This window comes from Ranitomeya imitator, chromosome 8, assembly GCF_032444005.1.
Source record: "Ranitomeya imitator isolate aRanImi1 chromosome 8, aRanImi1.pri, whole genome shotgun sequence".
Classification (NCBI taxonomy): domain Eukaryota; kingdom Metazoa; phylum Chordata; class Amphibia; order Anura; family Dendrobatidae; genus Ranitomeya; species Ranitomeya imitator.
Genome location: NC_091289.1, coordinates 46,771,788 through 47,060,145, shown reverse-complemented (window position 1 = coordinate 47,060,145; position 288,358 = coordinate 46,771,788). Strand labels below are relative to the sequence as shown.

Genomic DNA, 288,358 nt, shown 5'->3' with positions numbered 1-288,358 from the left:
ATAAACATATACTCACCTTTCCGAAGGCCCCTTGTAGTCCACGGCAGCTTCCGGTCCCAGCGTTGGTATGGGCACAGGACATGTGATGACGTCGTGGTCACATGACCGTGACATCATGGCAGGTCCTTGTCGTGCAGGCGCGCAGGGCCTGTGATGACGTCGCGGTCACATGACCGTGACGTCATGGCAGGTCCTTCTGCCATACCATCTTTGCCACCGGAAACTGCAGCGGAAGATGGCGGCTGGTGGGAGCGGCTCAGCGGACTACAGAGGGTGAGTATAGCAGGTTTATTTTTTTAAAATTATTTTTAACATTACATTTTTTACTATTGATGCCGCATAGGCAGCGTCAATAGTAAAAAGTTGGGGACACACAGGGTTAATAGCGGCGGTAACGGAGTGAGTTACCCGCGGCATAACGCGGTCCGTTACCGCCGGCATTAACCCTGTGTTAGCGGTGACTGGAGGGGAGTATGCGGGCGACAGGCACTGACTGCGGGGAGTAGGGGGCTGCCATTTTTTTCCGGACTGTACCCGTCACTGATTGGTCCCGGCAGCCATGACAGGCAGCTGGCGAGACCAATCAGCAAATGAATAACCGTGACAGAAGGAAAGACAGACAGACGGAAGTGACCCTTATATAGTAGATATTTCATACAGCGCTAGATAGGAGAAAAGCCGGTAATTCTCCTTCACAAACCCGACATGATATGAGACATGGTTTACATACAGTAAACCATCTCATATCCCTTTTTTTAGTATTCCACACTACTAATGTTAGTAGTGTGTATGTGCACAATTTGGGCGCTCTAGCTATTAAATTAAAGGGTTAAATCACGGAAAAAATTGGCGTGGGCTCCTGCGCAATTTTCTCCACCAGAGTGGTAAAGCCAGTGACTGAGGGCAGATATTAATAGCCTTGAGAGGGTCCATGGTTATTGGCCGCCCTGGCTAAAAACATCTGCCCCCAGCCACCCCAGAAAAGGCACATCTGGAAGATGCGCCTATTCTGGCACTTGGCCACTCTTTTCCCACTCCCATGTAGTGCTGGGATATGGGGTAATGAAGGATTAATGTCACCTTGCTATTGTAATTGTACCAATTTACATTTTGCTTGATATAGGTTTATGTTACTGTATATTTGGGGATTACTATATCTGTTAACCCCCAAACTCATGTGGTGTGAGTGACTTAGGCTGATTGTACCCTCTCCTGCTTATATATATTTACCATTTTTGATCTTGTATATACCCTATAGTCACAGCATTTTATACTATACAGAATTACAGGCCCTCTGGCCCTCTGTTTCTGACTATCTGCTTCATAGGGTTATAACAGGAGATAGGATCAGCCATCGCACAATCAGGGGCACCATTCTCGAATTTTCTTAAGGTGCCAACCAGGGCCGGCTCCAGGTTTTTGAGGTCCCCGGGTGAAAGAGTCTCAGTGGGCCCCCACTTTAACACATACCACGATTCATGATCGCATATAAACACAGCCATGTAGTATATAACACAGCCCACGTAGTATATAGCACAGCCATGTAGCATATAACACAGCCATGTAGTATATAACAGCCCACATAGCATATAACACAGTCACATAGTATATAGCACAGCCCACGTATCATATAACAGCCCATATAGTATATAGTATATATTGGTTTTCTCCATATAGTATATAGCACAGCCACATAGTATATAACACGGCCCACGTAGTTTATAGAACAGCCATGTAGTATACAGCACAGCAAACATAGTAGTATACAGCACTGCCCACACAGTAGTATACAGCACAGCCCGCACAGTAGTATATAGCACAGCCCACACAGTAGTATATAGCACAGCCCACACAATAATATATAGCACAGCCCACACAGTAGTATATAGCACAGCCCACACAGTAGTATACAGCACTGCCCACATAGTAGTATACAGCACTGCCCACATAGTAGTATATAGCACAGCCACACAGTAGTATACAGCACTGCCCACATAGTAGTATACAGCACTGCCCACGTAGTATATAACACAGCCCACGTAGTATATAGCAGCCCACGTAGTATATAGCAGCCCATGTAGTATATAGCAGCCCATGTAGTATATAGCAGCCCACGTAGTATATAGCAGCCCACATAGTATATAGCAGCCCACGTAGTATATAGCAGCCCAGCCCACGTAGTATATAGCAGCCCATGTAGTATATAGCAGACCAGCCCACATAGTATATAGCAGCCCATTTAGTATACAGCAGCCCATGTAGTATATAGCAGCCCACGTAGTATATAGCAGCCCACGTAGTATATAGCAGCCCAGCCCACATAGTATATAGCAGCCCATGTAGTACAGTATATAGCAGCCAACGTAGTATATAGCAGCCCAGCCCATGTAATATATTGCAGCCCATGTAGTATATAGCAGCCCATGTAGTATATAACAGCCCACGTAGTATATAGCAGCCCACATAGTATATAGCAGCCCAACCCACGTAATATATAGCAGCCCATGTAGTATATAGCAGCCAAAGTAGTATATAGCAGCCAACATAGTATATAGCAGCCCACGTAGTATATAGCAGCCCATGTAGTATATAGCAGCCTGCGTAGTATCTAGCAGCCCACGTAGTATATAGCAGCCCAGCCCACGTAGTATATAGCAGCCCATGTAGTATATAGCAGCCAACGTAGTATATAGCAGCCAACGTAGCATATAGCAGCCCACGTAGCATATAGCAGCCCACGTAGTATATAGCACAGCCCACGTAGTATATGGCACCCCACGTAGTATATAGCAGCCCAGCCCACGTAGTATATAGCAGCGCAGCCCATGTAGTATATTGCAGCCAACGTAGTATATAGCAGCCCACATAGCATATAGCAGCCCACGTAGTATATAACACAGCCCAACCAGTATATAAGAGCCCATACCTTGTCCTCAAAGCCAGGCTCTGCATCCCCCCGCAATCCTTTGTTCCAGGTGGCAGGTGCTGCACACTTCCTGCTTGGCGACGCTCGGCTCATTCTCCGGGCACTGGACGGTCGGAAGTCACTCTGCTCTGCGTATCCATGGCGACGGATTGTGGACAGCTCTCCAGCAGCTGCAAAAGTCCCAGAGCTCCATGCTGCCTCCTCTTTTCTATCGTGCACCTCGGACCGCAGATGCCTGCCTCAGGGGCCGCATGCGGGCAGCCTGCCCCTAACGCCGGCCCTGAATGGGCCCCCCTGTCTCGCCAGGGCCCCGGCACTTGCCCGGGTACGCCGGGTGCTGACGCCGGCCCTGGTGCCAACCTCCACACCTAGGTAGGTGTCCAGACAGTATTTACACCTAGGCTAGGTCACTCTTTTCTGCACATTGGTTGTGAGTGTGTTTATCCACCCAAGAGTATTTTCACTATTACTTCTATACCAAAGGTACTGTCAATAGTTTTGAGGTATTTTTCTGGGCATACCCCTGTTTACCCTTATTATGGCAGGGGTCTTTTTAGTATTCCAATGTTTTGGCTACTAATTATGTAGATAGCTGAGCTTCAATCTATTATTCTCAGCATCACTTGTCATTTTTTGGGCCCAGGTTATCAGGCGATTTTTTCAATAAGGAACGATCCCCTTTTTAGGTTTTTTTTTTTAGCATTGGTATATTTAATAAAGAAATTTACGTTTTAGGTGTTTTTTTTATAATTATGGAGCAATTGCAAAATATTGTGTGATAATGACGACTTCCAACCTCAGTAATTGTGCTTTGCACAGCCTTTATGCTATCAAATTATGTTTTTTCTATCCTGATTTAATTCATTCTTGTTTGCTTCTTTCATCGTGTTATTGCCATGTTGAATAAACTGATATATTAGAGCTTCACTCTCTAATCTTCTTAGTATTTAATACTTTGAAATTACTGTTATTACCTGCAACTTTTACTATTCACGGATGATGTTTCTGCTGCCACAGTACAACGGTATTATTCCTATCATCAATCCATAAAGCATATGCTAATAATATATGTAACCTAGAAAAATAGGAAGCATATACCAAAAATAATAAAAAATATATTTTTATTTAGAGTACATAAATAAAATGCATAAAAATAGACAGGGACATAGTAGCAAAACTAAACACCTACAGATGAATGCTCACAGAATATTAGCTAGTGCTCTATAGTCCACCATATTTCAAAGTAAGTAACTGACATAGTGTCAGGCCAAATAAGTCAGTTACAAAGAGTAGCACTAACAAATATTAGCATACATATAAATAGGCAGAAAGCCCTACTCACAGTACCAAGTGCAAAACAGATATATTATACTAACACAATATTCTTGAGGAACTCCCCTGGATCCAGCAAAAATGAAGGAAGACTCTCTACAAGAGGCTGTAACTTGGAGTCAATCCTGTATCCAGCAAAAATGAAGGAAGACCCCCTACAAGAGGCTGTAACTTGGAGTCAATCCAACAATTTACCTTTTCTAAATAATTTCCTGAGCCGGAGATGATTGGACGTCCTGGGGGAGCCTCTATGTTTTCATGTATCTTAGGCAAAAGATACATATTAGAGATGGTAGGTTCCTGTACTTGTAGTGCTGAAGCCAGTTCTTTTGTAATTACACCATTTTGGACAGCGAAGATTTTAAGTAACTGGCCCATAAAAGATGTCAAAGGATTAAATGTAAGACGTTTGTAGCATGTTTTATTGTTCAATTGTCTAGAAGCCTCTTTTTCATAGAGGGACTTCAGCCATATTACAATGTTGCCCCCTTTATCAGCTGGCTTCAGCACCACGTCAGGAAGCTCCCGCAAGACCTCCAACCTATCACGCTCTACTTTTGTCAGATTATCTCTAACCACACCCCTAGGGATGTTCATAAAATCCTTTATGACAACCTGTACAAACAAACCGATCGGTGTACACGTGGAGAGTGGAGGGAATTTTTTTTATTTCACTCTTATGGACGCAGGGATCTTACCTCCCTCACCAAATCTGTGCTCCATGGACAGGTCCTCCAAATCTCGCCTCGCGCTTGACGCCGGCACCTTCTCGTGTCCTGGGTTGCCGCGGTGATGCTTGCGTCATCAGAGGCGGACCCGGCGTTACATGATTACGTGACCAGGGAGGTCGTTTGACTTGCTCACGGACTCATGAAGCCAGCTAAGAGGGTGAATGTTGAAGGGAACAGATTTATGCAAGTATAATTGTATTGGTGCAGGTAACCACATGAACATAATGTTGAAGGTGATTGGTGGATGGGGTCTTTTAATACCCGCACTTCCTCTATCCCATGACCCCTTGAAAAAGGCCATCATGCCGAAACGCGCGTCGGGGTGGGTGCACTCCGTGGGTGTTGAACTTTACAGCCTGCTCAGGTAATTATGCAATTTAATTGTGATTTTGATATGGATTGATCTGTCTGAGATCGGATGCCTGTCATTTAATATAGCTAGGCTGTATTTTGATATTATGCTGTATGTTTGGATTCACGTTACTTTATCCATGGATGTGCACCTTGGCATTTCCCATATGCGCAACGCGGCTTGAATCCGTTTCCCCCTTGTTTTTTCAAATAGCCTGGAATATTTTTTATAATTTTCTAAAAATGCTAATTTGCTTGGGTGTCATTGTGATCGTGTTTTTCTGTAGTGTTGTTTATGTCCACAGAATAGCAAGTGCTAAAATGGTGGAACTAACCTTATGAGCAGACTTTAGGCGGCACAGTTGGACCCTGACGCACGTTTTGCATTAGCTTTCTCTCAGGGAAGAGTCTGCCTTAATGTCCTTATGTACCTCATGGTTTAATCAGTGGTGGCAGCGGTTGTATTGCGGCCCTTCCGCCCGCAGGATCTGCGCGACGCTACCGCCCATCGGCGTCACACGACCCCAAACCACGCCCCCATCCGAAGCATCAGGATGGGAGAGAGGAGAGAGGCCCGGATAGACGCATTACCATGGCAACGCCAGGCAGGGAGCAGAAAGAAGCGCTCACCGCTACCGATTGTATCCCCTGCATTTGCCGGCTCAGACCAAAGCAATGAAGTTAAAAATATATAGCATATTGAATTGCTGCATAGTTTAGAATAGTATAAACACATTTCCACATGGTGGGTACCAGGAGAAAAAAAGAAGTGAAAATGAAAGTACTATTAAAACTTAATAAATTTATTTAGAAAATCTTCTTAAAAAGTGTATAACACATACAATAAAATAGACATAAAGGGGGGAAACGGAAACCTCCGAATACCTAGGAGGCACACCACAGCACAAAGGTATGAGCTAGGGATCCAAAGCAGCTAAATCAATCACACATGTGTATCAGATAATAGAAAGCAAGCCTAAAGGGATCCCAGAAAAAGTACTAATACAAAGCAGCGCACAGAGATATATGTGCAGTATTAGTGTGCAGAACTGGAGGAAGGGTGTATGGTATATAAAAAGGCAAAGGAAGGCCCCTAGAAAGTTAGCCTGTGAATCCGCTATAGCAGTAAATCTGGGGCGTGAGAATTTCACTATGTATGCCGGGAGATTATACCATATTATATATATATTATTTCTGTTTCCCCCCTTTATGTCTATTTTATTGTATGTGTTATACACTTTTTAAGAAGATTTTCTAAATAAATTTATTAAGTTTTAATAGTACTTTCATTTTCACTTCTTTTTTTCTCCTGGTACCCACCATGTGGAAATGTGTTTATATTGTATGTTGAAGTGACTCTAGCCGTTGCTATATACAGGACCATGGGAATAATAGTTTAGAATAGGTTTATACAATTAATAATACCGCCAGTGCATTACAAATCATTAAATAACAAAAAAGGAATTATATCTATCTATAAGTATGTGAATACAGATATTTTTACATGACAAAGTGAACATATACAGTCAAAAATCTAGAGGAATTGTGCAATTTACAATATTAAAATATTGAATAAATAAGATTGCCTTGTTCAAAAGGTAAGTGGTTTGTGATGAGAATAAAACAATCAAGTTAAGTGTATTGTGTTATTAAAATTAAATAAATAAATATGAAAATATATACAAAAAAAATAATAAGGAAGTGAAAAAATGAAAATAAAACATGCCAAAAGAAAATTACCCCCCCCCCCAAAAAAAAATATATATATACAAATATTTAGTATTATGACACATAAATGGTGTGCTATCAAAGATTGATGTCAGTAGTGAAAAAATGTTACAAAATTATCCCAAAAATAACCTCAGTGCTGTGTTAGAACTGAATTATTTGATGTATACAAGCATAGATATACACTTATTGCAATACATAAATATCATTCACAAAAGTACACCCGAAAGTTTTCATCCATATCCAGAAAGGCTTTGGTCGCTGAAGCATCTTATAGAGGTAAGTTCTTATAAAGCGGTGAAGGTCTATAATGACTCAGGCATGCCACACGAGGAGCAAAATAAGATGCTGAGAACTATAAGAATAATAAAGAAGAAGTTAAAATAGGATTAAAAACCTAAAAAATAATAAACACTATACTCAATTAAAGAAAGGGGCCAAAACTGGCTTGCGCCAGGTGGTGACCACAGCCCTGTGGGGGGAGTCAGCCCATTTAGGGAGGTATAAAAATGGCCTATGGTGGACATTCAGCAGCTGCAAATGGAGGAATTGAAGAAGTCAGTAAGAGGAGGCCAAAAGCAAGACATTTTTCAGGCAAGCTACGTGTCAGCAGGGAAAGGTGGGGTAAAATAATTTTGATAATGTGGGGGTCCCTTTTTAGGATACGCAAGGCATACTCTGCCATGTGGGCCAATGTTCCAGGTGTCAATTCACTGCTTGTGCTGGGTTGAGGAGCACTTTCTTGCAAATCAACATCACTTGTGTCCCACAAAATCCCTGTACCTGACCTTGCAACGCCACCAGTTTCTATTGCCCCCTGAGAAGCATCCTCCTCCTATAAATATTCATCCCCATCATCCTCTTCCTCCTCTTCATCCGCCACCTCCTCCAGGAGAGTTCCCTGAGCAGACAATGGCTGACTGTCATCATGGCTTCCCTCGTCCTCGGCTGCAGATGCCTGCTCCTTAATGTGCGTCAAACTTTCCATCAGCAGACGCATTAGTGGGATGCTCATACTTATGATGGCGTCGTCTGCACTTACCAGCCGTGTGCATTCCTCAAAACACTGAAGGACTTGACAGAGGTCTTGTAGCTTCGACCACTGCACACCAGACAACTCCATGTCTGCCATCAAAGTGCCTGCCCGTGTATGTGTATCCTCAGGGCCGCCATCAGGGCATTACAGCCGTGACTGGCGTAAGGGGCCCGGTGAGCAGAGGGGGCCCGCATCGGGCCCCCTCTTACCTGCTCACCGGGCCCCTACCGGCAGCCGCAGGCTGAACCGGGCCCTTAGCGGCGGCCGGCGCTGCAGCTGTACGCTATTGACATGCGGGCCCGCGCCCGCACGTCAATAGTTAACAGCCGCCAGCCGCAGCGTGCAGGTCGCCGGCGTCTGACGTCATTGTCAGTCGCCGGCGAGTGCACAGTGCAGCTGCGTGGAGAGATCAGGAGCGCGGCAGGTAAGTAGAACTTTTTTTTTTTCTATTAAGAGCGGAGAGCGGAGAGCGGCGATCGGGGGGGGGGGGTTTGGGCAGAAGGCTGGACACAGAGGGGGCAGAAGGCAGCTGGACACAGGGGGGCAGTAAAGCTGGACACAGAGGGGGCATAAGGCAGCTGGACACAGGGGGGCAGTAAAGCTGGACACAGAGGGGGCAGAAGGCAGCTGGACACAGGGGGGCAGAAGGCAGCTGGACACAGAGGGGGCAGAAGGCAGCTGGACACAGGGGGGCAGAAGGCAGCTGGACACAGAGGGGGCAGAAGGCAGCTGGACACAGGGGGGCAGTAAAGCTGGACACAGGGGGGCAGAAGGCAGCTGGACACAGAGGGGGCAGAAGGCAGCTGGACACAGAGGGGCAGAAGGCAGCTGGACACAGAGGGGGCAGAAGGCAGCTGGACACAGGGGGGCAGTAAAGCTGGACACAGGGGGGCAGAAGGCAGCTGGACACAGAGGGGGCAGAAGGCAGCTGGACACGGGGGCAGAAGGCAGCTGGACACAGGGGGGCAGAAGGCAGCTGGACACAGAGGGGGCAGAAGGCAGCTGGACACAGGGGGGCAGTAAAGCTGGACACAGGGGGCAGAAGGCAGCTGGACACAGAGGGGGCAGAAGGCAGCTGGACACAGGGGGGCAGAAGGCAGCTGGACACAGAGGGGGCAGAAGGCAGCTGGACACAGGGGGGCAGTAAAGCTGGACACAGGGGGGCAGAAGGCAGCTGGACACAGAGGGGGCAGAAGGCAGCTGGACACAGAGGGGCAGAAGGCAGCTGGACACAGAGGGGGCAGAAGGCAGCTGGACACAGGGGGCAGTAAAGCTGGACACAGGGGGGCAGAAGGCAGCTGGACACAGAGGGGGCAGAAGGCAGCTGGACACGGGGGGGCAGTAAAGCTGGACACAGGGGGGCAGAAGGCAGCTGGACACAGAGGGGGCAGAAGGCAGCTGGACACAGGGGGGCAGTAAAGCTGGACACAGGGGGGCAGAAGGCAGCTGGACACAGAGGGGGCAGAAGGCAGCTGGACACAGGGGGGCAGAAGGCAGCTGGACACAGAGGGGGCAGAAGGCAGCTGGACACAGGGGGGCAGAAGGCAGCTGGACACAGATGGGGCAGAAGGCAGCTGGACACAGAGGGGGCAGAAGGCAGCTGGACACAGGGGGGCAGAAGGCAGCTGGACACAGGGGGGCAGAAGGCAGCTGGACACAGAGGGGGCAGAAGGCAGCTGGACACAGGGGGGCAGTAAAGCTGGGCACAGGGGGGCAGAAGGCAGCTGGACACAGAGGGGGCAGAAGGCAGCTGGACACAGGGGGGCAGAAGGCAGCTGGACACAGGGGGGCAGAAGGCAGCTGGACACAGAGGGGGCAGAAGGCAGCTGGACACAGGGGGGCAGTAAAGCTGGACACGGGGGCAGAAGGCAGCTGGACACAGAGGGGGCAGAAGGCAGCTGGACACAGGGGGGCAGAAGGCAGCTGGACACAGAGGGGGCAGAAGGCAGCTGGACACAGGGGGGCAGAAGGCAGCTGGACACAGAGGGGGCAGAAGGCAGCTGGACACAGAGGGGGCAGAAGGCAGCTGGACACAGGGGGGCAGAAGGCAGCTGGACACAGAGGGGGCAGAAGGCCTCTGGACACAGGGGGGCAGAAGGCCGCTGGACACAGGGGGGCAGTAAAGCTGGACACAGAGGGGGCAGAAGGCAGCTGGACACAGAGGGGGCACAAGGCAGCTGGACACGGGGGCAGAAGGCCGCTGGACACGGGGGGGCAGTAAAGCTGGACACAGAGGGGGCAGAAGGCAGCTGGACACAGGGGGGCAGAAGGCAGCTGGACACAGAGGGGGCAGAAGGCAGCTGGACACAGGGGGGCAGAAGGCAGCTGGACACAGAGGGGGCAGAAGGCAGCTGGACACAGGGGGGCAGAAGGCAGCTGGACACAGAGGGGGCAGAAGGCAGCTGGACACAGAGGGGGCAGAAGGCAGCTGGACACAGAGGGGGCAGAAGGCAGCTGGACACAGAGGGGGCAGAAGGCAGCTGGACATGGGGGCAGAAGGCAGCTGGACACAGAGGGGGCAGAAGGCAGCTGGACACGGGGGGGCAGTAAAGCTGGACACAGGGGGGCAGAAGGCAGCTGGACACAGAGGGGGCAGAAGGCAGCTGGACACAGGGGGGCAGTAAAGCTGGACACAGGGGGGCAGAAGGCAGCTGGACACAGAGGGGGCAGAAGGCAGCTGGACACAGGGGGGCAGAAGGCAGCTGGACACAGAGGGGGCAGAAGGCAGCTGGACACAGGGGGGCAGAAGGCAGCTGGACACAGATGGGGCAGAAGGCAGCTGGACACAGAGGGGGCAGAAGGCAGCTGGACACAGGGGGGCAGAAGGCAGCTGGACACAGGGGGGCAGAAGGCAGCTGGACACAGAGGGGGCAGAAGGCAGCTGGACACAGGGGGGCAGTAAAGCTGGACACAGGGGGGCAGAAGGCAGCTGGACACAGAGGGGGCAGAAGGCAGCTGGACACAGGGGGGCAGAAGGCAGCTGGACACAGGGGGACAGAAGGCAGCTGGACACAGAGGGGGCAGAAGGCAGCTGGACACAGGGGGGCAGTAAAGCTGGACACGGGGGCAGAAGGCAGCTGGACACAGAGGGGGCAGAAGGCAGCTGGACACAGGGGGGCAGAAGGCAGCTGGACACAGAGGGGGCAGAAGGCAGCTGGACACAGGGGGGCAGAAGGCAGCTGGACACAGAGGGGGCAGAAGGCAGCTGGACACAGAGGGGGCAGAAGGCAGCTGGACACGGGGGCAGAAGGCCGCTGGACACGGGGGCAGAAGGCCTCTGGACACAGGGGGGCAGAAGGCCGCTGGACACAGGGGGGCAGTAAAGCTGGACACAGAGGGGGCAGAAGGCAGCTGGACACAGAGGGGGCACAAGGCAGCTGGACACGGGGGCAGAAGGCCGCTGGACACGGGGGGGCAGTAAAGCTGGACACAGAGGGGGCAGAAGGCAGCTGGACACAGGGGGGCAGAAGGCAGCTGGACACAGAGGGGGCAGAAGGCAGCTGGACACAGGGGGGCAGAAGGCAGCTGGACACAGAGGGGGCAGAAGGCAGCTGGACACAGGGGGGCAGAAGGCAGCTGGACACAGAGGGGGCAGAAGGCAGCTGGACACAGAGGGGGCAGAAGGCAGCTGGACACAGAGGGGGCAGAAGGCAGCTGGACACAGAGGGGACAGAAGGCAGCTGGACATGGGGGCAGAAGGCAGCTGGACACAGAGGGGGCAGAAGGCAGCTGGACACAGAAGGGGCAGAAGGCCGCTGGACACGGGGGCCTTAAAGCTGGACACGGGGGGGGGGGCAGAAGGCCGCTGGACACAGAAGGGCAGTAAAGCTGGACACGGGGGGCAGAAGGCTGGACACAGGGGGGCAGTAAAGCTGGACACAGGGGGGGCAGAAGGCTGGACACAGAGGGGGCAGTAAAGCTGGACACAGGGGGCAGTAAAGCTGGACACGGGGCAGTAAATCTGGACACAGAGGGGGCAGTAAATCTGGACACAGAGGGGGCAGTAAATCTGGACACAGAGGGGGCAGTAAATCTGGACACAGAGGGGGCAGTAAATCTGGACACAGAGGGGGCAGTAAAGCTGGACACAGAGGGGGCAGTAAAGCTGGACACGGGGGGGGCAGAAAGCTGGACACGGGGGGGGCAGAAAGCTGGACACAGGGGGGGCAGAAAGCTGGACACGGGGGGGGGGGGCAGAAAGCTGGACAGGGGGGGCGGGGCAGAAAGCTGGACACGGGGGGGCAGAAAGCTGGACACATGGGGGGCAGAAAGCTGGACACATGGGGGGCAGAAAGCTGGACACGGGGCAGAGTGCTGGACAGAGATGGGGCAGAATGCTGGACAGAGATGGGGCAGAGTGCTGGACAGAGATGGGGCAGAGTGCTGGACAGAGATGGGGCAGAGTGCTGGGCAGAGTGCTGGACAGAGATGGGGCAGAGTGCTGGACAGAGATGGGGCAGAGTGCTGGACAGAGATGGGACAGAGTGCTGGACAGAGATGGGGCAGAGTGCTGGACAGAGATGGGGCAGAGTGCTGGACAGAGATGGGGCAGAGTGCTGGACAGAGATGGGGCAGAGTGCTGGACAGAGATGGGACAGAGTGCTGGACAGAGATGGGGCAGAGTGCTGGACAGAGATGGGGCAGAGTGCTGGACAGAGATGGGGCAGAGTGCTGGACAGAGATGGGGCAGAGTGCTGGACAGAGATGGTGCAGGATTGCACACAACTGAAGAACCGATATCAAATCTTTGTAGAGGATGAAGATGGCACACCTAAGAATGAAGCAATACCAGCAAGCAAAAAAGAAAAGGGCACACAGCAACAAGTGACAGCAAAAAGTACAGCCAAGAAGCAACGAAGAGTGGTGGTGGTGGGAGACTCACTACTGAGAGGCACAGAAGCAGCCATCTGCAGACCGGACATAACTGCAAGAGAAGTATGCTGCCTTCCAGGTGCGATGATCAAGGATGTGACCGATAGGATACCAAAGCTCTTCAACTCCAAGGACGTCCACCCATTTCTTCTGATACATGTTGGCACTAATGACACGGCAAGGAAGGACCTACCGACAATCTGCAAGGACTTTGAAGAGTTGGGGAAGAAAGTAAAGGAACTGGATGCACAGGTAGTTTTTTCTTCTATCCTTCCAGTAGACGGGCATGGCACCAGGAGATGGAACAGGATCCTTGATGCAAACAACTGGCTAAGACGATGGTGCAGACAACAAGGATTTGGATTCCTGGACCACGGTGTGAATTACTGGTATGATGGACTCCTCGCCAGAGACGGACTACACCTCAACAAACCTGGGAAACACACATTCGCCAGAAGACTCGCTACACTCATCAGGAGGGCGTTAAACTAGAAGAAGAGGGGACGGGAAGAAAAACATTAGACTCGAACAAAGACGACCCAGGAAAACATACTCAGAAGGGAGGTAAGAACATTTCTAAAACAATCCACAGTGAGGAGATTGGAACAAAACAAAATCCTCTGAACTGCATGCTCGCAAACGCCAGAAGCCTGACAAACAAGATGGAAGAACTAGAAGCAGAAATATCTACAGGTAACTTTGACATAGTGGGAATAACCGAGACATGGTTAGATGAAAGCTATGACTGGGCAATTAACTTACAGGGTTACAGTCTGTTTAGAAAGGATCGTAAAAATCGGAGAGGAGGAGGGGTTTGTCTCTATGTAAAGTCTTGTCTAAAGTCCACTTTAAGGGAGGATATTAGCGAAGGGAATGAGGATGTCGAGTCCATATGGGTTGAAATTCATGGAGGGAAAAATGGTAACAAAATTCTCATTGGGGTCTGTTACAAACCCCCAAATATAACAGAAAGCATGGAAAGTCTACTTCTAAAGCAGATAGATGAAGCTGCAACCCATAATGAGGTCCTGGTTATGGGGGACTTTAACTACCCGGATATTAACTGGGAAACAGAAACCTGTGAAACCCATAAAGGCAACAGGTTTCTGCTAATAACCAAGAAAAATTATCTTTCACAATTGGTGCAGAATCCAACCAGAGGAGCAGCACTTTTAGACCTAATACTATCTAATAGACCTGACAGAATAACAAATCTGCAGGTGGTTGGGCATTTAGGAAATAGCGACCACAATATTGTGCAGTTTCACCTGTCTTTCACTAGGGGGACTTGTCAGGGAGTCACAAAAACACTGAACTTTAGGAAGGCAAAGTTTGACCAGCTTAGAGATGCCCTTAATCTGATAGACTGGGACAATATCCTCAGAAATAAGAATACAGATAATAAATGGAAAATGTTTAAGACCATCCTAAATAGGCAGTGTAAGCGGTTTATACCTTGTGGGAATAAAAGGACTAGAAATAGGAAAAACCCAATGTGGCTAAACAAAGAAGTAAGACAGGCAATTAACAGTAAAAAGAAAGCATTTGCACTACTAAAGCAGGATGGCACCATTGAAGCTCTAAAAAACTATAGGGAGAAAAATACTTTATCTAAAAAACTAATTAAAGCTGCCAAAAAGGAAACAGAGAAGCACATTGCTAAGGAGAGTAAAACTAATCCCAAACTGTTCTTCAACTATATCAATAGTAAAAGAATAAAAACTGAAAATGTAGGCCCCTTAAAAAATAGTGAGGAAAGAATGGTTGTAGATGACGAGGAAAAAGCTAACATATTAAACACCTTCTTCTCCACGGTATTCACGGTGGAAAATGAAATGCTAGGTGAAATCCCAAGAAACAATGAAAACCCTATATTAAGGGTCACCAATCTAACCCAAGAAGAGGTGCGAAACCGGCTAAATAAGATTAAAATAGATAAATCTCCGGGTCCGGATGGCATACACCCACGAGTACTAAGAGAACTAAGTAATGTAATAGATAAACCATTATTTCTTATTTTTAGTGACTCTATAGCGACAGGGTCTGTTCCGCAGGACTGGCGAATAGCAAATGTGGTGCCAATATTCAAAAAGGGCTCTAAAAGTGACCCTGGAAATTATAGGCCAGTAAGTCTCACCTCTATTGTTGGTAAAATATTTGAAGGGTTTCTGAGGGATGTTATTCTGGATTATCTCAATGAGAATAACTGTTTAACTCCATATCAGCATGGGTTTATGAGAAATCGCTCCTGTCAAACCAATCTAATCAGTTTTTATGAAGAGGTAAGCTATAGGCTGGACCACGGTGAGTCATTGGACGTGGTATATCTCGATTTTTCCAAAGCGTTTGATACCGTGCCGCACAAGAGGTTGGTACACAAAATGAGAATGCTTGGTCTGGGGGAAAATGTGTGTAAATGGGTTAGTAACTGGCTTAGTGATAGAAAGCAGAGGGTGGTTATAAATGGTATAGTCTCTAACTGGGTCGCTGTGACCAGTGGGGTACCGCAGGGGTCAGTATTGGGACCTGTTCTCTTCAACATATTCATTAATGATCTGGTAGAAGGTTTACACAGTAAAATATCGATATTTGCAGATGATACAAAACTATGTAAAGCAGTTAATACAAGAGAAGATAGTATTCTGCTACAGATGGATCTGGATAAGTTGGAAACTTGGGCTGAAAGGTGGCAGATGAGGTTTAACAATGATAAATGTAAGGTTATACACATGGGAAGAAGGAATCAATGTCACCATTACACACTGAATGGGAAACCACTGGGTAAATCTGACAGGGAGAAGGACTTGGGGATCCTAGTTAATGATAAACTTACCTGGAGCAGCCAGTGCCAGGCAGCAGCTGCCAAGGCAAACAGGATCATGGGGTGCATTAAAAGAGGTCTGGATACACATGATGAGAGCATTATACTGCCTCTGTACAAATCCCTAGTTAGACCGCACATGGAGTACTGTGTCCAGTTTTGGGCACCGGTGCTCAGGAAGGATATAATGGAACTAGAGAGAGTACAAAGGAGGGCAACAAAATTAATAAAGGGGATGGGAGAACTACAATACCCAGATAGATTAGCGAAATTAGGATTATTTAGTCTAGAAAAAAGACGACTGAGGGGCGATCTAATAACCATGTATAAGTATATAAGGGGACAATACAAATATCTCGCTGAGGATCTGTTTATACCAAGGAAGGTGACGGGCACAAGGGGGCATTCTTTGCGTCTGGAGGAGAGAAGGTTTTTCCACCAACATAGAAGAGGATTCTTTACTGTTAGGGCAGTGAGAATCTGGAATTGCTTGCCTGAGGAGGTGGTGATGGCGAACTCAGTCGAGGGGTTCAAGAGAGGCCTGGATGTCTTCCTGGAGCAGAACAATATTGTATCATACAATTATTAGGTTCTGTAGAAGGACGTAGATCTGGGTATTTATTATAATGGAATATAGGCTGAACTGGATGGACAAATGTCTTTTTTCGGCCTTACTAACTATGTTACTATGTTACTATGATTGGAAACAGATGGGGCAGGATGGATACGATGGAGACAGATGGGGCAGGATGGGGAGATCATATGGGGTAGAATGGATACTCATGAGGGCAGGATGAGAGAACATATGGCTGGAGCCTGAAATGAGACACACGGTGGCCAGGATGGCGAATATTACCATAGGGGCTAATTAAGGGATATTATTATTGCAGTGATGTATTTATTTTATTTTTTGAGTATACTGTTTTAAATGGGGGGGCGGTCCTGTTACTGTGTAGAGTGATACTATGTTGCCTTCTTCATGTGGTGTAATGTAGAAGTTGGGAAAATTAAGTAATGTGTTCTACAAGCGGAACTCGAGATAACTGTTTTATTTCCTGCAGAGACGAGTCCTGGCTGGATAAAGTGATGGCGGTCTGTGCTGGATGAAAGATGAAGGACTTCACCTAGAGACGTCACTGGTGAGTCAGTGTTACCTATACACTTACACTATACACTGTATACTATATACAGAGGTCCTGTGTACAATGTCACCAGTGATCACTGTATTATCTATACATTATATACAGAGCTCCTGTGTGTAATGTCACCAGTGATCACTGTATTACCTGTACACAGACACTGCTTACTAATTACAGATCTCCTGTGCATAATGGCACTGATGGTGATAGTATTGTGGGTTTTTTTTGTATTACTGATCAGTATTGTAGTATTCAGTCATTGTTGGTAATATGTGGTCTGGTCATGGTGTAGCGGTATTTGTTCCTTGTATTTTATATTATTCGATCACTGTGGTGGTAATATGTCATCTGGTCATAGTGTTGTGGTATTTGTTCCTTGTATGTAGTATTATAGGTCATTTTAAAAATTGAAAAATAAATAAAAATATACCTAAATTGTATTGCATATTTTAACAAATATTTAGTAGGTTACAGTAGAGTAGGGCCCGGCCAAAAGTGTCTACCTTGTTGTGGTGGCGGCTTAAAAAATCTTTTGGCCAAAACAAAAGCTGCCGGCTATATGTGTGATCTGGTGATGGGAACTGTTAATGTGTGATAGGTGAGAAGTGGAGATTTTCCAAGAGAGAGTGGTGGGACTGTGGACAGTTCGTGGGGTGGAGCCTGGAGGCGGGGCTGGGGTGGAGCCTGGGCGGAGTTTCAAGGGGGCCCCGAAAATTTTGCCAGTATGGGGCCCCGAAATTTCTAGTGGCAGCCCTGTGTATCCTCCCACAAATTAATTACAGCACGCCTCTGTTCGCACAGCCTCTGATCCATGTGCAGTGTGGAGTTCCACCTTGTTGCAACGTTGATTATTAGGTGGTGCTGGGAATGATTCAGCGATCGCTGATGGTTCAGCATACCGCTGGAGTGTACGGGCGACCGGCGGATGTGCGAGCAAAGTCTTCGCCCCTTCAGGAGCATAGCTGGTAACTCCGGATAATTTTTGAGGAAGCACTGCACCACCAGGTTCAAAGTGTGAGCCAGGCAAGGTATGTGTTTAAGTTCTGAAAGGGCTATGGCAGCCATAAAATTCCTTCCGTTATCACTGACTACCTTGCCTGCCTCAAGATGTACACTGCCCAGCCATGACTGAGTTTGTTGCTGCAAGTACTTGGCCAGTACTTCTGCGGTGTGTCTGTTGTCGCTTCATTTCTAACACAGCCTGCTGACGCTTACCGCTAGCTGTTCGATAATGGGTCACCTCGTGTGCAACACTGGCAGCTGTGGATGGAGTGGTCGTGCGACTGTGCTCTGTGAACAAGCTTTCTCTTCTGGTGGAGGAGGAGGAGGTGTGGCGAATGCCTACAGTCAACTGTTTCCTAGACCGTGGGCTAGACAGAACTGTCCCACTATGGTTGTACCCTGTGGACCCTGCATCCACCACATTAACCCAGTGCGCTGTGATGGACACGTAACGTCCCTGGCCATGCCTACTGGTCCATGCATCTGTTGTGAGGTGCACCATTCCACTGACTGATTGCCTCAGTGCATGGACAATGCGGTCTTTGACAAGCTGGTGGAGGGCTGGGATGGCTTTTCTCGCAAAGAAGTGCCGACTGGGTAGGTCATAGCGTGGTACTGCGTAGGCCATCAGGTCTTTGAAAGCTTCACTTTCAACCAACCGGTAGGGCATCATCTTTAACGAGATTAGTATACCAATGTGGGAGTTCAAGCCCTGTGTACGCAGATGAGAGGATGAGTACTTTCTTTTCCTAACGAGAGTCTGTTTTAGGGTGAGCTGGACTGGAGAGCTGCATATGGCGGAACTAGCGGTGGTGGTGGTAGATATGGCGGATTGAGAGAGGGTTGGTGATGGTATTCTTGATGTTGGCCTACATACAGTGTTTCCTACCAATAACCTTGTGATTCCCTGACTGCTTTGGCCTTGCGACGATACCTCCACATTTGCTGCTGGTGGTGTTCTAACCGGTGGGCTTACAGTGAGGGAAGCAATGTAGCGTTGCTGACTACCTTTATTCTGAGCCGGTGCACCAACGGTACGGGACGTTTGGTAGTTAATCCAGGCTTGCAAGCGCATGCTGGTTAAATGTCTAAACATGCATGTTGTATTTAAATTTTGAAGATTCTTCTCTCTGCTAAAGGTCTTTGAGCATTTTTTACAGATAACTTTTGACTGATCATTCGGATCTTGGATAAAAAATTGCCACACTACACTCTTCCTACTATGGAATACCTTTTCAGGCATTGCTCGCTGTGCTACTTTCACCCGGATGGCCACGTTGTCCTAAAACTGTTTTTGTTTTTGACAAATGTTTTTGGCCTGATACGGGCCTGCCAGATGACAGCTGTTGCGATGCAGATGGCTGCTGCGGATCATCCTCCTCTGCTTCAGAGCTACTGGCAGCGGCACCCTCTTCCCCCAATGGCTGCCAATCTGGATCAACAACTGGGTCATCTATCACCTCCTCTTCAATGTCATGTGCGCCTTCCTCTGTGTCACCGTGTAAGGTGCTATAGCGTTCGTGATGGGGCACCATAGTCTCATCAGGGTCAGATTCTGGCTCAGTACACTGCGAGGGCAATGTAGTGATCTGAGTCAATGGAACTGCATAATTATTTAGCTGTGGCTGTGCATCTGTGCACTCCATGTCCGATTCATCTTGTAATGGGCAGTTAACAATTTCCCTTTCTAACCCAGGCACGGTATGTGTAAAGAGCTCCATGGAGTAAACTGTAGTTTCGCCTGACGCATCCTTTACTTTTGGTTTGGGTGAAGGACACAAGGAAACGTCTTGTTCCTGACCGGGAGCATCCACTGACGACTCGCTGCTTTTATATTTGGAACTTTCTGAAGAGGAGGCGAAAGAGCTAGAGGCTGAGTCAGCAAGGAAAGGAAAAACTTTTTCCTGCTGCTCCGGATTTAAAAGCTATTTTCCTACTCCCAGATAAGGGAGCCTTCGAGGCCTTGTGTAGCCAGACGATGACGCTGGCTCAACACCTCCAGCCTTAGGTGCTATTGTGCTTTTGCCACTACCACCAGATGCACCACCACCACCATCAGTACCAGCTGGCAACCACCGCTCACGGGCTCTTTCACCAGACTTCCTCATTTTTTGGAAAATCTAACCAAAATAACAACCGTTATATGGTACTGTAAAACAAGGTAGAAGGTGTATATAAACTTGTTGAGAATTTAAATCTCCCTTTTTTTTGGGGGGGAGACTGAACCAAAACTCAGGCCCTGTGCATAAAACAACACAATGTAAGTGGCAGAAAGTGGCTGGCTGATTTACGACAAACTAACAGGACTAAAGTATATCCACTTTGTGAGAATTTGAATCTCACTTTTTTTTGGGGAGACTGAACCAAAACTCAGGCCCACTGTATAAAACAACACAATGTAAGTGGCAGAAAGTGGCTGGAAGATATATGAAAAAATACAAGGACTTTAGTACAATTTCAGTCTCCCTATAATGATCTCAGGAAAAGTATGGCAGCAATAAAAAGGACTGCTGCACACAAAAGTGTGGACAAATAAACAAAAGCAGTTGGTTTGCACAGCGGCGTGCAAACAGCAATGCAGCTATCAGGGAGCCTTATAGGGCAGCCTTATAAGCTACAGCGCTGATGCACAAAAAAATAGCCTCCAGTGTCCCTGCAAACAAATGGTGGTGTTGGACAGTGGAAATCGCTACAGCACAAGCAGTTTCGGGGCTTAATCTTCCCTCCCTAACTATATCCCTTCTTCTGATGAAGCTGCAGCAACCTCTCCCTATGCTAAAATCGGCTGAAGTAAGATGGCAGTTGGCGTGCACACCCCTTTATAGCCCCTGTGACGCCGCAGAAAGCAAGCCAATCACTGTCATGCCCTTCTTTAAGATGGTGGGGACCGAGACCTATGTCATCACGCTGCCCACACTCTGCGTCCTCCTTCATTGGCTGAAAAATGGCGCTAAAAGCGTCATATGAAACGCGACTTTTGCACGCAGATCGGCGACCTCTTGGCCGATCCCACACTAGGATTGGGTCGGATTTCATGAAACCCGACTTTGCCGAAAGTTGGTGTTTTTTGAATTTGTCCGATCTGTTTCGCTGAACCCTAATTTTAACTATTTCCTAGTGATGGAATACCCTTTATTCATTCTTAAGAACCCTTCTGAATAGAATGAGAACAGGGCTGGCTCCAGGTTTTTATGGGCCCTGGTCGAAAGAGTCCCGGTGGGCCCCTTTAACACATACCACAATTCATAATGCACGGATACAGCAGAGAAATATAGGTATAGTACAATGCCAAAGATTTCACATACTTCTTACATTACATAAGTGATATCTATTGTGCATTCTACATTAGCTCAGAAACAGGACAGTATAGTCCTCTATACAGAATAATGAGCCCCATATATTGCTCCAAACAGAATAATGAGCGCCATATATTGCCCCATACAGTATAATGGCCCCATATAGTGCTCAATACAGTATAATTGGCACCACATAGTCCTCTATACAGAATAATGAGCCCCATATATTGCTCCAAACAGAATAATGAGCCCAATATTACGCTCCATGCAGAATACTGAGCTTCATATAATGCTCCATACAGTATAATGCGCACCACAGAGTGCTCCATACAGAATGAGCCGCATAAATTGCTACATACAGAATTTACCCCATATAATGCTCCATACAGTATAGTGAGCCACGTATAATTCTCCATACAGTATATGATGGGCCAAATCTATTGTTCCATATATAATGGGCCTCATATAATGCTCCATACAGTATATGATTGGCCCCCCATACAGTATACTGAGTCCCATATATTGCTCCATACAGAATTGACCCCATATAATACTCCTTACAGAATGGGTCCCATACAATACTCCTTACAGAATGGGTCCCATATAATGTTCCAAAAATAATTGGCCCCATAAGATGCTCTATGTATAATGGGCCCCATATAATGCTCAATATATAATTGGCCATATAAAATGCTCCATATATAATTAGTCTCATAAGATGCTTCATATATTTTTGGCCCCATATACTGCTCCATAGGTAATTGGCCCCATATACTGCTCCATATTGAATTGGCCCCATAAGATGCTCCATATTAAATTGGCCCCATATAATGCTCCTTATAGAATTGGCTTCATAAGATGCTCCCTATATTATTGGCCCCATAAGATGCTCCATATAGAATTAGCCCCGTATAATGCTCCATATATGGGCCCCTTCTGATGGTCCCCATATATTGCTCCAAATATTAAAAAAAATGAAATACTCATCTCTCGTTGCTTGCTGCTGCTCTGCTCTGGACTCCTCACCGTCGGCGTCTTCCTGCTCTCTGTGCTGTGACTGCTCAGGCAGAGGGCACGCACTGGTGACGTCATCGTGCCCTCTGACCTGAACGTCACAGTCAGAGGATGGAAGACGCTGCAGCGCTGGAACCGGGAGAGGTAAGTATCGCAAGTGCTGGGGCCCGGAGCAGGCGGGGGGTTAACTTACGGGGCCGACACTGTTATGTAGGCAATCCAGTAACACAGTGTGCCAGCAATCAGAGCACATACAGTGATCTGACAATAACCCAAAAACAATAGAACGAGCTCTGAGACGTGGAATCTCTGTAGACCGCAATACCTGAACCTAACCTAAACACAACTAAAGGCAGCTGTGGATTGCGCCTGACACTACCTATGCAACTCGGCACAGCCTGAGGAGCTGACTAGCCTGAAGATAGAAAAACAAGCCTGATTTGCCTCAGAGAAATACCCCAAAGGAAAAGGCAGCCCCCCACATATAATGACTGTTAGCAAGATGAAAAGACAAACGTAGGGATGAAATAGATTCAGCAAAGTGAGGCCCGATATTCTAGATAGAGCGAGGATAGCAAAGAGAACTTTGCAGTCTACAAAAAACCCTAAAGCAAAAAACCACGCAAAGGGGGCAAAAAGACCCACCGTGCCGAACTAACGGCACGGCGGTACACCCTTTGCGTCTCAGAGCTTCCAGCAAAACGAAATGACAAGCTGGACAGAAAAAGTAGCAACAAAAGCAAAAAGCACTTATCTAAGCAGCGCAGCAGGCCACAGGAAGATCCAGAAGCTCAGATCCAACACTGGAACATTGACAAGGAGCAAGGAAGACAGAATAAGGTGGAGTTAAATAACAAAGCAGCCAACGAGCTCACCAGAACACCTGAGGGAGGAAGCTCATAAGCTGCAGTACCACTTGTGACCACAGGAGTGAATTCAGCCACAAAATTCACAACAGTACCCCCCCCCTTGAGGAGGGGTCACCGAACCCTCACCAGAGCCCCCAGGCCGACCAGGATGAGCCACATGAAAGGCACGAACAAGATCTGGAGCATGGACATCAGAGGCAAAAACCCAGGAATTATCTTCCTGAGCATAACCCTTCCATTTAACCAGATACTGGAGTTTCCGTCTAGAAACACGAGAATCCAAAATTTTCTCCACAATATACTCCAATTCCCCCTCCACCAAAACCGGGGCAGGAGGCTCAACAGATGGAACCATAGGTGCCACGTATCTCCGCAACAACGACCTATGGAATACATTATGTATGGAAAAGGAGTCTGGGAGGGTCAGACGAAAAGACACAGGATTGAGAATCTCAGAAATCCTATACGGACCAATAAAACGAGGTTTAAATTTAGGAGAGGAAACCTTCATAGGAATATGACGAGAAGATAACCAAACCAGATCCCCAACACGAAGTCGGGGACCCACACGGCGTCTGCGATTAGCGAAAAGTTGAGCCTTCTCCTGGGACAAGGTCAAATTGTCCACTACCTGAGTCCAGATCTGCTGCAACCTGTCCACCACAGAATCCACACCAGGACAGTCCAAAGACTCAACCTGTCCTGAAGAGAAACGAGGATGGAACCCAGAATTGCAGAAAAATGGAGAGACCAAGGTAGCCGAGCTGGCCCGATTATTAAGGGCGAACTCAGCCAACGGCAAAAAGGACACCCAATCATCCTGGTCTGCAGAAACAAAACATCTTAGATATGTTTCCAAGGTCTGATTGGTTCGTTCGGTCTGGCCATTAGTCTGAGGATGGAAAGCCGAGGAAAAAGATAGGTCAATGCCCATCCTACCACAAAAGGCTCGCCAAAACCTTGAAACAAACTGGGAACCTCTGTCAGAAACAATATTCTCAGGAATGCCATGCAAACGAACCACATGCTGGAAGAACAAAGGCACCAAATCAGAGGAGGAAGGCAATTTAACCAAGGGCACCAGATGGACCATTTTAGAAAAGCGATCACAGACCACCCAAATGACTGACATCTTTTGAGAAACGGGAAGGTCAGAAATGAAATCCATCAAAATATGTGTCCAAGGCCTCTTTGGGACTGGCAAGGGCAAAAGCAACCCACTGGCACGTGAACAGCAGGGCTTAGCCCTAGCACAAATCCCACAGGACTGCACAAAAGTACGTACATCCCGTGACAGAGATGGCCACCAGAAGGATCTAGCCACTAACTCTCTGGTACCAAAGATTCCAGGATGACCAGCCAACACCGAACAATGAAGTTCAGAGATAACTTTACTAGTCCACCTATCAGGGACGAACAGTTTCTCCGCCGGACAACGATCAGGTTTATTAGCCTGAAATTTTTGCAACACTCGCCGCAAATCAGGGGAGATGGCAGACACAATGACTCCTTCCTTGAGGATACTCGCCGGCTCAGATGAACCCGGAGAGTCGGGCACAAAACTCCTAGACAGAGCATCCGCCTTCACATTTTTAGAGCCCGGAAGGTACGAAATCACAAAATCGAAGCGGGCAAAAAATAACGACCAACGGGCCTGTCTAGGATTCAAGCGCTTGGCAGACTCGAGATAAGTAAGGTTCTTATGATCAGTCAATACCACCACGCGATGCTTGGCTCCTTCAAGCCAATGACGCCATTCCTCGAATGCCCACTTCATGGCCAGCAACTCTCGGTTGCCCACATCATAATTACGCTCAGCAGCCGAAAACTTCCTGGAAAAGAAAGCACATGGTTTCAACACTGAGCAACCAGAACCTCTCTGTGACAAAACCGCCCCTGCTCCAATCTCAGAAGCATCAACCTCGACCTGGAACGGAAGAGAAACATCTGGTTGACACAACACAGGGGCAGAACAAAAACGATGCTTCAACTCCTGAAAAGCTTCCACAGCAGCAGAAGACCAATTAACCAAATCAGCACCCTTCTTGGTCAAATCGGTGAATGGTTTGGCAATGCTAGAAAAATTACAGATGAAGCGATGATAAAAATTAGCAAAGCCCAGGAATTTTTGCAGACTTTTCAGAGATGTCGGCTGAGTCCAATCCTGGATGGCTTGGACCTTAACCGGATCCATCTCGATAGTAGAAGGGGAAAAGATGAACCCCAAAAATGAAACTTTCTGCACACCGAAGAGACACTTTGATCCCTTCACAAACAAAGAATTAGCATGCAGGACCTGGAAAACCATTCTGACCTGCTTCACATGAGAGTCCCAATCATTAGAGAAGATCAAAATGTCATCCAAGTAAACAATCAGGAATTTATCCAGATACTCACGGAAGATGTCATGCATAAAAGACTGAAACACAGATGGAGCATTGGCAAGTCCGAACGGCATCACTAGATACTCAAAATGACCCTCGGGCGTATTAAATGCAGTTTTCCATTCATCTCCTTGCCTGATTCTCACCAGATTATACGCACCACGAAGATCTATCTTAGTGAACCAACTAGCCCCCTTAATCCGAGCAAACAAGTCAGATAACAATGGCAAGGGATACTGAAATTTCACAGTGATCTTATTAAGAAGGCGGTAATCAATACACGGTCTCAGCGAACCATCCTTCTTGGCTACAAAAAAGAACCCTGCTCCCAGTGGTGATGACGATGGGCGAATATGTCCCTTCTCCAGGGATTCCTTCACATAACTGCGCATAGCGGCGTGTTCAGGCACGGATAAATTAAATAATCGACCTTTAGGGAATTTACTACCAGGAATCAAATTGATAGCACAATGACACTCCCTATGCGGAGGTAGGGCATCAGACTTGGGCTCTTCAAATACATCCTGATAATCAGACAAGAACTCTGGGACCTCAGAAGGAGTGGATGACGAAATAGACAAAAATGGAACATCACCATGTACCCCCTGACAACCCCAGCTGGAAACCGACATAGAGTTCCAATCCAATACTGGATTATGGGTTTGCAGCCATGGCAACCCCAACACGACCACATCATGCAGATTATGTAGCACCAGAAAGCGAATAACCTCCTGATGTGCAGGAGCCATGCACATGGTCAGCTGGGTCCAGTACTGAGGTTTATTCTTGGCCAAAGGTGTAGCATCAATTCCTCTCAACGGAATAGGACACCGCAAAGGCTCCAAGAAAAACCCACAACGTTTAGCATAATCCAAATCCATCAGATTCAGGGCAGCGCCTGAATCCACAAACGCCATGACAGAATACGATGACAAAGAGCATATCAAGGTAATGGACAGAAGGAATTTGGATTGTACAGTACCAATGACGGCAGACCTATCGAACCGCTTAGTGCGCTTAGGACAATCAGAAATAGCATGAGTGGAATCACCACAGTAGAAACACAGACCATTCAGACGTCTGTGTTCTTGCCGTTCAACTCTGGTCATAGTCCTATCGCACTGCATAGGCTCAGATTTAATCTTAGACAATACCGCCAAATGGTGCACAGATTTACGCTCGCGCAAGCGTCGACCGATCCGAATGGCCAAAGACATAGACTCATTCAAACCAGCAGGCATAGGAAAACCCACCATGACATCCTTAAGAGCCTCAGAGAGACCCTTTCTGAACAAAGCTGCCAGCGCAGATTCATTCCACAGAGTGAGTACTGACCACTTCCTAAATTTCTGACAATATACTTCTATATCATCCTGACCCTGGCACAAAGCCAGCAAATTTTTCTCAGCCTGATCCACTGAATTAGGCTCATCGTAAAGTAATCCGAGCGCCAGGAAAAACGCATTGACATTACTCAATGCAGGGTCTCCTGGCGCAAGAGAAAATGCCCAGTCCTGAGGGTCGCCGCGCAAAAAAGAAATAATAATCAAAACCTGTTGAATAGGATTACCAGAAGAATGAGGTTTCAAGGCCAGAAATAGCTTACAATTATTTTTGAAATTAAGAAACTTAGTTCTATCACCAAAAAACAAATCAGGAATAGGAATTCTTGGTTCTAACATAGATTTCTGATCAATAGTATCTTGAATCCTTTGTACATGTGTAACGAGATTATCCATTGAAGAGCACAGACCCTGAATATCCGTGTCCACACCTGTGTCCTGAAACACCCAAATGTCTAGGGGAAAAAAAAGACTGAACACAGAGCTGAGAAAAAAAAATGATGTCAGAACTTCTTTTTTCCCTCTATTGAGAATCATTAGGCGGGCTCCTTGTACTGTTATGTAGGCAATCCAGTAACACAGTGTGCCAGCAATCAGAGCACATACAGTGATCTGACAATAACCCAAAAACAATAGAACGAGCTCTGAGACGTGGAATCTCTGTAGACCGCAATACCTGAACCTAACCTAAACACAACTAAAGGCAGCTGTGGATTGCGCCTGACACTACCTATGCAACTCGGCACAGCCTGAGGAGCTGACTAGCCTGAAGATAGAAAAACAAGCCTGACTTGCCTCAGAGAAATACCCCAAAGGAAAAGGCAGCCCCCCACATATAATGACTGTTAGCAAGATGAAAAGACAAACGTAGGGATGAAATAGATTCAGCAAAGTGATGCCCGATATTCTAGATAGAGCGAGGATAGCAAAGAGAACTTTGCAGTCTACAAAAAACCCTAAAGCAAAAAACCACGCAAAGGGGGCAAAAAGACCCACCGTGCCGAACTAACGGCACGGCGGTACACCCTTTGCGTCTCAGAGCTTCCAGCAAAACGAAATGAGAAGCTGGACAGAAAAAGTAGCAACAAAAGCAAAAAGCACTTATCTAAGCAGCGCAGCAGGCCACAGGAAGATCCAGAAGCTAAGATCCAACACTGGAACATTGACAAGGAGCAAGGAAGACAGAATCAGGTGGAGTTAAATAACAAAGCAGCCAACGAGCTCACCAGAACACCTGAGGGAGGAAGCTCAGAAGCTGCAGTACCACTTGTGACTACAGGAGTGAATTCAGCCACAGAATTCACAACACGACACTATAGCGTGCCAGTGTCCCCAACGGCGAGTTGGCCCCCTGCCTGCTCAGGGCCCCAGCACTTGCCCATGTGCGCCAGGTGCTGACACCGGCCCTGAATGAGAAGACCTATAAAGCTTCTGAAAAAATAGGCAATTTTCCAAGCTTGAGAAAAGTTCTAATTTTTTAACCAATATGTCATCATCATGGGCTATTAAATAGCACTTGTTTTTACCTTTATAAGTTGATGCGCTGCCTCCAACATTTTGATTATATTGAAGGTTTGACATTTTCACGGCCCTTGATGATAGATTATTATCTATATATATAATTGTCTAAGGGTTTTTCCGTCTGTCTGTCTGTCTGTCTGTCTTTCTGTCTGTCTGTCTATCCTGGAAATCCCACGTCCCTGATTGGTCGATGCCGCCAGGCCTCGACCAATCAGCGACGGGCACAGTATCGACGTAGAAATCCCGCATCTCTGATTGGTCGAGACCGCTAGGCCTCGACCAATCAGCAACGGGCACAGCGATGATGATGTCATAAAGGATGTAGAAATCCCACGTTTCTGATTCAGCGACGGGCACAGTATCGACGTAGATGTCATAATGGTTGCCATGGCGACGATGATGTCATAAAGGTTGCCTCGACCAATCAGCGACGGGCACATTCTGCCGCGAATTCTGGAATTATCATTGTCCATATACTACGGGGACATGCATATTCTAGAATACCCGATGCGTTAGAATCGGGCCACAATCTAGTTATTTATAATTACTATTATACATTTTTATAGTGCCATTTATTCCATAGCGCTTTACATGTGAAAAGGGGCAGATATAGACAAATACATTAAACATGAGCAAAAAACAAGGCACACAGGTACATAAGGAGTGAGGACCCTGCCCACGAGGGCTCACAGTCTACAGGGGATGAGTGAGGATACACTAGGAAAGGGTAGAGCTGGTTGTGTGGCGGTTGAGTAGGTTGAGGATCATTGCAGGCTGTATGCTTGTCGGAAGAGGTGAGTCTTCAGGCTCATTTTGAAGGTTTCTATGGTAGGAAAGAGTCTGATGTGTTGTGGTAGAGAGTTCCAGAGTATGGGGGAAGCACGGGAGAAGTCTTGGATGCGGTTGTGGAAAGAAGAGATGAGAGGGGAGTAGAGAAGGAGATCTTGAGAGGATCTGAGGTTGCGTATAGCTAAGTCCCGGGAGACGAGGTCACAGATGTACAGTATGGAGGAGACTGATTGTGGATGGCTTTGCATGACGTTGTAAGGCTTTTGAACTCGAGTCTCTGGGCGATGGGAAGCCAATGAAGGACTTGGCATAGAGGAGAGGCTGGGGAATAGCGGGGAGACAGGTAGATTAGTCGGGCAGCAGAGTGTAGGATGGATTGGAGTGGTGCCAGAGTGCTAGAGGGGAGGCCAGAGAGTAGGAGGTTGCAGTAGTCAAGGCGGGAGATGATAAGGGCATGCACTAGTGTTTTTGTGGTGTCGCGGTCAAGGAATGCGCGGATCCGTGAAATATTTTTGAGTTTGAGACGGCAGGAGGAGGCAAGGGCTTGGATATGTGGCTTGAAAGAGAGATGATATATATAGATGATTGATGATAGATAATAGATAGATAGATGCAGATAGATAAATGGATAGATAGATATATAAAAACAAAAAAGCAGAGCAGCACAATAAGCAGATAAGGAGTCCGGGTGCAAAAAAGCTCCCACAAGCAAACCTTGAATGCAGAAATCCAAAAAACAGCACACTGTTATTTGTGAAAAACGAGCTGTTTTATTTAGCCCATGATATAGATAAATACATAGATAGATATGGGATAGAGATAGATAGATAGATAGATAGATAGATAGATAGATAGATAGATAGATAGATAGATAGATAGATAGATAGATACAGATATATAGATAGAAGGATAGATGTAAAAGATAGATGGATAGATAGATAGATAAATAGATAGATAGAAGATTGTTTTATGTTTTTAAAATCAGCTAAGAGGAAGTAAATGAGACTCTGTCTGTTAAGAGGAAGTACAGCATATTTTTAGTGATTTTATGCCAGCTGTAGAATAATGCCATAGTGCAAAAAGTCCCTTCATTTAAGCAGATGAACGCTATGGGGCTTTTTTTTGTTAGTACCAAAATATTACAAGAAAAGATAAAAGGGGTTTTTCCCACCAATTACATTTCGCACCTGTTTACAAAATGTGTAAGAAGCGTTTATCATGAGGGATTCCACCGATAGTTAGGATAGGTGACCAGGGTTCGGTCATACTGGCTGGGTCAGTTTCTATGGGATCACTTTTTTTTTTCTTTAATGATCACTTCTTTTTCCTGTAACTAGGTGTGACGCTAGTTACTACTCACAGATAGATCGTGAGGCAGAAGAGTGAGACGTTCTGGGGTCAATACCAAGAGAGTACGTAGGTAACAAGGGCAAAGACGTAAGTCAGGTTACAGTCTAGGATCAATAACAAGAGACAGCGGATCAAAAGCAAGAGGACAAGACAAAGGGCTAGTCAGAACACAGTCCAAAAGGTCATGCAGCAGAAGATCAGAACTCAGAGCAACAGAATTAGGCTAACACTCACCAAGAAGCACAAATTACGTCTGGCAGGGATCAGGGGCAGACAGCTCAGTTACATTGTTACATACTTCTTCTACATTACAGAAGCTAGGCACTTATTGTGAGCTGCCGCAATAGTACGACGAATGGACAGCACAGACACAGAAACCAATGCTGACCATGGCAATTATATACCGTAGTTAAAGAGAAGAGAATTCTCATGTCACCTTATAGGCCATCCTGTTTTGTAGTTTCAAGATACTGATGGATTGCCTTATTAAGGTCCCCTGGTGTGCATTGGAGATAAGCCTAAAGGCCTTGACAAACATAATACACCAGGCCATTTATTTTCATTTCATTATGTTTTCTCTGTCTTCCAATAGCCATGATGGTTTTTCTCGTTGACAAATTTTTTTAAAATACTGTAAATGTAAACTATTTTTCATTTTTTTTTTTTTACGTTTCTTGGAGCTAGTACCTGCCCGGGCTTAATAGGAGCACTAACGTGGCAGGAATAGAAACCTTCATTAGGAACCTCATAACAAATTGATACCCTGCAATCCTGTCATGTGGGGCAGATCAAGTGAGAGAGAAGCCACCGCTCTGTCTAATGGCCAGTGCCGGCGTTTGTGGCAGTCAGACCAGGCAGCTGCCTAGGGCCCCCGCTCCTCCAGGAGCCCCCACTCTGTCTAATGGCTTAGATGCCACTACTGTTAAGCTGCAGTGACTAGAGTTACAGTATATCACAGTAGTGAGTACACCCCTCACATTTTTGCAAATATTTTATGATGTCTTTTTATGGGACAACGCTAAGGACATGACACTTAGATACAAAAGTAGTCAGTGTACAGCTTGTATAACAGTGTTCATTTGGTGTGCCCTCTAAATAACTCAACATACAGCCATTAATGTCTAAACCGCTGGCAATAAAAGTGAGTACGCCCCTTAGTAAAAATGGCCACATTGTTCCCAAATATCCATTTTCTTCCCCCCCGGTGTCATGTGACTCATTAGTATTACAAGGTCTGAACTGTGAATGGGGAGCAGGTGTGGTAAATTTGGTATGATCGCTCTCACACGCTCTCATACTGGTCACTGGAAGTTCAACATGGCTCCTCATGGCAAAGAACTCGCTGAGGATCTGAAAAAAAATATTGGTGCTCTATATAAAGATCCTCCAAATAAGCTCAAACATGGTGGGTTCCCTGTCCTGACCGTGCTGTGGCCGCTGTTTTTCTTGCATCTATTCCTCAGTTGTGGGTTTCACAACCCCAAGAGGTGAGCAGTTAGTTACCTGTTCCTTCACCTGTACTTACCTATCGGTTAAGACCCTAATGCGCTTGTTGTCTCCCCTTTTTATCCAATAGAGTCATTAACTCTCAGGGAAGATTTAATAATAAAATAAAAATGCCTACAATCTAAAAAAGAACAAACATTATTTTTATCATACAGAGTAACATCTAAAGGGAAAATGTCAGTAGGATCCAGCCCCCTAAGCCATCTATATGGGCATGTAGGTCGTGAAGAGTTGAGTAAAGGGATACCTTTATATCTGCAATTTGATGACTTTTCCAGAGGAACCCTTGGTTATATATATATATATATATATATATATATATATATATATATAAGTGAGCTGTTGAGATCTATGGGCCAGACATAGATCTCCCAGAGTATCTGCCTCCAGAGCTTAATTTACATAAAAGGGGGCATTACCAGTGTGAGACACGTAATGACAGACACTTTAGTTTTATGCTAAGGCTACTTTCACACTAGCGTTTTTGTGGAAACGTCAAAATGCGTCGTTTTGTGCAAAAAACGGATGCATCAAAAATAGTGAAAAACGGATGCAACGCATACACTATTTCGACGGATCCGTCGCGAATCCGACAAACGGTTCCGTCGAAATGCTGTATGCGTTGCATCCGTTGCGTCCGTTTTACCATCCGTTGCATCCGTTTTTATGACGGATCCGTTTTTTTAAAATGGGAGTCTCCCAAATGTGATTGGCTACTGGAAAATAAGGAAAACTATATAGTGACTGTATTTACAGCCCATCTTTGAGGGTTTTAGTTTAGTGGCAAGGATGGATGGTGTAATTGGGAGGATTGCAAGTTTGGTAACTGATGTTATTTTCGAGACAAATGAAAACACATGCTGCACAGACCACTAAAATACATCTGATTGACAATAAAAAAAACTATTTTAAACTTTAAAAAAAAACACAAACACACGCTCACATTCAGCACAGACCACTACAATGCAACAAAACCAACAATTTAAAACTGAAAAAAAAAAAAAAAATCACACAATGAAAACGCATGCTGCACAGACCACTAAAATAAATCTGATTGACAATAAAATAACCATTTTTAACTTTAAAAAAAAAACACACACAACACACGCTCACACATGGAAACCACATGCAGCAGCACAGACCACTTTTAAATGCATCAGATTTAACATTTAAAAAACCAGCAATTGTAAATTTTACAAAAAAAAAAAATATATACGCTCACACAATGAAACCACATGCTGCACGGACGCATGCACAAGCATTCAAACACACGCACACACATGCATAACAGCACACAGGTTGCACATACACAAACGCACATTCATGCAAACACACAGGCACATAGGCAGACCCAAACTGAATACACACAGAGACACGCACACATACAAAAGGCACATCACACTGTTTGGGATGCTGGCAGGCCTACTGCTGGAGATGGATCTATTCACTGGCAGGCTGTTGCAGGACGATGGCAGGCCTCTGGCTGTATTTTGGTTTTTAGCTCTTGCTGAAGTCAGTACATCATATGCACACGCACACATGGACATGCAGACACATGCACACAGACTCACACAAAAAGGGCAATACTCACACTGGCTCTATGGTGGCTGTAGTCTCACTGTCAGGCTGGGGTCTCGCTGTCAGGCCGGGGTCTCACTGTCAGGCTGGCTGGGTCTTGCAGGCAGGCTGGCGGGGTCTCGCTGTCAGGCTGGCTGGGTCTTGCAGGCAGGCTGGGTCTTGCTGGGCAGGCTGGAGTCTTCCTGGTGTCTTCTTCTCTGTAGGCTTCTTGCTGGCATATGTGGGGTTGAAGGCCCAGGCCTGGTTTATATAGATTTTGGGATGTCTGGCCAATTAGATAAAAAAATCCTGGTTCTGAGCATGCTCAGTGCAAAAAAACGTATTGCAGCTCTGCATTGCGTCGTACGACGTGTCTCGACGCATCCGTCGCTCATAGGCTTCAATTGTAGCCAAAGACGCATGCCGCAGGATGCGCCGCGACACGTTTTTTATGCGGAGCCAAAAAACGTTACAATCTACGTTTTTCCAGACGACGTGTCGCCTAATTTCGACGCATCCGTCGTACGACAAATACCGACGTATGGCAATCCGTCGAAATGTGTCGTCAATGCAAGTCTATGTGCAAAAAACGCATCCGTTGGGAGATTTTGCAGGATGCGTTTTTTGCACAAAACAACGGATTTCGATGTCTGGAGAAAAACGCTGGTGTGAAAGTAGCCTAACACACAGCTCTGCAGTAAGATCAGAGCTAACACAGTAGCTTTTCACTGTTCTTAATAGTCCTCTTATGGCAGATGAATCTGCCATCGTCTGATCGCTTGTACAATAGTGTTGCTACACATAGTTAACATCATGGTTTCTGGCCATAGGCTGGGTTTCAATGGAGCTCTGTGATGGCAATCATGGAGGTCTTCAACAAGCCACCGGCTGTCATGGCAATCCATCGGGGTTGCATCACGGGAGTGTCGATGGGCGCATGGAATGACGCGCTCCAATGCCGGCACGTTGGTAATACCGCTATCAGAGTTTGACAGCAGTATTTAACTTTCTGTAGAATTATGTCTTCAGCTCCAATTTAAATTCTACGATTGCCTATTTTTGCGAGGTGAGGTGTTCTTGTTTTCATGAAAATGGATTCCTAAAACTTGATGAAAACCAGAAATATGTTTATTCTTTAAAAGATATTTTATTTGGAGAACATCTTAGTTTTAATCTTTGCATTACAAAATCATCCACATGATTATCAAAATAGAGTTACCTGAAAAACAAACTGATTCTGCGACTGGAAAGTACACAGCAAGTACATGACCCTGGTATGTAATTCTTTCGTATTTTATTCTCTTCAAGCAAGAAAATAACCTTTATCTAATGGCATTAGCAACAGGAATACATAAGAAAATCTACATCATTGTTCCTCTGTTCTGAAAGGGTTGTCCAAGGTCATGGATAAGAATTTACAATGGCATGGCAACTATGTCGTAAGTAAAACAAATTTTCTATAGATACTTCCTCCAAACTACTTGGAAAGTGCAGCTGGAAATTTCTGCTGAAGTACAGAAGTCATTCAATGGCATTTTCTAATGGTAATGAAATGTTATTTATTGGACAAATGTATATATACACAGTATAAAAGAACAGCCCAAAAGGAAAAACAAAGAGGTGGTTACAAAATCTTAGGTCAAGTGCACATGTTGAATAATTGCAGTAGATTTTTCTGCAGCAAAAAACAGAATGCTTGTATGAAAAAATATGCTAATTGTTTTATTGTGTTGTTTTTATTATTATTATTTCAATGGGTGACAAACGTTGCCATAAACACTGATAGAATAGACATGCTGCAGATTTGAAAAAATACTTTGATGGTTCAAATCTGCATGGGAAAGTAAGCCGCATGGGTATGAGATTTCAGAAATCTCTTAATTGTAAAAACATTTAGTTTTTTTTCTGGGGCAAAAATGCACTCTGTGAACAAACCCTTATATTCGAGGACCAGGATGGGGGGACCACTAATTCTGAAATCAAGGCCTCAGGCATTGTCCCAGGACAGGATTTTCCTGGTGAAGTTCCTGAAACCACAAAGGAAGAGCCAAAAATGGTGCAAAGTATCTCGTGGTGCTCCAGAACATGCTCGAGTCCCCACCCTGCACGTTTCAGGGCTGGATTTCAGCCACTAAACATGCGGGAATTGCCTGTCAATCACAGTAATGATGTAGCTCTGTCTGCTGCTCCTCATTGCTGGCGACATATCCCCAAATCCTGGCCCTCCTCATCACATCCCCACACTCATTTCTAATCCCCTGCCACGATCCTCTACACGTCCTCGCAACCACAGTAACCTCATACCCATTCATCCAGCCCCCACTCCCCCAATTTCCCTATCTGGAGCACTATGGAACGCACGCTCTGTCTGCAATAAACTTCCATTTATCCATGACCTCTTTATCAATAACAAACTCTCCTTCCTCGGCATCACTGAAACCTGGCTCACCCCTTCTGACACAGCCTCCCCTGCGGCACTCTCTTACGGTGGCTTCCACCTTTCTCACACACCCCGCCCCAGCAGCAAGCATGGCGGAGGAGTTGGTTTTCTCCTGTCAGATAACTGCTCCTTCACCCCAATCCCACTGCCACCCTCTGTTATCCTCCCTTCCTTTGAGGTGCACTCTGTGCGCATCTACTCCCCCTCCAACCTCCAACTGGCTGTCATCTACCGTCCCCCAGGGCCAGCCACCACCTTCTTCGACCACTTCACCACCTGGCTACTCCACTTCCTCGCCGCTGACATCCCCACTATCATCATGGGCGACTTCAACATCCCCATTGACACTTCCCTCTCAGCTGCCACTAAACTTCTATCTCTCACTTCCTCCTTTGGCCTCACTCAATGGTCTTCTACAGCCACCCACAAAGATGGTCACACACTGGACCTCATTCTCACCCGCCTCTGCTCCCTATCTAACCTCTCAAACTCACCTCTTCCTCTTTCTGACCACAACCTACTTACATTCTCTTCCCTTTCCACTCCTTGTCTACAACCCCCACCCCACAAACTCTCACACCCTCGCAGAAATCTTAAACACCTTGATCTTCACTCACTCTCTGAATCCCTCCTCCCTCTCACAGACATAAGCTCCCTACACAATGCGGATGATGCTGCCACTCTATATAACACCACAATAGCTGCAGCTTTGGAATCTCTTGCCCCTCTCACACATACCAAAGCTCGCAAAATCAACAGACAACCCTGGCACACCAGCATGACAAAAGAACTGAGGCGAGCTTCCAGAGCTGCTGAGCGCAGATGGAAAAGATCCCACTCCATCGAGCACTTCATCGCATTCAAACAGTCCCTCACTGCTTTCAAAACCATGCTCGCCACAGCAAAACAAACCTACTTCTCATCTCTCATATCCTCCCTGTCTCACAACCCCAAACAGTTATTCAACACCTTCAACTCTCTCCTCCGTCCCCCAGCACCTCCTCCCTCCCCACTCATCTCAGCTGAAGACTTCGCCTCATTTTTCAAGCAGAAAATTGAGAACATCAGAGACAATTTTAGTAAACAACCCCCAGAACCCTTCCTCCCAACTACCCAGCCCTCCACCTCCAAAACCAACTTCTCCACCATTACAGAAGACGGACTCTCCACTCTACTCTCAAGATCGCATCTCACCACCTGTGCACTTGACCCACTCCCATCCCACTTCATCCCAAACCTCACCACAGTCTTCATCCCAACCCTAACCCATCTCTTTAACCTATCACTAACAACTGGCATTTTCCCCTCAAGCTTTAAACATGCCACAATCACACCTATCCTCAAAAAGCCCTCTCTTGACCCATCCTCTGTATCTAGCTATCGCCCTATATCACTTCTCCCCTTTGCCTCAAAACTACTGGAACAACATGTCCATATTGAACTGTCCTCCCATCTATCTTCCTGCTCCTTCTTCGACCGCTTTCAATCAGGCTTCCGGTCACACCACTCCACTGAAACTGCCCTAACTAAGGTCACCAATGACCTATTAACCGCCAAGAGCAAGCGACACTACTCTGTCCTCCTCCTCCTGGACCTGTCCTCTGCCTTTGACACAGTGGACCATTCCCTGCTGCTGCAGACCCTCTCATCCCTTGGCATCACAAAATTGGCCCTATCCTGGATCTCATCATACCTAACTGACCGTACATTCAGCGTCTCCCACTCACACACCACCTCCTCACCTCGCCCCCTATCTGTCGGAGTCCCGCAAGGTTCAGTTCTAGGACCCCTGCTCTTCTCCATCTACACCTTTGGCCTGGGACAGCTCATAGAATCTCACGGCTTTCAGTATCATCTCTATGCTGACGACACACAGATCTACATCTCTGGACCAGATATCACCTCCCTACTAACCAGAATCCCTCAATGTCTGTCCGCTATTTCATCCTTCTTCTCCACTAGATTTCTAAAACTTAACATGGACAAAACAGAATTCATCATCTTTCCCCCATCTCACGCGATCTCCCCAACGAACCTATCCATTACAGTAAACGGCTGCCCACTCTCCCCAGTCCCACAAGCCCGCTGTCTTGGGGTAATCCTTGACACTGATCTCTCCTTTAAACCACATATCCAAACCCTTTCCACTTCCTGCCGCCTCCAACTCAAAAATATTTCACGGATCCGCACATTCCTAAACCAAGAATCTGCAAAAACCCTAGTCCATGCCCTCATCATCTCCCGCCTTGACTACTGTAACCTCCTGCTCTGTGGCCTCCCCTCTAACACTCTTGCACCCCTCCAATCTATTCTAAACTCTGCTGCCCGACTAATCCACCTGTCCCCCCGCTATTCCCCGGCCTCTCCCCTCTGTCAATCCCTGCACTGGCTCCCCATCACCCAGAGACTCCAGTACAAAAGCCTAACCATGACATATAAAGCCATCCACAACCTGTCTCCTCCATACATCTGTGACCTCGTCTCCCGGTACTTTCCTGCACGCAACCTCCGATCCTCACAAGATCTCCTTCTCTACTCCCCTATTATCTCCTCTTCCCACAATCGCATACAAGATTTCTCTCGTGCATCCCCCCTACTCTGGAATGCTCTACCACAACATATCAGACTCTCGCCTACCATCGAAACCTTCAAAAAGAACCTGAAGACCCACCTCTTCCGACAAGCCTACAACCTGCAGTAACCACCGATTGACCAAACCGCTGCACGGCCAGCTCTACCCTCACCTACTGTATCCTCACCCATCCCTTGTAGATTGTGAGCCCTCGCGGGCAGGGTCCTCTCTCCTCCTGTACCAGTTGTGACTTGTATTTTTCAAGATTATTGTACTTGTTTTATTATGTATACCCCTCCTCACATGTAAAGCGCCATGGAATAAATGGCGCTATAATAATAAATAATAATAATAATAATAATAATAATAATAATAATGTAGCTATGTTGGCTACTGGCATTCTGATGACTGGCTGGCTGCATCACATCATCGGGTCTACAGAAGATCCGGTGATGCAATGCTCACCACACTGTACCCTGGAAACAGAGTAAGGATAGTTGATGGAGAACGGACAGTTTGCATTTGAGGTATCTGGGGGGGTTATATTGCTTTATAGTCCTTACTGCTGAAACCTCTAACCAAAAATCCTTTTCAGGGCTACATCAATTGTTTTTAACATAAATACCACTTTTAACTGTATTCAGTGTAAGGATAGCTGCTGGAGAGGGGATACTAGTGCATTACAGGCCTATAGGCATGGTTTCTAGCATTATAGTCCTTGCTGATGAACCTTATAACTAAAAGTCCTTTTCAGGGCTGCATCTATTCTATTCAATATGAATTCCACTGTTAGTTGTATTTAGTGTAGGAATAACTGCTGGAGAAGGGGTAGTAGTGCATTGCAGGCCAATAGCCAGGGTTTATAGCCTTACAGTCCTTGCTGCAGAAACTGAAAACCAACAGTCCTTATTATTTATTATTACAGCGCCATTTATTCCATGGCGCTTTACATGTGGGGAGGGGTGTACATAATAAAAACAAGTGCAATAATCTTGAACAATACAAGTCACAAATGGGAAAGGAGGAGAGAGGACCCTGCCCGCGATGGCTCACAATCTACAAGGGATGGGTGAGGATACAGTAGGTGAGGGTAGAGCTGGTCGTGCAGTGGTTTGGTCGATCGGTGGTTACTGCAGGTTGTAGGCTTGTCGGAAGAGGTGGGTCTTCAGGTTCTTTTTGAAAGTTTCGATGGTAGGCGAGAGTCTGATGTGTTGTGGTAGAGAGTTCCAGAGTAGGGGTGATGCGAGAGAGAAATCTTGTATGCGATTGTGGGAAGATGAGATAAGAGGGGAGTAGAGAAGGAGATCTTGTGAGGATCGGAGGTTGTGTGCAGGAAAGTACCGGGAGACGAGGTCACAGATGTATGGAGGAGACAGGTTGTGGATGGCTTTGTATGTCATGGTTAGGCTTTTGTACTGGAGTCTCTGGGTAATGGGGAGCCAGTGCAGGGATTGAAAGAGGGGAGAGGCAGGGGAATAGTGGGGGGACGGGTGGATTAGTCGGGCAGCAGAGTTTAGAATAGATTGGAGGGGTGTGAGAGTGTTAGAAGGGAGGCCACAGAGCAAGAGGTTACAGTAGTTGAGGCGGGAGATGATGAGGGCATGGACTAGGGTTTTTGCAGATTCTCGGTTTAGGAATGTACGGATCCGTGAAATATTTTTGAGTTGAAGGCGGCAGGAAGTGGAAAGGGCTTGGATATGTGGTTTGAAGGAGAGATCAGTGTCAAGGATTACCCTGAGACAGCGAGCTTGTGGTACTGGGGAGAGTGGGCAGCCGTTTACTGTAATGGATAGGTTCATTGGGGAGGTCGCATGAGATGGGGGAAAGACGATGAATTCTGTTTTGTTCATGTTAAGTTTTAGAAATCTAGCTGAGAAGAAGGATGAAATAGCGGACAGACATTTAGGGATTCTGGTTAGTAGGGTGGTGATATCTGGTCCAGAGATATAAATCTGTGTGTCGTCAGCATAGAGATGATACTGAAAACCGTGAGATTCTATGAGCTGTCCCAGGCCAAAGGTGTAGATGGAGAAGAGCAGGGGCCCTTGAACTGAACCTTGTGGGACTCCGACAGATAGGGGGCAAGGTGAGGAGGTGGTGTGTGAGTGGGAGACGCTGAGTGTCCAGTCAGTTAGGTATGACGAGATCCAGGATAGGGCCAAGTCTGTGATGCCAAGGGATGAGAGGGTCTGCAGCAACAGGGAATGGTCCACTGTGTCAAAGGCAGAGGACAGATCCAGGAGGAGGAGGACAGAGTAGTGTCGCTTGCTCTTAGCGGTTAATAGGTCATTGGTGACTTTAGATAAGGCATTTTCAGTGGAGTGGTCTGACTGGAAGCCTGATTGTAAGCAGTAGAAGAGGGAGCAGGAAGATAAATGGGAGGACAGTTCAAGATGGACGTGTTGTTCCAGTAGTTTTGAGGCATAGGGGAGAAGTGATATAGGGCGATAGCTAGATATAGAGGATGGGTCAAGAGAGGGCTTTTTGAGGATAGGTGTGATTGAGGTATGTTTAAAGCATGAGGGGAAAACACCAGTTGTTAGTGATAGGTTGAAGAGATGGGTTAGAGTTGGGATGAAGACTGTGGCGAGGTTTGGGATGAAGTGGGATGGGATCGGGTCAAGTGCACAGGTGGTGAGATGCGATCTTGAGAGTAGAGTGGAGTGGAGAGTCGATCTTCTGTAATGGTGGAGAAGTTGGTTTTGGAGGTGGAGGGCTGGGTAGTTGGGAGGAAGGGCTCTGGGGGTTGTTGACTAAAACTGTCTCTGATGTTCTCAATCTTCTGCTTGAAAAATGAGGCAAAGTCTTCAGCTGAGATGAGTGGGGAGGGAGGAGGTGCTGGGGGACGAAGGAGAGAATTGAAGGTGTTGAATAACTGTTTAGGGTTGTAAGACAGGGAGGATATGAGAGATGAGAAGTAGGTTTGTTTTGCTGTGGAGAGTGTGGTCTTGAAAGTAGTGAGGGACTGTTGATGAAGTGTTTGTTGGAGTGGGATCTTTTCCATCTGCGCTCAGCAGCCCTGGAAGCTCGCCTCAGTTCTTTGGTCAGGCTGGAGTGCCAGGGCTGTCTGTTGATTTTGCAAGCTTTGGTATGTGTAAGAGCGGCAAGAGATTCCAAAGCTACAGCTATTGTGGTGTTATATAGAGTGGCGGCCGCATCCGCATTGTGTAGGGAACTTATATCTGTGAGAGGGAGGAAGGATTCAGAGAGTGAGTGTAGATAAAGGTGTTTAACATTTCTGGGAGGGTGTGGAAGTTTGTGGGGTGGGGATTGTAGACATGAAGTGGAGAGGGAAGAGAATGTGAGTAGATTGTGCTCAGAAAGAGGAAGAGGTGAGTTAGAGAGGTTAGATAGTGAGCAGAGGCGGGTGAAGATGAGGTCCCGTGTGTGACCATCTTTGTGAATGGCTGCAGAAGACCATTGAGTGAGGCCGAAGGAGGAAGTGAGAGATAGAAGTTTAGTGGCAGCTGAGAGGGAAGTATCAATGGGGATGTTGAAGTCACCCATGATGATAGTGGGGATGTCCGCAGAAAGGAAATGAAGTAGCCAGGTGGTGAAGTGGTCAAAGAAGGTGGTGGCTGGCCCTGGGGGGCGGTAAATGACAGCCAGTTGGAGGTTGGAGGGGGAGTAGATGCGCACAGAGTGCACCTCAAAGGAAGGGAGGGTAACAGAGGGTGGAAGTGGGATTGGGTTGAAGGAGCAGTTATCTGACAGGAGAAAACCAACTCCTCCACCATGCTTGCTGCTGGGACGGGGTGTGTGAGAAAGGTGGAAGCCACCATACGAAAGCACAGCAGGAGAGGCTGTGTCAGAAGGGGTGAGCCAGGATTCTGTGATGGCGAGGAAGGAAAGTTTGATAGTAATAAAAAGATCATGGATGTAGGAAAGTTTGTTGTAGACAGAACGAGTGCTCCATAGAGCTCCTGTTAGTGGGACTGGGGAAGTGGGGGTCGGGCAAATGGGTATAAGGTTAGAGAGGTTGCGGAAATTTGTGATAGAGCGTGGAAGGGAGGAAGAACTGACTGTGGGAATGTGGTGAGGAGGACCAGGATTTGGAGAGATATCACCAGCAGTGAGAAGAAGCAGAGAAAGTGTTAGCAGGTGGGAGCAGGAGAAGGCATGAGGTGGCAGTTTGTGCTTGGAGATGGAGGATTGTATGTTGAGGAACAGTTCTGAGGAAGAGGTGAGATGGATGCGGAGGATTGAGGAAGAGATGAACATTTCCATATCAGGGCTACATGTATTTTATTCTATTACCTATTAATACAGCTCTTAGCTGTATTTATTGTAGAGAGAGTTGCTGGAAAAGGGCTAGTTTTGCTTTAGAGACCTTTAGGCAGGTGTTACTGTCTTACAGTCCATGCTGCTGCAACCTAAAAACAATACTCCTTTTCAGGCCGACATCCCTTCTACTTTATTACCTATTAATATAGCTCTTACCTCCATGCCTAACTTAATATCCGCAAGGCATGCAGTAAGGGATCGGGAAATGGACGTGCTGCTGATGGTGCACGCAGAGGCCCAGGTCGTGGTCCAGGTGAAAATGTGCCTGCTGTCGGAGCCCAAGAAACATGCTCATCCATGTGATGTAGCTTCCTGTCCCACTTAGCAGGGAGGCACAGGATACCACTCTTGAAGCAAGAACACTGCAAACAGGTGGTCAATTGGATGGCAGATAACGCTTCCAGTCTGTTTTCCAGAACCACCCTGTCTTCCACATGGTTCAGTGTCACTAGGCAAGAGTCTAGACCACATAATCCTCATCCTTATCCTCCTCCCTCCCACCATGGCAGATCCCATGAGACAAGTGATCCCACACCAGATACTCCGAGGAGCTCTTTACATTTCCATTTATTTTTTTCTGTCCTCTTACCCTGCACATTTCAAGAGAGACATGAGGAGCTCGTGTACAGGGATGCCCAAATATTTGAGCAGCCACTGTCAGTAGAAGAGGATGGTGGGGAATGGCAATTAATGTCTGAAAAGGTAAATGTATAAACATAAGGATGAATGACCTCGGGGAGATCAAAACATCCAACACCGTGGAGACACCATCACGTATTTCTCAACGCAGTGATCCAGAACACTGCTCCCATCCCTTATGGGAAATATGAAAATGCATGTAGAAAAGCAGCGGAGACACCATCACGTGTTTCTCAACGCAAGCAATAAATAGCCAGGTCTTTCACCGGGAAGGAACAATCACGGGAAGGGCAGCATCCAAAAAGGAAAACCACCTATGCCAAAACATGGTATCCATCCACAGACAGCTGTTTTGGGGTATTAGCACCTCATCAGTGTGGAGTAGGAAACTGGCTATAAGTAGCCTAGTAAAAGGACTATAAACATAAGGAAGGAACAACCACGGGAAGGGAAGCATCCAAAGAGGAAAACCACCTATGCCAAAACATGGTATCCATCCACAGACAGCTGTTTTGGGGTATTAGCTCCTCATCAGTGTGGAGTAGGAAACTGGCTATTAGGGGCAGTGCCTAGTAAAAGGACTATAAACATAAGGATGAATGACCTCGGGGAGGTCACGCAGTGATCCAGAACACTGCTTCCATCCCTTATGGGAAATATGCAAATGCATGTAGAAAAGTCGCGGAGAAAACCACCTATGCCAAAACATGGTATCCATCCACAGACAGCTGTTTCGGGGTATTAGCCCCTCATCAGTGTAGAGTAGGAAACTGGAAAGGAACAACCACGGGAAGGGCAGCATCCAAAAAGGAAAACCACCTATGGCATAGGTGGTTTTCCTTTTTGGATGCTGCCCTTCCCGTGGTTGTTCCTTCCCGGTGAAAGACATGGCTATTTATTGCTTGCGTTGAGAAACACGTGATGGTGTATCCGTGGCTTTTCTACATGAAAAGGTAGATGATGATGAGACACGGTTGCCAACAAGCTTTGTTGTTAAGTCAACAAGTCAGGAGGACCAGAGTGTCCTCTGGGTAAGTGACATGCAAAGTGAGGCCAGCAGCGCAGAGGGGAAGGGATCCACAACACCACAACAGGCAGGAAGAGGCTGTTGGGTAACAGGAGGGAGAAGGTAGGCTTCTGTTCACCAGAGAACCAAGTCGGACCCTGGGATGGCACATGTGCTACTACTGACGCCTAAAATTGTGTGATAAAGTTCCATCAGGGTTTCCCCCACCTACTACTCCAGTTCCCGCACCCCATTGTCCTGCTCATTTTCCATCTTCAAATTCTCATCCACATCAGTAACAAGCAGGAAACACTGCAGCATTGTCTTGGTGCAGTGACAACAGGCTCTGCTGAAACTCATTTCTTTATGTGACAAACAGCAACCCGATGCAGAATTGTTGAAAGGTATAAGAAATCAAACAGCTCTCGTCGCTGAACCTACAACCAGGTATGGTCGTGTGTGATAATGGCCTTAAACTGGTGGTGGCTCTGATGCTTGGCAACCTTGCACAAGTACCATGCCTGGTCCATGTGCTCAGATTAGTGGTTCAGCTCTTTCTGAAAACCTATCCAGATGTGCCAGAGCTACTTGTGAAGGTATGGCGTGTGTTTGCACATTTCCTCAAGTCACCTACAGCTTCCGCCGGTCTGGCAGTGCTGCCGCAGCGCTTGCAAGTGCCCCTCACCAACTGGTTTGTGATCTGACCATGTGCTGGAACTCAACGTTGCATATGTTGGCAAGGCTTAGATAGCAGCAGAGGGTAGTAGTTGACTAGCAGCTAAAACATGCCCGTTGTTATTCCGGCCAGCCTCCACACATAAGAACCGTCAAGTGGGCATGGATGTCTGATATCTATGAGGTTCTGCAAAACTTTGAGGAATCAACCAAGATGATGAGTGGCAATGACACCATAATCTGAGTAACCATCCTGTTTCTGTGTCTACTCAAATGCCCACTGCTAACAATTAAAGAAGAATCTTTGCATGCGGACCAGGTGGAGATGGAGGAAGACAGTAGACAAAATGATGCTACCAAGCCTCATCTCATCTTCTCTGCGTGGATTGGATGATAATGAGGAGGAGGCTGAGGAGGAGGTACAGGTGATGGTTGCCTGCGCTACAGAGGGTACTAGCCACACCAGCTTCATCCCATCTGTTCAGCATGGGTGAGCTGAAGGGGAGGAGGAAGAGGAGGAGATGGATAGTTGTCCTCCTGATGAGGACAGGGAAGTCTTGCTTGTTGGGAGTCTGGCACACCTGGCTGACTTTATGTCCCGCTAATTTCTCGTGACCCTTACGCTATGCGCTTTATGGCCAACACTGAATACTGGTTATTCACCCTTCTCAACCCATGCTACAAAGAAAGCTTTCAGTCTCTCTTTCCAGCAGTGGTGAAGGCTAGTAAAACTGTACAATACCAGAAGACCTTTGTTGAACAATTAGTAAACAAATTTGCATCTGACAACGCTGGCAGCAGAAGTCATAGTTCCTTGGCCAACCAAGGAGTAGAAATGAGGGAGACACACACCAGGTCCAACAGAGGAAGGAAATGCTATGAAAGTTATGGACAGTTTCATTAGACCCTCCCAGCTCCCAGGCCCTGATACGCAAGGTACTCTGACAAGGAAGGAAACGTTTTTGAAGATGGTGAAGGAGTACATAGCCGACCATACCAGCATTTTTCAGGATTCCTCTGTGCAGTAAAACTATTGGGTATCCAAGAAGAACACGTGGCATGAACTATCCCTCTATGCCTTGGAGGTGCTGGCCTGCTCTGCCGCTAACATTTTGTAAGAGTGGGTTTTAAGTGCTGTCAGGGGCATAATAATTGAAAATCGCATCTGCTATCAACTGAAAATGCTGATAGGCTGACATTTATCAAAATGAATAAGGGCTAGATTGGTCCAGACTTTTCAACCCCACCGCTTTACAACAATCAATTAAAATGTTCCTTTTTTCTGGTGTATTCACATGCACTCCTTCCCACCCAAACAAGGGTATACGGTTCACGGTTTATTTCTCCTCATCATCCACCATATCAACAAGGTAAACATGATACCCTTGTTCTTAATTTTTACAGGGCGTATATGATGCCCTCCTCCATCATTTTTAGAGGCCTTCCTCTAAAAATCTCTTACATATACAGTATTTATGTATGTATACCCTCCAGGGGTAAATGTTTTCAACTCCTTGCACTTACATGAGCTTTACCAGTCTCGGAGTCCCACTCCTTCCAAACAATAAAAAATGTTTACTGTTATGTTTTATTGTCAGTCCGTAAAAGTGTTGTAATACTCTAACAACATTGTTCCCATCAGAGACCTGAGAGTTAAAGATGCACCCAGGCTTCTTCCCTTTACTTTTCCATTTCAATTTGCATGCTGTTTCCATCCATTTCAGTGATTTTCCTATTCCCATTGCCTTCTTGTTAGGGTCTGCCAGAAAAAAAGCTTTAGTTTCCTATTGGCTTCCATTATGCTCGTTACTCAAATCAAGCCATCCGATTGTTCGACCTGCTCGGTTCGAGTACAGAGCACTTGAACATTTTAGTGCACCCTCATCACTATTAAAGATGAGCAAAGATAGAGATAGTTAGATATGAGGTAGATAGATATCTGTGAGATATATAATCAGTGCCTTGCGTGTGTAGCTTACTGTAGATGTATTACCTAATAAATAAATTAAAAAAACAACATGGAGTCCCACTTCTTGCAACCAGCAAAGGTAAAGCAGATAGCTGTGAGCTGATTATATGAGGCTGGGAAGGTCCAAGGTTATTGGGCCCTTCCCAGCCTAAAAATACCAGTCCGCAGCCGCCCTAGAAGTGGAGCATCACAAGAGATGCTCCAATTCTGGTGCTTTGCCTTCACTTCTCCCGATTGCACTGGTGCATTGGCAATTGGGGTAATGATAGTTGGGGTTGATGTCAGCTGTGAATTGTCCAAAAACACAAGTGACATCAAGCCCTTGTGTTAGTAAGGGAAAGGTGCCTATCAGACCATTACTAACCCAATACTAAAAAGAAAAAAACACACAAAAATACTTTATTTAAAAAAAACTCGGCCCAACTCTTTCCTTAATTTACCAATTTATAAAAATAAATCCCACTCAGGTTCAACATAGTCCAGGAAATCTGACATAGTCGATATATGGAAACCTGAAAAAAAACATAAAAAAGAGTGAAATAAAAACAAGACACTGTCTTTTGTTCACCAATTTATTATAAAAATGTTACCATTCAGGTCCGACATAGTCCAGCGCTTCCCACGACCCCCAGATCCATCGTCTGAGACTTACAGTGCTTGTTCTGAGGCTCCATAGGCCTTATAACTAGGGTTGAGCGACTTTTCTTTTTATAGGATCGGGTCGGGTTTCACGAAACCCCACTTTTTCAAAAGTCGGGTCGAGTGAAATCGGCCGATCCTATGGAAAAGTCAGGGTCGGGGTCGACCGAAACACGAAACCCAATGCAGTGCATTGGGTTTCTAATGGTTCCCAGGGTCTGAAGGAGAGGAAACTCTCCTTCAGGCCCTGGGATCCATATTTAAGTGTAAAATAAAGAATCAAAATAAAAAATATTGATATACTTACCCTCGGTTCTCACCGGCAGCCTTCCTTCCTAAGAATGAGCGCCTGAAGGACCTTCGATGATGTCACGGCTTGTGATTGGTCGCGTGAGTGGTCACATGGGCGTCACGCGACCCAATCACAAGCCGCGACGACATCTAAGGTCCTTCAGGCGCTGATTCTTAGGAAGGAAGGCTGCGGGTTAGAAGCAGGGCGCGTCCGAGGGTGAGTATATACCTATTAGGAATATACTCACCCTCGGACGCGCCCTCGGATTCTTCCTTCCTAAGAATTAGCACCTGAAGGACCTTAGATGACGTCGCGGCTTGTGATTGGTCGCGTGACGCCCATGTGACCGCTCACGCGACCAATCACAAGCCGCGACGTCATCGAAGGCCCTTCAGGCGCTCATTCTTAGGAAGGAAGGCTGCCGGTGAGAACCATGGCGCGTCCGAGGGTGAGTATATCAATATTTTTTTATTTTTATTCTTTATTTTACACTTAAATATGAATTCCGATACCGATTCCCGATATCTTAAACATATCGGAACTCGGTATCGGAATTCCGATTCCAGATCAGAAGATCGCCGACCTCATGGCCGACCCCACACAGGGGTCGGGTCGGGTTTCATGAAACCCAACTTTGCCAAAAGTCGGCGACTTCTGAATCTGGCCGACCCGTTTCGCTCAACCCTACTTATCACAGCTGACATCAACCTCAACTACCATTACCTCAGTTGCTAATGCACCAGGGCATCGGGTAGAGCCAAGGAAAAGCACCAGATTTGGAGCATCCAATGTGATGCGCCATTTCTGGGGTGGCTGTGAGCTGGTATTTTTAGACTGAGAAGGGCCCAATAACCATGGACCTTTCCAGCCTGATAATATCAGCTCGCAGCTATTTGCTTTACCTTTGCTGGTTATAAAAAATGAGGGGGGGACCCCTGTATTATTTTTTTTTGGTTAATAAATGTAACATTAGATCAACATATCAGGCACTAAAGGGTGCTATATTTTAGAATGTGTTCAGGTGTTGCAAAATTAGTAGTGATGAGCGAGTGTACTTTTTGCTCGGGTTTTCCCGAGCATGCTCGGGTGGTCTCTGAGTATTTGTAACTGCTCGGAGATTAAGTTTTCATCGCCTCAGCAGCATGATTTACAGCTAGTAGCCAGCCTGAGTACATGTGGGGGTTGCCTTATAAACAAGATGTCTAGTAGCTGTAAATCATTCAGCTGCAGCTATGAAAACTAAATCTCCAAACACGAACAAATACTCGGAGACCACCCGAGCGTGCTTGAGAAAATCAGAGCAACGAGTATACTCGATCATCACTAGAAACTAGATGTTTATCTATCTAACTATATATCTATCTGTCTATCTATCTATAAAGGGTCTTTACAACATTTGCAAACCTTAAACACATAAAAATCATAATTTTCTACACAGCATTTTATCATGGTAAGTGTCACAGGGACAGCACACGGACGGCACATGTGACATACACAAGAATGTCACACTGATACGCATTACTGATTTTCCAGTACCGGTATCATCAGGATGTGTGAACTGGGCCTTAGGCTAGGTTCACATTGCGTTAATGGGTTAACGCTAGCGGACTCCGTTACATGGCGAAATTGTCGCAATTAACGCCATGCAACGGATCCGTTAGCGCACCCATTGATGGCAATGTGCTAACGGATCTCTAGCGCATGCCATTTTCAGCACGTGCTAGCGATGTTCCGTTAGTTTCGGACGGACCGCGGACGCTGCTTGCAGCGTCCGAGGTCCGTTCCTCGCTAGCGCAGATCGGGTGTCTGCACTAGCGGGATCGCCAAACGCGATCCCTTTTGGGACATTGCGTTAGCGCAGTCCGTAGCGCTAAGCGCTAAATGGACTGCCCTAACACAATGTGAACCTAGCCTTAGCTGCAGAACTATGCTGAGCATGGTGAGGGCAGCTCTGTAGCTCAGTGGTTAGCACTGCAGCCTTGCATCACTGGGGTCCTGGATTCAAAACCATCCAAGGACAATATCTACATGGAGTTTCTATGTTCTCCCTGTGTTTACCAGGGTTTCCTCCCACACTCCAAAGATATACTGATAGGGAATTTAGATTGCGAGCCCCAATTGCGACAGTGCCAATAATGTCTGTAAACCGCACTGGAATTAATGGCGCGATATACAGTTAGGGCCAGAAATATTTGGACAGTGACACAAGTTTTGTTATTTTAGCTGTTTACAAAAACATGTTCAGAAATACAATTATATATATAATATGGGCTGAAAGTGCACACTCCCAGCTGCAATATGATAGTTTCCACATCCAAATCGGAGAAAGGGTTTAGGAATCATAGCTCTGTAATGCATAGCGTCCTCTTTTTCAAGGGACCAAAAGTAATTGGACAATGGACTCTAAGGGCTGCAATTAACTCTGAAGGCGTCTCCCTCGTTAACCTGTAATCAATGAAGTAGTTAAAAGGTCAGGGGTGGATTCCAGGTGTGTGGTTTTGCATTTGGAAGCTGTTGCTGTGAGCAGACAACATGCGGTCAAAGGAACTCTCAATTGAGGTGAAGCAGAACATCCTGAGGCTGAAAAAAAAGAAAAAATCCATCAGAGAGATAGCAGACATGCTTGGAGTAGCAAAATCAACAGTTGGGTACATTCTGAGAAAAAAGGAATTGACTGGTGAGCTTGGGAACTCAAAAAGGCCTGGGCGTCCACGGATGACAACAGTGGTGGATGATCGCCGCATACTTAATTTGGTGAAGAAGAACCCGTTCACAACATCAACTGAAGTCCAGAACACTCTCAGTGAAGTAGGTGTATCTGTCTCTAAGTCAACAGTAAAGAGAAGACTCCATGACAGTAAATACAAAGCGTTCACATCTAGATGCAAACCATTCATCAATACCAAAAATAGACAGGCCAGAGTTAAATTTGCAGAAAAACACCTCAAGAAGCCAGCTCAGTTCTGGAAAAGTATTCTATGGACAGATGAGACAAAGATCAACCTGTACCAGAATGATGGGAAGAAAAAAGTTTGGAGAAGAAAGGGAACGGCACATGATCCAAAGCACACCACATCCTCTGTAAAACATGGTGGAGGCAACGTGATGGCATGGGCATGCATGGCTTTCAATGGCACTGGGTCACTTGTGTTTATTGATGACATAAGAGCAGACAAGAGTAGCCGGATGAATTCTGAAGTGTACCGGGATATACTTTCAGCCCAGATTCAGCCAAATGCTGCAAAGTTGATTGGACGGCGCTTCATAGTACAGATGGGCAATGACCCCAAGCATACAGCCAAAGCTACCCAGGAGTTCATGAGTGCCAAAAAGTGGAACATTCTGCAATGGCCAAGTCAATCTCCAGATCTATACCCAATTGAGCATGCATTTCACTTGCTCAAATCCAGACTTAAGACGGAAAGACCCACAAACAAGCAAGACCTGAAGGCTGCGGCTGTAAAGGCCTGGCAAAGCATTAAGAAGGAGGAAACCCAGCGTTTGGTGATGTCCATGGGTTCTAGACTTAAGGCAGTAATTGCCTCCAAAGGATTTGCAACAAAATATTGAAAATAAAAATATTTTGTTTGGGTTATGTTTATTTGTCCAATTACTTTTGACCTCCTAAAATGTGGAGTGTTTGTAAAGAAATGTGTACAATTCCTACATTTTCTATCAGATATTTTTGTTCAACCCTTCAAATTAAACGTTACAATCTGCACTTGAATTCTGTTGTAGAGGTTTCATTTCAAATCCAATGTGGTGGCATGCAGAGCCCAACTCGTGAAAATTGTGTCACTGTCCAAATATTTCTGGCCCTAACTGTAAGTGAGTAAAATAAATAAATAACTAAAAGCTTCAAATGTAAAAGTCTCATGTTACTGGTGATCATTTATGGAAAAAATGTCTCCATCCTTTACATATTCCTCTCTGTGCGAGCTCTATGGTTCTATGGGGATATATTCACATGCAGGAGTCTGCTATAGACTCAGTCTGCTGCAAATCATCTTTTAACTTCCATCTTTTAAATTACATCTTTTTAATTATGATTCTGAATTAGACTGAATTCTAGAATGCATTTGGCTACTCAGCACTACTACAATATTATCATCATCTGCACCATCTAATCGAGCTGTTCTCCTCTTCCCACAGGTATGCACTGACTTTACCCAGCTCTCCCTGGCTCCAGAATATCTCTGTATACTGCATTGATTTTCCATGGTATGCACTGACTTTACCCAGCTCTCCCTGGCTCCAGAATATCTCTGTATACTGCATTGATTTTCCATGGTATGCACTGACTTTACCCAGCTCTCCCTGGCTCCAGAATATCTCTGTATACTGCATTGATTTTCCATGGTATGCACTGACTTTACCCAGCTCTCCCTGGCTCCAGAATATCTCTGTATACTGCATTGATTTTCCATGGTATGCACTGACTTTACCCAGCTCTCCCTGGCTCCAGAATATCTCTGTATACTGCATTGATTTTCCATGGTATGCACTGACTTTACCCAGCTCTCCCTGGCTCCAGAATATCTCTGTATACTGCATTGATTTTCCATGGTATGCACTGACTTTACCCAGCTCTCCCTGGCTCCAGAATATCTCTGTATACTGCATTGATTTTCCATGGTATGCACTGACTTTACCCAGCTCTCCCTGGCTCCAGAATATCTCTGTATACTGCATTGATTTTCCATGGTATGCACTGACTTTACCCAGCTCTCCCTGGCTTCTGAATGTCTCTGTATATTGCACTGGCTTTTCTATGCTTCCCCTGGATCTGAGTGTCTTGGTGCAGCACATATAATCCTTTTAGTATGCTTTCTCACCTATGAGCTTGTTTCCACGACCTGTTTTCATGTCTCTCATTGTGTGATCCTGGCATCTCTTTGAGTGGTCAGTCTTACCCCTCCCTCACTTTATGACCTTTGCTTAACTCTCTACATCTGGTCTCCCATACCCAGCCACCCCCTCATTCACACCTGATTGCCCTTAACTGGGGATATATTCACATGCAGGAGTCTGCTATAGACTCAGTCTGCTGCTAATCATCTTTTAACTTCCATCTTTTAAATTACATCTTTTTAATTATGATTCTGAATTAGACTGAATTGGACTGGAATTGACTGGAAGGTAACAGAACACCAACCACTACAATGTTTCGGTTTCTTTTCTCTTTCACCCCCATACTACTTTCCTTCTTACAATCTCCTGCAATCCCTCCTCCTAGTAAGGAACTAGTCATTTCTTCCTCCATACTCCCCAGCCATCTCACCTTCCCCTCAGAACTGTTCCTCCACATACAATCCTTTTTATCCAGACACACACGGCCACATCATGTCCTATCCTGCTCCCACCTTCTAATGATCTGTCTGTTACTCCTCATTGCTGGTGACTAGTGTTGAGCATTCCGATACCGCAAGTATCGGGTATCGGCCGATACTTGCGGTATCGGAATTCCGATACCGAGATCCGATATTTTTGTGATATCGGGTATCGGTATCGGAAGTGTAAAATAAAGAATTAAAATAAAAAATATTGTTATATTCACCTCTCCGGCGGCCCCTGGACATCAGCGGGAGGATCCGGCGTCCGGCACGGCTTCTTTCTTCAAAATGCGCGCCTTCAGGACCTGTGGAATGACGTCCCGGCTTCTGATTGGTCGCGTGCCGCCCATGTGACCGCCACGCGACCAATCAGAAGCCGCGACGTCATTCCTCAGCTAAAGTCCTAGAATGAGCGCCTTCTAGGACCTGAGGAATGACGTCGCGGCTTCTGATTGGTCGCGTGGCGGTCACATGGGCGGCACGCGACCAATCAGAAGCCGGGACGTCATTCCACAGGTCCTGAAGGCGCGCATTTTGAAGAAAGAAGCCGTGCCGGACGCCGGATCCTCCCGCTGATGTCCAGGGGCCGCCGGAGAGGTGAATATAACAATATTTTTTATTTTAATTCTTTATTTTACACTTTAATATGGATCCCAGGGCCTGAAGGAGAGTTTCCTCTCCTTCAGACCCTGGGATCCATGAGGATACATTCCGATACTTGATGTCCCATTGACTTGTATTGGTATCGGATATCGGTATCGGCGATATCCGATATTTTTCGGGTATCGGCCGATACTATCCGATACCGATACTTTCAAGTATCGGACGGTATCGCTCAACACTACTGGTGACATATCCCCAAATCCCGGCCCTCCCCAATTCATCCCCACACTCGTTTCTATCCCCCTGCCACGATCCTCCGCACGTTTTCCCAACCACGACAACCTCATACCCATTCATCCAGCCCCCATTCCCCCGCTCTCCCTACTTGGAGCACTATGGAACGCACGCTCCATCTGCAACAAACTGCCATTTATCCATGACCTCTTCATCACCAACAAACTCTCCTTCCTCGGCCTCACTGAAACCTGGCTCACCCCCTCTGACTCGGCCTCTCCAGCTGCGCTCTCCTATGGCGGATTCCACCTCTCTCACACCCCTCGCCCCAGCAACAAACGCGGTGGAGGAGTTGGCTTGCTCCTGTCCGACACCTGCTCCTTTACTCCAATCCCGCTACCACCCTCCGCTACTCTTCCCTCGTTTGAGGTGCACTCTGTCCGCATCTATTCCCCCTCCAACCTCCAGCTGGCTGTCATCTACCGCCCCCCAGAACTAGCCATCTCCACCTTTCTCGACCACTTCACCACCTGGCTACTTCATTTCCTCTCTGTTGACATCCCCACTATCATCATGGGTGATTTCAATGTCCCCATTGACACTTTCACCTCAGCTACCTCTAAACTTTTATCACTGACTGCCTCCTTTGGCCTCACTCAATGGTCCTCTGAGGCCACTCACAAAGATGGCCACACGCTGGACCTCATCTTCACCCGCCTCTGCTCCCTTACTAACCTCACTAACACACCCCTCCCCCTGTCTGACCACAACCTACTGACATTCTCGTCCCTCTCCTCTCCTAGTGTGCAACCCCCACTCCACAAACTCACTCACCCTCGCAGAAATCTCAAACATCTCAACTTACAATCACTCTCTGAGTCCCTTCTCCCTCTCACAGACATAGCCTCCCTTCATGACACAGATGCTGCTGCCACTTTTTATAACACCACAATAACAACAACACTCGATTCGGCCGCCCCACTCATGCATAGTAAAACTCGTACAATTAACAGGCAGCCCTGGCTGACCAGCCTGACCAAAGAATTGAGACGGGCTTCCAGGATTGCTGAGCGGAGATGGAAGCGATCCCACTCTGCCGACCACTTCACTGCATACAAGCAGTCTCTCGCCAGCTTCAAGTCTGCGCTCACTGCCGCAAAACAAACTTACTTCTCATCCCTCATATGCTCCCTGTCCCACAACCCTAAACAGCTTTTCAACACTTTCAATTCTCTACTCCGTCCCCCCGCAACTCCTCCCTCCCCCCTCATTTCTGCTGATGACTTCGCCTCTTTCTTTAAACAGAAGATCGATACGATCAGAGAAAGCTTTGGCCCACAGCGCCCACTGCCCCTCTTAGCTGCTCAACCCTGCTCCTCCAAAACCAGCTTCTCCACCATGACAGAAGATCAGCTCTCCACCCTCCTGTCAAGATCACACCTCACCACCTGCACGCTTGACCCGATCCCATCCCACCTCATCCCTAACCTTTCCACGGTCTTCATCCCAACCCTAACACACCTCTTCAACCTCTCACTCACAACAGGTGTCTTTCCCTCATCCTTCAAGCATGCCAAGATCACACCCATCCTCAAAAAGCCCTCCCTCGACCCATCCTCTGTGTCTAGCTATCGCCCAATATCTCTTCTCCCTTATGCCTCCAAATTGCTGGAGCAACATGTCCATCTTGAACTGTCCTCCCACTTCTCCTCCTGCTCCCTCTTTGATCGGTTACAATCAGGCTTCCGTTCCCATCACTCAACTGAAACTGCCCTAACTAAAGTCACCAATGACCTACTAACTGCCAGGAGCAAGCGACACTACTCTGTCCTCCTTCTCCTGGACTTGTCTTCTGCCTTTGACACTGTAGACCACTCCCTTTTGCTACAAATCCTCTCATCCCTTGGCATCACAGACTTGGCCCTTTCCTGGATCTCGTCATATCTGACAGACCGAACATTCAGTGTCTCCCTCCCCCACACCACCTCCTCACTTCGCCCCTTGTCAGTCGGTGTTCCTCAAGGCTCTGTTCTAGGACCCCTACTCTTCTCCATCTACACTTTCGGCCTGGGACAGCTCATAGAATCCCACGGTATGCAGTACCATCTCTACGCTGACGACACGCAGATCTACCTCTCCGGACCTGACCTCTCCTCCTTGCTTACCAAAATCCCGCACTGTCTGTCTGCCATTTCAGCCTTCTTTTCTGCTCGCTTTCTACAACTGAACATGGACAAAACAGAATTCATCATCTTTCCCCCATCTCACTCTACCCCTCCACCAGACCTATCCATCAATGTCAATGGCTGCTCACTATCCCCAGTCCCACACGCCCGGTGCCTCGGGGTGATCCTCGACTCTGCCCTCTCTTTCAAGCCACATATCCAAGCCCTTGCCTCCTCCTGTCGTCTCAAACTCAAAAATATTTCCCGGATCCGTGCTTTCCTTGACCGCAACACTGCAAAAACGCTAGTGCATGCCCTTATCATCTCCCGCCTCGACTACTGCAACCTCCTACTCTCTGGACTCCCCTCTAGCACTCTGGCACCACTCCAATCCATCCTACACTCTGCTGCCCGACTAATCCACCTGTCCCCCCGCTATTCCCCAGCCTCTCCCCTGTGTCAAGCCCTTCACTGGCTTCCTATCGCCCAGAGACTCCAGTTCAAAACCCTCACACTGACATACAAAGCCATCCACAACCTGTCTCCTCCATACATCTGTGACATGGTCTCCCGGTACCTACCTACACGCGACCTCCGATCCTCCCAAGACCTCCTTCTCTACTCCCCTCTCATCTCTTCTTCCCATAACCGCATCCAAGACTTCTCCCGTGCTTCCCCCATACTCTGGAACTCTCTACCCCAACACATCAGACTCTCGCCTAACATAGAAACCTTCAAAAAGAACCTGAAGACCCACCTCTTCCGACAAGCCTACAGCCTGCAGTGATCCTCAACCTACTGAACAGCCGCGCAACCTGCCCTACCCTCTCCTAGTGTATCCTCACCCACCCCCTGCAGACTGTGAGCCCTCGCGGGCAGGGTCCTCCCTCCTTATGTACTCGTGTGCCTTGTTATCTGCTCATGTTTAATGTATTTGTCTATATTTGCCCCGTATTCACATGTAAAGCGCCATGGAATAAATGGCGCTATAAAAATGTATAATAATAATAATGTGTCTGTTGTTCCTTGTGGTTACTGGCAGCTTAATTCTTCACTGTTCACTATTTCCTCCAGGTCAATCTACACTCAAACTAATATAACCTTCCCCAATGTTGGACTGAGGTGCCAAAGGCCCAACAGTAACATTGATGTTGAGGGTCCCCTGTAGAGCTACACACTGTTTAAAGATCACATTAAGCTCATTCACAAATGCAACCGTCTCTATAAAACAATAAACTTGGTAGTTTATTAAACGAATGATGAGATGTTGTCCTTGTCTGTACATAGTCACTCAAGCGTATTGTGTTAACTGCTGCTTTTTTTTAGGTAAGTGTGGGGTCCATTGGGGAATTTACTTTTTCCGAGCCTGACCTTCCAGTCTGTGAGTGCCACTTTCAAAAGCCAACTGCTTTCTCCCTTTGGGTCCATGCGGGACAGGCAGGGCTGGACCCGCCATCAGAAACTTGTGGCAAATGCCAGAAGGGCCGGTGGCAGTAGTGGGCCGCTCGCCAGCGCCGACTCACCTCCCCGCCAGCGCACCTCCCCGCCAGCGCCACCGCATTCAACTATACACGCCGGTCCAGTTGAATGCAATGATGGAGGAGAGCGCGTCTGCTGTTGCTCCCTCTGTCATCATACCCTGCTCTGCCTCTGACATGGCGGTTGCGCGATGACGTCATATCATCGCTCATATGCTGTGTGGCCGGGCAGACTGCAGCTGCTGAGACTGGAGCCGGGAGCAGCACGGGGAGAGGTGAGGAGAGTGTTTTTTTTTAAATATATTAATGAGTGATAACTGGATTGTGGGGCTATTGGGGGGCTCTATTACATTCTATGGGGGCTGGCTGCATTACATTCTATGGGGGGCTGGCTGCATTACATTCTATGGGGGGCTGGCTGCATTACATTCTATGGGGGATTTATTACGTTCTATGGGGGGCTGGCTGCATTACATTCTATGGGGGTTGGCTGCGTTACATTCTATGGGGGCTGACTGCATTACATTCTATGGGGGCTGGCTGCGTTACATTCTATGGGGGCTGGCTGCATTACATTCTATGGGGGCTGTGCTGTATTACATTCTATAGGGGCTGTGCTGTATTACGTTCTATGGGGGCTGGCTGCATTACATTCTATGAGGATTGGCTGCATTACATTCTATGGGGGCTGTGCTGCATTACATTCTATGGGGGCTGTGCTGTAGTACACTCTATGGGGGCTGGCTGCATCACATTCTATGGGGACTGTGCTGCATTACCTTCTATGGGGGCTGTGCTGTATTACACTCTATGGGGGCGGGTTGCATTACATTCTATGGGGGCTGACTGCATTACATTCTATGGGGGCTGACTGCATTACATTCTATGGGAGCTGGCTGCATTACATTCTATGGGGGCTGGCTGCATTACATTCTATGGGGGCTGGCTGCATTACACTATATGGGGGACTGGCTGCATTACATTCTATGGGGGCTGGCTGCATTACATTCTATGGGGGCTGTATTACATTCTATGTGGGAGGGCTGTATTACGTTCTATGGGGGGCTGTATTACATTCTATGGGGGGCTGTATTACATTCTATGGGGGGACTGTATTACATTCTCTGGGGGCTACATTATATTCTATGGGGGGCTGTATTATATTCTATGGGGAGGCAGGCTGTATTACATTCTATGGGGAGCTGTATTATATTCTATGTGGGGGCTGTATTTTATTCTATGGGGGGCTGTATTACATTCACTGGGGGCTACATTATATTCTATGGGGGGCTGTATTACATTCTATGGGGGACTGTATTACATTCTCTGGGGGCTACATTATATTCTATGGGGGGCTGTATTATATTCTATGGGGAGGCAGGCTGTATTACATTCTATGGGGGGCTGTATTATATTCTATGGGGGGCTGTATTTTATTCTATGGGGGGCTGTATTACATTCACTGGGGGCTACATTATATTCTATGGGGGGCTGTATTATATTCTATGGGGGGCTACATTATATTCTATGGGGGGCTGTATTATATTCTATGGGGGGCTACATTATATTCTATGGGGGCTGTATTATATTCTATGAGGGGTGATTGCATCATACTCTATGAGGGGGCTACATTATATTCTATGGGGAGCTGCATTATACTATACGAAGAAGGCTGCATTGTATTCTATGGAGGGGCTACATTATATTCTATGGGGGGCTACATTATGCTCTATGAGGGGGCTACCATATATTATATATGCAGGGACTGCATTATACTATATGAGGGAGCTGCATTATATTCTCTGGAGGGTTACATTATACTCAGGGGGCTACAATATATTCTGTGGGGTGGCTGCATTATACTCTGGGGTAGCATCATTATACTATATGTGGGCTGCATTATACTGTATAGAGGACTATGGGGAATACATTATACTATATGAAGAACTATGAGGTGCATTATACTATGGGAAGTGAATTGTACTACATGGATGACAATGGCGGGGGAATTATACTATATGGAGCGTTATGAGGAATGTATTATACTATTTGGAGGACAGAGGAATGTATTATACTATATGGAGGACTGTGGAGTGTATTATACTATATGGAGGACTGTGGCAGTACATTATACTATATGGAGGACTGAGGAGTGTATTATACTATATGGAGGAATTGCAGTGTATTTTAATATATGGAGGACTATGAGGAGTGTATAATACTATATGGATGAGTGTATTCTACTATATGGAGGACTGAGGAGTGTATTATACTATATGGAGGACTGAGGTGCACATTATAATATATGGAGGACTATGGGGTGTATTATACTAAACAAGCAAAATGCTGCCTATTCATCGAGTGATTGGATTGTTTATGTGGAAACAGAAATCATTGTTCTCAGCAGCACATCGCCGGTGTAAACTGTAGATGTGCTGCTGATAACATGATACTATATGGGGACAGATTGATCTAATTGTGATTGTTCTGTTCCCTTTATTCTTTCTCAGTTGGTATAAAGAGGCCGAGAAACAAGCGAACGACTTCACTATTGTCGATCACACTGGTTTAGTGGCCTGAGATCAGTGCATGTAAATACAGCAGAAATGCTTCGCAGGGAGATGAGGCAAGGATGATGACAGTTGTAGTTAGCACCCGAAGCCTGGGAATAGCGCTAACTCAACTGCTTTTCCCAGCCGCCAGAGCATTTAATTCTGGTATGTGTAATGATTTTTAGGGTTGATGTCAGCTGCGTAATGTCAGCTGCTATCAATCCCTGGTGTAAGTAATGGAGAGGTGTCTATCAGACACCTCCACTACTAGCCCAGACCGGGCGAGATCCAGCGACTCTGAAGAGCGGTGACGGTAGTAACAATACTGCTCTTCACAGTCGCCGAGCTCAGGGCAAGATCCAGAATATCTGAAGAGCAGTGATGTTACTGATGTCACCTCTCTTCAGAGTCACCGTGTCTCATGCTGCGCAGCGGAACCAAAAGTGGCAGTAGGCAAAGTTTATGGAGCATCAGAATGAGGTTCCATAGCCTTTGGTCGTCTCAATAACTTCATTATCTACGAGATCCAGTTATGTAGGTAAAGTAGCGGATTTTCTTGGTAATACTGGATACAGCTGTGATTATATGTTATATAGTCGTGTTACACTCCCCTCACTTCTTGTAACCTACAAGTGTACAAAGATATTATACAGTCACCATGTGACAAGTGGGCCTGTGTGACTTCAAATGCCAGGGCTGAATTTTAGTCCCAGTCTGGCCCTGGGGACAGGGGTACATTTAATACCTGTGCTGCTCTTTAGCTATGTCACTATGTGAACACCACTCCATATTGCCAGTCACTGCTGTCTACTTTTGACTAACCGCCTATCAATTAGTTCCCGGCTTATTGTCCTTCTATAGTCCTCCTGATCTTTGCACTTTTCGAGGTAAGTAACTTATAGAAAGTTATAGAAAATGTTGTATATATATGTTCTAACATCTGACATGTCTATATAATTCTGATCACCATTATGTATTAAAGGAAACCTGTCAGAATAACTTTACTACTGAAACCAGTGGTGTTGCTGTATAGGTCTTAGTACAACTATAAAAATAATACCTGTTTTACAGTAATCTGATGTGCCAACATTGGGAAATAAAAGGTACCGTCACACTCAGCGATGCTGCAGCGATATAGACAACGAGCCGATCGCTGGAGTGTCGCTGTTTAGGTCGCTCTAGAGACGTCAAACACAGCAACTCCAGAACGATGCAGGAGCGATCCAGTGACGTAACGGCGACTCAATTATCATTCTCGCTGGTTGTTAGCTCCAAAAACGTTGCTGGCATCGTTGCTTTTGATGTCAAACATAACGATACACGCCGACCTGACGACGAAATAAAGTTCTGGACTTCTAGCTCCGACCAGCGATGGCACAGCGGGATCCAGATCGCTGCTGCGTGTCAAACACAACGAGATCGCTATCCAGGACGCTGCAACGTCACGGATCGTTGTCGTGACCCTGGTATTGTCAAAGGAGTAGACTTTGCCGGTACAACACTCCCACCCATTTTATCCCCACCCGTGGCCCCCCAACTATCATTCTTAACCCAATGAAAACACAACCACTGTAATTCTTTTGGAATGATCTAGGCCACATTAGCCATTTTATTAAACATATAACAATAATACATTAATAACAATAAATAACATTTTAAAGGCTAGAAGGAGTCCTAGGAGCTCCAAGAATCTGGTGATTGACAAGCCATACCGTGAACATACATAACACCAACTTTACCCCCAGCCGTTCAAAACCCTGGCTCGGGAGCACCAAAAACCCAAGCGAGGGTTCACTGTTCACGGTAAAAAATCCCAGGAGATCCAGCCACCCCTGCCGGAACTCCCCAACCACCATTCACCAGATTCAAAAGATACCAACACTAAAACAGAGGAGCCATATGCCAAAATGGATCCTCAAATCCAATTTTTACCAACTCCCAGGACTCCCCACAGCCGCCACAACGAAAGGCCCTTTGAACCCCTCAAAGGCCCGAGACCCCACCACTACGAAAAAATATGGCCTGTTCAATGCCCTCCTGAATAGCGAGAGCCCAAAAGTCCATTCCTACCGCATTCAAATGGACCCCATGCGCCAACCAAAAGGCCCCCTCCCCTTTCTCCAGCTCAAAATGCCGCACCGCCACGCCTCCGTTCCTGGCCATGAAACTGGACACCGCCCGATTAACCTTTATCCGAGCTTTATTCAACTTGTCCAGTGACCTCATGTTCCTCCACCATTTCCTCGGCACGATTTCTGACCAAATAATGGTCAAACCAGGGTACAGGACCCACAAACGCAGACAATCCTGCTTAATGTCTTTAATCAACTCCCTGAATGGACGGGCCCCCAAGTCATTCCCCCCGATTTGCAAAACTAAAATATCTGGAGCCCTATCCAACCGGGCACCGTCATTAATTTCCTTTAGAACTCTACGCCATACCAACCCCCGAAAACCCAACCACCGGATTACCGCCTCCTCGCGATCGAAACCCAATTGCCTCCCCTCGCTCCGCACGTTGGCGTGCTGCGCTCCCCAATAAACGTACGAATGGCCGAATATCCACACCAACAAAGGCGAGGGACCTGAAAAAACACAAAGCAGAAACTCAAAATCAACACACGAACCAACAGCCAAACCGTCCCCGCCTCCCAAAGAGCCCCACAATTTTTACGGGCGCACATAGCTCCGATATCTATCTGAACGCCACCTCCCAATGCGCTGAATTGCCAGAGCCCCCAGACCCCCCAACGCTGCTTCCGTCGCTGCCCCAATCCTAAAAGAGTGAGGAGCAAAACCACCCACATCCAAACCCAGCAACCCAATTGCCTTTCTAAAAATCACCGTAAACTGATACCGGGACAACAAGGAACCATCCATATGGCATAATAACGACCGGTCACGACTAGGCCCCAAATCCCCAAAATTTTCCAAACAGGTAACCGGGCACATAACCGACCCTGGCACCAAACCCAACACGATCCTGCTCCCCCTACCTTCCTGATCCACCTTAGACCGCCACAGCCACAACTCGACTCTGCCCGCCAATAACAGCACGTCCCGTGCCAACAAACCTCCCACAACATTCTTGCTAGGTGAAACCAACTCGCCCACCCGTAATGCCCCAAAAAAGGCTAAAGAAAACGCTAGGCGAAATAAGTGCAATTCAAAACCCGACACGCAGACCGACTCCAAGACCCCACCCTGTCTTTCCAACAAGCTGAAAGACACGGGACGCCTGGTATCCATGCGCCGCGGCCCCCACCGAAAACCCTTGACCGCTTGTTTCACCAGAAAGATCTTCGTTAAATCCAATTGACCACGCAATTTAAAACCAAAAGCCAAAGCTGACATAACCCGTGACACCTTAGCTGGAGACCAACCCACTGCAGCTCCCCGACTCAACCAAGACAACAACACTCCCGCTTGCTCCTGCTCGCCCGACCCACACCCAGCAGCCCCCACCACCTCCATCCACTCCACCCAAGTAGCCTGGTAAGCCTCCCACGTTCTGGGAGCCAACGACGACTTGATCAACGCCTCCGCGTCTCGGACGCCACAAGCCAAAGCTCCGCAGGGCATTCCAGCCCAACGACCTCCGCCTCCGGAGCCAACGACCGAAAACGTTCGAACTGTGAACAAGAAAGAGCGTCAGCAATGGAATTATGAGCACCAGGAACATGCGTCGCAGTCACCTGTGCGTTCAAACTCAAACACGACAATACCAGCTGTCTCAACAAGGAGGCGATGAAGGCGACAGATTGTTTATCGCACAAACCACTCCCATGTTGTCGCATTAAAAACGAACACGCCTGTTCCGAAAAGCCTGTTGCCACAAATGCACCGCCACCAAGATAGGAAAAATTTCCAAAAGTGCGATATTCTGAACCAAGCCAGAAGAAATCCACGATGGCGGCCATGTTGCCGCGCACCATTGTCCCTGAAAATACGCCCCGAAGCCTGACCCCCCGGCTGCGTCCGTAAACAAATCCAACGACTCGTTATAAAACACTCCCTCCTGTAACAACGAACAGCCGTTGTAACTCTGCAAAAACTCACTCCACACCGTCAAATCCTCTTTATGGTCAGCTGACAACCGCACAAAATGATGAGGAGCACTAACTCCTGCCGTAGCCATGGCCAATCGCCTCGAAAAAACTCTGCCCATAGGCATAACTCGACAAGCGAAATTAAGCTTTCCGAGGAGCGATTGCAAGTCCCTTAATGTTAACTTCCGCAAACGACAAGCCCGCAACACCTCCTCGCGCAAACTCACAACTTTGTCGATGGGCAACCTGAACTCCCACTGAATAGTATCGATCACGATACCCAGAAAATACAAACACGTGCTCGGGCCCTCCGTTTTGCCCAGAGCCAACGGAACTCCGAAGCGATGCGCCACCAATTCAATTGCTCTCAAAAGCGTCTTACAACGGTCAGACCCCGCCGGGCCGACGCACAAAAAGTCATCCAGATAATGAATGACAGAATCACACCCCGAAACATCACAAACCACCCACTCCAAAAAGGAACTAAACGCCTCAAACAACGCGCAAGATAGCGAACACCCCATAGGCAAACACCTGTCAACAAAAAAGCGATCCTCCCAAAAACAACCCAGCAGCCGAACGCTATCTGGATGAACAGGCAACAACCGAAAAGCGGATTCTATATCTGTCTTAGCTAGCAGGGCCCCTTTTCCGGATTTCTGAACCCATTCTACTGCCGTGTCAAACGATGCGTAAACAACAGAGCACAGCCCCGGGTCAATCCCGTCATTAACTGACATACCCCTGGGATAAGACAGATGCTGAATCAAACGAAATTTCCCTGCCTCTTTCTTAGGCACGACCCCCAACGGGGAAACCACCAAATCCACAAAAGGCGGTGACTCAAACGGGCCCGCCATCCGACCCAACGCAACCTCCTTCCGCAACTTCTCGGAAACCACATCGGCATGCAACAAAGCCGACCGCAAATTCTTCCTAACACAAGGAACATCATAAGAAGGGGCCGGGATTACAAAACCCTCCCGAAAACCTGCCAACAATAACTCCGCTTTTTCCCTATCTGGATATCTATTTAGATAAGGGACCATCTTTTCCCACATCACCGGTGTCACCCCCATGGGTATTACCGCTTCCTGAATTGCCTCTACCCTTTTTGAAACATTTTGCGGCGCCATGTGTGGAGCCGCTACAGTGTGAACACAAGTGTTTAAACTTGCAGTTAGCCCTGAATCTACACTGGCCTTGGTTAAACTGCCAACAGACACCCAATTTTTGACCCCCTGTTTGACTTCCTGAACTAGAGGAGCCCGCGGTACTGGACTGAAACCCCTGGCCGGAACTTCCGGCCCCCCCGTGAAAGGGGTTGCCGAACTTGTACTGCGCCATAACCCGCAACCATAACCCAATATCTTTTTGATCCCAGCGAATTGCTGGCCGAACCGCCTTCCTCTGTCTGAATTGCTCATCATACCTGAGCCACGCCTGACCACCATAAACCCGATGAGCCTCGCTAATCGAATCCAAGTAACAGAACAGACCCGAGCAATTCTCGGGCGCCTTTTCTCCAATCACACTAGCCAGAATGACAAAAGCCTGCAGCCAGTTACCAAACGTCTGAGGAATCAGGCGCCATCGCCGCTTTTCCTCGTCTTCCTTCTTACCCTCCTCCTTTTTCTTCTTATTCAAATTAAATTTCTCTAACGGAAGTAACGAGAATATCTCGACATATTCGTCCTTCGCAATCTTTTCTTTAACTTCCTTTTTTAGATGCGCCCCCAACGGGCCCTCAAAACACACATAAACTTCGCCATGGGCCCTGTCATCTAAATGCACCCTACACTCTTTTTCCTTCTCTGTCTGCACTGAAACCGATATCGGCGCCGGAGCCGCTACTGGTGCCACCACCGCCCCAAAAGCCCCCACCTGCGGGCTCAACCAAGCCCCTAAATGCCGCTGCGCAGACATACCTTGCTCCAACCTAGATAACAAATCCTGCACGCTACCCAAAAGCTCACGAACCCCTGCTGAACCTGCATCACCCGCAACCCTCTCAACACTACCAACCCCCTGACTACCCAAAAAAGCAGGCGACGCCAAATTAGGTAAACACAGACCTGACACAGACGCATACTCACCGGGCTGCAAGGGATCTGTGGGCCCCCCAGCTGGAGTGCTGGCATCCAGACGTCCCCGACTCGCCGTGTCCGCGAAAGATCCGCCCGAATCCACCCGACCCTGAAGTCCCATGAGGTCCACTTGCGTGCCCTGTCCAGGTACAGGCACGGCAGATAAGGGGTCCAGACTCTGACTTCCCGGGGAGAAAAGTGCCTGCGTGGACGAGCTGGCAGCGCACCAGCTCACATCTGTCCCAGCGCCGACTGCTGCAGCCATGATGCCGTCCTGTTGCCCAGATGCAGGAGAGGACCCTGCCGCTGAAGGTGGAGCCAGCCCGGGTCCGTCCAGCCGCGGGCCGCCCGCCCCGACGCTGCTTGCCGAAACCGCCGTCCAACCAGATGCGGCCGAGGCAGGCCGCGCGGCAGGAGCCACACCGCCGCGGCCTCCCACTCTAACAGGCCCCAGTCGTTGCCGGGCGCGCCGAGGCCCCGCCCCCGCTGCACTGCGAGGTGCAGGCCTCATAACCGCCGATGAGCCCCGACCGGCAGATGGATTCCTCCCAGGCCGGGGCTGCGCAGCTGCTGATCTTGCCGGCGCCCGGCCTGGAGGGGCCTGGGAGGGGCTCCTGCGCCTTCGGGGGGCTCGAGGACCGGAGTCTGGGGAAAGACGCTCGGGGGGCCGCGTCCTCCGAGAACGCCGCTCCAGCGGCGCCGCAGCACCAGAAGAACCTGCGGCGCCAGATGATCCTGCAGCGCCGGACGGCCCTGCCGCCGACATGATGTGTGCCACCTGCTCCTGCAGCCACCCAGGGGGATGAAGCGCTGCCGCCACCCTGAGGCCCTCGAGGATCGCGTCGATGCCAGACATGTCAGGTATGTGTGCTCACGATCCTCCAAGAGCAGGAAGTGACGGGCCCCACCCCCAAACTCCCATAAACCCCCGAGCTAGCTCCTCCCCTTGCTCATTCCCAAATTATCTACCCCTCTCCCCCCATTGTCATGCAGTCCTTCGCCTACGCCGTGGGGGGGAAGGGGCACGGCTCGCTCCGGCCTTTCCTTTCTCATTGTAAAGTTGCTGAGTGTGACGGTACCTTAAGTGTTAAAGCCATATGCAAATTAGAATGGAATTTAATTGGATTTGTGTCATTGTACTTGTAGCATTGACACGCCCCCAGGCTCATTTGCATCTGACAAGAAGGCTTGATTTCTCAGTGATGGCATTTTAGATTACTACAAAACAGGTGTCATTTAATTGATGTACTAGGAGCTCCACAGTAGTCCCACCAGTTCCAGTAGTAAAATTGCCCTGACAGGTTCCCTTTAACAATCTCTGGACAATATTGGTTTTATATAATGACATTCTAAATGTAATTCTCAGACACATGCTGCTCTAATGAAACAACTGTATTGCAATTGGTACAATATTGTTGGATTTATTTATTTATTTAATAATCATTATCCAATGGAGTAGTTTTTCTAGTGTTATATTACATCTAGATGGAATCCAGGGGTCCACAGGGAAATGCTTGTTTTAATATCTAATAAAGTAAAGCTGCAATAAAAGGTAATTAATGTATCTATGAAAAAAAACATAAGGCTGATTAAATTATTTTCTTTATCCATTATATTTCTGAAATCTATTGTCTCTTGGCTCTGTATTCAGGTTGGTTTTGTATTGTTTTTTATTTAATAGTTTGCTTTCTTATCTAATACCATCGTTCTATATGGCTACGTTCCCTCAATGAGCTTTTGGTGACTTTTTGATATTGCAGATTTTCTGCACCATTTCTGCACTCATTAAGTAAAATAAGTTACTTGCATTTTTTTTCAACACAAAAATCACCACTCTCCAAGCCAGCGAGATGACACTGAGCAAAGCGTGAGAAGCTCTGCCTGTGAAAAGCGATAACCCTAACGATATCACCACCAGTCACAGGCAGGCAGCGCTTCTTACACTCTGCTCAGTATTTATTAACAAATACAGTTAAATACTCACCCAAGGTATCCTTAGTTCACAGCCTCCAGCAGTTGGAATCCCCAGTAACCATGAAATGTCCTCTAAAGTCTCCCATGAGGTTTCTGGGCCTTGCAGCTGCCGGGAAACCCAGTGGCTGTGAACTCTAGTTAGATTACCTGAGTTCACAGCCACCAGGTCTCACGGTAGCTCGAGTGCCAAATTGATGAATGCCGGAGTGTCGAGTGCAATCGTTCGTCAGTCTGGCACTTACAAAGCAAGAGAAACAGCTGCTATGAACTCAGGTGACCTTACTGTACTTGTTAATACATAAAAAAATGTGGTCCCAAGTAAATTTTACAACCAGCTGAGGGAAAGCCAACATCTGGGGACTGATGTTAATATTCTGGGAATGGGTCAATGTCCATAAGGTTCCCAGGCTATTAATATCAGCTCCCAGCTGTTTGCTTAGACTTTACTGGTTATTGTAGAAGAGACCCCCCCAAAAAATGACATTGCATCCCTCTTATAATCAATAACCAGCAAAAGCTAAACATATAGCTGATATTAACAGCCATGGATATTGACCACCTCCAAGACTAATAGCATCAGCTCTCAGCTACCCCAGGTAAGAGCTGGAGTTTTATTTTTAATTTTTGAAAATAAATGGGCAAAAGAGGGTGGAGAGTTTTATTTCACATAAAGGACTTAACTGTTGCGGTGTCTTTATTACAATATAAATATGGGGTTAGCAAAGGGGGCATCTTATAGATGCCTCTCCATTTCTAACCTGTAGATTTGTTGTCAGATAAAATTACAAAGCTGACATAAACCCACCTATTACCCCACTTGCCACTGCACCAGGGCATGTAGGAAGAGCAAGGCTAAGTGCTACAATTGGCGCATCTAATGGATACGCCATTTCTGGGGCGGCTAAGAAGTGATGTTATTAGCCTGGGAGGATATCCATGGCCCTTTCCTAGGCTATTAATATCAGACCGAAGCCGGGGGGCACCCCTGGAAGAAGCAATTGACAAATGTTCATCGGGGTAGGGAGAGGATGCTGTTTTCATCCTTTCTAACTTCTCCTAACATCCTTTCTTTTTTTCTACAAGTATTTATCATAGTGCTCGAACCTTGGTGATGAGGTTATTGTTTATTTCATACATATGAGTATTGTTGTTATATATTATCTATACCTCTTTTCACACAGGGTATGTTACCAATATGAGATATAATTAGGTTTTCCATACCATTTGGACTATAAATGTTATATATACTACATAGGGGTTTTTTTAATTACTTTTTTCTGGTAGGTTTTGAATGTCAGTCTGAACAGCTAATCATGAAGATTTATTCTTATTCCACATTACATACTTAAAACTTTGAGCTACTCACTGCTTTTTTATATGATTATTACTACACAGTATAGTGAGAAGTCACTTGATTGTATTCTATATTAACCCCTTAATCCCATATGACGTACTATCCCGTTGAGGTGACCTGGGACTTAATTTCCAGTGACGGGATAGTATGTCATATGCGATCGACCGCGCTCACAGGGTGGAGCACGGCCGATCGCGGCCGGGTGTCAGCTGACTATCACAGCTGACATCCGGCACTATGTGCCAGGCGCGGCCACGGACCGCCCCCGGCACATTAACCCCTGGCACATATACCCCGGCGGTATAGGGAAGCATCGCTCAGGGAGGGGGCTCACTGCGGGCTTCCCTGAGACCCTCGGTACAAGGCGATGTGCTCACCTCGTATCGAGCATCTCCTCCCTGCAGGCCCCGGATCCAAAATGGCCACGGGGCTACATCCGGGTCCTGCAGGGAGGTGGCTTACCAGCGCCTGCTCAAAGCAAGCGCTGGTAAGTCTGCAGCCCTGCATGTCAGATTGCTGGTCTGACACAGTGCTGTGCAAAATGTCAGATTAGCGATCTGACCCTATAACATGATGCCCGCCCTGGGGCAATGTTATAAAGTAAAAAAAAATATTCACATGTGCAAAAAAAAAAATTCCTAAATAAAGAAAAAAAAATATTGTTCCCATAAATACATTTCTTTATCTAAATAATAAAAAAACAATAAAAGTACACAGATTTAGTATCGCCGCGTCTGTAATGACCCCACCTATAAAACTGTCCCGCTAGATAACCCCTTCAGTGAATGCATTAAAAAAAAAAAACGCGGCAAAAACGCTTTATTATCATACTGCCAAACAAAAAGTGGAATAACACGTGATAAAAAAGACAGATATAAATAACCATGGTACCGCTGAAAACATCATCTTGTCCCGCAAAAATCCAGCCGCCATACAGCATCATCAGCGAAAAAATAAAAAAGTTATAGTCCTCAGAATAAAGCGATGCAAAAATAATTATGTTTTCTATAAAAGAGTTTTATCATATAAAAGCGCCAAAACATAAATGACGTATCGCTGTAATCGTACTGACCCTAAAAATAAAACTGCTTTATCAATTTTACCAAACATGGAACGGTATAAACGCCCCCCCCCAAAAAAAAAAAGAAATTCATGAATAGCTGGATTTTGGTCATTCTGTCTCATAAAAATCCGAATAAAAAGCGATCAAAAAATGTCACGTGCCCAAAAATAGCACCAATAAAAACGTCAACTCGTCCCGCAAAAAAAAAAGTCCTCACATGACTCTGTGGACCAGAATAAGGAAAAATTATAACTCTCCAAATGTGGAGACGCAAAAACTATTTCTTGCAACAAAAAGTGTCTTTTAGTGTGTGACGGCTGCCGATCATAAATATCCGCTAAAAAACGCTATAAATAATAAATCAATCCCCCCTTCATCACCCCCTTAGTTATGGAAAAATAATAAAATTAAAAAATGTATTTATTTCCATTTTCCCATTAGGTTTAGGGCTAGGGTTAGGGCTAAGGTTAGGGTTAGGACTAGGGTTAGGGTTAGGGCTAGGGTTAGGGCTAGGGTTGGGGCTAGGACTAGGGTAAGGATTAAGGCTAGAGTTAGGGCAAGGGTTAGGGTTAGGGCTTGGGCTAGGGCTAGGGTTAGGGGTAGGGTTAGGGGTAGGGTTAAGGCTAGGGTTAGGGCTAATGTTAGGGTTAGGGTTAGAGTTAGGGCTAGGGTTAGGGCTAGGGTTAGGGTTAGGGCTAGGGTTAGGGCTAGGGCTGGGGTTACGGCTAGGGTTGGGGCTAGGGTTAGGGTTGGGGCTAGGGTTATGGTTGGGGCTAGGGTTAGGGTTTCAGTTAGAATTGGGGGTTTCCACTGTTTAGGCACATCAGGGGCACTCTAAACGCGACTTGGCATCCGATCTCAAATCCAGCCAATTCTGCGTTGAAAAAGTAAAACAGTGCTCCTTCCCTTCCGAGCTCTCCCGTGTGCCCAACATATGGGGTATCAGCATACTCCGAACAAATTGGACAACAACTTTTGGGGTCCAATTTCTCTTGTTACCCTTGGGAAAATAAAAATTTCGGGTGCTGAAAACCATTTTTGTGGGAAAAAATGATTTTTTATTTTCCCGGCTCTGCGTTATAAACTGTAGTGAAATACTTGGGGGTTCAAAGATCTCACAACACATCTAGATAAGTTCCTTGGGGGTCTAGTTTCCAATATGGGGTCACTTGTTGGGGGTTTCTACTGTTTAGGTACATTAGGGGCCAGGGCCGGATTTAAGAAGTGGGTGGCCCGGGGCCCATTTTGGAGGGAGGCCCATTTTTCAAGGTGCTGCAATATGTAATGCAAAAACACAAAATGAAACGAACGCAAGTTTATTTACAAAAATCATTTACGCAGAGTAATTCAAGTAAAATCATTCATTTTTTCAATCCGGGCACTTTCCTTGATTTTTGTGCTGCAAAATAACTAATGATGTCACTAAAGTCCAATTCACGAAGTATATCTGACCTTGTCAACCCTTGAAGTCCTGAAAGGGCTTTAAAGATTAAAATATGTACATATGTATGTATATTGTAGAAATTTGGGCTGTCTATATCAAAGACTGCTGCTGGGCTCTATATGTCAGCAGCTTCAGCTGGGCTGTATATGTATGAGAGGCTTCTTCTGGACTGTATATATATGAGGGGCTTCTGCTGGGCTGTATATATATATGAGGGGCTTCTGCTGGGCTGTATATATATGAGGGGCTTCTGCTGGGCTGTATATGTATGAGAGGCTTCTGCTGGGCTATATATATATATGAGGGGCTTCTGCTGGGCTGTATATGTATGAGAGGCTTCTGCTGGGCTGTATATATATGAGGGGCTTCTGCTGGGCTGTATATATATGAGTGGCTTATGCTGAACTGTATATGTAGGAGAGGCTTCTGCTGGGCTGTATATGTATGAGAGGCTTCTTCTGCTGGGCTGTATATATATGAGGGGCTTCTGCTGAACTCTACATGTCAGAGGCTTCTGCTGGGCTCTATATGTCTGCTCTCCCTTCTATCCATGTGCTTTATTCCTATCCTCTTATGTTCCCTTGTAATCCACTTTCACCGCCCAATCCCCCCTCCACCACGACTCATATACATCAGCTCCTCACTCCTTCCATCTCCCATGTACAGCTCCCATGCACTTCTCACCTTCCTGAAAAACCTCAGTCCATCTTACCCAAACACACTGCACAAAAAAACTTCATACACTTCAAAAAACTACTTGCTTTTTATCTTGTTACTCCTACTGATATCGGGAGACATATCCCCCAACCCAGGTCCCCCATCCCCCAACCTCAACTGCTACCCTACCTCATATCAAAACCATGCTAACCTTATTAATATTACTTGCACTCCCTCATCTCTCCCTTTCAATTGTGCCCTTTGGAATCCACGGTCTGTATGTAACAAGCTTCCTTTCCTGCACAACTACTTTCTGAACAACTCTCTGAATCTGTTGGCCCTCACTGAAACCTGGATCCAGGACTCTGACACTGTCTCGCCTGCTGCCATTTCCCATGGTGGCTTACAATTCTCCCATTCCCCAAGACCCACAAACAGACCTGGTGGTGGAGTCGGCATACTCTTGTCCCCCCAATGCACGTTCCAGGTTATACCCCCAGTTCCTTCACTTTCATTCCCATCTTTTGAGGTCCACACCATCAGGCTCTTCCGTCCCCTCTCCCTCAGAGTAGCAGTCATATACCGGCCCCCAGGCTCACCCATCCACTTCCTGGACCATTTCTCTGCCTGGCTGCCGCACTTCATGTCCTCAGAACTCCCAACCCTTATCCTGGGAGACTTCAATATCCCCATTAACAGCCCCTCTTCCACATCTGCATCCCAGCTTCTATCACTAACCACTTCCCTAGGCCTCTCACAGCTCTCAACCTCTGAAACACACAAAGATGGTAACACCCTGGACCTGGTTTTTGCCCGGCTCTGCTGAACCTCCTACCTAGATAACTCACCGCTTCCCCTCTCTGACCACAACATTCTCTCCTTCACACTCACAATTCCTCGCCCACCCCAGCACTCTCCTACCTACCACACATTCTGAAATCTACAAGCCATTAACCCTCATACACTTTCAGACTCCTTGCACTCATCATTGTCCCCAATCTCTTCTTTTTCCTGTCCTGATCTGGCCGTACATCACTTCAATGACACTCTTAGAAGCACCCTAGACCAAGTAGCGCCCCTCACCCTCAGAACCTCCAAACACAGAGTGAAACAGCCCTGGCTCACATCGCAAACCCGATTTCTCCAGCGATGCTCTAGGTGTGCTGAACGCTTATGGAGGAAAACTCACACACCAGAAGACTTCATACACTTCAAATTTATGTTAAGGACCTATAACTCTGCCCTTCACCTCGCCAAACAGTCCTACTACACCACCCTGATCTCCTCACTATCCAACAACCCCAAGAAACTTTTTAACACCTTTCACTCCCTCCTCAGGCCAAAAGCACAAGACCATATCACAGACATTTGTGCTGATGGCCTGGCCTCCCACTTTATAGAGAAAATAGACAATATTCGTCAGGAAATCCCCTCCCAGACACCAAGTGCAATGACTCCCATTCCTCCCTGCATCTCCCCTGGCTCACTCTCCACATTCGATCCCATCACAGAAGAAGAAGTCTCCAGGCTCCTCTCCTCTTCTCGCCCGACTACATGCACCACCGACCCCATTCCCTCACACCTCCTCCAGTCTCTCTCTCCAGCCGTCACAACTCACCTAACTACAATTTTTAATCTCTCCCTTTCCTCTGGCATTTTTCCCTCCTCCTTCAAACACTCTATCATTACTCCATTACTAAAAAAAAACACCCTTGACCCATCCTGCACAAACAACTACAGACCGGTCTCCAATCTCCCCTTCATCTCAAAAATCCTGGAGCGCCTAGTCTACTCCCGCCTTACCCGTTACCTCTCCACTCATTCCCTCCTAGACCCTTCACAGTCCGGTTTCCGCCCCCTACATTCGACAGAAACTGCACTCATCAAGGTGACCAATGACCTTCTGACAGCAAAACGTAATGGTGACCACTCTCTGCTCATTCTTCTCGATCTTTCTGCAGCTTTCGACACTGTTGACCACCCTCTCTTACTCTCTAGGCTCCAGTCACTAGGCATTAAGGACACTGCTTTCTCCTGGTTCTCCTCCTCTTTCTGACCGCTCCTTCAGTGTTCTGTTCTCTGGCTCCACTTCATCTCCTCTTCCTCTCGCTGTCGGGGTACCTCAGGGCTCAGTCCTTGGCCCCCTTCTCTTCTCCCTCTACACGGCCCCAATTGGACAGACCATCAGCAGATTTGGCTTTCAGTACCATCTTTACGCTGATGACACACAACTATACATGTCATCCCCTGACCTTACTCCTGCTGTACTACAGAACGCCACTGACTGTCTGTCCGCAGTCTCTGACATCATGTCCGCTCTCTATCTGAAACTCAACCTCTCCAAAACTGAACTTCTTCTGCTCCCGCCTTCTACTAACCTCCCTAAATCTGACATTTCCCTCTCCGTGGGTGGCACCATAATAACACCCCGGCAGCAGGCACGCTGTCTGGGTGTTATGTTTGACTCTGATCTCTCCTTCACCTCCCACATACAATCTCTTGCCCACTCGTGCCGCTTACACCTAAAGAACATCTCTAGAATCCGCCCTTTTCTCACCATGGAGACAACAAGAACTCTCACTGTAGCCCTAATCCACTCCCGTCTGGACTACTGTAACGCTCTATTAATTGGCCTCCCCCTCACGCGACTTTCCCCTCTCCAGTCTATCCTTAATGCGGCAGCCAGGGTTGTCCATCTGGCTAATCGTTACTCGGACGTGTCTGCTCTTCGCCAGTCGTTACACTGGCTGCCCATTCATTATAGGATACAATTCAAAGTACTTGTTCTCACCCACAAAGCTCTCCACAGTGCAGCACCCCCTTACATCTCCTCCCTCATTTCTGTCTATCAGCCTAGCCGACCACTGCGCTCTGCAAACGACTTTCGACTAACCTCTGCACTAATCCGTACCTCCCACTCCCGACTACAAGACTTCTCCCGTGCTGTGCCAATCCTCTGGAATGCTCTACCCCAAGATATTAGGACCATCCACAACTTGCATAGTTTTAGGCGCTCGCTCAAAACTCATTTGTTCAGAGCGGCCTATCACGTTCCCTAATCAAACTCATTTTATGTGTGTGTGTGTGTGTAGTGTCATGATCCCAATGGCAGGGGATCACAAAAAGGACAAGCACAGATACAAACAAGCTCTAGGGCGATGGAACCTGAGCTGACCGCGACCCTGAACCTAACACACAAATAAAAGTAGCCGGGGAACGTGCCTACGATGATCCTAGACGTCTCGCTCCAGCCGAAGATCTAACTTCCCCTATCAGAAGAAACACAGACCTCTCTTGCCTCCAGAGAAATACCCCACAGCAAATAGCAGCCCCCCACATATAATGACGGTGAAATGAGAGGAAAGCACATACGTAGTATGAAAACAGTTTCAGCAAAATGAGGCCCGTTAAAGCTAGATAGCAGAGGATACAAAAGTGAACTGCGCGGTCAGCGAAAAACCCTTCAAAAAACCATCCTGAAATTACTTGAACTCATGTGCCAACTCATGGTACATGAAAAGCAATTTCAGCCCACTAGAGCAACCAGCAGCAGAGAATCACATATCTGCAGGCTGGACTAAAAACCAAATTAAGCAAAACACAAAACAGGAAAATCCAAACTTAGCTTGTCCAGAAGGTTCTAGGAGCAGGGAGCAGAGGTAACAAGACACACTGGATACATTGATAACCGGCGAGGAAATGCCAGCAAAGCCAGGTTAAATAGGAAACTCCCATATGCTGATGGAACAGGTGGAACCCAGAAACCCAGGAAAGACAAGTCACCCAGTACCATCAGTAACCACCAGAGGGAGCCCAAAAACAGAACTCACAACAGTGTAGCCCATTCAGTATCTCCATCTACCCCCCACTCCATGAAGATGGCTGGACCATCATTGTAAATACATCATTGTAAATACACACCTGTACTTTGTATCTCCCCCACCTCATTGTAGATTGTAAGCTCTCACGAGCAGGGTCGTCTTATTTTGTCTTATTTTGCTTTATTACTGTATTGTTAACATTGTTACCTATGACTGTTGTGTTTGAAACTGTTAAACTGTAAAGCGCTGCGGAATATGTTGGCGCTATATAAATAAAGATTATTATTATTATTATTATATGTCAGAGGCTTCTGCTGGGCTGTATATACATAGTTATTAAGGTTGAAGGAAGACTATATGTCCATCTAGTTCAACCCAAAGCCTAACCTAACATGCCCTAACATGTTGATCCAGAGGAAGGCAAAAAAACCCCATGTGCAAAGAGTAAGCTCCACATTGGGGAAAAAAATTCCTTCCCGACTCCACATACGGCAATCAGACTAGTTCCCTGGATCAACGCCCTATCAAGGAATCTAGTGTATATACCCTGTAACATTATACTTTTCCAGAAAGGTATCCAGTCCCCTCTTAAATTTAAGTAATGAATCACTCATTACAACATCACACGGCAGAGAGTTCCATAGTCTCACTGCTCTTACAGTAAAGAATCCGTGTCTGTTATTATGCTTAAACCTTTTTTCCTCCAACCGCAGAGGATGCCCCCTTGTCCCTGTTTCAGGTCTATGATTAAAAAGATCATCAGAAAGGTCTTTGTACTGTCCCCTCATATATTTATACATTAAAATGAGATCACCCCTTAGTCTTCGTTTTTCCAAACTAAATAGCCCCAAGTGTAATAACCTATCTTGGTATTGCAGACCCCCCAGTCCTCTAATAACCTTGGTCGCTCTTCTCTGCACCCGCTCCAGTTCAGCTATGTCTTTCTTATACACCGGAGACCAGAACTGTGCACAGTATTCTAAGTGTGGTCGAACTAGTGACTTGTATAGAGGTAAAATTATATTCTCCTCATGAGCATCTATGCCTCTTTTAATGCATCCCATTATTTTATTTGCCTTTGTAGCAGCTGCCTGACACTGGCCACTGAATTTAAGTTTGTCATCCACCCATACACCCAGGTCTTTTTCATTGACGGTTTTGCCCAGAGTTTTAGAATTAAGCACATAATTATACATCTTATTACTTCTACCCAAGTGCATGACCTTACATTTATCCCCATTAAAGCTCATTTGCCATTTATCAGCCCAAGCTTCTAGTTTACATAAATCATCCTGTAATATAAAATTGTCCTCCTCTGTATTGATTACCCTGCAGAGTTTAGTGTCATCTGCAAATATTGAAATTCTACTCTGAATGCCCCCTACAAGGTCATTAATAAATATGTTAAAAAGAAGAGGGCCCAATACTGACCCCTGTGGTACCCCACTGCTAACCGCTACCCAGTCCGAGTGTGCTCCATTAATAACCACCCTTTGTTTCCTATCCCTGAGCCAGCTCTCAACCCACTTGCACATATTTTCCCCTATCCCCATTATTCTCATTTTATGTATCAACCTTTTGTGTGGCACCGTATCAAAAGCTTTTGAAAAGTCCATATACACTACATCCACTGGGTTCCCTTGGTCCAATCCGGAACTTACCTCTTCATAGAAACTGATCAAATTAGTCTGACATGAACGGTCCCTAGTAAACCCGTGCTGATACTGGGTCATGAGGTATGAGAGGCTTCTGCTGGGCTGTATATGTATGAGAGGCTGGCTTTTGCTGGGCTGGATATATATGAGGGGCTTCTGCTGGGCTGTATATATATATATTTATATGAGGGGCTTCTGCTGGTCTGTATATACATGAGAGGCTTCTGCTGAGCTGTATATATGAGGGGCTTCTGCTGGGCTGTATATATATGAGGGGCTTCTGCTGGGCTGTATATATATATATATATATATATATATATATATATGTATATATATATATATGAGGGGCTTCTGCTGGGCTGTATATATCAGAGGCTGTTTACCTGTATATATCAGAGGCTGTTGCTGTGCTGGTTGTATATGTATGAGAGGCTTCTGCTGGGATGTATATGTATGAGAGGCTTCTGCTGGGCTGCATATATATGAGGGGCTTCTGCTGAGCTGTATATACAGTATATATATGAGGGGCTGCTGCTGGGCTGTATATATTAGAAGCTGCTGTTGGGCTGTATATATATGGGGGCTGCTGCCGGGCTGTATTTATCTGAGGCTGTTGCTGTGCTGGCTGTATATAGAATAGAGGCTGAGGGGCTGTATAAAGTGTATACACAGACACACTGTAATGCAGGATATAGTGTGGACTTGTATATACAGTATGGTACTGTGTAGGACAGGAGCTGCAAGAAAGATACAGACAGACACACATAGACACACACAGACAGACACACACACAGACAGAGATCATACTCACCCACTGCGACACTGTGAAGATTGAACCACTTCACCTCTGGATCTGCAGTGACTGAAGATCCAGAGTGAAGTCCTGCCGTGCTCCGCGGTGGAGAATCATCTTCTTGCACCATCATCGTGGCTCCGCCTCCTTAGTCGAAGGTAGCTGAACCAACTCTCATCTGATCTAATCCGAGGGAGCGATCATATAGCTGAATAGGTAGCGGCTAGAAGCTTCTGTTGGGATCGGAGAAGGCTGCCGCATGCCATAAGCTAAGCATTAGGTACAGGGAGGGTACTAAGGAAATTTGTCTAGGCTAGCCAGGTCAGTGGATGCTGATGCAGGTCAGGTGCCATGACTCTGCCGCTCTGCACCAGCCACTGAGATGTAGGACCATAGCCAGGTCCCTACACTTTCAATAGTTTCTATTTTGATAAGTGTTCCTTATCATTAGAAATGGTTCACAGCAAAGAGACATGCATTTTATATGTTTTGAGATATTTATCCCTATCATTGGTGGGAGGCCCCTCGCTTGGTGGGTGGCCCAGGGCCCAGGCCAAAAATCTGGGCCTGTTAGGGGCTCTGCAAATGCAATGTGACGCCTGCAGACCAATCCATCTAAGTCTGCATTCCAAATGGAGCTCCTTCCCTTCCGAGCTCTGCCATGCGCCCAAACGGTGGTTCACCCCACAAATGGGGTATCAGCGTACTCAGGACAAATTGGACAACAACTTTTGAGGTCCAATTTCTCCTGTTACCCTTGGGAAAATATAAAACAGGGGGCTAAAAAATAATTTTTGTGGGCAATTTTTTTTTTATTTTCACGGCTCTGCGTTATAAACTGTAGTGAAACACTTGGGGGTCCGAGCTCTGCCATGCGCTCAAACAGTGGTTTACCCCCATAAATGGGGTATCAGTGTACTCAGGACAAATTGCACCACACATTTTTGGGGTCATTTTTGGGGTCCAATTTCTTCTCTTACCCTTGGGAAAATAAAAAATGTAAAAAAATTTGGGGACGAAAAGATCATTTTTGTGAAAAAATGATTTTTTATTTTTACGGCTCTGCATTATAAACTTCTGTGAAGCACTTGGTGGGTCAAAGTGCTCACCACACATCTAGATAAGTTTCTTAGGGGGTCCAATTTCCAAAATGGTGTCAATTGTGGGGGGTTTCAATGTTTAGGTACATCAGGGGCTCTCCAAACGCAGCATGGCATCCCATCTCAATTCCAGCCAATTTTGCATTGAAAAGTCAAACGGCGCTCCTTTCCTTCCGAGCTCTGTCATGCACCCAAACAGTGGTTTACCCCCACATATGGGGTATCTGCGTACTCAGAACAAATTGTACAACAACTTTTGGGGTCCATTTTTTCCTGTTGCCATTGGTAAAATAAAACAAATTGGAGCTGAAGTAAATTTTGTGTGAAAAAAAGTTAAATGTTCATTTAACTTTTAAACATTCCAAAAATTCCTGTGAAACACCTGAAGGATTAATAAACTTCTTGAATATGGTTTTGAGCACCTTGAGAGGTGCAGTTTTTTTAGAATGGTGTCACACTTGGATATTTTCTATCATATAGACCCCTCAAAATGACTTCAAATGTGATGTGGTCCCTAAAAAAAAAATGGTGTTGTAAAAATGGGAAATTGCTGGTCAACTTTTAACCCTTATAACTCCCTAACAAAAAAAAATTTTGGTTCCAAAATTGTGCTGATGTAAAGTAGACATGTTGGAAATGTTACTTATTAAGTATTTTGTGCCAAATTTCCATTTTCTTCACAAATAAACGTAAGTCTTATTGAATAAATTTTACCACTATCATGAAGTACAATACGTCTCGAGAAAACATTGTCACAATCATCAGGATCCGTTGAAGCGTTCCAGAGTTATAACTTCATAAAGGGACAGTGGTCAGAATTGTAAAAATTGGCTTGGTCATTACCGTGCAAACCACCCTTGGGGCTTAAGGGGTTAATATCTCACTTCACTGTGCTGTCTATTCAATTATTCTCAAGCAGAGTCCCCCTGACTGGGTACTCTGTGAATTTTAAATTTATTTTAAACTTTTTTCAATAAAGATTATTGGATCTTTATCCTATAGCTATCTTTTTTACTTGAGACAATCAATTTTGTCTGAGTATGTGTGAATATTATGTTAATTTGAAGTGCCATGTATGTCACATTTGGAAACCATTTTGATAAATAATTGAGAAACAGGCTAAAACCACCAAAAACTCTTTGTGTAGTAAAAGCTGTTTTCTAAAGATTCAGGGATTTTCTGTTTTTCTGTTTACTTACCCTGAACATAGAGCTTTATATGTGGCATATGGAAAATCTATCTTCAAATGCTTTGTATTAGCCTAAATTGGGCCACAATTCTGGTGCATTGGTTCATAGAACTCCAGTCGGTCAGCCATGTCAGTAATCTGTGGCCCTAGGATTGGAGCCTTTTACGTTCCACAATCTGAGGCTTTTCTTTAGATTAGCTGACCTGGTGTGATGTCACATGTGCCGGGTCAATAAAATTGACTTCTACCAACTCATCTGCATACTATTTTGTTCTATAGGTCAATGTATGAAAGGTGTCCAATAAGTTTCTGGCTCCCTCCAAACAGGTTTTCAATTAGCACTATGTATTTGGAGGGTTTGTATCATGGAAACACAGCAACCAACAATAAACAATAAATTCATAGAAATTATCGGCTCATTGCATTAAAAACACTAAGAAATAATTCAACACTTTATTAAATCTAAATGTGAACACTATAAAAAAGGCAAAAATTTAGATAAAATTAACTATAATTTTATGCAAATTCAGAGATGTCCTTTCTTTTGCTCTTTTGTTTTAACCCCTTAACGACCGCTGATACGCCTTTTAACTGCAACAGTTAAGGGTACTTATTTCTCAGCACCGCTTTTTAACGGTGCTCAGAAATAAGGTTATAGTGCCCCCCAGTGCCGGAAAGTCTCCGGGGTCTTGGCTACCAGGGGTAGCTGAGAACCCGGAGAACATGATTCGGGTCGGCTTTTACCGTCCCCAATGTTGTGATCACTGTTATTCACCAAATAACAGAGGTTGCAAAAAAGTCTGATTTCCCATTTATTTCTCTCTCTTCTGATATGATCTAGCATACCAGAGGAGAAATGGGGTCCTCCAAGCCCCATCCAGTACCTCCGGCATCCTCCGGTCCCTCCACCTCTGTCCCCGGCCCTCGGCGTCTTCTACTGGGAAGAAAATGGAGGGCGCATGCGCAGTGCTCCGGCCGAGATTTGCCGGCTGGCATCCGGCAAAGATAGGACAGTTTTTCTTTTGGTTCATTTTGATCTCTGTGATAGACCCTATCACAGTGATCAAAATGTTAGGAGTCGAGTTTCCTCTGCTGCACAGGGGGAATCTCGATCCATCTCCGCTGCGGTCTCCCATTCTTCTCCAGCCGCAGTGGAGTCTGCTCAGCAGGGACGTCGATCCCAGCGTCTCGCTCAGTCTGACTCTGTGCGAAGAGTAACTGCTTCTTTTCCTGCTTCTGCCATTGAAGCCAGTGCTGGGCAGCGGCGAGTGGACGTTTCTGGATCTAAGTCCTGCTTTTCTCTGTCTGAGCATGCCCAGGGCAGGATCTCCCATTGGAGATCGAGGGTCACATGCTCAGGTATTGCAGCACATCCCATTGGTCCTCCTGGAAGGTCCTGAAAGGGCAAAACTTCGGTAGCAGCTTCCTGTGCTGCAACTATATAGGCTGCGCATGACCGCACGGCCATGCGCTAGTATTGTCTTGATTATATGTGTGAGTGTTGTGAGTGAAAGTCGCTCTTTAAATAACCCTCCCTATTGGATGACTGTTCGCGGATGGTGTATGTTTGCTATCTAGCGCCCGACTTATCCAACAGCACGTTACACACATAACTGGGTCTAGTTGCTGTGACCGCCTGTACGGCATCGTGCGCTTACCTGACCCAAGCCTGGGTGGTTAGCAGCGTCCGTTTGTGCGGCACCGCACGCACTCTTGTGCCACTTAAACTATATTATTTCTGTCACTCTGACACCCCAGTAGTGGTGTCGAGCGCATGAGGTCTTTATGAACTCAAATCCTAAGTCTTGGGATTGAGTTCTGAGACTCTTTGCTTGCGCCTTTTGTGCGGTACCGTGGCCCTGTGACTCAACAGGGTTCGCTTCCTCCACACTGGGTGAAGTTAACCCATGTGTGTATCTTTTTGTACCGCCATATCGTCCTCTCTACTAGCAGCAGGGTTTTCACCTGCACGGTGGACCTCGGACTGCGAACACACCTAGTATCATAACATCTTGTACTTGGTGCGTTCCGCCAGTCGTAACACAAACTAGAAAAAATAGTAAACCAAACCCCCCTTTATCACCCCCTTAGTTAGATAAAAATAATAAAATAAAAAAATGCATTTTTTCCATTTTTCCATTAGAATTAGGGTTATGGTTGGGGTTAGGGTTAGGTATAAGGTTGGGGTTAGAGCTAGAGTTAGAGTTGGGGCTAGAGTTGGGGGTTAGAGCTAGGGTTAGGGCTGGGCTAGGGTTAGAGCTAAAGTTAGGGTTGGGCTGGTGCTATGGTTAGGTTTGGGGTTAGAGCTAGGGATAGGGTTGGGCTAGAGACAGGGTTGGGTCTAGGGTTAGACCTAGGGTTAGGGATGGCTAGGTTAGAGATGTTCCATGGTTAGGGCTGTGTTGGGTTTTGGGTTGTTGTGTTGGGGTTTAGCTTGGGGTTAGGGCTGTATTAGGATTGGAGTTAGAATTGGGGGGTTTCCACTGTTTAGGTACATCAGGGGATCTCCAAATGCACAATGATTCCAGCCAATTTTGCTTTAAAAAAGTCAAACGGTGCTTCTCCCTTCTGAGCCCTGCCATGCGCCAAAACAGTGGTTTTCCCTCACATACTGGGTGTTGGCATACTAAGGACAAATTGCACAACAAATGTTGTCATCCATTTTCTCCTGATAACCTTGTAAAATTCAAATTTTTTGTTTCCAAATAATTTTTTTTGTGAAAAAAGTAAAATGTTCATTTTTTTCTTCCACATTGCTTTAGTTCTCATGAAGCACTTGAAGGGTTAGTAAAGTTCTTGAATGTGGTTTTGCGCACTTTGAGGGATGCAGTTTTTAGAATGGTGTCACTTTTGGGTATTTTGTTATATAGACCCTGAAAAATGACTTCAAATATGAGGTGGTCCCTAAAAAAAATGGCTTTGTAAATTTAGTTGGAAAAATTAGAAATTGCTGGTCAAGTTTTAACCCTTATAACGTCCTAACAAAAAAATTATGTTTTCAAAATTGTGCTGATGCAAAGTAGAGATGTGTGAAATGTTATATATTAACTGTTTTGAATGACACCACTCTGATTTAAGGGCACAAAAATTAAAAGTTTGAAATTTCACAATTTTCTAAATTTTTGCCTTGCGCAGGCATGTACTACGGACGACATAGAATGAACTTCAATCCAATATTGCGGCCAGCATGCAGCCAGCGGATAAGGAAAGGGTGAATCAAACACCCGAAAACTCCGCCCATATGACCGAAAACCGGTCCCGCCAAATTCAGGTGACAGGTTCCCTTTAATTATATGGAAACATTTGGATTTGGCTAAATGCAATCACATTGACTAACAAAAAAGGGCACAAAATAAATAACAAATTAATAAAAATAAGCATAAAAAAGAGAATCGCTCAAAAAGTGCAAATTCAATGTTGAATCTGCTACATAAAGTACATTAGGAAGTTTCACAGCCTTTCATTACACAACTATGAGATTTATTCTACTGAATCCTTAGCACTACGGACCTGCTTCATCATTGGCGTTTTTGGTCACTTTTATGTTATGGCATTTATTTACATTTTTGGTACCATTTTTTTCCAAAAGGTGCTTGTGGTTTATGAATTTTATGCAAATCTTATCCTATTTATTTGTTTTTAAACTACTTTGGGGTCTTTTTAGAGCAAAACAAAAATGTAAGTTTCGTTTCAAATATTAAAATGTCTCAAATTTTTCCCCCAACATATTAAAACAAATTTTTTAAAGAAGGTGCAAATTAAAAAGAAGAAAGAGGCATATTTAAAGAACAGACTAACCCCCTCCCAAATAAAAGAGGCACAAATGCGAAAATAAAATGGACTCTTTACATACAGCTCTGGCAAAAATTAAGAGACCACTGCAAAATGTTCAATTTGTCTGATTTTTCTCTTTATAGGTATATTTTTGAGTAAAATGGAAATTGTTCTTTTATTCTATAAACTTCTGACAACATGCCTCCGAATTTCAAAGCAATACATTTCGTTTTTTTTTTTGACAAAGAAAAATGTTCAAAATAAAAAACAACAACAACATTGCTTTCAGACCTCAAATAATGCAAAGAAAACAAGTTCATAATCATTTAGAAACAACAATACTAATGTTTTACCTCAGGAATAGTTCAGAAATCAATGTTTTGTGGAATAACCATGATTGTTAATCACAGCTTTCATGCTTCTTGGCATGCTTTCCACCAGTCTTTCACACTGCTTCTGGCGCAAAAATGTAAGCAGTTCTTCTTTGTTTGATGGCTTGTGAGTATCCATCATCCTCTTGATTACATTCCAGAGGATTTCAATGGGGTTCAGGTCTGGAGATTGGGCTGCCCATGACAGGGTTTTGATGTTACATAGTTATTAAGGTTGATGGAAGACTTTAAGTCCATCTAGTTCAACCCATAGCCTAACCTAACATGCCCTAACATGTTGATCCATGTGGTGGTCTCTTAATTTTTGCCAGAGCTGTATTAATAACTGTTTTATAAGTATATTATCGTGCTATTCTCATCATTTCTCCTTTTCATGTGAAAATTTCCTAATGTAAAAGTTAGCACTATCAGGGCAAGACGTGTTCTCGGATGACAGACCCCTTCTGTTTCCATTCGCAGAATACAGGCTGTAAATCTATAAGGACAGTAGTTCAGTAAAGAACACATGACAATGGGTGCGTGCGATGTTACAGATTGCTGGGCACCATTATTGCTTTTTTCCCCCTCACCGTGCAGCAGATATACCATAACATGTCATTCTGCCAAATGGAAATCAATAGAGCTCTGTTCTTCATCTATGTATTTAATGTTTACTATTTATATGACGATGGTTTCCATACAACATGCAGCGTTCCGGGATGTTATGTGCAAAGCTAAGGTTCTGATGTCACAAGGTTTATATACCCCGTATCGCTTGGAAGTATATTTATTGATCCCGATCCTGTAATGCTGTTTGGGGTTGGTACCTGAATTACTGTACAGAGTGGTAATAAATACCAGCCACTTATTGACAAAGCAACGCCAGAGCAAACAACCGTGTGTACACAGCAACACAAGTAGTGCAGAATAATTGCGTCACTAGGCAAGGGCAGCTGTTAAATGATTGTATTATGCTAGTAATGTTCATAGTTGCCAAAGATTCTAATGTAATTTACTAGGACATTTTGCTGCTTGGCACATGCATCTTCTTAACTCATCATGCCAGTAATATCTAGGTAGAAGACTACAATACCTAAATGAGTGAAGACAGTGGTGGGATTCGGGGATTTTCTACTTACTTACTCTGAAAATATAACTTTACATGGAGTAAATGGAAAATCTATCGTCAAATGTATCTTTTTTTTTACCTTTAATATTTCTTAACATAATTTAATATATTGTCGTAAGGGCAGGTGTAGACGACCATAGTTTTGGTCTGAGGATGATCCAACAAAAGATCAAACAAAAAAGGCAGCACTCTGTAGTGCCAAAACTTGCAAACATGAAAAATGAAAATTGAATTGCATTACTGCACTAGAAATATGAAAAATTGAGAATGTTTAGGGCATAAATCGGCCAATTCATGTGTACCTGGTGGCCACGATAAGGCATTTCTCGTTTACCAGGACCTAGCAATGCCTTTCCTCTCTTAGAACAAAGTCTTCATCTTTATGGGAACATGAATCCTCTGTTAGACTAAAATCTGTATCTCTATGGAGGGGTAGTGGTCCTGCTGTGATTAAAAACACCTGTGGCTAAAAGGCGGAGTGCTCGGTCAGAAGGCAAATGAACATAAATTTAAAAAACTGACCGTCACATCCAAGCATAGACTAAGTGTGAACAGGTCCAACAAAACATCAGATCGCACCCAGACCAATGTTATTTTGTGGGGTCTGATTTTTGTTCTCGGACAGAGCTCGGACATTTGCATCTAAGATTCGGATCACACTCGGGCATGCAAGTCAGTGAATGCCTGGAGAGGCAATTGGACTACACTCAAATGACATCTTAGTGCAGTCCAATATCCATGGACTCACAGAATGGAGAAGATAGAGAATATTTTTCTTCATCTTTTCCTCATCCGAGAGAATTGGAACTGATCAGAGTTTGATCACATTGTAATTTGCATAATTGACCAGATTTTCTTGGATGAGAAAACATACGGTCATCTGCACCTAGCCTTAGAACTGTGTTTCTGCAGGTATTCTGCAGTGTCAAATAATTATTACCTGGCTACTTGCAGCCACCACTAGAGAGACCCTTACAGCTTACGACATACTAGAGGTGGTGCAAATCGATTCCAGTCCTACAACCACATCAGTAATCTGAGGCAATGGGATGGGAGCCTTTTACCTTCTACCATATGTGGCTTTTCTTTAGATTAGCTGACCTGTTGTGACATCATATGTGCCCGGTCAGTAAAATGTATTTGTGCCAACTCATCTGCATGTTGTTTTGTTCTAGAGGTGAATGTGTGAACTGTGTCCAATAAGCTTGTCGCTCCCTCCAAACAGGTTTTTGATTTGCTCTCTGTGGTTGTATCAGAAGAACATCGAAACCAACAACATTATAGTTATAGGAATTATCAGCTCATTACCTTAATAATCCTAATAAATAATTCAACATCTTATGTCTATTGTGTTTAACTTGTACTTGCTCGGCAGCCACAAGACAAGCAGGCACGGGGACTGAAACATAGTATTCGAGCCCAACAAAGTCATTCTGTTAGCATCCGAGCATGGTCACATAAAATCTTATTCTAGCACGTTTGCTCATCACTAGTTAGCATCATACAGGAAAAAGAAGTAGACGGGAATCCTCTCCTTCTGGGTCATTATGCAAATATATGTTTTCTTTTCTACCTATTTGTTGTCACTCCAATGTCTAATATTATGTGATATAAACAGATGTATTTATTCTCTTCACAGTTGTAGTTCACTTGAATACAAGACATCCACCCAATCCCTTATTTTCACACATGGTTCCTTTTTTCCCAATGTCCAATTTACCGTATTTTTCGCTTTGTAAGACGCTCTGGATTATAAGATGCAGGTAAAGAAGCTGCGGAGACACCATCACGTGTTTCTCGACGCAAGCAGTGAATAGCCAGGCCTTTCCCCGGGAAGGAAGAACCACGGGAAGGGCAGCATCCTATGAAGGAAAGCCACCTATGCCAAGCATGGTATCCATCCACAGACAGCTGTTTCGGGGTGTTTGCCCCTCATCAGTGTGGAGTAGGAATCTGGCTATTAGGAGCAGTGCCTAGTAAAAAGGCTATAAAGGCACAGATGATTGGCCTCGGGGAGACCAAAACATCCAACACTGCGGAGACACCATCACGTGTTTCTCAACGCAGTGATTCCAGAACACTGCCCCCATCCCTTATGGGAAATATGCAGATGCAGGTAAAGAAGCTGCGGAGACACCATCACGTGTTTCTTGACGCAAGCAGTGAATAGCCAGGCCTTTCCCCGGGAAGGAAGAACCACGGGAAGGGCAGCATCCTATGAAGGAAAGCCACCTATGCCAAGCATGGTATCCATCCACAGACAGCTGTTTCGGGGTGTTTGCCCCTCATCAGTGTGGAGTAGGAATCTGGCTATTAGGAGCAGTGCCTAGTAAAAAGGCTATAAAGGCACAGATGATTGGCCTCGGGGAGACCAAAACATCCAACACTGCGGAGACACCATCACGTGTTTCTCAACGCAGTGATTCCAGAACACTGCCCCCATCCCTTATGGGAAATATGCAGATGCAGGTAAAGAAGCTGCGGAGACACCATCACGTGTTTCTCGACGCATATTTCCCATAAGGGATGGGGGCAGTGTTCTGGAATCACTGCGTTGAGAAACACGTGATGGTGTCTCCGCAGTGTTGGATGTTTTGGTCTCCCCGAGGCCAATCATCTGTGCCTTTATAGCTCTGGATTATAAGACGCACCCCAAATTTTGAGGAGAAAAATAGGAAAAAAACTTTTTTTAATAAATTGGTGGGTTGTCTTATAATCCATGCGTCTTATTACTCACCAGGGGTTGTGGCTGCAGCGGATCAGGGTCCCAGGGTCGGTGCTGGAGGCAGGAGTGGAGCCATTTTCCCGAAGTCAGTCATACTGGAAATAACTCCGGGAAAATGGCCACCGGAATCTCGAGAGATGAGATCTCAGCACTGAGATCTCATCTCTAGAGATTCCGGCGGCCATTTTCCCGAAGTCAGTCATACAGGAACGCATGGACGAACTGCCGGGGGGCTCTGGTCTTTCACAAAATGTCGCCAGAGCCCCCCCGCAGCACCGGAGTTTCCAGGATCTCCCGGGACAGCAGCGGGCAGCAGCGGACAACCGCGGCAGCGGTGGTGGGCGATAGCGGTGGCGGGCGGCGGCAGGCAGCAGCGGTCAGCAGCGGACACCCCCTCATCCCAGCCAAATTTGGGGGAAATAAAGTGCGTCTTACAAAGCGGAAAATACGGTAATTACTTTGCTAAATTTTATCATTTGACATTTATTTTGCTACATTTTGATATGAATTGAATATTCATGTTTTTTTTTACATAACTTTGATAATGGCTATGTAGGCCGAAACGTTGGTTCTGTTATACACTTATCAGGCTTGCATTTGTGGACTGGAGAACTGTGAGTAAAGCATTGGAAACTGCACCTTGCTGTGCCCTTGTGTCCTTTCTACAACACCTGTCTGGCCTACTACGACCACCATCATCTCATCATTTACACATACAGTTGCCCTGGGGTTAGTTTACCTGTGGAGAGTAGTGTTGAGCATTCCGATACTGCAATATCGGGTATCGGCCGTTATTTGCGGTATCGGAGTTCCGATACTTTTACAATATCGAATAGATATTCAGAAGTTCCCATAATGCAATGAGCCAGTTTGATTTTATTCAGCCGATGAGGAATCCTAAGAAGTGTGGGCACATCCTGTTATGCATGTTAGGCATGTTAACTAATGGCAAGGCTGTGATTGGCTGCTGAAATGATGTCATGATGCACTATAAAAGCTGCCACTGCCATTTTGGGTTCACTCTGCTGTGAATTTACTTAGGGACAGGATGCTGCTGTTCTGACTCTGAGGGACAGTTTGAGCTAGCGATTTGCTTTATTGTGCTTTACCCAGGCTACTTTAGCAACCGCTGTGTGAGAATTGAGAAGCTTTCTTTTGCCTTGCAGCGCTGTTCACGGCTGTCTGTGAGGTCTGTGTGTGTGAGTACAGCTCACGCTGTGGTGTGTTCTGCAGCCAACTCCGGTTGTAGTCCACTCAGCGTGCGTCACTGCCTCATACATTGTCCTTTTTTGCATTACTGCAGCTCATTTTTCCTGATTTCTCCTATTAGTGTGATTCCATCCGTATCCAGCTAGATTGCTTGTAAACACTATATAGGAGTAGATAGAGGAGCCTTTCTGCTGGCTTGTGCCCTGCAGCCCCAGCCAGATTAGTATTAGCCTATTTTTTGGAGCCTCATCTATTGCATTGTAGGTTATCTTCCTGCATTGTAATAGCTACAAAAAGTTTGTGATACTATCGGTTTTACATCTTTGGGCACATCCAGTGTCTTTTTGTGAAAAAACAAAAAGTTAATAAAATTCACCAAATATTCCACTTTACAGTTGTGTAGGCCACATTAGCTCATATTAAAGTCTAGTCCACACTTTATAAAATTAGTGTTTCTTATACCTGTTAGCAGCTATTCAGGAATAAGCACACTAAGCCCTTAGTACTTTTCTGCCTATCTTTATCAGTCTACCAAGATGAAGAAGGCAGGGAGTAAGGCATATGGTCGTGGGCGAGAAGTTTCTGCAGAGAGAGGACGTGGGGATTCTGTGCCTGCTGCGGGCACTAGTGACTCAGCATCCCCCAGTTCTGCCAGGGAACAGTCCTTTATGCGCAGCTTTGTAGGAGCTTGCCGTAACCCACTGCTGCGGGACGAACAAATTGAGGCCGTTGTCGGATGGATGGCAGCTAAGGCATCGACTTCAATTTGTTCCAGATCCTCTCCTCTCAGATCCAGAGCACTGAAGAGCACCCATCTGTCTCTTCACCACCTGCCAAATTGCCCAGGCAGTCAGAGGGCCCTGGACAAGAGCCATCTCTACTTCTGTTCTCTGAATCTGTTGGCTTGGAAAGAGGGGACCAGCCAAGCAGCATTCAAGAATTTGAAGGAGAGGTAGTATGCAGTGATGCGCAACAGCTTTGTCTCTCTGAATCTGAAGAGGTGGGTGGGCCAGTGCCTATGGTCAGCACACCCAAGTACGCATCTGATGATTAGACTCAGGTGCCACTTTCAGGTGCGTACTGTGCTGTCGAGACTACCCAGGAAAAGCAGTCGTTTGAGGAGGGTGGTGTAGATGATGAGGTCCTTGACCCATCATGGCGTGAGGTACAGGAAGGTGGTGGGAGCAGCTCTGAGGAAGAGATTCCCCGAACGGCCAAAAAAGGAGGGAGAGAAAGGGGGCAGACTCTGTTGCCTGTAGCCTCCACTTCGGCACCCATAGGAGCATGCCTCTTCCAAAACCCAAAACAGGTGCTCCCAAGACTTGCAGCGCCTGGTCCTTTTTTGACACAGTTGCAGATGGCATTTGCTTTGTCAAATGCAAGCGGTGTAATCAGAAAGTGAAAAGAGGGAAAAGTGTCAGCAACCTCAATACCACAAATATGTGGAAACATGTGCGGACCAAGCACGTGGTGGAGTTACAAAGACACACTGAAGACCTAGGCCAACCTACAGCGCCACCTCTTCAGCTCGTGTTGTAGCCTCTTCCTCCAGCTCACACACAGCTGGTTCGGCTTTCTCAAAGGATCGCCATGGAAGAACCTCTGGCACTGTTGTACAGACACACACAGTGTCATTCCACCCACAGCACCACGTTCCCAGTCATCCTCACACTCCCAGCCCACTCTACAGCCATCGGTAGCACAGGAATGGGAGAAAAGGAGGCCATTCTCGGCAAACCACCCCTGAGCACAGGCTCTGAATGCTGGCATTGCAAAACTACTGTCCCTTGAAATGCTCTCATTCAGGCTGGTGGAGACTGACACCTTCTGTAACTTCATGGCATTGGCAGTCCCACAATACAACGTGCCCAGCCACTTTTATTTCAGCAGGCAAGCCATCCCTGCCCTGCAAAAGCATATGGAGGAAAACATTAAACATGCGCTACTAAACGCCGTCAGTAGCAAGGTCCACCTGACCACCAATGCGTGGACTAGTAACCATGGACAGGGACGATATCTTTCCCTCACTGCCCATTGGGTAAATGTTGTGGAGCCGGGTACAGATCTTGAGAGTGGCGCTGTATGTTTTCTGCCAAATCCAAGGATTGCAGTAATCCAGTCTGTACACATTGACTCCTCCTCATACTCCAGTTCATCTGAATCAGCGCTGCAGGAGCCGTCACAGTCTACCTCCACATGGACCTGTGAACACTTACCTGTTATGACCGATATGAGCACAGCCATGGCCAAACGTCAACACGCCGTATTGAAATTAATTTCTTTGGGGAATCGAAGCCACACAGTGCAGGAGCTCTGGAATGTCATCAAGCAGGAGAGCGATGTGTGCTTTGTGCCAGCGAATCTCCAGCCAGGCATGGTAGTGTGTGACAATAGCCAAAATCTGGTGGCAGCTCTGGACCTAGGCAACCTCACTCACATCCCATGTCCGGCACATGTGCTCAACTTGGTCGTGCAGAGTTTTTTGAGGGACTATCCGGATCTTGATGCACTGCTGCTCAAAGTCCGCATAGAGTGCGCTCACTTGCGGCGTTCCAGCATGGCAAGATCGCACATTGCAGCTCTGCAGCACTGATTCCGCCTTCCGGAACATCGCATCATATGTGACCTACCCACCAGGTGGAATTCAACGTTCCATTTGTTGGAGCGGTTGTGTGAGCAGCAGGCAGCAGTAATGTAGTACCAGCTGCATCAGGCGCAAAAAAGTCGCACTGCGCGCCGTTCAGACTTCACAACCACTGAGTGGGCCACTATGAAGGACATCTGCCAGGTTTTGCGTGCCTTCGATGATTCTACGCGGATGGCGAGTGCAGATGATGCACTAGTCAGCATGACTTTCCACCTTATCTGCCTGCTTGAAAAAACACTACAAGCGCTAAGGGAGCAGGTTGTGGAAGAGGTGGAGGATGAGGAGTCACAAATGCCATCTGCTTCTGGACAGTCTAGGCAACGTGGTTCCTCACAATGGCCAAGGCAGGGGACAATTTGTGAGGAGGATGAGGAGGAGTCAATGGAGGAGGAAGACATCTGTCCAGAGGAGGGAGGTACACAATGCTCTAGTAGTCAGTATGTAGAGCAAGGGTGGGGTGATGCAGAGCAGGCAGAGATGACACCTCAAGCAGGGGACAGCGTTTCTTGGCCAGTTGGCAGTCTGCAGCACATGACTGATTTCATGCTGCAGTGCCTGAGAAACGACCGCTGCATCGCCCACATTCTCAACACGGCTGATTATTGGGTGTACACTCTCCTAGATCCTCACTACTGGGACAACTTACAAAGCCTCCTAACACTGTTGAATCGGGAGCATAAAATGCGGGAGTACCAAGACACACTGGTGCATTCCATCATGTTCTCCATTCCACCCGAGAGCAGTGCTGCTAGTGCTTTAGAAAGTAGCTCAGTGCATCGCGGCAGTGGAGGAAGCTCTGCACAAAGAGGGAGCAGAAGCAGTGCCTCAGCACAAGGCAAGACCAGCATGGCCCAAATGTGGCAAAGTTTTGTGTCCCCGCCACAAATGTCTACACCATCACAGATGACTCTAGTCAGCAGGAGGCAACGTTTCCGTCAGATGTTAACAGACTACATGTCTTGCCCTCTCAGTGTTCTCCCACATGGCTCTTCCCCCTTCAAGTTTTGGGTCTCTAAGCTGGATACATGGCCAGAGCATCTGTAGTGCCGCAGGTGGTGTACTAACAGACCGTTGCATGTGACTATCCTCTGATAACATTGACAGGCTTACTTTTCTAAAAATGAAAAAGGCCTGGATCTCGCAGGAATTTGCCAGTCCTCTTCCAGATTCTTCCAGGTCTCCTGTTGTGTTCATGTTTCTACCACCTGAACTGTAATCCCTGGGCTCCAACACCGCCAGTTGCTGCTCAAAAGTGCCGTCTGCACAGTCAACACATGCTGCCATGCTATTGGGTTTCAGTAACGTCAGCTGTTCCCCTGCTGTGTGTCCGGCAAATTCTCCTGCTCCGTCCACACTCACATTGCTACAGATATTAAACTTGCTCAAATTAGGCCTCTGGCTACACTCTGTTTCTCTTGTAATACCTGGGCTCCAACACCGCCAATTGCTGCTCAGAAGTGCCATCTGCACAGTCAACACATGCTCCAGTGTTATTGGGCTTCAGTAACGTCAGCTGATCCCCTGCTGTATGTCCGGCAATCTCTCCTGCTCTGTCCACATTTACACTACTACAGATTTTAAACTTGCTCCAATTACGCCTCTGCCTCCACTCTGTTTCTAGTATTTACCCTGGGCTCCAACACCGCCAGTTGCTGCTCAGAAGTGTCTTTGGCACAGGTACTCCCTCCTGTACAGCCTGGTTCCAGCACGCCAGCTGTTTCCGGGTAGTGTCTACGTCACTTTGCCTCCAATGCGTTGTCCTGTCGGGTTGCGGTCAAGTTAGTCGACTCTATGGTGCCTGCTGTTTAGGTGCTTCCTATGTGGGCTGCGGGATCTGGCAATGAAGGCTGGTTCCATTGTGTCAATAGAACAAGCTCCCCCTTTTGGACTGTGGGTTTCGGTAACTCTGGCCGCCTCGCGGCCTTGCAACTTTTTTTTTCATGTGTACCTTTTGCTGCCTATCTGAGTTCCAGTACCATTAGCTGGTTCTTTGGAAGTTAATCTTGAATATTTCCCCCTGGGTTCCAGTAACGTAGTTCCATTGGCTCTTGTACATTCAGCTACCCATCCGGGTTACAGTACCATCAGCTGGTTCTCAGCAGTGTCTTTGGCTCTCGTACCTTCTGCTACATTTCCAAGTTCAAGCTTTTTGAAATGGTTTTTGGTAGTCACTCTGGATTTCCCTGATGACGACCCTAAAGACGACGACCCTGAAGACAACCCCGAAGAAGATGAAAACCCCAAAATGACAACTCTGAAGACCACCCCGAAGAAGACGACGACCTTGGAGATGACAACCCTGGAGATGACGACCCTGAAGACCACCCCGAAGAAGCTGACGACCCCGAAAACGACAACCCTGGAGATGATGACTCTGAAGACCACCCCGAAGAAGACGATGACCCCGAAGACGACGACCCTGAAGACCACCCTGAAGAAGACCAAGAAGATGACCCTGAAGAAGATGACCAAAAGGACAAAGTACAAGAAGACAACCACAAGATACAGAAGAACAAGAGACAGAAGACCAAGAAGCAGAAGAACAAGAAGCTGCAGAACAAAAAGCAGAGGAACATTAAGCATAAGACTAAAAATCAGAGCAAAAGATATTATCTAAATTATAAGCAGAAGAAGACTAAGCAGTGTATGGGGGTGAGTCCGTTCCTCCTCGTGGTGCCCCTGGAAAATACCTGCTGCTGCAGGCAAAACTGAACGGGGACAAATCCTGTTGTAAATCTTTTGTGACAGGCAGAACGGAAGGTGTAATCTTCAAACTTTTATAGATAACAAGTACAGGAATGCCTGTCACAAATAAGAATATGATGAAGAAGAATATGAAGAAGATGAAGAAGTAAAATATGAAGAAGAAGAATAGTTGAATAAGAAGAATATGAAGAATGTAAAAAAAAAGAATAATAGGAAGAAGGTGAAGAAGTTGATGAAAAAGATGCTGCTGCTGAGGATGATGAAGGAGAAAGTGTGGGAGAAGTAAAAAAAGAATGTGAAGAGCATGGAAGTAGTGAAACATAAATATTTGACAAAATATAAAAAAGCTTAACATAGACAATATCTTTGTAACTCCGAAAGTCTTAAAAAAAATTAATTCCTGCTATTCCATTTGATTGGGCTAAACCTCTATGCCTTTAATGTCTCCTCCACCTCCCCCAATACATTCTGCATTATTCTTAGTTGTTTTCTTTCATGTAGAATTAACCTACAAGGAAAGAAAGGGTTTATTTTCATTCCAATATTTGTGTCCCATTGACTTGGGTATCGGAATCAGCGATATCCGATATTTTTGGGGTATCAGTCCGATCCAATCCGTTTGGATATTTCCCGATATCGGAAGATATCGCTCAACACTAGTGGAGAGCTGTATCAACTCTGCAACTCTGCTGCATTACCACCAGCCCCAGCGGACTCTGAAACAGCATCGGCTAACATCTTTATTTACGAGTATCACAGGTGGCGTCATGAACAATTCCACATAAACATTATTCCCCCCTTAAATCCCCTTTAATTGGATGCCCAGGGCCAGGGACCGGGTCACTGCTCCCTTTAAGAACTGTCTGACCCGGCCTGAGTACCCCACGGTCCTAGCGTGCGGTCCACATATACACACACAGTAATGCACACAGTAATGTACTGAACTGCCCCTCAGGCTAGGGAAAGCCCTGTCTTTCCTTAACTTGGGAGTACCCGTGAAGGTAGGGATGCCCAAGTCACCGACCTGTCCCTGTCTCCTGTTAAACCCTGTACTAAACCCCCAACCCCCACCCCAGGGGGTGAACAGTGTAAACAGCACCACAAAGCAAATAAACAATATAAGAGTGAGGGGAACAAGATACCAAAAGGTGAATGCACAAACTACAAAATAACAAAACTCAGAACTTAGCTGCAAACTCCACAACAAAGATAGTACAGCATCTGAGCTCTAAACACCAGACTTGGCTGACACCAGGGAGCTGCTACTGCGAGGTTGATCTCCTGAAAGGAACTGTATAACCAACAGTCAGCTGATGCACCAGGTGACCTTATAAAGGATGGTGGGAGTGGTCAAAAACATCAGCTTCCAGCAGCAATGCAATGCAATAACACCAGCGGCCACCAGGGGGAGAAAACTGCATTAACCCCCAATGACCAGAATAGGAAAAAAGGTTTAAATCTGAGGGAAACCAGATCTGCCACAGATCCAAACATGGATCGTGACAGTACCCCCCTTTCAATGAGTAGCCTCTGTACACTCAACATCAGACCTCACCAGACCTACTACGGTGAGGACGCCTCGATCCACCAGAGTTCACCTCGGCAGTCACCTGACTCTCAGGTTTATGTCAAATTCGACCTGATGAAAATGCCACCAACGAAGGCTCCGGAGGAGCCACAAATCTCCAGAGGGCCGACCTGGGGAATGAGTTGTGCACATGCATAACTGGGGGTAACTCCAACTGAAAAGTTCCCGGGCTGAGAATGGCCGACACCCGATATGGCCCAATCACCCTGGAACTCCAGGTCCCAGTTGCACACTTCCACCTGATGTTTTTGGTGGACACCAATACGTACTCATTCACACACAGGTCCGGACCTGAACGTTTATTTCCATGCAAACGTTTGCCACAGGACGGAAAATTCTTTGAGGAATTGACAACAGAGGCATCCCCCTGTGTCACTACACTCACACCCCCACAATGCTCCGAGGGAACCACCACCCTCATCTGACCCCTCCTCCTAAGAGGTCTCTGACCCACTGGGTTAACCTGAAGTGAGGGTAAAGTCTTGCCCCTAGTCTCTGGCAGCACCTCTGCTGCCCCCACTGAAGGGGAAGGGTTAAGTTTTAGAAGAAAGGCAGAGATCGTAGGTCCCGGGCAGCAGTCCTTACACGACTGACCCCAACTGACTACTTCCCTGGACCGCCAGTCTATGACTAGGTTATGTCTTTTCAACCAAGGGAGTCCTAAAACCATGGGAGTTGGTATGCCCTCCAAGACGTAGCATGATAACGACTATTCATGACAAGCCCCTATACGAAGATGTATGTTGTCTAAGACTTGTGTAATGCTCCCCTGGCTGAGCGGAGCAGAGTCAATGGCCTGGACCCTTAAGGGTTTCGCTAGCGTCCTACTCATCAGGCCATGGGTCTAGACAAAATGAGCATCCACCAAATTGACTCCTGCTCCACTGTCCACAAGCACCAGAATATTCTCAGTTACCCGATCAATAACCACCTCAGCAGGTAAGGTACACTGAGATGAAAAAATGGAGGAAATATACACACCCTGGTCACCTCCCTCCACACGACCAGGGGATGCGGCTCTTTAGATGGTGCAGGTACTTTGGCACGCACTGGGCAGACATTGATAAAATGACCGGTGTGCCCACAGTAGAAACATGCCCCCACTCCACGGCGAACCATAGGCAACCCAGTTTGGGAACCATCTCCTCCCACCAGCATGGGTTTGTCCACCTGTCCAGGTGTGTCCTCCTCCCTAGCAAGGACTATAGGGGGCACATTTGGTGTATGCCTCTCCCTCAAGCATATATCCAGCCGAATGGCAAGGGACATGGCAGCCTCCAATGACCTGGGGGCTGTGTACTGCACCAGAGTATCTTGCAACCTAGGGGACAGACCCTGCACAAAATGGCTCCTAAGGGCAGGGTCATTCCACTGTGTGTCAGTGGCCCACCTCCTGAACTCTGAACAGTATTCCTCAGCCAGCCGACCCCCCTGCTTGATCTTACGGAGTCGAGATTCCGCCAGGGAGATGCGATCTGGATTACCATACACCAGAGCCAGAGCCGTAAAAAACTCATCCACTGACTGTAGGGATGCTGAACCGGTCGGCAGGGAGATGGCCCAGGATTGGGGATCACCCTTAAGAAGGGAAACGATGATACCCACCTGTTGTTCCTCACTCCCTGATGAACGAGGGCGGAGCCTGAAGTACAACTTGCAGGCCTCCTTAAAAAACAAAAATGTATCTCTCCCTCCAGAGACCCTGTCTGGGAGAGATATCTTGGGTTCAGGATGAGCCTGTTCCTGAGCCGAGGCCCAAAACCCCAACAATTGCTGCAGCTGCTGCACCACCTCACCTCGCAGCACCTTACACTCGTCGGTGAGAGTCTGTAGCAATTGGGCAAAGGCCTGCATCTGGGCCATGGCTCACCAGAAGAAAAAAAGGAATGGTTGGTTATAATGTCACGAGACAAAAATAGAAAGACAGGAGATTAGGAATCTGGGCCCCTGAACTGCCCCTCAGGCTAGGGAAAGCCCTGTCTTTCCTTAACTTGGGGGTACCCTTGAAGGTAGGGTGGACCAAGTCACCGACATGTCTCTGTCTCCTGTTATACCCTGTACTAAACCCCCAACCCCCACCTGTTATGAAAGGCAATTCAGTACCACAATGGACATAGCGGTCAGAGCACATACAGTGATCTGACAATAACTCAAAATCATAGAACGAGCTCTGAGACGTGGGAACTCTGCAAACCGCAATCCCTAATCCTCTCCAAACAACGCTAGAGGCAGCCGTGGATTGCGCCTAACTCTGCCTATGCAACTCGGCACAGCCTGAGAAACTAACTAGCCTGAAGATAGAAAATAAGCCTACCTTGCCTCAGAGAAATACCCCAAAGGAAAAGGCAGCCCCCCACATATAATGACTGTGAGTAAGATGAAAAGACAAACGTAGGGATGAAATAGATTCAGCAAAGTGAGGCCCGACTTTCTTAACAGAGCGAGGATAGGAAGATAACTTTGCGGTCTACACAAAACCCTAAAGAATACCACGCAAAGGGGGCAAAAAGACCCTCCGTACCGAACTAACGGCACGGAGGTACACCCTTTGCGTCCCAGAGCTTCCAGCAAAACAATTAGACAAGCTGGACAGAAAAAATAGCAAACAAATAGCAAAGAAGAACTTAGCTATGCAGAGCAGCAGGCCACAGGAATGATCCAGGGGAAAAACAAGTCCAACACTGGAACATTGACAGGAAGCCAGGATCAAAGCATTAGGTGGAGTTAAGTAGAGCAGTACCTAACGACCTCACCACATCACCTGAGGTAGGAAACTCAGAAGCCGCAATACCACTTTCCTCCACCAACAGAAGCTCACAGAGAGAATCAGCCGAAGTACCACTTGTGACCACAGGAGGGAGCTCTGCCACAGAATTCACAACAGTACCACCCCCTTGAGGAGGGGTCACCGAACCCTCACCAGAGCCCCCAGGCCGACCAGGATGAGCCACATGAAAGGCACGAACAAGATCGGGAGCATGGACATCAGAGGCAAAGACCCAGGAATTATCTTCCTGAGCATAACCCTTCCACTTAACCAGATACTGGAGTTTCCGTCTTAAAACACGAGAATCCAAAATCTTCTCCACAATATACTCCAACTCCCCCTCCACCAAAACCGGGGCAGGAGGGTCAACAGATGGAACCATAGGTGCCACGTATCTCCGCAACAATGAACTATGAAAATTAAAAAACACAGTAAGCACCTAAAAACACCATAGATCAAAACCTGAATAGGAGAAAATATGACGTAATATTTCTTGTAAAGTCAAGGTGCACTGTGAGAGCTTCAGTGGAAACCACTGATAAAGGAGAACCGAATCACCAAACCACCACAAGACAGGAAATCACCAGAGATTACCACAACATTAGGATCAATAATATGCCTTTATTAAATATATTGGCAATACATATATCAAAGAATAATTTTAAAAAACATATTTCTCTCAACTATATATAAAAAATTAATAACAAAACCGCATGAATAATAATATATGGTACCCAGGGATCCCCAAATATACAGGTAGCAGCCTCCTAAGGAAAATAATGCCTTTACTCGCTGTGTTTCACAAAAAAATTTTTTTATATCAGAACAAAAGATATACCCAAGATTATATATCCTGGGATTATATATGTTAAAAAAAGGTGAAACCAAGCACAGCACAAACTATATATATGTGATTTCTAAAATAGTGTCAAAACCATATAAAAATATATCAAATCCTTCGTAGACAGCCGTGGTGCTAATTAATACAAAAATAAATGAAAATATATATATAAAAGTTGTGAAAACATATATATAACAACAAAGTGATAGCAGCGTACTTTATACAAAGTGTCTGAGTGCATAAAGTGATAATAGCACAGCGAGGTAGGTGGCACAGCGAGGTAGATGGAGTTTATATGAGCTAACTACATATAAAGTGTCCTGAGTGCGTAAAGTAATGACATCATAGCCAAATATATAAGGGTTATATGTTTGTATATATGTGTGCCCAATAGCAGTGATGACCCGTAGGTTAATAACCCTCTATATTAAAAGTTCACCATATATATATATGCCTATTTATTTAGTTAATGGCTAGATACAAAAGATTACCGCAAAGAGAACTTCCATAGGCCGGCTAATTAATAATTGGGTAGATAGAGCATCACCAAAAAATGAGCTTATAAACTACCTGTAGTGGGGAGCTGGGTCCGGGACCTGCGTGCGCCCGACGCGCGTTTCGGATGTCTTTCCTTCGTCAGGGGGTGATAGGTAATGATCCCAGGGAGGTTTATATAGAGCTCTCACCGAGCGCTGCGGCCCGGATAATGCCGGCGCATGCGCAGTCTGGAGGCCAGCGCCTTCCGGTCTCCGCGTCACATGATTCGTCACCACGGGAACGGAGTACCCGGCGTGACCAAGCAACCAAGGACGCAGAGCGCCGGAATACACAGGCACGGACCGCGCATGCGCACCCACAGGGTCGCAGCGTGAGTGGAATACTCCCTAGCTTACGTTCAGTGGAACGCAGATAGAACTGATTGCTCCTATAGACGGATATACCGGGACATAAAGAACATAATGGGGATAAAATAATAGTCCCCAGCTGTAAGTTAAATGGATAGTAGCCCTAAATAATAAAGGGAAATACTAACAGGGGCTAAATACATATAAAAAATATATATAATAATAGAGAAAATTAAATAAATAGACTACGGCTAAGACATATATATATACGTGTGAATAATAAAGCCGTACTAGGTATATCTATAATGAAATAATATACAAAATTGTCATTATCCGTATATCATTACCATATAAACTATAAGTAATAATAATTGATAAATATATGGCAAATAAAATTACAATATAATAATATATAGAGTTAGTCTTTCTCTTTTTTCTCTCTCCAGCTTCCATCCAGATGAACTTCAACGACGTTCAACATCCTGTCAGGTCATCCGACATCACAGCAGAAATACCCAGCATAAGATTCTAGTCCACCGAAGGTAAGTATATAGTGCTACAATTATAAATAAAAATTATTAATAAGGGATCATAATATCAAGAATAAAAATTAATAATAAAATTTCTCCTAAAAATATTAAAATAAATTAAAAGCAAAAGTTAAAAGGTTACAGAATATAAGTTATAAAATTGGTTACAAAAAAGGTGCAAAACTAAGATTCTCGTTCAGTCCTTTTGGTGCAACAGTATCCAAAGTCCATATCCATTTTGTTTCTTTTTTTGCTAAGGCCACACTTATCTCGCCACCTCTCTCATTTGTTTGTATCATGTCTATTCCAGTCACTTTCAATAGGGAGGCATCACATCCGTGATGCAATTTAAAATGTTTTGGGATTGTTTTTAAGGATAAAATATCCTCCGTTTCTTTAGCAGCTATAATTCCCAAGACATGTTCCCTGGTACGTACTTTGAGTTGTCTAGTTGTCATCCCTATATACACCAGGGAACACGGACATGTGGCATGATAGATAACCGCTTTGGAGGTACAATTAATCGCTTGTTTGATTTTGTATGAGGTGGTACCATTAAAATTGCAAAAGGTATTCGTTCTCCTAATATTACTACAGGCCACACACTGGCCACAAGGTTTGCATCCCGGCACAACCTTTGTATTGGTGAGAAAAGATGGAATTTCTGCCTTATAAGAATAATGGCTTCTAACCAATTGGTCTTTAAGATTTTTAGATCTACGGTATGTAATGCTACAACTTTCACCGATATATTGCGACAAAATGGGATCAGCTTTTAGTATAGCCCAAGATTTGTTAATATATGATCTCATTAATTCTGTTTGGCCATGGTACTGTGTAATATACCTCACTACCTTATTTGATTTATAAGGTTTCGTACCATATAGGGCCTGATGCCGTGTTACATGTTTAGCGCGGTTATATCCCTTTTTAACTGACCGTTTACTATACCCTCTTTCAAGAAATCTTTTTTTCATGTCATAGGCTTGTTCCTCAAAATCTACCTCATTTGAACAGATCCTCCGTAGGCGGAGAAATTGACCTGTCGGGATAGAATTAATCATAGGGGGAGGGTGTGATGAAGAAGCATGTAATAATGCGTTTACTGCCGTGGATTTCCGAAAGATGTTTGTATACAAGCATCCACTTTCATCCCTATGTATTCCCACATCCAGAAACTCCATGAATTCCATATCACATTTGTATGTAAGCTTAATGTTAAGCTCATTTTGATTAAGTTGCTCCATAAAGGTATGGAGTGAATCCACAGTACCCTGCCAGACAAAAAATATGTCATCGATGAACCGCACCCAAATCGGGATGCGGTCCATCGATGACTCAGTTCCGGCATGGAAGAGGTCCCTCTCCCACAGCCCCAGGAATAGATTAGCGTAAGACGGCGCAAAAGATGCACCCATTGCTGTTCCCTGGAGCTGTAGGTAGAGGGACCCCTTAAAAAAGAAAAAATTTTTGGAAAGCGAAAATTCTAGCATTTGAACTATGAATTGTTTCATGGGTGTAGATGTGGATGAGGAGTTCAAGAAATATTCCGCGGCACGAATGCCGTCACTATGACGGATGTTGGTATATAGGCTTTCTACATCGCAGGATACTAAGAATGTATCCCTCCCAATATATAAGCCATCAATCTTTTTTAAAAATTTGTTAGTGTCTTTAATGAATGAGGGTAAATTCTCAACCAAAGGTTGAAGTTTAGAGTCAATGAATTTGTTGATTTTCTCAAAGTAATTGCCGCATCCTGATATGATGGGTCTGCCAGGTGGTATTTTTTGATTTTTATGTACCTTGGGTAATAGGTAGAAAGTTGGTACCGTTGGTTCCGGCACTTGAAGAGCTAAAAATAGTTCTTTCGGGATAACTTCCTTTTCAAGAGCATCCTTCAAAATTACCGAGAGTTCAGTTCTAAATTTCCCCAAGGGGTTGAATGTCATTTTCTTATAGTACGTGCCGTCCCTCAACTGACGAAATACCTCGGATTCATACATCTGTCTAGGCCAAATAACTATATTTCCCCCCTTGTCAGCTGGTTTAATTACCACATCATTCAATTGTCCCAGGTTCTTTAAAGCTATCTTTTCTTGATTATTGAGGTTCTCAGTGCATGGGAAGCGGGGAATCTTATCAAACTCCCGGCTAACCGTTTTTACAAAAGTATCAATGACGGGACAGGCTGACAAGGGGGGAAATTTGCGAGACCTCGGTTTGATGGAGGATGGAATCTTACCTCCCAATGGCTCGTTATGTTCACGGGCTAGTTCGTCCAAAATCTCTAGTGTCTCCTGCTCCGCCTCTGTTGGGAACAATTTAAGCAATTCTTCGTTATGAAAATGTTTTTTAAAAATTAACTTCCTGGCAAACAAATGTAGGTCTTTGATAGCTACAAACTTATCAAATTGTGCCGTGGGGCAGAAAGTAAGACCCTTCTTAAGAACGTCTAGTTCAAATTCTGTTAGAACATGATTACTCAAATTAATCACCTTAAGATTGTTGTCGGGATTTGGACGGTAATTCCGTTTGGCAGGTGTGTAACGAGGTTCCCACTTACGTTTGGGCGTGGAAGCCATTGAAGCTAGAGTAGATACAGAGGCGGACGAGGAGGCACCAGAGACATCCACCGGAGCCACATTTGACGTTGCAGAGTCTATTCGATCACGTATATTACCCTCTTGGTGTTGTTTACGCCACCTATAAATTTTACCACTGGAAAAGTCTCTCTGGTCTCTTGTTAATTTACTCTTTTGTGTGGTCTGGATGTCTTTGATCCACTGATCCATTTGCTTTTCAAGCAAGCCATCAATAGATGACAATTGCTCAGCTGTTAAACAATTCTTTGCTTTCACATATATTTCATCCAATGATTTGTCAATGGTGATTATATTTTGAGAATTATATTTGACCAATAATTCCATTAGCTGCTTTGAAGCAATATTACATACTCCTTCCCAGCTTCTTATGAAATCCTCATCAGTGACAGGAAAGGCAGGTGTAACATGTATTCTTAGTCCCCTAGGGATTAATTGATGTTGGATATAGTTTTCTAAAAAGGCCTTACTCCACCAGGCCCTAGTTCTTTTGTATGTCAAATTCTTAATATTCTTAAAAAGATCATCATATTGCAAACCGTCTGTAACCACAATATTCGTGTTGCCATTTGAGAATACAGCATTGATCTGTCCTTGCCATGACACCTCTCTGGCTTTGAAATCCATATCCGGATGGTAAGAAAGACACCTGTGCAGAACACAGCAATATTCAAATTAAAAAACACAGTAAGCACCTAAAAACACCATAGATCAAAACCTGAATAGGAGAAAATATGACGTAATATTTCTTGTAAAGTCAAGGTGCACTGTGAGAGCTTCAGTGGAAACCACTGATAAAGGAGAACCGAATCACCAAACCACCACAAGACAGGAAATCACCAGAGATTACCACAACATTAGGATCAATAATATGCCTTTATTAAATATATTGGCAATACATATATCAAAGAATAATTTTAAAAAACATATTTCTCTCAACTATATATAAAAAATTAATAACAAAACCGCATGAATAATAATATATGGTACCCAGGGATCCCCAAATATACAGGTAGCAGCCTCCTAAGGAAAATAATGCCTTTACTCGCTGTGTTTCACAAAAAAATTTTTTTATATCAGAACAAAAGATATACCCAAGATTATATATCCTGGGATTATATATGTTAAAAAAAGGTGAAACCAAGCACAGCACAAACTATATATATGTGATTTCTAAAATAGTGTCAAAACCATATAAAAATATATCAAATCCTTCGTAGACAGCCGTGGTGCTAATTAATACAAAAATAAATGAAAATATATATATAAAAGTTGTGAAAACATATATATAACAACAAAGTGATAGCAGCGTACTTTATACAAAGTGTCTGAGTGCATAAAGTGATAATAGCACAGCGAGGTAGGTGGCACAGCGAGGTAGATGGAGTTTATATGAGCTAACTACATATAAAGTGTCCTGAGTGCGTAAAGTAATGACATCATAGCCAAATATATAAGGGTTATATGTTTGTATATATGTGTGCCCAATAGCAGTGATGACCCGTAGGTTAATAACCCTCTATATTAAAAGTTCACCATATATATATATGCCTATTTATTTAGTTAATGGCTAGATACAAAAGATTACCGCAAAGAGAACTTCCATAGGCCGGCTAATTAATAATTGGGTAGATAGAGCATCACCAAAAAATGAGCTTATAAACTACCTGTAGTGGGGAGCTGGGTCCGGGACCTGCGTGCGCCCGACGCGCGTTTCGGATGTCTTTCCTTCGTCAGGGGGTGATAGGTAATGATCCCAGGGAGGTTTATATAGAGCTCTCACCGAGCGCTGCGGCCCGGATAATGCCGGCGCATGCGCAGTCTGGAGGCCAGCGCCTTCCGGTCTCCGCGTCACATGATTCGTCACCACGGGAACGGAGTACCCGGCGTGACCAAGCAACCAAGGACGCAGAGCGCCGGAATACACAGGCACGGACCGCGCATGCGCACCCACAGGGTCGCAGCGTGAGTGGAATACTCCCTAGCTTACGTTCAGTGGAACGCAGATAGAACTGATTGCTCCTATAGACGGATATACCGGGACATAAAGAACATAATGGGGATAAAATAATAGTCCCCAGCTGTAAGTTAAATGGATAGTAGCCCTAAATAATAAAGGGAAATACTAACAGGGGCTAAATACATATAAAAAATATATATAATAATAGAGAAAATTAAATAAATAGACTACGGCTAAGACATATATATATACGTGTGAATAATAAAGCCGTACTAGGTATATCTATAATGAAATAATATACAAAATTGTCATTATCCGTATATCATTACCATATAAACTATAAGTAATAATAATTGATAAATATATGGCAAATAAAATTACAATATAATAATATATAGAGTTAGTCTTTCTCTTTTTTCTCTCTCCAGCTTCCATCCAGATGAACTTCAACGACGTTCAACATCCTGTCAGGTCATCCGACATCACAGCAGAAATACCCAGCATAAGATTCTAGTCCACCGAAGGTAAGTATATAGTGCTACAATTATAAATAAAAATTATTAATAAGGGATCATAATATCAAGAATAAAAATTAATAATAAAATTTCTCCTAAAAATATTAAAATAAATTAAAAGCAAAAGTTAAAAGGTTACAGAATATAAGTTATAAAATTGGTTACAAAAAAGGTGCAAAACTAAGATTCTCGTTCAGTCCTTTTGGTGCAACAGTATCCAAAGTCCATATCCATTTTGTTTCTTTTTTTGCTAAGGCCACACTTATCTCGCCACCTCTCTCATTTGTTTGTATCATGTCTATTCCAGTCACTTTCAATAGGGAGGCATCACATCCGTGATGCAATTTAAAATGTTTTGGGATTGTTTTTAAGGATAAAATATCCTCCGTTTCTTTAGCAGCTATAATTCCCAAGACATGTTCCCTGGTACGTACTTTGAGTTGTCTAGTTGTCATCCCTATATACACCAGGGAACACGGACATGTGGCATGATAGATAACCGCTTTGGAGGTACAATTAATCGCTTGTTTGATTTTGTATGAGGTGGTACCATTAAAATTGCAAAAGGTATTCGTTCTCCTAATATTACTACAGGCCACACACTGGCCACAAGGTTTGCATCCCGGCACAACCTTTGTATTGGTGAGAAAAGATGGAATTTCTGCCTTATAAGAATAATGGCTTCTAACCAATTGGTCTTTAAGATTTTTAGATCTACGGTATGTAATGCTACAACTTTCACCGATATATTGCGACAAAATGGGATCAGCTTTTAGTATAGCCCAAGATTTGTTAATATATGATCTCATTAATTCTGTTTGGCCATGGTACTGTGTAATATACCTCACTACCTTATTTGATTTATAAGGTTTCGTACCATATAGGGCCTGATGCCGTGTTACATGTTTAGCGCGGTTATATCCCTTTTTAACTGACCGTTTACTATACCCTCTTTCAAGAAATCTTTTTTTCATGTCATAGGCTTGTTCCTCAAAATCTACCTCATTTGAACAGATCCTCCGTAGGCGGAGAAATTGACCTGTCGGGATAGAATTAATCATAGGGGGAGGGTGTGATGAAGAAGCATGTAATAATGCGTTTACTGCCGTGGATTTCCGAAAGATGTTTGTATACAAGCATCCACTTTCATCCCTATGTATTCCCACATCCAGAAACTCCATGAATTCCATATCACATTTGTATGTAAGCTTAATGTTAAGCTCATTTTGATTAAGTTGCTCCATAAAGGTATGGAGTGAATCCACAGTACCCTGCCAGACAAAAAATATGTCATCGATGAACCGCACCCAAATCGGGATGCGGTCCATCGATGACTCAGTTCCGGCATGGAAGAGGTCCCTCTCCCACAGCCCCAGGAATAGATTAGCGTAAGACGGCGCAAAAGATGCACCCATTGCTGTTCCCTGGAGCTGTAGGTAGAGGGACCCCTTAAAAAAGAAAAAATTTTTGGAAAGCGAAAATTCTAGCATTTGAACTATGAATTGTTTCATGGGTGTAGATGTGGATGAGGAGTTCAAGAAATATTCCGCGGCACGAATGCCGTCACTATGACGGATGTTGGTATATAGGCTTTCTACATCGCAGGATACTAAGAATGTATCCCTCCCAATATATAAGCCATCAATCTTTTTTAAAAATTTGTTAGTGTCTTTAATGAATGAGGGTAAATTCTCAACCAAAGGTTGAAGTTTAGAGTCAATGAATTTGTTGATTTTCTCAAAGTAATTGCCGCATCCTGATATGATGGGTCTGCCAGGTGGTATTTTTTGATTTTTATGTACCTTGGGTAATAGGTAGAAAGTTGGTACCGTTGGTTCCGGCACTTGAAGAGCTAAAAATAGTTCTTTCGGGATAACTTCCTTTTCAAGAGCATCCTTCAAAATTACCGAGAGTTCAGTTCTAAATTTCCCCAAGGGGTTGAATGTCATTTTCTTATAGTACGTGCCGTCCCTCAACTGACGAAATACCTCGGATTCATACATCTGTCTAGGCCAAATAACTATATTTCCCCCCTTGTCAGCTGGTTTAATTACCACATCATTCAATTGTCCCAGGTTCTTTAAAGCTATCTTTTCTTGATTATTGAGGTTCTCAGTGCATGGGAAGCGGGGAATCTTATCAAACTCCCGGCTAACCGTTTTTACAAAAGTATCAATGACGGGACAGGCTGACAAGGGGGGAAATTTGCGAGACCTCGGTTTGATGGAGGATGGAATCTTACCTCCCAATGGCTCGTTATGTTCACGGGCTAGTTCGTCCAAAATCTCTAGTGTCTCCTGCTCCGCCTCTGTTGGGAACAATTTAAGCAATTCTTCGTTATGAAAATGTTTTTTAAAAATTAACTTCCTGGCAAACAAATGTAGGTCTTTGATAGCTACAAACTTATCAAATTGTGCCGTGGGGCAGAAAGTAAGACCCTTCTTAAGAACGTCTAGTTCAAATTCTGTTAGAACATGATTACTCAAATTAATCACCTTAAGATTGTTGTCGGGATTTGGACGGTAATTCCGTTTGGCAGGTGTGTAACGAGGTTCCCACTTACGTTTGGGCGTGGAAGCCATTGAAGCTAGAGTAGATACAGAGGCGGACGAGGAGGCACCAGAGACATCCACCGGAGCCACATTTGACGTTGCAGAGTCTATTCGATCACGTATATTACCCTCTTGGTGTTGTTTACGCCACCTATAAATTTTACCACTGGAAAAGTCTCTCTGGTCTCTTGTTAATTTACTCTTTTGTGTGGTCTGGATGTCTTTGATCCACTGATCCATTTGCTTTTCAAGCAAGCCATCAATAGATGACAATTGCTCAGCTGTTAAACAATTCTTTGCTTTCACATATATTTCATCCAATGATTTGTCAATGGTGATTATATTTTGAGAATTATATTTGACCAATAATTCCATTAGCTGCTTTGAAGCAATATTACATACTCCTTCCCAGCTTCTTATGAAATCCTCATCAGTGACAGGAAAGGCAGGTGTAACATGTATTCTTAGTCCCCTAGGGATTAATTGATGTTGGATATAGTTTTCTAAAAAGGCCTTACTCCACCAGGCCCTAGTTCTTTTGTATGTCAAATTCTTAATATTCTTAAAAAGATCATCATATTGCAAACCGTCTGTAACCACAATATTCGTGTTGCCATTTGAGAATACAGCATTGATCTGTCCTTGCCATGACACCTCTCTGGCTTTGAAATCCATATCCGGATGGTAAGAAAGACACCTGTGCAGAACACAGCAATATTCAAATTAAAAAACACAGTAAGCACCTAAAAACACCATAGATCAAAACCTGAATAGGAGAAAATATGACGTAATATTTCTTGTAAAGTCAAGGTGCACTGTGAGAGCTTCAGTGGAAACCACTGATAAAGGAGAACCGAATCACCAAACCACCACAAGACAGGAAATCACCAGAGATTACCACAACATTAGGATCAATAATATGCCTTTATTAAATATATTGGCAATACATATATCAAAGAATAATTTTAAAAAACATATTTCTCTCAACTATATATAAAAAATTAATAACAAAACCGCAGGAATAATAATATATGGTACCCAGGGATCCCCAAATATACAGGTAGCAGCCTCCTAAGGAAAATAATGCCTTTACTTGCTGTGTTTCACAAAAAAAAATTTTTTTATATCAGAACAAAAGATATACCCAAGATTATATATCCTGGGATTATATATGTTAAAAAAAGGTGAAACCAAGCACAGCACAAACTATATATATGTGATTTCTAAAATAGTGTCAAAACCATATAAAAATATATCAAATCCTTCGTAGACAGCCGTGGTGCTAATTAATACAAAAATATATGAAAATATATATATAAAAGTTGTGAAAACATATATATAACAACAAAGTGATAGCAGCGTACTTTATACAAAGTGTCTGAGTGCATAAAGTGATATAAGCAAATGGATCAGTGGATCAAAGACATCCAGACCACACAAAAGAGTAAATTAACAAGAGACCAGAGAGACTTTTCCAGTGGTAAAATTTATAGGTGGCGTAAACAACACCAAGAGGGTAATATACGTGATCGAATAGACTCTGCAACGTCAAATGTGGCTCCGGTGGATGTCTCTGGTGCCTCCTCGTCCGCCTCTGTATCTACTCTAGCTTCAATGGCTTCCACGCCCAAACGTAAGTGGGAACCTCGTTACACACCTGCCAAACGGAATTACCGTCCAAATCCCGACAACAATCTTAAGGTGATTAATTTGAGTAATCATGTTCTAACAGAATTTGAACTAGACGTTCTTAAGAAGGGTCTTACTTTCTGCCCCACGGCACAATTTGATAAGTTTGTAGCTATCAAAGACCTACATTTGTTTGCCAGGAAGCTAATTTTTAAAAAACATTTTCATAACGAAGAATTGCTTAAATTGTTCCCAACAGAGGCGGAGCAGGAGACACTAGAGATTTTGGACGAACTAGCCCGTGAACATAACGAGCCATTGGGAGGTAAGATTCCATCCTCCATCAAACCGAGGTCTCGCAAATTTCCCCCCTTGTCAGCCTGTCCCGTCATTGATACTTTTGTAAAAACGGTTAGCCGGGAGTTTGATAAGATTCCCCGCTTCCCATGCACTGAGAACCTCAATAATCAAGAAAAGATAGCTTTAAAGAACCTGGGACAATTGAATGATGTGGTAATTAAACCGGCTGACAAGGGGGGAAATATAGTTATTTGGCCTAGACAGATGTATGAATCCGAGGTATTTCGTCAGTTGAGGGACGGCACGTACTATAAGAAAATGACATTCAACCCCTTGGGGAAATTTAGAACTGAACTCTCGGTAATTTTGAAGGATGCTCTTGAAAAGGAAGTTATCCCGAAAGAACTATTTTTAGCTCTTCAAGTGCTGGAACCAACGGTACCAACTTTCTACCTATTACCCAAGGTACATAAAAATCAAAAAATACCACCTGGCAGACCCATCATATCAGGATGCGGCAATTACCTTGAGAAAATCAACAAATTCATTGACTCTAAACTTCAACCTTTGGTTGAGAATTTACCCTCATTCATTAAAGACACTAACGAATTTTTAAAAAAGATTGATGGCTTATATATTGGGAGGGATACATTCTTGGTATCCTGTGATGTAGAAAGCCTATATACCAACATCCGTCATAGTGACGGCATTCGTGCCGCGGAATATTTCTTGAACTCCTCATCCACATCTACACCCATGAAACAATTCATAGTTCAAATGCTAGAATTTTCGCTTTCCAAAAATTTTTTCTTTTTTAAGGGGTCCCTCTACCTACAGCTCCAGGGAACAGCAATGGGCGCATCTTTTGCGCCGTCTTACGCTAATCTATTCCTGGGGCTGTGGGAGAGGGACCTCTTCCATGCCAGAACTGAGTCATCGATGGACCGCATCCCGATTTGGGTGCGGTTCATCGATGACATATTTTTTGTCTGGCAGGGTACTGTGGATTCACTCCATACCTTTATGGAGCAACTTAATCAAAATGAGCTTAACATTAAGCTTACATACAAATGTGATATGGAATTCATGGAGTTTCTGGATGTGGGAATACATAGGGATGAAAGTGGATGCTTGTATACAAACATCTTTCGGAAATCCACGGCAGTAAACGCATTATTACATGCTTCTTCATCACACCCTCCCCCTATGATTAATTCTATCCCGACAGGTCAATTTCTCCGCCTACGGAGGATCTGTTCAAATGAGGTAGATTTTGAGGAACAAGCCTATGACATGAAAGAAAGATTTCTTGAAAGAGGGTATAGTAAACGGTCAGTTAAAAAGGGATATAACCGCGCTAAACATGTAACACGGCATCAGGCCCTATATGGTACGAAACCTTATAAATCAAATAAGGTAGTGAGGTATATTACACAGTACCATGGCCAAACAGAATTAATGAGATCATATATTAACAAATCTTGGGCTATACTAAAAGCTGATCCCATTTTGTCGCAATATATCGGTGAAAGTTGTAGCATTACATACCGTAGATCTAAAAATCTTAAAGACCAATTGGTTAGAAGCCATTATTCTTATAAGGCAGAAATTCCATCTTTTCTCACCAATACAAAGGTTGTGCCGGGATGCAAACCTTGTGGCCAGTGTGTGGCCTGTAGTAATATTAGGAGAACGAATACCTTTTGCAATTTTAATGGTACCACCTCATACAAAATCAAACAAGCGATTAATTGTACCTCCAAAGCGGTTATCTATCATGCCACATGTCCGTGTTCCCTGGTGTATATAGGGATGACAACTAGACAACTCAAAGTACGTACCAGGGAACATGTCTTGGGAATTATAGCTGCTAAAGAAACGGAGGATATTTTATCCTTAAAAACAATCCCAAAACATTTTAAATTGCATCACGGATGTGATGCCTCCCTATTGAAAGTGACTGGAATAGACATGATACAAACAAATGAGAGAGGTGGCGAGATAAGTGTGGCCTTAGCAAAAAAAGAAACAAAATGGATATGGACTTTGGATACTGTTGCACCAAAAGGACTGAACGAGAATCTTAGTTTTGCACCTTTTTTGTAACCAATTTTATAACTTATATTCTGTAACCTTTTAACTTTTGCTTTTAATTTATTTTAATATTTTTAGGAGAAATTTTATTATTAATTTTTATTCTTGATATTATGATCCCTTATTAATAATTTTTATTTATAATTGTAGCACTATATACTTACCTTCGGTGGACTAGAATCTTATGCTGGGTATTTCTGCTGTGATGTCGGATGACCTGACAGGATGTTGAACGTCGTTGAAGTTCATCTGGATGGAAGCTGGAGAGAGAAAAAAGAGAAAGACTAACTCTATATATTATTATATTGTAATTTTATTTGCCATATATTTATCAATTATTATTACTTATAGTTTATATGGTAATGATATACGGATAATGACAATTTTGTATATTATTTCATTATAGATATACCTAGTACGGCTTTATTATTCACACGTATATATATATGTCTTAGCCGTAGTCTATTTATTTAATTTTCTCTATTATTATATATATTTTTTATATGTATTTAGCCCCTGTTAGTATTTCCCTTTATTATTTAGGGCTACTATCCATTTAACTTACAGCTGGGGACTATTATTTTATCCCCATTATGTTCTTTATGTCCCGGTATATCCGTCTATAGGAGCAATCAGTTCTATCTGCGTTCCACTGAACGTAAGCTAGGGAGTATTCCACTCACGCTGCGCCCCTGTGGGTGCGCATGCGCGGTCCGTGCCTGTGTATTCCGGCGCTCTGCGTCCTTGGTTGCTTGGTCACGCCGGGTACTCCGTTTCCGTGGTGACGAATCATGTGATGCGGAGACCGGAAGGCGCTGGCCTCCAGACTGCGCATGCGCCGGCATTATCCGGGCCGCAGCGCTCGGTGAGAGCTCTATATAAACCTCCCTGGGATCATTACCTATCACCCCCTGACGAAGGAAAGACATCCGAAACGCGCGTCGGGCGCACGCAGGTCCCGGACCCAGCTCCCCACTACAGGTAGATTATAAGCTCATTTTTTGGTGATGCTCTATCTGCCCAATTATTAATTAGCCGGCCTATGGAAGTTCTCTTTGCGGTAATCTGTTGTATCTAGCCATTAACTAAATAAATAGGCATATATATATATGGTGAACTTTTAATATAGAGGGTTATTAACCTACGGGTCATCACTGCTACTGGGCACACATATATACAAACATATAACCCTTATATATTTGGCTATGATGTCATTACTTTACGCACTCAGGACACTTTATATGTAGTTAGCTCATATAAACTCCATCAACCTCGCTGTGCCACCTACCTCGCTGTGCTATTATCACTTTATGCACTCAGACACTTTGTATAAAGTACGCTGCTATCACTTTGTTGTTATATATATGTTTTCACAACTTTTATATATATATTTTCATATATTTTTGTATTAATTAGCACCACGGCTGTCTACGAAGGATTTGATATATTTTTATATGGTTTTGACACTATTTTAGAAATCACATATATATAGTTTGTGCTGTGCTTGGTTTCACCTTTTTTTAACATATATAATCCCAGGATATATAATCTTGGGTATATCTTTTGTTCTGATATAAAAAAATTTTTTTTTGTGAAACACAGCGAGTAAAGGCATTATTTTCCTTAGGAGGCTGCTACCTGTATATTTGGGGATCCCTGGGTACCATATATTATTATTCCTGCGGTTTTGTTATTAATTTTTTATATATAGTTGAGAGAAATATGTTTTTTAAAATGATTCTTTGATATATGTATTGCCAATATATTTAATAAAGGCATATTATTGATCCTAATGTTGTGGTAATCTCTGGTGATTTCCTGTCTTGTGGTGGTTTGGTGATTCGGTGTAACAATGAACTATGGAATACATTATGTATGGAAAAGGAATCTGGAAGGGTCAGACGAAAAGACACAGGATTAAGAACCTCAGAAATCCTATACGGACCAATGAAACGAGGTTTAAACTTAGGAGAGGAAACCTTCATAGGAATATGACGAGAAGATAACCAAACCAGATCCCCAACACGAAGTCGGGGACCCACACAGCGTCTGCGATTAGCAAAACGTTGAGCCCTCTCCTGGGACAAGGTCAAATTGTCCACTACATGAGTCCAAATCTGCTGCAACCTGTCCACCACAGTATCCACACCAGGACAGTCCGAAGACTCAACCTGTCCTGAAGAGAAACGAGGATGGAACCCAGAGTTGCAGAAAAATGGCGAAGCCAAGGTAGCCGAGCTGGCTCGGTTATTAAGGGCGAACTCAGCCAAAGGCGAAAAGGACACCCAGTCATCCTGATCAGCAGAAACAAAGCATCTCAGATATGTTTCCAAGGTCTGATTGGTTCGTTCGGTCTGGCCATTAGTCTGAGGATGGAAAGCCGAGGAAAAAGACAAGTCAATGCCCATCCTACCACAAAAGGCTCGCCAAAACCTCGAAACAAACTGGGAACCTCTGTCAGAAACGATATTCTCTGGAATACCATGTAAACGAACCACATGCTGGAAGAACAATGGCACCAAATCAGAGGAGGAAGGCAATTTAGACAAGGGTACCAGATGGACCATCTTAGAAAAGCGATCACAGACCACCCAAATGACTGACATCTTTTGAGAAACGGGAAGATCTGAAATAAAATCCATAGAGATATGTGTCCAAGGTCTCTTCGGGACCGGCAAGGGCAAAAGCAACCCACTGGCATGAGAACAGCAGGGCTTAGACCGAGCACAAATCCCACAGGACTGCACAAAAGTACGCACATCCCGCGACAGAGATGGCCACCAAAAGGATCTAGCCACTAACTCTCTGGTACCAAAGATTCCAGGATGACCAGCCAACACCGAACAATGAACCTCAGAGATAACTTTATTCGTCCACCTATCAGGGACAAACAGTTTCTCCGCTGGACAACGATCAGGTTTATTAGCCTGAAATTTTTGCAGCACCCGCCGCAAATCAGTGGAGATGGCAGACACAATTACTCCCTCCTTGAGGATACCCGCCGGCTCAGACAAACCCGGAGAGTCGGGCACAAAACTCCTAGACAGAGCATCTGCCTTCACATTTTTAGAGCCCGGAAGGTACGAAATCACAAAGTCAAAACGGGCAAAAAACAGCGACCAACGAGCCTGTCTAGGATTCAACCACTTGGCAGACTCGAGATACAGTGGGGCAAAAAAGTATTTAGTCAGTCAGCAATAGTGCAAGTTCCACCACTTAAAAAGATGAGAGGCGTCTGTAATTTACATCATAGGTAGACCTCAACTATGGGAGAAAAACTGAGAAAAAAAAATCCAGAAAATCACATTGTCTGTTTTTTTAACATTTTATTTGCATATTATGGTGGAAAATAAGTATTTGGTCAGAAACAAAATTTCATCTCAATACTTTGTAATATATCCTTTGTTGGCAATGACAGAGGTCAAACGTTTTCTGTAAGTCTTCACAAGGTTGCCACACACTGTTGTTGGTATGTTGGCCCATTCCTCCATGCAGATCTCCTCTAGAGCAGTGATGCTTTTGGCTTTTCGCTTGGCAACACGGACTTTCAACTCCCTCCAAAGGTTTTCTATAGGGTTGAGATCTGGAGACTGGCTAGGCCACTCCAGGACCTTGAAATGCTTCTTACGAAGCCACTCCTTCGTTGCCCTGGCGGTGTGCTTTGGATCATTGTCATGTTGAAAGACCCAGCCACGTTTCATCTTCAATGCCCTTGCTGATGGAAGGAGGTTTGCACTCAAAATCTCACGATACATGGCCCCATTCATTCTTTCATGTACCCGGATCAGTCGTCCTGGCCCCTTTGCAGAGAAACAGCCCCAAAGCATGATGTTTCCACCACCATGCTTTACAGTAGGTATGGTGTTTGATGGATGCAACTCAGTATTCTTTTTCCTCCAAACACGACAAGTTGTGTTTCTACCAAACAGTTCCAGTTTGGTTTCATCAGACCATAGGACATTCTCCCAAAACTCCTCTGGATCATCCAAATGCTCTCTAGCAAACTTCAGACGGGCCCGGACATGTACTGGCTTAAGCAGTGGGACACGTCTGGCACTGCAGGATCTGAGTCCATGGTGGCGTAGTGTGTTACTCATGGAAGGCCTTGTTACATTGGTTCCAGCTCTCTGCAGTTCATTCACTAGGTCCCCCCGCGTGGTTCTGGGATTTTTGCTCACCGTTCTTGTGATCATTCTGACCCCACGGGTTGGGATTTTGCGTGGAGCCCCAGATCGAGGGAGATTATCAGTGGTCTTGTATGTCTTCCATTTTCTAATTATTGCTCCCACTGTTGATTTATTCACTCCAAGCTGGTTGGCTATTGCAGATTCAGTCTTCCCAGCCTGGTGCAGGGCTACAATTTTATTTCTGGTGTCCTTTGACAGCTCTTTGGTCTTCACCATAGTGGAGTTTGGAGTCAGACTGTTTGAGGGTGTGCACAGGTGTCTTTTTATACTGATAACAAGTTTAAACAGGTGCCATTAATACAGGTAATGAGTGGAGGAAAGAGGAGACTCTTAAAGAAGAAGCTACAGGTCTGTGAGAGCCAGAAATCTTGATTGTTTGTTTCTGACCAAATACTTATTTTCCACCATAATATGCAAAAAAAATGTTAAAAAAACAGACAATGTGATTTTCTGGATTTTTTTTTCTCAGTTTGTCTCCCATAGTTGAGGTCTACCTATGATGTAAATTACAGACGCCTCTCATCTTTTTAAGTGGTGGAACTTGCACTATTGCTGACTGACTAAATACTTTTTTGCCCCACTGTAAGTCAAGTTCTTATGATCAGTCAATACCACCACGCGATGCTTAGCTCCTTCAAGCCAATGACGCCACTCCTCGAATGCCCACTTCATGGCCAGCAACTCTCGGTTGCCCACATCATAATTTGGCTCAGCAGGCGAAAACTTCCTGGAAAAAAAAGCGCATGGTTTCATCACTGAGCAATCAGAACCTCTCTGCGACAAAACAGCCCCTGCTCCAATCTCAGAAGCATCAACCTCGACCTGGAACGGAAGAGAAACATCTGGTTGACACAACACAGGGGCAGAAGAAAAACGACGCTTCAACTCTTGAAAGGCTTCCACAGCACCAGAAGACCAATTGACCACATCAGCACCCTTCTTGGTCAAATCGGTCAATGGTTTAGCAATACTAGAAAAATTGCAGATGAAGCGACGATAAAAATTAGCAAAGCCCAGGAACTTTTGCAGACTTTTCAGAGACGTCGGCTGAGTCCAATCATGGATGGCTTGGACCTTAACAGGATCCATCTCGATAGTAGAAGGGGAAAAGATGAACCCCAAAAATGAAACCTTCTGCACACCAAAGAGACACTTTGATCCCTTCACAAACAAAGAATTAGCACGCAGGACCTGAAAAACCGTTCTGACCTGCTTCACATGAGACTCCCAATCATCCGAGAAGATCAAAATGTCATCCAAGTACACAATCAGGAATTTATCCAGGTACTCTCGGAAGATGTCATGCATAAAGGACTGAAACACTGATGGAGCATTGGCAAGTCCGAATGGCATCACTAGATACTCAAAATGACCCTCGGGCGTATTAAATGCAGTTTTCCATTCATCGCCTTGCTTAATTCGCATCAGATTATACGCACCACGAAGATCTATCTTGGTGAACCAACTAGCCCCCTTAGTCCGAGCAAACAGATCAGATAACAATGGCAAGGGGTACTGAAATTTAACCGTGATCTTATTAAGAAGGCGGTAATCTATACAAGGTCTCAGCGAACCATCCTTCTTGGCCACAAAAAAGAACCCTGCTCCCAATGGCGACGATGACGGGCGAATATGCCCCTTCTCCAGGGATTCCTTCACATAACTGCGCATAGCGGTGTGCTCAGGCACGGATAAATTAAACAGTCGACCTTTTGGGAATTTACTACCAGGAATCAAATTGATAGCACAATCACAATCCCTATGCGGAGGTAGGGTATCGGACTTGGGCTCATCAAATACATCCCGGTAATCAGACAAGAATTCCGGGACCTCAGAAGGGGTGGATGACGAAATTGACAGAAATGGAACATCACCATATACCCCCTGACAACCCCAGCTGGACACCGACATGGATTTCCAATCTAATACTGGATTATGGACTTGTAGCCATGGCAACCCCAACATGACCACATCATGCAGATTATGCAACACCAGAAAGCGAATATCCTCCTGATGTGCAGGAGCCATGCACATGGTCAGCTGGGTCCAGTACTGAGGCTTATTCTTGGCCAAAGGTGTAGCATCAATTCCTCTCAATGGAATAGGACACTGCAAGGGCTCAAAAAAAAAACCCACAACGCTTAGCATACTCCAAGTCCATCAAATTCAGGGCAGCGCCTGAATCCACAAATGCCATGACAGAATACGATGACAAAGAGCAGATCAAGGTAACGGACAGAAGAAATTTTGACTGTACTGTACCAATGGTGGCAGACCTAGCGAACCGCTTAGAGCGCTTAGGACAATCAGAGATGGCATGAGTGGAATCACCACAGTAGAAACACAGACCATTCAGACGTCTGTGTTCTTGCCGTTCAACTCTGGTCAAAGTCCTATCGCACTGCATAGGCTTAGGTTTAACCTCAGGTAATACCGCCAAATGGTGCACAGATTTACGCTCACGCAAGCGTCGACCGATCTGAATGGCCAAAGACATAGATTCATTCAGACCAGCAGGCATAGGAAATCCCACCATGACATCCTTAAGGGCTTCAGAGAGACCCTTTCTGAAAATCGCTGCGAGCGCAGCTTCATTCCATTGAGTGAGTACGGACCACTTTCTAAATTTCTGACAATATACCTCTATCTCATCCTGACCCTGACACAAAGCCAGCAAATTTTTCTCTGCCTGATCCACTGAATTAGGCTCATCGTACAGCAATCCGAGCGCCAGGAAAAACGCATCAATATTACTTAATGCAGGATCTCCCGGCGCAAGGGAAAATGCCCAGTCTTGAGAGTCGCCACACAAAAAAGAAATAATAATTCTCACTTGTTGAGCTGGGTCACCAGAGGAGCGAGGTTTCAAGGCCAGAAACAGTTTGCAATTATTTTTGAAATTCACAAACTTGACTCTATCACCATAAAACAAATCAGGAATAGGAATTCTTGGTTCAAAGAAAAAATAGCAAACAAATAGCAAAGAAGAACTTAGCTATGCAGAGCAGCAGGCCACAGGAATGATCCAGGGAAAAAACAAGTCCAACACTGGAACATTGACAGGAAGCCAGGATCAAAGCATTAGGTGGAGTTAAGTAGAGCAGTACCTAACGACCTCACCACATCACCTGAGGTAGGAAACTCAGAAGCCGCAATACCACTTTCCTCCACCAACAGAAGCTCACAGAGAGAATCAGCCGAAGTACCACTGGTGACCACAGGAGGGAGCTCTGCCACAGAATTCACAACACCCACCCCAGGGGGTGAACAGTGTAAACAGCACTACAAAGCAAATAAACAGTATAAGAGTGAGGGGAACACGATACCAAAAGGTGAATGCACAAACTACAAAATAACAAAACTCAGAACTTAGCTTGTGCACGCCGCTGCAAACTCCACAACAAAGATAGTACAGCAACTGAGTTCCAAACACCAGACTTGGCTGACACCAGGGAGCTGCTACTGCGAGGTTGGTCTCCTGAAAGGAACTGTATAACCAACAGTCAGCTGATGCACCAGGTGACCTTATAAAGGATGGTGGGAGTGGTCACAAACATCAGCTGACCCAGCAGCAATGCAATGCAATAACACCAGCGGCCACCGGGGGGAGAAAACTGCATTAACCCCCAATGACCAGAAAAGGAAAAAAGGTTTAAATCTGAGGGAAACCAGATCTGCCACAGATCCAAACATGGATCATGACACATGCAGTCATGCACATACACACGCAGTCACGCACATACAGTCAGAAATCCAAAGTCACACACATGCAGTTACGCACACGCAGTCACGCACATTTTCGATAAATAAAGTAATTAAATTGTCTCTCTTGTGTTGTGCAAACAATTTGTCCCCAGCCAGAAACATGGAATATGTGCACTGTCTTAGATTTCTGGCTCTAGCAGCCCCACTGCTACTTTTTTGTGTTTTCTTTTGAAAATTTGTACCTGGGGCCCTAAGGTACACTTCTAAGTAGTGGGTAACATGCTTAATCCCATACTGTTTTTAATTTTATACGGGTATCATTCACTATTACTTTACTGGATACTATTAATTTACAGCACTTCCTATTGTTACCATTGTAATTAATATGTGTAATGTTCTTTTAAAAAAAAATATTTATATACATACTGTATATAGTTTTCTTTTTCTATTTTTTATGGTATATTATATACAGCAAGAATGTCACATCTGAGAACAAACATATTTGTAACATATACAGCACTGGTCATGTGAAAGCGCGTCCCTCATATGGGATGACAGCTGTGCTCTGCAGAATAAATGGTATCCTCAGATTCTGTCAATTATTATAAAATACATCTATTCTCTGACCTTACACCAGACATCCCTGATGAGCGTATAAAAACATATACCAGGCTCTATGCCGGGGATGTCTTAACACAATGTGACATGAAAATGGGAAATGTGTTCATTATTCATTAGTTAATTATGAAATACTAGATGGCAGCCCGATTCTAAAGAATCGGGAGTCTAGAATCCATATATACTTTATTTATTCAAATGTAAGAATAATACAATTAATAAATAATAGTAAGAAAGAACAAAAATAATAGGCAGTATATGGAGAAAACACCAAACAAAAGTTCAAAATTGGTGTGAAAATGTCACTGAACCACTTCACAACTAAATATATATAGTTTTGGTAAATGGTATTATCATTTTTTTGACGAAATTCGGCAGGAGCTTGAAGAGCAACGTCACTGGGCCCGCCTCCATGCAGTGGAAACTTGCTGTGAGGTAAAAATTCAAAAATCACACCAAAATGGCGGGCGGAGTGTGTCACAGTACGGCACGTTTCTGATTGGTCGCTCGCAGCAGGCGGCAACCAATCAGACACTGGACACTGTTGACGTCACTTATCTCCGGACATTAGCTCCGGACATTAGCTCCGGACATTAGCTCCGGACATTAGCTCCGGACATTAGCTCCGGACAAAGCCACGGAAGTTGGCACAAATTGCAGGAAGTAGTATTCTAGGCAATTATATATTAGATTTAGTCCATCGGTCTTTTGTGTTAGGTGTTAGTAAAATGGATCACTTACTTACAATTAAGGTAAGGCTCAAATGTAATATTTCATCTAATGCGACTAATAAATAGAAAAATAAGGTAATGGAGAATGTATTATTGGATGTATCAGTCTATTTTAAAAAAATGAAGAGAATGGATACGTGACCAAAAACGAATTCTGTCCAAATTTAGCAAAAATTTAAGTTTCATATCTTCTTTACACTTCACAGGCAGCAAGGGTGTGAATATTATTATTCAAAATTCATATAAAGGTAACTTAATCAGAGTCAAATCTGGGTTTACCTACACCTGCGGCAAAACTATTATGTCTAAGGGATCACGTGGTTTGCTCTCACGGGCACGTCAAAAGCAGCAGCTTTGGTGTTGGTGTTGGTGAGGTGGCAGTGGGGTCATTGTAGGCTGTAAGCTGTTCTGAGGACATGGGTTTTCAAGTTCCACTTGAAAGTTCCAAATGTAGGGGATTATTGGATGTGTAGAGGCACACAATTCTACAGGATGGAGAGTACTCCGGAAACTCTTGCAGGCGATTGGCTGAGAAATGTATGATCGTGGAGAAGAGAAGGAGGTCTTGAGAGGACCAGAGGTTATGTTGTGGGAGATATCGGGAGATTAGTTCAGAGATGCATGGCGGAGACAGATAATGGATGGCTTTGTAGGTCAGTATTAGTAGCTTGAATTGGATATGTTGTGGAATTGGGAGACAATGAAGAGATTTGCAGATGGGAGAAGAGAAGTACTAGCAAGGACATAAGTGGATTAGTAGGGCAGCAGAGTGACAGACATACTGGAGAGGCGTGATGATGTAATGGGAGATGATGAGGCCTAAAGGTACCATCACACTAAAGGTACCGTCACACTAGACGACATCGCTAGCGATCCGTGACGTTGCAGCGTCCTCGCTAGCGATATCGTCCAGTGTGACAGGCAGCAGCGATCAGGCCCCTGCTGTGACATCGCTGGTCGGGGAAGAAAGTCCAGAACTTTATTTGGTCGCTGGACTCCCCGTAGACATCGCTGAATCGGCGTGTGTGACATCGATTCGGTCAGCCGGAAAGCAGAGCGGTGACGTCACCGCTCTGCTTTCCGGCCGCTGTGCTCACAGTCAGTACAGGAGGAGAGCAGAGCACAGCGCTGGAGGACAGATGGCTGTAGGTAAGTATGTAGTGTTTGTTTTTTTTTACTTTTAGGATGGTAACCAGGGTAAACATCGGGTTACTAAGCGCGGCCCTGCGCTTAGTTACCCGATGTTTACCCTGGTTACCGGCATCATTGGTCGCTGGAGAGCTGTCTGTGTGACAGCTCTCCAGCGACCAAACAGCGACGCTGCAGCGATCCGGATCGTTGTCGGTATCGCTGCAGCGTCGCTAAGTGTGACGGTACCTATAGCGACGCTGCAGCGATACCGACAATGATGTCGATCGCTGCAGCGTCGCTGTTTGGTCGCTGGAGAGCTGTCACACAGACAGCTCTCCAGCGACCAACGATCCCGAAGTCCAGGCAGGTCCGCGCTTAGTAACCGGATGTTTACCCTGGTTACCGTTGTAAATGTAAAAAAAAAAACACTACATACTTACATTCCAGTGTCTGGTCATGTCCCTTGCCTTCAGCTTCCCGCACTGACTGAGCGCCGGCCGGAAAGTACAGCGGTGACGTCACCGCTGTGCTTTGCTTTACGGCTGGCCGGCGCTCACCAGTCAGTGCGGGAAGCTGACGGCGGGGGACATGACCAGACACCGGGAATGTAAGTATGTAGTGTTTGTTTTTTTACATTTACAACGGTAACCAGGGTAAACATCCGGTTACTAAGCGCGGCCCTGCGCTTAGTAACCCGATGTTTACCCTGGTTACCAGTGAAGACATCGCTGGATCGGCGTCACACACGCCGATTCAGCGATGTCAGCGGGAGATCCAGTGACAAAATGAAGTGCTGGACTTTCCCCAGCGACCAACGATCTCCCAGCAGGGGCCTGATCGTTGGTCGCTGTCACACATAACGATTTTGTTAACGGTATCGTTACTACGTCACAAAAAGCAACGATATCGTTAACGATATCGTTATGTGTGACGGTACCTTTAGACCCCACATGGAGTCAAGGCCCTACAAGTGACTTGGGTAGCTCAGAGGAAGAGGTTGTAGAGGTCGTGGTCACTCTGCCCCAGCTGAGGGAGCAGTGTGCACAAGCACCGAGACCAGCCCCTAGTCATTAAGTTGACTGGCCTTTTCTCTGTCCATGTTAATTTTATTTCTATTGACCAACATATTCCGCAGCAGTTTACAATTAAGTGTGGACATACTGTATACAGACCAAACAATGCAATACATAGTAAGACAGGGCAGCACAGTGGCTGAGTGGTTAGCACTGCAGCCTTCCAGCGCTGGGATCCTAGGTTCAAATCCCGCCAAGGACAACATCTGCAAGGAGTTTGCATGTTCTCCCCATGTTTGCGTGTGTTTCCTCCCACAAGTCATAGTGATGATGATTAGTGATGAGTAGTGTTGAGCGATACCGTCCGATACTTGAAAGTATCGGTATCGGATAGTATCGGCCGATACCCGAAAAATATCGGATATCGCCGATACCGATATCCGATACCAATACAAGTCAATGGGACATCAAGTATCGGAAGGTATTCTCATGGTTCCCAGGGTCTGAAGGAGAGGAAACTCTCCTTCAGGCCCTGGGATCCATAGGGATGTGTAAAATAAAGAATTAAAATAAAAAATATTGATATGCTCACCTCTCCGGCGGCCCCTGGACTTCACACTGCTAACCGGGAGGCTTCTTTGTTTAAAAAGCGCACCTTTCGGACCTGTGAATGACGTCCCGGCTTCTGATTGGTCGCGTGCCGCCCATGTGACCGGCACGCGACCAATCAGAGGCTGAGATGTCATTCGCAGGTCCTCAAGTCCTAGAATTAGCAGTTTTGTGAATGAGAATGACGTCGCGGCTTCTGATTGGCCGCGTGCCGGTCACATGGGCGGCACGCGGCCAATCAGAAGCCACGACGTCATTCTCATTCACAAAACTGCTAATTCTAGGAATTGAGGACCTGCGAATGACGTCGCGGCCTCTGATTGGTCGCGTGCCGGTCACATGGGCGGCACGCGACCAATCAGAAGCTGGGACGTCATTCACCGGTCCGAAAGGCGCGCTTTTTAAACAAAGAAGCCTCCCGGATAGCAGCGTGAAGTCCAGGGGCCGCCGGAGAGGTGAGCATATCATTATTTTTTATTTTAATTCTTTATTTTCCACATCCCTATTGATTCGATACCGATACCTGATATCACAAAAATATCGGATCTCGGTATCGGAATTCCGATACCGCAAATATCGGCCGATACCCGATACTTGCGGTATCGGAATGCTCAACACTAGTGATGAGCGAATTTGTTTGGAAAACGATCTCCAAACATAAATTCGGTATGAATATGGCACATTCGGATTTGTGATTGGAAATACAAGGAAAAAATTGGTAACATTCGGGAAAAGTGTGGGAAAATATTTGCGTTGCCACAAAAGTATTTTCAGCACTTTAACAACAATAATGGTGGTGTATCATGAGCATTTGACACGTGTTTGATGAGAGGAGGGGGTTTGCAAAGCTCAGAGGCATGGTGTTCTTGTAAACAGTCATTTTCTTCCAAACTTTATGTGTGCACATTGCCGCTAGCCAATCAGGGTGCAGGAAATACCTACAATGTCCTGACACAACGACTTGTGTCATTGGCTGCTGAAATCACATGTCCCTCTCCATGTAAAGAGCAGACATCTTGTTTTAGCTCAATTTTGACACTGTAACAGCCCAGAGAGGCTGCTCCTGACGCTGCCATGGTTAGAAGCAAGATTTTAGCTAGTTAGCTAGGTGGCTGTATATCAGTCAGATACCATAGCTACCTAGTGTCCAGTGTGGCTGTTAAATTTACCTTCCAGCATTTATTTTTTGCCATTACTGATGTTTACAGACAAAGCCAGCAGGGCACATTTCATACAAGTGTGTTGTGCACTGCATCTATTGTGCTCCATGCACAAGTATAGCATTCTAAATAATATTTTTTCACTAACTAAATGTGAAACAGCCTGCTGTATTTTACCTCTTATGACCTATCTTTCTTATGCAAGTGCACTTGATGAAATTTAGATTGTAACTCAAGATAAGTGGTGCTTCCCATATTGTGGTTGGTGTCCCCCAGGATGTGGCACAGTCGCTCGTTTCACGGTAGCTTTTTCTCCCTGTGAAAAAAACGGTATCGCTACTCACCTTTTTACCTGATATCACCAGGGTTAATATACAGTACAGACCAAAAGTTTGGACACACCTTCTCATTCATTTAAAGATTTTTCTGTATTTTCATGACTATGAAAATTGTAAATTCACACTGAAGGCATCAAAACTATGAATTGACACATGTGGAATTATATACTTAACAAAAAAGTGTGAAACAACTAAAAATATGTCTTATATTCTAGGTTCTTCAAAGTAGCCACCTTTTTCTTTGATGACTGCTTTGCACACTCTTGGCATTCTCTTGATGAGCTTCAAGAGGTAGTCACCGGAAATGGTCTTCCAACAATCTCGAAGGAGTTCCCTGAGATGCTTAGCACTTGTTGGCCCTTTTGCCTTCACTCTGCGGTCCAGCTCACCCCAAACCATCTCGATTGGGTTCAGGTCTGGTGACTGTGGAGGTCATGTCATCTGGCGTAGCACCCCATCACTCTCCTTCTTGATAAAATAGCCCTTACACAGCCTGGAGGTGTGTTTGGGGTCATTGTCCTGCTGAAAAATAAATGATGGTCTAACTAAACGCAAACCGGATGGAATAGCATGCTGCTGCAAGATGCTGTGGTAGCCATGCTGGGTCAGTATGCCTTCAATTTTGAATAAATCCCCAACAGTGTCACCAGCAAAGCACCCCCTCACCATCAAACCTCCTCCTCCATGCTTCACAGTGGGAACCAGGCATGTAGAGTCCATCTGTTCACCTTTTCTGCATCGCACAAACACACGGTGGTTGGAACCAAAGATCTCAAATTTGGACTCATCAGACCAAAGCACAGATTTCCACTGGTCTAATGTCCATTCCTTGTGCTCTTTAGCCCAAACAAGTCTCTTCTGCTTGTTGCCTGTCGTTAGCAGAGGTTTCCTAGCAGCTATTTTACCATGAAGGCCTGCTGCACAAAGTCTCTTCTTAACAGTTGTTGTAGAGATGTTTCTGCTTCTAAATCTCTGTGTGGCATTGACCTGGTCTCTATTCTGAGCTGCTGTTAACCTGCGATTTCTGAGGCTGATGACTCGGATAAACTTATCCTCAGAAGCAGAGGTGACCCTTGGTCTTCCTTTCCTGTGGCGGTCCTCATGTGAGCCAGTTTCTTTGTAGCACTTGATGGTTTTGCAACTTCTCTTGGGGACACTTTCAAAGTTTTCCCATTTTTTCCTACTGACTGACCTTCATTTCTTAAAGTAATGATGGCCACTCGTTTTTCTTTACTTAGCTGCTTTTTTCTTGCCATAACACAAATTCTAGCAGTCTATTCAGTCCCCCCCAGTTTTCTGGCTCTTTTCTAGACTTCCTGTCCTTGTTGATATCTTTATTATGTCTAATATGTTGTATGTTTTTTTAAATCATGTTAATAAATCTTATAATATTTTTAACTATGTTGTACCGCACTCCAATTTTTTGATTTATATAGTTACTTACTACACTTTCTTGCATTACAGCCCTCTGAAGATGTCTTGGGTCCATGGTGATTCACAGCTGTGGAAGAGGTGAGTGCAGCGCCAGCACTCTGCTTCTATCTCTGCCAAAGCTGCTTATAACTGTGAAACAAGATGTTGTCAGGGGGTGGAGATGGAAGCAGTGAGTGACAACAGCAGTGCCCCACAGCTTCTATTACCACCTTCAAATGAATTGTCATCAGTGGGTGGTGCTGGGGTCACTTAAAGCTTTTATCACCACTCCAGGATGACTATTCATTTGCAGGTGGTGCTAGAAGCTGTGGGGCAGTGTTGGTGTCACTTACTTCTTCTATCTCGGCAGACAGAAACTTATTGCCAGCCCTGCAATCTTCTCTCAATCACACAGGATCCAGGACATCTCCAGAAAGCGGGGATGCAAGAAACTATGGTAAGTAACTGTAGCACTGCGGAATGATAATGTCCTGTTCCAGGAGGAGTGATGGACACTGCAGGGAGTAAATGCACCCTCAGCCTCAAAATAAAAACATCACAAGAAATACAGTAAAAAAAACACATTTAGGGATTAGATAGGGAAAAGTGTAGGGTATTGTATAACAAATGTAGCTATAAAAGTGGTTAGGAATAGGACGTAAAGATAAATATTTAGAATGGGAATAGGAGGTGCCAAACCATTTAACTGAAAAGTATACGTGAAAGATGCTTGTAAGGATTTTCAAGGAGAACTTTTATAGCAATAGTGTTCACACGCTTACCCAGTGTAAAATTTACACAATAAGTGTTACTGATCCACCACCGCTCCTGGCTGTTGCTTTGCCACCGCCAATGTTTTTTTTTGACACGTGGCAGTTGAGTGATGTGTACTGCATATAATGATTGGGTTAAGCAGTGAGACCAATGTAGTCTCATGTAGGCATGCATGTGGCCATCAAGTTTGAGTAAGAAGACCTACGGTCAGTCAATGCATCATATTCCTTAGATAGACCGTGAGACATGGACATCTGAATGAGGCTTCACATATTATAACTACTGTTGTAGGGGTTTGTGACCAGATCTGTCCGCCAGCCACATTTAATTAAAAGGTAACTTTCCCATGTGTGATGTCTTTCAGTTCGAGAAGACTCATGAACAGGACTGGCCACTGGTCTCATTGCAAGTGGCACTTTGTAAAGGAGGAGAATCTGTAATACTTATATATTAGTAAGTGTCACAAAATCATGTCCTCAACACACTTCTGAAAGAGAAATGGTTAACCCTTTTAAAAAATGTTCTTCACTTCAATTTTCCAAAACGTGTTACATGCTCGTTTAGATATTTTTGGTGAAGAATTTGGCTATTGGTTTTAGTGATGAGCGAATATACTCGTTACCCGAGATTTCTCCAGCACGCTCGGGGGTCCTCCGAGGATTTTTTAGTGCTCGAAGATTTAGTTTTTCTTGCCGCAGCTGTATGATTACATCTATTAGCCAGCATAAGTACATGTGGGGGTTGCCTGGTTGCTTGGGAATCCCCACATGTACTTATCCTGGTTAACAGATGTAAATCATTCAGCTGCGGCAAGAAATACTAAATCTCCAAGCACAAAAAAATACTTGGAGGACCCCCGAGCATGCTCGAGAAATCTCGAGTAACGAGTATGTTTGCTCATCACTAATTGGTTTTACTCATTGCATTGCTCAGAATCTACATCATAATGCAGGGCCCTGTGCAAGAACAGTACGTGGGCTCTTTGCTGTCCAGTAATGCATCTGTAACAGAAGCTGCTTGCTGCTTTAGAAGTAGAGGAGTGTATCCTAACATTTTGAGCCGATCATCTTGAGCTGATGTGTGGCTGCGCAGGTTGCACTAATGGTACATTTGCCCTTGGTATAGTATTTTTTCCTCTATGAGCATTGAAACCCCATTCCCCAACATTTTTCTTCACCCTGATACAGAATTTCAAATAAATCCCACAAATTAAATTCTGAAACCAACAATTTTATGTTCCCTACTTTTTTCCTTTTACCCTTCATTTTTGCTTCGCTTCTATCCTTCACTTTGCTTACGTCAATACATACATACTCGATATATCGATGCATTTATAAAGATGTGTACAAGCTGGAGTATTTAACAAACTTTCTTTAGTTATTTTTTTATAAGATGTATTCTAATAATTAGTGAAATCTGAGTAGAACACAATAAACTATTTGTCTGGGCTTTAAAAGTGATATTTACCTTTCCAGGCACAAAGAAAATACTGGCTGCTCAAGGCCAATGGGAAATGTCACAGGTCCTTATATTGACAGATTACATTTTTGCACCACAGAAATTCTATCCTTTCTTGCTGCTAGTTCTTAGATTTCAGCTGCATGTTCGATGGTCAACATAAATAGGAGTAGAAACATTTTTTTGATGAGAGCAAATGTGAGAAAAGTGCATGCATAAAATAGCGCCACAAACTTTTTAATAATTACAACTTTCTGGTTTTTACAGTGAAACATTCTACCGGCAATCAGTGTGAAATTACAACTGGAAAAAAACACAGAATAAAAGAATATGAGAGGGACAAAGTGTGAATGGAACTGAAGTTTTAAGCTTATTAACAGGCTTTTTGTCTGGCACCTTCCATAGCGTATATAATTATTTTTTTAACTCGTTAACTATAAATGCAGCATGAAATACAGAAAAAGTCATGTTTTGGCAACATTGATCTCAGTTGTTATTCTGTCCAAGTACAAATGTTTGTTGTAGATAAGAATAATACAATAGTACAGCATTGTATGTGAAAGTTCTTTGGCTCTTTACATCTCTGACCTGCAGAGGTAACAATCTAAAGCTCGTTAGAAATGTTATTTGCCCTAAGAAATTTGAAAGCATAATCTTCTCGTTTTGTAATTTTCTCAATCCTTTTCATCCTTTCAGTTCAAATACTTGAATGTTCTGTCAAATGCTTAAGAAGAAGATAAAAAAAAGGGATTTTATTTTAAGATGGTTTGCAAAATGCAGTCTGGAATTTAAAAATAAACTTTCGGGAAATTAATCCCAAATTGGATTTTCCAACTTTTACTGATACAATTACCAAGTTATAGTTATAAATGTTCTTTCTTAGGTTCTGCTTTAAAATAAACTTTTCCAAAAAGATAACGTTCCAAGTAATTGTAATTGGTGCATTAGGCCATGTCATATTTGAGGGAGATAGAATATATATAAAATATATATATTTTTTCAATGCAGTTTTTAAGAAATATTGGTTGAATTTTACAAATAACTAATGCCTAGCATGTTTTCTTTTTCAGATGCACCTAGTTCTTCCGGTAAAGCATTTTGTGAAGAAGGACCAACTTCTTGCTGAAGAGGTTCTTCAATTGCAGCTATCTTCCCATTTTCACCCATTCCAGACACGTTCGGACTTTTCCTTTCTTCCGAGATGCCAGTAACTCTACTCAACTCCCCTTGTGCTCTGGTGTCTCCTCCATTCAGAACTGCATCTGCAACCCTCACAGAGGTCCTGCAGAGGACTCGTCGCAATCCACGCTGGAATGGACGAGCAAGTAGGGCATAAATAATGGGATTCAGACAGCTGTTAGCATATGAAAGAGCTACAACAAAAGAGTAAAGTCCATAAAGTCTGGGACCTGCAGGCAGAGGCCAAAGTAGATTGATGATGTTTAAAGCGTAAAATGGTAACCAACATAATATGAAGGCAGTCACCGTAAGGGCAACCATCTTGGTGACTTTACGTTCAGGTCCCTGACGTCGTGCTGGAGCTACTCTAACTCGGTTGCCAGATGATCTTAGCTGGGCCACAATTAGTATATGGCAGATACAAATAACAAGCAATGGGCAGAAAAATCCAAGTGCAGCAGTGTATAAGATAAAACCAGTCCTCCATGCTTGTTGCGGCTCTGGCCAAGCAATATGACACATACCAGAATCCTTTGGAACACCAGCAAAAAAAACTACTGGAAGAACAACCAAAAAGGAGAGAATCCATACTGTGACATTGATAAATTTTGCAACTTTGGGTCTTCTCCACCTTGCTGATTGTATAGGACGAACGACAGCTAGGTACCTGTCCATGCTGAGCACTGTTAAGCAGAAAATACTTGTAAACTGGTTTACAGCATCTAGAGTCATTACTATCGTACAGACTGGTGAGCCAAAGGGCCAGTAGGACAGGGCACTTTGGGCAGCCAAAAAAGGTAGGCCCAACATAAAAAGATCATCAGCCAAGGCCAAATTTAAAATATAAAGTGCTGTGACTAAGTTCTGTCCAGCTGGACTTCTCCATGCCAGGTATATCACCAAGGTGTTACCCCACAACCCAACTGCACATACCACTAGGTAGACTAATGGGATAAGTAACCCAGGAGCCGCATTTGGTGTGGAAGAGACATTGGCATAAAATGTTGTGTTAATGTCAACATAAGAACTTGGAAAGAAGCTTGTGGGAGACGTTGGAGTCATCCTTCCAGGGAGATCAGAACATGGTTCTTTTAAAATATCCTCTTAACACCTTATGAGTACTTTAATATCTCTCCGAACTTCTGAGAAACATTTACATATGTTGATGCCAGCCGCCACTTCATAGTTTATGACTAGGACAATTCTTGTTTTGAGTTAAATATGGTAAAATTAGAAAAAGGGTCTTGTAGGTGTCTTATTTATTTTCTTCTCTTTTATATGAAGTTTTTGTCTCTTTGGTTGGGATTATATATTTTTTGTTTTTATTAGTTGTATACTGGTTATTCAGCTTGCTTAAAGGCATTTGGTGACATTTGATCACTTTATGGTTAGATTTTCAATATCTTAATAAAAAAATTGTAGTAGGAGTTGTTTCCTATTTGAAGATCGTCACATGTTGTATTTTGGCATCAATGGAACATTTTACTTCTTGCTGGTAAGGTTTCAATAGTTTTCTCTTTGCCAGGCCCAAGGTCTTTCATTGGTAAATCTAGGTTCTGACAAAAAAAAACGAAAATAAAAGAATGAATTATTCATTTTAAAAAATAATTCTCAAAATTTAAATTCCTTATTAATAATTTGTTACATGTGTGTTAAAATGATGTATACTAAAATAAAAAAAATCTTATAAAGTATGGTTCCTCATTCCATAATGGTATTCACATGTTGACATGCAGTCTTGACAAGTTCCAAGTGAATGTGAACCTATGTACAAGATTATTTTTGTGGTTTAGTTACCATATATTGTACAAGGAAAGCCTGGATGCCTTTCATGATAAATATAATATTACAGGTTAGGGGTACTAGACTCTTTCAATAGGACATTGATCCAGGGAGCTAGTCTGATGTGGAGTCGGGAAAGATATACATCTTGGTACAGTGTTAGCCAGTAGATAGAAAAATATTTAGAATTGAGAGTCCTCAATGGTTGATTCCTTTTAATGGCTAACTGAAAAGATGGTAACAAATTGCAAGTTTTCGAGACTACTCAGGTCTCTCCATCAGGCATAGACTAATACAAAATCTGAAGAATCACATATTTATACACAACACAGCACAGAAATAATGCAATAGATAAGAAAAGTGAAGCGAAGCACAACTATAATTATGGAGAGGGATAAACAGTTGTGAATATAAATATTGGAACAGGAGTGTAAAAGTTTAATTGTCCTGTGATTGGCGTCTGGTCCTGTGTTGTGATGCCCCCTCAAGGTCTGAGGAGCAAATTCCTTAATAGATGTAAAAAGACATAAATCCATGCGACACATTCATCCCTGCACTGAGAGTGTCAAAGGTTGTCATGACTTTATACTCCCAGACTCTTCTGACTCTCTGAGATCTGAAGTTACCTTTTAATACCAGTAATTTCATGTCCATGGTGCTGTGATCAGGGATACAAAAATATTTGGCCACAGGTAGATCCATTCTTTTTTCTCTTATTGTGTGGCGATGAGAATTCATCCTCCTCATACAAAGCTTTTGCCCTGTCTCCACTACATACGGACCCCCAGTTGGACATTTAGTACGAATAATTAAGTACACCACATTAGATGTGATGCAGCTGAAAGTACCTGGGATCTTGCACTCTTGATGTAAGTTGGGGATCATTATCTTGTCCGTGGCCATTACAAATGGACAGGTTTAACATTTTTCTGGTAGCAAGGAAAGGTACTGTAGCTTTTGGAGAGCACAGGGAGCTTCTGACAATGATGCTTCTTAGATTTGGGGGCTGCCTAAAAAGCAATAGAGGAGGTTTGGAAATATGGAATGTAATCTTTTTGCAGTAGAGGTTGTAATTTCCATGCAGCTCCTCTTAGCGCTTCCAGATTTGCATTGTAAATGACTACTAGAGGCACCCAGTTATTTTCCTCTTTAGCTTTGTAATGTAGGAGATGATTCCTTGATATTCTTGTGGCTCTTGTAATTTGGTTTTGAATTGTTCTTGGATGGTAGCCCTGATTCAAAAAGGTCTTTCTGAGGTGACCAAGGTGTTTGTTTCTATCCATGGGGTTGGAACATATCAAATTGTATCTGATGGCTTGGTTGTAGACAATAGAGCTTTTTATGTATTTTGGATGGAAACTGTCCCATTTAAGGTATGTTGGACGGTCGATTGGCTTCTGATACAGGGATGTCTCTATTTCATTGTTCTGTAGCTTAATAATGGTGTTCAAACAGTTAATTTCAGTACAGGAGTAGTTGAGTGTTAAGTTAATGGTGGGATGAAATTGATTAAACTGTTCATGGATCGTCTTTAGCTGTGGCTCAGACTCCGTCCAGATGATTAAATTATCATCAATGTAATGGTAGTAGGCCAGAGGCCTGATGGTACAAGAGGACAAAAATTCGCTTTCAAGCTTGGCCATGAAAACATTTGCATACTGTGGAGCCATTTTACTTCCCATTGCTGTACCAGTCTCCTGTAGATAGATCTTGTTGTCAAATTCAAAGCAATTGTGGGTGAGGATGAATTTTGCAAGTTTCACCACAGAATTAGCATCAGTCCCTGTGTTTTCCATGAAGACTTTGAAGGCATTTAATCCATCCTGGTGTGGGATATTAGAGTACAAAGATTCCATGTCCATTGTGGCCAGGATGGTTCCTTCTGGTAGAGGACCAATTGCTGCTAGTTTATTCAATAGGTCAGTTGTGTCCTGAATGTAGCTGCGTGTATCCTTTACCAGTGGTTTAAGAATACCCTCAACCCATCCACATACCTGCTCAGGAAGGGTGCCCACACATGAAATAATTGTTTTTCCTGGATTTCCAGATTTGTGGATTTTGGGAAGCATGTAGAATGTTTCTATTCTTGTAATCTCTGGTATCAGGTCATTGGCTCTTATGTGTTTGTTAGGGTACCGTCACACAGTGGCACTTTGATCGCTAGGACGGCACGATCCGTGACGTTCCAGTGATATCCTTACGATCTCGCTGTGTCTGACACGCTACTGCGATCAGGGACCCCGCTGAGAATCGTACGTCGTAGCAGATCGTCTGAAACTTTATTTCGTCGCTGGATCTCCCGCTGACATCGCTGAATCGGCGTGTGTGACGTCGATTCAGCGATGTCTTCACTGGTAACCAGGGTAAACATCGGGTTACTAAGCGCAGGGCCGCGCTTAGTAACCCGATGTTTACCCTGGTTACCAGCGTAAACGAAAAAAAAACAAACACTACATACTTACCTTCAGCTGTCTGTCCCCGCCGCTGTGCTTCTCTGCACTCCTCCTGCATCCTGTGTCAGCGCCGGCCAGCCAGAAAGTACAGCGGTGACGTCACCGCTCTGCTTTCCGGCTGACCGGCGCTGACAGTGCAGAGGAAAGCACAGCGCCGGAGGACAGACATGGAATGTAAGTATGTAATGTTTGTTTTTTTACGTTTACGCTGGTAACCAGGGTAAACATCGGGTTACTAAGCGCGGCCCTGCGCTTAGTAACCCGATGTTTACCCTGGTTACCCGGGGACTTCGGGATCGTTGGTCGCTGGAGAGCTGTCTGTGTGACAGCTCTCCAGCGACCAAACAGCGACGCTGCAGCGATCGACATCGTTGTCGTATCGCTGCAGCGTCGTTTCAGTGTGACGGTACCCTTAGGCAGACAAGATACCAACTTGTGTAGTTCCTTGTAATAGTCCTCTGTAGGATTCGACTCCAATTTTTTGTAGTAGTGTGTGTCCATAAGTTGTCTGTTTTCTTCCTTCATGTAGTCTGACGTATTCATCCTGCTATTGCACCTCCCTTGTCAACAGGTTTAATGATGATTTCTTTGCTGGTTTTCAAAGATTGTATGGCTTTTCTCTCCTGAGCAGTGATGTGGGATGCTTGTCTCCTGTTATTGTCTATGAAGCTGGATTTTATCAAATGTCTGAAGGAGGCTATATATTTATCTAAATTAGGTTTTCGTCCAGGTGGAGGTGTCCAGTCAGACCTATTCTTGGTTATTAGGATCCCTTTACCTTCAGACCGAGTGTTTTCTGAATCTTCTGCATCTCATCGCCACACAATAAGATAAAAAAGAATGGATCTACCTGTGGCCAAACATTTTTGTATCCCTAATCACAGCACCATGGACATGAAACTACTTCTATTAAAAGGTAACTTCTTATCTCAGAGAGCTAGAAGAGTCTGGGAGTATAAACTCATGGCAACCTTTGACACACTCAATGTAGGGATGAATATGTCGCATGGATTTATGTCTTTTTACATCAATTAAGGAATTTGCTCCTCATACCTTGTGGAAGCATCACAACACAGAACCAGACCCAATCAGAGGACAATAAAACTTTCACACTCCTTATCTAAGAACTGTTCCAATATTTATGGCCACAACTGTTTATCCCTCTCCCATAATGATAGTTCTGCTTCACGTCACTTGTCTTATCTATTGCATTATTTATGTTCTGTATTATGCATAAATATGTGACTCTTCAGCCTGATAAAGAGACCTGAGTAGTCTCGAAAGCTTGCAATTTGTTACCATCTTTTAAGTTAGCCATTAAAAGGTATCAACCACTGAGGACTCTCAAATGTAGAATCGGGAAGGAATTTATCCTCTAATTTCTGGCAATTAGTATCTACCTCATTTAGATTTTGCCCTCCTCTGGATCAACACAATAGGATATACATTGAACATGATGGAGTTGTGCTTCCATGAACTGTTTAACCTGCTCATTACAGACCAATCAAGCCATGTGGACCCCATACAGGTTTGCCTTGTTTTGTTGCATATGGGCACTTAGAAATTCAAAATATAAGCATTTTTACAGAATATGGAATTAAAAAGAGTTAATTTCATTTACACTTCCTTACAACAATTTTGTTGCTTGTGGGTACGAAAAGTATTCAAACCCCTTTTAAATTTTTCACTCTTTGTATCATTGCAGCCATTTGGTAAATTCAAAAAAGTTAATTTTTTTTCATTAATGTACACTCTGCACAAGGGTTGAGCGACCTTTACTTTTATAGGATCGGGTCGGGTTTCACGAAACCCGACTTTTTCAAAAGTCGGGTCGAGTGAAATCGGCCGATCCTATAAAAAAGTCGGGGTCGGGGTCGGCCGAAACTCGAAACCCAATGCAGTGCATTGGGTTTCCAATGGTTCCCAGGGTCTGAAGGAGCGGAAACTCTCCTTCAGGCCTTGGGATCCATATTTAAGTGTAAAATAAAGAATTAAAACAAAAAATATCGCTATACTTACCCTCTGACGCGCCCTGGTACTAACCGGGAACCTTCCTTCCTTAGAATCAGCCTTCCAGGACCTTGCGGTGACGTCGCGGTGACGTCGCAGCTTGTGATTGGTCGCGCGGCCGCCCATGTGACCGCTCGCGCGACCAATCACAAGCCGCGACGTCACCGCGACGTCACCGAAGGTCCTGGAAGGGCTGATTCTTAGGAAGGAAGGCTGCCGGAAAGAAGCAGGGCGCGTCCGAGGGTGAGTATATACCTAATAGGAATATACTCACCCTTGGACGTGCCCTGCTTCTTTCCGGCAGCCTTCCTTCCTAAGAATCAGCCCTTCCAGGACCTTCGGTGACGTCGCGGTGACGTCGCGGCTTGTGATTGGTCGTGCGAGCGGTCACATGGGCGGCCGCGCGACCAATCACAAGCCGCGACGTCACCGCAAGGTCCTGGAAGGCTGATTCTAAGGAAGGAAGGTTCCCGGTTAGTACCAGGGCGCGTCAGAGGGTAAGTATAGCGATATTTTTTATTTTAATTCTTTATTTTACACTTAAATCTGAATTCCGATACCAATTCCCGATATCTTAAACATATCGGGAATCGGTATCGGAATTCCGATTCCAGATTCAGAAGATCGCCGACTTCATGGCCGACCCCACACAGGGGTCGGGTCGGGTTTCATGAAACCCGACTTTGCCAAAAGTCGGTGACTTCTGAAAATTGCCGACCCGTTTCGCTCAACCCTACTCTGCACCCCATCTTGACTGAAAAAAACAGAAGTGTAGAAATTTTTGCATATTTATTAAAAAAGAAAAACTGAAATATCACATGGTCCTAAGTATTAAGACCCTTTGCTCAGACACTCATATTTAAGTCACATGCTGTCCATTTCCTTGTGATCCTCCTTGAGATTGTTCTACGCCTTCGTTGGAGTACAGCTGTGGTTAATTAAACTGATAGGACTTGATTTGGAAAGGTGCACACCTGTCTATATAAGACCTCACAGCTCACAGTGCATGTCAGACCAAATGAGAATCATGGAGGTCAAAGGAACTGGCCAAGGAGCTCAGAGACAGAATTGTGGCAAGGCACAGATCTGGCCAAGGTTATAAAATAATTTCTGTAGTTTTCAAGGTTCCTTTTGAGCACAGTGGCCTCCATAATCCTTAAATGGAAGAAGTTTGGGACCACCAGAAGACTTCCTAGACCCGGCCGTCCAGCCAAACTGAGCAATCGTGGAAGAAGAGCCTTGGTGAGAGAGGTAAAGAAGAACCCCGAGATCACTGTGGCTGAGCTCCATAGATGCAGTAGGAGATGGGAGAAAGTTTCACAAAGTCAACTATCACTGCATCCCTCCACCAGTTGGGCCTTTATAGCAGACTGGCCTGACGGAAGAAGCCTCTCCTCAGTGCAAGACATATGAAAGCCCAGCATAGAGTTTGCTAAAAAAACACATGAAGGACTCCCAGACTAAGAGACATAAGATTCTCTGGTGTGATGAGACGAAGATAGACCTTTTTGGTGATTATTCTAAGCAGCATGTGGGGAGAAAGCCAGGCAATGCTCATCACCTGCCCAATACAATCCAAACAGTGAAACATGGTGGTGGCTGCATCATGCTATGGGGGTGTTTTTCAGCTGCAGGGACAGGATGACTGGTTGTCATTGAAGGAAACATGAATGCGGCCAAGTACAGAGATATCCTGGATAAAAACCTCTTCCAGAGTGCTGTGGACCTCATGCTTGGCCGAAGGTTCACCTTTCAACATGACAATGACCCTAAGCACACAGCTAAAATAACAAAAGAGTGGCTTCAGAACAACTATGCAACCATTCTTGACTGGCCCAGAGTCCTGACCTAAACCTAGCTGAGCATCTCTGGAGAGACCTGAAAATGGCTGTCCACCAACATTCACCATCCAACCTGACAGAACTGGAGAGGATCTGCAAGGAAAAATGGCAGCGGATCCCCAAATCCAGCTGTGAAAAACTTGTTGCGTCGTTCCCAAGAAGACTCATGGCTTTGCAAGCTCAAAAGGGTTCTTCTACTCAATACAGAGCAAAGGGTCTGAATACTTATGTCCATGTGATATTTCAGTTTTTCTTTTTTAATAATTTTGCAAAAATATCTGCATTTCTGTTTTTTTCAGTCAAGATGGGGTGCAGAGTGAACATTAACCCCTTTCTGACATGGGACGTACTATCCCGTCGAGGTGGGGTGGGCCCCCATGACCACGGACAGGATAGTACGTCCAGCGCGATCGGCGGCGCTCACGGGGGGAGCGCCGCCGATCGCGGCCGGGTGTCAGCAGTTTATCGCAGCTGACATCCGGCACTATGTGCCAGGAGCGGTCACGGACCCCCCCCCGGCACATTAACCCCTGGCACACCGCGATCAAAGATGATCGCGATGTGCCGGCGGTATAGGGAAGCTTCCCGCAGGGAGGGGGCTCCCTGCGGGCTTCCCTGAGCCCCCCTCAGCAACGCGATGTGATCGCGTTGCTGCGAGGGTCTCACCTCCCTCCCTGCTTCCTCCAGCCCCGGATCCAAGATGGCCGCGGATCCGGGTCCTGCAGGGAGGGAGGTGGCTTTACAGAGCCTGCTCAGAGCAGGCACTGTGAAGGCTGCAGCGCTGCATGTCAGATCAGTGATCTGACAGAGTGCTGTGCACACTGTCAGATCACTGATCTGTGATGTCCCCCCCTGGGACAATGTAAAAAAGTTAAAAAAAAAATTTCAAAATGTGTAAAAAAAAATTAAAAAAAATATTCCTAAATAATGAAAGAAAAAAAAAATATTATTCCCCTAAATACATTTCTTTATCTAAATAAAAAATAAAATAAAAGTACACATATTTAGTATCGCCGCGTACGTAACGGCCCGACCTATAAAACTATGTAACAAAAAAGAAAAGCATTACTGCAAAAATACGCACTCCATCAAAGAATACAAACAAAATAAATAAGATAAATAGACTGATTTTATTAACAGATCAAAAAAACACACTACAAAACGATAAAAACACAATTAAAAACAAGTAGACAACATCACAACAACACAGGTGATAAAGACCATACCTAGATGTAATAAGGCGACTAAACACAGACCAATTGGCTCATGGGGTATATGCGCTAGTAATGCCTAGAAAAAAATCAAAAAATCGTGCCATATAGGTCCCTAAAGAACCATTAAAAAAAATAGTGAAAATAAGGCACAAAGATTTAATCTATAACAATAAAAATAGGCAAGATATGAGCCAAAGAAAGGGCTGAGAAGCCACCAATATACAATAATATCACTAGATATTTAAAGCATAAATAGGAGGAAACCCCCCATAATAATAAAACCTGGTGGTACGATGTCCCCACGCGTATCGCCTGGCAGACCAGGCTTCCCTGACGACCTATAGGGACCTATATGGCACGATTTTTTGATTTTTTCTAGGCATTACTAGCGCATATACCCCATGAGCCAATTGGTCTGTGTTTAGTCGCCTTATTACATCTAGGTATGGTCTTTATCACCTGTGTTGTTGTGATGTTGTCTACTTGTTTTTAATTGTGTTTTTATCGTTTTGTAGTGTGTTTTTTTGATCTGTTAATAAAATCAGTCAATTTATCTTATTTATTTTGTTTGTATTCTTTGATGGAGTGCGTATTTTTGCAGTAATGCTTTTCTTTTTTGTTACATAGTTCATGTTTATTGCTGCTTCCGCACCCTCATAGTTTTGTATCTATTGGCATTTGTTATTAGCAGTGCGCTCGACTCTTTTGCTTATTGGCCCGACCTATAAAACTGGCCCACTAGTTAACCCCTTCAGTAAACACCGTAAGAATAAAAAAAAAAAAAAAAAACGAGGCAAAAAACAACGCTTTATTATCATACCGCCGAACAAAAAGTGGAATAACACGCGATCAAAAGGACAGATATAAATAACCATGATACCGCTGAAAGCGTCATCTTGTCCCGCAAAAAACGAGCTGCCATTCAGCATCATCAGCAAAAAAAAAAAAAAGTTATAGTCCTGAGAATACAGCGATGCAAAAATAATTATTTTTTCTGTAAAATAGTTTATATCGTATAAAAGCGCCAAAACATAAAAAAATGATATAAATGAGGGGTTGCTGTAATCGTACTGACCCGAAGAATAAAACTGATTTATCAATTTTACCAAACGCGGAACGGTATAAACGCCTCCCCCAAAAGAAATTCATGAATAGTTGGTTTTTGGTCATTCTGCCTCGCAAAAATCGGAATAAAAAGCGATCAAAAAATGTAACGTGCCCAAAAACGTCAACTCGTTCGCAAAAAACAAGATCTCACATGACTCTGTGAACCAAAATATGGAAAAATTATAGCTCTCAAAATGTGGTAACGCAAAAAATATTTTTTGCAATAAAAAGCGTCTTTCAGTGTGTGACGGCTGCAAATCATAAAAATCCGCTAAAAAACCCGCTATAAAAGTAAATCAAACCCCCCTTCATCACCCCCTTAGTTAGGGAAAAATTAAAAAAATGTATTTATTTCCATTTTTCCATTAGGGCTAGGTTTAGGGTTAGGGCTAGGGTTAGGGCTAGGGTTAGGGCTAGGGTTAGGGCTAGGGTTAGGGTTAGGGCTAGGGTTAGGGTTAGGGCTAGGGTTAGGGCTAGGGTTAGGGCTATGGTTAGGGCTAGGGTTAAGGCTACAGTTAGGGTTGGGGCTAAGGTTAGGGCTAGGGTTAGGGCTACAGTTTGGGTTGGGGCTAAAGTTAGGGTTGGGGCTAGGGTTAAGGCTACAGTTAGGGTTGGGGCTAAAGTTACGGTTAGGGTTTAGATTACATTTACAGTTGAGAATAGGGTTGGGATTAGGGTTAGGTGTGTGTCAGGGTTAGAGGTGTGGTTAGGGTTACTGTTGGGATTAGGGTTAGGGGTGTGTTTGGATTAGGGTTTCAGTTATAATTGGGGGGTTTCCACTGTTTAGGCACATCAGGGGCTCTCCAAACGCGACATGGCGTCCGATCTCAATTCCAGCCAATTCTGCGTTGAAAAAGTAAAACAGTGCTCCTTCCCTTCCGAGCTCTCCCGTGTGCCCAAACAGGGGTTTACCCCAACATATGGGGTATCAGCGTACTCAGGACAAATTGGACAACAACTTTTGGGGTCCAATTTCTCCTGTTACCCTTGGTAAAATACAAAACTGGGGGCTAAAATATAATTTTTGTGGGAAAAAAAAGGATTTTTTATTTTCACGGCTCTGCGTTATAAACTGTAGTGAAACACTTGGGGGTTCAAAGTTCTCACAACACATCTAGATATGTTCCATGGGGGTCTAGTTTCCAATATGGGGTCACTTGTGGGGGATTTCTACTGTTTAGGTACATTAGGGGTTCTGCAAACGCAATGTGACGCCTGCAGACCATTCCATCTAAGTCTGCATTCCAAATGGCACTCCTTCCCTTCCGAGCTCTCCCATGCGCCCAAACGGTGGTTCCCTCCAACATATGGGGTATCAGCGTACTCAGGACAAATTGGACAACAACTTTTGGGGTCAAATTTCTCCTCTTACCCTCGGGAAAATACAAAACGGGGGGCTAAAAAATAATTTTGGGGGGAAAGATTTTTTTTTTCAATTTTCACGGCTCTGCGTTACAAACTGTAGTTAAACACTTGGGGGTTCAAAGCTCTCACATCACATCTAGATGAGTTCCTTAGGGGGTCTAGTTTCCAAAATGGTGTCACTTGTGGGGGGTTTCTACTGTTTCGGAACATTAGGGGCTCTGCAAATGCAATGTGACACCTGCAGACCATTCCATCTAAGCCTGCATTCCAAATGGAGCTCCTTCCCTTCCGAGCCCTCCCATGCGCCCAAACAGTGGTTCCCCCCCACATATGAGGTATCAGCGCACTCAGAACAAATTGGACAACAAATTTTGGGGTCCAATTTCTCCTGTTACCCTCGGGAAAATACAAAACTGGGGGCTAAAAAATAATTTTTGTGGGAAAAAATTTTTGTTTTATTTTTACGGCTCTCCATTATAAACTTCTGTGAAGCCCTTGGTGGGTCAAAGTGCTCACCACACATGTAGATAAGTTCCTTAGGGGGTCTACTTTCCAAAATGGTGTCACTTGTGGGGGGTTTCTACTGTTTAGGTACATTAGGGGCTCTGCAAACGCAATGTGACACCTGCAGACCATTCCATGTAAGTCTGCATTCAAATGGCACTCCTTCCCTTCCGAACCCTCCCATGCGCCCAAACAGTGGTTCCCCCCACATATGGTGTATCATCGCACTCAGGACAAATTGGGCAACAAATTTTGGAGTCCACTTTCTCCTGTTACCCTCGGGAAAATACAAAACTGGGGGCTAAAAAAATAATTTTTGTGGGAAAAAATTTTTGTTTTATTTTTACGGCTCTGCATTGTAAACTTCTGTGAAGCACTTGGTGGGTCAAAGTGCTCACCACACCTCTAGATAAGTTCCTTAGGGGGTCTACTTTCCAAAATGGTGTCACTTGTGGGGGGTTTCAATGTTTAGGCACATCAGTGGCTCTCCAAACGCAACATGGCGTCCCATCTCAATTCCTGTCAATTTTGCATTGAAAAGTCAAACGGCGCTCCTTCCCTTCCGAGCTCTCCCATCCGCCCAAACAGTGGTTTACCCCCACATATGGGGTATCAGCGTACTCAGGACAAATTGTACAACAACTTTTGGGGTCCAATTTCTTCTCTTACCCTTGGGAAAATAAATAATTGGGGGTGGAAAGTTAATTTTTGTGAAAAAATATGATTTTTTATTTTTACGGTTCTACATTATAAACTTCTGTGAAGCACTTGGTGGGTCAAAGTGTTCACCCCACATCTAGATAAGTTCCTTAAGGGGTCTACTTTCCAAAATGGTGTCACTTGTGGGGGTTTTCAATGTTTAGGCACATCAGGGGCTCTCCAAACGAAACATGGCGTCCCATCTCAATTCCAGTCAATTTTGCATTGAAAAGTCAAATGGCGCTCCTTCGCTTCCGAGCTCTGCCATGCGCCCAAACAGTGGTTTACCCCCACATGTGGGGTATTGTCGTGCTCAGGACAAATTGTACAACAATGTTTGGGGTCTATTTTCTCCTGTTACCCTTGGTAAAATTAAACAAATTGGAGCTGAATTAAATTTTTTTGTGAAAAAAAGTTAAATGTTCATTTTTATTTAAACATTCAAAAAATTCCTGTGAAGCATCAGAAGGGTTAATAAACTTCTTAAATATGGTTTTGAGCACCTTGAGGGGTGTAGTTTTTAGAATGGTGTCACACTTGGGTATTTTCTATCATATAGACCCCTCAAAATGACTTCAAATGAGATGTGGTCCCTAAAAAAAAATGGTGTTGTAGAAATGAGAAATTGCTGGTCAACTTTTAACCCTTATAACTCCCTAACAAAAAAAAATTTTGGTTCCAAAATTGTGCTGATGTAAAGTAGACATGTTGGAAATGTTACTTATTAAGTATTTTGTGTGACATATCTCTGTGATTTCATTGCTTAAAAATTCAAAGTTGGAAAATTGCGAAATTTTCATAATTTTCGCCAAATTTCCGTTTTTTTCACAAATAAACGCAGGTACTATCAAAGAATTTTTACCATTGTCATGAAGTACAATATGCCACGAGAAAACAATGTCAGAATCACTGGGATCCGTTGAAGCGTTCCAGAGTTATAACCTCACAAAAGGACAGTGGTCAGAATTGTAAAAATTGGCCCGGTCATTAACGTGCAAACCACCCTTGGGGGTAAAGGGGTTAATGAGGGAAAAAAATTAACTTTTTTGAATTAACCAAATGGCTTCACTGTAACAAAGACTGAAAAATTTAAAGGAGTCTGAATACATTCCATACCCACTGTACTGTACTGTACTGTACTGTACAGTGATATATCTCATTTTTGCTTTTATGTGGAATATCACAAAACAACATCCTTCTAGGCTTGTAGGACATTTCTATAACTAAAAATGTACCATTGAAATTGTTTTATAGTATAGTCTCATATTTTTATGCTTGGGGAATTGGTGAAGGGTCTAGTTCATGGACACCCACCAATATAATTTTCTCTGTATACCATATGGATAATAACATAGCATAGAGTTCCTCTTTCAACTTACACTGGTACAGATGAAATCATACCTTAGCACTAACAGGGACTGAGTCATGGCCACATGCTTTTTTTCTATTTTAAGGATATGGTGAATTCTTCAACACTTAGCAAATGTATATGACCCATGAGCAGACTATTCATGTTGGTTACGTTGCCTTTACGCCTTATACCTTACCATTCCTTACTTTGAGTATAATTGGCTTGGGATGTAGCTGCTAGATGTTCAAGATCTCTCTAGGCCTGCTACTTTCACACTGATACGACTAATGTCAAGTACCAGCAACACTGTAGTGAAAGTGATCATGCACATCAGATATCTGTCATGTCAATAGTATGGATGACAGCTATCTACTAACCTTCTATACGTTATGATGAACCCAATAATCAGGTTCCTCGCATATTGTTCTCACATGCTTCATGCATCTAACTTTCCTCGGCGTCTGTACTGTTACATACTTAAGCTGATAACCAGTTCATGCAGCTTTACATGAACACCCGATTCTTACAATTTGGCTGGTCCAAACAACGAAAGCAATTGTTACCATCCACCTCTCGTGTCTCCTATATTTCCTCATAGATTGTGTGTTAGGGCTAGCGGAACGCACCGAGTAAATAGAGATGTTTATTGATATTGGTGCGTTCGCAGCCCGGGGTCCACCGTGCAGGAGTACCTGCTGCTAGCAAACGGCGGAGCTATATGGCGGTATAGACTAACTCAGTTAATTCACTGAGTAGCTGTGAAAGGAAAGCACTGTGCCCTGTTAGACTCCACAGAGGCACAGGCTAATTGCCCAAACAGAGAGCAGTCAGTGGTCACACAAACACACAAAACTCCTTGCCGGAGGAGCCAGCATTCTAGGGGCTTATTTCAGCCGGGTCCCTGAATACACTCAGACTAAATCTCCTCGCCGGAGGAGCCAGCATTCTAGGGGCTTATTTCAGCCGGGTCCCTGAACACACATACATGTGACCACACTGGCGCAAAGCACATAACATAAGACAATACTAGCGCATGGCCGTGCGGTCATGCGCAGTTTATATAGTTGCAGCACAGGAAGCTGCTACTGAAGTTTTTGCCCTTTCAGGACCTTCCAGAAGGACCAATGGAAAGTGCTGCAGTACCTGAGCATGTTTTGCCCTTTCAGGACCTTCCAGAAGGACCAATGGAATGTACTGCAGCACCTGAGCATGTGACCGAACATGTGGCCCTCGACCTCCAATGGGAGACCCTGCCCTGGGCATGCTCAGTGTGAGTAAACAAGGACTTAGTCCCAGAGAGGCTCGCTCGCCGCAGATCAGTGCAGGGTACCATAGGAAAGCCAGAAAAGGCAGTAGTGACCCTATGCACCGAATCAGCCCCAGCGAGACGCTGGGAGCGACGTCTCCGCTGAGCAGAGCCCACTGCGGCCGATACCGCATGGGAGACCGCAGCAGACACGGATCGAGGTTCCCCCTGTGCAGCAGAGGAAACTCGACTCCTAACATAACCCCCTCTTCTTGGGCCCCCCCCTCCTTGAGCCTCACTACGCTCAAAAGCTGCGATAAGCAGCGGAGCCCGAATGTGCTCCACAGGCTCCCAGGTTCTATCCTCGGGGCCGTGACCCTTCCAGTCCACCAGATAAAATTTCTTGCCACGTACCACCTTGCACCCCACAATAGCATTCACCTCAAACTCATCCGTGGATGAACCCGATGTCCCAGCAGATGACTCGGAAAACCGGGACAAATGAACGGGCTTTAAGAGGGAAACGTGGAAAGTATCGGTGATACCAAGGCGTGGAGGAATAGCCAAACGGTAGACCACCGGGTTGACCTGTTCCAGAACCTTAAACGGGCCAATGTAGCGAGGAGCAAACTTAGTGGACTCAACTCGCAGCCTGATGTTACGGGCGGAGAGCCACACTAAGTCGCCAGGAGCAAAGGCCGGAGCGGGGCACCGGTGTGTATCAGCCGAAACCCTCATTATCTCCTTGGAGGCCCGGATGGCATCCTGTGTGCGGTCCCAGATGTCACGTGCCTCCACCGCCCAGTCTGCCACCCTAGAATCGGTGGATGACACGGGCATGGGCACAGGGACACGCGGATGCTGGCCGTAATTAAGGAGAAAAGGAGTTTGACCAGTGGAATCGGCTACGGCGTTGTTCAGGGCAAATTCCGCCCAAGGTAGCAAAGATGCCCAGTCATCCTGCCTAGCAGAGACGAAATGTCGCAAATATGTCACCAGAGTCTGGTTGGTTCTCTCCACCAACCCATTCATCTCGGGATGGTATGCAGAGGAGAGGTTTAACTCTATGCTGAGTAAACGGCAGAGCTCTCTCCAAAACCGAGATGCGAACTGGGGACCCCGATCGCTGACAATCTTATCAGGCATACCATGCAATCGGAAAACGTGTTTAATGAACAACACCGCCAAGGCCCGTGCTGAGGGTAACCGAGGAAGCGGCACCAAATGCACCATCTTGGAGAAATGGTCGGTGACAACCCAAATAATGGAGCAGCCACGCGACTTGGGTAGACCCACCACAAAGTCCATCCCGACCATCTCCCAGGGCCTGTCTGCCACCGGTAGAGGGTAAAGCAACCCAGCAGGCCGTTGCCGAGGAGACCGATTCTGGGCGCAAGAAACGAACGCCTGAATATAGTCCTTGACATCTCGGGCCATATGCGGCCACCAGTATGTTCTCGCCAGAAGCTCAGATGTCCTCTTGGTCCCAAAATGCCCACCCACTCTGGAGGAGTGAGCTCAAGAGAGAACCTCCGGTCGCAAGTTAGCTGGTACAAAAGTCTTGCCCGGGGTCACAGACTCTAGCGAAACCGGAGCTACAGTTCTCAGGCTCTCAGAAGGGACAATAAGCCGAGGCTCCTCCTCCTCCTCCGATGACACCACGGAGCGGGAGAGAGCGTCAGCACGAACGTTCTTCTCCCCGGAGAGGAAATGGAGAGTAAAATGGAACCGGGAGAAGAACAGGGACCATCTAGCCTGGCGAGAATTCAGCCGCTGGGCCGTTTGCAGATACATCAAGTTCTTGTGGTCAGTGAAGACTTGGAAGGGAAAGCGAGCTCCCTCCAAGAGATGTCTCCACTCCGAAAAAGCCAACTTCATGGCCAGCAACTCCCTGTCCCCGATGGAATAATTCCTCTCCGCTGGTGTGAAGGTCTTGGAGAAGAAGAAGCAAGGATGCTTCCGACCTTGAGCATCCTTTTGGAAAATGACTGCTCCAGCACCAACGGATGAGGCATCCACCTCCAAGATAAATGGCTTATCAACATCGGGGCGATGTAGGATGGGAGCGCTAGCGAAGTGTGACTTGATCGAGAGAAAGGCTTTGGAGACCTCCTCTGACCACAACTTGGGATTTGCTCCCTTCTTGGTGAGGGCAACCAAAGGAGCTACCAAAGTTGAGAAGTGTGGAATGAACTGGCGATAGTAATTAATGAACCCCAGAAAGCGCTGCACCGCTTTAAGAGAATGGGGTTCCTGCCAGTCCATTACAGCCTGTAGCTTGGCAGGATCCATAGCCAAACCCTGGGCAGAGATGATATAACCAAGGAAAGACAAGGACTCCTGCTCAAACACACACTTCTCCAACTTGGCGTAGAGGGAGTTTGCCCGTAAGAGGTCGAAGACTTTGCGAACATCTCTCCGATGGGAGTCAATATCTGCAGAGAAGATGAGAATATCATCCAGATAGACTACGACCGAGGTGGTGAGCATATCCCGGAAGATGTCGTTCACAAAGTCTTGGAAAACGGCTGGGGCATTACAGAGCCCGAAGGGCATCACCAGATATTCATAGTGCCCCTCCCTGGTGTTAAAAGCCGTCTTCCATTCATCCCCCTCACGGATGCGAATCAGGTTGTAAGCACCCCGCAGATCTAACTTTGTAAATACCCTCGCTCCCCGTAGCCTATCAAACAGCTCAGATATCAGGGGTAGTGGGTACTTGTTCTTAACGGTGATGGCGTTAAGACCCCTGTAGTCTATGCATGGACGTAAGTCTCCAGTCTTCTTCTGTACGAAGAAGAACCCTGCCCCTGCCGGAGACACTGACTTCCTAATGAATCCTCTTGCCAGATTCTCTTGGATGTACTGGGACATTGCCTCCGTCTCCGGGAGAGATAATGGATAGGCTCAACCCCGGGGAGGCTCAGCACCAGGCAAGAGGTCAATAGGACAGTCATAGGGGCGGTGAGGCGGAAGGGTCTCCGCAGCTCTTTTGGAGAACACGTCTGCATAGGGCCAATAGTGCTTGGGGAGAGAGGAAAGATCTGCGGGTACCTGTGTAGTAGCAACCTGAACGCACTCCCTCAGACATCTACCCTCGCAGGATTTACTCCATCCCAAAATTCTCCCAGAGGACCACTCAATATGAGGAGAATGGTAGCGAAGCCATGGTATCCCCAACAGGACCTCATCAATTCCCCTCAGGAATGACTAATAGGGAGATTATCTCCTGATGTGATGGAGACACAGATAGCGTGAAAGGAATGGTTTGGTGGGTAATCTGTGAAGGTAGTGTTGACCCATTTACCACTCGAACGGTTACTGGCTTGGCGAGCATCACCAAGGGTATTGCGTGACGCTGGGCAAAAGCGGAAGACAAAGTTACCCTCTGCCCCAGAATCCACGCATAGCTCGACCATAAGAGTGGATGGGCCTATGGTAATTGTCCCCTTGAAGGACAACTTTGAGGCAAACGTCGCCGTGTCTAGTGTACCTCCTCCAACTGCCACTAGACGCTGACGTTTCCCCGACCGCTGAGGACCCTTGGAGGCAAGGTGTCTTGACTGCTGGCAAACATGACGGACCTTATGTGCACGGGCAGACTGAGACTTGGATCCCGCTCGTGTCACCTCTAAGGCCTCATGTGACTCGGATGCCTGGACTGGAGATTCCAAAGGTTTGGCGAAGGTGGGAGCCAGCCGAAACCTCTGCCTACACTGGGCTCGCTCCAACCTCCGCTCGTTAAAACGGAGGTCAATACGAGTAGAGACAGTTATTAACTCCTCCAGTGTGGCAGGAATCTCCCTAGTGGCCAGAGCGTCCTTAATGTGGTCAACCAGGCCCCTCCAAAATATGGGGATAAGGGCTTTATCCGACCACTCCAGCTCGGAAGCTAAAGTACGGAAGCGGACGGAAAAATGGCTGACAAGGACTCACCCTGAGTTAATGCCAGTAGTTGGAGCGCTGTGTCATGGGTGACTTGAGGTCCTAAAAAGACCTTTTTCAGAGTGCTCAGGAACAACGGAGCACTCTGCACCACATGATCACCACGCTCCCACAGCGGTGTAGCCCACTCCAACGCCCTGTCCGACAAAAGAGACACAATAAATCCCACCTTAGCCCGTTCTGTAGGAAAACGTGCAGCCAGGAGCTCGAGGTGAATAGAGCACTGACTCACGAATCCCCTACAAGTTTTGCTATTTCCAGAAAATTTTTCTGGCAGCGGGAGGCGAGATAACGTCGGAACAGGGGTGGCAGTGGACAAGGTTGCTGCAGCCACGCTAGCAGCCTGTACAGCAACTGCGGTAACATCCACAGCTGAGGTTGAGCTCTGGAGAGCCGCCAACCTACCCTCCAGCTGCTGGATATACCGCAAAGATTGCTGAATGTCCGCCATTTACTAGCCAGACCCTGGCGCTAGTATTCTGTTAGGGCTAGCGGAACGCACCGAGTAAATAGAGATGTTTATTGATATTGGTGCGTTCGCAGCCCGGGGTCCACCGTGCAGGAGTACCTGCTGCTAGCAAACGGCGGAGCTATATGGCGGTATAGACTAACTCAGTTAATTCACTGAGTAGCTGTGAAAGGAAAGCACTGTGCCCTGTTAGACTCCACAGAGGCACAGGCTAACTGCCCAAACAGAGAGCAGTCAGTGGTCACACAAACACACAAAACTCCTTGCCGGAGGAGCCAGCATTCTAGGGGCTTATTTCAGCCGGGTCCCTGAATACACTCAGACTCAATCTCCTCGCCGGAGGAGCCAGCATTCTAGGGGCTTATTTCAGCCGGATCCCTGAACACACATACATGTGACCACACTGGCGCAAAGCACATAACATAAGACAATACTAGCGCATGGCCGTGCGGTCATGCGCAGTTTATATAGTTGCAGCACAGGAAGCTGCTACTGAAGTTTTTGCCCTTTCAGGACCTTCCAGAAGGACCAATGGAAAGTGCTGCAGTACCTGAGCATGTTTTGCCCTTTCAGGACCTTCCAGAAGGACCAATGGAATGTACTGCAGCACCTGAGCATGTGACCGAACATGTGGCCCTCGACCTCCAATGGGAGACCCTGCCCTGGGCATGCTCAGTGTGAGTAAACAAGGACTTAGTCCCAGAGAGGCTCGCTCGCCGCAGATCAGTGCAGGGTACCATAGGAAAGCCAGAAAAGACAGTAGTGACCCTATGCACCGAATCAGCCCCAGCGAGACGCTGGGAGCGACGTCTCCGCTGAGCAGAGCCCACTGCGGCCGATACCGAATGGGAGACCGCAGCAGACACGGATCGAGATTCCCCCTGTGCAGCAGAGGAAACTCGACTCCTAACATTGTGAGCTTGCGAGCAGGGCCCTCACTCCTCTTGGTATCTGTTTTGATCTATGTGTTTATTGTTATGCTGTAATGTCTATTGTCTGTACAAATCCCCTCTAATAGTGTAAAGTGCTGCGGAATATGTCGGCGCTATAAAAATAAAATTATTATTATTATTATTATTAACTGCACATGTGTGTGGCAAGAGATAGAGTAATACTTGCCATGCTCATTAGATGGCTTTCAGTAAAACAATGGTTCGGCCAGCAGCCACATTGGCTGGCTCTCCCATACATAGGAACGCTCGCTCGGCTGATCGTTCCTGTGTTGGAGCTGCCCCCAGATAAGTCTGACTTATTTTCAGGAAGACAACAGAATTGTGACATGCCGGATCCATAACTGTCCTCACAGTCATCTTTCCGTTCCACCCAGGGGTGGATTAAGGGTAGCCAGGGCCCCGGGCTGTTCACACACTGTGGGCCCCCCCAGTCATGTGACGGGGGTCATGTGACGGGGGTCATGTGACGGGGGTCATGTGACGGGGGTCATGTGACGGGGGTCATGTGACGGGGGTCATGTGACGGGGGTCATGTTATACCCGAACCAGATTATTCCAGAAAAAGGGCCTGGCCCTACTCTACTGTAACCTATTAAATATTTGTTAAAATCTGCAATACAATTTAGGTATATCTTGACCAATAATATCACATTCAAGGAACAAATACCACCGCACCATGACCAGACCACAAATTACAACCACAGTGATCAAATAATATCACATACAAGGAACAAATACCACCGCACCATGACCAGACCACAAATTACAACCACAGTGATCGAATAATATCACATACAAGGAACAAATACCACTGCACCATGTCAAGACCACAAATTACCACTTGGTGACCAAATAGCACATACAAGGGACAAATTCCACAACACCATTTCCAGACCACATATTACCACCATATAGTGACTGAATACTACAATACTGATCAGTAATAAAAAAACAACAACACAATACTATTACCATAAGTGCCAGTATTCACAGGAGATTTGTACTTAGTATGCAGTGTCTGTGTAGAGGTAATACAGAGATCACTGGTGACATTGTACACAGGACCTCTGTATATAGTATACAGTGTACAGTGTCAGTGTATAGGTAACACTGACTCACCAGTGACGTCTCTAGGTGAAGTCCTTCATCTTTCATCCAGCACAGACCGCCATCATTTCTTCCAGCCAGGACTCGTTTCTGCAGGAAATAACACAGTTATCTCGAGCTCCGCTTGCAGAACACATTACTTAATTTTTCACAACTTCTAAATTACACCACATGAAGAAAAAAAGGCGATATAGTGTCACTCTGCACAGTAACAGGACCGCCCCCCATTTAAAACAGTATACTCAAAAAATAAAATAAATACATCACTGCAGTAATAATATCCCTTAATTAGCCCCTATGGTAATAATATTCCTCGCCCTGGCCCCATGTATCTCATTCCTGGCTCCAGCCATATGTTCTCCCATCCTGCACTCATGAGTATCCATTCTACACCATATGATCTCCCCATCCTGCCCCATCTGTCTCCATCGTATCCATCCTGCCCCATGATCCAATCCTGCCCCATGTTTTTCATTCTACCCCGTGTCTCCATTCTGCCCATGCCTCCAGTCCTGCCCCCAGTGTGTCCAGCATATTACCCCCAGTGTGTCCAGCATATTACGCCCAGTGTGTCCAGCATATTACCAACAGTGTGTCCAGCAATCTGCCCCAGTATGTCCAGCATTGCCCCACTGTCTCCAGCATTGCCCCACTGTCTCCAGCATTGCCCTACTGTCTCCAACAATCTGCCCCAGTGTCTCCAGCAATCTGCCCCAGTGTCTCCAGCATTGCCCCCAGTGTGTCCTCCAGCAATCTGCCCCACTGTCTCCAGCATTGCCCCACTGTCTCCAGCATTGCCCCACTGTCTCCAGCATTGCCCCACTGTCTCCAGCAATCTGCCCCACTGTCTCCAGCAATCTGCCCCAGTGTCTCCAGCAATCTGCCCCCAGTGTGTCCTCCAGCAATCTGCCCCATTGTCTCCAGCATTGCCCCACTGTCTCCAGCATTGCCCCACTGTCTCCAGCAATCTGCCCCACTGTCTCCAGCAATCTGCCCCACTGTCTCCAGCAATCTGCCCCACTGTCTCCAGCAATCTGCCCCAGTGTGTCCTCCAGCAATCTGCCCCACTGTCTCCAGCATTGCCCCACTGTCTCCAGCATTGCCCCACTGTCTCCAGCAATCTGCCCCAGTGTCTCCAGCAATCTGCCCCATTGTCTCCAGCATTGCCCCACTGTCTCCAGCATTGCCCCACTGTCTCCAGCAATCTGCCCCACTGTCTCCAGCAATCTGACCCACTGTCTCCAGCAATCTGCCCCACTGTCTCCAGCAATCTGCCCCAGTGTGTCCTCCAGCAATCTGCCCCACTGTCTCCAGCATTGCCCCACTGTCTCCAGCATTTCCCCACTGTCTCCAGCATTGCCCCACTGTCTCCAGCAATCTGCCCCAGTGTCTCCAGCAATCTGCCCCAGTGTCTCCAGCATTGCCCCCAGTGTGTCCTCCAGCAATCTGCCCCACTGTCTCCAGCATTGCCCCACTGTCTCCAGCATTGCCCCACTGTCTCCAGCATTGCCCCACTGTCTCCAGCAATCTGCCCCACTGTCTCCAGCAATCTGCCCCACTGTCTCCAGCAATCTGCCCCAGTGTCTCCAGCAATCTGCCCCCAGTGTGTCCTCCAGCAATCTGCCCCATTGTCTCCAGCATTGCCCCACTGTCTCCAGCATTGCCCCACTGTCTCCAGCAATCTGCCCCACTGTCTCCAGCAATCTGCCCCACTGTCTCCAGCATTCTGCCCCACTGTCTCCAGCAATCTGCCCCAGTGTGTCCTCCAGCAATCTGCCCCACTGTCTCCAGCATTGCCCCACTGTCTCCAGCATTGCCCCACTGTCTCCAGCAATCTGCCCCAGTGTCTCCAGCAATCTGCCCCAGTGTCTCCAGCATTGCCTCCAGTGTGTCCTCCAGCAATCTGCCCCATTGTCTCCAGCATTGCCCCACTGTCTCCAGCATTGCCCCACTGTCTCCAGCAATCTGCCCCACTGTCTCCAGCAATCTGACCCACTGTCTCCAGCAATCTGCCCCACTGTCTCCAGCAATCTGCCCCAGTGTGTCCTCCAGCAATCTGCCCCACTGTCTCCAGCATTGCCCCACTGTCTCCAGCATTGCCCCACTGTCTCCAGCATTGCCCCACTGTCTCCAGCAATCTGCCCCAGTGTCTCCAGCAATCTGCCCCAGTGTCTCCAGCATTGCCCCCAGTGTGTCCTCCAGCAATCTGCCCCACTGTCTCCAGCATTGCCCCACTGTCTCCAGCATTGCCCCACTGTCTCGAGCATTGCCTCACTGTCTCCAACAATCTGCCCCACTGTCTCCAGCATTGCCCCACTGTCTCCAGCAATCTTCCCCAGTGTCTCCAGCAATCTGCCCCAGTGTCTCCAGCATTGCCCCCAGTGTGTCCTCCAGCAATCTGCCCCACTGTCTCCAGCATTGCCCCACTGTCTCCAGCAATCTGCCCCAGTGTCTCCAGCAATCTGCCCCAGTGTCTCCAGCAATCTGCCCCACTGTCTCCAGCAATCTGCCCCACTGTCTCCAGCAATCTGCCCCACTGTCTCCAGCATTGCCCCACTGTCTCCAGCAATCTGCCCCACTGTCTCCAGCAATCTGCCCCAGTGTCTCCAGCATTGCCCCCAGTGTGTCCTCCAGCAATCTGCCCCACTGCCTCCAGCATTGCCCCACTGTCTCCAGCATTGCCCCACTGTCTCCAGCATTGTCCCACTGTCTCCAGCATTGCCCCCAGTGTGTCCTCCAGCATTGCCCCCCAGCGTGTCCACCGTTAACTGATAAAAAAGAAACAAAAAAAAACAAACAGTCTCCTCACCTGTCCTCGCTCCAGGCAGCGAGCTCCCTTCAGCAGCGCACACTCGCCGCCGGCAACTGACAATGACATCAGACGCCGGCGACGTGTGCGCTGCGGCCGACTTCAGCTGCCAGCCTCCAATTGGCTGGCGGCTGCTTGTTGTTAACTATTGACGTGCGGGCGCGCGCCCGCATGTCAATAGGAAACCGCCGCAGCGCCGGAAAGGGCCCGGTGAGCAGATGAGAAGGGGCCCGATGCGGGCCCCCTCTCTCTGCCCACCGGGTCCAGGGGCACATAAACGCCGGCGGGCATTCAGACGATTAGCGGAGGGTCAATCTATGCGGTAGCCCAGGGCCCCCCCCAGACCACTGGGTCCTGGGCTACCGCCCATATTGACCCTCTGATAATCCGCCCCTGGTTCCACCATAAATATTAGACTTTTGGCCAAACCCGTTAAATCAGTATCGCATGTTTGGCTGATGTTAAGGTACCGTCACACATAACGATATCGTTAACGATATCATTGCTTTTTGTGACGTAGCAACGATATCGTTAACGAAATTGTTATGTGTGACAGCGACCAATGATCAGGCCCCAGGTGGGAGATCGTTGGTCGCTGGGGAAAGTCCAGCACTTTATTTTGTCGCTGGATCTCCCGCTGACATCGCTGAATCGGCGTGTGTGACGCCGATTCAGCGATGTCTTCACTGGTAACCAGGGTAAATATCGGGTTACTAAGTGCAGGGCCGCGCTTAGTAACCCGATGTTTACCCTGGTTACCATTGTAAATGTAAAAAAAAAACATTACATACTCACATTCCCGGTGTCTGGTCATGTCCCTCGCTGTCAGCTTCACGCACTGACTGGTGAGCGCCGGCCAGCTCTAAAGTACAGCACAGCGGTGACGTCACCGCTGTACTTTACGGCCGGCACTCAGTCAGTGCGGGAAGCTGACGGCGAGGGACATGACCAGACACCGGGAATGTAAGCATGTAGTGTTTGTTTTTTTTTTACATTTACAACGGTAACCAGGGTAAACATCGGGTTACTAAGCGCGGCCCTGCGCTTAGTAACCCGATATTTACCCTGGTTACCCGGGGACTTCGGGATCGTATGTCGCTGGAGAGCCGTCTGTGTGACAGCTCTCCAGCGACCAAACAGCGACGCTGCAGCGATCGACATCGTTGTCGGTATCGCTGCAACGTCGCTTAGTGTGACGGTACCCTGAGTCTAATGTGTATGGAGAGGGCTTTAATTTTAGTCAGACATCTTATCTCTGGTGTTGGTTTATCTTTAGGGATGACAAAAGGATCAGGCAATTAAACATATCCATTCTTTTTCTCCTTTTATACCATCTATCCTGGGAAAGTTGGGAGCCCCAGTACATCTATTTGGTCATTTCTGTTGAAAGCTGTGAGTTTAGCCGACCTTAATTTAATGTGAATAGGGGTCTTAAGTTGCCCGTCTTGGGATCGCTAGTTCAGGTGTGTGGTTTACATTTCATATAAACCCCCAAAACAAAAAAAAATTAATTGTGAGTCCAAATAAGGACTTGAAGTCATCCATGACATACCGTATGTTTAGAGTGGGTGAAAGTTTTTATGCTAACATGGTAAGAAAGTATTAACACAAAATAAGCTGCCCTTTCACTAAATGCCATTTGTCAGAAAAGGGGCCAAACAATCTCAAATATGACTTTCCTCTTGGGTGATGTTGGTTGCTATAGAGATGAAGTTAGTAGTTGAATGAAGGCATCATCAATTTCACTGGTAAATAATTAAAAAGAACGAGTAGTGTTCTAGACCAAAAGCTATTATGGAGCTTATGACTGCCGACAGTTCCCAAATCAATTTTGTTGCCTGTGTTTTCAGCTGTAATGTTCACCATTAGGCCCCTGGTATAGCACATATGGGAAATATGGTCTGTATGTTTTTTAAGATCAAAGCTGGAATCAGATTAAGCCAAAACAAGTAGGGAAATCATTCCCTAATATCTCCATAGAACACATTGCCTATTTCACTTGAGGTTTTAATTTGGTTTATTAAAAAAAGGTTTGAGGTATTTTTTAACTTTTATAATATGTCAAAAGAGGGTAGATATTCTCGTAATACCATGTAAACTACTCAAATTCTAAGTCTAGGGACGGAGCAAGATCAGACCACAATGCACGGACTGGCCGGCGGCTCTCCCGACCCGACAGCGACAGCTTCATGTATTTTTATTCTCAGGTTGGTAGAGCCGCCGACCAGTCCGCTCACAACGTTCCAATCTTGTTCCGATTTATACATCCTGTTACGCACTAATACTACAATAAATACTACAATAAAACAATTAAATCCCTCTAATCTGGCATCTGATAGCATAAAAAATCTGATAACCCAATATAATGTTGAATTTCCCATGACTACAATATCCTATTCTTTTTTTCGAGCATCTAATAATCCAGATTATTCATCCCATTGATACTGGAATGTAGGACTTTTACTCTTCATAAACTTTTCTCTTACGATAATCCATCTTTGTAAAGAAAATGATACATCCTTAGGTGTTAAATCTTTAAAAAACGCAGTCATAAAATGTTTTATTCTCTCTGATTATGGTAATCCTAATTTGAATTTATTTTCATTTTTACAGTTCTATTTTTCAAAGCAGAGGACTTAACTAATATCGATGTGTTGTAATGTCGTGAGGGTAAATATTACTGTATTATTCTTTTTTTTCTTTTTATTCTTTTATCAGTAAGTTCACATACATTATTACTGTGTCCTATGTCCTGTGCCACCGTGTGCCTGGACACTGATAATTAACTTCCTTACTTGTGTTAGCTCTCGTAGACTTGAAAAATCTATCGTACGAGGCAGAGAATGTGGACATATAAAGTGACATAAGCGAAACAATAAAATGCACTGAAAAAAAAATAATAAAGGCACAAAAAGAATCTATATTTATATACCGTGAAAAAAAAAAATCGAGGACAGTGACTAAGAGAATTGCTTGATGACGCAGACACACTGAGCAATAGTAACACATAACGATCCACTGAGACAAAAGTAATGATATAAAGAGGTTCATGTACAACTTCATTGTACGGAAATAAAGCTATGCGCTGTTATAATGGACGGTGTACGACACGGGTGTATTGCAAGGGGTAAAGTCATTTCTGCACAATTGTGACATGAAGGGAGATGCAAATATTCTGCAATTAAGGAGAGAGTGCGACACGATCTTTTGTGGATACAAGTTGCAAAAAAGAAATACAAAAGGATATAGATGGCATAGTTAGCCTTTGACTTGTCAATGCAGATGCATGGTGGAAAAAAAAGAAGGAATGATATATGTATCACTCATTGTCTGCAGATTTAGAAAGAATAGAGTTTTTTAGGTCAATATTTGGCATGCACTTGCAGGTGTTTTTTGGCACAGGGACCTACCTGTTCTAGCACTCTGGTCCTTGCAGCTGCATGGCACCTACATACAAGCAGGTAGAGTAGATCTAGGTGCCGCTCGCAGTCTCAGGGTGACTTGGATGGGTCAGTCTCACAGGTACAAGTGCGGATTTCAGGTTCTGCTGCCTCTTTTTTTCCTCCGTTCCGAATTTGTGCTATTTTTTTTGTTTCCCCCTTCCTATCTCCTCTCTTTTAACCTGTTCACTTCCCCTAATCCCTCTGTCTCTCTATCTCTCCCCGTATCAAGAATTTGTCTGTCAGTGGCACACAGGTTGCAAACCAATCAGGGGCTGAGAAGGTGGAGAGGGGGGGAAGTGAGTGGGAGTGAGGGAGGGAGAGAGAGAGAGAGAGAGAGAGCTATAAATACATAAGGGGAGAGAGAGGGATGGACAGAAAGAAAGAGTGAGAAATTAAAAAGGAAATAGAGACGCTGCGCAGAAATAACGAAGAAAGACGGAGAGAGGAAAAAAATACAACATTAACCCCGATGATGCTGAGCGTTGTCATTTTTCTTTTTGCAAAATTTGCAAGCGTTCGTGTAACAAAAAAACAGACTATATAAATGAATGTAAATATGAGAGCCCATGTCTGCCACCCTTTACGTGCTATAAATTTTCTACACGCAAAGTATTAAAATCCCTTTATTTTTTCCGTAGTGGCAAACAATGGGTTAATGAGAGTCGTACAGTGACCTCCCCCCCTTTACTGCGTCATTCTTCACACTCGTTCTCCCCTCTCTCTGCCTCATTCATCTTTTCCGCATGCATCCGTCCTACCTCATTCATTCCCTTCTCCTCTGCCAGCCCTCGAGCACGGCACTCGCATGCCACAACGCACCCATGTTATACGCGGCCGCATCAGAAGTCTCCGCGGACTGCAGACACGTCGTCACATATATTACTGTCTACTCATCGCACGGTCCGGCAGACGACATAACAGGCATGGGTTCGGAATTACGTAGGAGGACTTTATTACAGGCAACCGTCAAAAGTCAAATAAAGTATATCATCCATTGCGTCTCATGTACAGGAGTGTATATATAAAAAGCAAAACCAATAAGACATATTAATTAGATGTATTCTCGACTAATAGGGAAAAGATCGAAGAAGAACAGCAGTGGATGGGAGAGCAATTAATTAAATGGAACGATGTGTTGGGCAGCAACAAAAACCGCATCAGGGGGTCGTAGGCGATAGAAAGAAGGAGCAAACACAAGTCTTTGGCGTAAGGGTTACGTCATTGTCTTCTCAGACATACCCGGGAATCCTCTTCTGAATCCTGTGCAAGACAAAAGAAAAGACAATGAGAAACAGCGTGGCTGGCACAATACGAGCAGGATACACCATGCCCTCTTCACCTTATGTCAGGCAAGAAACGATGCCGGTGACAGCCATTCATAATCATTAGCATTTTGATAGCGTGTGCTCGCATATCTGAATAATAAGAGAAGCTCACAGGGACATCTTGGAGTTTTTTTTGTACAGCAACTGCCCATAGATAGAAATCTGTCATTCGTCTGAATAGCACAATATCTTAGAAATGGTGAGGTTTAAGAATGGAGACTTCACTTCATCGCACTTTTAGACTTGATAGGTTCAATGCTATTCAGGGTCTACAGACGAGGACAGCATTAGCGGCAGCCTTTTGTCAGCAGCACATTGATAGACACAATGACAAGGAGCCGGGATTACACTGATGTCTGCAGGGCTGAGGTCTGTACTGCAGGGAATGATTCTAATAAAAACATAATTAAAGTTTCGCAGTTCCTCCACGCTATTTGCAATGAATACAGATGTTAGTAATGGATCCAATTCCCTAGCAAATGCTCTAAAATTTCATTCCTAATTAATACAGGTTAGAATCATAACTCACAGGCAGCATGGTCACTGCCTTCAGGTTATGTTCGATTCAGATCTATAATTTGCTTTTAATATAGATTCGTTTTGAATGCACCTAGAGACATCTAAAAAAAATCCGCCATTTTACAAACTGTGGATATGAGGAAAAATACAATTATTGCTTTGATTTCTAATCCCTTGAATACCGTAAATCATTATTAGCCATTCTTCTACATGCCATGCATTCTGTTTACATCTATTCTGAATACAGCAACTGAGCTCCTCTTTCTGTCCAGCCTCTACACTGATCCCTCCACGCTGTGCCAGCCATTGCACTTGTAATCCTTCCGCTATAAAATACAATATAAACATATCGCTCACTTTTTTACATTTTCAAGTTTTATAAACATATAATTTTCACCCATAAGGCTCTCCACAGTGCTGCACCGCTTTTCATCTCTTTATTATTATTATTATTATAGAGGCATTTATTCTATGGCGCTTTACATAGAAAAAAGGGTGTACATAACAAAAAACAAGTACAATTATTCCTCATCTTTGTTTACACCCCACCTTTGCTCAATATTTTGCTAATAATCCTAATGTCACAATTTCCACACTGTCTTGGTCTGCTATGTTACTATTGTGTGGAGGCTGTCAGTCTGTTTTTGTTTGTACTGGTTCTGGGCTACAATCATCTGTGTTCACTTCTCTTGATTAGTCCTCTACTTAAGGATGCTAGCTCCTCCATCCAGTGTCAATCGTACACTTGCTGCTGCCTGTGTAAGTCTGATCTCTTTGAGCTCTGTGCCTGACCCAATCTGACTTTATTCCCTTCCTGGACTTAGACTCTTTGTTTGTTACCTGACTTCTCTTTTGCGTGCTCCCTGTAAACTATATTGCCTTTCTGATTTTCCTGACCCCGACTCATGAATTGGATTTTGTCTCTGACTTCCTCTTGCTGTACTGTGCCATTTCCTGGATCTGGCCTCTGATCGTTTGACCTCCCTTTTCTTATCCAGTAAGTAGTATTATATTACTATCTGCTATTGTAGTCTTTCTCTCCACTTTTGGGACTTATTATTTCTATAGCGGCTCGTGTCACACCTAAACCCAACATCTTCCATAATCCTGACCTCCATAATCCTGACCTCCATGTCTACAAGACTTTACTCATGCTGCACTAGTTTTCTGAAATGTGCAACACGGGCAGTTAGACTAATTCCAAATATCCATAGTTTTAGTCGTACTTTAAGACAACATCTTTTAGGCAGCAATTTAACCCTCCTTAAACTAACTTTTCTCCAACTTTCCCACCCTTCCTTTTGCATTATTCCCCCAAATCGGATGCCAATCAATTCAGTACCCAATGCTTCATGCACTCATATGCACTTAATATCTGATCATTCACAGGCTTTGGTAAGATGATTGATTTATGCATTTTTTTGTGTACTTTTGAAAGAAGAAGGAACAGAATAAAAACTTTCACGGCTTCCTCATAGATTGTAAGCTCTTGTGGACAATCCTGTTATTTTAAGTTTATTAGTCTATAATGTCTGATTTTGTTTGTACTGTACTGTATATGTTTTTTTTTTTATTGTAAAGACCTATTGAATATATTGGTGCCGTACAAAAAAAGTATTATCTTCACCATCTATTAGCCTGGATGTAGAGGTACTACCAACAGCAGTTCTTCCTCTGGGGCACCTGACACGTCCATTCACAGCACGTGTTTCTTATGTAATAGTCTGCCATGTATTTTCTCCTGCAGGGGAGCTCAAAAAGAGACATAAATGGCTATGATGGCTCTTAACACCACCACGCTTAGGGACAAGGTCAATTCTCAAATTATGACCATTGTCAGACTTGTCAAAACTATAATGCGATATTTTTTTTCAGCCACATTATACAGAGCTATATTCATAGTTCTATACATAGGGATTGTGTGAAGCGGAGATTATCCATGGAAAATAACACGGCTTCTCATTAGATGGAGCACAATATATATTTTGCCTTGACAGAGCAAATCTCTTTCAAACATACAACATTTTAGGGGATAATAAAACATAACAGTTTTTCCATTTTTTCACTATCTTACTATAAATATTAAGATAAGTCATTTGATATATAAGCCGTTGGAGCTGCCATTGTGTATGTTGTAAATGCCATAGCATAGATTTCTGAATATTGCTGGTTTTGGTGGGATGTGTAGGAAATCTCAGTGGGCTGTCAGTCCATCCTCAGAAATCTGAATTTGTACTTCTCCAATCAAAGATAAGTTGCTGTAGAGGTATCTTAGATTCAGTCTGTCCCTTCCCCATTGAAATAACAAGTCCAAGTCTTGGGCTGACTGCTGTTGGGCAATCAACTGAAATCCAATTCTTAAGGGTTTTGACCAAGAAAGACTCCATCCACTCATTCACCAGTGGCATTAAAATTTGCATGACACTGGGCAATCTCTTTAAAGAGTAACTAAAGTTTTATGTTTACTTTTTTTATCATTTTGATCAGCATGGAAAGTTATAAAAATTTTGCATGTCATTTAAGGTCACATTGTCATTTGACATATGTTTGGTTTTAATACTTGAGGTTAGGACCATCCAGAATATGGTCACCTTGATGTGGTGGGATGGCTTCTTTTTTTTTTAATCAAAATTATGCTAAGTACCCTATATTATTTTCATGCACTATTGCTATTTATTTATTTACTGCAGGGTATTTGCTTATTTTGTTTGTATATTAAGCTTTGATTGATATTAAAATGTAGTCATTTGGAGTACAGATGATGGCAGTGAAATGGTCAGTTCAACCTCTGTGTCTGAGAATTCTGCAGACAAGCTGGTGCAGGAGATTGTTCTGATAAGCACAACACTAAGAGGAAGAAACAAGTGCTGATCCTTCACTGCCATCATCTGTACTCCAAAAAAGTTTATTTTGATATCAATGCAGCTGAAGATAGGTGAATAGACTTGGAAAAAAGCAGGGGCTTAGAAGACACTTATATAAGATTTTTTTTTTAGAGGAATAAAGAAAAATCCCCAAATAATGTGATTTGTATAGTTTCATAACTCTCCATGCTGGACAAAATGATAATAAAATGAAAGTTTAGCTATTCCTTAAACTTAATACATTTCATAGAATATATTCTCTAGGCTATGCTAGATCATATGTAACAGAAATGGAGGCAAGTTTGAAGTAGCAATGGTAGAAGCAATCTTAGGGTATGTTCACACGTTCCTGATTTCCATCCTTTTTTTTTCAGGACTGAAACCGCAGCTCTTGGCAGAAAACGCAGGTCCTTTTTTTGGTCCTTTTTTTGTGCTTTTTTGGTGCGTTTTTTGATACGTTTTTTGATCCTTTTTTTATGCAGTTTTCTATGCAGAGTCTGTGTGTTTTCTAGGAAGTTTTTTTAGGGTTAAAATGGCTGAAAATACCCTACCCCTAACCCTAACCCTACCCCTAACCCTACCCCTAACCCTACCCCTAACCCTACCCCAACCCTAACCCTAACCCTATTCTAACCTTAGTGGAAAAAAAAAAATTCTTAATTTTTTTATTGTCCTTACCTATGGGGGTGACAAAGGGGGGGGGTGTCATTTACTATTTTTTTATTTTGATCACTGAGATAGGTTATATCTCAGTGATCAAAATGCACTTTGGAACGAATCTGCCGGCCGGCAGATTCGGCGGGCGCACTGCGCATGCGCCCGCCATTTTGCAAGATGGCGGCGCCCAGGGAGAAGACGGCCGGACGGACACCGGGAGGCCGGGTAAGTATAAGGGGGGGAGATTAGGGCACGGGGGGGGGCATCGGAGCACGGGGGGGGCATCGGAGTACGGGGGGGGCATCGGAGTACGGGGGGGCATCGGAGCATGGGGGGGTGGGATTGGGGCAGCCACACTCCGCCCACGCACTTCCGCCCGCTTCCCCGCACTTCCTGCTGCAGCGGTTCGGCACCACAAACCGCAATAAAACCCGCAGATATATTTTTGATCTGCGGGTTTTACTGCGGGTTTGACCTCACAATGGAGGTCTATGGGTGCAGAACCGCTGCGGCTCCGAAAAAAGAAGTGACATGGTACTTCTTTTTTACCGCGGCTATTCAGCGCGGCTTTTTTTCCCCGATTCCCGCATCATGTGCACAGTGGTTCCTGTTTTCCATAGGGTACAGTGTACTGTACCCTGCATGGAAAACAGCTGCGGAACCGCAGCGGCAAAAACGCTGCGGTTCCGCAGAAAAAAACGCACTGTGTGAACATGGCCTTAAAGAATGGCAATAATGAATCACTGGAGAAAGAATTACTTTTTTGAAAGTTAGCCCAGATATACATAACAGTAAAGGGGCACAAAGCTTCTTAGCTTTTATGGAAGTGCTAAAAAACACTTCAAGTGCCTCAGTCTGATCTTCTGAAGAGGTAGTTTAGGATTGGGGTGTCAAAACCTGCCAAGTACTTTAAAAGGGTTCTCTTTGCGACCACAAGTATACGATTTGCATACTCCCGGCCATATTCCAACTAGACTGTCCCCGGCCTCATTCAATGCACTTGTATTGAGCAATCCCATGACCATCTAGTCGGCACACGACTACATGCTTGCAAATCATATACTTGTGGTCATGAACTTGCAGTTCTTGACGCAGTAGAATCCTCACAGTGTGCAGTGTGCGCAATGTGAGGATTCACAATTCTGCTGTCAGATACAGTTGTGAGGATGTGGACTGCCCTGTCCCTGCCTCTGAAAACAATGTCGAATTCTAAGAATGGTGTTGTGCGGTTTTACTACTGTTTATTGGTCCATGTGAAGTGTGTACTGTGTCATGCGGTTTTTAGTAATGTAACTAATGCATAGTGTTGTTGGTACCGATGTTGCTTTTGTGAATACTGTAAAGATAAGAAGACCCTGGTGGACCTATCTAGGCTTGCAAACGATCGTTCTTCCTACAAAGTGTTCATCCATCAACTCACTGTGGCTCGAGATCGAGCTGAAGGCCATTAATAATAATAAGTTTGAGTAACATGCACTCAGCTTAGGTGTTTTGAAAGTATAGGATATATTTCAGTGCTTAGGATAGAGATAATATGCAAACTTCCTCTTCTGAGAAAAAGAGGACTTAAACTCTATAGCGCCACCTGTTGGAAGTAGCGATCCTACAAGTCACAATCAACTCTTTAACGAGTCGTGCAATATGACTTAGGATAAAAGCCAAATCAGTATCTCAATTCGCAGACACGGTGTTTCGGGCTGTTGGCCCTCGTCAGTGCGAAGCATGAGAACTAATTTGGCTAGGTGAGAGGCTTTGGACTGGGGTCTAAGGGGTATCGTTTCTCCTTATGGAGAGTGACATACCATCTCTGGCTTGTCAAGGTAAGGAGGCTTATTCGCCGTGCAATGCTCCTCTGGGAAATATAATATGCAAATTGCCTCTTCTGAGAAAAAGATGACTTAAACTCTATAGCGCCACCTGTTGGAAGTAGCGATCCTACAAGTCACAATCAACCCTTCAGGATAGAGATAGTCACTGTAAGTACAGTAGGGCAAGATACAATTCATGTTTGGAACTAGCCCAGATTGGGAGGTCGCTAGGACAAGCAGAAAAGGGAACGACTTCCTGGTTTGGTAAATTAGTGAAAGTGTTCATTGGAGGCAAGGTGAAGTTCAAGGTGCAGTGGCCTGGAAGCACGGTGTGGAGAAATTGTTCTGTGGTATGAGGCCGTATGAAATTCCCTGTGGACATTCTTGCAACATCCGGAGCCTACAGGCTTTTAGAGGTGCTATGGAGGGCACCTTAATGCCTTCCATGCAAAGAAAGATAGACGCTGAACCGCGTGGAGGAAACGCAGCGGTTCTCGGGAATACTGTGATGCGGGTGAGGAATCCCTAGGCTAAAAGGATCTGGTAAAGTAGGGATAGTCTGAGCTGAACGTAAGAAAATGATGCAAAGGGACTTTGTGAATGAGGCAAGTGGTGGAGGATGCTGTGCCCAATACTGCATGCTAAAGATGGATGTACTTGAACTGTCTGGTAAAGTTGAACTTGTTAAAATGAACCTGGTATCCCCTGATGTGTGTATGGCTGTTCCTGGAAAAGTGGACGTGGATACGGGGAAGATCTCTGGCTTGTAAGTGAGCGTAACACACCTTACACAGCACATCACATATGGACTGGGACACGATTTGATTATAAAGCCCCCATGGCTACCGTCTCGGGCAACTTACAGAGTGACTGCAGACTTGTAGCTTAAGACCATACAATCCCTTTAAATGTCAGTGCACATGGCTCTGAGCATGGAAGCCATGATCTAATCCTTAGCAATATTGACATGATTCTTCCTTATAAAAGCACAAACGAATTCTACAAACTTTTGATGCAAAATCTGTAAGAAAAAACCCTTGGTATGTCTCTGTATATATAGTTCTGGAAGGAAAGACAGGTCCAGTAAGGCCTCATACAGTTGAATAAGTGCTGCATTGCTTTTTATAACTCACAGGGGCTGTAAGGTTTTTTGTGTGAACCCTAAATTGTTTTGCTGCTCATTTCCAAGCTGTGTGGATGAATAAAACAAGACATATACCGTATACAGAATGGAACATCCTCCCCCAAATGCTGTCATTTTCTTTATTATGATTCCACCTAATGTCTTTATTCATCTAAACCTTTAGAAAAAAAAATGCAAAAGCCTGGCACTTGTCCTTGGGTTTCAGTAACATAGAAAACATGTACATCTTTTTATGTATGTTTTCACGACAAATGCTAATTTATGGCAAGACCTTTAACAATAATACTTGCATCTCCAGAACACTGCGGTAGCAGCACTGTTATCCAAGACTATTGCATCTAATTAGTGGTCTTTTCTAGTTCATCTCACTTGGATTAAAGCAGGTATACGCAAATAGGAAGATTAATATACTGTGACTGTAATATTCCTTACAGTATACTTTATATTTAAAGGGGTATTCCTGTCATATAAATTATCACTAGCAAACTGAGACTGGCCCACAGGAGAGCAGGTGAATCCCCAGGTTGGCTCCTGTGCAGGCATAAGCCACTTACCCCCCAATGTAACAACACTGTTACGTTCCCCCTGGGAGATGTGGTGTTAAAAGGTCACAATGGGCAATAAATCGCAGGTCCTCTTTAGAGACGGTGTGATTTTTGTCCTATTTTAAATGGATTTCCTATCCATCAGTGCTAAAAGGGTTAAGCTGGAGTCACACATAACGATATCGTTAACGATATCGTTGCAACGTCACGCTTTTGGTGACGTAGCAACGATCCCGCTAACGATCTCGTTATGTGTGACAGCGACCAACGATCAGGCCCCTGCTGGGAGATCGTTGGTCGTTGGGGAATGATCAGGAACATTTTTTGGTCGCTGATCACCCGCTGTCATCGCTGGATCGGCGTGTGTGACCCCGATCCAGCGATGTGTTCATTTGTAACCAGGGTAAATATTGGGTTACTAAGCGCAGGGCCGCGCTTAGTAACCCGATATTTACCCTAGTTACCATTGTAAAAGTAAAAAAAAAAAAACAGTACATACTCACATTCTGATGTCTGTCACGTCCCCCGGCGTCCACAGGGTTAAAACTGCTTTCGGCAGGAGCGCTGCTAATGCACGCGCTCCGGCCGAGAGCTTCCCTGCACTGACTGTGTCAGCGCCGGCCGTAAAGCAGAGCACAGCGGTGACATCACCGCTGTTACTGCCGGTGCTCACACAGTGCAGGGAAGCTCTCGGCAGCAGCGCGTGCATTAGCAGCGCTCTTGCCGAAAGCAGTTTTAACCCTGTGGACGCCGGCGGGGGACGTGACAGACATCAGAATGTGAGTATGTAGTGTTTTATTTTTTTTACTTTTACAATGGTAACCAGGGTAAATATCGGGTTGCTAAGCGCGGCCCTGCACTTGGTAACCCGATGGTTACTCTGGTTACCCGGATACTGCAGGGGGACTTCGGCATCGTTGAAGACAGTTTCAACGATGCCGAAGTCGTTCCCCTGATCGTTGGTCACTGGAGAGAGCTGTCTGTGTGACAGCTCCCCAGCGACCACACAACGACTTACCAACGATCACGGCCAGGTCGTATCGCTGGTCGTAATCGCTGGTAAGTCGTTTAGTGTGACTAAAGCTTTAAGGATTCCCTACTTATACTAACTCCGGGCTTCTTCCTTGCTGGTGAAAGAATCTTCTTCCTGGAAAGTGTTGAGCTGTGTAGTTGGGAGATGTAGTTGAAGTGTTCTGTGTGGATTGGGTTTGTGAGTGTTAATCTCCTTATCCTTATTTCTACTTAGTTTGTTTGTTTCTCCACTTCCCTATCTTCCTCCCTTTTTTTGGTGAGTGCTTTTGTATGATAGTGGTTTTCAGTTTTTCATGTCTGTCTCTGTGTCTTGTTTCCCTTACATTTCTGTCCCCTGCCTCAAGGAAGGGGGGAGGGGATAAATTAGGGTTTAAGGGAAGCATAGTAAGGTCAGAGACCCAGACCTCTCTACCATCAAGAGTACCCCTGGGACAGAGATAGTTAGGGTTGCAGTTTCAGGGACAGTTTAAGGTCCTTATCCCTTACTTCAGACTGCCACTCCATAACAATGAGCTGTAGTTTGTCCAATACATTTGATTCACTATGTACAGAAACCTCATCATTCATTCATGTAAAATTTGCATGTGGCTGAAATGTGGGCCCTAAATTGAATGTTAATGGTTAGTCCATGCTACCCCAGTCCAACAGTCATCGCTAGGATAGGCCGTCACTTTCTGTCTGGGTCCAATCAATAGTCTCTATGATTGCAGATGTATACATGTCTGTTGGGGTAGACGTCACAGCTATTGAACAACACTAGAGCTAGGCTCATCCCAACCTTGCTGCAAAGCTTTGTCAGCCTTCATACATATGGAATGAATGTCAATCTATGGAAGCAAATAATCATACAATTGGGGATTAAGTATCAAACTCTTATAATTAAAATAGGCACCCCTATCTTATTCTATCTCATGCTACCCCGGCCCAATTTGAGAGTGATCAAAGGATTGGGCAAGTTGAAATACTACTGAATGAATAGTTGCCCCAGTACACATTAGATCAGTGGATGAATGCATCAATATTGGTATGCAGTGCCTATGAGATAAAACTCAGTTTTGGATTTCAGAGAGTGTGAAAAGCGACAGTGAGAAAATCATGACTGCAATCAAGCTTCATTATGTTCATTACACATTCAGATAAAACACCTTGGATGAAGTTGGAGTGCTACAGAATTTTGTTTTATACAATCAAGTTTGACTCCAAGGAAACATAGGAAAGCATGAGCATCACCGTCCCATTCCATGTCTACAGGACTGCTGGAGAGCGCCCTGAAGATCTCCATTCTCTGTATCCATAGGAGTCCCAGAGGTGATCAGTAAGTATCAGTATCCTTTAAAGTAAGGAAAAAAAATGCTTATGTAATATCCTTGGGTTGTCTTCTTCTGACATGACGTTTCCCAGATACATTTACCTATTGGAAGGCATTGTGCCAACCAAAAGGGCTGTCAGTTTCCTCAGGTGATGCTACCCAACTATCCAATAGCACTGAAGGGAGAATGGAAAAACTGAACGTCTTGTGTTTACGCTCTCTACTAACCTACCTAAACTTTTTTTATTTTTATTTGCAGTACTATTTCCTCCACTCCCTATATCCAATCATTTGCAGTGCATGTTACCTTCACCACAAAAACATCTACAGAATTCGCTATTTCTCACCATGTAAACTATAAAAACGTTCTTACTGTCGCCCTGGTTCACTCTCATCATGATTCCTGCAACTCTATTCGGTCTTCTTCTCATTAGCTCTCCTTGATGCCTCTACCCTTTGCCAGTCATTGCACTGGTTGCCCATCTGCTATAGATTACTAAATCAATTTATCACTCTCACCCACAAAGGTCCCCACAATGCCGAGCCACCCTACATCTCCTTCATCATCCCTTTCTACCACCCTACTCTTCATTCTGCTAACAATCTAGGGATAACATCTTCCATAATCCAAACTCCTGTCTTCTAGAATTTTCTTGTGGTGCACAAGTTCACCGGCATGCACTTCACCACCCAATCTGGTTATTTCACAGTATCCACAGTTTTATGCAGATTTATCACAACATCTCACTAATCTAACAAATCTCCCTTTCTACTCTCTTGCTCAAAATTGCTCTTAGGGTCGAATCATTTCCGCATGGTTTTTGCTATTTTTTTTTATTTTTCGCCTACTTATCTTTTGCGCTGAATTCTTGTTTCAATTTGCACCTTTTTTTTAAAGTATTTATTATATGCTTTCTACTGTTTTTTTTTCTTCCAATCACCTTTGTATCCGGTGTTTGGGGTTTCCAGATATTTTTGGCTGATTCATCAATGGCGATTCATCAGACCATCGCAAAATTTGGTGCGAATGTACCGCCCCTGGAGTAATTTTATGCATGACTGTTATCTCGGTACAGTTTTTTTGCGCTATTTTGAGGAATGTGTAACTTTTTGGTTCTAAAGGGTTCTCAAAGAAGGCAATGAATGACACCAGACAAAAAACAAAAGGTGACTTTAAAGGGGGTATTAGGGACTTTATAAAAAAACAAAAAAGCACTTACAGGCAGGTAACTGTAACTAAACCTGCCTGTTGTGCATGGCGCCGTTCTTCCCCGGCACAAAGAGGTCATAGAAAAATATCAATATTAGTTAGGCAGCAATGTATCCCCCTTTGGAATTCTAGAAAAGCTTGTCACCCAGAAAAAGATATAACTAAGAAACGGTTGAATTGATTTAATTTGTTTAATTGTTAAATGCACCTAAAAATATTTCAAGACAGAGAATCAAAAGAATGAAGCAATCACTCTCGAGCAGCGCAATAGTCTCTGTCTTCCTGTCGCTTGAGCCACTGTTTCATTTTGCCTATAAACAGCAAAAATCCGTTCAGTGTACTGCATAAGGCTCATACTGAACCAGATATTTTAGGAAGTCGGTTCTGCATTTGATCCATAGCTGCCACTTTGGGAACAAAGTTTTGGACGTTATATGCTATTTATCTGGATGTTGTATAGAACTATCTGTTGGGACGACCTAGGCTATGTCCACACACTGCGTTATTTTTTTTGCGTTATTTTCTGTATTTTACAGTGCCAGCAAAAGCTCTGTGATTTCAGAAATCTCATGCACACTCTTGGTTTCTTTATTCCCCCAACTGAATTGGAGAACTGCACCTTCTTTTTTTTAAAACCTGCACCATGTCGATCCCTTCAACGTTTTTGCAACGTTTTTCTCAACCACAGAGAGCAATGAAGACGAGAAAATTGTTGCAAAAAAAAAATGCAGCTGTATTTTCTTTGCGCTTTCGAGTTGTTTTTTTTAACCATTTTTCAACTAATAAACTTAACTGTATTAAATATATATTGTAATCCGTGCCCAAATGACACTATCAAAAACGCTGAGCGAAAAATGCGGCAAAATCGACGAAAAACTATCTTTTTATTGTAAAACTAGAAAATTTGCAGTAAAAAACTCTGTGTGTGAACAAAGCCCTATATTTTATTCATCTGGACAGTTTTGCATTACATGAATATTTATTTATGCGGCGTGATCTAGGTGTAGGAACATGATTGTAGGGACTTTGCAGAACACAACAGGGTATAAATTAAAAAATGAAAATAGTATATAATAGCTATATAAATAGCTTTATAAATTCTGTTTAATACAAAAATGATTTAACCTCATTGATTTTGATTAAAAGTAAAGGCAAATGTAGATATCATAGTTCTATATACGCAGGCACACATACTGCACATACCTGACTGCAGACAGGAGCGTACAACTGAACACACACAACAACAATGAATACCGTACATATTCACACAACAGAAAGCCGGCATCATATATCAGCTTTAAATTAATCAGTAACCAGGTAACAGCTTCTCTCTGTTCAATGTCACACTCACCTTTAAAGTGTCATTCTACCTGAATGCAAAAATCTTTTCTAATGGTTTGCAGCCACAATGTTGCTCACAGCTCAGGGTAACATTTATGCTGGGAATCTGAGTAGCTGCTAAAGTATACTCTAGTAGTGTTTGACAAAAAAAATATGACTCATCAAGGTCCTATAATAACTTCTTTTTATTAAAACTCCTTTTTATTAAAGAGAATCTGACAGTAAGATTATCCCCCGTCAGCCATCAATATGGACATCCAGGTCATAGAAATGTGAATAAAATGATACCTTGATATCTGCAATCCGATGTCTTATTCAGGAGAAATCCACATTTTTAATATGTAAGTGAGCTGTTAAGATCTATGGGCCGGACATAGATCTCCCTGAGAATCTGCCTCCAGAGCTTATTTTACATGTAAGAGGGCATTACCAGTCTGAGACATATAGATCAGGAAAGCAAACTGTCAGTCTTTACATGTCTCACACTGATAGTGGTGTCAATAAAAACATCCACTCAGAGCGTGGAACATAAGCCATCACCCAGCCCCAGATCACGAAAAATGAAAACGCTATGGGTCTCGGAAAATGGCGAGAAACGCAAAAACTTTAGTTCATACACATTTTGGAATTTTTTTTTTTTCACCACTTAAATAAAAAATAAACTATGCATGTTTGGTAGCTGCATACTCGTACTGTCCTGGGGAATTATGTTACCAGGTCAATTTTACCATATAGTGAATAAAAAATACAAAAAATTGTAGATTTGCACTTTTTTTTGCAATTTCACCGCACTTGTTTTCAGTTTCCTGTGCTTTATGTTATAAAATCAATAGTGCCATTCAAAAGCACAACTCGTCTTGCAAAAAACAAGCCCTCATACACTTATATTGACGGAAATATAAAAAAGTTATGACTCTTGGAAGAGGTTGAGGAAAAAAACAAAAAAACGAAAACAAAAGGAAAATGGCCAGGGTTGAAGGAGTGAACCAGGACAAGTTTAATTATGATAAACTGGCCACATCACGGAATACTGGCTGTAGGGATGGACAAAAATGTATTTTATAATTTTTTAATTTTCAGTAAAATTTAGATTCAAATTTCTCCTTAAACCAAGGGTGATACCAGGGGTTCTTGTCTGGGGTTGGTTACTTTTTCCTCTGTATGATGGGAAAAAAGAACATGCCCCCAGAGAAGCTCTGAACATCTTTCTTGTGAGACATTTTATGAAACACAGCCCTGCTCTCTTCTCTCCTTGATATACTGTGTAGAGTAGAGCTGAGCTATGTGTCATTACAAACACTTTGAGAGCACCGAGAACCACCTCCTACCTCATGATATCAGAGGCTCCATCATTGTTCTGTGATGCACAGCAGACTTGGACTGGCCCACAGGAGAACAGGAGAATCCTATGGTGGGCACCCATGCAGGAGTTGGCCACCACCCTCTTATATGAGCAGTAGTGTTAAGCCATACCTTCTGATTTTCGGAAATATCGGTATCTGATTGGATCGGCAGATATTCAAAAAATATCGGATATCGCCGATACCGATACCCGATACCAATGCAAGTCAATGGGGCAAAAATATCGGAATTAAAATAAACCCTTTCTTTCCTTGTAGGTTAATTCTACATGAAGGAAAACAACTAAGAATAATGTAGGATGTATTGGGGGAGGTGAAGGAGACATTAAAGGCATAGAGGTTTAGCCCAATCAAATGGAATAGCAGGATTTAATTTTTTTTAAGACATTCGGAGTTACCAAGATATTGACTATGTTAAGATTTTTTATATTTTGTCAGATATTTATGTTTCACTACTTCCATGCTCTTCACCTTCTTTTTTACTTCTCCCACACTTTCTTCTTCATTATCCTCAGCAGCAGCATCTTTTTCATCAACTTCTTCTTCACCTTATTCATCTTCTTCTTCTTCACCTTCTTCCTATTATTCTTTTTTTTTTACATTCTTCATATTCTTTTTATTCAACTATTATTCTTCATAATTAACTTCTTCATCATCTTCTTCTTCTTCATCATATTCTTATTTGTGACAGCCAGGCCTTCCTGTAGTTGTTATCTATAAAAGTTTGAAGATTACACCTTCCATTCTGCCTGTCACAAAAGATTAACAACAGGATTTGTCCGCGTTCAGTTTGGCCTGCAGCAGCAGCTTTTTTCCAGGGGCACCACGAGGAGGAACGGACTCACTCCCATACACTTGTTAGTCTTCTTCTGCTTATAATTTAGATAATATCTTTTGCTCTGATTTTTAGTCTTATGCTTAATGTTCTTCTGCTTTCTGTTCTGCAGCTTCTTGTTCTTCTGCTTCTCGGTCTTCAGGGTCATCGTCTCCGGGGTCATCGTCTCCGGGGTCGTCGTCTTCTTCGGGGTGGTCTTCAGGGTTGTCGTCTCAGGGGTCGTCTCCGGCGTCATCGTCATCTTCGGGGTGGTCTTCAGGGTCATCGTCTTTAGGATCTTGAACTTGGAAATGTAGCAGAAAGTACAAGAAGGCTGAGGAACTTCCGAGAACCAGCTGACGGTACTGGAACCCGGATGGCTACCCGAAATTACAAGAGCCAATGGATCTACCGAGGACCAGCTGACGGTACTGGAACCTGGTTACTAAGCAGGAGGTACCCATGCCAGAAAGCACTACCAAGGACCACCTGACGTTGGTGGAACTCGGATACCCAGAAGGAGGAACCTAAGCCAAAGGCTCTGCCCGGAACCAGCTGACGGTACTGGAACCAGGATGTGGAGCAGAAGGTACAAGAGCAAAAGACACTGCCAAGAACCAGCTGACGGTACTGGAACCCGGATGGGTAGCAGAAGGTACAAGAGCCAATGGAACTACCGAGGACCAGCTGATGGTACTGGAACCCGGTTACTAAGCAGGAGGTACCCGTGCCAGAAAGCACTACCAAGGACCATCTGATGTTTGGTGGAACTCGGATACCCAGAAGGAGGCACCTAAGCCAAAGTCTCTGCCCAGAACCAGCTGATGGTACTGGAACCAGGATGTGGAGCAGAAGGTACAAAAGCAAAAGACACTGGCAAGAACTAGCTGATGCTACTGGAACCTGAATGCATTGCTGAAGGTACAAGAGCCAATGGAACTACCAAGGACCAGCTGACAGTACTAGAACCCGGTTACTAAGCAGGAAGTACCCGTGCCAGAAAGCACTACCAAGGACCACCTGATGTTGGTGGAACTCGGATTCCCAGAAGGAGGCACCTAAGCCAAAGGCTCTGCCTGGAACCAGCTGACGGTACTGGAACCAGGGGGACCTATCCAAGATTGTCTTCCCAAGAACCAGCTAATGGTGCTGGAACTCAGATAGGCAGCAGAAGGTCCACAGGAAAAAAAAATTGCTAGGCTGCGAGCCGGCCGGAGTTACCGAAAACCCACAGTTCTACAGGGGGAGCTTGTCCTATTGGCACTACGGAACCAGCCTTGATTGCCAGTTCCCGCAGCCCACATAGGAAGCACCTAAACCGCAGGCACCATAGAGTCGGCTAACCCGACCACAACACGACAGGACAACGTATTGGAGGCAAAGTGACCTTGACACTACCCGGAAACAGCTGGCATGCTGGGACCAGGCTGGGCAGGAGGGAGTACCCATGCCAAAGACACTGCCGAGAACCAGCTACTGGTACTGGAACCCGGATGCGTTGCCGAAGGTACAAAAGCCAATGGAACTACCGAGGACCAGCTGACGGTACTGGAACCCGGTTACTAAGCAGGAGGTGCCCGTGCCAGAAAGCACTACCAAGGACCACCAGACATTGGTGGAACTCGGATACCCAGAAGGAGGCACCTAAGCCAAAGGCTCTGCCTGGATCCAGCAGACGGTACTGGAACCAGGGGCACCTATTCAAGTTTGTCTTCCTAAGAACCAGCTAATGGTGCTGGAACTCAGATAGACAGCAGAAGGTCCACAGGATAAAACAATTGCTAGGCCGTGAGCTGCCGTAGTTACCGAAAATCCACAGTCCTACAGGGGCAGCTTGTCTTATTGGCACTATGGAACCAGCATTCATTGCCAGTTCCCGCAGCCCACATAGGAAGCACCTAAACTGCAGGCACCATAGAGTCGGCTAACCCAACCGCAACACGACAGGACAATGTATTGGAGGCAAAGTGACCTTGACACTACCCGGAAACAGCTGGCACGCTGGAACCGGGCTGGGCAGGAGGGAGTACCGGTGCCAAAGACACTTCTGAGCAGCAACTGGTGGTGTTGGAGCCCAGGGAATAAAGGAGAAGCAGAGTGTAGGCTGAGGCATAATTGGAGCAAGCTGAAAGGGAACCTTTAACCCCCCAGGTGTTTACAACTAAAAGAGCCACCTTGTGCAGCACTAATGCTGCACAAGGAAAAGGTGGCTCTTTTAATTATGCTCCTTGCACACGCTGAAGTTAACACTTATAAAATGTGGCCCCTCATACCCTGAAACCTTCCCGGAGGCGGCACTTTCCTTCTTAATGAGATGCAGCACAGCCATCATTCACACCCCCTTGGCACCGTGCGCCGCCTCCTCAGCATTGTTTAAATCTGTCCCGGAGCCTGCACTGTTATGTTAAACCTTGGGCATGGGCAGTTAGTGCTGCCCGTCTTCTGACATCATTTGGTATCAGGCTGACTGTGCCTGTGCGGCCGCGCTGTCCGAGATCCCGTCCCGCAGTGTCTTCTGCTTTATTCACACTGCGGGGCTTGGATTCATGGGCATGCGCAGTGCATATCTTTGCCTGTCACTCATCTCCTTCCGCCTTCTTCAGACTGTGCGGCGTCACGGCCGTGGCATGCGATTAGGGATCAGCTGACGGCGCTTAGTCTGAAGAAGGTGGAAGGAGATGAGTGAGAGCCTGAGGTGAAGATATGCACTGCGCATGCCCATGAATCCCAGCCCCGCAGTGTGAATAAATCAGAAGACACTGCGAGGCGGGATCTCGGGCAGCGCGGCCGCACAGGCACAGTCAGCCTAACACCAAATGATGTCAGAAGACGGACAGCGCTAACTGTGCATGCCCAAGGTTTAACAAAACAGCGCAGGATCCAGGACAGATTAAAACAACGCTGAGGAGGCGGCGCCAAGGAGGTATGAATGACGGCTGTGCTACATCTCATTACGAAGGAAAATCCCACCTCCAGGACGGTTTCACGGTATGAGGGGACATATTTTATAATTGTTAAGTTCAGCGGGTGTGAGGAGCATAACTAAAAGAGCCACCTTATGCTTGTGCAGCATTACTGCTGCAGAAGGTGGCTCTTTCAGTTACAAGCGTCTGGGGGGGACAGGTTCCCTTTAATTTTTGTAGTAGTTTGAGTGTGGAGGTAGCAGGAGCAATTGCCAGATACCACAGCTGGGGATCAGCTGACGTTACTGAAACCCAATAACACTGGGTCATGTGTTGACTGTGCAGATGGCACTTCTGAGCAGCAACTGGCGGTGTTGGGCCCCAGGGATTACAGTTCAGGTGGTAGAATCATTAACACAACAGGAGACCTGGATACTGTAGCCAACCAATTATTTATTCTGGAAGAGGAGTGGCAAATTCCTGCGAGATCCAGGCCTTGTTCATTTTCAGAAAAGTAAGCCGGTCAACGTTATCGGAGGATAGTCGCATGCGACGGTCTGTTAGTACACCACCTGCAATACTAAAGAAGCGTTCCGAAAATACACTAGCAGCAGGTCAAGCCAGCATCTCCAATGCATACTGGCTAAGCTCTGGCCATGTATCCAGCTTAGAGACCCAAAACTTGAAGGGGGAAGAGCCATCTGGGAGTACATCGAGAGTGCAAGACATGTAGTCTGTCACCATGTGACGGAAACGTTGCCTCCTGCTGACTGGAGCCATCTGTGATTGTGTAGACATTTGTGGCGGGCACACAAAACTTTGCCACAGTTGGGCCATACTTGTCTTGCCTTGTGCTGAGGAACTGCTTCTGCTCCCTCTTTGTGCAGAGCTTCCCCCACTGCCTCGACGCACTGAGCTGCTTTGTAAAGCATTAGCAGCACTTCTCTCGATTGGACTGGAGAAGATGATGGACTGCACCAGTGTGTCTTGGTACTCCCGCATTTTACGCTACCGGTTCAATGGTGTTATAAGGCTTTGAAAGTTGTTCGGGTACCGAGGATCTAGGAGGGTGTACTCCCAATAATCACTCATCTCCTTCCGCCTTCTTCAGACTGTGCGGCGTCACGGCCGTGGCATGCGATTAGGGATCAGCTGACGGCGCTTAGTCTGAAGAAGGTGAAAGGAGATGAGTGAGAGCCTGAGGTGAAGATATGCACTGCGCATGCCCATGAATCCCAGCCCCGCAGTGTGAATAAATCAGAAGACACTGCGAGGTGGGATCTCGGGCAGCGCGGCCGCACAGGCACAGTCAGCCTAACACCAAATGATGTCAGAAGACGGGCACTGCAGCATGAAATCAACCATGTGCTGCAGACTGCCAACTGGCCAAGAAACGCTGTCCCCTGCTTGAGGCATGATCTCTGCCTGCTCAGCATCACCCCACCCTCGCTATACATACTGACTACTGGAGAATTGTGAAACTCCCTCCTCTGGACAGATGTCTTCCTCCTCCATTGACTCCTCCTCATCCTCCTCACAGAGTGTCCCTTGCCTAGGCCTTTGTGAGGAACCACGTTGCGCAGACTGTTCAGAAGCAGATGGCATTTGTGACTCCTCATCCTCCACCTCTTCCACAAAATCATCCCTTAGGGCTTGCTGTGTTCTTTCAAGCAGGCAGATAAGGGGGATAGTCATGCTGACTAGTGCATCATCTGCACTCGCCATCTGCATGGAATCATCGAAGGCACGCAAAACCTGGCAGATGTCCTTCATACTGGCCCACTCAGTGGTTGTGAAGTGTGAACGGCGCGCAGTGCGACTTGTTTGCGCCTGATGCAGCTGGTACTCCATTACTGCTGGCTGCTGCTCACACAACCGCTCCAACATATGTAACGTTGAATTCCACCTGGTGGGTAAGTCACATATGATGCGATGTTCCAGAAGGCAGAATCGGTGCTGCAGAGCTGCAATACGCGATCTTGCCATGCTGGAATGCCGCAAGTGAGCACACTCTAGGCGGACGTTGTGCAGTAGTGCATCAAGATCCGGATAGTCCCTCAAAAAACTCTGCCCGACCAAGTTGAGCACATGTGCCAGACATGGGATGTGAGTGAGGTTGCCTAGGGCCAGAGCTGCCACCCGATTTCGGCCATTGTCACACACTACCATTCCTGGCTGGAGATTCGCTGGCACAAACCACATGTCACTCTCCAGCTTGATGGCATTCCAGAGCTCCTGCGCTGTGTGGCTTAAATTCCCCAAAGAAATTAATTTCAATACGGCATGTTGAAGTTTGGCCACGGCTGTGCTCATATCGGTCGTAACAGGTAAACGTTCACCGGTCCATGTGGAGATGGACTGTGACGGCTCCTGCAGAGCTGATTCAGAGGAACTTGAGTATGAGGAGGAGTCAATGTGTACAGACTGGATTCCTGCAATCCTTGGAGTTGGCAGAACACGTCCAGCGCCACTCGCACGATCTGTACCCAGCTCCACAACATTTACCCAATGGGCAGTGAGGGAAAGGTATCGCCCCTCTTCATAGTGACTGGTCCATGCATCGGTGGTGAGGTGGACCTTGCTACTGACGGCGTTCAGTAGAGTGTGTTTAATGTTTCCCTCCACATGCTTTTGCAGGGCAGGGACGGCTTACCTGCTGAAGTAAAAGCGGCTGGGCACCTTGTACTGTGGGACTGCCAATGCCATCAAGTTACGAAAGGTGTCAGTCTCCACCAGCCTGAATGACAGCATTTCAAGGGACAGTAGTTTTGCAATGCCAGCACTCAGAGCCTGTGCTCGGGGATGGTTTGCCAAGAATGGCTGCCTTTTCTCCCATGCCTGTGCTACCGATGGCTGTAGACTGGGCTGGGAGTGTGAGGATGACTGGGAACATGGTGCTGTGGGTGGAATTACACTGAGTCTCTGGACAACAGTGCCAGAGGTTCTTCCATGGCGATCCTGTAAGGAAGCCGAACCAGCTGTGTGTGAGCTGGAGGAAGAGGCTACAACACAAGCTGAAGAGGTGGTAGGTGCTGCTGCAGGTTGGCCTAGGTCTTCAGTGTGTTTTTGTAACTCCACCACGTGCTTGGTCTGCACATGTTTCCATATAATTGTGGTATTGAGGTTGCTGACAATTTTCCCTCTTTTGACTTTCTGATGACACAGCTTGCATTTGACAAAGCAAATGTCATCTGCAACTGTGTCAAAAAAGGACCAGGCACTGCATGTCTTGGGAGCACCCGTTTTGGCTTTTGGAAGAGGCATACTCCTAATGGGTGCCGAAGTGGAGGCTACAGGCAACGCAGTCTTCCCCCTCCTTCTCCCTCTTTGGGCCATACGGCGAATCCCTTCCTCAGAGCTGCTCCCTCCACCTTCCTGTTCCTCACGCCATGATGGGTCAAGGACCTCATCATCTACACTACCCTCTTCCACCAACTGCTTCTCCTGGGTAGTCTCGGCAGCATAGTATGCACCTGAAAGTGGCATCTGGTTCTCATCATCAGATGCGTACTGAGGTGTGCTGACAGGAGGCACTGGCCCACCTGTTTCTTCAGATTCAGAGAGACAAATCTGTTGGGCATCACTGCATACTGCCTCTTCTTCCATTTCTCGATTGCTGCTTGGCTGGCCCCCTCTTTCCAAGCCAAGAGATTCAGAAAACAGAAGTAGAGATGGCTCCTGTCATGGGCTCTCTGACTGCCTGGGCAATTTGGCAGCTGGTGAAGAGACAGATGGGTGCTCTTCAGTGCTCTGTGCCTGAGAGGATGTGACACTAATTGAAGTTGATGCGTTAGCTGCCATCCATCTGACAATGGCTTAAATTTGTTCGTCCCGCATCAGCGGGGTACGGCGAGCTCCTGCAAAGCTGCGCATGAAGAACTGTTCCCTGCTAAAACTAGGGGATGATGAGTCACCGTTGCCCGCAGCAGGCACAGAATCCCCACGTCCTCTCCCTGCTCCACCTCCACGCCCACGCGCCTTACTCCCTGCCTTCTTCATCTTGGTAGACTGATAAAGATAGGCAGAAAAGTACTAAGGGCTTAGCATGCTTATTCCTGAACAGCTGCTAACAGGTATAAGAAACACTAATGTTATAAAGTGTGGACTAGACTTTAATATGAGCTAATGTGGCCTACACAACTGTAAAGTGCAGTGTTTGGTGAACTTTATTAACTTTTTGCTTTTTTTGCAGAACAGACTACAGAGTGAGCTGCACTCACACAGAGACCATGCAGACAGCCGTTAACGGTGCTGCAAGGCTAAAACAAGCTCCACTATGTAATCCTATATAGTGTTTTTCCACAATCTAGCAGGATACGGATGGAAAGCCACTAATAGGATAAATTTGAAAAAATGTGCAGCAGGCTGCACTAATTGAAAAAAGGACAATGGAACAGTATGTGGCAGTGACGCACCCTGAGCTGACTACAACCAGCGGTGGCTGCAGACCAGACTACAGAGTGAGCTGCACTCACACAGACACCTTGCAGACAGCCATGAACAGCGCTGCAAGGCAAAAACAAGGTTCTCACACAGCGGTTGCTAAATTAGCCTGGGTAAAGCACAATGAAGCAAATTGCTATCTCAAACTGTCCCTCAGTCAGAACACAGCATCCTGTCCCTAACTGAATTCACAGCAGAGTGAACCCAAAATGGCGGCGGCAACTTTTATAGTGCATCATGACATCAGTTCAGCAGCTAATCACAGCCATGCCAGTGGTTACATGCATAACATGCAGAACAGGATGTCCCCACACTTCTAATGATTCCTCATTGGCTGAATTCTGGCTCTTTGAATAATGTGAACTTCCGATTCCGGTATCCGATATACTGAAAGTATCGGAAGTCGGTATCGGAATTCCGAAACCGCAAATATCGTCCGATACCCGATACTTGCGGTATCGGAATGCTCAACACTAATGAGCTGTACTTGGCACAATAAACTTGAATCACTCTGTACAGACATAGGCGACATCTTATTCATTTACCAATCTACCCAGTTCAGTGTTATATAAATTTGTAATTGAGAATAATGTCACATTTGCAGGTAGCTGAGAAGTGGGGCCCTGGGGATGGCTTCTAGTGGGCCCTTGACACTCTAGTCCGACACTATGGACATGTGACCTTGCACCAGGCCAACCAATTAAAAGGTGAGCTGTGAATGTAGTCAGGTAGGAGGGCTCCTATTCAGTGGTCACAAATTTCCAACGTGGCCGATGGACTGGGTCCTGCAAATCTATTTGCAGAAACTGACAATGGTTTGGGAATCTATTTGTGTCTCTGCCTTGCTGGTTTTTTAACCTGATTTCTGACACTGCTATTCTCCAACTCGTTCCACCAGCCAGCAGCTACTCTGCGGATATAAGCCAGAGACCCCTACAGCAAAGCTCAAACTACAGTGTAAGGATTAACGGTGAACACCAGGGAGCCCTTGGCATCTGCTAAACGGAGTCTCCTAGGCGGTCCGTGTTAGCCCATTTATGATGTATTAATGGAGATTGGCCTTCTAAGAATAGTTGGCGGGCTCAAAGAGGCCCAATGCAGTACTATCAAGGAGGGCTAAAAGGTAACAGCTTCAACCCTAAAAACTGGATATTAGATATGAGATGCTGCCACTTCTATTCCCTTCGCAACAAATGTCCAGGTCTCTTCAACTCTTTGAAGCTTTTCATGTATAAGAAATGGGTATAATCAGTATGTCTGAAATATATTATTATTTCCCAGATTCTGGTCTCTATGAGCCAGAGCATTTTGAGCAATCAAAAGAACTGTTATGGGAGATCATATTCACAGCGGCTGTTCTCCCGGCACTGTGAACTGAATACAGACACTGGCTTCTGTCAATACTAAGAATAGATGGCCTGCTGTGATGCTTTCTATTGATGAAATACAGATCAATGAATCTGAATGAATGAATTCACTGATTTTCCTGCTTTCTGCTATTGCTCACTGCTGCTGCTTGTGATCGCAGTGCTTTTTAGTAATGTATAATAGGAAACTGCTAAAAAGCAATTTCTAGAATACAAGTGACGGTTCTCTCTTGGTGAACTGTCTCGTTTAAGTTTAGTAAATACATTAACCTTTTCATGAATGGGGGTATTTTTAGTAAAATTCTCCCTATTGGAGCGCTTTATTCTAAGAGTATGTTCACACTGGAGATTTTTGGTATACAAAAATTCAATGTGTATTTGCATTTTAATCTGCAGCAAAAATCAAAAGCTGACCTTTGGTTTTCTGCAATGGATTTGCAGCTTCAGTCGCCATTGGGTTTAGTTCTATTCAGTGTAGCTTTTGGGAAAGGTGACAATGGAGCCGAGTGATATATCAAAACTGTAACAGAAATCTGCAGCTGTATCTGGATTTCAACAAGGAATATTCACCAAAATCAGCATGAAAAAAACTCCTTGTGAATGCATACTAAGGGTATGTGCACACAGCATTTTGTTCAGGCAGATGTCACCTGGAAACTGCCTGAAAAAGTGCTAAAAAGTATTAAAAACAATAAACAAATGCACTGTTTTATATATAAAATTAAAAAGGAAAAAAATACACCACATTAACGAAGAGAATGATGACAAAGAAGACGCTTCAGAAAGAACACCACCGGCATTTTCCTGAAGTTTCTTCTGCTTCAAAAAGTATGCAGATAATCAGCCACCTAAATTATGTCATTTGTATATAACCTTAGGTGATCCAGTGTCTTCACTAAGCTATGGAAAGCATCTCAGACTTTGCCCAGAGCATGGTCTACGAAGCTTTCGTCAGTGAAGAACTGATAGATATAAAGCATTGCAATGCTACCGCATTGCAATGCTTTATACCAGCAATCAAAATGAAAAGAGGGACTAAGTAAAAAATTTAAAAAAATATATAAAAAAAATAGTAATAATAATAATATACAGTATATTATACCAACAAATACACAATTTTATGTTAAAAAAGGTAAACATATTTTACTGCATCCAGAACGACCGAATCTATAATAATGTCTCACTAGTTAAAATTTTCTATATTAAAATTTTCTATATAATAGAAAATTATCATGGTGAACAGTGGTGAACTCAAGGAGCTCAGCGCTGCATCATGAGACTTACTGAGAGCTTACTGAGGTCACCAGAGTTCAGGGGCCCTCTTTCTGCAGTTCATTCTCCCATGCTTCTCAGCATGAACGGTCACTGTTATCAGCGGTGTTTCAGGAGACATCACACAACAAATTGTATGGTGCATTTTCTCTGGTTATCCTTGTGAGAATAAAAAATTGGGGCTAAAAGAACATTTTTGTGGGAAAAATTAGATTTTTTTTATTTTCATGGTTCTACATTATAGACTTCTTTGAAACACCTGAGGGTTCAAGGTGCTCACCACATATCTCTATACATTCCTTGAGGGGTTTAGCTTCCAAAATGAGGTCACCTGTGGGGGATTTCCACTGTTTAAGCACATTAAGGGCTCTCCAAACGTGACATGGCATCTGCCCTAAATTCCAGACATTTTTGCGTTGAAAAACTCAAACGGTGCTCCTTCCCTTCTGAGTTCTGCCATGCGCCCAAACAGTTTAAAAAATTGTACTGATGTAAAGTAGACATGTAATAATTGTTACTCATTAACAATTTCGTGTGACATAACTCTCTGATTTAAAGGCATAAGGATTAAAAGTTTGAAAATTGCGAAATGCTTAAAATTTTCACCAAATTTCCAATATTTTTACAAACGAACGCAAGTATTATCGAACAAATTTTACCACTATTATGAAGTACAATATGTCGTGAAACAAACAATCTCAGAATCAGTAGGATCTGCTGCAGTGTTCCAGAGTTATTATTGCCTCATGAAGTGACACTTGAAATAATGATGCTTGGACATTAACGTGCAAAGTGTCTTGGTTCTTAAGGAGTTAAGGTTAAAGGGGTCTTATCGTTTCCAGATCATATCCCAGTATTCTGGTGGTTAGCTGACTTTACAGTGTCTTTATAGCTGCTGAGGGCCCTTATGACTGCTATCTAAGCCCAGCATGTCATTTCGAAAAGAAACCATCAAATCATCACAGGTTCAAGCCCACTAGGGATGCTAAAATAAAAAGTAAAAATATTCTTTCATCCTTGTCTCCTTAAAATAAATAAATAAAAATTAAGCATATACCGTATATGGAATCGCAACATTTGTACATTCTTGATGTATTAAACTATAAAATAAATGACCATGAGTGGTAAACACCATAAAGAAAAAAGAAATTAAAACGGCAAATTGCATTTTTTTTAATCACAGCACCTCCTGTAAAAAAAAAAGAATATAAGAATCCATCATTAAAAGATGGTATGTAGACCAAAATAGGGTCAATAAAAACTTCAGCTTGTCACATAAAAAATAATCACTCATACTGGTCTTTTGGCAAAAAAAATAAAAAAAAGGTGGGAAAGGAGAGGAAAAAACGAAAACTCAAAAATAAAAAAAATCTCCTGGTTATGAAAGGGTTAAAGGTTTAAATTAATTAACTTATTGATTGAGTTAAAGATAACACCCGAACCATTGCCTAGCTTTAATTCCACCTCATGAGAAAACTGCATGGCCACCCACTGGACATTTCCACTTCGAGTCAAGCAGCTTTTAGTTTGGACTCATTTTTTTCTTGTTCCCTTGCATTCTATGAAAAGGCTTCCCTTGACCCACTGCCGGTCTCTATATTTTGGCATTTAACTACATTGCTGAAAAAAAGTAATAGAACATTAGAAAACCAATTATCCACATTATTCTAGCAGAGAATACAAATAAAAGTGGTGTTCCTGGCTTGATAAAAACTTTTGGTTAAGCTGAGACATTGAGCTTTTGGATCCCCTGATGAAGCGGATTACGCTGACTTCCTGCCTCTTGACGGTTGTATTACACGAACGGATCAATTTGAGGGATTTTTTCCATTACTATTACTACCGCCTCTGTTTTCTGTCTTTTGTGCTGCTTTCAATTCCTTCTAACGGCATTGTATAATATCAACACATGACGGCTGCATCAATCTCATGTGACAACACGTTATTGATGAAGGCGAGGATACAGAGACCGTCATGAAGCACTGTAAATGGGGGATTATAGTATGTTATGTTTATTTTAATCTGACATGTCCATGCTTGGACCTGGTCAACCGTTATTGTCGCATACCCTTTCTGGCACCATGGGAGTGATTCGGAAAAGCTACAGGTACGGTTTGCATTCAATATGGTCCCGCTTTTAACACATTTAGGAGGCCGTAATGGCACAGTGAGTAAAACATAAAAAAACTTACAGAGGGACCAATGTGGTCTTTCTCCCAGCATATTAAGGAGGCCGTAATGGCACAGCGAATATAAAAATCGTAGGTCAGGACTGCCCCAAGAGATTGCCGTGACGTGGCGGGGTGGCTCAAAGAATTGATCAATTGTTTGCTAAATATCTCATTTTGATATACAGTCAGAATTTAATATGCGCATTTGCGCTTTTCAAATTGCGTTCTGACCACAAGCAGCGCTGGCTACTCTCTTTTTGTTTTGTATTGGTTTGTGGCTGACCACCACCGTTGCCGTGCGCGCTTGGGTCATTTACGCCATTCTTTCTGTTTTCATTGTGATTGATCTAGGCTGCTGTACACACTTACAGCAGCCCTGCCCTGCCCGGGCTCTGTTTTAATTAGTGCACCTGTGCCTGGGCCTGTCTCTCTCTTTAAGCCATGGTGCTGGTCAGGCATTGTGGAGGTCAGATCTGACATGTCCATGCTTGGACCTGGTCGACCGTTATTGTCGCATACCCTTTCTGGCACCATGGGAGTGATTCGGAAAAGCTACAGGTACGGTTTGCATTCAATATGGTCCCACTTTTAACACATTTAGGAGGCCGTAATGGCACAGTGAGTAAAATATAAAAAAACTTACAGCGGGACCAATGTGGTCTTTCTCCCAGCATATTAAGGAGGCCGTAATGGCACAGCGAATATAAAAATCGTAGAGCAGGACTGCCCCAAGAGATTGCCGCGACGTGGCGGGGTGGCTCAAAGAATTGATCAATTGTTTGCTAAATATCTCATTTTGATATACAGTCAGAATTTAATATGCGCATTTGCGCTTTTCAAATTGCGTTCTGACCACAAGCAGCGCTGGCTAGGGTTGAGCGAAACGGGTCGAACATTTTCAAAAGTCGCCGACTTTTGACAAAGTCGGGTTTCATGAAACCCGATCCGACCCCTGTGCGGGGTCGGCCATGGGGTACGCGACTTTCGCGCCAAAGTCGCGTTTCAATGACGCGAAAAGCGCCATTTCTCAGCCAATGAAGGTAAACGCAGAGTGTGGGCAGCGTGATGACATAGGTCCTGGTCCCCACCATCTTAGAGAAGGGCATTGCAGTGATTGGCTTGCTGTCTGCGGCGTCACAGGGGCTATAAAGGGGAGTTCCCGCCGACCGCCATGTTACTGCTGCTGATCTGAGCTTAGGGAGAGGTTGCTGCTGCTTCGTCAGAAGCAGGGATAGCGTTAGGCAGGGTCCATTAACCACCAAACCGCTTGTGCTGTAGCGATTTCCACTGCCCAACACCACCTTCGGTGTGCAGGGACAGTGGAAGCTACATTTTTTTTTTTTCCCTCAGCGCTGTAGCTCATTGGGCTGCCCTAGAAGGCTCCCTGATAGCTGCATTGCTGTGTGTACGCCGCTGTGCAAACCAACTGCTTTTTTCAAAGCACAAATCCTCTTGTTCCTTCCTTTCTGCACAGCTATCCTGTTTGTTTGTCCACACTTATTATTTAATTTGTGCATCAGTCCACTCCTTATTGCTGCCTGCCATACCTGGCTGAGATTACTGCAGGGAGATAGTAATTGAAGGACAGTTCCTTTTTTTTTTTGTGGGAGATTAAGATTGGCATTTCTGCTAGAGTGCCATCCCGGTCTGTGTCATCTCTCACTCAGTGGGCCATAGAAAGCCTATTTATTTTTTTGCTTGATTTGGGTTCTAAAATCTACCTGAAAAAATCACTACATCAATCAGTGGGAGAAAAATATTGGCCTCAGGGCTTGTGTGCCACTCCTTACTCCTGTGTGTGCCATCTCTCAGTGGGCTATAGAAAGCCTATTTATTTTTTTGCTTGATTTGGGTTCCAAAATCTACCTGAAAAAATCAATAAATCAATCAGTGGGAGATTAATATTGCCCTTTCTGCTTGTGTGCCCGTCCTAAGCGTGCCATCTCTCTCTCTCAGATAGTGGGCCATAGAAAGCCTATTTATTATTTTTTTTATTGGGTTTATACATTTTCCCTGGAAAAAAAAAAAAGTGGGAGATTAATATTGGCCTCTGGGCTTGTGTGCCACTCCTGACTCCTGTGTGCGTCCTCTCTCACTCAGTGGGCCCTAGAAAGCCTATTTTTTGTTTTATTTGTTTTCTAAATTCTCCCTGAAAAAATCATTTTATTTTATTTGGTTTCTAAATTATTCCTGAAAAAATCATTTTTTTTGTATTTTTTTTTTCTAAAGTCTCCCTGAAAAAAAAAAAAAAACAGTGGGAGATTAATATTGCCCTTTCTGCTTGTGTGCCAGTCTTGACTCCTGGGTGTGCCATCTCTCTCTCTCCAATTGTGGGCCATAGAAAGCCTATTAATTTTTTTGCTTGATTTGGGTTCCAAAATCTACCTGAAAAAATCACTAAATCAATCAGTGGGAGATAAATATTGGCCTCTGGGCTTGTGTGCCACTCCTGACTCCTGTGTGCGTCCTCTCTCACTCAGTGGGCCCTACAAAGCCTATTTTTTTTTCATTTGTTTTCTAAATTCTCCCTGAAACAATCATTTTATTTTATTTTGTTTCTAAATTCTTCCTGAAAAATTCATTTTTTTTTGTTTCTAAAGTCTCCCTGAAAAAAAAAAAAAAAATCAAATCAGTGGGAGATTAATATTGCCCTTTCTGCTTGTGTGCCAGTCTTGACTCCTGGGTGTGCCATCTCTCTCTCTCCAATTGTGGGCCATAGAAAGCCTATTTATTTTTTTGCTTGATTTGGGTTCTAAATTCTACCTGAAAAAATCAATAAATCAATCAGTGGGAGATTAATATTGGCATTTGGGCTTGTGTGCCAGTCCTAAGCGTGCCATCTCTCTCTCTCAGATAGTGGGCCATAGAAAGCCTATTTATTATTTTTTTTATTGGGTTTATAAATTTTCCCTGGAAAAAAAAAAAAAAGTGGGAGATTAATATTGGCCTCTGGGCTTGTGTGCCACTCCTGACTCCTGTGTGCGTCATCTCTCACTCAGTGGGCCATAGAAAGCCTTTTTTTGTTTTATTTGTTTTCTAAATTCTCCCTGAAAAAATCATTTTATTTTATTTGGTTTCTAAATCCTTCCTGAAAAAATCATTTTATTCTATTTTTTTTTTTTTCCTAAAGTCTCCCTTAAAAAAAAAAAAAATCAAATCAGTGGGAGATTAATATTTACATTTGTGCTTCAGTGACAGTCCTGCGTGTGTGGCATCTCTCTCATTTGTTGCCACCAACAACAGAGTGTGTAACATTGTGCCTGATTTTCGTTGTGGTCTCACTCACCTGTAAAGGGGTAGCTAAATCATACTGAAGTTGTAGCTCACCGTGTAATTTGTGTGACAGCAACAAATACCGTTAGTTTGTTTACGTTTTTAAAACAATGAGGAAGTATGGTGGAAGAGGTCGTGGCCGGGGGCGTTCATTGTCAGCTGGTAATGAGGGTAGTGGTAGTGGTGGAGCATCAGCTGGTCGTGGGAAAAAAAATATTGCACCTAAGTCTGGAGCTGTGGAGCCAGGTTCGTCGTCAGGCTACACAAGGCCTCGAACGCTCCCTTTTCTGGGAGTAGGAAAACCGCTTTTAAAGCCGGAGCAGCAAGAGCAAGTTTTGGCTTATCTTGCTGACTCAGCCTCTAGCTCTTTTGCCTCCTCTCGTGAAACTGGTAAATGTCAAAGCAGCGCGTCGTTAGTGGATGTTCACGGTCAGGGACAAGTCGCTTCCTTGTCCTCTTCAGCAAAAACAACAACAGAGAAGAATGCAGCAGGCGACACAACGGGTTACTCCATGGAGCTCTTTACACATACCGTCCCTGGCTTAGAAAGTGAAGCAGTTAACAGTCCATGCCCATTACAAGTTGAATCTGACATGGAGTGCACTGATGCACAGCCACAGCCAGACTACTATGCTGGTCCTTTGACTCAGACCACAACATTGCCCTCGCAGGGTGCTGATCAAGAATCAGACCCTGATGAGACTATGTTGCCCCATCACGAACGCTATACCACCGACCGACACGGTGACACAGACGAAGTTGCACACGAGCTACAAGAAGAGGTAATAGATGACCCAGTTCTTGACCCCGATTGGCAGCCATTGGGGGAACAGGGTGCAGGCGGCAGCAGTTCTGAAGCGGAGGAGGAGGGGCCGCAGCAGGCATCAACATCGCAACAGGTTCCATCTGCCGGGCCCGTATCTTGCCCAAAACGCGTGGCAAAGCTAAAACCTGTTGGAGGACAGCGTGGCCATCCGGTTAAAGCTCAGTCTGCAATGCCTGAAAAGGTATCCGATGCTAGAAAGAGTGCAGTCTGGCATTTTTTAAAACAACATCCAATTGATCAGCGCAAAGTCATCTGTCAAAAATGTTCAACTACCTTAAGCAGAGGACAGAATCTGAAAAGTCTCAATACAAGTTGCATGCATAGACATTTAACCACCATGCATTTGCAACCCTGGACTAACTACCAAACGTCCCTTAAGGTTGTAGCACCCTCGGCCAATGAAGCTAGTCAGCAACGCAACATCCCTTCCGGCAGTGTAGGGTCACCATTTTCCGCACCACCTGCAGTATCTGTGCAGGTTTCTTTGCCAGGCCAAAGCAGTCAGGGTCAGGGAATCACCAGTTTCGTAGTAGGAAACACTGCATCTAGGGCACCGGCGGCAACAATACCATCTCCCACCGTCTCTCAGTCTGCCATGTCCACCGGCACCCCCGCTAGTTCCACGATCTCCAGCTCTCCAGTCCAGCTCACCCTACATGAGACTATGGTTAGAAAAAGGAAGTACTTAGCCTCGCATCCGCGTACACAGGGTTTGAACGCACACATAGCTAGACTAATCTCGTTAGAGATGATGCCCTACCGGTTAGTTGAAAGCGAAGCTTTCAAAGCCCTGATGGACTACGCTGTACCACGCTACGAGCTACCCAGTCGACACTTTTTTTCCAGAAAAGCCATCCCAGCCCTCCACCAGCATGTTAAAGAGCGCATCGTCCATGCACTCAGGCAATCTGTGAGCACAAAGGTGCACCTGACAACAGATGCATGGACCAGTAGGCATGGCCAGGGACGTTACGTGTCCATCACGGCACACTGGGTAAATGTGGTGGATGCAGGGTCCACAGGGGACAGCAAGTTTGGGACAGTTCTGCCTAGCCCACGGTCTAGGAAACAATTGGCTGTAGCCGTTCGCACCCCCTCCTCCTCCTCTTCGTCCTCCTGCAGAAGCGAGAGCTTGTCCACAGACCGCAGTCGCACAACCACTCCATCCGCAGCTGCCACTGTTGCACACCAGGTCTCCCATTATGGGGCAGCTACTGGCAAACGTCAGCAGGCTGTATTGGCTATGAAGTGTTTGGGCGACAACAGACACACCGCGGAAGTTCTGTCCGAGTTCTTGCAGAAAGAAACGCAGTCGTGGCTGGGCACTGTAGATCTTGAGGCAGGCAAGGTAGTGAGTGATAACGGAAGGAATTTCATGGCTGCCATCTCCCTTTCCCAACTGAAACACATTCCTTGCCTGGCTCACACCTTAAACCTGGTGGTGCAGTGCTTCCTGAAAAGTTATCCGGGGTTATCTGACTTGCTCCTCAAAGTGCGTGGACTTTGCTCACATATCCGCCGTTCGCCCGTACACTCCAGCCGTATGCAGACCTATCAGCGTTCTTTGAACCTTCCCCAGCATCGCCTAATCATAGACGTTGCAACAAGGTGGAACTCAACACTGCACATGCTTCAGAGACTGTGTGAACAGAGGCGGGCTGTTATGTTTTTGTGGGAGGATACACATACACGGGCAGGCAGTAGGATGGCAGACATGGAGTTGTCAGGTGTGCAGTGGTCGAAGATTCAAGACATGTGTCAAGTCCTTCAGTGTTTTCAGGAATGCACACGGCTGGTTAGTGCAGACAACGCCATAATAAGCATGAGCATCCCCCTAATGCGTCTGCTGATGCAAAGTTTGACGCACATAAAGGATCAGGCGTCTGCAGCTGAGGAAGAGGAAAGCCTTGATGACAGTCAGCCATTGTCTGGCCAGGGCAGTGTACAGGACGAGGTAGCGGGCGATCAGGAGGAGGAGGACGAGGAGGATGATGGGGATGATTATATTTTTAATGAGGAAGCTTTTCCGGGGCCACTGGAAATTGGTGGCGCGGCAAGGCCGGGTTCTGGTTTTTTGAGGGACACAAGTGACGTGGATTTGCCTGAAACTGCCCCTCAACCAAGCACAACCGCAGATTTGAGAACTGGAACTTTGGCCCACATGGCGGATTATGCCTTACGTATCCTCAAAAGGGACACACGCATAACTAAAATGATGAATGATGACGATTACTGGTTGGCCTGCCTCCTTGATCCTCGCTATAAAGGCAAATTGCAAAATATAATGCCACATGAGAACTTGGAACTAATATTAGCAACCAAACAATCAACTCTTGTTGACCGTTTGCTTCTGGCATTCCCTGCACACAGCGCCCGTGATCGTTCTCACACGAGCTGCAGGGGCCAGCAGACCAGAGGAGTTAGAGGGGCAGAAATCAGAAGTGGCGTTGGCCAGAGGGGTTTTCTGACCAGGTTGTGGAGTGATTTTGCTATGACCGCAGACAGGACAGGTACTGCAGCATCAATTCAAAGTGACAGGAGACAACATTTGTCCAGTATGGTTACAAACTATTTTTCATCCCTTATCGATGTTCTCCCTCAACCGTCATTCCCATTTGATTACTGGGCATCAAAATTAGACACCTGGCCAGAATTGGCAGAATATGCATTGCAGGAGCTTGCTTGCCCGGCAGCTAGTGTCCTATCAGAATGAGTATTCAGTGCTGCAGGTTCAATACTAACAGAAAAAAGGACTCGTCTGGCTACCCAAAATGTAGATGATCTAACCTTCATTAAAATGAACCACAACTGGATTTCGAAATCTTTTGCCCCACCTTGCCCGGCTGACACCTAGCTTTCCTATGAAAAAGTCTTGCCTGTGGACTATTCTGAATGCCTTTTCCAATCTCGTAATTTTCTGCACCTGATTGTCCAGCATACGACATGTTTACACCTCACTAAATGGCCAAACTCCCCACACGGGGCCGTGGTATCGACACTTGGCGACAGCACCTGTGAGAGTGCAGTTTGTCTGAAGAGGTGGGTGAGCCCGCTTTTGGTCGATGGCACTGCCACTGGGTCCCTCGTAGTACAAAAAAAGTGTCTCTGGCGGTGGTGGTGCGCACCCAACGTCAGACACACCGTTGTAATATGAGGGGCCCTGGGCCTGTACCGCCGGCCACAAGACAGTTCCCCCCCCCTCAGCTCAAACAGTGCTCTACCACTTGCAAAATTATCTCACAGCTCCACCAATGTTTAGTCTATGCGCTGACATCCTTCAATGCCTGCCACTGACAATACCATTGTATTGACATTTTTGTTATGTTAGGCCTTCGATGCCTGTCTGCGGTCACTCCTTCCACTAGGCCTCCACTGACCACACCACTGCTGCCCGTGTACCCCTGGAACCAATTTAAAATTGCCTACAGCCATGTGTTATTATTTTAGGCCTTCGATGCCTGTCTGCGGTCACTCCTTCCACTAGGCCTCCACTGACCACACCACTGCTGCCCGTGTACCCCTGGAACCAATTTAAAATTGCCTACAGCCATGTGTTATTATTTTAGGCCTTCGATGCCTGTCTGCGGTCACTCCTTCCACTAGGCCTCCACTGACCACACCACTGCTGCCCGTGTACCCCTGGAACCAATTTAAAATTGCCTACAGCCATGTGTTATTATTTTAGGCCTTCGATGCCTGTCTGCGGTCACTCCTTCCACTAGGCCTCCACTGACCACACCACTGCTGCCCGTGTACCCCTGGAACCAATTTAAAATTGCCTACAGCCATGTGTTATTATTTTAGGCCTTCGATGCCTGTCTGCGGTCACTCCTTCCACTAGGCCTCCACTGACCACACCACTGCTGCCCGTGTACCCCTGGAACCAATTTAAAATTGCCTACAGCCATGTGTTATTATTTTAGGCCTTCGATGCCTGTCTGCGGTCACTCCTTCCACTAGGCCTCCACTGACCACACCACTGCTGCCCGTGTACCCCTGGAACCAATTTAAAATTGCCTACAGCCATGTGTTATTATTTTAGGCCTTCGATGCCTGTCTGCGGTCACTCCTTCCACTAGGCCTCCACTGACCACACCACTGCTGCCCGTGTACCCCTGGAACCAATTTAAAATTGCCTACAGCCATGTGTTATTATTTTAGGCCTTCGATGCCTGTCTGTGGTCACTCCTTCCACTAGGCCTCCACTGACCACACCACTGCTGCCCGTGTACCCCTGGAACCAATTTAAAATTGCCTACAGCCATGTGTTATTATTTTAGGCCTTCGATGCCTGTCTGCGGTCACTCCTTCCACTAGTCCTCCACTGACCACACCACTGCTGCCCGTGTACCCCTGGAACCAACATCAGAAAATATAAAAATAAGTATTTTGCTTATAAAAAAGAAAATACTGGAGAGATATCAAATGCAGACATTTTAACATTAAAAACAAACACATACAACAAAAATCTGGTAAAGTACTAAAAATGGCCACCAGCTACAATAACTTTCTCCTGCAAGTAGTTAACTGAAAGGTTTTTTCAATTTTAAACACAGATATGGCATCCACCGAGTGTTGTCCTGTCGCGTCTTCTTTATATTATTGCCAAGAAGATGCAAAACAATGAAAATAATAAAATCATTATTTACCAAAAAAATAGAGTAAGTCAAAACCACATTGCAAATAAACATTCATTATAAATAAAGAAGCAGGGCGCGTCCGAGGGTGAGTATATACCTAATAAGAATATAATCACCCTCGGACGCTCCCTGCTTCTTTCCGACAGCCTTCCTTCCTAAGAATCAGCCCTTCCGTAGTGTAGAGAGAGGGTTTGTTACACTCCAAGGTGTTCCCCAGGTTGCCTTTCCTGAGCTTCGATCTTCCGGCTCTCGTTTAGTAGTTGTTGGAAACTATGCTGCATTAGGCCTACAAATTGGGTATGGGGTGTAGAGAGATGGTGTGTTCCACTCCAAGGTGTTCTCCAGGTTGCCTTTCCTGAGCTTCGATCTTCCGGCTCTCGTTTAGTAGTTGTTGGAAACTACGCTGCATTAGGCCTACAAATTGGGTATGGGGTGTAGAGAGATGGTGTGTTCCACTGTAGAGAGATGGTGTGTTCCACTCCAAGGTGTTCCCCAGGTTTCCTCGCCAATGCTTCGATCATCATGCTCTCGTTTAGTAGTTGTTGGAAACTACGCTGCATTAGGCCTACAAATTGGGTATGGGGTGTAGAGAGATGGTGTGTTCCACTCCAATGTGTTCCCCAGGTTTCCTCGCCAATGCTCCGATCATCATGCTCTCGTTTAGTAGTTGTTGGAAACTATGCTGCATTGGGCCTACAAATTGGGTATGGGGTGTAGAGAGATGGTGTGTTCCACTCCAAGGTGTTCCCCAGGTTGCCTTTCCTGAGCTTCGATCTTCCGGCTCTCGTTTAGTAGTTGTTGGAAACTACGCTGCATTAGGCCTACAAATTGGGTATGGGGTGTAGAGAGATGGTGTGATCCACTCCAAGGTGTTCTCCAGGTTGCCTTTCCTGAGCGTCGATCTTCCGGCTCTCGTTTAGTAGTTGTTGGAAACTACGCTGCATTAGGCCTACAAATTGGGTATGGGGTGTAGAGAGATGGTGTGTTCCACTCCAAGGTGTTCCCCAGGTTTCCTCGCCAATGCTTCGATCATCATGCTCTCGTTTAGTAGTTGTTGGAAACTACGCTGCATTGGGCCTACAAATTGGGTATGGGGTGTAGAGAGATGGTGTGTTCCACTGTAGAGAGATGGTGTGTTCCACTCCAAGGTGTTCCCCAGGTTTCCTCGCCAATGCTTCGATCATCATGCTCTCGTTTAGTAGTTGTTGGAAACTACGCTGCATTAGGCCTACAAATTGGGTATGGGGTGTAGAGAGATGGTGTGTTCTACTCCAAGGTGTTACCCAGGTTTCCTCGCCAATGCTTCGATCATCAGGCTCTCGTTTAGTAGTTGTAGGAAACTACGCTGCATTGGGCCTACAAATTGGGTATGGGGTGTAGAGAGATGGTGTGTTCCACTCCAAGGTGTTCCCCAGGTTGCCTTTCCTGAGCTTCGATCTTCCGGCTCTCGTTTTGTAGTTGTTGGAAACTACGCTGCATTAGGCCTACAAATTGGGTATGGGGTGTAGAGAGATGGTGTGTTCCACTCCAAGGTGTTCTCCAGGTTGCCTTTCCTGAGCTTCGATCTTCCGGCTCTCGTTTAGTAGTTGTTGGAAACTATGCTGCATTAGGCCTACAAATTGGGTATGGGGTGTAGAGAGATGGTGTGTTCCACTGTAGAGAGATGGTGTGTTCCACTCCAAGGTGTTCCCCAGGTTTCCTCGCCAATGCTTCGATCATCATGCTCTCGTTTAGTAGTTGTTGGAAACTACGCTGCATTAGGCCTACAAATTGGGTATGGGGTGTAGAGAGATGGTGTGTTCCACTCCAAGGTGTTCCCCAGGTTTCCGCGCCAATGCTTCGATCATCATGCTCTCGTTTAGTAGTTGTTGGAAACTACGCTGCATTAGGCCTACAAATTGGGTATGGGGTGTAGAGAGATGGTGTGTTCCACTCCAAGGTGTTCCCCAGGTTTCCTCGCCAATGCTTCGATCATCATGCTCTCGTTTAGTAGTTGTTGGAAACTACGCTGCATTGGGCCTACAAATTGGGTATGGGGTGTAGAGAGATGGTGTGTTCCACTCCAAGGTGTTCTCCAGGTTGCCTTTCCTGAGCTTCGATCTTCCGGCCCTCGTTTAGTAGTTGTTGGAAACTACGCTGCATTAGGCCTACAAATTGGGTATGGGGTGTAGAGAGATGGTGTGTTCCACTGTAGAGAGATGGTGTGTTCCACTCCAAGGTGTTCCCCAGGTTTCCTCCCCAATGCTTCGATCATCATGCTCTCGTTTAGTAGTTGTTGGAAACTACGCTGCATTAGGCCTACAAATTGGGTATGGGGTGTAGAGAGATGGTGTGTTCCACTCCAAGGTGTTCCCCAGGTTTCCTCGCCAATGCTTCGATCATCATGCTCTCGTTTAGTAGTTGTTGGAAACTACGCTGCATTAGGCCTACAAATTGGGTATGGGGTGTAGAGAGATGGTGTGTTCCACTCCAAGGTGTTCTCCAGGTTGCCTTTCCTGAACTTCTATCTTCAGGCTCTCATTAAATTGTGGTTAAACGGAACAACTGCATTTGGCGTACTAGTTGGTTTGGGGCCTACTATCGGTGTCTGCCGCTCCTTGCTGTTCTCCTGGTTTCCTGTCCCGAAATTCCGTTTTCAGGCGCTCGTTAAGTAGTTGTTAATGTTAGACTGCATTTGGCCTACTAGTTGGGTTGGGGCCTACTATCGGTGTCTGCCACTCCTTGCTGTTCTCCTCCACTGAACAAAGCTGTGCCGCCTGTTTACTACTGTTGCCAATTTTGAACTGCATTTCGACTACTTACTGATTTGGGCCTACTCTCTGTGTCAGCCTCTCATTCCAGTTGTCCTCCACTGCAATGCCCCCTGGTTATTCCTGTGTTACCAATTTTGAACTGCATTTAGCCCACTTTATTATTTGGGCCTATATCTGTGTTTCCTCCTCATCCTGCCCATTGCCCAGCCAGTGATAGATGAGTCTGCTGGTACATTGACCCATAACGCAACATTCCCCGTGCACGCTACACAACAACATTGTGACCCTGCTGAAAGTCAGGTTGCTCTTCCCGCATACCATACCACCTTACACGGGGACAAAGAGGAAGGTGCAGATGAAAGTGCAGGTTCCTTCATCAGGTGGGGGGAGGAATACTAGTTGGCGACGTCACTGGCACAGGGCCTCTCATAGTACGCAAAAGTGTTGCTGCCGGTGGGAGGCGCCCCCGCCGTGCAAACACACCGCTGTACTTTGAGGGGCCCTGTGCCAGTGCCAATGCCAACGAGTGGGCCCCCCCTGCTTGCTCAGGATCACAGCACTTGCAAAGTTGAAATACTTACCTCTCCCTGCTCCACTGCCGTGACGTGGTCCAGATTTCCTGGGCCCACTAATTACTTGAACCAGCCCTACCCACCACAACTTTAGCCAAATGACCCCCAATTTCAAATGCCTTCCAATTATTATAAGGTAAATTACGCTTGACAAGCTTCATTAAGAAGAATGGATGGTTTTGACATTAAAATGGGCACTCTAGGTGTTTTCCTGGCCCCCACTCACTGCCGACTATGCTGCCCCATTGACTTGCATTGGGTTTCGTGTTTCGGTCGATCCCGACTTTACGTCATAATCGGCCGATTTCACTCGACCCGACTTTTGAGATAGTCGGGTTTCGCGAAACCCGGCTCGACTCTAAAAAGGTCAAGGTCGCTCAACTCTAGCGCTGGCTACTCTCTTTTTGTGATGTTTATTTTAAACCTATTTGGACTAAGTTTACCTAAAATGAAAATTAAATTGAGAATGAAATGGAAAATTATTTAAATCTTTTTTTTTTTTATTTTATTTTATTTATTTTTTACCAAAATAGCCCCCAGACCTAATGGGAGTTATAGTGTAGAAATAGTTAAAGCAGTGAATCCTTACAATGTAAAATAATGAAAGCCATATATCTTCTAGAGATGCTGGGGTACCAGGTATAAACGATCTTTATAAATATTAGCCATGGAAAATGTTAGAAAGACAGAGAAATAGAGGAAGGACCTCACCCCAAGGTCACCAGGCTGGTAGAAGTCCTACAATATTTGTCCCTTGTGCTACCTTTATAATTCTGTCCTGGGTGATGAACTATTATGTCCCATTTTTGCTGATTCATACAGGATGGCAACAGCATAGTGAGGTAAAAATTGTTAGACAGACACAGAAATAGATGGAGGACTTCACCCCAAGGTCCCGAGGCTGGGGAAGTCCTACAGCATGTTTGTTGTACTCCTCTTATAATTCTGTCTTGCGTTCAAGACTATTGTATCCCTCCTATACTGATTTATGCAAAATGGCAGCAGCATAGTGAGGTAAAAAACATTAGAAAGATGGAGAATTAGCTGGAGGACCCAACCCAAGGTCTCCAGGCTGGTGGAAGAGCTACAGAATGTGCCCCTTATGGTCCCTTATAATTCTGTCTTGGGTGCAGGACTATTGTGTCCCTGTTACACTGATATACAGATGATGGTAACAGCATAGTAAGGTCAAAAATGTTGGAAAGGCAGAGAATTAGCTGCAAGACCCAACCCAAGGTCTACAGGCTGTTGGAAGAGCTACAGAATGTGCCCCTTGTGGTCTCTTATAATTCTGTCTTGGGTGCAGGACTATTGTGTCCATGTTACACTGACATACAGATGATGGTAACAGCATAGTAAGGTCAAAAATGTTGGAAAGGCAGAGAATTAGCTGCAAGACCCAACCCAAGGTCTACAGGCTGTTGGAAGAGCTACAGAATGTGCCCCTTGTGGTCTCTTATAATTCTGTCTTGGGTGCAGGACCATTGTGTCCATGTTACACTGACATACAGATGATGGTAACAGCATAGTAAGGTCAAAAATGTTGGAAAGGCAGAGAATTAGCTGCAAGACCCAACCCAAGGTCTACAGGCTGGTGGAAGAGCTACAGAATGTGCCTCTTATGGTCCCTTATAATTCTGTCTTGGGTGCAGGACTATTGTGTCCCTGTTACACTGATATACAGATGATGGTAACAGCATAGTAAGGTCAAAAATGTTGGAAAGGCAGAGAATTAGCTGCAAGACCCAACCCAAGGTCTACAGGCTGTTGGAAGAGCTACAGAATGTGCCCCTTGTGGTCTCTAATAATTCTGTCTTGGGTGCAGGACTATTGTGTCCATGTTACACTGACATACAGATGATGGTAACAGCATAGTAAGGTCAAAAATGTTGGAAAGGCAGAGAATTAGCTGCAAGACCCAACCCAAGGTCTACAGGCTGGTGGAAGAGTTCCAGAATGTGTCCCTTATGGTCCTTTATAATTCTGTCTTGGGTGCAGGACTATTGTGTCCATGTTACACTGACATACAGATGACGGTAACAGCATAGTAAGGTCAAAAATGTTGAAAAGGCAGAGAATTAGCTGCAAGACCCAACCCAAGGTCTACAGGCTGGTGGAAGAGCTACAGAATGTGCCCCTTATGGTCCCTTATAATTCTGTCTTGGGTGTAGGACTCTTATGTCCCTGTAATACTGATTTACAGATGATGGTAACAGCATAGTGAGGTCAAAAATGTTGGAAAGACAGATAATTAGCTGGAGGACCCAACCCAAGGTCTCCAGGCTGGTGGAAGAGCTACAGAATTTTCTCCTTATGCTCCCTTATAATTCTGTCTTGGGTGTAGGACTCTTATGTCCCTGTTATATTGATTTACAGATGATGGGAACAGAATAGTGAGGAAATGTTAGACAGATAATTAGATGGAGGATCCCACCCCAAGGACCCTAGGCTGGTGGAACTGGTATACTTGTGCCCCTCGTGCCCCCTTATAATTCTGTCTTGGGTGCAGGACAGGATGGCAATAGGATAGTGAGGTCAAATTAAAATAACAAATGGCAGTCATAATTTTACCTCACCTTTACAGCAATACGCATCCGTGTTTCTTAGGCCGGGAGGGTGGAGGACATAACACTGCTCTAATGGCCTCATCAAACACTGTCTTGAGACCGCGCTGTGTAAGAGCTGAGCACTCTAGATACTTCACAGACTCTGTCGACACAAAGAAACAAAGCTTAAGCAAAGGTGCAAAATGGAAAAAGAAAGCATTTAGGTCATGAACGGAGAGCAGAGGGGCACAAAAAACAAACAGATAAAGACAAGAAGGCGATCCATGGACAGTGTGGGTGAACACTGTACATGAGCAGGACTGACGGCAGGCCGGCTATTATTTATTATGGTTGCAGCCTTCTTAGTGTGTTTACATTCAGACCTTGTCTTTGCTCAACCAAAAACAAGATCATTATCCATTCTTTTCAGCAGCATCATTAGTCTTCTGTTTCTGTATCCCACAGCTTGCTTTCATAAATCCTTTCTTCATGCCGACAATATCAAAATGACATATAGGATTTATTTAACCCTGCTGCAGATTAGCTTCTTGGTCTCTGACACGTTTATTCCAAAAGGCAATACTAATACATTTAAAAGGGTATATTACAATTCACCAAAATAAAGTTATTCATTATACAGCAAAAAGTTATACAGTTTTCCAATATATGCCATGTTCCCACAATTTTCAAGACCTCTGCTTGCATAGTCATTCAATAAAAACGTTAAAAGTGGTTATCCCGGACTATTTTTGAACTATGGGCCTAAAACCTAACAGGCAGGTAGTTGCTAACTATCTGCCTGTTATGCCCGGCACCAATCTCTGCCGGCACAATGCGGTCACAGACATCTCCTGCCAGCGATTCATTGGCTTCTCCTGATGTCACATCGACAGAACAGCTCCTTTTCTTACTCTCTGCTCTGTTGATGGAGCGTAAGGGTACCGTCACACTATACCATTTCGATCGCTACGACGGTACGATTCGTGACGTTCCAGCGATATCGTTACGATATCGCTGTGTCTGACACGCAGCAGCGATCAGGGATCCTGCTGAGAATCGTACGTCGTAGCAGATCGTTTAGAACTTTCTTTTATCGCTGGATCTCCCGCTGTCATCGCTAGATCGGTGTGTGTGACACCGATCTAGCGATGCGATCCAGCGATGCGTTCGCTTGTAACCAGGGTAAACATCGGGTAACTAAGCGCAGGACCGCGCTTAGTTACCCGATGTTTACCCTGGTTACAAGCGTTAAACTAAAAAAAAAAAAACAGCACATACTTACATTCTGGTGTCCGTTAGGTCCCTTGCCGTCTGCTTCCCGCACTGTGACTGCCGGCCGTGAAGTGAAAGCAGAGCACAGCGGCTGTGCTTTCACTTTCACTTTACGGCCGGCAGTCACTGAGTGCGGGAAGCAAACTGCAAGGGACCTGACGGACACCAGAATGTAAGTATGTGCTGTTTCTTTTTTTTTAGTTTAACGCTTGTAACCAGGGTAAACATCGGGTAACTAAGCGCGGTCCTGTGCTTAGTTACCTGATGTTTACCCTGGTTACCCGGGTACCTCGGCATCGTTGGTCGCTGGAGAGCTGTCTGTGTGACAGCTCCCCAGCGACCACACTACAATTTACCTACGATCACGGCCAGGTCATATCGCTGGTCGTGATCGTAGGTAAATCGTATAGTGTGACGGTACCCTAACTGCCGACATAATGCTGATTGACTACCATTCCCCACCGCCTAACTGCTGGAAGCCTGCTGTCAATCAGCATGACATCGGCAGACACGCCTCGTCAACCGAGCAGCCTGGAAGAGGAAGAGCTGCTCTGTTGATTTTGTGCAGCTGAATTTCTGGCAGGAGCGGTCAGTAACAGTTCTATATCGGCACTGGGTAGATCCGGCATGTTGTTAGCAACTACCTGCCTATTAGTTTTCAGTAGCATAATAAAAAAAATAGTACTGGATAAACCATCTAATTGTTTACTGCCGGATGATAAAAAGGTTTCCATTTTCTGATACACACACTGTTGCACAGCCGGTTACATGACAGACGTCTGATAACTGCACTAAATGCTTCCATAAACATTAGATCAAACTTGCTGATTTTGGCAAGGACGACCATCTGATGTGCATGGCGGCTTCTCGACTCTTCCCTAACAGATGATGTCAAAGCAGAGAAGAATTAGGCAGTTAGAATTTCCACACTCAATTCATATGTTTTCCACTCTTCCTGTTAAAAACTCATGAACGCTTTGGCCGAGCTGAGTGTTCAAGTCTATCGGGAGCTCGAGAGATAATAACTGGTTAAAGTCAACAGATATCTCATGTGTATGGCCAGCTTAAAATGAATCTGTCCCCAGGTTTTTGCCACCTAACCAGAAAGCAGTAAAATGTAGAGATAGAGACCCTTATTCCGAAGAGGTGTCATACACTGCGCTGCTTGCTGTAGTTTTGATAAAATCACTGTTTTATCAGCAGGACATCATCACTAATGGATTATTACACCTGCTGCCATTTAGTCCTATATATTCATGAGCTCTGTATAACCCCACCCCCACCACTGATTGGCATCTTTTTGCCTATGCACAGTGCACACAGAGAGCTGCCAATCAGTGGTGTGGGCGGGGTTATGCACAGAAGATTGGCTATCTTTTCTGTGAGAGTTGGCATATATAACTCGGGAGAGTTGACATATATCATTATTCTAAAAGGGTAAGAACTTACTATTCACTATTTGTCCATTTTAATAATATATATGAAAATACAAATGCAAAGTATAAAGAAGTTTGGTAAGATATCAAAATTATTTCACTTTATGCTTTCATTTTGCAGAAGAGAATATTGCACATCGTGGGAGCGTGGGAAGGTAAGAATAGTCATTTGTTTCTTCTTATAATGTTTCAGCGAAGAATGAGGGATATTATTACTGGAAGGGCCCCAGGATGGTGGACACTATTATTGGAAGGGGCCCAGGATGGGGGACATTATTTTTGGAAGGTGCCCAGGATGGAGGACATTATTTTTGGAAGGGGCCCAGGATGGGGGACATTATTTTAGGAAGGGGCCCAGGATGGAGGATATTATTTTTGGAATGGGCCCAGGATAGGGGACATTATTTTCGGAAGGTGCCCAGGATGGTGGACGTTATTATTGGAAGGGCCCAAGGATGGGAGACATTATTTTTGGAAGGGGCCAAGGATGGTGGATATTATTATTGGAAGGGGTCTAGGATGGTGGACATTATTATTATTGGAAGGGGCCCAGGATGGGGGACATTATACCAGGAAGGGGCACAGAATGGGAGACATTGGAATAGGATGGAGCCCAGGATGGAAGGGGCATATTACAGGAAGGGGCCAGGAGGGGGACATTATTACTGGAAGGGACCAGTAGGGGGACTATTCCAGGAGAGGGGCCCAGGACGGGGGACATTAATTCAGAAAGGGGTCAGAAGGGAGACACTATTATGAAATGGGCCAGGACAAGGGACATTATAACAGGAGGAGACAGGACGGGAACATTATTACTGGGGGGGGGGCGAATACACATGTTTTTATAAGTTCTAGAATGCTACAATTGCCCATGCATCTGTCAAACATACTGGTGGGGGCCCAGGTCCGATTTTTACATCAGGGATGATCGTATTCTAGTTATACCACTGATTCCAGGGACACTACATGCTTCTAAATTCCACCCTATCCAACCTCCTGACTCTTATTAGGTTGTTCTTGGTTGTCTGCAGCTAAACCCTTTGTTGTGTTGTAGATGATTTATGGAGCGTACTATGTTAGGATTGATTTAACAACCAGCATATGCTCATGTGTGGCACCAGGGCTATTATATAATACCTCAAGACAAAACCCCAAGTTGTCATTTCTTTCTCTGCTCCGTTTTCCCTACAGTCTTATAGCATGTCATGGTGATAAAATAGAGATTTAAACATTTCAGCTGCTCATTTGCATCTCCCATGCGAGTTCTATGTATAATTAACAAGAGATGTCAAAACCGTGAAATTGGGAAAGGATAAGCAGATGTCTTAAGTCATATAAATCCATTATCCATTAATTATCATATATTCAGTCTATTAGGCAGCATGCCACTAGAACGACAATTATAACCAATGTGTCTCAAAATTGGTTCACACGATGATTGGCATTTGAGATCTTTAGAAGATGAATATTATTTTTACTTATTTATGGTTGATATAATATATACATATATTTTAAGAATGAAGCAGATTAGGATTAGGATTCAGAATTGTAAAGTTAACATTGGCTTCATGAACATTGCCATGTAACATATTATTTAATATAATAAAAAATAAACTGGAGAGGGCTCAGTGGTTGCAGCTAGAGTTGGGCGGATTGATATGCAGGCCAGGTCAGTAGTCTCTGCTCAAAAATCTCTTACCTTCTGAGATCCGCTTATGAGTAGCCGGGTTGGTGCGATGTCATCGTTGGGTCCCGCTGCGGTCATTACTTTGCTAATCAAAAGCCAAGCCAGGTATCCCAGAAGGCAAGAGATTTGCTAACCGCTTGCCCAGTGGCCAGAGACTACTGACCTGGCCGATGAACCGGAGTGCCGCATATCGAGCCACCCTTCTCTAACTGTTACCTTTTAATGGCTAATAGAAACGGTGACGATTGATAGCACGCTTTCGAGACTAGTCAAAACTCTCCATCAGGCATAGTTTCACAGAAATCAAAGAGACATTACGTATCAACCACTGAGGACTCTACTTGCTAAGACAGTACAAAGATATCATTTATTTCTCTGTAACATAATTGATATAAAACTTTTCCTGAGCATTTTCCATTGATTTGTATTTCTACTACTATTATTATTATTATTAACGGCCTTCAGCTCAATTTCGAGCCATGATGACTTGATGAATAGACACTCTATAGGAAGATCCAACCTGTGCAAGACTAGATAGGACCACCAGGGTCTTCTCCGATGTTATCATGATTGTATCATGCCATCAGATTGATAGTCTTCCATTTCATCTATTCTTCCAACTAGGATGTGTTTCTCCAGTGATTGCTCTCTTCGTATGATATATCCAAAGTAGGCAAGACTTAGCTTGGTGATGCTTGCTTCAAGTGACTTGTCTGGCTTGATTTGTCCCAAAATTGATTTGTTTGTTTTTTCTTACCACCCATGGTATTGATAACATCCTTTTCCAGCACCACATTTCGAAGGCGTATTTATACTAACACATCATCATATTTTCTTTTCTACTGGCAGGCTTAGGGTGATTTGTTCTATTTCTCAACCAGTTAACACATTTACATTAGATCTCTTGCTTTTTTAATGCATGTAATTGCATATTAGTTTGTGGTATTCTAGATATTAAAAATAGTTACAATAACAAACCGTTTATAAATCATCGGTGAAAAAATAGATATGCTAGTGGATAACAATAGATACTTATGTGATGGGTCAATATGTTATGTCATCAGACTGTTCTTTTGTTGGCTTCAAGACAGGAATTAACATTTTACTTTCCCTAAGGTTAACATTTCAGTGTGCCTGTCTACCCATTTTCCAGTAAAAATTATTACTTTATTTGAAAAAGTATACTTTTGTCCATACTTTTGTCAATACAATATATCAGAACAGACCTCTTAAAAAAGCTACCCATCAAAGTTTTTTATCATTTTAATATATTGCAATCATCATATTATATAGCTATCTTGAGGGTGTCACATGGGAGACCTGGAGTTAGAAGGTCACAACCTGTAATGAAGTGCAGGTCCTCTTTAGAGATGGTGTGATTCATGTCCTATTTTAAATGGATTATCTGGATATCCATCAGTGCTGAAAGGGTTAAAGACTCTTTCCATGCTGGCTGGGAACATATAGAGTTGTTGCTCAGCTGCAGCTCCTGAGATCATTTTGTATCCCTATATTTACTGGCTCTGAGCAATTCTTCCTTGCTGGTGAAAGAATCTTCTTCCTGGAAACGGTTGAGCTGTTTAGTTTGGAGTTGGTAGTAGTTACTGGAGAGTTCTGTGTGCAGTAGGTTTGTGAGAGTTTAACTCCTTGTCCTTATTCCGATTTAGGTTGTTTATCCCTCCCTTTCTTCCTATTTTTGGTGAGTGGTTTTGTATAATAGTGGTTTTCTGTTATCCCTGTTTTGTTTTTGTGTCTCGTTTCCCTTAAATTTCTGTCCCGTGCATCATGGGGTGGGGTAGGGACAGATTAGGGTTTAACAGGAGCATAGTAAGGGCGGAGACCCAGGCCTTTCTACCTTCAAGAGTACCTCTGGGACAGGGATAGTTAGGGTGCGTGTCCACTGTCCGGATTTACGGCGCTTTGGAAGGAGCGGAAAACCCGCTCCGCCAAAAGCGCCGCCCCCTTCTGAAAACGTGGTGATTCCGGATGTGTTCATTGCACACATCCAGAATCTCTGCACCTTATTCATAGGGCCATGTGATTTACCTTGCGGCGACGGAGCATTGCCGCAAGGTAAACAGACATGCTGCGTTCTAAAAAGACGCGTCGCATGTCCGTAAACGCAGGGCCACCGGGTGCATGTTTCATAAAATCCCCTCCACTATGCTGTAACATCTGGACGCTGCGAGTTGAACGCTGCGGTTGTATGCAGCATTCAATCCGCAGCTAATCCGGATGTAAACCGGCCCGAGGACACATACCCTTAGGGCTCTTATTCCACGGACAGTTTTAGGCCCCTCACCCCTACTGCAGACCATGTACTTACAATTGCTCATTTTGCTCTTCTAGCCAGATAATTTTTCTGTTTTCCATTAATTTATTTACATCACATATAAAAACAAACTAGCTGAATTCTTCTAAGCTCTATGTAGAAACAAGACGTCCATTTTCCCTCTGAGTCATCACTGCAAAAGTTCCTGGCGGGGAAGAGGAGGGAGGAGCTGGGTCATGAGTTGAAGAGGGGAATGATAAATGAAGGGACAAAAAAACTTCATATTTCTACATAGAGCAGAGAAAAGAGAATAATTAACTGGGTAGAAAGGCAAAATTGCAATTGTAAGTACACAGTGCTATATAATATGATGACTGCTATATATTAAGAGGATAAAAACTTTGAGGCGAGTTCTTCTTTAATAACTGAATTCAGGTTTTACATTTAGTCCCATTGCCACAGTTGTATAAAAGCAAGCCCTTTGCCATCTGCCTTAACAAATATTTATGAATGATGTTGGGTTCCCTTTAAGTTTGTAGCATGGGCAGATTGCAAGCTGATATCAGCAGGTCTCCTACCAATTATATCTTTATGTGTTCCACACTGTCCTTTCTTATTTTACCTTATTATAGTATTAATGGGCATCAATCATCGCAACAATCTTAAAGACTAGCTCTCTTTATTGATTTTCTCTTGTAAAATAAAAGCTGCGCTCTGATTGGCTGATATGAGCAACAAAACCAATTTTTCTTTTACAGTTTTCAGGTATAATTGTGTTCCGTCCATATTGTGCTATGTAGTTTAAAAAAATCAATATTATTAATAATAGCCATGATAGCTGAAGACCGAATATTCTTTCAGTCCTCAATCGCATTAGAAACTTACCTATGTCCTTAGCTAAAGCCAAGCCCTGTGGGTAAGAAATTGGGGACAACTTCTTGTCTTTAAGCTTCTCAATAGTTTCTTTGTCATCACGAAGATCAAGCTTGGTCCCCACGAGGATTATTGGGGTGCTTGGGCAGTGGTGCCTGACTTCTGGAAACCACTGAAAGAAATACAAAAAAAGTTGAATAGTTAATTAAAGTTTCTTTATACGCTGGAATCCCTTGAAAAGGACCTTTCAGCAATTTGAGAGTGCCAAACTGACCACATCATAGAGTATTGGTTAAAGAGCTTAAAAAAATAAATACTTCATTTTAATATTTCTCATCTCTGTTGTGGAACTAATTATCCTTTTGACTCTGGGCGGGTACATTTTTTTTCCCCTATATGACATTGTCCAATCATAAAAAGGATGTGTCATGCAAGGTAAATAAAAGAACATGCCCACAGAAAAGGTCAAAGTTTGCTTTCTCTGATTGAGATATGTAGTGACACATAGCCCTGCTCTAGTTACTTATCTGACAATACCAGCTTTTAACATGATTACAAGTACCCTAGTTGATGGGAGTAGAGCAGAGCTGTGTGTCATTACAAACACATCTGCATCTCTCATCTCATAGTGATGTCAGCTCTGCTCTACTCCCTCCCAAACTGACTGCCATGAAATGAGAATTGTAAGAGATGTTTATATTGACACACACACACCTCTGATCTTCTCTTCCCCCCCCCCGCTTGTAGATGCCTTCATTGAGATCAGAGAGGAGAGCAGGACTGTGTGTCATTACATGTCTTTCCATATCACACAGAGAAACCTGGGTCTGACATTTTCTGAGGGCGTTTTCTTTTTTTTATACACTGAATGAAGCCTCCTGCTTATGATTGGATAACATAATAGAGGGGAAAAAGAAACATTCCTCAGAGAAGAATCTCTGCTATTGACCCTGCTTAAATTGGAAATGATAAACTAAACTTTGTAAGGTTATATCAAAAAGAATAATGCAAAAAAATAAAAAATATATATATTTTATTCAGCTCTGCAGTAGCTGTTCCATGATTAAGCCAGTTTAACATGCTGAAATTGGTGAAAGGTCCCGTAGATTGTTGGAAATTCAGGTCCTGATACCCCCACCAATCAGAATAGTTTGGAGAAACGCTCAGCTCCTCCATGAGTGCGCACATATTGGTGTAAGGACTCAGTAGAAAGGTTAGGCTCTGAATACCGCTCTGACCACTTTCTTATACTTTATATCCACGCAAGCTCAATTCTTATATAGGAAATGCTTGACATATAGAAAATGCTGACGGTTTGTTAGTTTATGAAAAGCAAACATTCTTCCAACTCAAACTCTATATCTGTCAGGTTACAGAGAAGCAATTCTCCTGCCATCAAAAGACTATGCTTGCTTAAACATTTGACTTCTAAGTGCATGTAAGTACTGTAGGTAAAAAAATATTCAAAGGAAATACTTAAAAAATCAAAATTCATTTAAGCCAGTACTAGTACCCCACTCCGGAGCTTCTATCAGCTTATTCAAAAAAATGATTTTTATATTTCCTTGAAGCACTGACCAACCTAATAATTCTTATTTTTACGACGCTACCTTATGTTTCTTTGCTGTTCTTGTGGACTTAGCAACGAAAGGCATCCTCAGATTGCAACAGATGAATTGACTGATCTAAGGCTACTTTCACACATCAGGTTTTCGCCGCCAGGCTCAATCTGGCTAATTTTCAAAAAACAGGATCCGGCGAATGTTGCCGCCGGATCTGTTTTTTCCCCATAGACTTGTATTAGCGCCGGATTGCTCCGGATGACCTTGCGTTTTGTCCGGTTTTCGCCGGATCCGGCAAATCTGCTGTTTCTGGAAAAAACGTACATAGTAACGTTTTTTGCCTCCGGCAAAAAAGCTGGATGCGCTTCCGGCTGTTTGCTAGAATGGAAGCCTATGGGAGCCGGAAGGTGCCGGATCCGGAAAATGACAGATTCCGGCGTCGGATTCCGTTCTTTTAAACTGAGCATGCTCCAATTTTTTTTATCCAATTATCTTGATATGTTAGTCGGATTCGTCAAAAAAACGGATCCATCGCATCAGTTTTTCACAATCTGCATCGGATCCGTTTTTTTCCAAAATTCAACGGATTGTGAAAGTAGCCTTAGTAACATCAGCACCAAATAAAAAGAGCAAGGTCTTACAGTCTGTTAGAAGTCACTAGTGGGCACACCCTAAATATATGTCCATAATACATGGGGATTTTCCTGTTATACAAATATTATAATAATTTACTACCAATCTGAAGAAATCATCAGTAACATTATAAAGAAGGCGATCCTGACACTTACTGTAAGTACCCTGTAGAATATAAGGACAATAACCGAAATATATTCCCAAATAGCCTAATAAAATTGTCAATATTAAAACAAATCTGGAAAGAACTTTTCTATGGGTGGAAGCACAGATTTAATATTTTTTCATTGGTTTCAATATGTAGTGTAAAATGCTGCCATCATAGAGGACAAACGTTCACATGGGTGGTGTAAGGACAAAGGTTGATGTCAGTTTTTCCATCTAATCATTTCAAAATATGGGAAAAGTCATGGAATATTTTCTGGAATATTTTTCTAAGGGTTTTAGCAGATACATTTTATATTTCTTGTCACGTACAGTAAGGTCAAAGGGATGACTGATGAAAACAATTTTGTAGGCCAACCGTCATGGCATCCATGTAGAGTCTGACAAATGGCCCTCCCGTCTTATGCCCTAACTGGCATAGAGTGTGAGGCCAGAAGCTCGGAGACTCTGTCCTGCCAACAACTTCATAGGCCTACAGTGGGACATTTGCAGCAGGCATTTATGAATGGCATAAATAAGAAATTGCCTGAAAAATTCTGAGGCTAAGGAACTGTATAAGGGCATCTGAACCCTTTATGGGCTGTTAGGTGATAAAGGGGCAGAAAAACAGGCAGAAATACAAAGTTCTTCTGCCTTTGGAGTAGCTGTATCCTCAACAACAATTAACTACGTTCCATATTGCTGTAAGATGAGTTATCACTAGTATATTAATGATCTCTGTAGATGATGGAGGAAGGTAACCTCTTTTTCGTTTCCAAAGAGGGGTATTAAAAGGAATCGGCAGGATTTCTCCCCCAAACAAATTATATCCACATATGGCGCTTTCAAATTCGAGTAAAGCGCTATGTTTACATGGCCAGTCCATTCCTTCGTTACTGAAAAATCAGTGTTTGAATTCTTTCTGAGAATAAGAGTGCTGATCTGAAGCCTCTGTCACTCCAGCTCTATTCCCTGCTTAAATGATGGTTTCTAAGATGTGTGACTTCAGGCAATGGAGCAGTTATTCAAACAGGAGGAGGTGGCACTGGGTGGGCAACAGAGCTGGAATGACAAAGGCTTCAGGTATACAGCTTTATTTGCATATCATTTAAAATATTGATTTCTCAGCAACAGTGGAACTGACTGACCATGTAAGGGTATTGCTGGACTTGTCCATGAAATAGCTACGTGCACATATAAATAGTTTGGGGGCTAAAACAAACAGATTTCCTTTAAAATATACTGGCAAAGGGAAGGCAACTCATTAAATATTTGCACTGGACCAACGGATGTCTGTAACCTTTTCCTAGGCATGGTCTATTAAAGTGTTAGAGAGTCTTACCAGAATGACACAAGTGTTCCAGTGAATAGACACCTTTAGGAAGTAGCACAACCTCTCTGAGAGGTCCCAAAATCGGGGTTTGGGTCTTTAGCTTCTGCCAGACGTCCCACTAACTTGGGCTGTGCCTCATTGACTATTGGCCAACAGCCCATTCTACGGTGCTACTACTCTCTGACATAGTATGCCCTGGTAATACACAACTTGCAAGGTCATATTAACCACTTAGTACAAAAATCCACTCTTTTAGGCCGGTTTCACACGTCAGTGGCTCCGGTACGTGAGGTGACAGTTTCCTCACGTATCGGAGACACTGACTCACGTAGACACATTAAAATCAATGTGTCTCTGCACATGTCAGCATGTTTTCGCAGACCGTGTGTCCATTTGGAAAACACGGAGACATGTCAGTGTTCGTGGGAGCGCACGGATCACACGGACCCATTAAAGTCAATGGGTCCGTGTAAAATTCACGTACCGCACATGGATGCTGTCCGTGTGCAGTCCGTGTGCCGTGCAGGAGACAGCGCTACAGTAGGCGCTGTCCCCCCAGCTTGTGGTGCTGAAGCCCCATTCATTCCTTCTCTCTAGCGAACGCTGCTGGGAAGAAGGAATGAATTCTGGATTCAGCACCCAAAGTAGGGGACAGCGCTTAACTGTAGCGCTGTCTCCTGCACGGTGCGTGTGTACCCAGTCAGCACACGGACGGCACACGGCTGCCGCATGTGTGCCACACTGATGTGCCACGTGAGCACACAGACACACGGACACAGATAATTCCGGTACCGATTTCTCCGGTACCGGAATTATCTGGACGTGTGGGACAGGCCTTATGGATTATCCAGGCTCCTTTTGGTCTCTACATGTGTAGCAATTCTAGCATACAGGATTCAGTATGATAACACGCAATGAATATATGGCATCCACATATGTATAACTAGGGGGAACCCATCAAATGGGATAATAATGAACAAAAAAGAAAAGAAAAGAAAGAACACACAGGTCTGTAAATAGTTCAAAGTGAAATTAAATAAATGAATCATTAGACTGTCATGGATGAACCAGTGTTTGAGATTCTCCTATGTAAAGCTAAGGGTAAATGAAAAACTATTACATGGATCCTTGTGGCTGGAGGCAATATCCCTTACTGAATTATTAAAAGCTGTAAATGTGGTATTGTTGAAAAGCTGATCACAATTTTAACAAATTCTATAACACTTGGCCAAAATAGGAGATGTATGTGACAACATGAAGAATTATTTAATAACGCGGAGCAGACAGCTGCAGCCAATAATAATCTATCAGATTGATTATTCTATATTGCAATCGATGAAAAAAAATAAAACTACAATCACGTGTGGTCGATGTAAGAATGTAAGACGCAGAATACGGCACGTTCAGTGCATTTCAATCTCCCTGAGAATAAGGTCATGCAAAAATTCACAACTGTAACTACTGATAACAATAAGGGATTGCAAATATACCTCCTCAAAAACAGTCTCAATCATGATATTATATGTTTTAGGCTACGTTCACATTTGCATTGTTGTGTGTTGCGTCGGCAACGCAACGCATGCAAAACGCATGCAAAAACGCATGGTTTTGTGACGCATGCGTCCATTTTTGGCTTGCTTTTGGACGCAAAAAAAATGCAACTTGCTGCGTCCTCTGCGCCCTGACGCTTGCGCCAAAAAAGCATGCGTGACAAAACGCAAGCCAACGCATGTCCATGCGCCCCCCATGTTAAATATAGGGGCGCATGCGTCGCCGCAGCTGCGCCCGACGCAGCCCCGCACAACGCTAATGTGAACGTAGCCTAACTGTGTGTAGGATACCTTGAACAGGAAATGTTAATTTTTATCCAAGTGTCCTTCATATGTTCTTTACTTGTTGTTTTTTATGTAATTGTAATATTATAGTAACCACAAAGTGAACCTTCACAGACTTGTTTTGCATGCCTCCATGTGTGTGTGTGGTGCATATGGCATATACAGTGTGTGTGTGTGTGTTTGTGTGTGTGTGTGTGTGTGTGTGTGTGTGTGTGTGTGTGTGTGTGTGTGTGTGTGTGTGTGTGTAGCAAGAGACTGGTACCACCAGCAGTTTCCATACTGAGACACTCAACACTTGGGTGTCCCAATATGGAGGTCGGTGAACTTCGGCCGCTTAGAATTCTCGGATCCGGACGGAACTGGATGTGAAGACATTAAAAGGTAAGTATGTATATATATATATATATATATATATATATATATATATATATATATATATACATACTGTATATACAGCTCTCGCAAAAATTGAGAGACCACTGCAAAATTTTCAGTTTGTCTGATTCTTCTCTTTATAGGTATATTTTTGAGTAAAATACAAATCGTTCTTTTATTCTATAAACGTCTGACAACATGTCTCCGAATTTCCAAGTGATAAATTTTGTATTTATTTTCTGAAAATGAGAAGTGGTCAAAATTAAAAAAAAATGCATTGCTTGCAGACCTCAAATAATGCAAAAACAAAAAACTAGTTTATAATCAATTAGAAACAACAATACTAATGTTTTAACTAAGAAAGAGTTCAGAAATCAATATTTTGTGGAATAACCATGATTTTTAATCACAGCTTTCATGTGTCTTGGCATGCTTTCCACCAGTCTTTCACACTGCACAAGGCTGGAATTGGGCAGGTTGTTCTTTGCGAAGGACGTATGAATCAAGCCGCATACAAGGTTATGGTGGGAAAACAGTTCACTCCATCTGCTCAGGCAATCTTCCCCAACTCTGAGGACTGTTTTTTCCAGCTGGACAATGTGCTATGCCACACAGCTAGGTCAATCAGGATGTGGATGAAGGACCACCACATCAAATCCCTGTCATGGCCAGCCCAGTCTCCAGACCTGAACCCCATTGAAAACCTCTGGAATGTAATCAAGAGGATGATGGATAGTCACAAGCCATCAAACAAAGAAGAACTGATTAGATTTTTGTGCCAAAAGCAGTGTGAAAAACTGGTGGAAAGCATGCCAAGACGCATGAAAGCTGGGATTAAAAATCATGGTTATTCCATAAAATATTGATTTCTGAACTGTTCCTGAATTAAAACATTAGTATTGTTTATTGTTGTTTCTAAATGATTATGAACTTGTTTTCTTTGCATTATTTGAGGTTTGAAAGAACTGGGGTTTTTATTTGTAATTTTGACCATTTCTCCTTTTCAGAAAAAAAATTCAAAATGTATTGCTTGGAAATTCGGAGACATGTTGTCAGAAGTTTATAGAATAAAAGAACAATTTACTCAGAAATATACCTATAAAGAGAAAAATCCGACAAACTGAACATTTTGCAGTTGTCTCTAAATTTTTGCCTGAGCTGTGTATGTAAAACTCAATAACTGTTTAAAATTAAAAGCATAACCATTCTTACCTTTGCTCGCACATTTTCATAGGACGCCGGACTCACCAATGAAAAACAAATGAGGAAAACATCCTACAGAATAAAAAACATAAAGCGCATGAGCCACGATTTACTTTAATATGAGAATTTCTGTAGGATCTGAAATTATGTGTAAGAATTATACACACAGAGGTTATCCCTTCAAAGGTTGGCTAACCTAAACTAATATTAATGTTACTGGGTCACTGACCCCCTTTAAGATGACAAATGAGCTTTTTATAACATTGTGCTGACTTGACAATTCCTTCTTGAGGCCGGCGTCACACTTGCGAGTTTTACGGACGTAAGAGCGCAGAATCTACGTCCGTAAAACTCGCAAAAAATACGGCACAATTATTCTCTATGCCCCTGCTCCTATTTGCCGTATTTTACTGATCAGTATTATACGGCTTTCTACGGCCGTACAAAATCGCAGCATGCTGCGTTTGTCACCGTACTGCGCAAGAAATACGCCAATGAAAGTCTATGGAAGCGTGAAAAATACGGATTACACACGGACAAGCAGTGTGACTTGCGAGAAATACGCAGCGCTGTTAGAGAGAAAAGCCGGCAATTCAGTGCGGTGTACAGTAAAATCACACTGACAGCTTACAGTCCAATAGGTAGAATAAATGTGTACACATAGAATAGGTATATATATATATATATATGTCAGTGAGACACATATATGTATATATATTAATATTTATTCCAGCGCTATACAGCTTGAAAGCCGGTAATTCAATTACCGGCTTTTTCTTTCTCCTTCCTAAAACCCGACATGATTTGAGACATGGTTTACATACAGTAAACCATGTCTTCTCTCCATTTTTTTTGCAGATTCCACACTACTAATGTCAGAAGTGTGTATCTGCAAAATTTGGCCGTTCTAGCTCTTAAAATAAAGGGTTAAATGGCGGAAAAAATTGGCGTGGGCTCCCGCGCAATTTTCTCCGCCAGAGTAGTAAAGCCAGTGACTGAGGGCAGATATTAATAGCCTGGAGAGGGTCCACGGTTATTGGCCCCCCCCCTGGCTAAAAACACCTGCCCCCAGCCACCCCAGAAAAGGCACATCTGGAAGATGCGCCTATTCTGGCACTTGGCCACTCTCTTCCCATTCCCGTGTAGCGGTGGGATATGGGGTAATGAAGGGTTAATGCCACCTTGCTATTGTAAGGTGACATTAAGCCTAATTAATAATGGAGAGGCGTTAATTATGACACCTATCCATTATTAATCCAATTGTAGTGAAGGGTTAAATAAAACACAAACACATTATTTAAAATTATTTTAATGAAATAAAAACAATGGTTGTTGCAGTATTTTATTCAACGCCCAATCCAGTCACTGAAGACCCTCGTTCTGTGAGTAAAAAAACATAATAAACCAACAATATACTTACCCTCCGCAGATCTGTAACGTCCAACGATGTAAATCCTTCTGAAGGGGTTAAAACATTTTGCAGCAAGGAGCTGTGCTAATGCAATGCTACTCCTCGCTGCAAAACCCCAGGGAATGAGGCTAAAAATAGATCAATGATCTATATTTAGCTTTATTTGCGGTGAGGCGCCCTCTGCTGGCTGTTCATAGATCGTGGGAAATTACCTAGAAAGCTCCCTGGCTCCCTGGCTTTCTAGGTAATTTCCCACGATCTATGAACAGCCAGCAGAGGGCGCCTCACCGCAAATGAAGCTAAATATAGATCATTGATCTATTTTTAGCCTCATTCCCTGGGGTTTTGCAGCGAGGAGCAGCCTGCATTAGCACAGCTCCCTGCTGCAAAATGTTTTAACCCCTTCAGAAGGATTTACATCGTTGGACGTTACAGATCTGCGGAGGGTAAGTATATTGTTGGTTTATTATGTTTTTTTACTCACAGAACGAGGGTCTTCAGTGACTGGATTGGGCGTTGAATAAAATACTGCAACAACCATTGTTTTTATTTCATTAAAATAATTTTAAATAATGTGTTTGTGTTTTATTTAACCCTTCACTACAATTGGATTAATAATGGATAGGTGTCATAATTGACGCCTCTCCATTATTAATTAGGCTTAATGTCACCTTACAATAGCAAGGTGGCATTAACCCTTCATTACCCCATATCCCACCGCTACACGGGAATGGGAAGAGAGTGGCCAAGTGCCAGAATAGGCGCATCTTCCAGATGTGCCTTTTCTGGGGTGGCTGGGGGCAGATATTTTTAGCCAGGGGGGGCCAATAACCGTGGACCCTCTCCAGGCTATTAATATCTGCCCTCAGTCACTGGCTTTACTACTCTGGCGGAGAAAATTGCGCGGGAGCCCACGCCAATTTTTTCCGCCATTTAACCCTTTATTTTAAGAGCTAGAACGGCCAAATTTTGCAGATACACACTACTGACATTAGTAGTGTGGAATCTGCAAAAAAAATGGAGAGAAGACATGGTTTACTGTATGTAAACCATGTCTCAAATCATGTCGGGTTTTAGGAAGGAGAAAGAAAAAGCCGGTAATTGAATTACCGGCTTTCAAGCTGTATAGCGCTGGAATAAATATTAATATATATACATATATGTGTCTCACTGACATATATATATATATATATACCTATTCTATGTGTACACATTTATTCTACCTATTCTACTGTAAGCTGTCAGTGTGATTTTACTGTACACCGCACTGAATTACCGGCTTTTCTCTCTAATATATGTGTCTACTGACATATATATATATATATATATATATATATATATATATATATATATATATAGACAGTATATATATATTTTCTTTTCTTTTTGGGACACATGGATCACTTCTATAGCGGTATGTTGGTTTTGCTAGCCTGCGAGAAAACCACGCAGTAGGGATGCCATACGGATTACATACGGAGGATGCCATGCGCAAAAAACGCTGACACACCCTGCCTACGGAGGAGCTACGGACCACTTTTTTCGGGACTTTTCAGCGTATTACGGCCGTAATATACGGACCGTATTGTTTTACGCTGTGTGTGACGCCGGCCTAAGAGGGCAAAATAGCTTCTTCTGCTGAGGCGCAATTTTAGAGCTACTTTTTAGGTAACATCATATTCTTCGAGAAGAATTATAAACATAAATACACCATTAATTATACATTTGAAAATGGAAAAAAAGCACGTTAAAGTAGAATATTTCAATATGGTTGTCACAGTGCATGTGACTTTTAATAGCGGCCCTACAAGAAATAAAATACAGTGAAATGATTTGATATTATTTGATTTGGTTTGCGTCAGAAAAAAAAACTTTCTACAATTTTTTCTTCTTAATGACTACAATGCGATTGTGCTATATTTTATCACCTTACCGTTTGGGGGTAAGAAAGTGGCCTCAGACGATCATAGTCTTCCTGTCCCGCTGTATCCCATAGTCCCAGATTCACTGGCTTACTGTCCACCATGACATTAGCTGAATAGTTGTCAAACCTGTTAAAAATAGCAATTGTAAAAGTTTTTTTTCTCGATGATACTATCACACTATATACAGTGATTTTGGTGCCAACGATGTTTGAACGGTTTTATATTAAGTTTATGGCGCTGATTAAGAATATTTCTTCAGTTTTGCCTGATTGGCTCTAGTTTCTGAGATATTTAACCCATTGACCCCCAGAGCTTTTTTCGGTTTTGCATTTTTGTTTTTTGCTCCCCTTCTTTTTTTTGCGTTTTCGTTTTTTGCTCCTCTTTTTCACAGAGCCATAACTTTTTTTTTCCCGTCAATATGGCCACGTGAGGGCTTATTTTTTGTGGGACGAGTTGTACTTTTGAACGACATCATTGGTTTTACCATGTTGTGTACTAGGAAATGGGAAAAAAATTCCAAGTGCGGTGAAATTGCAAAAAAAGTGCAATCCCACACTTGTTTTTTTTTTTTTTGGCTTTTTTGCAAGGTTTACTAAATGCTAAAACTGACCTGCCAGCATAATTCTCCAGGTCATTACGAGTTCATAGACATCAAACATATCTAGGTTCTTTTTATCTAAGTGGTGAAAAAAAATTCCAAAATTTGCTATAAAAAATAAAAAAATTCACAATTTTCCGATACCCATAGCGTCTCCATTTTTCGTAAACTGGGGATAAGCGAGGGCTTATTTTTTGTGCGCCGAGCTGACATTTTTAATGGTACCACTACTGGGCAGATATGTAACCACCGATCGACCAAACCGCTGCATGACCAGCTCTACCCTCGCCTACTGTATTCTCACCCATCCCTTGTAGATTGTGAGCCCTCGCGGGCAGGGTCCTCTCTCCTCCTGTACCAGTTGTGACCTGTATTGTTCAAGATTATTGTACTTGTTTTTATTATGTATACCCCTCCCCACATGTAAAGCGCCATGGAATAAATGGCGCTATAATAATAAATAATAATAATAATAATAATATGTTCTTTTGATCGCCCGTTATTGCATTTTAATGCAAAGCCACAGCCACCCACAAAAAATTGCCATTTCGATTTTTTTTCTCACTACGCCGTTTAGCAATCAGGTTATTGTTTTTTTTATTGATAGAGTGGCCGATTCTGAACGCGGCGAAACCAAATATGTGTATGTTTGATTTTTTTTATTATTGTTTTATTTTGAATGGGGCGAAAGGGAGGTGATTTAAACTTTTATATATATTTTTTTATATATTTTTTTAAAACAATTTTTCTTTAAGTTTTGGCATGCTTCAATATCCTCCATGGGAGGCTAGAAGCTGCCACAACTTGATTGCCCCTGCTACATAGAGGTGATGCTCAGATCGCCTCTATGTAGTAAAATTACAGCATTGCTATAAGGGCCGACCACTGGATGGCACTCATAGCAATCTGGCATCAACAACCATAGAGGTCTCCAGGAGACATCTGGTTGTTATGCCGACAAACCGATGATCCCCGATGATGTGACGGGGGTCAGCAGTGTGGGTATTTCCAGCCCGATGGCCGGAAGTGCGCATAAATGCTGCTGTCAGAGGTTGACAGTGGCATTTAAATAGTTAATAGGTGCAGGTGGATCTCGATTCCACCCGCTCCAATTGTGGGCACATGTCAGCTGTTCAAAACAGGACTCTCCGCCAGTGCCATGGGAAGTATTATCCCGTCCAATCACAGTAAGGGGTTAATAGTTATTTAATTCATTAATTACAGAAGAATTCTGAGTTTTATAGCACTGTAAGCCTACAAATTGAAATACAAAATAATTATATGGGATTTTTCATTACCTAAGACACTGTTAACCTCTTAACTCCCGCGCCATTTTCCGTTTTTGTTTTTTGCTCCCCTTCTTTATAGACCCATAACTTTTTAATTCTCAATCAAAATTGCCAGGTGATAGTTCATTTTTTGCAGGACGAGTTGTACTTTTGAACGACACCATTGGTTGTAACATGTTGTGTACTGGAAAATGGAAAAAAATTCCAAGTGCAGTGAAATTGCAAAAAAAAATGCAATTCCACAGTTGTTTTTTGTTTGTTTTTTACCATGTTAGCTAAATGCTAAAACTGACCTGCCATTATAATTCTCCAGGTCATTACGAGGTGATAGATACCAAACATGCCTAGGTTCTTTTTTAAGTGGTGAAAAAAGAAATCCCAAAATAAAAATGGCTCCATTTCCCGAGATCCGTAGTGTCTCCATTTTTCCGGATCTGGGGTTGGGTGATGGCTTATTTTTTGCGCACAGAGCTGATGTTTTTATTGATACCATTTTGGTGCAGATACGATCTTTTGAACGCCCATTGCATTTTATTGCAATGTAGTGATGACCAAATAAACGTAATTCTTGAGTTTTGACTTTTTTTCTCGTTACGCCATTTAGCAATCAGGCTAATTTATTTTTGATATTGATATATAGGGTGATTCTGAATGCAGCGATACTAAATATGTATATGTTTGATTTTATTATCATTTTATTTTGAATGAGGCAAAAGGGGGGTGATTTGAAATTTTATACTATTTCTATTTTTTAAATATTTTTTAAAAACTTTTTTGACTTTTGGTATGCTTCAATAGTCTTCATGGGAGACTAGAAGTTGCCATAACCTGATCGGCTCTGCTACATACAGTCAATGGTCAGATCACCTGTATGTAGCAGAAATGCTCACTAGCTATGAACACCAACAAACGAGCAGTGCTCACAGCAATTCGGCTATGACAACCATAAAGGTCTGCTGGAGACCTCTGGTTGTCATGCCAACCCATTGGTGACCCACGATAAAGTGACAGGGTGACCGATGGGTGAGAAGGGCAGGATATCTGTTGCGCTTCCTGGAAGCGCAAGTTAAATGCTGTTGTCAGAGATTGACAGTGGCATTTAATGGTTAACAGCCGCGGGTGGATCGCGATTCCACCCGCGGCTGTTACAGGCACATGTCAGCTGTTCAAAACAGCTGACGTGCCAGGAAAGATGTGGGTTCAGCGCCGGAGCCCATATCAAAGGGAAGGAGTCCGATGTGGGTGTATTATTACGCCCAAAGTCGGAAAGGGGTTAAAGAGTCAAAAGACCAAAAGCTATTGCATTTGTTATCACACACAAGCCACATTGTAGGAATGGATTATTTTCATGGTTGAATTATCTCAAAACTAGAATCAATTCCACAAAAAGTAATGGAATTTTTTATTTCAGCATTCTCAAAAAAATCCATTAAAAAAAAAACCTTAGCACCTGAAAAAAAACTTTTTTTGTAGACCTGTGATTTTATCACAAGTCCATTCTTAATAACCAAAATCTTGTAATATAATATCATTAGGATACTGATAAAGTCAGAATGGTTATACATGTTTCTTGCAAAAAAACATGTAGGCATTAACAAGAATTACCATTCCTTTGAACAGGAAAGATTACTTTATGAATCGAATAAAAAAAAACAGAGATCTTCGTTTTTTTGACCGACAGCCTCCGGTTGTGTTTACACTTTAGTTTGGGAGTTTCATTTTATTTCTGTTCCATTGTGTCTTATGTATACACTCTTACTACCAAGTCATAAAACCTATACGATGACTATAGACTACCGGGGAGCGAGCTCTTCTGCCCTGTATGTGACTTCATACAGAGACATATATAGGTTTTCCCAATCGGATACCACATTACTGAATATGGCTTTCAGAGTAATATCTCCATAATTTCATGCCATATATAAAGTACCTGTCAGTGGTGCACAAAAACTTCCTTATCTGAGTAAGAAATCTGTCTCTTTCCTCGCTGCATTTGCGCTCGTAACAGAAGTCAAGAGACACTGTTGAAGTGTACCTGCAAACAATATTGGTAGATCACTTTCACAAACTCTGTAAAGTTGTTCTATAACTAAGGAAAAATATGCAGCTCTGGCAAAAATTAAGAGACCACCACATCAAAACCCTGTCATGGGCAGCCCAATCTCCAGACCTGAACCCCATTGAAAACCTCTGGAATGTAATCAAGAGGATGATGGAAAGTCACAAGCCATCAAACAAAGAAGAACTGCTTACATTTTTGCCCCAGAAGCAGTGTGAAAGACTGAGCATGCCAAGACGCATGAAAGCTGGGATTAAAAATCATGGTTATTCCATAAAATATTGATTTCTGAACTCTTCCTGAGTTAAAACATTAGTATTGTTGCTTCTAAATGATTCTGAACTTGTTTTCGTTGAATTATTATTTGAGGTCTGAAAGCACTGGTGTTTTTTTTTGTAATTTTGACCATTTCCCCTTTTCAGAAAAAAATACAAAATTTATTGCTTGGAAATTCGGAGACATGTTGTCAGAAGTTTATAGAATAAAAGAACAATTTACATTTTACTCAGAAATATACGTATAAAGAGAAAAATCAGACAAACTGAACATTTTGCAGTGGTCTCTTAATTTTTGCCAGAGCTATATATATATAGGCCTCTGTTGGGGTTTATATAACTAAGAATAAGTAGATAACCAAGAAATACTTAGCTGTAAACTCTTATTCCTTTTAATGTTGTCCAGTGTGAAAGCTAATCATCTTGGTTAGGCAGTAAAACACGCTTGTCATTTACAGTACGTCTCATGATAGGATCTTTTCAGTAGTGTAGCTACCGGGGTGCCAGAAGGGCCGATGTCCACGGCTCCTCACTCGGAGGCGCCCACGCAGAGCAACTGCCACTCTTAACTGTATCAGTGCGTAGAGTGTGGAGATATGGTTCCTCTTCACTACTGGTCTCCGTTATGTAGGTTGCAGGTCGCTTTAGGCCTCTGGCCTACAGAGTGGCAGAGTGATGGCCTGGATGAGACCTGAGTGGGGGTGGAGCAGTGTGATGACATCATGATGCTGGACTCATCCTTCCCGTACCTCGAGAAGGGTGGTTTTTGGGATGTTGTATTGTGTAAGGACTACTATTAAGGCCATCATACTGTGTGGGGGAGCATTATTATGTTTATAAGAGAGCTATGGGGATACTATGTTGTGTATAGGGGAGCAGTGGGGGCATCATACAGTGTGGGGGACTATGGGGGCCGTGATAATGTGGATAGGGGAGCTATGGGCCCATCATGCTGTGTATATGGGAGTAGTGAGGACATCATACTGTGTATAGGGAAGCAGGGAGCAATATCATACTTTGTATAGGGGAGCTGTGGTGGCATTATACTGTGCTTGGAGGAGACATAAAATAGCACAGTGAGGTCAAAAATACTCTGTTGTAAAAAAAAATCACAGTAATAAGCAAGTGCTAATCAAAAGATGGAAAAAACAGGGTATTTAGTTGACACGTTTGTGTCTTCAAGTTTCTTGGTGGTGTGTGAACAGGTTCCTACAGACTTGTTCAATGTGCAGGTAGCCCATGTGTTCCTGTGCATGGAGGAGCTATGGGGGCATCATACTGTGCATAGGTGAGCTGTACATGGGGGACTCAGTGGATATTATTACTGTACATGGGATGATTCAGGAGACATTACTACTGTACATAGAGGACTTTGGGGGCATTATTAGTGTATATGGGGGAAATAAGGGGACATTGTTAAATGTGAGCTGGCACTTAAGAGGGGCAATATTGTTATAGGGGCACTGAGGGTATTTGTTGTGAATTCTGTGGCCAAGCTCCCTCCTGTGGTCGAGAGTGGTACTTCGGCTGGTTCTGTCTATGAGCTTCCTTTGGTGGATGAGAGTGGTACTGCGGCTTCTGAGTTTCCTTCCTCAGGTGATGAGGTTAAGTCATTAGGTGCTGCTCTATTTAACTCCACCTGGTGCTTTGATCCTGGCCTCCAGTCAATGTTCTAGTATTGGTCTTGCTTCCTCCTGGATCGTTCCTGTGGCCTGTCTATCCTGCATAAGCTAAGTTTTGCTTGTGTTATTTTTGTTTGCTATTTTTTCTGTCCAGCTTGCTATATTGGTTTTTCTTGCTTGCTGGTAGCTCTGAGACGCAGAGGGAGCACCTCCGTACCGTTAGTCGGTGCGGAGGGTCTTTTTGCCCCTCTGCGTGGTTGTTTGTAAGTTTTTGTGTTGACCGCAAAGCTATCTTTCCTATCCTCGGTCTATTCAGTAAGTCGGGCCTCACTTTGCTAAATCTATTTCATCTCTGTGTTTGTATTTTCATCTTTACTCACAGTCATTATATGTGGGGGGCTGCCTTTTCCTTTGGGGAATTTCTCTGAGGCAAGGTAGGCTTATTTTTCTATCTTCAGGGCTAGTTAGTTTCTCAGGCTGTGCCGAGTTGCATAGGGAGCGTTAGGCGCAATCCACGGCTACCTCTAGTGTGGTGTGATAGGATTAGGGATTGCGGTCAGCAGAGTTCCCACGTCTCAGAGCTCGTCCTTTGTTTTTGTTAATTGTCAGGTCACTTTGTGTGCTCTGAACTTCAATGTCCATTGTGGTTCTGAATTACCTGTTCATAACAGGTATTGTCACTGTCAAGGGGGCGTGCAAAGGACATTATTGCTTCCTACGGAGCAAAATGTAGGCACTGTTTTCTAGGGAACTAGCACAGGGTATTATTATTTTATAGGGGGCGATTTTACAATCTAGAGGGCACAAATGAGACACTTTACTTCGTAAGGAGCACAGCGATGGGCATTATTATATGGGGCACTAAGAGCAGCGCTGTTTTTGTGCCACACATTAGATGCAGCAATCGGGACACATACGACAGCAGCGGCTCAGCATTAGGGTATCAGTAGGATGAGGAATAGATGTGGACGGTGTTGGAAATGTGAGAAGTCAAATGTGTCTTTGTTTTATGCTCTGCAGCCAACTCATATATGATAGAATTCGTCATGTCGGTCAGGGCCAGATGGAAAATATAGGAAAAGTGATCGACTCCATCAGAAGGATCGTCAGTTGTAAGTCACTATCTATAACTATGCTGTAATCACGTACAGTATATGTTCAGCAGGACTCGTACCTACCACTATACGGTCACTGTATGGCAGTAATATTAGGAATGGTCTTTGAGTATGGACTGATTTGCAGTAACAGGATGGTCATCGGTTGAGGTTCCAACTATACTTACAAGCAGGGAACCCAATCTTACTTGTAAACATGGTTACATAGATTAGCAGCCTACACAGATGTTTCGCCCCCCACCCTCCTTTGCCCCCTGTTTTTTTCTACATTCAGATTCACATTTACAAATCACAGAAATCAATGAATTTATCAGCTCATTCGGACATCAATGATGTTTCTTGTACGCAAAAAACTGACCAATTTCCATCGGTGTTTCGGATGATATTTTCATCAGAGTTTGGTCAGCGTGCCTGTTTTTACCATCAGTTTCGTGAGTTTTTCTTGGCTGCAACCCTCCCCCCAAAAACTGATGTGAGCTTAAGAGTGCTGTTCGATTTTTTTATTCCTCAAACCCATAGACTTTCATTGGCGAGTTTGATCCTTGAACTATAAAAGGTTCTATCTGTGAAAACCGTGACAAACTGGCTTCTGAATAAGCCTTAGGGAAAAAAATCGGATATAAATAAATCCATTATTAGGCCGTGAAAGAGCTACCGTGTTTTTTTTTTTTTACTGTGATTCTGTCAGTGAAACCCATATGAAAACTGCATTCATTTTTACCTTTCCATCACCCAGGTGTAATTTTGCTTTGTGTGATGTATTGCTTTATCACACAGTAAAAATTACGGTCAGATATCACTGCAAATATATTTCTGCAGACAGAACGTTCTTGAAAGATGTCAGAAAAGCCATTTTCTTCCGGCATTTACACTCAGTTTCTGATTACAGCTTTTTGGCGCAGTGGATAATACACTTCTGCAAAATTCTACACTATATTTTTCGGTATCTTACATTTACTCGCAGGGTAGGCCATAAATAAATGCTGAAAATACTGATAAGTGGCACAAAAACTGCACATAACATGTGGCACGGGGAGATTTTACTGTTTTCCCAGGTTGCTGCCAAAATATATAAGGTCCGTTAATCAGCATCATAGCCATCTCCACCTTGCATCAGGAAGATATATCTGCATGCAATGGCATAGCGTGTATTCCCGGCGCTTGGGATAAGGCAAGTGTTTTCCCCTCTTTCCCTTATTGTACTCCCTTCCAACAGTTGAGTATTAAACCCATTATACCCCAAGCCCATATATTGCATTTTAATGAAATTTGCACTTTGACTTTCTATTTTTTTTCTACTTTTTGCTGAAATTCAGTATGAAACTAAAAAAATTAAAGTTATACATTGATAGAATATATTTTTGAGTTTTTTAGCTACAGTTTATGTAACTATTTTCTAATCCTAAACCTAGCCCTAACCCTAAACCTAGCACTAACCCTAAATCTAGCCCTAACCATAAACTTAGCCTTAACCCTAAACTTTTTCCACAACCCTAAACCTAGCCATAACCATAAATCTAGCCCGAACCCTAAACCTAGCCCTAACCCTAAACCTAGTCATAACTTTAAACCTAGCCATAACTTTAAACCTAGCCCTAACCCTAAACTTAGCCCTAACCCTAAACTTAGCCCTAACACTAAACCTAGCCCTAACCCTAAACCTAGTCCTAACCCTAAACCTAGCCCTAACTCTAAACTTAGCACTAACCCTAAACCTAGCCATAAACCTAAACCTAGCTATAACCCTAAACTTAGCCCTAACTCTAAACTTAGCCCTAACCCTAAACCTAGCCATAACCCTAAACCTAGCTATAACCCTAAACCTATCTATAACCCTAAATTTAGCCCTAGTCCTAAACCTAGCCCTAACCCTAAACTTAGCCCTAACCCTAAACCTAGCCATAAACCTAAACCTAGCTATAACCCTAAACTTAGCCCTAACTCTAAACTTAGCCCTAACCCTAAACCTAGCCATAACCCTAAACCTAGCTATAACCCTAAACCTATCTATAACCCTAAACTTAGCCCTAGCCCTAAACCTAGCCCTAACCCTAAACTTAGCCCTAACCCTAAACCTAGCCATAAACCTAAACCTAGCTATAACCCTAAACTTAGCCCTAGCCCTAAACCTAGCCCTAACCCTAAACTTAGCCCTAACCCTAAACCTAGCCATAAACCTAAACCTAGCTATAACCCTAAACTTAGCCCTAGCCATAAACTTAGCCCTAGCCATAAACTTAGCCCTAACCCTAAACTTAGCCCTAACCCCAAACCTAGCCATAACCCTAAACCTAGCTATAACCCTAAACCTAGCCCTAACCCTAAACTTAGCCATAACCCTAAATCTAGCCATAACCATAAATCTTATCCCTAACCCTACTCCTAAACTAGCTCTAGTTAAAGTTAGAAAAGTATGAAAAAATGTAGAAAATGCCATAACTGAGGCAGAGCACAGATGCACCTGAGTCCTGATGTCCTAGGTTGGATAACGGCTCCTCTACCATTATGAACTAATGAAGTTAGGAGTCCTTTATATATTTTTCCTAGCTTCAAGTTGCACCTCTTGATAACTTGGCAAAGCTTAACCCAAAGCTGCCAGGCCCATGATCTATCCTGGAGTTTGTATAAGAAGTGACTTCCACCACCTCCATTACCACAGATGACAGATGTTGTGTCTCTTAAGTGTATGAACAGCATACTCACCAACATCGAAGCCTTGGAAAGCTAAAAGGAAGGAGTCATTAAAATATACAAAAATAGGGTTCTTCGGGGAACATGCACAGGTAGATTTACAAACTGAATTAGGCGTCAAATTTCATTATGCATCGTGCATTTCTTTATTTTTTTTTTTTCCAGTGCAAAGGTTTTTTTTCTAAAGATTCAATGAAAAAGTGTTTTCTAGTCATTTCTTCACTCCTTTCGAGGATCCTTTAATTGAACTGGTGAGCAGAAGATTGTACTTACACAGTGGGGATATATTCTCCAGGGAAGGCATTAGTTGTGTAACTGATGAGCAGACATGTTTTTCCCACCGCTCTGTAAGAGAAAGGCAAAAGCATTAAGTGACTTCTTTACTGTAAGCAGGAACATATCTGTCTATTTCAAAATCACAAATGTTGATTCCGGCACTGGTTTCTTGGGTGGTCTGTAAAGGCTCTGGAAGCAATGCATGCACCATCTGGATGTCACAAGACCACTGAAGCCTATGAATGGCTGCAGTGGTCAGCTAACTAGAACAGTGTGACTTCAATAGTTTCTCTGATGACACATTCTTCTGGTTATCTGACCGCTGCAGCCGAACACAGGTTCAGTTGGTCTATTGCATAGCAAAAGCGCAGTCATGACTTTCCTCATTTGTTATTTTAAAAAGATCCATCCCTAAGATGCAAATTTTTTCAACACCCGTCAAATCCTTTAATGCTTAAGATCCCAATAAGTTGCTGCTCGAGGGCAGTGAAGAGGTTATTATTAAAATATATCTTGAGTAGGGTTGAGCGACCTTGACCTTTTTAGAGTCGAGCCGTGTTTCGCGAAACCCGACTATCTTAGAAGTCGAGTCGAGTGGAATCGGCCGATTATCGCGAAAAGTCGGGTATCGCCCGAAACACGAAACCCAATGCAAGTCAATGGGGGAGCATAGTCGGCAGTGAGTGGAGGCCAGGAAAACACCTACACTGCCCATTTTAATGGAAAAAACATCCATTCTTGTTAAAGAAGCTTGTCAATCGTAATTTACCTTATAATAATTGGAAGGCATTTGAAATTGGGGGTCATTTGGCTAAAGTTGTGGGGGGTAGGGCTGGTTCAAGTAATTAGTGGGCCCAGTAAATCTGGACCACGTCACGGCAGTGGAGCAGGGAGAGGTAAGTATTTCAACTTTGCAAGTGCTGTGATCCTGAGCAAACAGGGGGGGGCCCACTCGTTGGCATTGGCACTGGCACAGGGCCCCTCAAAGTACAGCGGTGTGTTTGCATGGCGGGGGCGCCTCCCACCGGCAGCAACACTTTTGCGTACTATGAGAGGCCCTGTGCCAGTGACGTCGCCAACTAGTATTCCTCCCCCCACCTGATGAAGGAACCTGCACTTTCATCTGCACCTTCCTCTTTGTCCCCGTGTAAGGTGGTATGGTATGCGGGAAGAGGAACCTGACTTTCAGCAGGGTCACAATCTTGCTGTGTAGCGTGCACGGGGAATTTTGCGTTATGGGTCAATGTACCAGCAGACTCATCTATCACTGGCTGGGCAATGGGCAGGATGAGGAGGAAACACAGATATAGGCCCAAAGAATAAAGTTGGCTAAATGCAGTTCAAAATTGGTAAAACAGGACTAACCAGGGGGCATTGCAGTGGAGGACAACCGGAATGAGAGGCTGACACAGAGAGTAGGCCCAAATCAGTAAGTAGTCGAAATGCAGTTCAAAATTGGCAACCGTAGTAAACAGGCGGCACAGCTTTGTTCAGTGGAGAAGAACAGCAAGGAGTGGCAGACACCGATAGTAGGCCCCAACCCAACTAGTAGGCCAAATGCAGTCTAACATTAACAACTACTTAACGAGAGCCTGAAAATGGAATTTCAGGACAGGAAACCAGGAGAACATCAAGGAGTGGCAGACACCGATAGTAGGCCCCAAACCAACTAGTACGCCAAATGCAGTTGTTCCGTTTAACCACAATTTAATGAGAGCCTGAAGATAGAAGTTCAGGAAAGGCAACCTGGAGAACACCTTGGAGTGTAACACACCATCTCTCTACACCCCATACCCAATTTGTAGGCCTAATGCAGCGTAGTTTCCAACAACTACTAAACGAGAGCCGGAAGATCGAAGCTCAGGAAAGGCAACCTGGAGAACACCTTGGAGTGGAACACACCATCTCTCTACACCCCATACCCAATTTGTAGGCCTAATGCAGTGTAGTTTCCAAGAACTACTAAACGAGAGCCGGAAGATCAAAGCTCAGAAAAGGCAACCTGGAGAACACCTTGGAGTGGAACACACCATCTCTCTACACCCCATGCCCAATTTGTAGGCCTAATGCAGTGTAGTTTCCAAGAACTACTAAACGAGAGCCGGAAGATCGAAGCTCAGGAAAGGCAACCTGGAGAACACCTTGGAGTGGAACACACCATCTCTCTACACCCCATACCCAATTTGTAGGCCTAATGCAGTGTAGTTTCCAAGAACTACTAAACGAGAGCCGGAAGATCGGAGCTCAGGAAAGGTAACCTGGAGAACACCTTGGAGTGGAACACACCATCTCTCTACACCCCATACCCAATTTGTAGGCCTAATGCAGCGTAGTTTCTAACAACTACTAAACGAGAGCCGGAAGATCGAAGCTCAGGAAAGGCAACCTGGAGAACACCTTGGAGTGGAACACACCATCTCTCTACACCCCATACCCAATTTGTAGGCCTAATGCAGTGTAGTTTCCAAGAACTACTAAACGAGAGCCGGAAGATCGAAGCTCAGGAAAGGCAACCTGGAGAACACCTTGGAGTGGAACACACCATCTCTCTACACCCCATACCCAATTTGTAGGCCTAATGCAGTGTAGTTTCCAAGAACTACTAAACGAGAGCCGGAAGATCGAAGCTCAGGAAAGGCAACCTGGAGAACACCTTGGAGTGGAACACACCATCTCTCTACACCCCATACCCAATTTGTAGGCCTAATGCAGTGAAGTTTCCAAGAACTACTAAACGAGAGCCGGAAGATCGAAGCTCAGAAAAGGCAACCTGGAGAACACCTTGGAGTGGAACACACCATCTCTCTACACCCCATACCCAATTTGTAGGCCTAATGCAGTGTAGTTTCCAAGAACTACTAAACGAGAGCCGGAAGATCGAAGCTCAGGAAAGGCAACCTGGAGAACACCTTGGAGTGGAACACACCATCTCTCTACACCCCATACCCAATTTGTAGGCCTAATGCAGTGTAGTTTCCAAGAACTACTAAACGAGAGCCGGAAGATCGGAGCTCAGGAAAGGTAACCTGGAGAACACCTTGGAGTGGAACACACCATCTCTCTACACCCCATACCCAATTTGTAGGCCTAATGCAGTGTAGTTTCCAACAACTACTAAACGAGAGCATTAAGATCGAAGCAATGGCGAGGAAACCTGGGGCACACCTTGGGGAGGCAGACACCGTTAGTAGGCCCTACCAAAGTTGTACCCCCAATGCAGTTTTAAAATTCCTAGAGGCTGAAAACAAGACTATTGACGCTCAGCTTTTTTCAAAGGAACACAGCTGAATTGAGTGGCGCAGACAGACACAGGTAGTAGGACTTAACCCAAAAATGTGGCTCACTGCAGCTTAAAAAAGTTACAGGGGTACACAAGCAGCAGTGCTCTGGGCAGTGGAGGACAATTTCAATAGTGGACCGCAGACAGACTTTGTACGCCTACTATTAAAAAAAGGATGCTCTATGCAATTAAAAATAGGTTCCAGGGGTCCACGGGCAGCAGTGGTGTGGTCAGTGGACGAGTATTGGAAGGAGGGACCGCAGACAGGCGTAGTAGGCCTAACATAACAAAATTAGGCTGTAGACACTGTAAAATTGGTTCCAGGGGTACACGGGCAGCAGTGGTGTGGTCAGCGGAGGAAAATTGGAATTAGGGACTGCAGACAGACTTTGTAGGCTGTCCCCTGTGGACCATGCATCCAACACATTAACCCAGTGCGCCGTAATGGACACGTAACTTTTTGTGGACATGCCTACTGGTCCATGCGTCTCTTGTCAGGTGCACCTTTCTACTGTTTGATTGCCTGAGTGCTATGACAATGCAGACTTTTTCATGCCGGTGGAGGGCTGGGATGGCTTTTCTCGCAAAAGAAATGTCGACTGGGTAGCTTGAACCGTTGCACAGCGTAGTTCATCTGGGCTTTCTAAATATAAAACAAAGAAAAAAAGGAGGCTACATGCACTTTCAGCTGGGTTCCAGGGGTACACGGCCAGCATTGGTCTGGTCAGTGGAGAACTATTGGAAGGAGTGACCGCAAACAGGCATCGAAGGCCTAACATAATAACACATTGCTGTTGGCAATTTTAAATTGGTTCCAGGGGAACACGGGCAGCAGTGGCCTGGTCAGTGTAGTAGTAGTAGAAAGAACGGACCGCAGACAGGCATCGAAGGCCTAAAATAAAAAAATTGGGCTGGCTGTAGGCAATTTTAAATTGGTTCCAGGGGTACACGGGCAGCAGTGGTGTGGTCAGTGGAGGCATATTGTAAGGAGTGACCGCAGACAGGCATCGAAGGCCTAAAATAATAACACATGGCTGTAGGCAATTTTAAATTGGTTCCAGGGGTACACGGGCAGCAGTGGTGTGGTCAGTGGAGGCCTAGTGGAAGGAGTGACCGCAGACAGGCATCGAAGGCCTAAAATAATAACACATGGCTGTAGGCAATTTTAAATTGGTTCCAGGGGTACACGGGCAGCAGTGGTGTGGTCAGTGGAGGCCTAGTGGAAGGAGTGACCGCAGACAGGCATCGAAGGCCTAAAATAATAACACATGGCTGTAGGCAATTTTAAATTGGTTCCAGGGGTACACGGGCAGCAGTGGTGTGGTCAGTGGAGGCCTAGTGGAAGGAGTGACCGCAGACAGGCATCGAAGGCCTAAAGTAAAAAAATTGGGCTGGCTGTAGGCAATTTTAAATTGGTTCCAGGGGTACACGGGCAGCAGTGGTGTGGTCAGTGGAGGCATATTGTAAGGAGTGACCGCAGACAGGCATCGAAGGCCTAAAATAATAACACATGGCTGTAGGCAATTTTAAATTGGTTCCAGGGGTACACGGGCAGCAGTGGCCTGGTCAGTGTAGTAGTAGTAGAAAGAACGGACCGCAGACAGGCATCGAAGGCCTAAAATAAAAAAATTGGGCTGGCTGTAGGCAATTTTAAATTGGTTCCAGGGGTACACGGGCAGCAGTGGTGTGGTCAGTGGAGGCATAGTGGAAGGAGTGACCGCAGACAGGCTTCGAAGGCCTAACATTACAAAAATGTCAATACAATGGTATTGTCAGTGGCAGGCATTGAAGGGTGTCAGCGCATAGACTAAACATTGGTGGAGCTGTGAGATAATTTTGCAAGTGGTAGAGCACTGTTTGAGCTGGGGGGGGGGAACTGTCTTGTGGCCGGCGGTACAGGCCCAGGGCCCCTCATATTACAACGGTGTGTCTGACGTTGGGTGCGCACCACCACCGCCAGAGACACTTTATTGTACTAGGAGGGACCCAGTGGCAGTGCCGTCGACCAAAAGCGGGCACACCCACCTCTTCAGACAAACAGCACTCTCACGGGTGCTGTCGCCAAGTGTCGATACCACGGCCCCGTGTGGGGAGTTTGGCCATTTAGTGAGGTGTAAACATGTCGTATGCTGGACAATCAGGTGCAGAAAAGTACGAGATTGGAAAAGGCATTCAGAATAGTCCACAGGCAAGACCTTTTCATAGGAAAGCTAGGTGTCAGCCGGGCAAGGTGGGGCAAAAGATTTCGAAATCCAGTTGTGGTTCATTTTAATGAAGGTTAGATCATCTACATTTTGGGTAGCCAGACGAGTCCTTTTTTCTGTTAGTATTGAACCTGCAGCACTGAATACTCTTTCTGATAGGACACTAGCTGCCGGGCAAGCAAGCTCCTGCAATGCATATTCTGCCAATTCTGGCCAGGTGTCTAATTTTGATGCCCAGTAATCAAATGGGAATGACGGTTGAGGGAGAACATCGATAAGGGATGAAAAATAGTTTGTAACCATACTGGACAAATGTTGTCTCCTGTCACTTTGAATTGATGCTGCAGTACCTGTCCTGTCTGCGGTCATAGCAAAATCACTCCACAACCTGGTCAGAAAACCCCTCTGGCCAACGCCACTTCTGATATCTGCCCCTCTAACTCCTCTGGTCTGCTGGCCCCTGCAGCTCGTGTGAGAACGATCACGGGCGCTGTGTGCAGGGAATGCCAGAAGCAAACGGTCAACAAGAGTTGATTGTTTGGTTGCTAATATTAGTTCCAAGTTCTCATGTGGCATTATATTTTGCAATTTGCCTTTATAGCGAGGATCAAGGAGGCAGGCCAACCAGTAATCGTCATCGTTCATCATTTTAGTTATGCGTGTGTCCCTTTTGAGGATACGTAAGGCATAATCCGCCATGTGGGCCAAAGTTCCAGTTCTCAAATCTGCGGTTGTGCTTGGTTGAGGGGCAGTTTCAGGCAAATCCACGTCACTTGTGTCCCTCCAAAAACCAGAACCCGGCCTTGCCGCGCCACCAATTTCCAGTGGCCCCGGAAAAGCTTCCTCATTAAAAATATAATCATCCCCATCATCCTCCTCTTCGCCCGCTAACTCGTCCTGTACACTGCCCTGGCCAGACAATGGCTGACTGTCATCAAGGCTTTCCTCTTCCTCAGCTGCAGACGCCTGATCCTTTATGTGCGTCAAACTTTGCATCAGCAGACGCATTAGGGGGATGCTCATGCTTATTATGGCGTTGTCTGCACTAACCAGCCGTGTGCATTCCTCAAAACACTGAAGGACTTGACACATGTCTTGAATCTTCGACCACTGCACACCTGACAACTCCATGTCTGCCATCCTACTGCCTGCCCGTGTATGTGTATCCTCCCACAAAAACATAACAGCCCGCCTCTGTTCGCACAGTCTCTGAAGCATGTGCAGTGTTGAGTTCCACCTTGTTGCAACGTCTATGATTAGGCGATGCTGGGGAAGGTTCAAAGAACGCTGATAGGTCTGCATACGGCTGGAGTGCACGGGCGAACGGCGGATATGTGAGCAAAGTCCACGCACTTTGAGGAGCAGGTCGGATAACCCCAGATAACTTTTCAGGAAGCACTGCACCACCAGGTTTAAGGTGTGAGCCAGGCAAGGAATGTGTTTCAGTTGGGAAAGGGAGATGGCAGCCATGAAATTCCTTCCGTTATCACTCACTACCTTGCCTGCCTCAAGATCTACAGTGCCCAGCCACGACTGCGTTTCTTTCTGCAAGAACTCGGACAGAACTTCCGCGGTGTGTCTGTTGTCGCCCAAACACTTCATAGCCAATACAGCCTGCTGACGTTTGCCAGTAGCTGCCCCATAATGGGAGACCTGGTGTGCAACAGTGGCAGCTGCGGATGGAGTGGTTGTGCGACTGCGGTCTGTGGACGAGCTCTCGCTTCTGCAGGAGGACGAAGAAGAGGAGGAGAGGGTGCGAACGGCTACAGCCAACTGTTTCCTAGACCGTGGGCTAGGCAGAACTGTCCCAAACTTGCTGTCCCCTGTGGACCCTGCATCCACAACATTCACCCAGTGTGCCGTGATGGACACGTAACGTCCCTGGCCATGCCTACTGGTCCATGCATCTGTTGTCAGGTGCACCTTTGTGCTCACAGATTGCCTGAGTGCATGGACGATGCGCTCTTTAACATGCTGGTGGAGGGCTGGGATGGCTTTTCTGGAAAAAAAGTGTCGACTGGGTAGCTCGTAGCGTGGTACAGCGTAGTCCATCAGGGCTTTGAAAGCTTCGCTTTCAACTAACCGGTAGGGCATCATCTCTAACGAGATTAGTCTAGCTATGTGGGCATTCAAACCCTGTGTACGCGGATGCGAGGCTAAGTACTTCCTTTTTCTAACCATAGTCTCATGTAGGGTGAGCTGGACTGGAGAGCTGGAGATCGTGGAACTAGCGGGGGTGCCGGTGGACATGGCAGACTGAGAGACGGTGGGAGATGGTATTGTTGCCGCCGGTGCCCTAGATGCAGTGTTTCCTACTACGAAACTGGTGATTCCCTGACCCTGACTGCTTTGGCCTGGCAAAGAAACCTGCACAGATACTGCAGGTGGTGCGGAAAATGGTGGCCCTACACTGCCGGAAGGGATGTTGCGTTGCTGACTAGCTTCATTGGCCGAGGGTGCTACAACCTTAAGGGACGTTTGGTAGTTAGTCCAGGCTTGCAAATGCATGGTGGTTAAATGTCTATGCATGCAACTTGTATTGAGACTTTTCAGATTCTGTCCTCTGCTTAAGGTAGTTGAACATTTTTGACAGATGACTTTGCGCTGATCAATTGGATGTTGTTTAAAAAAATGCCAGACTGCACTCTTTCTAGCATCGGATACCTTTTCAGGCATTGCAGACTGAGCTTTAACCGGATGGCCACGCTGTCCTCCAACAGGTTTTGGCTTTGCCACGCGTTTTGGGCAAGATACGGGCCCGGCAGATGGAACCTGTTGCGATGTTGATGCCTGCTGCGGCCCCTCCTCCTCCGCTTCAGAACTGCTGCCGCCTGCACCCTGTTCCCCCAATGGCTGCCAATCGGGGTCAAGAACTGGGTCATCTACTACCTCTTCTTGTAGCTCGTGTGCAACTTCGTCTGTGTCACCGTGTCGGTCGGTGGTATAGCGTTCGTGATGGGGCAACATAGTCTCATCAGGGTCTGATTCTTGATCATTACCCTGCGAGGGCAATGTTGTGGTCTGAGTCAAAGGACCAGCATAGTAGTCTGGCTGTGGCTGTGCATCAGTGCACTCCATGTCAGATTCAACTTGTAATGCGCATGGACTGTTAACTGCTTCACTTTCTAAGCCAGGGACGGTATGTGTAAAGAGCTCCATGGAGTAACCCGTTGTGTCGCCTGCTGCATTCTTCTCTGTTGTTGTTTTTGCTGAAGAGGACAAGGAAGCGATTTGTCCCTGACTGTGAACATCCACTAACGACGCGCTGCTTTGACATTTACCAGTTTCACGAGAGGAGGCAAAAGAGCTAGAGGCTGAGTCAGCAAGATAAGCCAAAACTTGCTCTTGCTGCTCCGGCTTTAAAAGCGGTTTTCCTACTCCCAGAAAAGGGAGCGTTCGAGGCCTTGTGTAGCCAGACGACGAACCTGGCTCCACAGCTCCAGACTTAGGTGCAATATTTTTTTTCCCACGACCAGCTGATGCTCCACCACTACCACTACCCTCATTACCAGCTGACAATGAACGCCCCCGGCCACGACCTCTTCCACCAGACTTCCTCATTGTTTTAAAAACGTAAACAAACTAACGGTATTTGTTGCTGTCACACAACTTACACGGTGAGCTATAACTTCAGTATGATTTAGCTACCCCTTTACAGGTGAGTGAGACCACAACGAAAATCAGGCACAATGTTACACACTCTGTTGTTGGTGGCAACAAATGAGAGAGATGCCACACACGCAGGACTGTCACTGAAGCACAAATGTAAATATTAATCTCCCACTGATTTGATTTTTTTTTTTTTCAGGGAGACTTTAGGAAAAAAAAATAATAGAATAAAATGATTTTTTCAGGAAGAATTTAGAAACCAAATAAAATAAAATGATTTTTTCAGGGAGAATTTAGAAATCAAATAAAACAAAAAAAGGCTTTCTATGGCCCACTGAGTGAGAGATGACGCACACAGGAGTCAGGAGTGGCACACAAGCCCAGAGGCCAATATTTATCTCCCACTGATTGATTTATTGATTTTTTTCAGGTAGAATTTAGAACCCAAATCAACCAAAAACATAAATAGGCTTTCTATGGACCACTATTTGTGAGAGAGATGGCACGCTCAGGACTGGCACACAAGCCCAGAGGCCAATATTAATCTCCCACTTTTTATTTTTTTTCAGGGAAAATTTATAAACCCAATAAAAAAATAAATAAATAGGCTTTCTATGGCCCACTATCTGAGAGAGAGAGATGGCACGCTTAGGACTGGCACACAAGCCCAAAGGCCAATATTAATCTCCCTTTTTTTTTCAGGGAGAATTTATAAAACCAAAAAAAAAAAAATAAATAGGCTTTCTATGGCCCACTATTTGTGAGAGAGATGGCACGCTCAGGACTGGCACACAAGCCCAGAGGCCAATATTAATCTCCCACTTTTTTTTTTTTGTTCCAGGGAAAATTTATAAACCCAATAAAAAAAATAATAAATCGGCTTTCTATGGCCCACTATCTGAGAGAGAGAGATGGCACGCTTAGGACTGGCACACAAGCCCAAAGGCCAATATTAATCTCCCTTTTTTTTTCAGGGAGAATTTATAAAACCAAAAAAAAAAAAAAAATAGGCTTTCTATGGCCCACTATTTGTGAGAGAGATGGCACGCTCAGGACTAGCACACAAGCCCAGAGGCCAATATTAATCTCCCACTTTTTTTTTTTTGTTCCAGGGAAAATTTATAAACCCAATAAAAAAAATAATAAATCGGCTTTCTATGGCCCACTATCTGAGAGAGAGAGATGGCATGCTTAGGACTGGCACACAAGCCCAAAGGCCAATATTAATCTCCCTTTTTTTTTCAGGGAGAATTTATAAAACAAAAAAAAAAAAATAAATAGGCTTTCTATGGCCCACTATTTGTGAGAGAGATGGCACGCTCAGGACTGGCACACAAGCCCAGAGGCCAATATTAATCTCCCACTTTTTTTTTTTGTTCCAGGGAAAATTTATAAACCCAATAAAAAAAATAATAAATAGGCTTTCTATGGCCCACTATCTGAGAGAGAGAGATGGCACGCTTAGGACTGGCACACAAGCCCAAAGGCCAATATTAATCTCCCTTTTTTTTTTCAGGGAGAATTTATAAAACCAAAAAAAAAAAAAAAATAGGCTTTCTATGGCCCACTATTTGTGAGAGAGATGGCACGCTCAGGACTGGCACACAAGCCCAGAGGCCAATATTAATCTCCCACTTTTTTTTTTTGTTCCAGGGAAAATTTATAAACCCAATAAAAAAAATAATAAATAGGCTTTCTATGGCCCACTATCTGAGAGAGAGAGATGGCACGCTTAGGACTGGCACACAAGCCCAAAGGCCAATATTAATCTCCCTTTTTTTTTTCAGGGAGAATTTATAAAACAAAAAAAAAAAAAATAAATAGGCTTTCTATGGCCCACTATTTGTGAGAGAGATGGCACGCTCAGGACTGGCACACAAGCCCAGAGGCCAATATTAATCTCCCACTTTTTTTTTTTTTGTTCCAGGGAAAATTTATAAACCCAATAAAAAAAATAATAAATAGGCTTTCTATGGCCCACTATCTGAGAGAGAGAGATGGCACGCTTAGGACTGGCACACAAGCCCAAAGGCCAATATTAATCTCCCACTGATTGATTTATTGATTTTTTCAGGTAGAATTTAGAACCCAAATAAAGCAAAAAGAAAAGGGCTTTCTATGGCCCACTGAGTGAGTGATGATGCACACAGGAGTCAGGAGTGGCACACAAGCCCTGAGGCCAATATTTTTCTCCCACTGATTGATGTAGTGATTTTTTCAGGTAGATTTTATAACCCAAATCAAGCAAAAAAATAAATAGGCTTTCTATGGCCCACTGAGTGAGAGATAGCACACACAGGGATGGCACTCTAGCAGAAATGTCAATCTTAATCTCCCACAAAAAAAAAAAAAAAAAAAACAGGGAGTGTCCAACAATTACTATCTCCCTGCAGTAATCTCAGCCAGGTATGGCAGGCAGCAATAAGGAGTGGACTGATGCACAAATTAAATAAAAAGTGTGGACAAACAAAAAAGATAGCTGTGCAGAAAGGAAGGAACAAGAGGATTTGTGCTTCGAAAAAAGCAGTTGGTTTGCACAGCGGCGTACACACAGCAATGCAGCTATCAGGGAGCCTTCTAGGGCAGCCCAATGAGCTACAGCGCTGAGGGGAAAAAAAAAAAATGTAGCTTCCACTGTCCCTGCACACCGAAGGTGGTGTTGGGCAGTGGAAATCGCTACAGCACAAGCGGTTTGGTGGTTAATGGGCCCTGCCTAACGCTATCCCTGCTTCTGACGAAGCGGCAGCAACCTCTCCCTAAGCTCAGATCAGCAGCAGTAACATGGCGGTCGGCGGGAACGCCCCTTTATAGCCCCTGTGATGCCGCAGACAGCAAGCCAATCACTGCAATGCCCTTCTCTAAGATGGTGGGGACCAGGACCTATGTCATCACGCTGCCCACACTCTGCGTTTACCTTCATTGGCTGAGAAATGGCGCTTTTCGCGTCATTGAAACGCGACTTTGGCGCGAAAGTCGCGTACCGCATGGCCGACCCCGCACAGGGGTCGGATCGGGTTTCATGAAACCCGACTTTGCCAAAAGTCAGCGACTTTTGAAAATGAACGACCCGTTTCGCTCAACCCTAATCTTGAGTTCTGTGGTGGTGAAGAAATGAACATGGTGGTCTAAGGACAGTAAAGAAGTTAAGGTCAGGATCTCTGTTGGTTTGGAGCAGTGAGGGAATCAATGTCAGAATCACTGTAGGACCAGGACAGTAACCTGTTGATGTCAGGATCTTGAGTTTTAGGGCAGTGACTGAATTAATATCAAAATCCCTGGTTGTCTAGCAAAAAAAAAGTTAATGTCAGGAGCTTTGGAGGCCTAAGACAGTAGACAGGTTCAAGTCAGGATCGATGGTAACCTAGAGTAGTGAATAGGTTAATATTTTGTACTCTAGGGCACTGAAAGTGATTCATGTCAGCATCAGTGATGGCCTAGGACAGTAAAGGGGTTCAAGTCAGGGTCCATGGTGGTCATAAGGCTGGCCATATATGTTAGATGTCTGTTGAGTCGACCAAACAATGGGAGATCAATTGACTAGCAGCCTTCTCAGTCGACTCTCCAATTCACATGACTGCTCACTAGACTGAGCGCTCCTGTGTTTTCTAGGAGAAAACCATTGACTCACTTGTTGGCTCGTGGCTTTTCTCAGGGAGAACAATGCGATCGGCAGTCTGAAATCAGACATATTCAATTGGCACCATACATGTAAGGGGGTTCAAAGGTGGTGCTATTCCCCCCCACACTCATACCATCATGTTTTATTGTTATATAAGGTTTTACTGAGGGATTGCATATTTTATGTGTATTGATCTAATGCTCCTGCACAATGTATGCTATTTGGCTAGGGAAAGCGCAGTTTTCTAATAGGACCACTATAGGGAGCACCTTGTATTAGTAGTTTGCACACTGTTCATAATTAAAATAGGAGGGGCCACTGTGAGATAAGAGAGGAGGATTTCCTGGTTTGAGAAGAGTGAAGCCTGGTAGCTGAACAGCTCAGGAGGGCCTTAGTGTCCAGACAGTCCCGACAGGCTTAATACCCGGGACCGCACAGTGACCACGAAATGCTCCAAGGGAAAAGCCCAGCTATCTAGGGCCAGTAGGCCAGATCAGCAGCAGAGCAGCAGCAGTGATAGCATTAGTAAGAATTGGAGCTGCAGGAGAAGTCACAGCAGTAATGAAGATCAGGTCGCTCACCATGTGGCAGATCATCGCATGGGCTGATGCCCTCAGATCTGGCACAAAATGGCTGAGGGAACCCCCAAACACAGAGAGTTTGAACAGGGAGGATGCTGAGGAACCGTAAGATACGGTCCGTCCCAGGCGCGTGCTGTGTGACTAGGAGAAGAGTACAGGGAAAGAGGAAGAAATGGGACCCCGACAGTACAGAAGGTGAAGTGGAAGGTATGCTCCAGTGGGGACACTATATTCATGTGAAGGGAGACCAGGGCACGCTAACGCATATACGCTTGGCCATAACTACGGCAATGGCTCTGCCCCTCACATACACATAAGACCGTAGGCCAAACTCATCGATATAGGTGAGATCAGCCAGCATTAGTCTAATGTGTATGGGGGACTTAAAGGCAATGAAGGTGTTAATCTCGCAATCGTTGTTGATCTATGGCAGTTTAGGGACTATTGTGGCCATCAATTACTTTGTAAACTAATGAATGGCCAACTGAGCTGCTGTCCAGCTTAAAGGGAACCTGTCACCTGAATTTGGCGGGACTGGTTTTGGGTCATTTGGGTGGAGTTTTTGGGTGTTTGATTCACCCTTTCCTTACCCGCTGGCTGCATGCTGGCCACAATATTGGATTGAAATTAATTCTCTGTCCTCCGTAGTACATGCCTGCGCAAGGCAAGATTGCCTTGCGCAGGTGTGTACTACGGAAGACAGAGAATGAACTTCAATCTAATATTGCGGCCAGCATGCAGCCAGCGGGTAAGGAAAGGGTGAATCAAACATCCAAAAACTCCGCCCATATGACCCAAAACCAGTCCCGCCAAATTCAGGTGACAGGTTCCCTTTAAGGGTATGTACACACACTGTAAGTATGGTGCAAAAATATCAGCGCCATTTCTACATCTCTTGACAAGAAAAACGCAGCGGCAAAATTGGCGATTTTGCTGTGTAAATGCTGAAAGAATTGACATGCTGCAAAGTTAAATCTGGACCACATCTGCAAGTCAGAATTAAGCAACATGTGCATGAGACTTCAGGATTCTCATTCACTTTGCTAGCATCAGGAGACTCTTCAAGTTTTGTAACAAATCTGCCCTGAAAAAACGCAGCAAAAATGCAATGTGTGCACATAGCCTAAAGGGGTTGTCCGGCTTTGGTGTTCAAGTCTGCAGTCACTCTATGTGATTGCAGACTTGTGAATCTTTACATTGCCCTGTGAGGATTCTTCAGTGCCGCTGCCAGGAGCGGATGGTGATGTGACTAGTCATGTCCGTTAGGGTTGAGCGACTTTTACTTTTATATTCCTATTAGGTATATACTCACCCTCGGACGCGCCCTGCTTCTTTCCGGCAGCCTTCCTTCCTAAGTATCAGCGCTTGCAGGACCTTGCGGTGACGTCGCGGCTTGTGATTGGTCGCGCGAGCGGTCACATGGGCGGTCGCGCGACCAATCACAAGCCGCGACGTCACCGCAAGGTCCTGCAAGCGCTGATTCGAAGGAAGGAAGGTTCCCGGTTAGTACCAGGGTGCGTCCGAGGGTGAGTATAGCAATATTTTTTATTTTAATTCTTTATTTTACACTTAAATATGGATTCCGATACCGATTTCCGATATTGCAAACATATCGGAACTCGGGATCGGAATTCCGATACCAGATTCAGAAGATCGCTGACTTCATGGCTGACCCCACACAGGGGTCGGGTCGGGTTTCATGAAACCCGACTTTGCCAAAAGTCGGCGACTTCTGAAAATGGCCAACCCGTTTCGCTCAACCCTAGTGTCCGTCCTTACTCTATGTGATTGCAGGCTTGTGAATTCTCACATCATGCTATGAGGATTCTCCGGTGCCATTGCCAGGAGTGGATGGTCATGTGACAGTAGGTATACGATTTGGATCCTTCCGGACACATTCTGACTAGTCGTGTCCATTCTCACTCTATTAACTTGTTTTGGCAGAGGATGTGCCCGTCTAGTCGACATGTGACCGTATGTATGCTTCCAGTACCAGAGAATCCTGACAGCTCAATGTGCACCTGTGAGGATTCACATGTCTGCAGTCATATACAGTGACTGCAGACTTGTACCCAAAGGCTGAACCACCCCTTTCAGTGGAAAAGTGCATGTAGGTGTTTCTTCTTCAGTGATGAGCTACATTTATACACAAGAACCTTCATGAATTTTCAATGGAAGGAGCAGAGAAAGCCACTGCCAGTCTCCTTTACTAATGATTTAATGGTTTAATGATTCGGGATTGTGGAAAAGCAGGGTAACATTTGACAGAGGATAACTCCAGATTTACATTAACTGGTTCCAATATATTTGCCACTTTGCATCATTCACTCTTACAAAATAGAAGAAAAATGACCGTTGTCATGTGAGTGTCAGTAAAAAGCAAAATTAATCAAGATCAGACCAGGAAATGTGGAAGATAAGAAAAATGTTTATCTTAACTGCTAAGAGAATTAAAAAAATCAGATGGCAAGGCCCATAAAGAATGGCTGATCACAGCCGGTTAATAGTCCCTACATACAAACCAATTAGTGGTGGTACAATTACCAGTTTAGAGAAGCTGACCGCACTTTTATATGCACAGCACAGAACAATTGTTAATAAGATCATTCTGTATTCACAGAACATAATGCTATTGGCATCACATCTCCTGTTTACACAGGACATTGTATTGAAAAGAATAAATGATTTTAAAACTCATCTCACCTGACGAATGAGTGTTTTACAGAACAGTTTAGAGAATCCAATAATCATAAAACATTCGTTCCTAGGAATGTTTCTGATTATCGGCCTGTTTTAATGAGTCCTAAGGCAGGATAGTCACATACATTATACTTACCTGCAATCCAACTGCAAAATATCTTACATAGTACGGTAGATAAAAGACACATGTCCATCAGATTCAACCAAAGGATGGAAAATATATATAGAGAATGAGTTTTCCCACGAACAAAAGTTCATTTTAATCAACAGATCTTGGAATAATAATATCTTCCACAATTGGAATTTATAAACAACGTTTTACTTCAAAGAAAGAATCATTTGCAATTCTCTGATATCCTGTCTGTATACTCTTTTACTTCCTCCCCTGTTATGGCTGGCAATCAGGCAACACAGCGTGCAGTAATCAGCGCACATACAGAGATCTGGCAAAAACCAAAAACAATAGGACGAGCTCTGAGACGTGGAATCTCTGTAGACTGCAGTACCTGATCTATCCTCACACAACTATAAGCAGCAGTGGATTGCGCCTAACAACTACCTATGCAACTCGGCACTGCCTGAGGAGCTGACTAGCCTGAAGATAGAAATACAAGCCTGACTTACCTCAGAGAAATACCCCAAAGAAATAGGCAGCCCCCCACATATAATGACTGTTAGCAAGATGAAAAGACAAACGTAGGAATGAAATAGATTCAGCAAAGTGAGGCCCGATATTCTAGACAGAGCGAGGATAGCAAAGAGAACTATGCAGTCTACAAAAAACCCTAAAACGAAAACCACGCAAAGGGGCAAAAAGACCCACCGTGCCGAACTAACAGCACGGCGGTGCACCCCTCTGCTTCTCAGAGCTTCCAGCAAAAGACAATAGCAAGCTGGACAGAAAAAAACAGAAAACAAACTAGAAGCACTTATCTAGCAGAGCAGCAGGCCCAAGGAAAGATGCAGTAGCTCAGATCCAACACTGGAACATTGACAAGGAGCAAGGAAGACAGACTCAGGTGGAGCTAAATAGCAAGGCAGCCAACGAGCTCACCAAAACACCTGAGGGAGGAAGCCCAGAGACTGCAATACCACTTGTGACCACAGAAGTGAACTCAGCCACAGAATTCACAACAGTACCCCCCCCTTGAGGAGGGGTCACCGAACCCTCACCAGAACCCCCAGGCCGACCAGGATGAGCCACATGAAAGGCACGAACAAGATCTGGGGCATGGACATCAGAGGCAAAAACCCAGGAATTATCTTCCTGAGCATAACCCTTCCATTTGACCAGATACTGAAGTTTCCGTCTAGAGACACGAGAATCCAAAATCTTCTCCACAATATACTCCAATTCCCCCTCCACCAAAACAGGGGCAGGAGGCTCCACAGATGGAACCATAGGTGCCACGTATCTCCTCAACAACGACCTATGGAATACATTATGTATGGAAAAGGAGTCTGGGAGGGTCAGACGAAAAGACACCGGATTGAGAATCTCAGAAATCCTATACGGACCAATAAAACGAGGTTTAAATTTAGGAGAGGAAACCTTCATAGGAATATGACGAGAAGATAACCAAACCAAATCCCCAACACGAAGTCGGGGTCCCACACGGCGTCTGCGATTAGCGAAAAGCTGAGCCTTCTCCTGGGACAAGGTCAAATTGTCCACTACCTGAGTCCAGATCTGCTGCAACCTGTCCACCACAGAATCCACACCAGGACAGTCCGAAGACTCAACCTGTCCTGAAGAGAAACGAGGATGGAACCCAGAATTGCAGAAAAATGGAGAGACCAAGGTAGCCGAGCTGGCCCGATTATTAAGGGCGAACTCAGCCAACGGCAAAAATGACACCCAATCATCCTGGTCAGCGGAAACAAAACATCTCAGATATGTTTCCAAGGTCTGATTGGTTCGTTCGGTCTGGCCATTAGTCTGAGGATGGAAGGCCGAGGAGAAAGATAGGTCAATGCCCATCCTACCACAAAAGGCTCGCCAGAACCTCGAGACAAACTGGGAACCTCTGTCAGAAACAATATTCTCAGGAATGCCATGTAAACGAACCACATGCTGGAAGAACAAAGGCACCAAATCAGAGGAGGAAGGCAATTTAACCAAGGGCACCAGATGGACCATTTTAGAAAAGCGATCACAGACCACCCAAATGACCGACATTTTTTGAGAAACGGGAAGGTCAGAAATGAAATCCATCGAAATATGTGTCCAAGGCCTCTTCGGGACCGGCAAGGGCAAAAGCAACCCACTGGCACGTGAACAGCAGGGCTTAGCCCTAGCACAAATTCCACAGGACTGCACAAAAGCACGCACATCCCGTGACAGAGATGGCCACCAGAAGGATCTAGCAACCAACTCCCTGGTACCAAAGATTCCTGGATGACCGGCCAGCACCGAACAATGAAGTTCAGAGATAACTTTACTAGTCCACCTATCAGGGACGAACAGTTTCTCGGCCGGACAACGATCAGGTTTATTAGCCTGAAATTTCTGCAACACTCTCCGCAAATCAGGGGAGATGGCAGACACAATGACTCCTTCCTTGAGGATACTCGCCGGCTCAGATAACCCCGGAGAGTCGGGCACAAAACTCCTAGACAGAGCATCCGCCTTCACATTTTTAGAGCCCGGAAGGTATGAAATCACAAAATCAAAACGAGCAAAAAATAACGACCAACGGGCCTGTCTAGGATTCAAGCGCTTGGCAGACTCGAGATAAGTCAAGTTCTTATGATCAGTCAATACCACCACGCGATGCTTAGCACCCTCAAGCCAATGACGCCACTCCTCGAATGCCCACTTCATGGCCAGCAACTCTCGGTTGCCCACATCATAATTACGCTCAGCAGCAGAAAATTTCCTGGAAAAGAAAGCACATGGTTTGAACACTGAGCAACCAGAACCTCTCTGTGACAAAACCGCCCCTGCACCAATCTCAGAAGCATCAACCTCGACCTGGAACGGAAGAGAAACATCAGGTTGACACAACACAGGGGCAAAACAAAAACGACGCTTCAACTCCTGAAAAGCTTCCACGGCAGCAGAAGACCAATTAACCAAATCAGCACCCTTCTTGGTCAAATCGGTCAATGGTCTGGCAATGCTAGAAAAATTACAGATGAAGCGACGATAAAAATTAGCAAAGCCCAGGAATTTCTGCAGACTTTTTAGAGATGTCGGCTGAGTCCAATCCTGGATGGCCTGAACCTTAACCGGATCCATCTCGATAGTAGAAGGGGAAAAGATGAACCCCAAAAATGAAACTTTCTGCACACCGAAGAGACACTTTGATCCCTTCACGAACAAGGAATTAGCACGCAGTACCTGGAAAACCATTCTGACTTGCTTCACATGAGACTCCCAATCATCTGAGAAGATCAAAATGTCATCCAAGTAAACAATCAAGAATTTATCCAGATACTCACGGAAAATGTCATGCATAAAAGACTGAAAAACAGATGGAGCATTGGCAAGTCCGAACGGCATCACCAGATACTCAAAATGACCCTCGGGCGTATTAAATGCCGTTTTCCATTCATCTCCCTGCCTGATTCTCACCAGATTATACGCACCACGAAGATCAATCTTAGTAAACCAACTAGCCCCCTTAATCCGAGCAAACAAGTCAGAAATCAATGGCAAGGGATACTGAAACTTAACAGTGATCTTATTAAGAAGGCGGTAATCAATACACGGTCTTAGCGAACCCTCCTTCTTGGCTACAAAAAAGAACCCTGCTCCCAATGGTGACGACGATGGGCGAATATGTCCCTTCTCCAGGGACTCCTTCACATAACTGCGCATAGCGGTGTGTTCAGGTACGGACAAATTAAATAAACGACCCTTAGGGAATTTACTACCAGGAATCAAATCGATAGCACAATCACAATTCCTATGCGGAGGTAGGGCATCAGACTTGGACTCTTCAAATACATCCTGAAAGTCCGACAAGAACTCTGGGATGTCAGAAGGAATGGATGACGAAATAGACAAAAATGGAACATCACCATGTACTCCCTGACAACCCCAGCTGGTTACCGACATAGAGTTCCAATCCAATACTGGATTATGGGTTTGTAGCCATGACAACCCCAACACGACCACATCATGCAAATTATGCAGTACCAGAAAGCGAATAACTTCCTGATGTGCAGGAGCCATGCACATGGTCAGCTGGGCCCAGTACTGAGGCTTATTCTTGGCCAAAGGTGTAGCATCAATTCCTCTCAACGGAATAGGACACCGCAAAGGCTCCAAGAAAAATCCACAACGTTTAGCATAATCCAAATCCATCAGATTCAGGGCAGCGCCTGAATCCACAAACGCCATGACAGAATACGATGACAAAGAGCACATTAAGGTAATGGACAAAAGGAATTTGGACTGTACAGTACCAATAACGGCAGAGCTATCGAACCGCCTAGTGCGTTTAGGACAATTAGAAATAGCATGAGTAGAATCACCACAATAGAAACACAGTCTGTTCAGACGTCTGTGTTCTTGCCGTTCTACTTTAGTCATAGTCCTGTCGCACTGCATAGGCTCAGGTTTACTCTCAGGCAGTACCGCCAGATGGTGCACAGATTTACGCTCGCGCAAGCGACGACCGATCTGAATGGCCAAGGACATAGACTCATTCAAACCAGCAGGCATAGGAAATCCCACCATTACATCCTTAAGAGCTTCAGAGAGACCCTTTCTGAACAAAGCCGCTAGTGCAGATTCATTCCACAGAGTGAGTACTGACCATTTCCTAAATTTCTGACAATATACTTCTACATCATCCTGACCCTGGCATAAAGCCAGCAGATTTTTCTCAGCCTGATCCACCGAATTAGGCTCATCGTAAAGCAATCCCAGCGCCTGGAAAAATGCATCAACATTACTCAATGCAGAATCTCCTGGTGCAAGAGAAAACGCCCAGTCCTGTGGGTCGCCGCGCAAAAAAGAAATAATAATCAAAACCTGTTGAATAGGATTACCAGAAGAATGAGGTTTCAAGGCCAAAAATAGCTTACAATTATTTCTGAAGCTCAGGAACTTAGTTCTGTCACCAAAAAACAAATCAGGAATCGGAATTCTTGGTTCTAGCATCGATTTCTGATCAATAGTATCTTGAATCTTTTGTACATTTACAACGAGATTATCCATTGAGGAGCACAGAGCCTGAATATCCATGTCCACAGCTGTGTCCTGAAGCACTCTAATGTCTAGGGGAAAAAAAAGACTGAAGACAGAGCTAAGAAAAAAAAATGATGTCAGGATTTCTCTTTTCCCTCTATTGGGAATCATTGGTGGGGCTCCTTGTACTGTTATGGCTGGCAATCAGGCAACACAGCGTGCAGTAATCAGCGCACATACAGAGATCTGGCAAAAACCAAAAACAATAGGACGAGCTCTGAGACGTGGAATCTCTGTAGACTGCAGTACCTGATCTATCCTCACACAACTATAAGCAGCAGTGGATTGCGCCTAACAACTACCTATGCAACTCGGCACTGCCTGAGGAGCTGACTAGCCTGAAGATAGAAATACAAGCCTGACTTACCTCAGAGAAATACCCCAAAGGAATAGGCAGCCCCCCACATATAATGACTGTTAGCAAGATGAAAAGACAAACGTAGGAATGAAATAGATTCAGCAAAGTGAGGCCCGATATTCTAGACAGAGCGAGGATAGCAAAGAGAACTATGCAGTCTACAAAAAACCCTAAAACGAAAACCACGCAAAGGGGCAAAAAGACCCACCGTGCCGAACTAACAGCACGGCGGTGCACCCCTCTGCTTCTCAGAGCTTCCAGCAAAAGACAATAGCAAGCTGGACAGAAAAAAACAGAAAACAAACTAGAAGCACTTATCTAGCAGAGCAGCAGGCCCAAGGAAAGATGCAGTAGCTCAGATCCAACACTGGAACATTGACAAGGAGCAAGGAAGACAGACTCAGGTGGAGCTAAATAGCAAGGCAGCCAACGAGCTCACCAAAACACCTGAGGGAGGAAGCCCAGAGACTGCAATACCACTTGTGACCACAGAAGTGAACTCAGCCACAGAATTCACAACACTCCCCTGCCCAAGAGCTGTGGTATGATCAGACCATGTTCCCATACAGGCGCCACCAGAAGAAGCTCGTGGCAAAACGCGCGTCGGGGTGATGGGATGCTGAATGGATCTCTCCTGGTGTTTGGGTTTCTCTTGAAAGAGGTATATCTCATTCCATCTACGTACTTTCCCATTTTTATTCATTTGGCTGCATGGTATGTCCCAGCACACTGCTTCAGGACCCTTTGTATTAATAGGAATAGAGATATGAGAGACAACATTGATATATGGAGGATTTCGATATCATAAACTCCTTACTAGTCTCTCTCTCTCTCTATGTATTTACCTTTACAGAAATTATTGTTATGTTTTGGATGTTGTTCTATGTACCTTCATTTAGGCATTGTTGTTATGTGACACTTTATTATTGACTTTTGAATTCTGTGTTGGACCACGGTATGGGGAGCCATTGTACTGTTATTATATCCCAATTACAGACAAATCTGAATTAATATACAAATGAGGCTCAAGGACTAAAGTAGATCTGAAGCCCATGTCCTTCCAGCTCTGTTTCACAACCAGTCAAACCTCCTTCTGCTTGACCATTCCTTAGCTTGAAGTCACATAGCATAGAACCTGTCAGTGAAGCAGGAAGAGGAAACACTTAGCAGGTAATAGAGCTGGAGTGACGGATGTTTCACACCTACAATTAGTGAAAACTTAGATTTTTCAGTAACAGAGTAATGGAGTGGCCATGAAAAGGTATCGCTGGACTTATTTTTAAAAGAGTTACACGCCCATATAAACAGTTTGGGTTGTGTGAAATCCTGCTGACGCATTCCCTTCAAACATCAGAAACATAGAAGTTCAATTTTCCAGAAAGCCTTATGTTACCCTGACTTACCAATTACTTAACTGCTTTTACAAGTGACATTATCTACCAAGCAGTGTCGGACTTAGTTGCCTAGGGCCCATCAGTAACATTGACTTGGGGGGAGGGGCACTTTTCACCTGCATGCTAATATTACACTACCCTCAAGACACCAAAAGAGCACAGTGAGGTCAAAAATACTCTGTTGTAAAGAAGTCACAGTAAATGAGCAAGTGCTGGTCAAAAAATGAAAAAAATACAGGGTATTTAGTTAATACGTTTTTTTGCAAAAAAATGTATATTAAGCTGCTCCACCAATCGCCAAGGTATACCTGTTGTGAATTCTGTTGTTAAGCTCCCTCCTGTGGTCATGAATGGTACTTCTGCTGGTTCTGTCCATGGGCTTCCTCTGGTGGTTGTGAGTGGGGCTGCGGCTTCTGAGGTTCCTTCCACAGGTGACGAGGTTAATTCGTTAGCTGGCTGCTCTATTTAACTCCACCTAGATCATTGCTCCATGCCACCTGTCAATGTTCCAGTATTGGTCTAGTTCGCTCCTGGATCGTTCTTGTGACCTGTCTTCCCAGCAGAAGCTCTTAACCACCAGGTCCATTATTGTCCTCACCACCAGGTCATAACATATACCCATAATAGAGCAGTCCCATCCAATGTACACAATTCCCATCTGATGTATTAAAAACCTGATCATCTGCATAGCATCTGCATAAGCAGGGCTCAGAGAGAAAATATACATGTGGACATCGAGGGTGGAACAGCTTCCATGCAAATGGCCCACAGAGGAGTGGTGGACTCCCCAGTTTTGTAGAAACAAGAAAACAATTATAGAACCAAAAACACATGGGCTACTTGCATAGTGAACAAGTCTGTAGACACCTGTTCACACCACCAAGAAACCTGAAGACACCAAAAGAGCACAGCAAGGTCAAAAATACTCTGTTGTAAAGAAGTCACAGTAAATGAGCAAGTGCTGGTCAAAAAATGAAAAAAATGAAAAAAATACAGGGTATTTAGTTAATAAGTTTTTTTTGCAAAAAAATACATCAGATGGGGATTGTGTACATTGGATAGGACTGCTCTATTATGGGTATACCTTGGCGATTGGTGGAGCAGCTTAATATACATTTTTTTGCAAAAAAACGTATTAACTAAATACCCTGTATTTTTTTCATTTTTTGACTAGCACTTGCTCATTTACTGTGACTTCTTTACAACAGAGTATTTTTGACCTCGCTGTGCTCTTTTGGTGTCTTCAGGTTTCTTGGTGGTGTGAACAGGTGTCTACAGACTTGTTCACTATGCAAGTAGCCCATGTGTTTTTGGTATTACACTACCCTCGTTCACAAATTTACCGATATCTCTATATAATAATAAACTGGGTAGATGGGTTAATCAGTGATTCAATGATTAGATACTGCTTTTTTTCTGTACAGAGTGAATCAAGTGAATAATGCCAAGTACTGCCCATACAGTGGGGTTGGAAGCCCAGATCTGCACTGGGGTCCACCAGGGGATTGCCCTGTTATCTTATGGACCAGTCCGAGCCTGCTACCAAGTAAATTACTTGCCTCCATGTAGAAACATCAGGCAAGATCTTAGGGTACGTGCACACATTGTGGATTTAATGAGGATTTTTCCTGTGTGTATCTGCAGAGCATCTGCAGTGTTTCCAAAGCATTTCCAGTGTGTTTCCACATCAAAATCTGCTCGTGTTGCATGTAGATTTGGTTGAGAATTTCACACTGTGCATTGCAAGAGTGAAGACTGCAAAGAATTCTGCGCAAAAAAAAAAATCGACATTCCCTCTCTTACCCATGTATATATGGCTTTACAAACCCAATATAAATGGTTGAAAACCAAATAGAAAAATATTTAGAATTGAGAGTCCTCAGTGGTTGATACCTTTTAATGGCTAACTGAAAAGATGGAAACAAATTGCAAGCTTTCGAGACTACACAGGTCTCTCCATCAGGCAAAGACTAAAAGGAATTCTGAAGAATCACATATTTATGCACAACACAGCACAGAAAAAAAAACATGGATAAGACAGGCGACAAGAAGCAGAATTACCATGAGTGATAAACAGTTATGTCCCTAAATATTGGACCAATTCTTAGATAAGGAATGTTTTATTGTCCTCTGATTGGGGTCTGGTTCTGTTGTGATGACCCCACATGGTCTGAGGGGCAAATTCCTTAGTTCCTTAGTTGATGTAAAAAGACATAAATCCATTCGACACATTCATTCCTGCACTAAGACTGTCAAAGGTCGTCATCAGTTTATGTTCCTGCAGCGCCCCAGAGACCTGGTCGTTGCAGTATGGCCCCAAGGCGAGTAGCGGTACGTCCGATGGCACTAAAGAGTTCTCCTGACCAGGTATCACCAGAACACATTACACTTCACACTCCGGCCACTAGGGGGAGCAAAAGGCTTTATTTATTGGGCCACTCCTCACACTGGTAAAACTAGGGGCTGGGGAGGAAGTTAGTCAGAAGCTGACTGGGTTGGAACCAGGCAACATCCCGTGGCAGGGGGTGTTGCGGGGAGAAGACACAGGGGGGTCCCTGTCAGGCGTGGGAACCTGGCTGGTGCCTAGTGACAGAACAGAACATTACGGAACCGCGCCTGCACACCTTGCGGCAGTATCCTAAGGAAGAGACAAGAGGGGAAGAATATTGTGGAACAGTGTAAACGAGATCAGCACAAAGGAGAGCCAGTAAGAGTCGTGCCAAGAGAGGAATGCAACATCTTACGGAGGCGCGTAGTTGGTGGCCGGATCACCGTAGGAGTAACTGACTTCACGCATTACTTCAAATTCCGCTGGACAGTTGATTATAGGTTGGCTGTCTACCTTCTACACCTACGAAGACATAGGGGGCAACATTGGAAGAGGGGCGTCTCTAGGGTCCCGGAAGACCTCCAAGCCTTCCCGTCAAACGGGTGGCGTCCTAGCCATAACATATCTGGGGGACGTTAGAAACTAGCAACATCTGGAACCAAAGAACGAGAGAGAGAGAGAAAGCTGTAGAGAACGAACGAAGGAGAACAGCAGTTGTGAGGACTATTCCGAATGCTCAGCAGGGTAGGACTACAACACACAGGTGCTATTGGTAGGCAACGATTTCCATCTGCGAGGGAAACTCTGGATGTGCCCATCGGACCGGCCGGTCTCTGATAGCCCGGTTGAACGTGCTCTGGACTGAGTGTACTGAAGCCTTCAGTAAAAGGTAAAGAGACTGCAACCTTGTGTCCTCGTTATTGCCCGCACCTGACACCATCACCATCCACACTACTGGGAAGCCCTGGGGACATACTTCACCTGTGGGAAGGTATACCATCCAGCTGCCATTCCATCACCCCAGCGGACCCCACAGCAGCGTCGGTCGCCCTGACCGAACACCACAGGTGGCGTCACGAACTACTGACAGACTGTACTCTATCACTATCATTGGACGCCCCTTAGCAGGGTCGCGGACCGGGTCTAGCCACCGTGACTGCCTCAGAACCGAACCAGAGAGGCCCGGTACCGAAACGTCGTGGCCCTGTGTCTGGGGGCGCTCCATTCCCATATTCTTCTGTCTCTTTGAGATTTGAAGTTACCTTTTAAAACAAGTAATTTCATGTCCATAATGTTATGATTGGGGAGACAAAAATGTATTGCCACAGATAGATCCATACATCTAACCAACATGATGTGTGGTCTCAGGTTCTTTCCTGGTCTCAGGTTCAATTTTTGCACAGGGGCCCATTGGATTGTAGTTACACCACTGCCCCTGACTCACCCACCTTATTTTTGTGCAGGGTTTTTAGAACTGCATCCTTTTTGAACCAGGGTGGTTTGAAATTTGCCATATTTGGGACAGTTGGCCAATACAGGCACTGTGCGTAACCGTATTACAGATCTATGGGAAAAAGGCTCATGGCATGGACTGTAGACGGTAAAGACAGTTTTTCATTAAAAGTTTTAATCTGCCATGATAATCCTCTACACCATTGGGCTTAAAGGAAACCTGCCCTCAGATTCCTGCTGAGAGAAAGTTCAGTTCTGGTAATCGAAGCGACCTTTGGACTAAAGTCTGGTCAGGTACCAGAACCCGAACCTCCACGAGACATAGACATAGCAATAGGCCACCTTTAGAGAAGCGCTTACAAACTCCATACCAAAGAGATTACCAGCAATGCACTCCTTATCTAGGATAATCTGACCAACTGCAGAAGTGGCCATTAACCCAGAGCAATAAATGATCACATCAAAGATGCCTCCTTTCTTGAGAATAAGTAGGATTTTCAATAACAAGTAAATTACAAAGTTGCTTCTTTTAAGAAGCACTTTGCAATTTTACCTATTAATAATGTTGAGGAAACCTTTTTAATGTTCTTATGCGTCTTATTTTGCAGAAAAATCTGATGGCAATGATGGGAATCTGTCAGCAGGATTTTGCTATGTTTAATCTGAGAGCAGCATAATGTATGGGCTAAGAGTCTGAGTACAGGGATTTGTCACTTATTAGGCCATGTTCACATGTTCAGTATTTGGTCAACCAAAATCAGGAGTGGAACAATCAGAGGAAAAGTATAATAAAAACACGTCACTATTTCTGCATTTTTCACCCACTCTTGATTCTGGCTTATAAATACTGACACTGACCAAATACTGAACATGTGAACATGGCCTATGGCTGTGTGTTGTAGATTCAATATAACTAGTGTTTTATCAGCAGGAGATTATCATTAGAGGACTAGGTGCCAGGCAATCCAGCTAATCTACGTAACACGGCCCACATCCCTAATTGGTAGCATCCTGCACAGTGTATATAGGACGCTGCCAATCAGGGGTGTGGGCGGGGTTATACAGAATTCAACATTTGAGCACCGCAGAAAAAAACAGGGATTTTTATCAAGACTACACCAAGCTGCTTAGTAAGTGACACATCACTAGAATCAGGCTCTCTGCCCCAACATCATGCTGCACTGAGATTACGTAGTTAAAGCCTGCTGACAAATTCCCTTTAAAGCCTTTTACCTTCATTGCTGCAGTCAGACATCTTACAATTTAGGTGATGGGGTGTGTGCGGCTTTCAATGTTTCTATTCTGAGAAGTATTTGTCGGACTGGCACATTTTAGTAATGTCTTATTCACATGCATTCTGTATAAGGTGATTTCCATTTAATATCAAGTCAGTGCCTGCATACTAATGCCGCCATATTGTGGCTATACACAGTGTTCCTGTGAGTCTGTTGATTTATGAAAGCTTTTATGTATATAAATAAAATGAGATATGTAGATACAGAGGGTTGCTTATGCAGCATGAGGACTTTGCCCATAAAATCCTTCGCCTTCAGACATAGGCAGTGTATAGCATCCAAATAAGAAACATAAGCTTCTACTGCCCCCTTCTGTTTGGTTTTATATATATATATATATATATATATATATATATATTTTTTTATTATTTATTTATGCCGCTACAAGCAGCTGTAAATGAATCCTTACCTCATTAGCAATAGTGATAGTCTGGCAGTTGTACGCTGTTTTAGAATTGTGGGAAAGACTGAGGCCGGATAAATGAGGCATTGTGAATGATAGTTTGCATAATGCGGCAGGTAGATCGGGGCAATGACAAGTCCTGATAGTCTAATGCTTTCCCTGGCTGTACAAGGGATTCTCTGTACCATTCAGCACAGCTATAAATCAAATCTTAAGATCTAGATATAAGAAAAGAATGCATATCTAAAAAGACTGACTCATGGAGAGAAGAATCCTCACACTAAGGCCGGGGTCACACTAGACCGTAATACGGACGAGTGCAATGCGATAAAAAATCGCATAGCACTCGTCCCAATGTTAATCAATGGGGCAGCTCCCATCATCCGATATTTTCTCGGCCGTATTCAGGATCCGAGTGAAATCGCAGCATGCTGCGATTGTCAGCATATCTCGGCCGAGAATCGCTAATGAAAGTCTATGGGGTGAGAAAAAATCGCACAGCACACGGACCATCAGTGTGACTTGCGAGAAATTCTCAGGCATTGGGCAGGTGACAGGAAAGGCTCAGCCATTATTTGCTCATTTTGCAAGTGTGTGAGAAAATCTCACCATACGGATGCCATACGGATGTCACATGGATGTCACACGGATGTCACACGGATCATTTGATGCGAGAAAATCGCATCTTCGCACTGCACACGGATCACAGTTTTGGTAACATTTGTGCGATTCTCGTCCGTCAAAAACGGACCGTTTTTTTATACGTTGTGTGTGTCCCCGGCCTAAGGGTATGTTTCCACGTTCAGGAAACGCTGCGTGCTTGACGCTGCATAGAGACGCTGCGTGTTTGACGCTGACGTGTTTGACAATGTTACAGCATAGTGGAGGGGATTTAATGAAATCCCGTCTCCACTATGCGTGGTAGCACGCATCCGGCGGCCCTGCGATTCCGGACATGCGGCGCGTCTTTTCAGATCGCAGCATGTCCGTTTACCTTGCGGCGCTGCTGCGCCGCCGCAAGGTATAACACAGGGCCCTATGTGTGAGGTGCGATGATACCGGATGTGTGCAATGAACACATTCGGCATCATCGCGTCCCCAGAAGGGGGCGGAGCTTTGGGCGGAGCAATTTTGCCGCTCCGTCCAAACCGCCGGCCATCTTGAACGTGGACACGTACCCTTACAGTTCCTTCAAAATTGAGATATTGGCAACAGTGTGGGCAGTCACTGAAAAATTTCCTCGCCTCCTTATGGTGGCTGAATTCAACTTTTTGACTGACAACAAACCTCCAGTACACTTGAATATTGCCAACCTAGGAGGCCTTAAAAAGTATTGGATGGTCCAACTAAGCAAGTTTCACTACAACATGTGGTACTGTCCAGGTCGTAGCATCAGAAACACCAATGTCCTATCTCAACACACTGTCAAGCCTTCCAATGGCCTCACAGATAAAGAACTAGAAGAAGCTGAAGCTTCTCGTTTCTTGCTGTTAGATATGGAAACCATCCTATCATGACTTTGGGACCATACCTATAAAACAAAAAGAGTAAGTACCTGACTCCAGTACACTTGAATATTGCCAACCTAGGAGGCCTTAAAAAGTGTTGGAGGGTCCAACTAAGCAAATTTCACTACAACATGTAGTACTGTCCAGGTCGTAGCATCAGAAACGCCAATGTCCTATCTCAACACACTGTCAAGCCTGCCAATGGCCTCACAGATAAAGAACTAGAAGAAGCTGAAGCTTCTCGTTTCTTGCTGTTAGATATGGAAACCGTCCTATCATGACTTTGGGACCATACCTATAAAACAAAAAGAAAGTACCTGACTCCAGTACACTTGAATATTGCCAACCTAGGAGGCCTTTAAAAGTGTTGGATGGTCCAACTAAGCAAATTTCACTACAACATGTGCTACTGTCCAGGTCGTAGCATCAGAAACGCCAATGTCCTATCTCAACACACTGTCAAGCCTGCCAATGGCCTCACAGATGAAGAACTAGAAAAAGCTGAAGCTTCTCGTTTCTTGCTGTTAGATATGGAAACCGTCCTATCATGACTTTGGGACCATACCTATAAAAGAAAAAGAAAGTACCTGACTCCAGTACACTTGAATATTGCCAACCTAGGAGGCCTTTAAAAGTGTTGGATGGTCCAACTAAGCAAATTTCACTGCAACATGTAGTACTGTCCAGGTCGTAGCATCAGAAATGCCAATGTCCTATCTCAACACACTGTCAAGCCTTCCAATGGCCTCAAAGATGAAAAACTTTCTTGCTGTTAGATATGGAAACCATCCTATCATGACTTTGGGACCATACCTATAAAACAAAAAAGAGTAAGTACCTGACTCAGGGGTTGAGTTTACTGCAACTTAATGGACCAGCAGAGTCTTAATGATCAGAGTAAATGAGAGGATGGATCCTAACTAGTACCGACTGACCACGGTTTAGAAAAACATTCTTGAGCAGAAACATCAGATGACTCTGCTAGAAAGAGTGCTGTATAAAATAGTGCGACCGATTGTTCTATGGTTCACCTGTATTCTCTGAGAGCGATGTTAGAAAAGTTGATAAGTGAGTGCACAGAAGAGCGAAGAAGGGATATTTCGGTCAAGCAAAGACATTTGCATGGTTGCAGAGCTTTTACTATCATCGTATTTTACTGGATACAGCCTTGGAAGTCGGTCAAAGTTACTGAAAATGCAACTTGTCGAAAGCTGTAGAGCAACAGTCATCGGTTGGGATGGTGCAGACTACTTCTTTATTGCAAGTGATATTAATGGACTATCTGACAGCTCAAGAGTCCTTAGAATATCTAAAATACCTGCTGGTCATTGTGGACCACTTCACACAGTCTGCTGCTCTAGCAACTCCCATGAGAGATCAAACAGCAGAATCTGACAGCATGGGAGCCACAGTGCATCATTACCGCCGATCAGACCTGCCGGTGTTTCTCGCACTGTCATATCGATGACAGCGCAAAACACAAACACACCCGGTGTTTGGGGGGAACTTCCTGGTGAAGTCCGTGCCCGAACAGTAGGTGTTTGGTATGGACCCCGAACTTTACTGTTCGGGTTCGCCCATCTTTATTGCTAATATCTCGGCAACGAAGAGGCAATACTAAAAGAAAAATATTTTTTTCTGCTCTGTAGCCACTATTACATTGTGTCCAGTTCAATGTGAAAAATTTGATGAAAGGTCCTTTTTACATAATTTGAAGCCATAATGGTCTTTAAATCACATATTCTTCTCTGCCCAACAATCCATAGATGCTACACCTAAAATGACTTTCTCCTGCCAAACAAAAAAAATACTGCCTACAAGGATTGTGTTAATTTTTTTTTCAAATGTCCGATACCTGTCAAGGGTGGTAAAAGCGCTCTATATAGAGCAACCGCAGATCTAATTCAGATTTATTCACCAACTGTTGCCTGTTGCTGCGTGTTTTCCTTTCCCCATTACTTCTATTCAAATTCATAAAGAACATCCCCCACCGACAATCTGTTAGAGCATACTTTACTTTTACATTAAGCATCACTATATTTGGAAGCATCGAGTTGATTAGTTGCCAAATTATGCCCACCTAGACACAACACGGTGTGGTAAAATGGCATAAGTGTCAAAACTAATGCAAACACTATTCATATGCAATGGATGAATCCACCTACCTGCGAGTGATTAGCATTAGAATAAAGAAAGTATTTACATTTTCTCATGTGGAGGAACCGAGGTGCATGAAATCTGAGTGATTAGCGTTACACGCTACAACTACGTCTAACAAATTGGCTCGTTCCTGCTTAAAAGGGGTTTTCCAGCTTTATGCAAATAAAACTTAATCAATGTATAATGAAACAGATAAACATTGCAAATATGCAGTGTTTTAGTTCTTCATGGTTTTCGAAATCTTTGCCATCAGGGAATGAAATACACTTGTTTACATCTAGTGGTTGTAAATGGACACAGCACGTATGCTTCTCACAAATGACTCATGGAAATATTTTAAAAGAAACCTGTAAAGTTCCTTGACTGCCCCAATCACTACTATAGTGGAGCGCCCGCTAGGGCCGTGGGATACTCGGTACCGGGTTGGCACAGTTCTTGAAGGGGAAGTCACGGTGGCAGTGACCTGGTCCGTGGCCCTGGGCGTTCAATTAAAGCGGTTTGAAGTGTAGAGGCAAATAAAGTCTGTGGAGAAATGTTTGTAACGCTACCTGTGGTACTCGGCCAGGGATGGCCGATGCTGCTTAAAGCGGTCCACTGGGGATGATGGTGTTGCAGCAGAGTTGGTATGGCTCCCCACAGGTAGAGCTTAGTCTCTAGGGCTCCTGATGCAGTTGGTAACGTATGATAGATGGTGGGGTGCAGAAAATAATTGGAGAACACAGGATTTGCAGTCTCTTTACTTTCGAACTGCCAGTGCAGTCCGGGGCACAGGTTACAGGTGATCTTTGAAATCTGGGCAGCCTGGAAGCGGTTCGAAGTCCCCCTAGCCAGGTGGGGTTGGAAGCCTTCCTTCTGTGCTGAATTCTGGGTTCTTGATGCCTTAGCTTTTCTCAAGTCCCTCTCTCAATCTGTCCCTCAGGTGGAACACTACCCGCATGGCAGGCACCTCAAGCTTTTTTTAGGTGTCCCTTTCTCGTGGTGACTCTGGGCTCTAATTTGCTGCTGTGCCTTTGGGTCTCTGTTGTGGCCAGGAGACCTGCAAACTCCTGCCCTCCGGATTCAGTTATGGGGCCTACAGCTCCCACACAACCTTGGACTCCGGTGTCTGGTTCTTGCGCTTAATCCTGGGGGTGAGCTCAATCGCAGCTCCACTCCAAGTTTCTCTCCCACTTGCTCCTTCTCCCTTCACTGTCTCACACAGACTGACTCTAACTCCTCCTTCAGACCAGAAATTATAGGGAAGCTACCCTGAAATTTGGTTTAGAGCTCCCCATTCTGGCCTGGAGTCAGGAAAGTGTTGTATGATCATATTACCTGCCAAGGGGATTCCTTCTCGCTTCCAGGCATGGCATCATCCTCCCCGGGAGGGAGGCAATACCACTGTGGCAACTGGATTCCTGGGGTGCCACAATAGTGAAGTGGGTGCAGATTTCTTTAATTTGATCATGTCTTTTATTTAATGTGAACCTGTCAGCAAGATTTTGCTAAGTAAATTAAAGACACTGTCAGGCTGGCAGTGTTAATTGGATTAAAATGATACCTGGGGTTAAGAAATCTGTCCTGTGGTTCTTGTGTAATCAGTGTTAGAAGTTTTCTGCTAATGATATGCCCGTGCACTGGGGCGGAACAGTAGGCATAGTCTTATCTTCCTTCTCTAGGCCAGAGAAACCAAGGAAAGACCTGCCCACAGGCCACCCCGAAGCACAAACATGTTCCTCATCATACAGACAGACTGTTTGTGCTTCGGGGCAGCCTGTGGGCAGGTGTTTCCTTGGTTTCTCTGGCCTAGAGCAGGAATATAAGACTCTTCCAACAGTCCCGCCCCAGAGCATGAGCAGGACATTAACTGAAAACTTCTCACACTGATTACACAAGAACCACAAGATGGATTTCATGACCCAGTATCATTTTAAGCTGTTTAACACCACCAACCTGACAGTGTCTTAACAAAATCCTGCTGACAGAGTCATTTTAACTTAGGAACACTGCAATCTTTGAAGAATCATTTTTTAATTTTATATCTTTCTCCACTGAACTATGTTATATATGGGGGTTTTATATACTATCATTTTTACGCTTTCTGTTTTTGTAAGGCACTAAGCACTTTATTTGTTATCTCCTCATTTGATCATTCTATCTTCCAACACATCAGTGAGGGATGGGAGAGACAGCTGCTGGCGAGCCTTGATGCCATTCTTGTCAATTTAGGGTGCCAACCCCCACTGATAGGCAGGGATAATACATATAGGGGCATTTTATGTGTCATACATTTGACATAATAACATATTTTTTACATATCCTCTGACTTACACACTTATTGTTCAGAATTTTCTGCTCCCCTGTCCCACTCAGGGCCTTATAGTGCCAGCAGGGTGAGCCGTCAAGGAGCGGGGGCGCCACTGCTCAGGTATAGGGTACCAACCTCTGCTGACAGGCAGGGTGGTTTAGTAGTAGAATAGGGTTAGGCACATCCCTATGGTTTCTCTATTAGTGTGATATTTTGGTGGTGGTTGTGTGTTTATTCACTTTTTTAGTAAGAATCTTTTATTGAAATAATGAAGGTTATAGTTTAATCTATTGATACAAAATATGGTGTTCTACTGTGAGCCATTACCTTAGACATGTGTCACTTATGATTATAGTATTTTTTATGGTTTTCCAATGTGTCCATGAAATAAAAATATTGTCTGTCCATGATTTTTTAACAAGCTGCCCAGAAATCCCTTGTTTAGGTGAGATGTGATTATAAGGTTCGAAGCAGGACTAGGCTGTTGGAAGGGAAACCCAATCGTACTAGTCCTGTATCATTAGCATATAAAACCTAGAACAAATGAGCAAAAATCCTGCTGTAAATAAGTAAAAAGCAAAAAATGCATCTAAATAACACAGAGTTTTTAGTAATACTGTTTAGTAATACTGTTTTTGATATAAAAAATAGCATAAAGGCTTTCCCACCACGACACAGTAACTCTGATCGGGACAGTCCTACACTGTCTAATATTAAAAACCTTACCATATGTTAATGTAGACCTCAGTGTGAATAAGGGCAGACAAAAGGACTGGGCCCAGCCCAGGGGCGGACTGGGACTAAAATTCAGACCTGGCATTTGAAGTTACACAGGCCCACTTGTCACATGGTGACTGTATAATATCTTTGTACACTTGTAGGCAGGGCCGGTTTTAGGCAAAGTGGGGCCCTAGGCAAAGTTTAAAATGTGGCCCCAAATGCTAACATATCTGAATATGCAGCATTTTACTTGTTTAGTAAAATACACCCCATAGTCCTCCAGATATTATAATGTGCACAACAGTCCTCCATATAGTATAATACACTCCCTATAGTCCTCCATATATTAAAATACACTGTTCAATCCTCCATATAGCATAATACACTCCTCATAGTGCTCCATATAGTATAATGCACCGCTATAGTCATCCATGTAGTGCAATTCACTTCTCATAGTATAATGCACCCCATAGTTCTTCATATACAGTAGTATAACATATTCCCCATAGTCCTCAAAACAGTATCATGCAGCCCACATATAATATAATGCAGCCACCACCCTACAGAATATAATGCAGCCACCCCAGAGTATAATGCAGCCAACCCAGAGTATAATGCAGCCACCCCATAGAATATAATGCAGCCCCCTCATAGTTTAATGCAGCACCCTCATAGAGTATGATGCAATCACCCCTCAAAGAATATAAATATAATACAGCCCCCCATAGAATATAATTCAGCCCCAAATAGAATAGAATACAGCCCACCTCCCCACAGAATATAATGCAGCCCCATCAAAGAGTATGATGCAATCATCCCTCATAAAATCTAATACAGCCCCCCATAGAATAGTAGCATATAGCACAGCCCACATAGTTGTATACAGCACAGCCCACAGAGTAGTATATAGCACAGCCCACATAGTAGTATGCAGCACTGCCCACACAGTAGTATATAGCACAGCCACACAGTAGTATACAGCACAGCCCACACAGTAGTATATAGCACAGACCACATAGTAGTATACAGCGCAGCCCACATAGTAGTATATAGCACAGCCCACATAGTAGTATATAGCACAGCCCACACAGTAGTATACAGCACAGTCCATATAGTAGTATATAGCACAGCCCACACAGTAGTATATAGCACAGCCCACATAGTAGTATATAGCACAGCCCGCATCTCTCCTCCCCCCCCCCAAGAATGACCCCACAGTCCAGTAAAAAAAAACACACTCCTCGTGCCCGCGTTGCTCCGTGCTCCTGTCTCGGCAGCTGCCACTGCACTTCCTGGGACACAGTGAGTGTGTGCGCACCCGCAGTGTCAGAGGCAGAGTGGGGAATGATGGGAGAAGGAGCATCAGCAGACACTCTCTCCTCCATCATTGCATTCAACTGTACCGGCGTCATAGATGCCGGCATAGTTGAATGCGACGGCGGCGGCGCAGGAGGTTGAGAGTTACCGTGTCATGGTGGGATGGCTTTTATGCTATTTTTGGTCAAAAACAGTATTTCTAAAAACTCTGTGTTATTTAGAAGCACTTTTTGCTTTTTACTTATTTACAGCAGAGTTTTTGCTTATTTTTTCTCTTGTAGGTTTTATATGTTTTACGGCCAATGTGAACATGCGTTTAACCTCTGCATGTGTGCCAACTTAAGTCAAGCTCAATTTTTGTGTTTTTTCTCTATATCATTAGAATGCATAAGATCAGTTAATCACTAATGACTACTTTTCTCAACCATTCTCTTAGTTTTTTTTTTTTTCTGGGAAAGCTGGGTAACATTAAAACGTTCAGAAAACGTTTATCAAGCTTTCCCACAGATGGATGTTTCTCAAGAAATATGTAAACATAAAAGTGAACAACTTGACGGACAACAAAGACAGATTCATCAACGTAATGATTGTCCAGAGGTGAAGGAGGGCCAGTCCCTATGGCAGAACAGGCTGTTCCATACACATGGCCTGCATATACTTACAAAAGGGCAGGGCAGCTGCAGTAAGATCTATCTTCCCTTCCACAGGGTTACAACAGTCGCCTGCCCTGTTAAGCACATCGCTATTTAACCCCTTCCCACCATATGGCATTCAATTGCAGTTGGCTGCTGTATGATCCTGTATGGTCTAAGGCAGGAACAGACATATCACTGGTGCAATCTGGGGCCCAAGAGGTAATGGGGTCCATTTCTATCTCCAAAACAGGTGCAGTTTTGCATTTTCAGGAGCTCTTCGCCTGCAATGGGTCCATATATTGTTCTTGCACAGGAGCCTTTTTCCGTCTGTGTCCACCAGTGGTCTAAGGGGTTATGTTTTGGTGATCTGAGTCAGCTCAGAACCCGGCTGCATGTTACATCTAACCACTGCATGCAACGACTAGACTCATCCATCAACGTCAGGTGCCAGCTATAAGCTAACTCATATCACAACCATTCAACCCAACGGATGCCATCGGTGCACCATCATGATGTGCAGCAACACAGCTGACTATGTTTTTCCATACAGTGGGGGTTCTACTGTGCGGCATACTTTTTTGATTGCGTTGTAGCCAATGGCTGACATATATGCACTCTATGGCTATACAGTATGATAGCATATGTTAGAGGTCAATGTCAAGGAACATTCCCAACATATGCTTCCAACACAACCTGTTTCAGCTGGATGTCCAGAGGCCGGTTGCTGGTGTGGACGTGCCCGTCCAGGTGGTGCATGACGTCTCTCTCAGTTACAGAACCCGAAACACATGGGCTACTTGCACATTGAACAAGTCTGTAGGAACCTGTTCACACCACCAAGAAACTTGAAGACACAAAAGAGCACAGTGAGGTCAAAAATACTCTGTTGTATAAAAAATCACAGTAATAAGCAAGTGCTAGTCAAAAGATGGAAAAAACAGGGTATTTAGTTGATCCAGTTAGAGTGCAGGAAGATGACGCTGCTCATCGTGAGAATAGGGACGGGAGAGAAAAATCATTTGGCTTATTTTTAAATGTGTTGGAGAAGAGCATCTGGACGGGGACATTATTAAAGAAAGGGGCCAAGAAGGGGGATATTATTGCATGATGGGAGACATTATGAAAGAAAGGAACCAGGAATGGAGATCGTTATTACAGGATGGGTGACAATATACTGTAACAGAATGCAGAACATTAATTCAGAATAGGGGCCAGGATCAGAGAAATTATTATAGGACGGGAGACATTATTACTGCATGGGGGCTAGTATGGGGGAAATTATTACAAGATAGGTGTTATAATTGCTGTATGGGGGGTCAGAATGAGGAACATATATTATTAGTTTATGTAAGCAAGTGAGAACAATATAACTGTTGGTAGGCAGTGAAGATCCAAATGGAAGTATGAGAAAGGATTTTTTTATTTCAGGTTTTTCAGTCAATGAGTTTCAAGTCATTCCAGACTTATTCCTCAGGACACAAACCATTTATATTACACTGGGAAGGTCCATGAATGTTTTCCCCTTCCCAGCCTAATAAGACTAGCCCTCAGCCACCCCAGAAATGGCACATCAATTAAATGCACCTATTCTGGCGCTTAGCCCCGGCTCTTCCCAATTACTCTAGTGCGGTGGCAATCGAAGTAATAGTTTTTGGGATTGATGCCAGCTGGGTAATGTTAGCTGGCATTAAGTCCAGGGGTTTGTCATGGAGAGGTGTCCATCACACAAAAACTAACCCCATATTTAAAAATAAAAATACATACAAGAAAAAAAAAAGTTTATTTGAATAAATACCGTACTCTCTGACATATTCTCTGGTTCACCCATTTAATACTAAAGAAAAGAATCCCCGCAGCTCTGATGTTCCCACAACGTCCAACCATTCTCTACTGCAATCTGGAGCGTCGTTCTGAGAATGATGCTCCACAGGTCACTCCAAGTCATGTCTCATGGGCGATGACGTTATTGACATCATTGCTCATGAGATATGACCAGAACGAGGCTCCATAGGTCACTCTCGGTCATGTCTCACGAGCGATGACGTCAGTAACGTCTGATAGACACCTTTCCATTACTAACCACTGGGCTGACATTACACAGCTGACCTCAATCCTGAAAGCTCTTACCCCGATTGCAACCCCACATGGGCAATCGGGAAAAGCCAAGACTAAGCGCCAGAATTGCCGCAAAGGGGTAATCTCTATGGATTGGATACATTGGATATGTTTAGAGCATTATGAAAAGCTATGAATGTATTCTATCTAAAGGGTCTGCACATTACAAAAGTTTGCCAAACCTACTGATTTTAGCGGGACTGACCAACCATCTAATTTGTCTGGGACCTGCTGTCTGTGCCCAGACAGATATCAAGGGTCATAAACATTAGGAGGTTGGATATGAATTAATTGATCCTTTTATTTAGTGGGGAGATAAGCTGCTATGAGATGATTCTCATAGGGAACATGGGAGCGTTCTGCAGATGACTATCTAAGGTGGCTAGCTTAATTACCAACATAACTTGAACAAAAAAATCCACTAAACTCAACGAATGGGTATAATGAAGTGCTCTCAAATGTGTCAATTAATTATTATTTTTATTATTTTGAAAGTGTAAACTTAAAGGCATTCTAGTAATTGTGAGCCCTACATATGCTCTTGCATTATACCTGTTAATACCGCCAGGTGAAAGTCTCATTAACCTGTCAAATGTAAAAAATACTCTTTTTTTTGTTGTACATTGGCTCATAGAAAACTGTGGATTTGTATAGATCTTTCTCATTCAAAAGTATTCTTCTGACGTAGGTATCCGATATACAGTAGATGCGGCGAAAGAGACAAAGCTGCACAGCGCGTTTCACTTTGCGTATGTTGCCTTGGTCATGACCTGATTTTGACATAGCTTACAGGTGGTATATGATATTCGGTTTTTATGAATTTTTAAAAAAAATGACAAGTAAACATGCAAATTTTAGCTTATCTGTAGATGCACAACTTTCCCTGTGTTAACATGTGTTGCTAGTTAGTAAAAGATCTGAACTCTGGTATGACTCACGCATACGCTGTAGAGCAGGTTTTACCTGTTCTTCCTATCCTTCACTGCTGCATATTAAAATCTCTGTCCATCAAGTTCTTCTCAATTGAACAAAGTCTATAAATTACTTACAAATACTAGACAAAACCACAACTGGCATTTTGTTCAAGTCGACCCTTGGTATTGTTCTTAGGGTCTTTTTAGAATGTATAGCTTCTTATGAGTCTCAAAAGTTAAAATATTGTTTATACCAGAAACATGGTTGTCAAATGAACATTCAGCTGACATTTAGTTGTATGGGCACCTTAAAGGGAAGCAATCTATACAAAATGACCTATTGCTTAATTCTATTTTTGCTAGGTGTATTTTTTTTAAAATGTGCAATTGTTTCTTTTCATATCGCTATATTTATTAAAAACACAACAAAATAAAACAAAAAAAATAGCAATCTTACACTTTCCATGCTAGGAACTTGGGCTTTTTTACACTACTGTACTTTCCAGAAGAGTTTTCAGAAAGCTCAGTATCATCAGAGGCTGGAATACAATGACAGGTAACACCGCTGTACACAGTTGATAATACAGAATCCACTAATCACAATAAGCGAAGGAACAGCTGACCCTGCTCTCTCTCCCTTTACAATGACATCTGCACATGCTCATTAGACACATTAATATACAATATAGGGTCGGGATATGTACATGTGTTGTTTCTTGAAACAAAAGGACGAATGAGTTTTAAAATAGTGGCCAATGTGGCAATTGTAAGATTTCTATTTTTTTTTGTCTTAATACAGATTGTGATATGTAAAAAAATAAATTGACACAAAAAAATAATAATGCATTTAACATAAAAGCTTAATTTAATCAACAGGTCATTTTCTGATGATCACTTCCCTTTAAACCAATATAGGAAAAGGTTTATCTCAGTCTACAAAGGACGTGTGAAAATTAACCAAACAAGTGGTTAATATTGTGAGGAGCACAACCATTGCATTAAGCTATACAGCTTCACAAGAGGCAATGGTACCCCTGAAGAGCCCCTGCGTGATGGGCCATTAGTGAAGGAAGGCCAATACCTACTAGCTAGATGGAACCATGAGGAACCAACTGACATCGGAAAAGTTTCAGGATGTGACAAGTTTACATGTGGAACCTGGTCAGGTGCTTTGGATCATGAAGTTCCCTGATATAAAGGTCCTGCACACCAAACCGCAGAGAGAGTTGGTGCCAAGGAAAGGAGCGGTGTGGACATGAGCCAGAGATGACGCTGAAGCCTGTGTTATAGGCTTCAGCAAAGCATATGCATCTCCAGAGTACTGGCCGCTCACAGAAGGAGCCAAGACAATGCCCAGTGAGATCCAAAGACCTGACTACGCCGGTCAAGATCCGAGGACCAGACCTACGCCTGTCAAAACCCAGAACCCAGACTGCGGTGGTAAAGGCCCGAACCCCCAATCTATGCCGGTCAAGTTCCAGAGGATAGACACCAGCTGAGAGCCATCTTTTCCCTAGGTCTAGGAGACACCCGCCGTCAGTCAGGCACCAAAGGTGCAAGAGGAGACTTCGACCGATGGAGGGAGCTTGTGGTGAAACGAAGAAAACACGAGTGTGACAGGCTGTACCTTCCTACACCAACGTATGGTACAGGGGTTGGCCAGGGTTAGGACAACAGGTGGGGGTCGGTTGGGGCAAAGGAAGCTCAGCATTCTTTAATCAACTTTGTTAGAATTATTTGTGGCCTAGCAGGAATACCTGGTAACCCGCTCTAGGGCCATTGTGCCAAGAGGAGGTAGGAGTAAATTTCTAATGCCATGAATGGTGACGTTGGTAAGGTTGTCGCCGTTCATAGCCAACTATATCTGGTCACCTTATTGATGTCACCGTTCATAACTGCAGGAGCATCCTCATGCTACTGTCAGTGAGTTCCGGGTGACATGCTGAGCTGTAGCATACTCATGCAACCGCTCAACACACCAACCTGATGTAGCAGAGCTGGAGATCGTTGTGGGATATCATCAATATGGATTATCTGTGTACAGGTGAGGATTACTTTGCTTTTTATTTTTATTTGGATCTTAATAATTGGGTAAATGAGGGTCAGGGAGTGTTTTGCTCAAATAAAGGATTTTGCTCTTTGTGTGTTTTTTTTAACTTAAACTCATGAGGTTAGTAATGGGGGTGTCTTATTGATGACCTTCCATGATTAAACCCAGGGCTTGATGTCAGTGAACATCAAACAGCTGACATAAACCCCAAAACCATTACCCCACTTGTCAACCCACCAGGGAAAATGGTAACAGCCGTGGTTAAATGCCAGAATTGAAGCATCTAATGGATGCCCCATTTCTGGGGCAGCTGAGGGCTAATGTTATCACTCTGGGAGGGTGCCAATATCCATAACCCCTTCCCAGACTATTAATATCAGCCCAAAGATGCCTGTTTAACCTTTGCTAGTTATTAAATTTTGGGGGGACCCGAGATTATTTTTTGGGGTACCCCCTTTTTAACCCCTTCACCCCGAAGCCTGTTTTCACCTAAGTGACAGGGCCAATTTTTACAATTCTGACCACTGTCACTTTATAAGGTCATAACTCTGAAACGCTTCAACGGATCCTGGTGATTCTGAGACTGTTTTCTCATGACATATTGTTACCATGATAGTGGTAAAATTTCTTCTTTGATATGATTTGCATTTATTTGTGAAAAAAACGGAAATTTGGAGAGTTATATCACATAATTTAGTTAATAACCAACATTTCCCACATGTCTGCTTTACATCAGCATAATTTTGGAAACATAATTTTTTTTTGTCAGGGAGTTATAAGGGTTAAAAGTTGACAAAATTTGCAAAACCATTTCTTTTAGGGACCACCACACATTTGAAGTGAATTTGAGGGGCCTATATGACATAAAATGCCCAAAAGTGACACCATTCTAACAACTGCACCCCTCAAGGTGCCAAAACCACATTCAAGAAGATTATTAGCCCTTCAGGTGCTTCACAGGAATTTTTGGAATGTTAAAAAAAAATGAACATTTAACTTTTTCACAAAAAAATTACATCAGATCTAATTTGTCTTATTTTACCAAGAGCATCAGGTGAAATTGGACCCCAAAAGTTGTTGTACAATGTGTCCTGAGTACGCTGATACCCCATATGTGGGGGTAAACCACTGTTTGGGTGCATGACAGAGCTTGGAAGGGAAGGAGCGCCGTTTGACTTTTCAATGCAAAATTGGCTGGAATTGAGATAGGACACCATGTCGCGTTTGGAGAGCCCCTGATGTGCCTAAACAGTGGAAACCCCCCACAAGTGACACCATTTTGGAAAGTAGACCCCCCACAAATGACCCCATACTGGAAATTAGATCCCCCAAGGAACTTATCTAGATGTGTTGTGAGAAGTTTGAACTCCCAAGTGTTTCACTAAAGTTTATAACGCAGAGCCGAGAAAATACAAAATCTTTTTTTTCCCACAAAAATGATTTTTAGCACCCCAATTTTTATTTTCACAAGGGTAACAGGAGAAATTGGACCAAAAAAGTTGCTGTGCAATTGTCCTGAGTACGCTGATAGGCCATATGTGGGGGTAAACCATTGTTTGGGCACATGGCAGAGCTCGGAAGGGAAGGAACGCCATTTTTAAATGCAGACTTTGATGGAATGCTCTGCGTGCGTCATGTTGCGTTTGCAGAGCCCCTGATGTACCTAAAGAGTAGAAACCCCCCACAAGTGACCCCATAATGGAAAATAGACCCTCAAGGAACTTATCTAGATGTGTTGTGAGAAGTTTGAACCCCCAAGTGTTTCACTAAAGTTTATAATGCAGAGCCGTGAAAATAAAAAAAACAATTTTTTCCACAAAAATGATTTTTTAGCCCCCCAAATTTTATTTTCACAAGGGTAACAGGAGAAATTGGACCAAAAAGGATGTTGTGCAATTTGTCTTGAGTACGCTGATAGCCCATATATTGGGGTAAACCGCTATTTGGGCACATGGCAGAGCTTGGAAGGGAAGGAGTGCCATTTTTGAATGCAGACTTTGATGGAATTCTCTGCGTGCGTCACGATGCATTTGCAGAGCCCTTGATGTACCTAAACAGTAGAAACCCCCCACAAGTGACCCCATATTGGAAATTATCCCCCCAAGGAACTTATCTAGATGTGTTGTGAGAAGTTTGAACCCCCAAGTGTTTCACTAAAGTTTATAACGCAGAGCCGTGAAAATAAAAAATCTTTTTTTTCCACAAAAATGATTTTTTAGCCCCCCAATTTTTATTTTCACAAGTGTAACAGGAGAAATTGGACCAAAAGAGTTGTTTTGCAATTTGTCCTGAGTACGCTGATACCCCATATGTTGGGGTAAACCACTGTTTGGGCGCATGGCAGAGCTCGGAAGAGAAGTAGCACTGTTTTACTTTTTCAACGCAGAATTGGCTGGAATTGAGATCGGACGTCATGTCGCTTTTGGAGAGCCCCTGATGTGCCTAAACAGTGGAAACCTCCCAATTCTAACTTCAACCCTAACCCCACCACACCCCTAAACCCAACCCTAACCACACCCCTAACCCGAACATGCCCTAACCCTAATCCCAACCCTAACCACACCCCTAACCCTAATCCCAACCATAAACGTAATCCAAACCCTATCCCCAACTCTAGCCCCAACTCTAACCCTAACTTTAGCCCCAACCCTAACTTTAGCCCCAACCCTAACCCTAACTTTAGCCCCAACCCTAACCCTAACTTTATCACCAACCCTAACTTTAGCCCCAACCCTAACCCCACCACACCCCTAAACCCAACCTTACCACATCCCTAACCCGAACATGCCCCTAACCCTAATCCCAACCCTAACCACAACCCTAACCCTGACACACCCCTAACCCTAATCCCAACCATAAATGTAATCCAAACCCTATCCCCAACTCTAGCCCCAACTCTAACCCTAACTTTAGCCCCAACCCTAACCCTAACTTTAGCCCCAACCCTAACCCTAACTTTAGCCCCAACCCTAACTTTAGCCCTAACCCTAATGGGAAAATGGAAATAAATACAATTTTTTAATTTTATTATTTTCCCCTAATTAAGGGGGTGATAAAGGGGGGTTTGATTTACTATTTATAGCGGGTTTTTATGTTTGGCTGCTGTCACACACTTAGGCTGGTTTCACATTTGCGTCTGTGTGCTCAGCGTACAATCCACATAGATCTGCATGCATCATGTGTACCTATCTTTAACATGGTGTACGCATAGATATGCATTCGCATGGTTTTGCGTACGCATGCGTTTTTTCACGGTGTGCAGCTGGGCGCGGCAAGCGCACCATGTTGCATTTTTGGAGGTGTCAAAAATCTGTCAAATATGCGCAGACATGTGCATGTGGATGAGTGCGTCAAAAAAATGCATTACTGTCTATGGGAACGCTTGCGTACACATGCGTTCTATGCGCTTGCGTACTTCGGACTGCGCATGTCCAGGAACTGTTTAGAGACACGCCCATTGAGACACGCCCAGCTGGAAATATCGAACGCATGCGCATAAAAAGTGCAAACGCATGCAAACGCTGCGGTTTTTTGCTGTCGTGCACGGATAAAAAACGCTGCATTAGCATGCGTTTACATGCGTTTTTGCATGCGTTTGCGGTTGCGGATGATACGCTGCGCACAGACGCAAATGTGAAACTAGCCTAAAAGACGCTTTTTATTGTAAAAAATAGTTTTTGCATCACCACATTTTGAGAGCTAGAATTTTTTCAGATTTTGACCCACAGAGTTATGAGAGGTCTTATTTTTTGCGGGGCGAGTTGACTTTTTTAATTGGCACCATTTTCGGGCACATGACATTTTTTGATCGCTTCTTATTCCGATTTTTGGGAGGCAGAATGAACAAAAACCAGCAATTTAGGAATTGCTTTTTTTTTTATACCGTTCCGCGTGTGGTAAAATTGATAAGGCAGCTTTAGTCTTTGGGTCAGTACGATTACAGCGATACTTCACTTATATCTTTTTTTTCATGTTTTGGCGCTTTTACACAATAAAAACTATTTTATACAAAAAAAAAAAAAAATTATTTTTGCATCGCTTTATTCTGAGAGCTATAACTTTTTTAGTTTTCTGCTGATGGAGCTGTATGGTGGCTTGTTTTTTGCGGGACAAGATGATGTTTTCAGCGGTACCATTTTTATTTACATCCGTGTTTTTGATCGCATTTTATTGCAGTTTTTGTTCGGCGGTATGATGATAAAGCATTGTTTTTTGCCTCGTTTTTTTTTTTTTTTTTTTTTACGGTGTTCACTGAAGGGGTTAACTAGTGGGACAGTTTTATAGAGCGAGTCGTTACGGACGCGGCGATACAAAGTATGTGTACTTTTATTGTTTTTTTTAATTTACATAAATAAATGGATTTATTGGAAAATATATATGGCACAAAGGGATTAATAACCAGTAAAGGCTATGCAGACAGCTCCCAACTATTATTAATAAGCTGGGAAGATCCATGGATAGTGGCCCCTTACCCAGAATAATAACACCAGTCCCCAGCTTTCTGCTTTCCCTCAGCTGGTTAAGAAAAATTATGGTGACCCCACACAATTTTTTTGCTTTTATTTATTTCTTTTTTTGTTAAATATATGTACATTAAATCACACACACACAGTGCACTAATTAAGTCACTGGCATTTTTTTAATCTAACTATCTATATCTGTATTTAAGGTTCTTTTCTTACTTAGGCTACTTTCACACTAGCGTCGGACTCGGCCCATCGCAGTGCGTCTCGCCAACGTATCGATGCTAGCAGTGAATGCGCCGCACAACAGGGGCAGCAGATGCATTTTTCCAGCGCATCCGCTGCCCCATTGTGAGGTGCGGGGAGATGGGGGCGGAGTTCCGGCCGCGCATGCACAGTCGGAAAAAGCGGACCGTTGGCAGCAAAAAACATTACATGTAACGTTTTTTGCTCCCGGCGGTCCGCCACAACACGGTGCAACCGTCACACGACAGTTGCGACATGTGTCAATGCATCGCAATGCGTCGCGTTAGTCTATGGGGCAAAAACGCATCCTGTAGACAACTTTGAAGGATGCGTTTTTTTCCATAAACGATGCATTGTGACGTATTGAAAAAAACGCTAGTGTGAAAGTAGCCTTAGAAAACTAGCTTGAAAAGAGGTAGAACAGTGGTGGGCAATTAATTTTCCTGAGGGGCCACATGAGAGACCATGACTGTTGTAGCGGGCTGAACCAATAGGCTGAAATTAATTAGGCCCAATATTAATATCAACATATTAATTATAATTATTATATTAATAATTATATTAAAATTAATTATATCACTTAATATTGAGCAAAACTAACTATGCAGACATCCCCTATATATAATTTGAACCTGAACACAGCCCCTTTAATATATCGAATGAGGCCCACACAGCCTCCCCAGGGCCAGCACTTGAAGCCCACACAGCCTCCCCAGGGCCAGCACCTGAGGCCCACACAGCCTCCCCAGGGCCAGCACCTGAGGACCACACAGCCTCCCCAGGGCCAGCACCTGAGGCCCACATAGCCTCCCCAGGGACAGCACCTGAGGCCCATATAGCCTCCTCAGGGGCAGCACCTGAGGTCCACACAGCCTCCCCAGAGCCAGCACCTGAGACCCACACAGCCTCCCCAGGGCCAGCACCTGAGGCCCACACAGTCTCCTCAGGGCCAGCACCTGAGGCCCACACAGCGTCCTCATGTCCAGCATCTGAGGCCAACACAGCGTCCCCATGTCTGGCATTTGAGGCCCACACAGCGTCCCCATAGCCACTATATGAGCTCCACACAGCCTCCCCATGGCCACCATATGAGCCCCACACACCTTCCCCATGGCCACCATATGAACCCCACACAGCCTCCCCATGGCCACAATATGAGCCCCACACAGCCTCCCCATGGCCACCACATGAGCCCCACACACTCTTTCCATGGCCACCATTTGAGCCCCACACAGCCTCCCCATGGCCACCATATGAATCCCACACAGCCTCCCCACGGCCACCATATGAATCCCACACAGCCTCCCCACGGCCACCATATGAGCACCACACGGCCTCCCCATGGCCCCCATATGAGCACCACACAACCTCCCCATGTTCGTGTTAAGACCCCCATAGCCTACCCTCCATGTTAAGACCCCCACAGCCTCTGCTTTTTAAGATGAAATAGTATCCCCATGTCCATGATAAGACCCTCTAGCCTCCCCATGTGCAGCCAAACATCCCATATACATAAATAAATGAAAAAAAACACCACACACCTTTCTCCCATTCCCACGGTGCTCTGCTCTGCTTCTGTCTACGGTGCGCTGTCTCTCTGCAGTAAACAGCTGACGCGAAGACATGACGTCATCGCATCAGCTGTTTCACAACCTGATTGGTGGAGGAAAGATCCGGAGACCCCTTCCTTCATCATTGTAGTCAGCATGGATGGAGACTCACTGCAGAGATAGCGGGCTGGCGCAGACAGCGGGCCGGCACAGACAGCGAGCCGGTGTGCACGGTGCGGCCCGTGGGTCACTGTTTTTGGTTGTCTCAGCCCGCGGGTTGGAATTCAGATGTCATACGAATGTCGTATGGATGCTACTTGATAAAAATTGCATTGTTCTCGCAGGACACTTGTCCTACTTTTCAGGAACAACATTGGACCAATTTATTTACGCTGATGAGTTTGAGCGAGCCTTCAAACTGCTTCCACAGTTCCACAAAATCCCACCATACCAGAAGTAATAAATAGTTCTGCCTCATGCTAGTCTGTGCATTGCCTCCGGTCACCTGCTCACAATGCCACCATGACCCCATCACATTTTCATGCACATTAAATTTCTATCTGTCCTCAATCATCTGTGCTAACTGGTAATTGTGCCGAAGAAACTTTTGCTTCGTTGGTAGGCACCATCACCCCTACTATTTCTGCTATCTTGGTAGCAAGTCTCATGAGTAGTAAAAAGTTTACTGTCATTTATGGTCAATGTTCTGACGCATTAATGTCAACCAGTTGGACACCTAAAGAAATATTTGATAGAGATAAAAGGTGAAACAAAAAGAGAAGTCTTTTTTGAAAGATCAACAGTAAAACAGGATCTACTCTGGAAAAATATACTGTATGTGGTAAAAGATATCATCGCAGAAGCCAGACATAACACTTCTGGTCACTTTTCTAATTGAGCCCCTTGGATTGCTGAGGGTTTCATAATCAGGACCTGCATTGATTAGTTGGGACAACCTCTTTAGACACTTGTTTGGATTCTCATCCCTGACCGACCTAAATAAGCTGATAACATGGGCAAAAAACATTGCAGATAAAATGTAATGTTGGTAAATGCATTCGATCTAAGCCCCATCAGGTTATTACTGTATGTATATCGAATGTAATAAAACTAGGAGTAACTGAACTACATGGCTGGGCAATATACTACGTGGGCTGTGCTATATACTATGTGGACATGCATACTCTAGAACAGAGGTCCCCAACTCCAGTCCTCAAGGCCCACCAACAGGTCATGTTTTCAGGATTTCCTTTGCATTGCACAGGTGATGCAATTATTACCTGGGCAAGACTAAGGAAATCCTGAAAACATGACATGTTGGTGGGCCTTGAGGACTGGAGTTGGGGACCTCTGCTCTAGAATACCCGATGCGTTAGAATCGGGCCACCATCTAGTGTTCAATAAATGCTAAAACTGACCTGCCAATATGATTCTCCAGGTCATTACGAGTTCATAGACACCAAACATGTCTAGGTTCTTGTTTACCTAAGTGGTGAAAGAAAATTCCTATGCTTGTTAAAAAAAGGGGCTATTTTCCGACACATGTAGAATCACCAGTTTTTGTGATCAGGAGTTGGGTGAGGTCTTATTTTTTGCATGCCGAGCTGATGTTTTTATTGATACCATTTTGGTGCAGATACGATCTTTTGATCTCCCGTTATTGCATTTTATTGCAATGTTGTGGCGACCAAAAAAAGCGTAATTCTGGCGTTTTGACTTTTTTCTCGTTACGCCATTTAGCTATCGAGTTAATTCCTTTTTTATATTGATAGATTGGGTGATTCTGAACACGGCAATATGTATATGTTTGTTTTTTTATTGTTTTATTTTGAATGGGGCGAGAGGGGGGTGATTTGGACTTTTATTTTTTAAATATTTTTTAAAACTTTTTTTTACTTTTTGCATGCTTCAATAGTCTCCATGGAAGACTAGGAGCTGCACTACTTCGATCGCCTCTGCTACATACAGGCGATGATCAGATCACCTGTGTGCAGCAGAAATGCTCACTTGCTATGAAAGCTGATCACCGGGCGGCGCTCATAGCAATCTGGCTATGACAACCATATAGGTCTGCTGGAGACCTGTGGTTGTCATGCCGACCCATTGGTGACCCGCTATCATGTGATGGGGTCACTAATGAGTGGGATAAAGGGCTCGATTCTGGTAAGCGCAAGTTAAATGACAGCAGCATTTAACTAGTTAACAGCCATGGGTGGATCGCAATTCCACCCACGGCTGTTGTGGGCACATGTCAGCTGTATAGATCAGCTGACATGTGCCTGGAAAGGTGCAGGCACCAGCGCTGAGGGAGTCCGACGTGGGCATATTATTATGCCCAACGTCGGAATTGGGTTAATAAATAGGATGGAAGGTCTTTCTTAGGCCACATTCACATGTTCGCTATTTGGTCAGTATTTTATTTCAGCCAAAAACCCACAGGAGTGGGTGAAACAAACATAAGTGGTGATATCCTTCTATCATATTTTTCCTCTGATTGTTCCACTCCTGATATTGGCTTACCAATACTGAGGTAAAATTCTGACCAAATACTGAATGTGTGAACGTGGCCTTACATTGAGGCTAGAAATTTGAGCTTGGTCAGTTTCACAAAATAAACCATAAATGATATCAGGTACAATATGTTTGGTCACTACGTAGAAATAAAATGGCACTTGACTTATTTTTCTAACGGACTTTACAAGGACCCAAGGGCATGTATGATGTATTATTGCTTCAGAAAGGTTGTACTCAACCTCATATTGTTTTCAATATACTGTATTTAAATATTTTTCTTTTGGTTTTATGTTATCTATATTTTATACATTGAGTATGTTCCTAGGTTTTTCGCTTGTTTACCACTTTTTTTTAGATGTAAGTAATGTATCGGTATTGCAATGTAATGTTATATAATGTAATGTTGTGTCTCCCACCAGGTGTAAGTTAAAACGGAAAATGGCTATGCTTTTAAAAGTGCTGACAGATTCACCTGTGTGTATAAAATACAAATTGTAAAAATTGAGATAGACCTAAAATGAAGCAGATCTAAACAACAAATACATATTACGGTATATTCACAGCCTCCATTTATGAAGCCCAGACTATGTCACTGAAAGCATATATCTTGTATACCGTACAATGATTTTTTTGCCTTGGAAAAACAAAAAATGATACTGTATTTGGCCACTTTATAACATGCATTCATATGTCAAATAAAACTTCACTTCTGATAATAATTGTCACAAAATGAATGATTGTGTCAGCACCACTTCCCCTCTTGGCCCGGGCGTGGTGCTTTGGTGTAATTCGCTTTTTTTTTTCCAGCATTTTCAATAATGTACCTTTTCTTGCTGCTGGGTCATAATAAGTAATATGCCAATCATAGTAATGTCACAGACCTTGTAAATGATGATGACGATGAGGATGATTGGCACCATGATCCCAAAATGAGAAGTGCTGTTATGTGACCTCGATTGCTGATGCTCATTTTATTAGTTAATTTCTCCTTTATCAAATTATACATTTTTGCAGAAAACCATTCTAGTGTAAGTCAAGTGTAAGTCAAGTGAGAACTGCCATATCTCTTATCTTCATCTCCATTTCTCCCCCTCTTTCTCTCTTTTTCTCTCTCTAGCCCCCTCTTTCTTTCTCTCCCTCTTTCAATCTCCCTCTCTCTGCCTCTTACTTTCCCTTTTTCCCTTTCTCTCTTTCACTCTTTATCTCTTTCTCTCCCTGTCTTTCGGTCCCCTTCTCACTCTCTCACTCTCTCCCCTTCTATCTACTTCTTACTCTATTTCCCCTTTTCTCTCTCTCCCTCCCTTTAGCTCCCCCACCTCTCTCATCCATTCTTTCTCTCCCTCTCTCTCTCCACTCTCTCTCACTCTCCATTCTCTCCTCTCTTACTCTATCCCTCCTTCTCTCTCTCTACCTCTTATGTTCTCTCCCTCTCACACTCTTCTCACTCTCTCTTCCTCTCTCCATCCCTCTCTCTCATTTTCTATCATTTTTCTATCTTCCTCTGTACCTTTTTCTCCTGTCTCACTGTCTTTCTCTCCCTATCCCTCTCCTTCTTCTAAATTAGGTGGTGGAGCTGTCATACCCACTACCTTGAAGCCATCAATGAGTTTAATGTAAAAGGGTGAAATATGTTTTCTTGTGGTAACAAGTGTTAATTTCCGTGCAGTGGTGGCATCAGAAGGCCAGCCCCCCAAAAAGGTGGAAGAGTGACATGAGGTGCTCAGTGAAGAGAAGGCTGACGCCATTAGTCTGCTAGGAGCCAGAGAGAAAACAGTGTCCCTCGTGTTCGCAGAAGGAGTGCTGGAACACAATACAGAGTCAGAGGACATGAGCGGTGAGAGACAATATAGAGACCAGTATGCAGTGGATGAGTACTGGCAAGGATTTGGAGTATTTTGTCTGTCCTGGGAGCCTGATTATCACAATCAAGTAGTTCCGGAGATGCCACCATCACCAGTTATTGTTGTTCAGCCTGGAAATAGACACTAAGTGTACACCTCTCAAGGAACTGGAGAGTACATGATCACTCCAGAGAACTAAAAAGAGGGGAAGACCACTGCAGGAGGTAAGCAAGCCTCAACTCCATCCCGTTCAGTAAGGACAGACAAAGGCCAGCAACTATTGCATTGTGCCCAATTTTCAACCCAAAGAAGCTGCAGTAAATTCCTCAGAAGTGCTGAGAAGTGGTATGCCAAGGAGAGGAAGATGTTAAAAAGATCCAGGGAGGACTTTGGGCCTTGACTTCACTGGGGGAGCCTGATGCAGCTGTGCACATAGTTCCAGTGATGACTTCACCTTGAAGTGGCTTGGTTCTACCTGAGAGTAGTCTGGAAGAAGATGGAGAGATTCCAGGAGACTCCTGAGAAGTGACCAAGGTGCCTTCTGGGCATATTCAGTTACTCAGTTGTTTCAGTGCGATATTTTGAGGGGTTAAGTTTGAGGAGCCCCCAGTCTAAAGGTTGGAGACCAGCCAGGACTCAAGAGAAGTTTAATATAGAATATTCCGTGGCACTACTGTGAAGGTGCACAAGTGGGGTACCTAAGCCACAAATAGTAATAATAAAACTTGGCACTCAACTTAATAGATCTTTGTTCAGAAAATTTTATTTTGCAGTCTGTATAAACGTTTTGGTCTTTCATGGACCTTAATCAGTCTGCCGACTGCTGCAGAAGAAGAGGAAATGGTTTAATGTAACCAAATTTGGAGTTCCTGTGCCAGGAGAAGAAGTGTCATGGAGTAATCCAGTGGAATATTTGTTGGATTGGGTTATATAGCTATATAGTAATATACAGGAAGCAACGTCCCAAGTAGAGCATTGGTGGTTAGTGGGTATGCCGGGGGTGTAGGACGCGATATCTGGAGATAAGACGGAGATGGTAAGACGGAGATGTACCTCATTTGCTCGGCTTGTTTACCATCTACATGTAAAATGTCATCGCCGAAACCGATAAGAACCTACCTCTGTATAAGACATAAGAAGTTGTAAAGTGTACTGCTTGCTACCTTGTGTGCCTTAGTGTGTTAACAATTCAAGAGTGCATTATTTTTATGAACGCACCTGGTGTTTTTGTCTTGTAGTCTAATGGACTTGGTGAGGAGTGGAACGGGACTGGTCTGAAGCAGCAATGCCAGAATACACAAACATCCAGAATTCTCATTTATTCTGTAACGTGCTGGGGTGTCGAATCCATGACACTCACCACGGCTACCACCCCAGGCACGTTTACATTCTCTCTCTTCCTCACCCTCATCTATCTCCTTCTCTCTCACTTTCTCTTTATGTCCCTCTCTCTATCTTTATTTTTGTAGGGTGGTGGTGCTGTTATGGACAGAAAGGAACACGCTGCCACTTTAAGATACAGCACCTCCTTGTCTGGTGTGATGGAATGTTCTGCTCCCCCCTGCAATAGACTGTGTGAATGAACTGCCCTGTGCTGAGGGGAGGGGTTGAGCCTTTAGAGTGTGTGAGCAAAAGCTGCTGCAGAGAACGTCTGTGCTTGTAGCTGTGAAAGAGGACTCACAATCTGGGATGGAGTGGACTCGTGAAATTGGACAGACTCTTCGGGTGCAGCCTACACAGTCTGAAAATTAGCCCAGTTTTTCATAGTAGCTCATGCTGGATGATAAATTTAGCACATTTTAGGCACTTTTGTTTTTACCACTTAATAATTACCTTGCTTTGAGCCAAATTTCTGCGAGAAAATATTGGCTTTATTCTGGGGCAGAGCATTGCATCTCAAGGCATGCCGCCTTTTGAACAAAACCACATAGCATCTCTGCTGAGCTGTATCCTCTTGCAAAACCAGGTACAAAAAGTGTTACAAGAAATGCATGATACACATTGTGCAAGCTACACATTGGCTTTGCAAATCTTTACATATGTTAGCAGTTAAAGGGCTTGGTCTAAAAATAATAAATAGTCTAAAAAAATAAATATCTAAGATCTCCTGCCACACCTCCGCCAGCCTCTGAGCTTCCTCTTGTGACTGCTGTAATAAAGCATTGCTGACTGCAATGACCAGTGGTCACATGTTCTTACATCCAGCATAAAATATTTAGAGTCAGTCTCATAAGAACATATGAGCCCTGCAGACAATCATTGGCTGCAGAGGTTACTCAGTGGTCACCTTTACCTTCGAGATTGACAGAGCTTGGTTCCGGCAATCGATTTTGTCACCACTGGAAGATGAAGCATGGAGACTGGCAGGGGACATGGGCACTGCTACAGATGGGTGAATGATGGGGAATAGGTAGGTGAGTATACATCTTTTAATGTGTACACCATGCTGAGACTTTTTTTTTTAGAAACAAAAAAGAACTGGGCGACCCCATTAAGTAAACTAGTTTGTGTAAATGCATGCTATGAGGAAGGAAACCATACAGTAACTGAAGTACAAACAAAAGGTTTTAGTAATTGTTAACCACAAGGAAGAAAAAGGGGATTTTTTTCTAGGTTGTTATCTAAACTGTAGGTATAAATGGCATGCTAGTTGCCAAATCACATTGCCAGTAAATGAAACAATGGCCTCCAGCCCAGGATTTAATAACTAGGTGATGAATGTGTGTCTGTAATTCTACATGTCGTCATTATTGTGAGTGCAGCGTGAATTAGTGAAGATTTGCTTGGAAACGGAGAATGACATTAGGAGAACGTGTCCAGAATTTGGTTCCAGGTACACTCAAGCTATTCTAGATGGGCACCACCTCCACCCTTAGGTCACATTCACAGCGGAGGCCGGATCTGACTTTTTATTTGCAATTATTCACCAAACCTAGAACACCCTTCATTGTTATCAAAATCCAGAAATGACCCTAATAAAGGATAAATTCTCAAAAATACGTTTGCATCATCTGGTTGATACTTACAGTAGTCTGCAACCTACGAATAGGGCATGTAGTATAGGCTACTCTAATATGGACATGCTGCACATTAATCTTTTTCAATCTATTACAGAATTGATGCTCATGCAATCAAATTTTTGATTAAAAAAATACTCTAAATCAGAGGGACTGCTCATATAAAAAATATGAGAGTATTCTCTTAAAGGAGCAGACGTACATGAAAGTCACAACATAAACCACATATACAGGAAGTAGGTTGTATAGCGTAAGGGCTAATTCTACAAATTCAAGTTTCCATGAAGTGCTCAGTTTTTTTATATTATATGTCTTCCACCACTTCTATCCCAGTAGAGATACAATGAATATTTTTCTACTTACCCATCTCCCACCACGACACACTTTATGGCCTGCATGGCTAGTTAGAGACGTGATCTTGTGTTCTGTGCACTTGCCACTGAACAAAAAAAAGGAACTTACAAGATAGAGAGAGGAGGAGGAGGATGTCTACACAGAAGCAACCACAAATGCTCAATGCTGTAAAACAGGAAAAGATATTTCCCCAACTATACAGGAACTAAAAAGTGTCACTCTTTACCGACAAATAACTGTCATGTCAACTTCATTCTACTCTTATCAGGCTAACTAAGTAGTGTCCAAAAGGTTTCTTGCAATGAAAGTCACGTTTCTGTTGTCCCTTTCTATCTATCCTTTCTATCTATTGTCCTGGTTAATGAGGGTACAATTCAGGACATCTGTAAAAGGTTAAATGTATTCGAATTTACATTAGCAATTAGCATAAAAATCATGTGCCCGTATTGACTAAAGGTACCGTCACATTAAGCGACGCTGCAGCGATATAGACAACGATGCCGATCGCTGCAGCGTCGCTGTTTAGTCGTTGTGTGGTCGCTGGAGAGCTGTCACACAGACAGCTCTCCAGCGACCAACGATGCCGAAGTCCCCAGGTAACCGGGGTAAACATCAGGTTACTAAGCGCA

General features: G+C 44.5%; 2 protein-coding genes across 3 annotated transcripts; both read right to left on the bottom strand.

The window, feature by feature from the left end:
• Nucleotides 1–132,491: 132,491 nt before the first annotated feature.
• On the bottom strand, nt 132,492–133,925 carry SSTR3 (somatostatin receptor 3). The gene has a single exon (XM_069736849.1). The coding sequence runs from the start codon at nt 133,795–133,797 to the stop codon at nt 132,589–132,591; it is 1,209 nt and encodes a 402-aa protein (XP_069592950.1). The 5' UTR covers nt 133,798–133,925; the 3' UTR covers nt 132,492–132,588.
• Nucleotides 133,926–161,961: 28,036 nt separating this feature from the next.
• On the bottom strand, nt 161,962–287,900 carry RAC2 (Rac family small GTPase 2). Of its 2 annotated transcripts, XM_069736850.1 has the most exons (8): nt 287,739–287,900; nt 231,612–231,683; nt 225,507–225,611; nt 221,698–221,815; nt 218,363–218,425; nt 211,281–211,440; nt 203,759–203,891; nt 161,962–162,293 (listed from the first exon to the last, which is right to left on the bottom strand). In XM_069736850.1, exons 1-7 carry the CDS (start codon nt 287,771–287,773, stop codon nt 203,761–203,763), a joined length of 684 nt encoding a protein of 227 aa, XP_069592951.1. In that variant the 5' UTR covers nt 287,774–287,900; the 3' UTR covers nt 161,962–162,293; nt 203,759–203,760. The 2 variants fall into 2 exon arrangements, with proteins under 2 accessions (XP_069592951.1, XP_069592952.1); XM_069736851.1 differs by lacking the exon at nt 225,507–225,611 and having other exon boundaries at nt 287,739–287,897.
• Between the last annotated feature and the right edge of the window lie 458 nt (nt 287,901–288,358).

Excerpts from the sequence above, each read along its gene's own strand:
- SSTR3 (XM_069736849.1), bottom strand. The coding sequence starts at position 133,797 with ATGACTCCAACGTCTCCCACAAGCTTCTTTCCAAGTTCTTATGTTGAC.
- RAC2 (XM_069736850.1), bottom strand. The coding sequence starts at position 287,773 with ATGCAGGCCATAAAGTGTGTCGTGGTGGGAGATGG. Across the intron at positions 225,612-231,611 it reads GGAGAATATATCCCCACTGT|GTACACTTCAACAGTGTCTC; the intron begins GTAAGTACAATC and ends TATTGTTTGCAG. Across the intron at positions 218,426-221,697 it reads CACTTTCTTACCCCCAAACG|GATGTTTTCCTCATTTGTTT; the intron begins GTAAGGTGATAA and ends TTTATTCTGTAG.